Here is a 268,845-nt window from a genome sequence, read left to right on the forward strand (position 1 = left end):
GCCCCACCTTGAAGGTACAAACTGCTCTTCTTCCTTACCTGGAAGGCGCAGGCTGCTCCTCCTACCTCCAAGGTGCAGGCTCCTCCTCCTCCCTACCTCCAAGGTGCAGGCTCCTCCTCCTCCCTACCTCCAAGGAGCAGGCTCCTCCTCCTCCTCCCTACCTCCAAGGAGCAGGCTCCTCCTCCCTACCTCCAAGGAGCAGGCTCCTCCTCCTCCCTACCTCCAAGGAGCAGGCTCCTCCTCCTCCCTACCTCCAAGGAGCAGGCTCCTCCTCCTCCCTACCTCCAAGGAGCAGGCTGCTCCTCCTCCTCCTCCCTGCCTCCAAGGTGCAGGCTGCTCCTCCTCCCTGCCTCCAAGGTGCAGGCTGCTCCTCCTCCCTACCTCCAAGGTGCAGGCTGCTCCTCCTCCCTACCTCCAAGGTGCAGGCTGCTGCTCCTCCTCCCTACCTCCAAGGTGCAGGCTGCTCCTCCTCCCTACCTCCAAGGAGCAGGCTGCTCTTCCTCCCTACCTCCAAGGTGCAGGCTCCTCCTCCTCCCTACCTCCAAGGTGCAGGCTCCTCCTCCTCCCTACCTCCAAGGTGCAGGCTCCTCCTCCTCCCTACCTCCAAGGTGCAGGCTCCTCCTCCTCCCTACCTCCAAGGTGCAGGCTCCTCCTCCTCCCTACCTCCAAGGTGCAGGCTGCTGCTCCTCCTCCTCCCTACCTCCAAGGTGCAGGCTGCTGCTCCTCCTCCCTACCTCCAAGGTGCAGGCTGCTCCTCCTCCTCCCTACCTCCAAGGTGCAGGCTGCTCCTCCTCCTCCCTACCTCCAAGGTGCAGGCTGCTCCTCCTCCTCCCTACCTTCAAGGTGCAGGCTGCTCCTCCTCCTCCCTACCTCCAAGGTGCAGGCTGCTCCTCCTCCTCCCTACCTCCAAGGTGCAGGCTGCTCCTCCTCCTCCCTACCTCCAAGGTGCAGGCTGCTCCTCCTCCTCCCTACCTCCCAGGTACAGACTCCTCCTCCTCCCTACCGCCAAGGTGCAGGCTCCTCCTCCTCCCTACCGCCAAGGTGCAGGCTCCTCCTCCTCCCTACCGCCAAGGTGCAGGCTCCTCCTCCTCCCTACCGCCAAGGTGCAGGCTCCTCCTCCTCCCTACCGCCAAGGTGCAGGCTCCTCCTCCTCCCTACCGCCAAGGTGCAGGCTCCTCCTCCTCCTCCCTACCTTCCTGAGGAGCAGCCAATCAGTGCTCATCACACTGCAAGGTCTCTCCCCCTCCCTGCTAGTTCCTGGGTGCGGTGCTGGAGCCAGGCAGGGAGAGGAGGAGATAAACAGCTCATTGGTAAAAATATTAAACGTTTAAGTCGCCATAAAGCCCCTTTTGTGTTTAAAAGCCCCAGACATTACTTGAAGCAGATTTATATACGTTTTTTGTTAAAAAAAATGTTTTTATCAGGACAAGTAGATTGTCATGAGGGACAAGTAGATTGGAAAACCAATTCAGTCCCTGAACAAGTAGTTTTTCAAAAATGTCCACACCCCTGAAGTGCATGATTAGGAGTCCTGGTTGCAAGAACCAAACCCCCACAAACCCCCCCCCGGTGTTGCGCAGCGGTGCATGCTCTCGAGGCTTGAAGTGTGTATCCCAAGGCAACTGATGACGCATGGCGGTACATGCTCTGTAGAGTACCCCGAGGCCTCCTGGAATGCATGACATGGATATCCCAGGAGGCTGCTGGCAACAAGATGTGTGATTGTTGTCTAGGAAACAATGGTGTATCAAAATGGTGCTAAAAAAAGGAAAAAAGTTTGATTGCGAGAGACAAGAAGGGTAGGAGTGATGCAACAGAAAACAAGTTGGGATGATAACGGTTGGCCTGGATGACATACGACATACTGCAGCGCATGTCCATCATTAGGAGGCCTGGCTACCAGAACCAGGAACAAACATCCAACCCCTTGATGATGCACAGCAATGCATACTCTGTAGAGAACTGCAAGGCCTCCTGAGGGCCGTGATGTGCATATCCCAGGGCAATTGAGTACGTCATTGTCACCTACGAAACAACGTATCAAAAAGCTGTAAAAAAAAAAAAGGGATGATTTTGAGAGGAGGGTAGGTGTGAAATGATGGAAAATGGGTTGGAAGGGTGACTAGCCTTGATGACGTTCCGCGGCGCATGTGCATCATCAGGGAGCTTGGCTGCAAGAACCAGGATGCCGCGAAGTGTGCACACTGCAGAGAACCCTGAGACGTCCATGGAAGCATGACATGGGTATCCCTGGTCAACTGAGTACATCACTGCCACCTAGGCAACAATGATTTATCAAAAAGGAGTTGGGACAAATGGTCTGATTGTGAGAGAGGAGGAGGGTAGGCGTGAAGGGATTGGGAAGGTGAAGGTTAACCATGAGGACGTACCGCAGCTCGTGTGCATCATCAGTGGGGTTCCAACATATGTCATCAGGAGGGCCACCTGCATGAACCTAGATATCCTCCCCCTCAATGACGCATGGCTACGCATACTCTAAAGAGCAGCCTTTTTCAACCAGGGTGCCTTGAGATCTCTTCAGGGGTGCCTTGGTAAAATGTCTAAAAATTTACCAAAATTTTTATACAAGCCAGCGGGTGGAACAAGCCTGATTTTAGTTACACAAATCCACAGGTTTTCATTGTGCGCCATTACGACCTTCTAGCCGCCGGCGTCCTGACAACCAATGACATCAGTTGATAAGGAGGATGTCAGCTGCCTGCACAGCATTCGTGTTTGACCCTCCCCCACCCCTCTCCATCAGTGCTGGGGTCACATTAGCTGAGTGATGGAGAAAAACTAAGACAAGGCTCACACTGACGTGTTCTCACCCATGCGATGCGATTTCTGGAAATCGCATTTTGTGATCTGTTTCGTGGTGTCATTAATTTAACATTGACACCCGCACCAGATTGCATGAGCACTATGCAATTGCAATTTGGTGCAGGAAACGCACAGGATTCGCAGGGTTTCCCGCACCAAATTGCAATTCCATGGTGCTCATGCAATCTGGTGCGGGTGTCAATGTTAAATTAATGACACCATGAAACAGATCACAAAACGTAATGCGATTGCCTGAAATCGCATTGCATGGGTGAGAACACCAAGGCCACCTCGGCTGCATGAAGAGAGTATCCCAGGAGGCTGCGGGCAACAAGATATGTCATTGTTGCCTAGGAAACAATGATGCATCAAAAAAGGTGTTTTTTAAAAAAAAAAAGTAGTGAGTGAAGTGATGGAAAACAGGTATGGAGGGTGAAGGTTGGCCCTAATGACATACCACAGTACAACATCAGTGGGGCCACCTGCAGGAACCAAGAATAGATATCACCCCCCTGATGACGCATGACAGTGCATACTCTGTACCCAGAGGCCTCCTGGGACACATGACATGGCTATCCCACGAAGCTGCGGGTAGCAAGCTACACTGCTGTTGCCTAGGTAACAATGACATATATTAAAAAATAAAAAAAAAGTTTTCATTGTGAGAGAGGAGTGTAGGAGTGACTGGGTTGGGACGGTGAAGGTCAGCCATGATGACTTTCAGCGGCTCCAGGCGCGGCTGCAAGACGCTGGCATCCAAAGATGCAAAAGAAATGGCGATGCAGGGCCTGGCGTGCGGCACAAGGCGACAAATCCCTAAAAAAAAAAAACATGGAATCGGCTGGGCAGACACATACAATTGTTTTGCGGATGAAACTGCAATAAAGGTGGTGGAGGTGCATGGAGTTCCCCTTTAATTCCTCCCAGAACCCAGGATTGCACACAGCCCAATGTACACTGCAATGAAAACAGAGGTCAGGAAGGCAAGAAGATGTAACTTTGGGGCCCCTCCAGGAACAAACATTCCCAGGGGCCACACTTATTCCCTCATTCTACCCCCAACCCCCACAGAAGAGCAATGGCGTCCATACAGTACTAAAGGGGGGTGACTACACAGCCATTTGCACATCCCTGACCCCATTCCCATAACAGAACTCCATCCATAGGACTTCTTACCCGCCACGCTTCTAGCACACACCACGCCGCTGACGTCAATTCCGCCAACAAATCCGCCCTCCCTCGCGGGAATGACTACATTACATGCTTCATCTAATGTGTCCCCAGAGCAGGGGACATTTTGCCGGAGTCTACATCCTTAGAGCATAAGGGCGTGGTCTCCAAAAACATGGCCGCCCGGCCCGTCCCCTGCAGGACCCGGGATGAATAATGGAGCAGAAAATGCCTCGGGCTCTAGTGTCAGTGAACCGGTTAACGGGAGTATAAGGGTGTGACCGTGGGTTCCAAAATTAAAGGGCCAGTCATTGGAAATTGTTCACACTAATATAAAGTTTCCAAAGCAAAAGTTTGTTTTTTGGTTTGTTTTTTTTTGGTGGGGGGGTTCAAAATATACTTTTTCGGCTGCAGTGGGACGAAGTAATGCGCATTACCACAGCAACACGTTAGAATGTCATTTTATACGCACAAAGGCGGCACAGTGACACGTGTGAGTTGTGATACACTACAACACAGAATAATGGAATGATCAATTTCCCTGATGAAGCCAAGTGACCCGGAGGCGTAACGTGTAGGGGAGGGGCTCTTATGTCACAACGCTTAAAGGAAAACACACAGCAAGTATAAGGAGTGTGGAAAACACACAGAGGATTCTATAATATTGTACGAAAAAGCGTTTTTATCATTTATACCATGTGAGTGCACTATATTTTGTTTAATAAATACATTTTAAAGGAGAAAAGGCACTATATTATATTCTTTGATTACATGACATCTATGCTTATGGAGTAATACGTCAAAAAGGAGTGAAGAGACTCCCTAGAGGAGAGAGGGATAACTCCATTCATCCATCCGATTCCAGGAGAAAAGGTATCTAGAAAATGGCAAGACCCCCTGCTGGAAAAAGGGAAATACTCCATCCATCCATCCATCCATCCATCTGGGACAGGGATATAAAAATCCATTCATTTCCAAGTCTATTTAACCACTTGCCGTCCTTCCGGCTGGACGGTGGCAGTGCATGGTGGGTTGCCGTTCATAAATTTTGGATTGTGCACGCTCCCTGGGAGCGCGGCCCCGCAATCCGGTGCCTGCTGTGTCCTGTACACCGATCGCTGTACGGGACCTCTGTGTGAGGTCCCGATCATTTGATCACTGATTAGCCAATCAGTGATCACATGAATAGTAGTAAGCAAGATGTCACTTCCTGACATCATTGCTTACTACCTGTGAAATCTGTGATTGATCACAGAGATCACATGGTACAGGGCTATTCACAACAGCCTTGTACCATGTGACAAGCTATGACCAATCACAGCTCTCAGTATTTCTCAATGGCTGCAAGAATGCAGCCAGAAAGGAGAAATTATTGCTTTTACAGCCTTTATGGGTGTAAAAGCAATCAGTGTGAAAAAAAAAAAATATCACCCCCCATAAGTAGTATAGTGTCACTATGGTGACACTGTACTGCTAGGGTGACAGTATGTTAAAAAAAAAACAAAAATAATAATATAAAAAAAAAAATTAAAAAAAATATTTTTTTTTCAATTATAATTTTTTGTTCAGGGGCAGACTGACCATTTGGAAACTCGGGCACTGCCCGGGGGCCCAGGGTCAGTAGGGGGCCCCATGAGATGCCCCTGGTACCTTTTTCATAGGCTTTTTTGAGTTTGGGCAAGCACACAGGGACCCCATGATCCCCTATTGCCCGGGGTCCCATGAGTTGTCATTCCGCCCCTGTTTTGGTTATAAACTAATTTGGGTTATTTTTTTTTTTTTTTACTAAAAAGATAACTGAATACATTTTGGCCAAGATTTAAAAAGAAAGATTATTTATTTGCAAAATTTTATAAGAAAAACACTTTTTTTTTCAAACTTTTTGGACTTTTTCCTTTATATAGCCAAAAAAATAAAAATCCCAGTGATGAATAAATAACACCAAAATAAAGTTTTATCCGTCTCAAAAAAATGCAAAAAAATTCATATGGGTAGTGTTGCATGACCGCGCAATTGTCATTCAAAGTGCGACAGCGCTGAAAGCTGAAAATTGGCCTGGACAGGAAGGGGGTGAAAGTGTCCGGACTGGTAGTGGTTAAAGGGACACTAGCTGTTTATGACCTCACTTAACGGTTTGGTCATATAAGTCAGGTGAGCGCACACAGGTGAAGGAGCACACAAGTAAAAGTTTTTGTGGACTTTTTTTATATGTTTCACTAGAGGAAGACACCTTAATAATCACGGATTGTGTTTGAAATAAGCACGATGTTTCAGAAGAACTGCAAACCAAAGTTGGACTCACATATGTTATTTATAATTGATTGAAAATAATTTTGAATGATATATTGTTTATGTATATAGTCCGTAGAGTATATTTCACATTTATTAGTGGAGCACGACACGTTTGCATTTGTTTCTGATTATAGTGACACACATGTATGAGTAGGTGTATGATGTAGGCGACCCAATTAACTGTTTTTTATTTTATTTATTTGGCATGATAAAGTGAGCGCTCTTAATAAAGCAGTTGTAGCACTAAAGGTAACCAAAAAAACCTTAATAAAACTGTAAGCGTAAGAAGTGCAGCGCTAGTAATAAGATAAGAAAAAATGACCTAAAATTAAAAGTTTCATGAATGAAGTTCATAAAATGTGCATAGGATCCCTCCTTGTACCCATGCCTGGAAACAATGGTATAAATGCGCACTCACCAGAAGCGCATAGGAAATGCGCATGTAAATATATCCACCGTGGACCACTTAGGCAGGCGGGGTATGGCAGGTAACTGGTGAGCTTCCTTCTAGGGATAGGTCAGCGCAGCAGCAGGTCTTGGGTTTAAGGTAGAGATCTGCCAATCCAGAGGTCCCCTTTAGGTTGGATGGGTGCTCGGCTGGTTACAGGGCTCCCTTCCTCTGGATACTGGTAGGTGTGGGTCATCTGTAGGCTGAATAGCTCATAAAAAAAACATTTAAAGATGGCCACCGGACCTCCTCGTGGTTCCAGCGGCAATGACGTAACGGTATGTTGGTGTTCTTCTTAGGCCTTTCGTGCCACGCACATCAGAGGGGAGACCAACATTTTATTTATTAATTTAATTGAAAATTTTCTCTCATATTACACACACAAGTATATATATATAAAATGTTTGGTTTTTTTTTAGCACGTTATTCATAGTGGTGTTTTTATATATATATATATATATATATATATATATATATATATATATATATATATATGTTCATTTATTTATTTATTTTTGATTATATTCAATTTTTTTCACATTACAGATACACCATAGTAGCTCACAAGAATCAAGTTTTACATTTGCACAATAATGGACTGCCATGTGCAGTAGCACGCTGCGTTGGCAAACATGGTGCATGCCCGTTTTTTATTCGTTTTGCTGTGTTGTTGGCCCGTTCCTTGGAATGGACTACCTCAACACAACGGACATTTATATGTGAAATAAAAACGTATGGTAAAGTGATGCGAGGTCAGAATAGGGTGACTGCCATAGGCGGCACTCAGTTGGGGGTTGGCATTGACCGTAATAAAAGGTTGACAGAGAGTCCAACCCTTCTTTGCTCTATTGAAAATGTAGAAACAGGAGTGTGTCTGGGTTGTTGTTTACTGAGAAGGCCGTTTTTACCAACCATGGAAACAGTCAAAAGCTGGTATGATCTCCATGGCAACCTTATGCAGCCATTTTTGCGCCCCCTCTTTGGATGCCAAGATATTGGCTCGGCCTCCTCACTGTAGCTCAGTACCATTGCCCTGTATACGCAGGCCAGCATTACTGAGCTGGTTGCTAGGACGCTGGCCACCTGCACCATGACAACCAATGATGCTGAACGACCCGGATGCCTTCATCCTAGCACCCAATGTTGCACAGCTGCACAGTATCATTTGTTGCTAGGACAATGGCAACTAGCCGCACAGCGTCATTGGTTATTACAGTGCGGGCGGCCAGCATCCTAGCAACCAGCTTAGTAATGTTGGCCTGTGTATACAGGGCACAAGTATCTTCATTACCATTGCAATCCTACGCAGCCATTTTTGGTTGTTAGGACACTGGCAAAGCATTCTCATTGTAGCTCAGTAACATTGCCCTGTATACACAGGCCAGCATTACTGAGCTGGTTCCTAGGACGCTTGCTGCCGGCACCATGGCAACCAATGATGCTGTATAGCCCGGGTGCCTTCATACTAGCAACCACTGTTGCACAGCCACACAGTATTATTGGTTGCTAGGTTGATGGCAATTGGGCCATACGGTGTCATTGGTTGTTATGGTACAGGCAGCCAGCGTCCTAGCAACCAGCTCAATAATGCTGGCCTGTGTATACAGGTGCACAAGTATCTCCATTACCATGGCAACCCTATGCAGCCAATTTTGTGCCCCCCCCCCCATTCCTTTGGCTGTAAGGACACTGGCACAGCATCCTCACTGTAGCTCAGTAACATTGCCCTGTATACACAGGCCAGCATTACTGAGCTAGTTGCTAGAACACTGGCCACCCACACCATAACAACCAGTGATGATGTACGACCCAAATACTTTCATCCTAGCAATGTTGCACAATCATGAAGTACCATTGGTCACTAGGACAATTGCAACTGGGCCGTACAGCATCATTGGTTGTTATGGTGTAGGCAGCCAGCATCCTAGCAACCAGCTCAGTATTGCTGCCTTGTGTATAGAGGGCATAAGCATCACCATTACCATGGCAACCCTGTGCAGCCATTTTTGCACCACCCCCACTTCCCCCCTCCTTGGTTGCTAGGATATTGGCACAGCGACCTCACTGTAGCACAGTAACATTGCCCTGTATACACAGACCAGCAATACTGAGCCAGTTGCTAGGACTCTGGTCATCTGCAGCATAACAACCAATGATGCTGTACGGCCCAGATGCCTTCATCCTAGCAATCAATGTTGCATAGCTGCACAGTATTGCTAGGATGATGGCAACTGGATCATTCAATGTCATTGGATGTTATGGTGCAGACAGCCAGCGTTCTAGCAACCGGCTTAAGCCAGCATTACTGAGCCAGTTGCTAGGACACTGGTCACCGGCACCATAACAACCAATGATGCTGTACAGCCCATATGCTTTGTCAAAGTAGCCAATGTATCATTGGTTGTTATGATGATGACAACAGGGTTGTACAGCATCATTTGTTGTTATGGTGCAGACGGGCAGCGTCCTAGTAACCAGTTTAGTAATGCTGCTATGTATATACAGGGCAACGTTACTGAGCTGCGATGAGGGTGAGGTGTGTGGTATGGACACTTTGCCTTCAGTGCTGTCTGAGGAATTATTTTGTCTCATTGGCGGTAACATGCTGATGTCATCGGAGCGCGGACGGCCCTTTTATTTGGAGCAAGTGGGGAGCGCTGACAAGCTCCATTCAGCCGCCACTTGTGCCCTGGGCAGATTGTGGGCTTGTGAGTGGTGGTTTCTTCTGGTGTCACTGTATATGTTCCTTGGTGTATCAGTTTAGATGGGGAGTCAGTTGGGGATGTCATACACCTGTGTGCAAGAGGCCTAGGTGTGTCTGGCACATATATCCTCCATTGACTCCCCATCAAAAATGGCACCTCGAAGAACATACGTATATAGTAACATGCAATAACCTACTGATGTTTATACGCAGGATCCGAAAAATCCTAAGTTAGCATCCATTCACACCAATGGAGGTGCAACAGTGCGCATTCTTTTTTGCGCAGCTTTGTGTGTTGCATTCAAAGTGTTACTAAACCCCCAAAAGTAAAATCAGTTTGTATATGCAGTAAAGCATGCTTGTTATACTCACTTTGGAACCTAAGGGGTTAATCCTCTGCATTGTGTAAAAACGCTGTTTGATCCTGTCTTCTCTTGCTATTGCTAAAGTGTTTTCTTTTTTTTCTTTGGGAAGGTGCATGTGATCGGCCAATCAGCGCTGTCCAGACAGAGGGTCAGGGGTTATACAGCCTCAAAGGACAATCAGAGGAGAATGAAAACTCCTCCTGCAAGCTTTAATCAGTACTCAGCTGGACACTGATAGAAGTCACAGGACTCCTATATACTGCTGATGAGAAAAGGTATTTAGCAGTTTATATTTACATAAATTAATCGCATTACTAAAATATATTCTTCAGATTTTTTAATTCTATAAAAAAGTAATTTTAACATATATTTCTACATATATGTGTAAATGCATTCCAAAAATGTAGATTTGTACTTTTAAAGCGGAGTTCCACCCAAAAGGGGAAGTTCCGCTTTAAAGATTGTTCCCTAACTCCCCATTAAGGATTGGCACCTTTGGGGAGTGGGGGGGGAGAACGGGTACCCGAATTTGACAGGTACCCACAAACCACTTCCGCTGCAATCGCCTACGCAATCTGAAACGGAAGGTGTCCTCCCTCCCCCTCTCCCCGAAGTCTTGTGGGACACGTGACAGGTCCCAGAAGACGACAGGACCATTCATGAAGCGCAGCGCTACTCGCAAATGCGCAGTGGGTACCCGGCTGTGAAACCGCAAGCTATCACAGCCGGGTGCCCACACTGAAGATGCCGGCCTCCTGGAATACAGGACGGCTGGTAAAATGGGCTGCGGTGGGGGCAATGCGGGATCGCGGGACAGGTGAGTGGCTGTTTTTTTAAAAGTCAGCAGCTATAGTTTGTGTAGCTGCTGACTTTTATTTTTTTAAAGACTGAGTGGAACTCCGCTTTAAAGACATACAAATTTATTTTTTAAAATTTTTTTCATATATATTGTAATAAAAACACGTCAGCATGCAGTATATATATATATATATATATATATTTATTGAAATATATTTTAAAATATATTGAATATGGCCAAAATTGTAGTATTTCAAATCTATGTCAATATATTTAGGAAGAATATTTTTAAAATATATTTCAAATATATTTTTCTTCCACATGGGAACCCACAGTGCCGTAACCATGCGCATTGCCAATTCACTTGAATAGGTCACATTTGGTGGCAGTGCCGCCCATCAAATGCAACATGCCATTTAATTTTTTGCCACAACATGTGTACAGCCTCGAATGTATGCATGCCCTATTTCAGGTGGGTGGTAAAACCGTAGCTCAGTTGCCCGTGTGAATGAGCCCTAATAGCACGCACAGATACTCACAAATCGTTCTCATCTGAGTGCACTATAGCATAGAAACCTTTTGCTGTACTGTATATGGGTGTTGGGGCACCATTTATTCTGAATAGAACAGCAGCACAACATTTATACCAAGACACCGCATTTTGCAGTAATTATTATTATTATTATACAGGATTTATATATTATTATTATACAGGATTTATATATTATTATAATACAGGATTTATATATTATTATTATTATTATACAGGATTTATATATTATTATTATTATATTATTATAATACAGGATTTATGGCGCCAACAGTTTGCTCAGCGCATTACAATATAATGGGAGACAATACAGTTCAATACAAGAGGGTTAGGAGGGCCCTGATCCTGGGAGCTTACAATCTAGGAGGGAGGGGCTAGTGGTACAAAAGGTAGTAACTGTGGGGGGGATGGACTGGTTGGAAGAGTAGAAGATACCATTATTAGCTGAGGGCAGGATAGGCTTCCCTGAAGAGACCGCCTAAAAGTAAGCAGAGTAGGCGATAGTCTGATAAATTGGGGTAGAGAGTTCCAGAGGATGGGAGAAGCTCTGGAGAAGTCCTGTGTAATGGGCAAAAACACACGTATAAGAATGAGCCTATATTGTCTTCAAACAATAATCATTATGTACTGCAGGAGGGATTCCCCCATCAACACAGAATCGAGCGCCCATGGTGGAAGAAAAAAAAAAGGTCATAACCTATGGCCTGCCTTAGACCTGGACATATTGTGCTCTACATCTTAGCCACAATGCCAACATAATGGCGGTCCCTAGGCCATGAACTACACATGGATTGCAATAATATCTACACCACACACATCCAGTCCATCCTGATTTATTAATAAAAATACAGATGGCATAAAACAGTCTATTTAAATTTTGCTCTTGGGTTCTGGATCACGACTGACATCTGTTAGAAGTGGATTGACATGTTTATATTTTGGTGGCAGATTTATAAAGAAGGTTGCAACGCCATCAATGTGTAATAATCGGTGAAGACGCCCCCCTTCCTGGACGAGGACCTTGATGGTTTTATTTGTGGAATACATTTTTTGTCCTGTGATGTCTGGATCCTCGGGGTAAAGTTCATCCCCTGCTCAGCAAAAAGAGATAAACAGGAACAATAAACACGCATTATTATTGAACTCCCGGCAGGTATAACAGACACAAATATATGTAGCTCTATATTAACCTCCCTAGCGGTCTGATTATGTCCATATTTCTGTGCTCAAAGAGGTACATTTTTTTGCATGGAAATATGTCGTTTTTTTATTGTAGGCCTGTAATTTTTAGGAATAACTCACTGAAATCTGTCCGAACAAGAGTCTAGTAAACATCCCGGGGATGATAAAACTTGAAACACGAAATCATAAATTATAATATAACAAATAATTATAAAAAATAATTATAAATGTAATTCAATAATGTAATCAAACCAAAAACACTGAAATTTGAAATATAGCGCCAAGTTCCCACATCAGTGAGGTTAGTCGCAAAATCGTTTTCAGTGTCTGATGAGGAATTTCCCCCACGAATCATTATCACTCAATTCTGCAAGTGGTTCTGATTTACTATCGCTGTTCTCTAGCCGGTCTAAAACCGCTTTTGACCTAAAGGGACGCTTTTTGGACGCCATGGACGTTTCTCAGTTTCCAGGCAGAAAGAACAGTAAAAATGCAGGCAGGGCGCCGGACAAAGCACTCGGGACAAAATGTATGTGAAATGGTTGGATACAGGAATGTTATACTATGTGATTTTAGTGTATTTGGTGAATGTCACTTTTTTTGAATTTTTGAATTTCCCACCGGTTACGTCCTCGTACGTCCCAACGCTTGCAGGGACCGGAACCCGGAAGATGGATGCCAGCATCGGCCGGAGGACATTGCCGGGAACACTGCAGGGGGGAAATTGCGGGAGCGCAGGACAAGGTAAGTGCAGAAGGGATCCCGGAGCAACGCTGCAGTGTATTCCCGAGTGTAGCTCGGGGTTACCGCTTTTGGTACTGAAACTTTACCCCGAGCTACACTCGGGAATACCACCAGGGGGGGTTAAGTAACTCAACAAAAACCCCTTAAGAACAAAGGATAAAACAAATCTTAATGCCTGAGCACAATTTTGCAACTTTGACATCTGTCAGTGAATCTGTACATTTCATCGCAGCTGCTTAATGTATCCGGTGAATTATAACTTGTTTTTTTTTCATGACAAATTGGGCCTTCATTTGTTAGTAAATGGTAATGGATATCTCCGTTTTCTTTGTTATCAAAGATGACTGGCACAAAATAGTAAAAAAAAGAATTTTTTAAAATTTAGCTGTACAGGCGCACCTCGGTTTACGAATTTAATTCATTCTGCGGGACTTTTCGTATTGTGAAAAATTTGTAAACCGAAACACTGTTTCAAATAGGAATGCATTGAAAACCAATTAATCCGTTCCGGAGGTCAGAAACTGACTGCTGGAAAATGTAGGTTAAAAAAACGTCAGTTTAAACACGTTTGCATACCGCATTTATGTGCGCTTGCATTTAGAAGCGTTTTTAAAAGATAACCTCAGGAGACCTTCCCAAATGCCCAGAATGTACTGAAATATAGTAAAAAATTAACTATTTCAGACATTTTGAGAGGAATAGAGAGAGCAGAAGCAGAGAGAGCAGTATGTGTTGAGATGAACTGTCTTTTCTGGTTGTAGTCACTATGGATCCCATCATGAGCATAATGCGGCGCGTTCTACCATTTTTTCCTTCACATGAAACCTGGAACTGACTGCGCTGGTGTACCGGGTCCATTTGAATACATAGAAAACGCTCTGATGATGAAAAAATGCTCTGGACAGCATTTGGACATTTAAAAAAGGCTTCTAAACGCAAACGCTTATAAGCACGGTTAACCGCATTTACAAGCATTTGAAACGCCGGTAAAATCTACTCCTGAACGCAAGTTTGGTGCGTTCAAAAAAACGACTGTAAACTCAACTGCCTGTAAATGAAGATGTGTACATGGACACATAGGAGAACATTGGGGAGAGTTCAGGGGCTGCTGAAAAAAATGCAGAACAGCTCCTGAATGTCAGTTTAGCAGCTGCAGTGTACATGAGCCCTAATTGGGGGTCCATGTATCAAACTTAACAAAGGACAAAAAAACTGTTCACAATTATTTATTTATTTTTTTTTTCCATAAAGAGTTTATTTTAACCTTTCCATTGCATGTGGTGTTATTATCTGACGGGAATATTTTAACCAAAAATGTCAATTGCAGGGGCGGACTGAACATTTGGAAACTTGGGCACTGCCTGAGGGCTCGGGGTCAGTAGGGGGCCCCATGAGATGCCCCTGGTACCTTTTTTATAGGCTTTTTTGAGTTTGGGCAAGGACACAGGGGCCCCATGATCCCCTATTGCCCGGGGGCCCCATGAGTTGTCAGTCCGCCCCTGGTCAATTGTATTATTATTATTATTGCATGAAGTGAATACTTTCTTGCACAAAGTAATTTGGGTTTTATATTGCTATATTCCATTTCTATATTACATATATTTTATCTATATGAATTGGTTTTAACAATGAAGACAAATTTGTATATATTGTGGATATTATGTTTTCAACATTATAAATAACCAGTTTGAGTCCATTATATTACAACGTCTGTATGCTACAGAAGATGTTAGATAATTATGAACTCTCAGTACAAATGACCTGAAAAGATGTATAAGTAGAATTATTTTTTCTTTCCCCAGAATCACTTAGGTGAAACATTATTTTAAGTGACATTGGTCCCAGCTTGTCTAACCAGTTCGGTCAAAAGAGCGATCTACTTCTAAAATGTATTGCATTTTAACAAGTTAAGAGCTCAGAGATCAACTCTTGACAAGACTCAGTTTTTAGGAAAAGTCCAAAATTATTCCTATTCCTATACTGCCCACTTCAGGTAATTAGGCTCATTGAGTGATGTCATAATTAGGCAAGATAAGGTTTGCCCGCTTAGGTTTTTCGGGGTGATAAAAGTTAGAGGACGGACACACAAGATAGGAGACAAGAAAACAACCGACGGACACACAGAAGTGAGGTTACTTAAGGCTGACATCAATGATACCATAGAATCTATATTGGTAACATATAACTCTCATTTTTCTGCAAGCAATTTTTACTCATCTTATATCTCCAGTTAAACCGTTTAGCCTGATATCGGTTAACACCGGAGTTGATGTGAAATAATTTTAACCACTTGCCCTCCTGAGGATTTACCCCCCCCCCCTCCAGACCAGGCCATTTTTTTGCGTTGCGACGCTGCGTTACTTTAACCAGTTCCCACCCGGCCAATAGCATAAAGGCAGCAGGCGAGCAACTCGTCCCTCCGGGTGGACATCATATGGCGTCCTTTCAGGCACGCGCAGGTTGCCTGCCTGCAGGGCCGCTCTCCGGCGTATACCTGGGACACGGCCGATGACAGATCTGTGTACCGCCCTTGTTCCCAGTACCATGTGACCTGCTGTGACCAATCACAGCAGGTCACATGACAGTTGTATACAATGGATGGCTTTCTTTCATGCCATCCATTGTATACTAGTGTGTCTAGCTGTGAATGGTCACAGCGATTACATGCACAAGCTGGGCTAATCACAGCCCAGCTGTGTCATGTGATTAGCCATGGCCAAATCACAGCTAAGCACAAAAAAAAACCCTGAATGAATCGATGTCATTCAGGTAAATGCTTGCTTATAGCAAAGTAATTCTTTGCTAGAAGCAAATTGTGTAAAAAAATAAATAAATACTGATCACTTCCCCAAAGTAGTACAATGTTACTATGGTAACATTATACTACTTTGGTCATAGTGAAATATGAAAAAAAAATCTTAAAAAAAGAGAAAAAAATTTAATAAAAAATTAAAACTAATAAAAAAATTAAAAAATTTTTTTTTAAATTATAATTTTTTTTTTGTACTGTCACCAGTCAGTGTCCCTGATCACTGCCATGCCAGTTATATGATGACACTGTACTGCACTGGTGACAGTATGTAAAAAAAAAAAATAGTGAAAATAATTTTTTTAATTTTTAAATTTTCCGAAAAATTATGACCAAAAAATTACAACTTCAAAAAACTCGCCATGCCTCTTATGAAGTACGTCGGACTGTCTACTTTGCAAAAAGGGGTCATTTGGAGGATATCTGTACTGTCCTGACATTTGGGGGATATCTGTACTGTCCTGACATTTGGGGGATATCTGTACTGTTCTGACATTTGGGGGATATCTGTACTGTCCTGACATTTGGGGGATATCTGTACTGTTCTGACATTCTTGGACCTCAAGAAATTAGATTGGCCGTCAGTACTTCAGGATTGATCAATATTCAGATCTATACCATAGTTTGTGAACTCTATAACTTTCCTACACACTAAATAATACATCCTAATTTGGGTTATTTTCACCAAAGACAAGTAGCAGAACACATCTCGGCCTAAATTTATGAAGAACAATTATTTATTTGCAAACTTTTATAACAGAAACAAAGAAAAACGTGGGTTTTTTTTCAAAATTTTCAGTCATTGTTTGTTAATTTAGCAAAAAATAAAAACCCCAGTGTTGCTTAAATACCACCAAAAGAAAGCTCTAGTTGTGTGAAGAAAATTGCAAAATTTTAGTTTGGGTACAATGCTGTATGATCGCGCAATTGTCATTCAAGGTGTGAGAGCGCTGAAACCTGAAAAATGGCCTGGGCAGGAAGGGGGTAAAAGTGCCCGGTTTGGAAGCGGTTAAAGCAGTCATGCAACGCTGAACCCAAATTAAATGTATGTCCTTTTTTCCCACAAATAGAGCTTTCTTTCGGTGGTATTTGATTGCCTATGCATTTTTAATTTTTTGCGCTATTAAAAAAAACTATTTTGAGAATAAAACAATATTTTTGACTTTTTGCTATTAAACATGTCCAGTAAAAATTTAAAAAAATCAAAATTTTGTAATAAATTTAAGCCAAAATGCATTCTGCTCCGTGTCTTTGAAAAAAAAAATCCCAATATGTGTAAATTAATTGGTTTGCGTGAAAGTTTTGGTGTTTACAAATGGCTGTACAGATACTGGAATTTTTTTTTTCAATTCTGGCTAGTAATACTGGCGATCAGCGACTTATAGCGGGACTGCGGCGGACATTCTGATACTGGGGGAACGGACTTGGTGTCACTGACATCCCTAGTGACACCAATACAGTGATCAGTGCTAATCAAAAGCACAGACACATTGCGGAGTCGCACGCCTCTCCCCTGTCTTTTCCCCCCCACACATTCCCCGCCTAATATTGTTCACCAGTTCTTACCTGTTACCGTTCTGAGGTTTACTGATAATACTGTATTCCCAAGAAAATTCAGTGTATCAGTAATGTATACTGTATACTTTAATTGTTCTATCTATGTTACCCCCCCCGTGAACGAAATAAAAAATTTGAACAAGAAAAAGCACAGACACTGTACTAATGGCACAGAGCAGGAAGGGGTTAACATGAGGGGCGATCAAAGGGTTAACTGTGTGCTGGGAGTGTTTTACATAGGGGGTGGTGTCTGTGTGCTTCACTGTAAGCACATTGCTTTAGATGGCTGTGCTGTGCACAAACCATCTAAAGCAGTGTGCCCGAGCTGACAGGGAGGAGAACTGTTAGTAAACAAACAGTTCTCCTCCCCGTCGGAGATCGTCGGAAGTCACCGGGCGCCGGCGAATAATCGCCAGCTGGGACGTGGTGATTGACAGCCGTGGCCACGACTCGCACGCACCCCCTACCCGAAAATGCAAAATCATGTATATATACGTGATTTTGCGCACCCATGCCGCCCTGTAGCAGTATTTCTGCTATAGAGCGGCGCTGAAGCGGTTAACTGCATTATAATTATATTATATTATTATCATTTTAATTCTCTGGGGGGAGGATTCTGTTTGAAATATCCACAAAAATAATTTCAGGTTCTAGTCAATGGTTTAGCTGGGTATACAGTTGCAAGAAAAAGTATGTGAACCCCTTGGGATTACGTGGAGTTTTGCATGAATTGGGCATAAAATGTGCTCTGAACGTCATCTAAGTCACAACAATAGAAGAACACAGTCTGCTGAACATAATACTACACAAACATTAGATGCTGCCATGGTTTAATTGCACATAACATGTAAACATTCACAGTGCAGGGAGGAAAAAGTATGTGAGTCCCTAGCTTAATGACTTCTCCCAGAGCTAATTGGAGCCAGGAGTGAGCCAACCTTGACTCCAATCAGTGGGATGATATTGGATGTGTTGCTGACAGCTGTCCTGCCCTTAAAAAACACACACCTGTTTTGGGTTTACTGGTTTCAAGAAGCACTGTCTGATGTGAACCATGCCTCGCAGAAAAGAGCTCTCAGAAGACCTATGATCAAGAATTGTTGACTTGCATGAAGCTGGAAAGGGTTACAAAAGTATCCCCAAAAGCCTTGATGTTCCTGTGTCCACGGTAAGACAGACTGTCTACAAATGGAGAAAGTTTAGCACTGTTGCTACTCTCCCTAGGCGTGGTCGTCCTGTAAAAATGACTGCAAGAGCACAGCGCAGAATGCTGCATGAGGTAAAGAAGAATCCCAGAGTGTCAGCTAAAGACCTACAGAAATCTCTGGCACATGCTAACATTTTTGTTGACACATCTACAATAAGGAAAACATTAAACAAGAATGGAGTACATGGGAGGACACCACGAAGGAAGCCATTGCTGTCCAAAAAGAAGATTGCAGCACGTTTGAAGTTTGCAAAAGAGCACCTGGATGTTCCACAGCACTACTGGCAAAATATACTGTGGACAGATGAAACCAAGATTGAGTTGTTTGGGAAGAACACACAACACTATGTGTGGACAAAAAAGGCACAGCACACCAACATCAAAACCTCATCCCCACTGTGAAACATGGCGGAGGGAGCATCATGGTTTGGGGCTGCTTTGCTGCCTCAGGGCCTGGACAGATTGTTGTCATTGATGGGAAAATGAATTCCAGAGTTTATCAAGACATTTTGCAGGAAAACGTACGACCATCTGTCCGCCAACTGAAGCTCCGCAGAGGATGGGTGATGCAACAGGACAATGACCCAAAGCATACAAGTCATTCAACAAAACAATGGCTGCAACAGCACAGAATACGCCTTCTGGAGTGGCCCAGTCAGAGTCCTGACCTCAACCCAATTGAAATGCTGTGGCATGACCTTAAGAGAGCGATTCACACCAGACATCCCAAGAATATTGCTACACTAAAACAGTTTTGTGAAGAGGAATGGTCCAAAATGACTCCAGATCGTTGTGCAGGTCTGATCTGCAACTACAGGAAACGTTTGGTTGAGGGTATTGCTGCCAAAGGAGGGTCAACCAGTTATTAAGTCCAAAGGTTCACATACTTTTTCCTCCCTGCACTGTGAATGTTTACATGTTATGTGCAATTAAACCATGGCAACATCTAATGTTTGTGTAGTATTATGTTCAGCAGACTGTGTTCTTCTATTGTTGTGACTTAGATGACGTTCAGAGCACATTTTATGCCCAATTCATGAAAAACTCCACGGAATCCCAAGGGGTTCACATACTTTTTCTTGCAACTGTATATGACAAAGTAGACAACTTAGTGGAACATTTGTTGTTGACCTCAGATAGATTCTCAGCTTATTGGATTGTCCTGTGTACGGTATTCTAAATCAGTTCATGTTAATATGAACTTTGAGCTTTGAATATCTGTTTGCAGAGAGATAACATGGTCGATTTGCATAGTCGTTGTCATATGTTGCTGAGTTACTGATAGTTTCATACGCTGCATTGCTAGACAGTTGATTTTAATTCATTACTGTTTGAAAATAATTGCTGGTTTGAATTTCTAACCATCATTTTTGATTAGCTCATTGTACTGCTATTTTGATTTGATTATTATTTATCATCACCTATTATATTTTATTACCTTTTGTGCACTGATATTTTATTATTAATAGTTATTTATTTTTGCACATTATTGCTTTTTATTTCCTCTTCAAATTAGCTCAAATAAAGACTCAGATTATCAGTTGATTTATGAAAATTAGTAGGGAATCTCCTTAACTCCACATCCCCGCCTGTTTTCATAAATTATTTACTGATTATTTTCTCAGAGCAAAAGTTCTAACAGGAGGGTTAGACAGAGGAAACATCAGAGTCCTCCAGCAGAGTATTTCCGGAGAGGAGAGTTAGGCCCCATGTACACAGGACACTTCTGAACGATGGAAACTGACTGCTGGAAAACATAGGTTAAAAAAGTCTGTTTAGCTGTGTTTGCATAATGCGTTTATGTGCGTTTGCGTTTAGAAGTGTTTTTAAAGATAAGCACAGGAGAACCTCCCAAATGCCCAGAATGCACTGAAAAGTGGTAAATTATTAACTATTTCAGACTGTTTCAGAGAAATACAGAGAGTAGAAGCAGAGACAGCAGTATGTGTTGAGATTAGCTAGGTGTGAGTTGCTCATTAACATTTCTTTTGTTTCCAAGGGTGGGAAAGATGTCTGGTGGAGGGAGTCATTAAGGCCACCTGGCAGGGGGTCTTCATGAGGGATTTGAGGTGTGAATGGTCATTAACATTTCTTTTGTTTCCAAGGGTGGGAGAGGTCTGAGGTGTAAATTGGTCATTACAATGTGTGACAAGCTTGGTAGGAACATCCTGTGTTCAGTGTTTTGTCCACCTGAGTACCTTGAAAATGGTTTGCATGCATTTTTCATGATTGTGGACAGCATGAGTCTTCTGGTAAAGTGCTAATGTGTTTCGGCAATCAAACTCCCTTCTTCAGAGCAAGGGAGTTCGACTCCTGAAACGCGTTAGCACTTTACCTGAGGACGCATGCTGTCCACAATTGGCACCTTTGACTTCTTATAAAAATGGGAATATCCTCCTGCGCTTAACTATAGAAACCTATTGTGTGAGCAAGCTGCTATCACCTATTCCATATACCCCAGGATGTCAATGATGATCAAAAAAATGGTGAAGCGCTAAACCAATAAATATACATAAACAAATGTTTAAATAACTGTGAAAAATAAATAAATAAATTATATTAATATGCAACCGTGACTCTCGAAATAAAAGTGACACCTGCTAAAATTACAAATCCACAATAATGTCTAATAACAGATACCTGATCTAATAAATTGAAGTGATGTTAATAAAAATCGTGAAAGGTGCTCAAAATATAAATATTGCAACTATATGGTCAGCAATCCTCTATAAATCATTCAGTGCAAGTGAACAGTGCAAATACACAACAGTGATCAGTCCAAAAAAACAGTGTTTCAATCTTCAGTGCACACTTGCTTTGTGCTCTCAGTGACACTCTTGTGTGACTTATCCCAATGTGGCTAAAGTGCCTCCTCACCTCACAACATCGACCCCTCAGGGCCACAATGCCTTAAGTTGTCCCACACAGGAAGATGTTCCACAATCAGGCTCCACCGACTCCACTGATTACAATAGGACTCCACTCCTAACTCAGCGTACCTCAAAAATGCCCTTTCACACAGTCCGACTCAAGCATGTATGAAAGGAGTAAACAAAGAAAGACCTCCATAGTGTATTACCACTTTAATCATTAAAAAAACGCCAAAAATTGAACATTCACATTAGCTTCCTTTACAGTACAGCAGTTCCCATGTGCTATGGGTGTACTAGAGGATTCAGGTGTACCAAGATGGTGTCAGGAACCGGAAGTGCGTCTCCACTTACCGGAAGTGCGTCACAGCGCATGCGCTCTACGCGTTACACCACGATCAAGATCCTGAAGAAGCCACGTGTCCATCATGGTGTAACGCGTAGAGCGCATGCGCGGTGACGCACTTCCGGTTCCTGACGCCATCTTAGTACACATGAATCCTCTAGTACACCCATAGCACATGGGAACTGCTGTACTGTAAAGAAAGCTAATGTGAGTGTTCAATTTTTGGCGTTTTGTTAATGATTAAAGTGGTAATACACTATGGAGGTCTTTCTTTGTTTACTCTTTTCATACATGCTTGAGTCGGACTGTATGAAAGGGCATTTTTGAGGTACGCTGAGTTAGGAGTGGAGTCCTATTGTAATCAGTGGAGTCGGTGGAGCCTGATTGTGGAACATCTTCCTGTGTGGGACAACTTAAGGCATTGTGGCCCTGAGGGGTCGATGTTGTGAGGTGAGGAGGCACTTTAGCCACATTGGGATAAGTCACACAAGAGTGTCACTGAGAGCACAAAGCAAGTGTGCACTGAAGATTGAAACACTGGTTTTTTGGACTGATCACTGTTGTGTATTTGCACTGTTCACTTGCACTGAATGATTTATACAGAGGATTGCTGACCATATAGTTGCAATATTTATATTTTGAGCACCTTTCACGATTTTTATTAACATCACTTCAATTTATTAGATCAGGTATCTGTTATTAGACATTATTGTAGATTTGTAATTTTAGCAGGTCACCTTTGACCTCTTGTCTCTGTTTTTATGACTTTTCATGGCTTGTGAGTATGTTTTTGCATCTTTTTAATACATTTTTGGTTATTGTGTTAATGCACTAGGAGAGTGCGCCCTGTTTTGCTCTTTTCAGATGTAGGAGCTACATTCACCTGTTCCAGAAAATAGCAAATGCAGCCAAGGGGCCCCAGTAGACAATAAAAATATGTGTATCTTGGTAAAATGATCATTCATTTGAACTGTTTTACCTGCAGGCCATTTGGGTCCCTGCAGAAGCCTGGCTAAAAAAGTCCCAGTTAGCATCTCCTACGTTCTTCTTTGCTGCTAGAAGGCGAAAACTATTGGTTTTCACTCCAGTAATGCTGGATTTGGACATCCAACGGTTTTTACATCCTATCAACAAGTCAGGATGTGGAGGTTACTAACTAGGAGTTTTTTTAGCCAGATTTCTAAGAGGACCCAAATGGTCTAGAACACGGATGTCAAACTGGTGGCCCTCCAGCTGTTGCCAAACTACAATCCCCATGAGATTTTTCAAGGCTGACAGTTACAAGCATGACTCCCAAAGGCAGAGGCACAATGGGACTTGTAGTTTCGCAACAGCTGGAGGGCCACCAGTTTGACACCCCTGGTCTAGAGGTAAAAAAATCAAATTAATGGTCGCTTTACAGAGCTGCACAAATTATTACTATCTTGGGTAAGACAAAGCGAGCGCTCTAAATGAAGCAGCTGTAGCACTAAAGGTAACCATATAAAAACCTCAATAAAACTGTATAAATGAATAAAGTGCAGCGCTAATAAAAATGACAATAAAAGTTCATAAATTATATGAAATGGTAAATGATCCCAACTGTAGCAGAATTCAAATGCTTGTGCTTGGAAGTAATGGTAAAATTGCGCACTCACCAGATGCGCATTGAATATATGCATATAAATATATCCACCACGGACCACTTAGGGAAGCGGGTATGTCAGGCGTCTGGTGAACTTCCTTCTAGGTATGGAACAGCACAGCAGTATATCCTGGGATTAAGTAAGATCTGCTCATCCAGAGGTCCCCTTTAGGATGGATGGGTCTGCAGCCTGTTTACAGGGATTCCCTCCTCTGGGTGCTGGATAGGTAAGGATCATCTGCAGGCTCTGTAATTTAATAGCTCCATAGAGGAGCCACAATAGAAGTGCCCATAGTGTAGTATTTCTAATGCTTTATTCCATGGAAATATTATTAAAAGGGATTAACAGTATTGCACTGACCAATAGTAAAGATGGTCACTGGACCTACACGTGGCTCCAGCGGCGTGACGTCACGGCGTGTTGGTTCACCCTTAAGATTTTCGTGCCACGCACGTCCTCAGAGGGGAGACCAACCATATACAAATTATTACTATCTACTGGGTCCCCTTGACTGCATAGGCTATTTTCTGGAACTTAGCCTTTAGGTCACTCATAGTTTTTCAGGAGAGGAGCATTAGATAAAAAAAGCCTCACTGGTAAGCCAAGCTTCTGAACGTTACCAAGTTCTTTTTATCATTTTAAATTACAGTTTGAATCCATGCAAGCTGATTCCATATTTTTGTAAGCCCTGATGAAGAAGGTGATGTGTAGTCCCTGAAACGTGTTGGAAGTTGTGGAATAAAACCAATATTTCAAAGTGACCCATCAATTTTAGAGTCAAATATCATTCCCATGATGTGAGGAAGAGGAAGGAAACAGGGAAATGTTACCTGGTAGTGCATGTACCATACCATCCTCAGCGTGCACCGTAACCGGCATCCACCTTTCACATCCTTCCAAGGCGCGATTGTAACTGAACCTGTGGAGCTCATGAAGGCTGGTGAAATGGCATAATCTGCTCAGATTGTAGAACTGCGGAGGAGGAATCCATGTTCCCTGACCCCTGTACTCATCAATGGCTTCCTGAGGAGTCCACCACTAAAACAGAAAGTTTTCAGTTCACAAAAATGCATTGAGATAGTCTATTGCCAAGGAAGGGGGGGGGGGACACAATCAAGTTGGCTATACACATTACAAAGATTTGTATAACTAACCCTTTCTTTCAATCAGGGAAGATCAGCATCACATGTAGGTGTTACCTAGGATGGGCTACATGCAAATACAGCCTGCCTAGAAACAGCCACTCCCCCAGACTGACATCCACCTATCAGAGCCATTGGCTTCTGCTGCTGTCAATCAAATCCTGTGGGGGAGGAAGGCAGGGGGCAGGGCCAAGCCATGCTGTGTGTGTTAATGGATGCACACAGCCAGGCTCGCAGATGTGCCACCACAGGAAGCGGCTTCCCACAGAGAAGAGAAGCCAAGAACACTGCCAGGAGACCCCAAAGGAGTAGGTTCTGGGCTGCTCTGTGCAATACCATTGCACAGAGCAAGTAAGTATGACATTTATTTTAATTAAAAAAAATACTCTCTACAACCACTTTAAAGGGACTCTGTCATAACCCCTCCCCAATGCCAAAACCTAAGCCGGCCATACATAAATCGACATTCGACCAGTCTTGGATACAACCAATCTGCCAGATTTTTCTGCATGCAATTATTGGCAGTGGGTATAGCCACTAACAGTAATCATTGTGTTCTGCTAGCTAGGAAGGCTCTTCACACCCCTTCCCCCACGCTGGTAGACTACAATAGCGCTGTGGAAGGGATCCCCTCATCAACACTGACTGTGTTGATGGGGGGAATCAAGTGATTTTCTTTCCTTCCAGAAAGAAAATCGATTAAGCTATGGCTTGCCTTATCTGCCCCTTTTTACCCCTTGTGCATCCCCATTGGCCAATGAGGCAATGGACTAATGACAAGCTCCATAATTACCAGGTAGCATTGGGGCTTTGAATGTCAGCATGGCACAACGTTCAGCCGTAATGGCAAGGAACTGAATGCTTCTTCAGATAGAGGTGCTTGCACTTTATATCTGCAGCAATTAGATCCTCACACCTGGAACTACCAGGATTTTTTTGGATCTCTGGCAAGAAAAAAATTAAAGCAGCAGAGGGGGTTTACTTTATAGACAACCAATTTCTTTGGCCTGCAAAATTCCAAGTTTGCTTTAACACCTGAATTGCAGCACTAGGGTCCTGGGTTTGAATCCCAACCAGGACACTATCTGCATGGAGTTTGCATGTTCTCCCTGTGCTTGTATGGGTACTCTGTTGTCCTTCCACACTCCAAAGACATGCAGGTAGGTCAACTTGCTTTTTTCTAAATTGGCCCTAGTATGTGTATGTATGAATGTGAGTTAGGAACCTTAGATTGTAAGCTCCTTGGGGGGGCAGGGACTGATGTGAATGTACAGTAAGTGCTGCTTAAAGTGTCAGCACTATGTAAATACCTGGAATAAATGAATAAACAATTCAGGACAGGTCTACTTAACCAATCATACTTTGGAACTCACGTTAAAGGTAGTCATTTCCTTTTGATCATCTACGGTGACCGGCTTCTTCTGCAGACAGGCAATGTAGAAGGCAGTGTCGAAGCGCCTGGCCCGAGAACTCTTAGAGAACGGGGGTGTCAGCCAGTTGCCCCACTCATGCAGGGCCCAGATGTTTGGAACACAATGCAGCTCCTTGCACATCTCAATAAACTGCAGCGGATTGTTCTGGACCTCCTCCCTCCACTTAGCCATTTCCTCTCCACCATAAGCGTCCATTAGGTCTTGGCTAGCATCAAATTCGGCACTTTCGGGAACCACCAGCAGTATTCCAGATTCCTCAAACGTCTCTCTGATGGCACAGATCCTGAAGGCGACCTCCCCGGGGATCAACGACCCAAATTTCTTCCTGTCTGTAACAAACATAGGAGACCTGGTGCTGGAGGATTGCCTGACCACACCAAGGCCAAAGTTTGGTTTGTTGACATGTCTCTGGAAGACGTGGATCCAGTCGTTGGAGAAGTCAGCGACATCGACCACCCCTCCAGGGAACACAAAAGCGTTGGGCATGAAGCCGCTCTTCTGGCTGCGCTTCAGTAATAACACCTCGTAATCGAATGTACTTTTTCTACGGTCGTTCCTAGACATCTGAGATGCCATTTTGGGAATGATGTTTCCATGTTGCAAACCAGCAGCTAAAATCAGGGTGGCAGCTTCCCTCCAGTGTTGCAGCGTATTGTTCATTTTCAAATCTTCAATGTTCTTTTCCTTTAAAAAAATTAAATATCAATGGAGATCCAATTGACAAATAATTTACAAATCCAAGTTACAATGTTGCAATCTCATCACCGGGAGAGAGGAGACTGGGGAAATGCTTCCTACTGCCTGCACCATACTGATGACATCATCTCAGCCTAGGCAAAGTCGCTAGGCTAGAGCTCAAAGATGGCTTTGTATTGATAAAAGGTGGAGCTTTTCTGGAAAACGTAGTCTGTTGTTTTATAGTGTTACATGTCAAGAATTTAGGCATGAAGACTTATAAAACTACTGACAGGTCCACTTTATTGGACTCACAAACAAGGATTAATATTTATGTTTTCTAATGATGCCTATTTATCAGATAGTTTGAATCAAGAGCTTAATTTTTTCCCTTAGTTCCCCAATGTCAATGCCCCCACTCACCATTTTAATTACTGTAAGAGCCCTTTGTCCACGAAACCCCAAATCCCGAGAATCTAGCTTAAGAGATACCATACCTGTATACGGTATACATTATATTGCCAAAAGTATTGGGCCAGCCTTCCATATCATGTGATTCAGGTGTTCCAATTACCTCCATGGCCACAGGTGTATAAAATCATCACCTAGGCATGCAGACTGCTTCTACAAACATTGGTGAAAGAATGGATCGCTCTCAGGAGCTCAGTGACTCCAAGCGTGGTCCCATGATAGGTGGCCACCTGTGCAATAAGTCCATCCGTGACATTTCCTGGTTACTAAATATTCCACGCTCAACTGTTAGTGGGATTATAACAAAGTGGAAGCAACTGGGAACAACAGCAACTCAGCCACCAAGTGGTAGGCCACGTCACATGACAGGGCGGGGTCAGCACATGCTGAAGCGCACAGTGTGCAGAAGTCACCAACTGTCTGCAGAGTCAGTAGCTAAAGACCTCCAAACTTGGTGTGGCCTTCAGATGGGCACAACAACAGTGTGTAGAGAGCTTCATGGAATGGGTTTCCATGGCCGAGCAGCTGAATCCAAGCCTTACATCACCAAGTGCAATGCAAAGCATTGGATGCCGTGGCGTAAAGCACACCGCCACTGGACTCTAGAGCAGTGGAGATGTGTTGTCTGGAGCGACCGGTTGCCAGAGAGAATGATACTTGCCTGACTGCATTGTGCCAAGTGTAAAGTTTGGTGGAGGGGGGATTATGATGTGGGGTTGATTTTCAGGGGTTGGGCTTGGCCCCCTAGTTCCAGTGAAGGGACCTCTTAAGGCCTCAGCATACCAAGACATTTTGGACAATTTCATGCTCCCAACTTTGTGAGAACAGTTTGGGGATGGCCATTTCCTTTTCCAACATGGCTGCGCACCAGTGCACAAAGCAAGGTCCATAAAGACATGGAGGAGCCAGTTTGGGGTGGAGGAACTTGACTGGCCTGCACAGAGTCCTGACCTCAACCCCATAGAACACCTTTGGGATGAATTAGAGCGGAGACTGCGAGCCAGGCCTCCTCCCCCGACATCAGTGCCTGACCTGACAAATGTTCTTCTGGAAGAATGGTCCAACCTTCCCATAGACACCCTCCTAAACCTTGTGGACGGCCTTCCCAGAAGAGTTGAAGCTGTTATAGCTGAAAAGGGCGGGGCCAACTCAATATTGAACCCTACAGACTAAGACTGGGGGCCATTAAATTCATGTGCGTGGAAAGGCAGGCGGCCCAATACTTTTGGCAATATATTGTGTGTGTCTATGAAGTCAGTGTACATGCAATGCTCCGGGTCCACAGTTCAAGGGTTAGCGGTGGAATATCTCTCTGATAATAGAGAACTGATAATATTCTCATGTTTCCAGGGACAGCCTCAGGTCTCTCCATTATTTTGTCCAAAGGTTTTACCCTCTTTATCACCAGGCCATTTTTTGTTATACCGCACTGCGCTACTTTAACTGGTAATTGTGTGGTCGTGCAATGCTGTAACCAAACGAAATGTATATCTTATTTCTTCACACAAATAAGAGCTTTCTTTTGGTGGTATTTGATCACCACTGGGGGCTTTTTATTTTTTGAGATATAAACGGAAAAAGACCGAACATTTTGTAAAAAATAAAACCACAATATTTTATACTTTTTGCTGTAGAACATTTCCAATAAAAAAAATTTTAAAAATCAAATTTTTTCATAAATTTTGGCCAAAATATATTCTGCTACATGTCTTTGATACAAACAAATCCCAATAAGTGTATACTGATTGGTCTGCATGAAGGTTATAGCGCCTACAAACTATGGTATATATACTGAATTGTTTTTTAAACTGACACTGACATCACCATTAATACAGTCATCAGTGATAGAACTAAATGCTGTCACTGTACTAATGACACTGGCTGGGAAGGGGTTAACATCTAGGGCTATCAAGGGGTTAAATGTGTGCCTAACTATGTGTAATGTGTGTAAAGTGTGCCGCTTTTATTAAACAATCTCTAAGTTTCTCGTCCCTGCTTTGCTAGATATATTCACTAGATATAGTGAATGCAGGGTCCAGGGAGAGCGGATATAGTGAATGCAGGGTCCAGGGAGAGCGGATATAGTGAATGCGGAGTCCGGGGAGAGCGGAAATAGTGAATGCAGAGTCCGGGGAGAGCGGATATAGTGAATGCGGAGTCCGGGGAGAGCGGATATAGTGAATGCGGGGTCCGGGGAGAGCGGATATGGTGAATGCAGAGTCCAGGGAGCCTGGATATAGTGAATGCGGGGTCTGGGGACAGCGGATATAGTGAATGCAGGGTCCAGGGAGAGCAGATATAGTGAATGCAGGGTCCGGGGAGAGCGGATATAGTGAATGCAGGGTCCAGGGAGAGTGAATATAGTGAATGCAGGGCCCGGGGAGAGCAGATATAGTGAATGCAGGGTCCGGGGAGACCGGATATAGTGAATGCAGGGTCCGGGGAGACCGGATATAGTGAATGCAGGGTCCAGGGAGACCAGATATAGTGAATGCAGGGTCCGGGGAGAGCAGATATAATGAATGCAGGGTCCGGGGAGAGCAGATAAAGTAAATGCTGGATTCGGGGAGACCGGATATAGTGAATGCAGGGTCCGGGGAGAGCAAATATAGTGAATGCAGGGTCCAGGGAGACCAGATATAGTGAATGCAGGGTCCGGGGAGAGCGGCTATACTGAATGCAGGGTCCAGGGAGAGCGGATTTAGTGAATGCAGGGTCCGGGGAGAGCGGATAAACTGAATGCCGGGTTTGGGGAGACCGGATATAGTGAATGCAGGGTTCGGGGAGAGCGGATATAGTGAATGCAGGGTCTGCGGAGAGCAGATATAGTGAATGCAGGGTCCGGGGAGACCAGGTATAGTGAATGCGGGGTCAGGGGAGAGCGGATATAGTGAATGCGGGGTCCGTGGAGAGCGGATATAGTGAATGCGGGGTCCGGGGAGCGCGGATATAGTGGATGCAGGGTCCGGGGAGAGCAGATATAGTGAATGCGGGGTCCGGAGAGAGCGGATATAGTGAATGCGGGGTCCGGGGACAGCGGATATAGTGAATGCGGGGTCGGGGAGAGCAGATATAGTGAATGCAGGGTCCGGAGAGAGCGGATATAGTGAATGCAGGGTCCGGAGAAAGCGGATATAGTGAATGCAGGGTCCGGGGAGACCTGATATAGTGAATGCAGGGTCCGGGGAGACCGGATATAGTGAATGCAGGGTTCGGGAAGACCGGATATAGTGAATGCAGGTTCCGGGGAGACCGGATATAGTGAATGCAGGGTCCGGGGAGACCGGATGTAGTGAATGCAGGGTCCGGGGAGAGCGGATATAGTGAATGCAGGGTCCGGGGAGAGCGGATATAGTGAATGCAGGGTCCGGGGAGAGCGGATATAGTGAATGCGGGGTCCGGGGAGAGCGGATATAGTGAATGCGGGGTCCGGAGAGAGCGGATATAGTGAATGCGGGGTCGGGGAGAGCGGATATAGTGAATGCGGGGTCCGGAGAGAGTGGATATAGTGAATGCGGGGTCCGGGGAGAGCGGATATAGTGAATGCAGGGTCCGGGGAGAGCGGATATAGTGAATGCGGGGTCCGGGGAGACCGGATATAGTGAATGCAGGGTCCGGGGAGACCGGATATAGTGAATGCAGGGTCCGGGGAGACCGGATATAGTGAATGCAGGGTCCGGGGAGAGCGGATATAGTGAATGCAGGGTCCGGGGAGAGCGGATATAGTGAATGCAGGGCCCGGGGTTTAGTAACACTTTAAATCTACCCAGGTTGATTTACTAAAGGCAAATAGATTGTGCACTTTGCAAATGCAGTTGCTCCAGAACTTAGCAGATGAGGGGAAGCGCTGCAGATTTCCATCATCCAATCATCGGCAAGCAAAAATGCTGTTTTTTTTAAATTTCCTTGATTGGGTATTGTTTGTAAAGTGAACCTTGATCTCATTTACTAAGTTCTGGAGCAGCTGCACTTGCAAAGTGTTCAGTCTGTTTGCCTTTAGAAAATCAGCCTCGCCGCTCAGCACAGACCCCTCGGCAGATCACACAGAACATGGACATGCATTCCTCCTACACCCCCTCCCCCACCCACCCCCCACAGTCACTGCTGTGACATTGGCAGTCTTACCCCAGCCTGTGTCCTTCCTACTTCAGAGGGAAGCCATTACTGTAGTCATCAGAATGACTGCAACTCCCAGAATGCCGTGCGAGAGTCCCTCCCAGCTACAGAGATCTCCAGTCTTCCATACTGGATACAGTAACACCTGTCTCCATAGCAACAGAAGAACACAACTGATACATTGTATCCGCTGGAGAAACAGAAAGTGGGCAACAGCGCCACCATGTTGCCGAGACAAGTGATGACATGTCATATTTATTCTATGTCATTATAATGTATTTTATTTTTTTTTTAAACTTATTTTATTATCACTTTTATTAACCCCTCGCCCTCCTGAGGATTCCCCCCCCCTCCCTTCCTGACCAGGCCATTTTTTGTGATACGACGCTGCATTACTTTAACTGAGAATTGCGCGGTCATGCCACTCTGCACCCAATTGAAATTTATGTCCTTTTTTCCCCACAATTGGAGCTTTCTTTCAGTGGTATTTGATCACCTCTGCAATTTGTTATTTTTGCGCTATAAACAAAAGAGACCGACAATTTTGAAAACAAAACAATAGTTTTGACTTTTTGCTATAAAACATATCCAGTAAAGAACATTAAAAAAATCTAATTTCGTCATAAGTTTAGGGCAAAATGTATTCTGCTCCGTGTCTATGCTAAAAAAAATCCTGATGCGTGTAAATTAATTGGTTCACGTGAAAGTTATAGTGTTTACAAATGGCGGTATATATACTAGGATTTATTTTTTTTAACTACTGGCGGCGATCAGCGACTTATAGTGGGACTGTGGTGGGCATTCTGACACTGGGAGGGGAACTGACTGCCACTGACATCCCCAGTGAAACCAATACAATGATCAGTGCTAATAAAAAGCACTGACTCTGTACTAATGACACTGGGCAGGAAGGGGTTAACATCTGGGGCGATCAAAGGGTTAATTGTGTGCTGTGTGCATGTTTTACTAGGGAGACATGCTGTGAAGAGCCATACAAAGCAATATGCTGGAGCTGACAGGAGAGAGATCTGTATTGTTTACTTACAGACCTCTCCCCTGTCAGTGTTCCTCAACGATCGCTGGATGCCAGCGGGGAATCACCGGACTGGACCCAGTGATCGACAGCTGTAGCCACCAATGGTGGCGCAGGTAGGGCGCACGCACAGCGAGCATGTGCCCTCTACCTGGAAATATAAAATCACGTATATATATGTGATTTTGCGCAGCCCTGCAGCAGTAGTTCTGCTATATTGTACGCCCCTTGAGGGTTAGGGACTGATGTGAATGTACAATATATATGTAAAGTGCTGCGTAAATTGACGGCGCTATATAAGTACCTGAAATAAATAAATATAGGGCAGTCGATAAGCAGATAATATTAATAATAATAATAATAATAATAATAATAATAATAAATATTATTTTTAACCTATTACAAGAAACTTTATAGCAGAACTTCAAGCGGTATTAAACCCAATGCAAAAATGGAATATGTTGCAGCTTACCAATCATTTAATGTGGTGGCTGCATTAGTTTTTTTTTTCACTCTGGTGATCTAGCCAGTAAGGCCCCATTCACACTGGCGTTTTGAATGGCTGCTGTCTGCTGTGCCTCCTGTGCTCGTTTTGTCTTACTAATACAAGAGGTGTGTGAGGCTCAGGGGCGGACTGACCATTTGGAAACTCGGGCACTGCCCGAGGGCCCGGGGTCAGTAGGGGGCCCCATGAGATGCCCCTGGTACCTTTTTCATAGGCTTTTTTGAGTTTGGGCAAGGACACAGAGGCCCCATGAACCCCTATTGCCCGGGGGCCACATGAGTTGTCAGTCCGCCCCTGGTGAGGCTCCATTCATACTACGGTGTTTGGAATTGCGATTCTGCCTGTGATTTTAAAACACTCTGCTAAAATGACAAATCGCGCAAACGCATGTTTGGGTGCCATTCATTTTTAATGGCATCCGAAAACACAGTGCGGTTCTGTGTAAATGGCGGAAGACCGCATCGCGCAACGTATCACCCTAAAGAAGTTGAGGGACTTCCTTTGGGGCAAGACCCATCACCCGATGCAGTTTGCCACCATTGTCACGTGATTTATCGCGCTACATTGCCGGCAACAACATAGGGTTGGATGATGCCATCTCTGGTAGCTGATCAGTCAGGCTTCAGGAGGAATGTATTTTTCATATATTTTGTAATAAAATTGCATTTCAACATGTAGTATGTATATATATTATACAGTTGCAAGAAAAAGTATGTGAACCCCTTGGGATTACGTGGAGTTTTGCATGAATTGGGCATAAAATGTGCTCTGAACGTCATCTAAGTCACAACAATAGAAGAACACAGTCTGCTGAACATAATACTACACAAACATTAGATGTTGCCATGGTTTAATTGCACATAACATGTAAACATTCACAGTACAGGGAGGAAAAAGTATGTGAACCTTTGGACTTAATAACTGGTTGACCCTCCTTTGGCAACAATAACCTCAACCAAACGTTTCCTGCAGTTGCAGATCAGACCTGCACAACGATCTGGAGTCATTTTGGACCACTCCTCTTCACAAAACTGTTTCAGTGTAGCAATATTCTTGGGATGTCTGGTGTGAATCGCTCTCTTAAGGTCATGCCACAGCATTTCAATCGGGTTGAGGTCAGGACTCTGACTGGGCCACTCCAGAAGACGTATTCTGTGCTGTTGCAGCCATTGTTTTGTTGAATTACTTGTATGCTTTGGGTCATTGTCCTGTTGCATCACCCATCCTCTGCGGAGCTTCAGTTGGCGGACAGATGGTTGTACGTTTTCCTGCAAAATGTCTTTATAAACTCTGGAATTCATTTTCCCATCAATGACAACAATCCGTCCAGGCCCTGAGGCAGCAAAGCAGCCCCAAACCATGATGCTCCCTCCGCCATGTTTCACAGTGGGGATGAGGTTTTGATGTTGGTGTGCTGTGCCTTTTTTTCTCCACACATAGTGTTGTGTGTTCTTTCCAAACAACTAAATCTTGGTTTCATCTGTCCACAGTATATTTTGCCAGTAGTGCTGTGGAACATCCAGGTGCTCTTTTGCAAACTTCAAACATGCTGCAATATTCTTTTTGGACAGCAATGGCTTCCTCCGTGGTGTCCTCCCATGTACTCCATTCTTGTTTAATGTTGTCCTTATTGTAGATGTGTCAGCAAAAATGTTAGCATGTGCCAGAGATTTCTGTAGGTCTTTAGCTGACACTCTGGGATTCTTCTTTACCTCATGCAGCATTCTGCGCTGTGCTCTTGCAGTCATTTTTACAGGACGACCACGCCTAGGGAGAGTAGCAACATTCCTAAACTTTCTCCATTTGTAGACAGTCTGTCTTACCGTGGACACATGAACATCAAGGCTTTTGGAGATACTTTTGTAACCCTTTCCAGCTTCATGCAAGTCAACAATTCTTGATCATAGGTCTTCTGAGAGCCCTTTTCTGCGAGGCATGGTTCACATCAGACAGTGCTTCTTGAAACCAGTAAACCCAAAACAGGTGTGTGTTTTTTAAGGGCAGGACAGCTGTCAGCAACACATCCAATATCATCACACTGATTGGAGTCAAGTTTGGCTCACTCCTGGCTCCAATTAGCTCTGGGAGAAGTCATTAAGCTAGGGCCTCACATACTTTTTCCTCCCTGCACTGTGAATGTTTACGTTTTATGTGCAATTAAACCATGGCAACATCTAATATTTGTGTAGTATTATGTTCAGCAGACTGTGTTCTTCTATTGTTGTGACTTAGATGACGTTCAGAGCACATTTTATGCCCAATTCATGCAAAACTCCACGTAATCCCAAGGGGTTCACATACTTTTTCTTGCAACTGTATATAAATTTATTGAAATATATTGAATATGACCAAAATTGTAGTATTTCAAATATATTTTTCTTTTATGGGGGTGGGTATCCGCTGTTTAAGTGGCAGCCGTCCCAGAGTAAGCCGGCTCTGTATGTATAACAAGGGAAAGAGAGGAGAGGGGCGCCTCCTAAGTGCAGCATAAAAATATTAGCAGCCATAGGCCTGTAGAAGGAGCAGTTAGCTCCCTACATGAACTAACCCTTTAAAGCCCAATTCTAGCCATGTTTTGTGAAAGTTAGACCAATCATTTCCTGTCCAGGTAATGGGTGCCATACAGAACAGGAAGCAGGGGCAGACTGACAACTCATGGGGCCCCTCGGGCAATAGGGGATCATGGGGCCCCTGTGTCCTTGCCCAAACTCAAAAAAGCCTATGAAAAAGGTACCAGGGGCATCTCATTGGGCTCCCTACTGACCCCGGGCCCTCGGGCAATGCCTGACTTTCCAAATGGTCAGTCCGCCCCTGAGAGAAAGTGAGGGGAAATTTCCTTAATGGACATTTTTTTTAAATTAGGGGTTCCCACTATCCCTGTGCTGAGTTACCGGGTCTGTACACCTGCTGTGCCCATTATGAGGAGTCCCACCATCCCTGTGCTGAGTTCCCAGGTCTGTACACCTGCTGTGCCCATTATAAGGGGTTCCAACAATATCTGTGTTGAGTTCCTGGGTCTGTACACCCACTGTGCCCATTATGATGGGTTCCCACCATCCCTGTGCTGAATTCCCGGGTCTGTACACCCGCTGTGCCCATTATGATGGGTTCCCACCATCCCTGTGCTGAGTTCCCGGATCTGTACACCCGCTGTGCCCATTATGAGGGGTTCCCACCATCCCTGTGTTGAGTTCCTAGGTCTGTACACCCGCTGTGCCCTTTATGAGGGGTCCCCACCATCCCTGTGCTGAGTTACCAGGTCTGTACACGCGCTCTGCCCATTTTGAGGGGTCCCCACCATCCCTGTGCTGAGTTACCAGGTCTGTGCACCTGCTGTGCCCATTATGAGGGGTTCCCACCATCCCTGTGCTGAGTTCCCGGGTCTGTACACCCACTGTGCCCATTATGGGGGGCTCCCTCTATCACTACTGGATTTGTATGTATTTTATATCACACAGAATGGATCTATGGCAGGGAGATCTCACTGTTGGACAATCCAGGACATAACAGAGATACAGAGATGCCATGTGCTGACAACCCCCAAGGCTCCACCTACCGCTAAAATATCAGGTTTGGGTGGAGTCACCCTTTAAGCTCCTGTCCTGCCATGAACAGCTGTACAGAGAGGCCTGTCCTCGGCTCGCAGTGTATGAATGATTGAACACATGCAGAGGTCTCCCTGTGGCCAGGCATTAAGAGACTAGTATAATCGCATCAGCAGAGAAAGCAGTTGGCGGCTGTAATCCGGACGACTCCCAGACCGACTTCTTATGTAATGAGAATCTGTGAAGGTTAAAGTGTTGGCCGGGGGACATAATTCCAGCGCTGGCAGGAAAACCTTCATTCCTAATGTTCTGATTTTATCACCCGTCACTGCGTTTAATAACCACAAAAAGCGGCTTTGAAATCACCAGCTCACGTGTTCTGCGAGGTGCCAGCACTAGTTAAAGGGAACCTCCGCTTCGGACATAGCAGGTTAGGCAACTATGAGGAGTTGAGGGGTTCCCACCATCCCTGTGCTGAATTCCTGGGTCTGTACAACTGCTGTGCCTATTATGAGGGGTTCCCACCATCCCTTTGCTGAGTTCCTGGGTCTATACACCTGCTGTGCTCACTATGAGGGGCTCCCACCATCCCTGTGCTGCGTTCCCGGGTCTGTACACCTGCTGTGCTCACTGTGAGGGGCTCCCACCATCCCTGTGCTGCGTCCCCGGGTCTGTACACCTGCTGTGCTCACTGTGAGGGGCTCCCACCATCCCTGTGCTGAGTTCCCGGGTCTGTACACCTGCTGTGCCCATTATGAGGGGTTCCCACCATCCCTGTGCTGCATTCCCAGGTCTGTACACCTGCTGTGCCCATTATGATGGGTTCCCACCATCCCTGTGCTTAGTTCCCAGGTCTGTACACCCGCTGTGGCCATTATGAGGGGTTCCCACCATCCCTGTGCTGCATTCCCGGGTCTGTACACCTGCTTTGCTCCTTATGAGGGGTTCCCACCATCCCTGTGCTGAGTTCCTGGGTCTGTACACCCGCTGTGCCCATTATGAGGGGTTCCCACCATCCCTGTGCTGCGTTCCCCGGTCTGTACACCCGCTGTGCCCATTATGAGGGGTCCCCACCATCCTTGTGCTGAGTTCCCGGGTCTGTACACCTGTTGTGCCCATTATGAGGGGTTCCCACCATCCCAAAGGGGAACAGGCAAAAATAAAATATTAAGCCCTGGTTCACACTGAATGCAACTTTGAAATCGCAGTATTCCCATGAAGTAGCGTGATTTGAAGCTGCAGATTAGTGCGTTCTGTACCTCTGATTTCACTGTGAATTGCAACTTCATTTAGTCACCGGTCACCCCACTGCGATGTAAAATTGTGCGATTTGTGTGTAATTTCAGGGGCGATTTTTGAAGACTTTATTGCGACTTGTGAAGATTTTCAACAATTTCTTGCAATTTGCAGTGAGATTTCCATTATATTCTATGTAAGTGAAATCGCAATGAAACTGCAGAAAAAGCAATGCAAGAACTACTTTACAAATCGAGCCGCAGCAAATCGCACGTGTTAGGACACCGACATTCACATTCATTAGATGCGATTTCAGCTGCGATTTATGCTTGCACTCCATGCGTTTCCTTGTGATTTTCTGCATCCAAAACTCCCAGAAAGTAGGTGATATGGTTGTCAATGTCATAGTTCACATCAGAGCTTGCAGTTTCAGTGAGTTCCAGTTGCAGAAAAAAAAATAGAACAGGCTGCATTTTTCCTGCACAGAACTGCACTGAAACGCAGTAACACGCATCAAAAACGCACCGGAACACACATGTCCCTATTTAAATTGAAGAAAAAGAGAAGGGAAAAAATGTTCTATAGTGCGAACCGGCCCCAAGACCATAGTGATCAGAGGCGGACTGACCATTTGGAAACTCGGTCAGTGCCCGAGGGCCCGGAGTCAGTAGGGGGCCCCATGAGATGCCCCTGGTACCTTTTCATAGGCTTTTTTGAGTTTGGGCAAGGACACAGGGGCCCCATGATCCCCTATTGCCCGGGGGCCCCATAAGTTGGGCGGGACTGTCTACCAATCATGTGACCACTATGACAGCCAATCACAGCGGTCACATGATTGGCCAGTTCTTGCCACCCCTGTTAAAGTGATGGCAGGGTTAAATGATTATTTATTTATTTCAGGTACTTATATAGTGCCGTCAATTTACACAGCACTTTACATATATATTGTACATTCACATCAGTCCCTAACCCTCAAGGGGTGTACAATCTAAGGGCCCTAACTCACATTCATACATACACATACTAGGGACAATTTAGACAGGAGCCAATTCACCTACCAGTATGTCTTTGGAGTGTGGGAGGAAACCGGAGTACCTGGAAGAAACCCACACAGTCACAGGGAGAACATGAAAACTCCAGGCAGGTGGTGCCGTGGTTGGGATTCATACCGACAACCCGAGTACTGCCAGGTGGAAGTGCTAACCACTTAGCCACTGTGCTGGTGCGATGCAGTTCCCTGGTACCCCAATGCATCTTGTGATGTACTGAATGGCATTGTGTTCAGAGGCGTCCCTAGGGTTGGTGTCACCCGGTGCAATAACACTTGGTGACTCCTCCTCCAACAATCCCTGAAGAATGGATGGGATCTGCAGATTGAGCATAATGGATCGGACTTCGATCCATTATGCTCAATCCTCAGATCCCATCCATCCTGCGGGGATCGTCAGCTTACTTTACAACTTACCTTTTCGTGGAGCGGGTCCGGTGTCACCCCGTATAGGTTGCATGCCGACGATCCTCGCAGGATGGATGGGATCTGCGGATTGAGCTTAATGGATCCCCAATCCGCAGATCCCATCCATCCTGCAGGGCATGCAACCTACACGGGGTGACACTGGACCCGTTCCATGAAAAGGTAAGTTGTAAAGCAAGCCGACGATCTCCGCAGGATGGATCGGATCTGCGGATTGGGGAGCATAATGGATCGGACTCTGATCCATTATGCTCAATCCAAGGGGCGGACTGACCATTCAGAAACTCGGGCACTGACCGAGGGCCCACGGTCAGTAAGGCCCCCTATGATATGCCCCTGGTACCTTTCATAGGCTTTTTTGGGTGTGGTTTGAGTGTGGGCGAGGACACAGGGGCCCCATGATCCCCTATTGCCTGGGGGCCCCATGAGTTTTCAGTCCACCCCTGCTCAATCTGCAGATGCGATCCAACCCTCCGGTGATCGTCGGCTTGCTTTACAACTTACCTTTTTGTGGCGTGGGTCCAGTGTCCCCCCGTGCGGTAGGTGTCCCCCGGTGCGGTGCGCACCCCCCCGCACCTGCCTAGGGACACCACTGATCGTGTTGCACTAATGCACGCAACGCACGCTGCTGTGAGTTGCAGTACGGCTCGCGGTACCATGCGCGTTTCCACAACAGCAAAGTCTGAAGCGGCCTATAGTTACAGTATAAATAGTTGCAGTGTCATTGATTGTCCATGACATGTAATATATTGTATCTTTTTATAGAATATTAGCATTAAAGAAAGCAAAGAGACACATGTTCAATAACTTTATTGTCACAGGCAGAGCGGTTTCATGAACAGAACTGACGTCAGATTTGTACAGTGTCCAAGTGTTAGGCACACAATCAGGATAAAGTATATGCATGAATTCATTACTGTAGAAGGAAGAACAGACACAGACATAGTCACACACTCTACATAAGGCAGTTCAAGTGACAAAAGAGAATATTATTACTTGTAACGTGATGACGTCCACAACAGTCTCTCATCAATATTGGACTCGCCGGCAGGTGAAGGAGCTTGTGAGGACGGAGACGTGGGAGCTGACATTACCGGCTTGATTTTGAAGGTGCACGCTGTGAGGTTGGGTGCAGGGCTGCTGTTAGAAACCATGGGGCTCCATACAGCCAACCTGACAGGCCCCCCCACCCCCAAAAAAAACACAGTTTACTATGCGGCAGTTATGAATGAACACAACGAGTGATCGGTACCGATTGTGTTCATTCAGGAAAGGAAGGGGCTGCTAAATGTGATATTTACCTCCCCCCCACTCTCCATCCTGAAGGATCCTATTGGAAAGAGAGGATGGGAGCTGGAAGCACTGCGGGGGTAGGGGCACACGGGGGGGCCTGGGCAGCAGGGGGAAATTTATGGTGCACAGGGTGGGGTGATGGGTGCGATGGGGGGCAATTACTGGAACAGATCCCCTGTTTGGCTCCCTCTGCAGCAGCTGAAAGTCAGCAGGAGGGAGAGGAGAAGAAGCCGGCTTTCAGCTGCTGCAGAGAGCCATACAGGAGATCGGTTCCATTAATTGCCCCCCCCCCCCTTCCCCAGTGCTGATCACCCTCCCTGCCCACATCCGATTGACCCAGCTGCTTGGGCCCCCCTGCTGGCCTGGGCCCCTTACAGAAGGACTGGTGGTACCCCCTTATCCACGGCCCTGGTTGGGTGTGTTGCTGACGTGGGACAAGTATGTCCTTGGACTTCATTGGCCGCATGCTTGATCCAAGTCATGACAACTACAAAGCCTATGCCTTCAAAATGAAGTCAGTAAGGACAGCTCCTATTTTGGTATATGGATCTTTTTAAAGCTGAACTCCAGGCCAATGTAATATGTCATATATTGTGTTTTTTTTTTCAAATACTAGCAGTGTAAGTAGTCAGTTCCCCCCCAGTGTCAGAATTCCCGTCGGAGTCCCGCTATAAGTCACAGTTCGCCGCCATTACTAGTTTAAAAAAAAGAATCCCAGTATCTATACCTCCATTTGTAAACGCTATAACGTTCACATAAACCAATTAATTTACACGTATTGGGATTTTCTTTTAGCAAAGGCATGGAGCAGAATACATTTTGGCGTAAATTTATGGAAAAATTAGATTTTTTTTTCTTTTTACTGGACATGTTTAATAGCAAAAAGCCAAAAATATTTTTTTTTTCTCAAAATTATCGGTCTTTTTTGTTTATAGTGCAAAAAATAAAAATAGCACAGGTGATCAAATTCCACTGAAAGAAAGTTCTATTTGTGGGGAAAAAAACTAAATTTTAATTTGGGTGCAGTGTTGCATGACGGCGCAATTGTCAGTTAAAGTAATGCAGCGCCATAACTCAAAAAATGGCCTGGTCAGGAAGGGGGGGGGGGGGTGTAATCCTCTGGAGGGCGAGGGGTTGAAAAGCTTCAGTTTTCAGAAGCAGGTCAGCAATGGCAACGTTTATGTTTCATGACAGGTACACTTTATCGGTCCTCTATATTTTGCTTGTGCCATTGGATTTTTTTCAGCAAGAACGTGTCGGATTGGCTGCTGTACGTCATACAAGTGAATAATGACAAACGCTGAGATACGTGGAGCCAGATGCAGAAACCTTACACGGCGCTCCCCGGTTCAGCATTACATTGTTTGCAGCTCAGAAAGAGGAACAGAAATGGGTGAAACAATGTAACAAAAAGTGGATGAACATATTCTTGTGCCACACCCTTCCCATCCTTTTTCTCCAGAAAACTGACAGTTGGTTTAGTCACATCCTTCCTATACACCTTCCGGGTGCTGCAAAAAAAAAAACAGTTGGAAATTGTTTAGGGATTGCCTGTGACCACCCACAGACATGGAACCGGCTCCTGGGGGTCTGTTTATAAGGCCTCGTACCAGGGGCGGACTGACAACTCATGGGGCCCCCGGGCAATAGGGGATCATGGGGCCCCTGTGTCCTTTCCCAAACTCAATAAAGCCTATGAAAAGGTACCAGGGGCATCTCATGGGGCCCCCTACTGACTCCAGCCCTCGGGTAGTTCCCGAGTTTCCAAATGGTCAGTCCGCCCCTGCCTCATACACATTGCTCATCTTCTCTGAACGCATTTTCTTCTGGCAGGAAAAAAAAGCTGCTTAGAAAAAGTTGGTATAAGACGCATATTAATTGCGCATTTACTGGCATTGACGCCTATGTGTGTTCATGCATTCTACTAGCCAGAATAGTCATTTATTCTGGTCATTAGAATACATTAATGCACATGCGTGCAAAAAATGCGCCTAGCCTTTGTCTTGGCTTGACTCCACCCCCTACCCTCCTCCCACTAGTATCCCTTTTTGTGAATACAGAACAAAGTATCATTTTGTGTTGCTAAATAATTTGTATGGAATTGGTTAATAATTTCAAGAAAAGCAGTCAAATAGATTCCCAGTTCACAACAATAGATCCCCCCGTAACAATATATCTACCCCAGCAATAAAAGACCCTTGCCAGCAGCAATAAATTTCCCAGCAACCAGTATCAATAGGTACCTCCCTCAACAGTAGATCCCTTAAATCAACAATTGACCCCCCCATCAACAATAACCCCCGCTCCCTCCCGTAACAATAGATCTACCCAGCAACAAAAGACCCCTGCCAGCAACAATAGATTTCCCAGCAGCCAGTATCAATCGGCACCTCCCTCAACAGTAGATCCGTTGGGGCAACAATTGACCCCCTCATCAACAATAAACCCCCCAGTAACAATAGATCTACCCCAGAAATAAAAGACCCTTGCCAGCAACAACATATTTCCTAGCAGCCATCATTAACAGACCCTCCAGCAGCCAACAACAATAGATGCCTACATCAACAGTAGTTTCCTTAGATCAACAATTGACCCCCCATAAACAAAAGCCCCCCCCCCCCCAGTAACAATAGATCTAACCCAGCAACAAAAGACCCCTGTCTGCAACAATAGATTTCCCAGCAGCCAGCATCAATAGATGCCTCACTCAACAGTAAATCTCTTAGATCAACAGTTGACCCCCCATCAATAAGAGACCCCCCAGCAACAATAGATCTAACCCAGCAACAATAGATTTCCCAGCAGCCAGTATCAATTGGCGCCTCCCTCAACAGTAGATCCCTTAGATCAACAATTGACCCCCCTTCAACAATGGACCCCCAGTAACAATAGATCTAACCCAGCAACAAAAGACCCCTGCCAGCAACAACAGATTTCCCAGCAGACAGCATCAAAAGGCACCTCCCTCAACAGTAGATCTTTTAGATCAGCAATTGACCATCCCATCAACAATAGGCCCCACAGTAACAATAGATCTACCTCATCAACAATAGACACCCCCTTCCACCAGTAACAATAGATTCACGCGTATGTGTGTTCATGCATTCTACTGGCCAGAATAATCATTTATTCTGGCCATTAGAATACATTAACGCACATGCGTGCAAAAAAACACACCTAGCTGTTGACTTTTGGCTTGGCTCCACCCCCTACCCACCTCCCAGTAGTATCTCTTTTAGAGAATACAGAACAAAGTATCATTTTGTGTTGCTAGGTAAATAAATAAATCTCCTGTGTAGCTGAGTTGTCTGCCAGCAAGTGCCTAAATCTCTCAGTAGCAGAAGAATCAAATCGCCTTGGCCTAAAAGTAGACAAATATTATTTTTTAAAGCGCAAGCATTGCAGAAATGATTGCAGGGTGTAGTACCCCATTCTAGATTACAGGAGGCGCTGTTGCTCAGCAGAGTTCCCGAACTTGCACTTTAGACGCTCCCAGCACTAAGTAGGTCGATTCCAAGACAGGAAGCCGGTGCACTATACATAAGAACTGCAGGGAGTGCACTTTGCTAGATTACGACTTATAGGAGATGCTGTCAGGAGAAGAATATGTGTTTTAATAATTAAGCAACACCATCTGCATTATTCATGGCAATTTTTTTTCCCCCCGCTAAACACGAAAGAAAAAAAAAATTTGGCGTAGGGAGTGGGTGGTGACGCTTGTTTCCGTGCGTTCAGGAGAGATCGGCAGAATAGAGAAAAAGATAATCAGAGATTTTCCGATTGGAAGTTTTCCGCTGCATTCAGGGACAGTTCACACTACATGCATTTCAGTTGCTTTTTATTCTGCATCCAAAACGCACAGAAAGTAGGTGATATAGTTGTCAGTGTCATAGTTCACATCAGTGCTTGCAGTTCCAGTGCGTTCCGGTTGCAGAAAAAATTGTAGAACAGGCTGCATTTATTGTGCACAGAATTGTACTGGAATGCGGTAAAACACATCAAAAATGCACCAATAATGCACATTTAAATTGAAAAAAAGAGAGCAGGGGAAAAATAAACTGAAATGCATAAAAAAAAGCATTGGAATGTGTCCAAGACGCAGCATATACACACCAGAATGTGTCAAAAATGCGCATGCAGAAACGCATCTGGAACACATCTGCACTGCGATTCTATAGTGTGAACTGACCCTTAGACATTCATACTAAGTGCTAAAAATGTGCACGATAGTTTGCGTTGCCGCCATGTATGATCATATACCTGCTGTGTGTGAAAAGTGTTGAGGTGCCATTATATGAATCACACCCCCATGCATTGTACAGTGGAGCCCTATGCACAGCAGCGCACCAGAACGCATATACATTGTGGTAAGTTGGCAGCCCATTAATAATTATCGGGCTGACTTCATCCAATGCATGTTAATGCAGGCCATAAAATGCATTAAAGTGACATTAAACCCCACACCCTGCATTCACTATACCTGGTCTCCCTGGACCCTGCATTCACTATATTCAGTCTCCCAGGACCCTGCATTCACTATACCTGCTCTCCCCGGACCCTGCATTCACTATACCTGGTCTCCCCGGACCCTGCATTCACTATATCCGCTCTCCCCGGACCCTGCATTCACTATATCTGTCTCCCCGGACCCTGCATTCACTATACCTGGTCTCCCCGGACCCTGCATTCACTATACCTGGTCTCCCAGGACCCTGCATTCACTATATCTGGTCTCCCCGGACCCTGCATTCACTATACCTGGTCTCCCCGGACCCTGCATTCACTATATCCACTCTCCCCAGAACCTGCATTCACCATATCCGCTCTCCCCTGACCCTGCATTCACTATATCTGGTCTCCCTGGACCCTGCATTCACTATATCCACTCTCCCCGGACCCTGCATTCACTATATCCGCTCTCCCCGGACCCTGCATTCACTATATCCGCTCTCCCCGGACCCTGCATTCACTATATTAGCTCTCCCCGGACCCTGCATTCACTATATCCGCTCTGCCCGGACCCTGCATTCACTATATCCAGTCTCCCCGGACCCTGCATTCACTATATCCGCTCTCCCCGGACCCCGCATTCACTATACCTGGTCCCCCCGGACCCTGCATTCACTATATCAGCTCTCCCCGGACCCTGCATTCACTATATCTGCTCTCCCCGGACACTGCAGTCTCTATATCTGGTCTCCCCGGACCCTGCATTCACTATATCTGGTCTCCCCGAACCCTGCATTCACTATATCCGCTCTCCCCGGACCCTGCATTCACTATATCCGCTCTCCCCGGACCCTGCATTCACTATATTAGCTCTCCCCGGACCCTGCATTCACTATATCCGCTCTGCCCGGACCCTGCATTCACTATATCCAGTCTCCCCGGACCCTGCATTCACTATATCCGCTCTCCCCGGACCCCGCATTCACTATACCTGGTCCCCCCGGACCCTGCATTCACTATATCAGCTCTCCCCGGACCCTGCATTCACTATATCTGCTCTCCCCGGACACTGCAGTCTCTATATCTGGTCACCCCGGACCCTGCATTCACTATATCTGGTCTCCCCGGACCCTGCATTCACTATATCTGGTCTCCCCGGATCCTGTATTCACTATATCTGGTCTTCTCGGACCCTGTATTCACTATATCTGGTCTTCCTGGACCCTGCATTCACTATATCCGCTCTCCCCAGACCCCACATTCATTATATCTACTCTCCCCAGACCCTGCATTCACTATATCCGGTCTCCCCGGACCCTGCATTCACTATATCCGCTCTCCCCAGACCCCACATTCATTATATCCACTCTCCCCAGACCCTGCATTCACTATATCCGGTCTCCCCGGACCCTGCATTCACTATATCCGGTCTCCCCGGACCCTGCATTCACTATATCCGGTCTCCCCGGACCCTGCATTCACCATATCCAGTCTCCCCGCACCCTGCATTCACTATATCTGGTCTTCCAGGGAAGAATGCTCCTTATGTTGGTGGTCAGTGGAAAGGATGTCCGTTACATTGGTGGTCCGACAGAAAAATGGCCTCTACAGTCAACAAAGGTTGCGGGATGTTGGAGTGCTTTCTTCTATATACTTGCTAATGCAGAGATCTCTGTTTTTAACGCTTTATCAGTGGCAGGTTTGGGTTTCACTAGAGGGTTGATAGTAGTTGAAGCAGCAAGTACAAAAGACAGCTTTACCCTGGAACTGATCCCGGCTTCTATAGAGCTTACTTAAAGAGGCAACGTAAAGAGCAATGATAATCTGTATAGGGCAGTAATCTCTCACAGACAATCAGATTTACCCTCCCTGAAAGATCATTCCAATTGGTTACTGTTAGTTTTTGCGTTGCAACAGGGTAAGGGTCCGTTCACATTATCGAGTTAAATGCGCTACAATGCAGGATCACAGCATGCTGAGAGCACATGAAAACTAATTACCAATAAAATCCATGAAGCTCGACACATCATTGTGCTGAGTTGGAGGGCAGGGGGTTGTGCTCTTGAAACATCTTGCTCGCTGCATCTTTTGTGCACTTTGGTAAATACTCACGTTACAATATAGTCAATGGCAACACATGGGAAGTGCACTAAAAACGTAATATGTGTGCGTTTTTCAAGTCACATGTCCATATTTCCAACAAACACAACCAACAAATGGTGTCAGAAAATGACAAACAGTAAAAGAAGAAAAAAGTAATATGCACGCAAAATGCATCTTGCATCGTGTTACATTTCAGCGCAACAGATGAAAAATGCATTATGTGCTTTAAAGGTAAGTGCATGTTTTCTAACACAGCGGTCTGAACGAGCCCTATGGGTTGTGACTTATGGGGGCCATAGATGGGTCGAAAATCGGCCGATTTTTCGGCCGAAAATAAAATCGGACAATTTTCGGATCATTAGTGGGCTATTTGTTCGGCCGTTTTTCGGTATTTTGACAGATTTTTTTTATCGGTAAAGTTGGAAAAACATTTTTCACGGCAATGATGGGCAAATCGGCCGATTTTTTACCGATAAAAATATCTGCGCATGAGCAGTGACCTGCAAGAGGAAGACAAAAAGAAGAAGAGGATGAAGAAGAGGATGAAGAAGAGGAAGAAGAAGAAGAGGATGAAGAAGAAGAAGGGGATGATGAAGAGGATGAAGAAGAGGATGATGATGAAGAAGAGGATAAAGAAGAAGAGGAAGAAGAAGAGGATGATGATGAAGAAGAGGATGAAGAAGAAGAGGATGATGATGAAGAAGAAGAAGAGGATGAAGAAGAAGAAGAAGAGGAAGAAGAAGAGGATGAGTGTGAAGAAGAGGATGAAGAAGAGGATGAAGAAAGGGATGAAGAAGAAGAAGAGGATGAAGAAGAAGAGGATGAAGAAGAAGAAGAGGATGAAGAAAAAGAAGAGGAAGAAGAAGAGGAAGAAGAAGAAGAGGATGAAAAATAAGAGGAATTCCAGTCCGGCAAAAAGTGTCCCTGCAGAGAGCTCCGCTATTTCTTTGACAGTTCTTTGACATTTACAGCGGTTGCAACAATGTATCTATTTGTTTCCGAATAAAACCATCTGTATCCTAAATGGATACAAATAGATACATTGTTGCAACCGCTGTAAATGTCAAAGAACTGTCAAAGAAATAGCGGAGCTCTCTGCAGGGACACTTTTTGCCGGCTGTAGACGGGATGAAAATTGGCCGATTTTTTTTACCATTGCTGGTAACGTTGGCCGCTTGAACGACCGATTTTTCATTTTTTTAAAGAAAAATCGGCCATTTTTCTCCCCGTCTATGGCCTGCATTACTGGTAGCCAAAATTGGGAAGTAAAAATGTCTATATAGAAAACACTTAGGCCACCTCCCCCCCACTTAAGCCCTTGATCACACTAATGAGTCTTGTCATTCAATTTGATAGTTTGAAATCACATGACAAGCCCCAACTCAATTGTCCACAATGAAAGTGGTCATATTGGTGTGATTCCATCGGAGTCGCATTGATTTTGAAAGTACTTCATGCGCTACTTTTTGCAAGTTCAATTGCAACTTGCACAGACATCTGTGCATGAAGTCACACAAATGTCTTCCAAGTCGCACCTGAAGTTGGACTGACATACAATTTTGAAATTGTGGAAATTCAAGTGAAGTCACATGATTTCAAAGTCGGATTCCGTGTGACCGAAGGCTTAGAGCTGAAAAAGGCAAGGAGGCAAGGACAGGGGCGGACTGACAACTCATGGGGCCCTTGTATCCTCACCCACACTCAAACCACACCCAAAAAGCCTATGAAAAGGTACCAGGGGCATGTCATGGGGCCCCCTACTGACCCCGGGCCCTCGGGCAGTGCCCAAGTGCCTAAATGGTCAGTTCGCCCCTGGGCAAGGATGATTCAAATTGAGCTTATATCTGAAATGTGATTGGTTGCAGTGGGCCGTGACACTCTTTCCTGCTCATTGTGCTGTATTAAAGTGAACCTTTGACTTCCCTTTGCTCATCCATTTCTCCATTCAGCCCCTAGGAGCGAAAAGAAATACATGTCACTACCAGGTTTGGGGGGGCATATGACTTACTTCCACCTCCCAACTGATATGTTGGGTACTTGTCCATTGGCCATTCACTCACCCCGTGAGTCACATGTGAGGGGAGAGAATCCTCCTCCATGTACAAGATCCAAGTCACAATTTACAGCTCACAGACAACAAAGCCACCAAAGGGCCCCTGATTGAGATGCATTTTGGTACCCTTTTCACTGCATGCCAACTGACAACTAGATAGTAGGTGATGGTGAGAAAACCCAGCACCCATCTAGGATTAGTGGGTCCTTGTGCCACTGCAAAGTCTACACCAGCCTTTCCCAACCTTTTTAGCCCTGGAGAACCCTTGAAGTATTTTTTAAGTCTCTGGGGGCCCTGGCTTAATAATTAATTGTGATTAGTGGAAAGAATGCCAATTACATTGGTGGTCAGAATGTCATCAGCAAAGAACATCAATGGTGACATGCAGCTGGTGTCAACAGCATTGGCCTTAAAACTCTGTAGCCGCCATCAGATGGGAGTTGAATCAGCCACAGTTCAACGAAACTCCTAGCAACCTTTGGAGAAACTTTAGGGTTCTATGAAACCCTGGTTGGAAATGGTCTACACAAATGATATGTCCATCCTTGCAGAGGACCCTTGTACACAGTCTACAACATTTTTAACACAGAGGAACTCTTTAAATAACTTTCCAGCCTCGGGGAAACCCTGCTAAACATTACAGTATCTACAACTCATGATACATTAGTGTGATGGTCACTGGGAAGAGTTATCCTTACATTTGTGGTCATTGGGAAGAATTTCCCTCTTACAGATAGCTAAAGAGATGATTGGTGTCAGTGGGAACTTATCTGAAAGGCAGAAATTGCTCAATGCTCACAGAACCCCTGGGAACCTCTTGAGGAACACTAGGGTTCTGTGGAACCCTAGTTGAGAATGTCTGGTCTACACAAATGATATGTCTTCCCTTGCAGAGAGCCGTTGTGCCGATGCACAGTCTACACCAGCCTTTCTCAACCTTTTCAACACACAATAACCCTTGAAAAAACTTTCCAGGCTCAGGGAACACTTACTAAAATTGACTATATATTCAACTCATGATGCTTTAGTGTGATGGTCACAAGGAAGAGTTATCCTTACATTTGTGGTCATTGAGAAGAATTTCCCTCTTACAGATAGCTAAAGAGATGATTGGTGTCAGTGGGAACTTATCTAAAAGGCAGAATTTGCTCATTGCTTAAGGAACCCCTTGCAACGTCTGGAAGAACACTGGGGTTCTATGGAACCCTAGTTGAGAATGGTTGGTCTGCATAAATTATATGTCCTCCCTTGCAGAGAGCCCTTGTGCTGATGCACAGTCTACATCAGCCTTTCTCAACCTTTTCAACACAGAAAAACCATTGAAAAAACTTTCCAGGCTCAGGAAACCCTTACTAAAATGTACTATATATTCAACTCATGATGCTTTAGTGTGATGGTCACAAGGAAGAATTATCCTTACATTTGTGGCCATTGGGAAGAATCCCCCTTTACAGATAGATAAAGAAATGATTGGTGTCAGTGGGAACTTGGATGAAAGGCATAAATTCTTCATTGCTCATAGAACCCCTAGCAACCTCTGGAGGAACCCTGGATGAGAAACCCTGGTCTACACAAACTCTATGTCATAGAGCTTCTTATCCTTGCTTCAGTGGGTTTAGGGCACCAAAAGAATGACGGAATGGTGAGTATGCAATGTAGGTGAGGCCACCTAAAGTGCACCTGTTGTTTTTTTCTTGGTTCACTTAAAGGTAGATAAAAGCAAAAACATGTTACACTAAGAACAAAGAATAGAATCCTGAAACTAGCCTCATGTCTCCGGGACCCACAATTGTTATACAGATTTGTCCAACAGATGGATATCATGCAAAGGTAGCAAAAGCTATTTTTCTCTACAGGAATGGGAACACTGGGCTATTGATCACACTCGGAATAAAGGTGTCACTCTTTAAAGCTCTCTTTGTGGTTCTCAAATTGGTAATCTCATTTGCTTACTAAATAAGTCATAATTACTATTTGCTACAACTCCTCTTTGGGTGGTCAGCTCTAGCATTTAGAGCAGCAATTTATGGCCTGCAGAACATCTCCAGAGATGCACTACTGTGCATGCCTGGTGTTTATAATTAGGTTACGGCATTCCCAGCAGCCAATTTGATGTGTTGCTTGTGCATACATAACAAACGGTAACATTTGAATTACAAATACAACTGAATTTTTTTTTTTTTCGAACAAAGGGGAATAAAATGAACAGTAACAGAGAAAATGAATGCCCAGCCAGTATACACTCACCGGCCACTTTATTAGATACACCTTGCTAGTACCGGGTTGGAGCCCCTTTTGCCTTCAGAACTTCCTTCATTCTTCGTGGCAGAGATTCCACAAGGTGGCAGAGATTTTGGTCCATTTTGACATGAGTTACTGTTGTCTTTCTATCATCCCAAACCAGTCTGCCCATTCTCCTCTGACATCAACAAGGCATTTTCATCCACACAACTGACACTCACTGGATATTTTCTCTTTTTCGGACCATTCTCTGTAAACCCTAGAGATGGTTGTGCGTGAAAATCCCAGTAGATCAGTCGTTTGTGAAATACTCAGACCAGCCAGTCTGGCAACAACAACCATGCCATATTCAAAGTCACTTAAATCCCCTTTCTTCCCCATTTTGATGCTCGGTTTGAACTTCAGCAAGTCATCTTCACCACGTCTAGATACCTAAATGCATTGAGTTGCTGCCGTGTGATTGGCTAATTAGGAATTTGTGTTAGCAAGCAACTGAACAGGTGTACCTAATAAAGCGGCCGGTGAGTGTATATTATAGGTAGAAATGTGCATTTGTACTCAGACGTCCACCTACACTTTTTTCACAAATGCAATATAATAAAGCAGGGAAATGAGCAGCTGTGTACATAGCGTTAGGAGCAACGTTGCCCCCTCATGCTGGTCCAAGCTGTTAAAGTATCCAAAGGGAAAAGTTAAGACTTAGTCAATAATTCTGTAGCCGTGTCTGCGGAATGTGATTCTGTCTGTATAAAAGCATTCTATAGCCACAGCTTTAGGCTCCATGTACACGGGCCACTTCTGAACGATGGAAACTGACTGCTGGAAAACGTAGGTTAAAAAACGTCTGTTTAGCCGCGTTTGCATACCGCGTTTATGAGCATTTGCGTTTAGAAGAGTTTTTTTTGAGATAACCTCAGGAGACCTTCCCAAATGCCCAGAATGCACTGAAAAATAGTAAAAAATGAACTATTTCAGACATTTTGAGAGAAATAGAGAGAGCAGAAGCAGAGAGAGCCGTATGTGTGGAGATGACCTGTCTTTTCTGGTTGTATTCACTATGGATCCCATCATGAGCATAATGGGGCGCATTCTACCATTGTTTCCTTCGCGCAAAACCTGGAACTGACTGCGCTGGTGTACCGGGTCCCTTTGAATACATGGAAAAAACTTTGCATGCATTTCTGATGAGGAAAAAAGGCATCTGGATATGGAACAGTTAAAAATTGCTTCTAAACACAAACGCCTATAAACGCGGTTAGCTGCGTTTACAAGCATTTGAAACACTGATGAAATCTACTCTGAACGCAAGTTTGGTGCGTTAAAAAAACGACTGTAAACTCAACTGCCTGTAAACAACTGTAAATGACGATGTGTACATGGACTCATAGGAGAACATTAGGGAGAGTTCAGGGGCTGCTGAAAAAAAAGCAGAAAAGCTCCAGAACGTCAGTTGATCAGCTGCAGTGCACATGAACCCTTAGCCACTTATTCCTATGGAAAAAAACAAAACATTTAATACTTCCGATCAGATCCTATGGATACTATAGAAGCAATTATATAGACACAAAAATGTACTATTGGCTACCCTGTAATCCCGTAGCTGTGTCTATGAAATGCAGCACTCTATGGGTGCGCAAAAGAGAGCATTCCATAATCAAAGCTTTATCAATGCATTCCTATAGCAGCAAACAAAACTTGGAGGGCCCATTCACATTTGTGGGTTGTGGCAATGAACCTGCCCTTCGTGGGGCGTTGCATCTCTGTTCATTGCGAATGTCACCCCAGCGCACAATGCACCACGGCGCATATACTTTGGGGCAGGGGCGTCCCTAGGCAGGTGCGGTGGGGGGGGTTGTGCGCCGCACCGGGTGACACCTTTTGCACGGGGTGACACCGGACCCGCTCCACAGAAAGGTAAGTTTTAATGCAAGCCGACGATCCCCGCAGGAGTGTCCCTAGGGTTGGTGTCACCCGGGGCTGGAACACTTGGTGACACCCCCTCCGACGATCCCCGCAGGACGAATCGGATCTGCAGATTGAGCATAATGGATCGGAGTCCAATCCATTATCCTCCCCAATCCGCAAATCCGATCCATCCTGCGGGGATCATTGGCTTGCAACCTATACGGAGTTAACTGATCTCTGCAGGAGCTCCACGAAAAGGTAAGTTTTAAAGCAAGCCGATCAGTTAACCCTGTATAGGTTGCAAGCCGACGATCCCCGCAGGATGGATCGGATCTGCGGATTGGGGAAGATAATGGATCGGACTCCGATCCAGGGGCGGACTGACAATTCATGGGGCCCCCGGGCAATAGGCAATCATGGGGCCCCTGTGTCCTTGCCCAGACTCAAAAATGCCTATGAAAAAGGTACCAGGGGCATCTCATGGGGCCCCCTACTGATCCCGGGCCCTCGGGCAGTGCCCGAGTTTCCAAATGGTCAGTCCGCCCCTGCTCCGATCCATTATGCTCAATCTGCGGATCCGATCCATCCTGCGGGGATCGTCAGAGGAGATGTCACCAAATGTTTCGGCACCGGGTGACACCAACCCTAGGGACACCCCTGTTTAGGGAGTTATTTACAAAAACTGGAGGATGAAATATCTGGTGCAGCTCTGCATAGAAACCAATCAGCTTCCAGATTTTATTGTGAAAGCTTAACTGATCAAGCTGAAGTTAACAGCCGATTGGCCGCCATGCACAGCTGCACCTGAGTGCTCCGGTTTTAGTAAATCCCCCCATTAGGCTGGCTATACATTATACAATTTTCTTGAGAATTTTGCTTTAAATTTATCAAAAACCATATAATATGAGGTCAAACCTAAACAACATTTTCAATTGTGCACAATCAGGCAGGCCCTTGTACTACATAGTTGAAGGTAAATCTAAAGGAAACTGGGCAGAAATTGGACAGAAAATTGTATAGTGTATGGCCAGTCTTAGGTACTGTGCAATTTCCTCTCTTTTCCTGTTGCAACCATCAGAAGTGAAGGGAAATCTCACCATTTGTCACAGATGGCAAAAAGAGCAAAGGACCACTTTTACCATTTCCTTGTCCAAATTTTGCACGCAAATCTACAAACAACCATTCAGAACATGGATAAAAAGATCTTTTTTCGTTGCACTGCCTTGTTAAACATGGTTCACGTATGTTTTTTTTTTTATTCATTGTGGTGCGTTGGCAGCCCATTCATAATGAATGGGCTGTCCTGATGCATAGGAAGTCGGCATAACACGTGTTAGCACCTGTGCATGAATGCATCGTATCGAAATGCTGAAGTGTGAATGCGCCCTGATACTTCTGATCGGGTCTCACGGATTTGTCAAGGGCTCATATAGACACAAAGGGGCAAGAAAGAGCAATATATACTATTAGCCTCTCCTCCTGCAGCCATGTTTAACCCCTCGCCCTCCAGAGGATTTACCCCCTCCTCCTGACCAGGGCATTTTTGGCAATACAGCGCTGTGTTGCTCTAACTGACAATTGCGCGGTCATACAACTCTGCACCCAAATGAAATTTATGTCCTTTTTTTCCCACAAATGGAGCTTTCTTTCAGCGGTATTTGACTGACTCTACGGTTTTTATTTTTTTGCGCTATAAACAAAAAAAGACCAAGAATTTGGGAAAAAAACATCTTTTTGCTATTAAACATGTCCAGTAAAAAAATAAAAAAAAATCAAATTTCGCCATAAATTTAGACCAAAATGTATTCTGCTCCGTGTCTTTGCTAAAAAAAAAATCCCTATATGTGTATATTAATTGGTTTACACGATAGTTATAGCGTTTACAAATGGAGGTATATATACTGGAATTATTATTTTTTTAATACTAGTAATGGCGGCGAACAGCGACTTATAGCGGGATTGCAGCGGCCATTCTGACACTGGCAGGGAACTGACTAACTGCCACTGACATCCCCAGTGACACTAATACAGTGATCAGTGCTAATAAAAAGCACTGACACTGTACTAATGGCACTGGGGAGGAAGGGGTTAACGTGGGGCGATAAAAGGGTTAACTGTGTGCTGTTTTACTATGTAAGCACATTGCTTTGTATTGTTCTGCTATGTGTGCAGGAGCTGACAGGGGAGAGATCTGTGTTGTTTACATACAGAGCTCTCCCCTGTCAGTGATATACGGCGATCGGCAGGCGCCGGCGAGGAATCACTGGCTGGGACCCGGCGATCAACAGCTGAAGCCGCCAATGGCGGCGTGGGTAGAGCCCCCTACCCGGAAATGCAAAATCACACATATATATATATATATATATATATATATATATATATATCTCGGGCGGACTGACAACTCATGGGGCACCCGGGCAATAGGGGATCATGGGGCCCCTATGTCCTCACCCACACTCAAACCACACCCAAAAAAGCCTATGAAAGGTACCAGGGGCATCTCATAGGGCCCCCTACTGACCCTGGGCCCTCGGGCAGTGCCCGAGTGCTCGAACGGTCAGTCCGCCCCTGATATATATATATACAGTCATGGCCGAAATTGTTGGCACCCTTGATATTTCTCCAGGAAATCATGTATTTCTCACGAAACGTATTGCATTAACACATGTTTTGCTATACACATGTTTATTCCCTTTGTGTGTATTGGGACAAAACAAAAAAAGGGAGGAAAGAAAGCAAATTCGACATAATGTCACACAAACCTCCAAAAATGGGCTGGACAAAAGTATTGGCACCCTTTCACAACTGCGGATAAATAAGAATGTTACAAGCATGTGATGCTCCTGTAAACTCACCTGGGGCAAGTAACAGGTGTGGGCAATATAGAAATCACACCTGAAAGCAGATAAAAAGGAGAGACGTTCACTTAACCTTTGCATTGTGTGTCTGTCTGTGCCACACTAAGCATGGACAACAGAAAGAGGAGACGAGAACTGTCTGAGGACCTGAGAACCAAAATTGTGGCAAAATATCAACAATCTCAAGGTTACAAGTCCATCTCCAGAGAACTAGATTTGCCTTTGTCCACAGTGCGCAACATTATCAAGAAGTTTGCAACCCATGGCACTGTAGCTAATCTCCCTGGTCGTGGACGGATGAGGAAAATTGATGAAAGATTGCAACGCAGAATAGTCCGGATGGTGGATAAGCAGCCCCAAACATGTTCCAAAGACATTCAAGCTGTCCTGCAGGCTCAGGGAGCATCAGTGTCAGCGCGAACTATCCGTCGACATTTAAATGAAATGAAACGCTATGGCAGGAGACCCAGGAGGACCCCACTGCTGACACAGAGACATAAAAAAGCAAGACTACAGTTTGCCAAAATGTACTTGAGTAAGCCAAAAGCCTTCTGGGAAAACGTCTTGTGGACAGATGAGACCAAGATAGAGCTTTTCGGTAAAGCACATCATTCTACTGTTTACCGAAAACGGAATGAGGCCTACAAAGAACAAAACACAGTACCTACGGTAAAATATGGTGGAGGTTCAATGATGTTTTGGGGTTGTTTTGCTGCCTCTGGCACTGGGTGCCTTGACTGTGTGCAAGGCATCATGAAATCTGAGGATTACCAAAGGATTTTGGGTCGCACTGTAGGGCCCAGTGTCAGAAAGCTGGGTTTGCGTCCAAGATCCTGGGTCTTCCAGCAGGACAATGACCCCAAACATACGTCAAAAAGCACTCAGAAATGGATGGCAAAGAAGCGCTGGAGAGTTCTGAAGTGGCCAGCAATGAGCCCAGATCTAAATCCCATTGAACACCTGTGGAGAGATCTTAAAATTGCTGTTGGGAAAAGGTGTCCTTCCAATAAGAGAGACCTGGAGCTGTTTGCAAAGGAAGAGTGGTCCAAAATTCCGGGTGAGAGGTGTCAGAAGCTTATTGATGGTTATAGGAAGCGACTGATTTCAGTTATGTTTTCCAAAGGGTGTGCAACCAAATATTAAGTTAAGGGTGCCAATACTTTTGTCCAGCCCATTTTTGGGGTTTTGTGTGACATTATGTCATATTTGCTTTTCTGCCTCTGTTTTATATTTGTTCCAATACATACAAAGGGAATAAACATGTGTATAGCAAAACATGTGTTAATGCAATACCTTTTTTGTGTGAAATACTTGATTTTCAGGAAAAATATCAAGGGTGCCAACAATTTCGGCCATGACTGTATATATACACCTGATTTTGTGCAGCCCTGCCACCCTGTAGCAGTATTTCTGCTATAGGGCGGTGGGCAAGCAGTTAGAGTAGAGGTCTCACTTCAATTTTTTTTTGTCCAGGGGACAAAGTACACGCAGCCCTTTGTCCCACTTTCCTAGGTGCTGGCTACGGCCAGCTGTGAAGTCAGACAGGGCGCCCTTGCCGACAACGCAGCTAACAAGGAGAGGCTGCTTTGACAGATGGCACTTTTTTCTTCTCCAATCACTTGCCCAGGACAAGTGTCTCCCGTGGAATTCAGGGGCGGGGGGGGGCTTGTCAACTAATATGTTCCTGGGAAGCAGGAAAGTGCTTGGAGACAGAGAAAAGTGCTGTCTGTCAAAACAGCCATCTCCTTGCTAGCTGCGTTGTCGGACAGCCGTGGAAGGAGGAGGGGCGCCCTATCTGATCTCACAGCTAGTCAAAGCCTAGGAAAATGGGACAAAGTACATGTTGGGGGGAGCAAAACACATTAATAAAAATGAAGCGAGACTATAGCAGTATTAAACCCCACACAAAAAATTGAGTATTTTGCAGGCAGTTTACCATACAGTAAATGTGGTGTCTGCAATAATTTTCTTTTTGAGGTTTTTTTCCCCCCTCTGTTTTCGCCTGGTGATCTGGCCAGTAACACACCTCCTGTATTAGAGCACCCCCACTCTGGATGAAGGAGCATAGGAACCATCTTTAAACAGCAGCATTTTTAGTCTGGGGGAGGGGAGTTTTAGATCTACCAGCAGATTTAGATACACTAACAAATTAAAGCCAAACTCCAGATCACACTTTATAATCAGAGCAAACAGTTTTTTTTCTTTTCGGGATAAAGGTTTTACATAAATAAATAAAAGCTGATCCTTGTAAACACCCCTGCCAGAGTTAAATGGTTTATCTCATCCCTGTAAACTGATACATATGGAAAAAAGCATGCTCTTTTGAAAAACAACAGATTTACTGGCAGGGGCGGACTGACAACTCATGCGGCCCCCGGGCAATAGAGGATCATGGGGCCCCTGTGTCCTTGCCCAAACTCAAAAAAGCCTATGAAAAAGGTACTAGGGGCATTTCATGGGGCCCCCTACTGACCCCAGGCCCTCCGGCAGTGCCCGAGTTTCCAAATGGTCAGTCTGCCCCTGTTTACTGGCCAGATCACCAGCTCAATATAAAGGAAAAAAAGCCTATAAATGAAAACTAATGCAGACATCACATCTAAGAATTTGTAAACCGCAATATAATAAATGTTTGCTTTTCAGTTCAATACTGTATTGAGCATACTAAGGACAGCATTTCATAGCCACAGCTTTACTTGTGCATTCCTAAAACTTTTAACACTTCTAATGGGTCCTATGAATCCTTCAACATCCCGTTTAGGTACACAAGGGTAAGACAGGTAAATAGTAATGCAGGTCATACACGGGTCGAATTCCAAACAAATTTTCTTGAGAAAATCTGAATTTTCGTGTATTTCGTAATCCGACATTGCCACCATTGATTTGGAAATTCGACCAACCCAGCCTTCAATTTCACCTCGCGTTGCTACAGAAGTGAATTTCCATGACTAAGAATGTTCTTTTCTTCCCAGGTCACAGCTCACGGCTCATTTCTTTTTCATTTATATTTCCTGCACGATTCTCCCATCGTTGATTCAAAATTTAAAAAAAAATTCCAACATGCCCGATCACTCAAACTCGATGGTCACATGAAAATCGGCCGTTTCTGTGACCCACAAACAGTGCGAAATTCGATCAAAAATTATTAGAAAAGATTTTCTAAAGAAAATTCTTTTTGAATTCGTGTATGGCCAGCTTTACTATTGGCAATTTTGATTTTTATTATATTATTATACAGGATTTATATAGTGCCAACAGTTTGCTCAGTATATATATATATATATAATGATTATTTCCTCGTCCTTACTATATTAATTATATCTAGAAAGCGGAGATGTTCCGGGCAGCACAGTGGCTCAATGGTTAGCACTTCCGCCTGGCAGTATTAGGGTCGTTGGCAGGGGCGGACTGACCATTTGGAAACTCGGGCACTGCCCGAGGGCCCGGGGTCAGTAGGGGGCCCCATGAGATGCCCCTGGTACCTTTTTCAGAGGCTTTTTTGAGTTTGGGCAAGGACACAGGGGCCCCATGATCCCCTATTGCCCGGGGGCCCCATGAGTTGCCAGTCCGCCCCTGGTATAAGGCCTTATAAACAGACCCCCAGGAGCCGGTTCCATGTCTGTGGGTGGTCACAGGCAATCCCTGTCCAACAATTTTCAACTGTTTTTTTTCAACTGATCCCCTATTGCCCGGGGGCCCCATGAGTTATCAGTCCACCCCTGGTCGTTGGTTCGAATCCCAGCCACGGCACCTCCTGCCTGGAGTTTGCATGTTCTCCCTGTGTCTGTGTGGGTTTCCTCCGGATACTCCGGTTTCCTCCCACACTCCAAAGACATGCTGGTAAATTAATTGGCTCCTGTCTAAATTGTCCCTAGTATGTGTATGTATGAATGTGAGTTAGGGACCTTAGATTGTACGCCCCTTGAGGGTTAGGGACTGATGTGAATGTACAATTTATATGTAAAGCTCTGTGTAAATTGATGGCGCTATATAAGTACCTGTAATAAATAAATAATAAATAAATGTTCTGTAATAGAATCCTGTCAGGGCACAAATATAGGAGCTGTCTAGCTTTTTTTACCTGCTACTTGGTAGGGTCATTGACCTGGAACATATTAGGTCCCCATACTTTACTGGCTGCATGCTAGTCCCAGATCAATGGTTCACTAAGTAGCAAAGTAAGGATTAAGATGACAGCCGTAAAGCTTGAACCTTTACAACAAGTCATCAATGGTCGCCTCCATATTCCCCCACCCCGACAGACCCCTTTAAGCCAGCTGGAGGTAATGACTAAAATGCCGCTGCAATGGATAGGAGATTGACTTAAAGGATATCCAAAAAAGCCACCAATTTTGGGCCATTTTGAGGACATCACTCAAAACCCAACACCTTCCCATGTTCTGAAATTCAGCCATATCATGCTTATATAACCAGACCCACATAAGTCTGCTATTATTAAGTGTGCAGCAGTCGTGTCATCTGGAAGCCTCAAGGTTAAACCGTCAGCTAGACAAGACGATCAAAAAAGACTCAAAGAAAACATGCAACGCTCACAAGATACCGGTCACTACAAAACACCGTCTATAGAGATGCGTGTGTTCGAATATGTGTTACGCAGGTGCTTTCGTGGCTTCCTATGCAGAAAGAAAGGCAAAAAAAAAAAGCACAGATATAATTCTCATCTGCAAACGTTGACGTGCTTACTCGGTGGATTTGGGTTTCCCTCGAGCTGCCTGTGGGGGCAGTATCTGCCAAGGAAGGAAAGGGTTAATGCGGATGCTTTAAGGATTTAGTGGTGTTAGTGCATATGGAAAAATGGCATTTAATTTGATGCTGAATAAAAGCTCCCGCAGCTAAAGCCTTTTCACGCATGACAAGTTAAATCTGCAATTCTTTTTTTTTTTCCATTTCAGAGGTCTTGGTATAAAAGGAGACTGGCACAGAAAGGGAATAATGTGAATCATTAAAAAGAGAAAAAAGGAGGTTGGTTTTTTTTTTGGAAGGGGTTACGGATTGTAAGCATGTCCCAACGTACCTGGAGCAGATGGTAATAAATCAAGGTCTACAGAAAATGTTTAGGGGTAGTGTTTGAGCAGCAGTAGTTCTTGAGGGATCTATTAAAGATAGACATTAAAATGTTACCCCAAGGGATGGTTTGGCTGGTCCATCGTTTGCCAGTTTTGGTTGGGTGAGAGATCCATAAAAGAAGCAATGAAATGTTTGGCAGAACACAAAAAAAAATACTTTAGTGTCACGGAGAACCGTCCAAAACAAAGTTTTACGAAAGTTTGACGACGCAAATGGCCAGTATGACCGCAATTAAAAGAACGGAGCTGAAGACCACGATGGCTAGGATTTTGCTTAGGTCGCAGATGGTTTTGTGCTCTTCCGTCGAGATGGTGCCCGGTGAGGATGCCCCGGCACCGGCGGCCAGCTTGAGCTCGGCACCGGGGTCTTGCTTGGCTTCCACGGTCCACTGTGGCACACTGACTTTCATTTCCATTTCGTACATCATCTCACCTACTTGATTGATCTCGTTCTCCAGATCCTTGAGGTCCATGACATCAATGTTGTGCTCGGCGTCGTACTTCATGTTCTGGACGCTCATGGCCCTGGCGGCCACCCCGGACGTGCCACCGCTCATGCCACTCTGTATGAGGTGCTTTTTGGGGAGGTTTAATGGGAACTCATGGCCAAGCTCCAAAGCTCTTCTCATGTCAGTCTCTAGGATATCCATGCAGGTGGAGAAGATGACCCATAGCCTCTCAAATTCCGCTTTGTCCTCCTTGCTCAGGCTGGTGTCCTTGAGGGTACTGGTCAGTTTGTTCCTGTTGGCCACCGCCAACTCCTGGGCTTTCCGCCTGGTCTTCTTCAACTCCTCGCGTAGGTTCTGGGAGTCGGATGTCCCACCTATGGTGAGCACAAGATGCCTGTAGCATGCTGTCACCTTATTGAGAGCATCTAGTAATGCCTTGCACTCTTCCGCAAGCATCTCCCCTCCACCTTGCAATGAAGAACACAAGGAATCCAAAAAAGTGCTAAGGAGGCCTCTCAGATGAGGTGCAAGGGGATCATTTTCATACCATCCTCCAGGTCATGACACAAGCAGAAGATCTTTCCCGGAAAGCACTTTCCTTGTTGTGTCAAGCTGCAAGAGATCCTACAACAGTTTCCGAAAGGAGCCATAAAGTGCAAACAATAATCCATGCATACAGTAGAGCAGCAAAAAAAAACAAAACAGGTTAGTGGTCCAATGGAATTTGAAGATGCTCTTGGGATAATGCAAAAAAATTCTGCAAGAGGATTCCCATTGCCAAAACAGGCAAGTTTACCAACTGTCTGCCAGCGACCGTCGCAACAAATCCTTCTGCAGTGGCAATGCACAGAGCATCCTTTTTACAAGGACAAGGTCCTCTTGGTTGGCTTGCAGAATCCTCCGGCTCCCTGGCAGCAGGGAACTGTCCATACACATCCAGCTCTGAGCTCCGCACAGCCTCAAATAGCCAGCAGCACCTGCAGGAGTCACGTGAGGACAACACACACAAGAGGAGGGGTATGTCACTGCCTTCTAGATCCAAGGCAGCCATCTTTGTTTAGGGCAATGTGGGACTACGGTATTTCATGTATTAAATGCCTAATAAAATCAATTACTGACAAACAATTTTCTAGTCTTCAATACATGAAGGCTTTTAATTAAAAAAAATATATATATTTAAACGTGATGCTAATTGGGAGGAAATGCAATAGTTACTAACGGGCAGCACAGTGGCTAAATGTTTAGCACTTCCACCTGGTAGTACTAGGGTCGGTGGTTCGAATCCCAGCCACGGCACCACCTGCCTGGAGTTTGCATGTTCTGCCTTGTGGGTTTCCTCCGGGTACTCCGGTTTCCTCCCACACTCCAAAGACATGCTGGTAGGTGAATTGGCTCCTGTCTGAATTGTCCCTAGCATGTGTATGTATCAATGTGAGTTATGGACCTTAGATTGTACGCCCCTTGAGGGTTAGGGAGTGATGTGAATGTACAATATATATGTAAAGTGCTGCGTAAATTGACGGCGCTATATAAGTACCTGAAATAAAAAAATAAATGCTAATTGGGAGGAATTACATGGACAGTAGACCATTCCCATGCATGTGAGTTGGCACAGGCGCTTGTAATCATCACCAGGGATGAGTATGACAATGCAGGAGTGCATTTAGGAGATAGTTGTCACCCCATTACAGGAAATGCCTGAAAAAAGACTTCAGTGGCAGGATCACCAGAGATTATTTTAAATCTAAACTCCAGGATAAACTTATTTTTTTTTTAAATATAATGGGCATGGAATTTGAGTGTGCTTTGTATATTTCTTCCAGATCTATTCCATAATCCAGTGTGAATGTTTGCTTCTGCACAGGAGCTTCCTGGCTCAGTTCACACTGGCTTTGTCAGCAGGTGTCAGGCAGGCATTTGGGAAGCGTTTTTAACGCTCCTCAAACGCCCACGAAAATTCTGCACATGGCAGCACACAGTGCTGTTCACTCTGAAACGTTAGCGTCGTGTCACATTGCGTCCTGGCAAAACGGACGCCTCGTGTCGAGTCAGGAGGAGTTGAAGCCTCCCATTCAAGTCTATGGTGCCGCTCCCCAAACGTCTGGCAGGCACTTGCGGTGCGGTTACGAGGCGGTTGCGGAGCAATAAGACCATTTAACTTCATTATAGGCATTTGTGGTGCAGTTTTAACGCTTGGCAAACGCCTATCAAACACCTCAAAACCACGCATGGGGCATTTGGGAGCATTAAAAACGCTTCCCAAACGCCTGTCAAACGCTATAGGGGCGTTTGGCACAAGTTAGCAATAAAGTCAAGTGTGAACGAGCCCTAATACAGACAGGTTACTGCTGCTCTGTCTCCTTCTGCAGAGTGACTGGTCTTGTCTCTGCCCCCTTCTGTAGTTTTCTGTAGTGGGTGGAGCCTACTGTTCTGCTCTCTGAACAGGCTACGTACAGCACTGTGATGATGTCACTGTTACTTTTATAAGGTAATATCTGAGTTTGCAAAGACATTTTGTACACGTGGACAAGTGGATTTTTATCCATTAAGGAATATATTTAAATGGAAGTTTTTGTTCCTGAAGTTCAGCTTTAAAAATGAACTCTGGGGGTGGTAAAAAAATACCCTTGCAGTGGGTTCCCCCCCAACTCTATAACTTGCCATACTCCCCATTTCAACTGACTTCAGCACTGTCCTCCCCAGTGCTCCGGGCTGTGAGCCGTCCTGGGGTAACTTCAGGTACAATACAGAGCTACTAATCGCTTCTCGACCTTTTGGCTAAGATCAAGTGTAGTATCTGTTCTTATCAGTGTCCAGTGGGGGTGCTCCCGACCATTCTAGCTTTGCGGGGATGGTTGTTGTATAGTACCCTCACTGGTATGATGGGGGTCTGGATGGCTATTACGGGGGGAACAGAAACCGGGGAGCGCCATGATTCGTTCTGGGGCCTCGGGAGTAATTCTCCTTTGGAACGTCTGAAGGACCCAGTACCTCCTGATTTGGACGATCTACCTTGGTCTGGCCAGGGGCTGGGGACGCAAAAAGTCCGCAAACTCAGTGCCCCCTGGGGAAGACGCTCTCAGGGGTGTCACTAGTAACACTTGGGTGTGGGACCCCACGGTGTGAAGATGACACATGGCCACTGTTTTTCACCTCTTTTTGCACAGCGCCCTAAGGACCAGGTCTTTTGGCTAAGTCCAGGGCAATTTTTGCTACGGGCCTCAGGGCCTGGTCTGTGCACAATTCGGCACGGAACCACTTTTTTATTTTTTCTTTACTATTATTTATTATGCACTCCCACGTTTGTCACTTTTTTTGCTCTTATGTGTGTGTTTTTCACGGATGGAGGGTGTGGGTCCTCGGGCCTACCCTGAAGTCTAGGGGGAGGATGTGTGGCCTTTTGGTTCCTTCCTCCCCTGATCCCTAGGGGGCTTTTCTTCGGGAGAGCCCCCTTGCCTAGTACTGGATGTCCGGCTTCGGCTGGGCATAGGGAACGGTGGTCCACCAGGCCTTTTGGCCAGGAGGACCAATTGGGAACCTTGTCCCCGTCAGGAGCTTTGTGCCCCGGGGGATCAGGGTAAGCGGTCCAAGCCCCTTTAGGGGTAGGACACAGCACACCCCTAAGTGCACTTTTTCGTGTGGTGTTTTGCACTTGCACTTTTTTTGTGAACACTTACGGGTTTTATCGTTATAGTTGCACGTTTGCGGACTTAAAAAAAAAAAAACAGAGCTACTAACCCTGCATTGTACATGGAAGAGGAGAACATGTGACCACAGCCAGAAGCACCTTGGAGAGATGGGAGCGCTGGAAGGATTGCATGAATGGAGGAAGCCTGCATGAGTCAGGAATAAAGGGATAATCATTGGTTTTGTACCCCCTAGACCCTTGCAGTGTGGGGCCCCACTGCAAGTTTTTTTATTCCTAGCCAGGAGTTCAGCTTCAATTAAATGTGCCGATTTAAATATGTTGGACATGACTTTAACATTATATTAACATAAATTTATCATCTACTTTCATCATCAACCAGGGGCAGACTGACAACTCATGGGGCCCCCGGGCGGGGGATGATCTGGCGGAGGTGATTCAAGTACAGTTCTTAGGTGGAGGTGGGGTAGGCTTCCCTGAAGAAGTGAGTTTTCAAAGATTGCCTAAAGGCAGACAGAGTGGGGGCTGACCGGACATGCTGTGGTAGGGAGTTCCAGAGGATGGGAGAGGCTCTGGAGAAGTCCTGGAGGCATATAACATATTATATGTTATCTCTCACACACGTCCAATAACTCTAGGGTTGCCACTTGGCTGTTTATATACCATCCTGCCTAGTAAAAGGGCCATTTATGGCCAATATTATTTAAAAAAAAGTTAATTCAAATGTACAATGTATAAAGTGCTGTGCAAATTCCTGCTCTGAATAATAATCATATAAATAATAATAATTACAAATTGTTATTATTAATATTATGAATATTATTAATAAATTGCTGTTGCCACCCCCCTCTGCTAATCCCTCCACTGGCTTCTGATTGCGCAATGGATCAAATTCAAAATCCTAACACTGACGTACAAAGCTGTCCACCATACTGCCCCGAACTACATCACCGACCTAATATCCAAGTACCACCCAACATGCACACTGCGCTCCTCACAAGACCTCCTTCTCTCTAGTTCCCTGGTCTCCTCCTCCCATGCCCGCCTCCAGGACTTCTCCAGGGTGTCACCCATCCTCTGGAACTCCCTGCCCCAACCCATCAGATTATCACCTACTCTCCTCTCCTTTAGGCGCACCCTGAAAACCCACCTCTTCAGGGAAGCCTACCCCACCCCCTGCTAACTTGACCGACCTCCTCCACTCTTCCTACCACTCCATCCCCCACAGCTATCTCCTCCTGTGCCACCATCCCCTCCCTCCTAGATTGTAAGCTCGAAAGAGCAGGGCCCTCAATCCCCTCATGTTTTGCATTGTATTGGTATTGTTCTGTCACATGTTCTGTCCCCCTTTGTAATGTACAGCGCTGAGCGAACCATTGGCGCTTTATAAATACTGTATAATAATAATAATAATAAAAATTAGCAATAATTTGGTAACATTCCTGGTGTGGTATTAATGAATTAATAAATTCATTCATTAATTCATTAAATAAATAATTAAATCTTTACTAGGAATGTCATCACTTTTTTTTCTCTTTTTTCATTGTATACTACTGCTACTAATAATAATAATATTATGTTTATAAATCTAATTATAATATTTTTTTTTTTTATTTCAAGTACTTATATAGCGCTGTCAATTTACACAGCACTTTACATATATATTGTACATTCACATCAGTCCCTAACCCTCAAGGGGCGTACAATCTAAGGTCCCTAACTCACATTCATACATACACATACTAGGGACAATTTAGACAGGAGCCAGGTAACCTACCAGCATGTCTTTGGAGTGTGGGAGGAAATCAGAGTACCCGGAGGAAACCCACGCAGGCACAGGGAGAACATGCAAACTCCAGGCAGGAGGTGCAGTGGCTGGGATTTGAACCAATGACCTGCTAAGTGGAAGTGCTAACCATTTAGTCACCGTGCTGCCCATATATAGTAATATACTTATTGTTATAGTTATTATTATTATTTATGCTGGTATTTATATATTGTTGATAATAGTATTAGTAATAATACAAAATAAATAAAGAGAAAACATTTGGTGACATTTCTAGTGAGGTCTTAACTCTTAACAAATGATATGGTTGATTAAAACTTTGTTAGGAATGTCACCAATTTCTCTGTATTCATTATATAATAAAAATAATAAAATGTATTATTATTGTTATTGCTATTATTATGGTCTTTGAAAAGTTTCTGTACATTATATATATGGTCTTCAAAAAGGTTCTGCATATATATATATATATATATTTTTTTTTCCTTTATTATTTATATTTATTATTATTGTTTATATTTGCTTAATAATACAATTGTTTTATTATTATATTATATATAAAAAAGAGTGAAAGTGAATGTACAGTATGTAAAGTGTCACATAAAATCACGATATATATATATATATATATATCTCACTCGCGATTTTCTGTGACACTTTACATACTGTACATTTACTTTCACTCTTTTTATATATCTAATGAGAAAACAATTGTATTATTAAGCAAATATAAACAATAATAACAAGACCTGTTTTCTCAGAAAAAGTGGCAATGACATCTCTAAACAAAATTGATGGTTCATGGAACCTCCTAACTACACAATCTTTGCATGGAAAGATTCAAGACTGCTGACTGCAGTACAGACAGTCCCTGCTAATTAATTCCTTTCGGTTTCCAGCCTTTCACATGCACACTAATGAAATCTGTTATTTTGTAATGTTGGAAAATAATGTGTCAGCAGCCAGAATTTCCCTTTTAGCCACATAGTCCGGGATTCTTTTTTCCAGAATCAAAGATGGCAGCCGCTAGTCCGAGCGTCCATGACGTCTGCGCTGGATTAGCCCTTCCTGTGCTCCGTACAGGGAAAGCCCGCCCATGGCGGGCCTCTATTGGCTGACAGGTTTGCTAGTCTTTAGGAGAGCGGAACTGATTGGCTGCTGGCAGTGTTGTTGGTCCCGGGCTGAGCTGAGCATTGCAGAGAAGAAGCGGAGCGGCTGTGTGTGAGGGCAAGACGAGGAGGGAGCACGGGGGGTTCCATGTCCTGGGTGAGTGCTTATACTTTCACTGTCAGCCTGCTTTCTCTCTGTTGCACCGTTCCTCTAAATGCCTGTCAGTTTCTATATGAAGGTCACGTGACGGGCTATGGGGCCCCCATACTCAAATAGTGGTCAACTTTCTTAATATAGGGTGTCAAGTGTGGCCCCTGACACCACCAAATGACTGGGGCCTCAAGTCTGGCCCTTGATGTCACTGGGGTTTCCATTGTGGACCCAGAGGACACCAAAGGGTTGGGGCCCCAAGTGTGGTGTCACCAATGAGCTGGGGCCCCAAGTGTGGTGTCGCCAGAAGACTGTCGGCCCCTAGTGCGGTGTTGCCAAGGGGCTGGCGGCCTGTAGTGTGTCGTCAAAGGGCTGGCGGCCCCGCATGTGGTGTCGCCAGAGGGCATGGGGCCCCGCGTGTGGTGTCTCCAGAGGGCATGGGGCCCCGCATGTGGTGTCGCCAATGAGCTGGGGCCCCAAGTGTGGTGTCACCAGAGGACTGTCGGCCCCTAGTGCGGTGTCGCCAAGGGGCTGGCGGCCCCTAGTGTGTCGTCAGAGGGCATGGGGCCCCGCGTGTGGTGTCGCCAGAGGGCATGGGGCCCCGTGTGGTGGTGTCACCAATGAGCTGGGGCTCCAAGTGTGGTGTCACCAGAGGACTGTTGGTCCCTAGTGTGGTGTCGCCAAGGGGCTGGCGGCCCGTAGTGTGTCGTCAAAGGGCATGGGGCCCCGCGTGTGGTGTCGCCAGAGGGCATGGGGCCCCGTGTGGTGGTGTCACCAATGAGCTGGGGCTCCAAGTGTGGTGTCACCAGAGGACTGTCGGCCCCTAGTGTGGTGTCGCCAAGGGGCTGGCGGCCCGTAGTGTGTCGTCAAAGGGCTGACGGCCCCGCGTGTGGTGTCGCCAGAGGGCATGTGTCACCAAAGCTCCAAGGGACTCAAGTGTGGCCCCTGATGCCACCAAAGGGCCACACATAATACGTTTATGCTTCAGGATCAGGGCTGAGCATGGGGTTTGATCAAACATAAGCAAGCTGTCACTCCCAGTCAGCCATGGTCAGGGCATTCCCTGCCCCGCAACTGCTATAGGAAAGTGTCCATAGACAATCAGAAATGTTCAGAATTAATAGCCGGCTCCACCTGAATTGATGGAGTTTGTTTCCTGTAACCAGCAGCCTCGGTTCATTCTCCTCTTCTCCATAGAACAAATGTTAGAGGTGCGGTAATCTCATGGTGACCAGTGAGGGGCTTGTGCTGCCAAACGCAATGAGCACAGAATACACAGCGCCCCCGCCTGATCAACTGCCCACCTACAGGCAGGAAGAAGGTACATTTTGGGAGCTTTGGCTCAGTGACAGTGGGTGACAGCATGAAATGGAGAAAACCTACAAAGAACATGCAATAACCTACCCAAAGTAGCATCTGGCGGCAGTGGTGATGATCAATGCTAGAACAATGAGCCCAACTATCACAGCTATTGTCTTCATTTGATAGAGTGTATTGGAGATAAATTTCACATCAAGATCGATGACTAGGTTTCCGGAATCATGGTCACTGGTCTCAGTTGTTGGTGGAGACATGCCTGAGACTGCGGTGTCAGTGAATGAAGGGGTTGCTCTATCTGTATCTAGGCTTCCTGAATCATGGTCACTGGTCTGTCATTGGTGGTAACATCCTGGAGCCCTCAATGTCAATGAATGAAGGGGTTGCGCTATCTATATCTAGGCTGCCTGAATCATAGTCACTGGTCTTATTCCTTGTTGGTGGATACATCCCAGAGACACTGGTGTCAGTGACTGATGCAGGCATACTATCTATATCTAGGCTGCCTGAATCATGGCACTGGTCTCAGTCATTGGTGGCAACATCCTGGAGCTCTCGGTGTCAGTGACTGAAGGGGTTGCACTATCTATATCTAGGCTTCCTGAATCATAGTCACTTGTCTTAGTCATTGGTAACATCCTGGAGCCCTCGGTGTTGGTGAATGAAGGGGTTGCGCTATCTATATCTAGGCTTCCTGAATCACTGGTCTCAGTCATTGGTGATAACATCCTGGAGCCCTCAATGTCAATGAATGAAGGGGTTGCACTATCTATATCTAGGCTTCCTGAATCATAGTCACTTGTCTTAGTCATTGGTAACATCCTGGAGCCCTCGGTGTTGGTGAATGAAGGGGTTGCGCTATCTATATCTAGGCTTCCTGAATCACTGGTCTCAGTCATTGGTGATAACATCCTGGAGCCCTCAATGTCAATGAATGAAGGGGTTGCGCTATCTATATCTAGCCTGCCTGAATCATAGTCACTGGTCTCATTCCTTGTTGGTGGAGACATCCCAGAGACAGCGGTGTCAGTAAATGAAGGGGTTGCGCGATCTATATCTAGGCTTCCTGAATCATGGTCACTGGTGGTAACATCCTGGAGCCCTCAATGTCAATGAATGAAGGGGTTGCGCTATCTATATCTAGGCTTCCTAAATCGTGGTCACTGGTCTCAGTCATTGGTGGTAACATCCTGGAGCCCTCGGTGTCGGTGAATGAAGGGGTTGCGCTATCTATATCTAGGCTGCCTGAATCATAGTAACTGGTCTCATTCCTTGTTGGTGGATACATCCCAGAGACACTGGTGTCAGTGACTGATGCAGGCACACTATCTATATCTAGGCTGCCTGAATCATGGCACTGGTCTCAGTCATTGGTGGCAACATCTTGGAGCTCTCGGTGTCAGTGACTGAAGGGGTTGCACTATCTATATCTAGGCTTCCTGAATCATAGTCACTTGTCTTAGTCATTGGTAACATCCTGGAGCCCTCGGTGTCAGTGACTGAAGGGGTTGCACTATCTATATCTAGGCTTCCTGAATCATAGTCACTGGTCTCAGTTGTTGGTGGAGACATCCCAGAGACCTCGGTGTCGGTGACTGAAGGGGCTGCCCTATCTATATCTAGGCTTACTTAATCATGGTCACTGGTCTCATTCCTTGTTGGTGGAGACATCCTAGAGACACTGGTGTCAGTGACTGATGTGGGCACACTATATCTACCGGTATATCTAGGCTGCCTGAATCGTGGTCACTGGTTTCAGTCATTATAGGAGACATCTCAGGGCCCTCCTCAGTGTCAGTGACTGAAAGGGGCTTACTATCTGTATATATGTTTCCCAAATCATAGTCACTGGTCTCACCCACTTTTGGTGGGGACATCCTGGAGCCCTTGGTGTTAGTGACTGAAGGGAGCTCGCGATCTATATCCAGGCTTCCTGAACCATAGTCACTGGTCTCGCCCGTTGTTGGTGGAGACATCCCGGAGTCCTCGATGTCTGTGCCTGAAGGGGGTATGCTATCTACATCTTCCCTTCCCAAGCCATGGTTACTGGTCTCAGTCATTGATGGAGACATCCCGGAGCCTTTGGTGTCAGTGTCTGAAGGGAGCTCGCTATCTACAGGTGAAACTCAAAAAATTAGAATATCGTGCAAAAGTTCATTTATTTCAGTAATGCAATTTACGCAGCGCTTTACATATATATTGTACATTCATATCAGTCCCTAACCCTCAAGGGGCGTACAATCTAAGGTCCCTAACTCACATTCATACATACACATACTAGGGACAATTTAGACAGGAGCCAATTAACCTCCCAGCATGTCTTTGGAGTGTGGGAGGAAACCGGAGGACCCGGAGGAAACCCATGCAAGCACAGGGAGAACATGCAAACTCCAGGCAGTTGGTGCCATGGTTGGGATTCAAACCAGCGACCCGAGTACTGCCAGGCAGAAATGCTAACCATTTAGCCACTGTGCTGTCCACATCTAGCCATAAATGTGGAAATCTCTTGCTCAGAAAAAAGACTTTATATGTACCTCACAATGGGATAAATATACAACACAACTATAAAAAAAAGTAACATTTATGAATCCATCCAGTTAAAATAGACATTTTACATAAAAACAATGAATATCACAGTCTAGCGCCCTCATACAATCTTTTAGGTTTGTGATGAACATACAAGAAGCGTATAGAATCAACACGTTTCGCTGCATTTGCTTCCTCAGGATTCACGCTTGAGCTGCAAAACTAAGTCATAGATCACGTAGCACAGGGGTGTCAAACTGGTGGCCCTCCAGCTGTTGCAAAACTACAAATCCCATCGTGCCTCTGCCTTTGGGAGTCATGTTTGTAACTGTCAATCTTGCAATGCCTCATGGGACTTGTAGTTTGGCAACAGCTGGAGGGCCGCCATTTTGACACTTGTGACTTAGCATGAAAAAGATTGAAACCATATACATCCTTCCTTGTGGGGAAGAAGAGGATCACATTGCCCAAATGGGGGATATTAAGCTGGATCGAACTCTGATCTGGCTCTAAACGAGGGAGAGCAGGGATCGGCTTGTAATTGGGTACACTACACTCCAGGCTGTTCCTATACAAATCCGATCCTAGATCCAATTGCTCATATACCCATGGCCGTCCAGAATTCACTCCCATGATGTTATCCACAAGTATAAGATCAACCAAACCAATAGCTGGTAACCAAAACTGCATAGACCATCAACCAAAGATTGAGTTTGATCCTGCTCTTTGCTTAAGGACGACCCTATAGCAGATATACTGCTACAGAGCGGCACCTGTGTGCAGAATCACGTGTATATATGTGATCTTGCATTTCCGGGCAGGTGGAGCGCGGCCTACCCACGACGCCATTCGCAGCCACGGATATCAAGCGACTGGTCTCAGATGGTAATTACCCGCCGGCGCCCGGTGATTACCGAGCATCTCAGACAGAGCATTACATTACATTACCGAGCATTACAAACAATCTTCCTCTCTGTCAGCTCAGGCACACTGCTCGGGACGGCTGTGCACAGTACAGCCATCCCGATTAGTGTGCTTACAGTGAAACACCCCACCCCCTAGTAAAACACTCCCAGCACACACCTTTGGTCGCCCCTCACTTTAACCCCTTCCTGCCATTAGAACAGTGTCGGTGTTTTTTTTTTTTTTTTTTGTAGTACTGATCACTGTGTTGGTGTCAATGATACCAAGTTAGTCCCCCCCCCCCAGTCCCGCAAAAAGTCACTGATCGCCGCCATTACTAGTAGAAAAAAAAAATCCCATTCTCTATACCTCCATTTGTAAACGCTATAACTTTCACGTAAACCAATTTATTTACACGTATTGGGATTTTTTTTTTTAGCAAAGACACGAAGCAGAATACATTTTGGCCTAAATTTATGACAAAATTTGATTCTGTTAAATTTTTTACTGGACATGTTTAATAGCAAAAAGTCCAAAATATTGTATTCTGAAAGTTGTCGGACTTTTTTTTGCTTATAGTGCACAAAATAAAAACGTGCAGGTGATCAACTACCAGCGAAAGAAAGCTCCATTCGTGGGGAAAAAATGGACGTAAATTTCATGTGTTGCAGCTTTCCATGACTGCGCAATTGTCAAAGTAACGCAGGCGCCGTATCGCACAAAATGGCCTGGTCAGGAAGGGGGGGAAATCCTCAGGAGGGCAAGGGTCTAATATCCCCCATTTGGTTCCATCTGGGCAATGTGATCCTCTTCTTCCCCCACAAGGAAGGATGTACACTGTTTCAATCTTGTCATGCTAGGTGATCTGATACGGTTCAGTGTTGCATCTCAAGCGTGGATCCTGAGGAAGCAAATGCAGCGAAACTCATTGATCCTATACGATTATTGTTCATCACAAACTTAAAGCGGAGCTCTACCCAAAAGGGGAAGTTCCGCTTTAAGGACTGCTCCCCCGCTCCCCATTAAGGATTGGCACCTTTGTGGGGGGGGGGAGCGGGTACCTGATTTTGACAGGTACCCTCTCCCACTTCCGGTCCGATTGCCTAGGTGATTGGAAGCGGAAGGTGTCCTCCCTCCCTGTAGTCTTTTGGGACACGTGACAGGTCCCAGAAGACTACAGGACCATTCATGAAGCACAGCGCTACTCGCTCATGTGCAGTGGGTACCCGGCTGTGAAGCCGCAAGCTATCACAGCTGGGTGCCCACACTGAAGATGCCGGCCTCCTGGAATCCAGGACGGCCGGTGAAACGGGCTGCAGGGGACACACCACGGGACCGAGGGACAGGTAAGTGGCTGTTTTTTAAAAGTCAGCAGCTACAGTTTTTGTAGCTGCTGACTTTAATTTTTTGACAGGATGAGTGGAACTCTGCATTAAGACTGTATGCTGGTGCTAGACTGTGATCGTCCTTGTTTTTATGTAAAATGTCTATTTTAACTGGATGGATAATAAATATTATGTTTTGTGTTTTATATTTATCCCATTTTGAGGTACATATAAAGTCCCTTTTATCTGAGCAAGATGGTTCCACATTTCTGCCTAGGTGTGGTTACTGAGGCTCAGTCCACACTAGCTTTGCCAGCAGACATCAGACAGGCGTTTGGGAAGCGTTTTCTCAAATGCCTATGAAAATTCTGCACATGGCAGCACACACTGCTGTTCACACTGAAGCGTTGCATTGCGGCAAGTCTGACACCTCATGTCCAGTCTGGAGGAGTCGAAGCCTCCCATTCAAGTCTATGGTGTCGCTCCTCAAACGCCTGGCAGGCGTTAAGACCATTTAACTTCATTATAGTCGTTTGTGGTGCGGGTTTAACGGTTGGCAAACGCCTATCAACCACCTCAAAACCATGTTTGGTGAGCATTTGAGGATCGTTAAAAATGCTTCCCAAACACCTAACGCCTGTCAAATGCTATTATTATTATTATACAGTATTTATATAGCGCCAACGGTTTGCTCGCAGCTGTACATTATAATGGGAGACAATACATGAGACAGTACAGTAACAATACAATACACGAGGGGTTCAAGGGCCCTGCTCCTTGGAGCTTACAATCTAGGAGGGAGGGGATAGTGGTACAGGAGGAAATAGCTGTGGGGGATGGAGTGGTGGGGAGAGCGGAGGAGATCAGCAGTTAGGTGAGGGCGGGGTTGGCTTCCCTGAAGAGATGGGTTTTCAGGGTGCTCCTAAAGGTGAGAAGGGTAGGTGACAGTCTGATGGATTGGGGTAGTGAGTTCCAGAGGATGGGGCAAGCCCTGGAGAAGTCCTGGAGACGGGCATGGGAGGAGGAGACCAGGGAACTGGAGCTATAGGGGCGTTTGGGAGTTATAGGGGCGTTTGGCAAGAGTTAGAAATAAAGTCAAGTGTGAACGAGCCCTTATTCTTGCTCTTTTGTTGCGGCTTTGATGGAGATCAGGTATTGCTCTGCACAGCTGCATTGGTCACCTTGAGACACTCCGAGTGTGTGTGTGAAGTACACCAATCTCATCGTATCTGCCGGCTGCTGTGCCAGACAGGTGAGTGCTCCAGTCACCCTCCATAGTCGTTGATGGGCACACACGGTGCCAATGTAGCCTGCTGTCCATAGTGTGACTGGTACTGTGAAGCCGACGTCATTTCACCAGTCTGCCAATCAATGGAATCTCCTTGAGACTTGGTAACCATACTTAGCCAGAGTCTCTAGGATGCTTTCAGAGAGTCCCAGGCATGCGAATGACAAAAGACTGGCTGAACAGAATTATTGTAGCATGAAGATCTGTATCCCCTGCAGCAACTATGCATGCGGCGGAATCAGGGAAAACAAGCCGAGCGCCAAGTTACTTAACTCCGTACATGCTGGACTATAACACAGGCACTTCAATGGTTGGGATTCAGAAGCTCGGGCACCCTGAGTACCAAGCGAGGTACGGGTCATCATTATTAATAGTGCCAGTCCCCGGGGATACACGATGGGATACAGGGTTTTGCAGCGGCTGTAGCACCTCGGGCCTTTGTCTGGCATGTAAGGAGTTAAATGACTTCAGGTACCTCCTTCGGGTTTACCTTGGCGCTTGGTTTGTTTTCCCTGATACCGACGCATGCACAGTTGCCGCACGGGACACCGATCTTCACAGGACACACCTCGTCATGCTACAGTGGCACTGGACCTTGATTTGGTATATGCTTGTACTGACCTCCACCCAAGTGCTTCCATGTGTGAGGGCAACCTGAGGGATTAGTTTTGTTTTTGTTTTTCTTTATTTATTTTTTGGGTTTTTTTTTTATGTGGTTCGCTATATCGCATGTGATTCGCACCTGAACCGCACCGCATTCCTGTGCAGATCACATGCGATTTGTGTGCAGTGCGATCGGAGCCGTACATTTTGTATGGCTCTAATCACACCACACCTGCACCAAAAATGTGCAGGACCCTTTTTCGGGTCCGCACTAGAATCGGATCGCATGGGTATTTACACCTATGAGATCCGATTCTGCGCATCGCACTTTGTGGACCGCTTTCGGGGTGTTAACATACACACCCGCAGTGGTTCGCATGAACGGGGTGCTGTACTCAGTGCAAAAACATAACAAGGTCCAGTTATACAGTGAACAGTTCTTTTCCCTATGTCCCTAATCCGAACTCAAGCTGTGTGCTGCCCCAGCATACCTGCAGTCCATATAAATTGGGGTCCATTAGTAGCATTCTCCGTGGCTGGTGTCTTTGGGATGAACCCCAGGTTCCAGTAGCTTCCTACATCAGGACAGGCTTGTAGATGGTGGTAGAGTGTCACGCCACTCTTTCTCAGGCCAAGGATCAGCAGTCAGCCGCAAAAGCTAAGAGCACAGGCCTCATGCTCTGGACCACTGTCCCTTTTTATATGACCAGGATCAGTAGGTCGCATCCAAAAAGCCCGCCAAGAGCAAAACCCAATTACTAAGATTAACCCTAACCCTCCCGTCTGGGGCAGCACCTAACTAGCTTTTTTGCAACCTGAAACTATCTGAATCGTTTGGCGTTCCATACTTGGTGCAGATTCCATCCTGTAGCAAATCATGTGTTACTTTACAAATAAATGTATTGTGCATGTGTGAAACTACAAAACACGCTCCTCCTCTTACACATTCCCCAATACACTGTGGAGGTACCTACTATGAGGGGTGAAGAGTAAGAATTCTTGTCTCCAGTGGGCTTCCTCCATCCATATGACTGGTCCATCACTGCTGCCTAGGGTTGCCAACTCATCCCGTAAGAGCCCATTTACACTTGTGCGACTTGTCATGTGACTTTGGGGTCCACATATCGGTGCGACTTCAGAGTAGTTCCTGCACTACTTGGGTCCGACCTTCATGCAACTTGGGGGCCAAAGACTGAAATGTAAACCCTCCAAAGTCCCAGGAAAGTCGCACCTGAATGTTATACATGTGACTTGCGTGCGACTTTGTACAGCACTTACAATCATCCTTGGTCAAAGCCAAAGTCGCGTCAAGTTGCACTGTAAAGTCGCAATGAAAATCACATGATTTTGAAGTCACACGTGTGAATGGAGCCTAAAACTGAACACCGGACACAGTGAGAGGCACAGATGTTGTTCCTCCCGCTGTGGGTCTACATCACCAGGATTACATCACTTCCGGTTTCGGTCTCGCGTAAACAAGTAATTACCGGCTTGTGCAGGCATCTGATCAAAGTGATCTTGGGGTGATCTGATGCTTTGGAGGCCAGAGGAGAGATATGGGGTCTAACAGACCCCAGATCTTTCCAAAAAAGAGGACCTGTCATGGCCCAAGGGACATTGTTAATCCCTCATGATAACAATAAAAGTGATTTAGAAAAAAAATTAAAGGGACAGTGTGGGGGGAAAAGTGCTGCTCAAACTGTTTGTGCTATATAAATCCCCCCCTGTCCCACCATACTTGCATGCAAAGGTGAGCGCATGTGTTGGTCCCGCACTCATGTGTAAACGCTGTTACACCACACATATGCGGTATCGCCGCAAATGTTATAATGAGATCAATAATTCTAGCATCAGACCTCCTGTGTAACTCTAACCTGGTAACCTGTAAAGGCTTTTAAAGCGGTGGCTATGGAGATTTTTAGGTACCGCAGTTTGGCTCTCTCTGTTCCACAGGCATACGCAATTTTAAAGAGTGACATGTTCGGTATCTATTTACTCTGCATAACATCACCTTTTTATATTTTACCAAAAAATTGGGTATTACCGTATATTTGTGTTTTTTTTTTTTTTTTTGTGCATTAAACTTCATTAAAGTATATTTGTCTATCACTGTGCATATACTGTGTGACATTTAAAATATGCAACTCCCACCATTTTATTCTGTAGGGCCTCTGCTTAAAAAAAAAAAAAAAAAAAAATGTTTGGGGGTTCTAAGTAATTTTCGAGCAAAAAAAGTCAGAAAAAAAGAGTGTCAGAATAGGCCTGGGGCTGAAGAGGTTAATGTCTAAAATTGAAAAATGTTCTCAAACACAAAATAATAATAATAATCAGTTTGCATACCATTTCACCTTCTAATAAAGATTGATACCTCTGCATGCCGAACGTGTATTGCTGTAGGTGTGGCTAGAAGAGGGGTGACATGTACATGACATCACTGCAATCCCACGCTGGAATGTATTACGTACGTGAGAAGTTTTATTCAGTTGTATGAGAATTTTCATACCTATATTTACCCTCTCATTTTCGATACGAGACTAGCATGCAAAAAAACAAAAAACACTCCATGTGATATTATTTACTTTTATTTTTTTATTCCCCCCCCCCTCCCCCCTCCTTCAATCGTGTGTAATAGGCATTAGCAACCACTCCTCCCTACTTGTTAGTAGCCACTTTCTCCTCCTACTGGTTAGCAGCCACTCTCTCATACTACTGGTTAGCAGCCACTCTCTCATACTACTGGTTAGCAGCCACTCTCTCATACTACTGGTTAGCAGCCACTCTCTCATACTACTGGTTAGCTGCTATTCCCTCCTACTGGTTAGCAGCCACTCTCTCATACTACTGGTTAGCAGCCATTCCCTCCTACTGGTTAGCAGCCATTCCCTCCTACTGGTTAGCAGCCATTCCCTCCTACTGGTTAGCAGCCATTCCCTCCTACTGGTTAGCAGCCATTCCCTCCTACTGGTTAGCAGCCATTCCCTCCTACTGGTTAGCAGCCATTCCCTCCTACTGGTTAGCAGCCATTCCCTCCTACTGGTTAGCAGCCATTCCCTCCTACTGGTTAGCAGCCATTCCCTTCTACTGGTTCGCAGCCATTCCCTTCTACTGGTTCGCAGCCATTCCCTTCTACTGGTTAGCAGCCATTCCCTCCTACTGGTTAGCAGCCATTCCCTCCTACTGGTTAGCAGCCATTCCCTCCTACTGGTTAGCAGCCATTCCCTCCTACTGGTTAGCTGCCATTCCCTCCTACTGGTTAGCTGCCATTCCCTCCTACTGGTTAGCAGCCATTCCCTCCTACTGGTTAGCTGCCATTCCCTCCTACTGGTTAGCTGCCATTCCCTCCTACTGGTTAGCTGCCATTCCCTCCTACTGGTTAGCTGCCATTCCCTCCTACTGGTTAGCTGCCATTCCCTCCTACTGGTTAGCAACCACTCTCTCATACTACTGGTTAGCTGCCATTCCCTCCTACTGGTTAGCAGCCACTCTCTCATACTACTGGTTAGCAGCCACTATCTCATACTACTGGTTAGCGGCCATTCACTCCTACTACTGGTTGGCGGCCACTCTGTCCTACTACTGGTTGGCGGCCATTCCCTCCTACTGGTTATTATTGGTTAGCAGCAATTCCCTCCTACTGTTTTTGCATCCATTGTCTCCTACCAATTAGCAGGCACTCCCTCTCACAATTGTATTTGAGGGAACAGCAATCTTCCATTGTTGTGTGCTCCTAGGTTGGGATACCACATAACATCTGATGATGGTTTATTTGAACGAAACCCAGAGATCTGCCATTGCCCTTCTGATGATAGGAGCTTTGTCCATTGAAAAGAAAAACTTGAAGCGGTCTAAAACCCGGAGGATGCGGAGACAATACAGATTTCGTCATACTAGCCTCCTACGTGAACTACCGGAAAACAATCCTGATGACTTTCGCAGCTACTTAGGGATGTCTGATGAGAGTTTCCAGAAGCTGTTGAGTTATGTAGCGCCCAGGATACAGAGGAAAGATACCTGCATGAGGCCGTCTATATCTGCTGAGCAAAGGCTCACCGCAACCCTACTCTTTCTAGCAACTGGAAGAAGTTTGTGGGATTTGAAATTTATGACTGGAATATCGACACAAGCATTAGGACGGATAATACCGGAAACATGTGAAGCTATTGTAACCGTCCTGCAACAAGAATATATAAAGGTAACATTCTTATTCTCTTATTTAAAGTGATATTAATCCCAAAACAAAAAATGTATTCTATGCAGCTTTCCAATTAGAAGTGATGGCTGCATTAGTTTTCCTTTATTTCTACCTGATGATCTGGCCAGTAAGTCTATTTTTTTTTTTTTTTCCCCCAAACAGATCAAGCTGCCCAGGCAAAGTAGCAGTTAGAAGATTGAGACAAACCATTTAACGCTGGCAGGGGTGCTTACAATGATCAGCTTTTATTCTTTTTATGTATAACCTTTTTCCCAAAAGAAAGAAATCATTCTTATAAAATGTTAGCCGTCCAGACAAAGTAGCAGTTAGAAGATTGAGACAAACCATTTAACATTGACAGGGGTGCTTACAACGATCAGCTTTTATTCATCCATGTAAAACCTTTTTCCCAAAAAAGAAAAACTGCTTATAAAACGTTTGCGAAACGTTTTTTTTAGTGAAGTCCACCTAACTCTGCTGGTCCATGTAACACTACCTTCTCCCCAGCATGCTGTTGTCTAAAGGTGTCCCTGTTGCTCCTTTATCAGGAGTGGAGACACCCTAAGACAGGAAGTGTTACTGGCGAGATCACTATGTGCGAATAAAGGGGGGGAGGGCATAAACAATACTATTACAGCTTCAACATTTACTTCCGGTTCACATCTATGCGGCCATGCAGGCCACATTTTGCATGGGCACGAGAGCCCATTCATTTGAATTGACTGCCGTGCCCATGACACGCAGGGAAGAATTCCCTGCACTACTTTGGAAACCGCAGCCCACACGGGAACCTCGGTTCCCAGTACGGTTGTGTTTTCCAGTGCAGACGGCATGCCCTTAGAACTAATGGCACCCGCCCGCGGGTCCGCATTTGTCTGTGCGGGTGGCGCGGCTGCACGGATTCTTGTGCAGATCCGCAGCGGCACCACCCACACAGATGTGAACCGGGAGTGAAGAATTTGTAATCCGCAATGTATTGTATTTTTGTTTTTGGATTTTGATACACTTTACAAATGCAAATGTTTTTTTAAATAGACCCCTTAAAGTTTATGTATACCCATAACGGTTTTTTTTGGGGGGTAGAGTAAGGAAAGGTTAACCCCCCCCCCTGCCAAGTTATTTTTGCAGTCTATGTACCTATTGAAAAAATATAGCTTTGCTTCCTGTCCTAGGGAAGCAACAGGGAGTTGAAAGAAATCTCCCAAAGCAAGGGAGAACTTGGATCGCATAAGGCATTGCAAGACTTGGACAGTCACAGCATGATTCCCAGAGGCATGATGGAATTTGTAGTTTTGCCACAGCTGGGCTACCAAGATTGCCTACCCATGGAGTAATGGTTTCATGACCAGCCTTTGGTCCTCTGACCTTTTATTTTCTGCACCTAAACTAGATGGTAGTAGCGTACCACTGTGTCCCATTGGGCTTTATTTGTTTTTGCTTCTTGTATGGTGTTGGTATAATGTTAATCCGCTGGCTAATGATACACACAGGGTACATTATTGTTGTCCATTTCCTGTAAACCGAAAAGTATAAATGTCGAAACATTTTGTATGCTAATTGGTATATTGTTCCATTTACAGTTTCCCAGCAGTTCTGAAGAGTGGCAAGCCATTGGAAAACAATTCCTCGATGATTGGAATTTCCCAAACTGTGGGGGTGTCATGGATGCAAAACACATACGGATCTGTCCCCCACCAGACTCTGGTTTGTATTATTATAACCATAAAGGTTGTTTTAGCATAGTCCTTCAGGCAATTGTCAATGCCAAGTATGAGTTTATTTTTCTAGACATTGGCAAAAATGGTAGCAACTTCGATGGGAGTGTGGTCGAAAAAACTGAGTTCTATACACGTCTTCAGAATAATGCTCTAAACCTACCGACAGCCAAGGAGACACATGAAGGTCTGAACTTTGTCTTTGTGGCAGATGAGGCCTTTGCTCTTGGTGATTTTATTTTAACACCTTTTCCGAAAAAGAACCTAACGACCAAACAGAAGATCTTCAATTACAGGCTATCCAGAGCCAGACGTGTGGTGGAAAATGCCTTTGGCGTTATGGCCAATAGATTTAGAATCTTTCAAACTGCCATCAAGCTTAGCCCATCCAAAATAGATTTCATCGTGTGCTGCTGCTGTATCTTGCATAACTTCTTAGGACGCACAACAACCACATACATGCCGGTATCCATGGTGGACAGAGAGGAAACCCTTCACAGAACTGTCCTGCCTGGAGAATGGAGAAATGATGGTGAAGAACTTTTGAATATCGCCCCCACACATCTATGCTTGCCAAGGAATACTGCACTCCAAAACAGAGAGAACTATGTGGGGTACTTTAATGGTCGTGGTGCTGTAGACTGGCAGAATACTATGTAGTATGACTTTTATATATATTGTTACAAATATATAATGTAAAATTACAAATAATTGAATGTGCTTTTAAATAACTACTCGCCGTTTCTGATTTTTACAATAAATTTTATGTGTGTGTTAAAGTGGAACTACACTGTATCTGAGCGCCACAAACCAAAAGTGCTATTTAATACTTTTTAAATATTCAAAGCAAGCTCCCCCATCCATCCATGTCTCCATGCTTTATTTTGTTGAGAAATCACTTAGAAAAACACCTCCCTGGCATTTCTGGCTGTGGCCATCTTGAGTAAGAGTAGATGATTCATGTAGCATTCACTTCCTGGAATCCATCTGTCCTTAGCTCAGGCGTGCAAGCAAGAGGGTGTGCTTAGCTGTGAAAACCCCTCCTGAAACCAGGAAGTAACTAATGAAATGTAAAAAAAAAGTTTTAAAACAAGTAAATATGATATACCTTCCTATCTATTTACTAATGCTGGCAGCATAAGGATTCAAGATAGTGTTGGTTTGAGAGAGTGAAGTACCACTTTAACTGAGTGTCAGGCTTGTCGTTAAAGTCACCCTTCACCTAATAATACAACCATTTTTTTTCTCCTGGCCCCCTCCCTTTCTCACAATTTGATAAAAAATCCTTTTTTTTTTCTGTTTTTCTGACCTTTTAGTGCTGTAGCACAGCCATTCCGTCTTTCTCGCCAAGGTCAGAATGATATGGCACTCCCTTCTGCCTCATTGGATGTCCACATTGCACAGTCCTGGAGGCAGTTTTACTAATGGGCATGTGTGCAGAGGGCAACGTAGGTAATCGGGGCCCGGTGGAGACCTTTTGGTACGTCTCTGCACATGTGGAGGGTTTCCCACACGTGCACGCAGACTCCGCAAGTATCAGAGTATGACACCAGCATTGTGTCGCAGGTCTTTGGCGGAATTGTACATGCGCAAGATACTCAGAGATGGTGGTGTGGGAGAGAAGGGGCAGGTAAAAAAATATCAGGGCACTGATGTTCCTTTTTCAGTGACTCCTCTTCGTGTGTGGCAAGCGTTGAGAATTTTTCTGTTGATGCTTTTAACCACTTGCCTACAGGGCACTTATACCCCCTTCCTGCCCAGGCCAATTCCTGCCCAGGCCTTTCAGCGCTGTCGCACTTTGAGTGACAATTGCGCGGTCATGCAACACTGTACCCATATGAAATTTTTATCATTTTTTTGAGTCTGAGCTTCCTTTTTACATCCTAAATGGTATAACCTGAAACATGGTCAAGAAAGTTGGAGTGGTCTTCTAACCTTCCATGAGCAAGGCAATTAACAAAGGGTGACGGCTGGCGTTTTTTTTTTTTTTCTTGGCAGATGCTATGGGGTTGATTTACTAAAGGCAAGTCGACTGTGCATTTTGCAAGTGCAGCTGGACTGTGCAAGGGCATTTGCTCCAGAGCTTAGTAAATGAGGGAAAGCTCTGCTGATTTCCATCATCTGATCATGTGCAAGCAAAAATACGCTTTTTTTTTTCCATTTCATGTGATTGAGTATTCTTTATAAAGTGACGCTTCACCTCATTTACTAAGCTATGGAGCAACTGCACTTGCAAAGTGCACAGTCTGTTTGCCTTTTGTAAATCCACTCTTATGCAGGCCATAGACGGGTTGAAAATCAGCCGAAATAAAATCGGCAGATTTTCGCACCGTTAGTGAGTTAATTGGTCAGCCATTTTTCAGGGTTTAGGCACATGTTTTGTATCGGTCAAGTTGGAAAATTTGCGGCCGATTTTGACGGCAATGATGGGCAAATTGGCCGATCGTTTTACCGATTAAAAAATCTGCGCATGAGCCGTGACCTGCAAGAAGAAGAAAAAGAAGAATAAGAATTCCAGTCCGCTATATTTTATAGAAAAAGTCTTGCAGTTGCAACAATGTATCTATTTGTATCCGAATAAAAACATCTGTATCCGAAATGGATACATTGTTGCAACCGCAATACTTTTTTCCATGTCAAATATAATAGCGGAGCTCTCTGCAAGGGACAGAAGTAATTAAATGCCGGCCGTAGACGGGACGAAAATTGGCCGATTTATTTATTTTACTGTTGGTGATAACGCTGGCCGATCGAACGACCGATTTTTTTTTTTTTTTTATTTTTTTTTTTTTATTAAAAAAATGGCCAGTTTTTGACCCGTTTATGGTCTTCATTATGTCTCTTCTACAATTGAGGATTCTTACCTGCTTGTTGGTAGTCTTATGGGCAAGGTACACTGAGCTGTGCACATGTAACAATTTTGGCATGTGTCGGGATGAATGAAAATGAATGGGAGTGATGACATCCTGGCATGGCCAATCAAGATGGCTGAACGTTCCATACCCAGAAATCGCCTGGGCAAAGAAGGTACGGCCAAGGAAGCTGACGTGGGGTCGCAGCCCTGGAGGGGAGTGGAGTGTAGTCTCAGCTGATAGATGAGTTCTTCAGCACACAAGGATGTGCAACTCCAAACACTTGAGTGTATGCCAACGACGTGTGTGAGCAATGCAGCAATCTTTCTTTCTTTTTCTTTTTTTATTTATTTTATAAAAGCACAACAAACGGAAGGCAGCTCACTGGACAACATAACTGCACAAAAGTTGTCGCTGAATTGCTGCAGTCCAGTACTGACCTAGAAAAGCTGCATATGAGGCATGAAAAGAAGACTTCTGGGAGTTGCCGAAACTCATTCTTCGGTATATTATGGTTTATAAAACTTTGTGCCAAAAAATGTCAGTTTGTTGTTTCTGTTATTAAGCTGGTTCAGCTTATTAATAAAATCTTTTGTCAGCATTTTGAGATTTTCATTACATTTGTTTCTAATTTTTATCATTTAAATTGATCAAAAAAAGGTTGCGCTTGTTAGTGATTTTGATTAATTGACATGCACACCTTGTTGAGGGTTAGGTTAGCTGCTTTTTTATATATATGATTTTGAGATATATAATGTATTTTAATTATTTTATTTCAATAATTTTTTATTTTTATTTTTTCACATTGATTAGTTGAATATTTTTGGCGCTGCCCATATTCTGAACATTACATGATTTTTATCATTCTCTCAACTCAGAAAAAGTCTTTTCATTCAAATGAAAATGTACAGAGTCTGAAGTCTGTTGGGGTCTAATTAGGCAGAATACAAAAGAATGCAAAACAGACACACCTATTGTGTATTTCCAGGGGCAGAAGTCCTGATTTATGGAGCTTACCTAGACTTTACAGTATACAAGAGAATGCTACATAGACACACACATTGCATATTCCCTGAATGGGATGGCCAGACTCAGTAATGGAGACAGGTTATAGGAGGTGCGAAATCTACACAAGTGCTTTCAAACTGGTCATTTTAATTGGTAATTAAATTACCAATGAAGGAAATTACCAATGAAGAAAGAATGTAAGCAAAGGTTTGTTTTTAATTCATACATATATAAATGGATATAGAGGTATTTTCTAGTATATTGTAATAATATCCAGTATCCATGTATCCAGTATATTGCTATGTGGTAGAACAAGGGCAAAATATACAATGAAACTGGATGTATTGCAATATAGTTATACATTATTCAGACTCTAGAAGTTCAAAAAACACTAAGAAAAAAAAAGCTGGATGAAAAACGTTGATAATAGCATTTTTGTGCCAGCTTGCAGTAGCGTATAGGAGCATTTGAATTTTATTAGCATTTTTACAGTGCATGTAGAAAAAAACAAACCTTGAAAAAAAGCTGTTAAGAGCGCTTTTAGTAGCATTTAGGAGCATTCAGCATTTATACTGGCTAGTGTTCTGAAGAGCTTGTCCAGGTAATATAGCAATATACTAGATACATTGATACCGGATATATTACTTGGACAAGCTTTTCAGAACACTAGTGTGCATTCCTAAACAGTTCTTGGGAGTGGAGCTGGAGGATGCAGGGAAGAAACTTCGTGTTACTAAACCCCGGACCCTGCATTCACTAGATCTGCTTTTCCCGGACCCTGCATTCACTATATCTGGTCTCCCCGGACCCTGCATTCACTATATCTGCTTTTCCCGAACCCTGCACTCACTATATCCGGTCTCCCCAGAACCCGCATTCACTATATCCGCTCTTCCCGGACCCCGCATTCACTATATCCGCTCTTCCCGGACCCCGCATTCACTATATCCGCTTTCCCCGGACCCCGCATTCACTATATCTGCTCTCCCCGGACCCCGCATTCACTATATCTGCTCTCCCCGGACCCTGCATTCACTATATCCGCTCTCCCCAGACCCTGCATTCACTATATCTGGTCTCCCCAGACCCTGCATTCACTATATCTGGTCTCCCCAGACCCTGCATTCACTATATCTGCTCTCCCCGGTCTCTGCTTTCACTATATCCGGTCTCCTAGGACCCTGCATTTACTATATCCGGTTTCCTCGGAGCCTGCATTCACTTTATCCGGTCTCCCCGGACCCTGCATTCACTATATCCGGTCTCCCCGGACCCTGCATTCACTATATCCGGTCTCCCCGGACCCTGCATTCACTATATCCGGTCTCCCCGGACCCTGCATTCACTATATCCGGTCTCCCCGGACCCTGCATTCACTATATCCGGTCTCCCCGGACCCTGCATTCACTATATCCGGTCTCCCCGGACCCTGCATTCACTATATCTGGTCTCCCCGGACCCTGCATTCACTATATCCGGTCTCCCCGAACCCTGCATTCACTATACCCGGTCTCCCCGGACCCTGCATTCACTATACCCGGTCTCCCCATACTCTGCATTCACTATATCCGCTCTCCCACAATACACAGAACATGGAAATACAATTGTTGTAGTAAATATAAACTGCTAAATACCTTTTCACATCAGCAGTATATAGCAGTCTTGTGACTTCTATCAGTGTCCAGCAGATCACTGATTAAAGCTTGTAGGAGGAGTTTTCATTCTCCCTTGATTGTCCTATAAGTCTGCAGGACCCCTAACCTCTGTCTGGACAGCGCTGATTGGCCCTGTGCTGATCAGATGCACTCTTCCAAGGAAAAAACAAAACAAAAACTCTCTAGCCATACACACAAAACTGAGCATGTGCAGCTTGTCCCCCGAGGCTCTGTTTTCTTATGAGATGGCTTGGGGACAGTGGAAGAAGGGGAGGATCAAAAAAGACAGGATCAAACAGCCTTTTTACACAGTGCAGAGGATTAACTCTTCAGATTCCACAGTGAGTATAACAAGCAGGCTTTCCTGCATATACAGACTGATGTACTGTTGTGGGTTTAGTAACACTTTTTATAAAAAGAGTGCTAAGTCTACTAAGCTAATGAATAAGAATGTTTCCTTGTTAAAATGTAATGGGCTTTATTTTTATATTGCGTCTCTGCAGTCTCCAGATATGGTTCACCCCTCAGAAATGTTAGATTTTATGACTCCAGTGTGTGAAGAACAAGACTTGGGCGGGATGGCCTCATGCCGGGTGGTGTACAGAGATCTCTTCACTGGGAGGAAATTCTCCAGGTCGCAGCAGATTACCATGTGATAGGCTGAGATTGTTATCCTCAATTGCAAGGAAACTGAATCATAATTTTTTTTACAGTTGTTTACTCATGAGCTTCCGAGATGAAGATCAGTTGGCATTGCATTGGGATGTCTGTGAGTGACTGGTTGGCTGTCATTTATGGGGAATGGGGGGAGCACTGTGATCTGATTTCTGGGGGGTGATGGACTGTTTGTAGTATAGTCTCCTCTAAGGGTGGGCACCAGAAGATAACCTGCATGTCTTAAGCTGGCCATAGATGGATCGAAATTAAGCTGGTTCAGCAGGGACTGGACTAATTTCAATCCACGTATCGGCAAGGAGGTTGTACAGAAGTCGATCTATCGACTATTCTGTAAAGCTGCTCTATCGGCCTTTCCCCACTCGATCAGCGCCGCCTGCTATGGCCTGCAACACTGATCAGTGTTTTCTGACGGTTGTGAAGTCTCCCTGCTGTCAGAATACAGTCGCTCAGCAGGCAGGATTCCTCCATCCATATCATGTGTGCAGATGGGGAATCGAATCTGTTTTCTTTCGTTCAACCCACTGGTTGAGCTTAAAAAAAAAAAAAAACAATTATCTATGGGCTGCTTTAAAGTGGACTTAGCACGTGATATGAATTTTGCACGGATATTTAGTAATGTGTCAGTGTTAGACCCCATGTACACGGGACACTTCTGAACGATGGAAACTGACTGCTGGAAAACATAGGTTAAAAAACGTCTGTTTAGCCGCGTTTGCAGAACATGTTTATGTGTGTTTGCGTTTTGAAGCGTTTTTTAAAGATAAGCACAGGAGAACCTCCCAAATGCCCAGAATGCGCTGAAAAGTGGTAAATTATTAACTATTTCAGACTGTTTCAGAGAAATACAGAGAGTATAAGCAGAGACAGCAGTATGTGTTGAGATTCGCTTCGGTGTGAGTTGCTCATTAACATTTCTTTTGTTTCCAAGGGTGGGAAAGGTGTCTGGTGGAGGGAGTCATTAAGGTCACCTGGCAGGGGGTCTTCATGAGGAATTTGAGGTGTGAATGGTCATTAACATATCTTTTGTTTCCAAGGTTGGGAGAGATCTGAGGTGTGAATTGGTCATTACAATGTGTGACAAGCTTGGTAGGAACATCCTGTGTTTAGTGTTTTGTCCATTTGAGTACCTTGAAAACACTTTGCATGCATTTTTCATGATGAAAAAGGCTCTGGAACTGGAAGAGTAAAAAAAATTTTCAGACGCAAACGCTTATAAACAGGATTTACCGCATTTTGCGTTTGAAACGACTGAACACAAGTTTTCTGCGTTCAAAAAAACAACTGTAAACTCAACTGCCTGTAAACGACGATGTGTACATGGACACACAGGAAAACATTAGGGAGAGTTCAGGGGCTGCTGAAAAAAACGCAGAACAGCTCCTGAACGTGAGTTTATCAGCTGCAGTGTACATGAGCCCTTAAAGTGGATCTTGCAGTAAAATGCTGGGTTTGCTGAAATTGGTCACTGCTTCCTCCCCTTAAAGAAAAAAAAAGTTTGATCTATACTTACCTAACCTCTATCTTTTGCCGTTGCTGGAACCATCCATCCAGGAAGATTCCTAGGCAGGGGCAGACTGACCATTTGGAAACTCGAGCAGTGCTCGAGGGCCCTGGGTCAGTCGGGGGCCCCATGAGGTGCCCCTGATACCTTTTTTTTATAGGCTTTTTTGAGTTTGGGCAAGGACACAGGGGCCCCATGATCCCCTATTGTCCAGGGGCCACATGAGTTGTCAGTCTGCCCCTGTCCCTAGGGGAGTCTAGAACAGGTCAAATCATCACAAGAGCATCTTCTCATGAAATTGTGGCTGCTCTGTATTTCCCAGCATCTAGATGGAAGGAGTAGGACATCCTCCTTGCCTAGACTTCACAGGGAGAAGATGGTGGTGCGGTACGTATAAACCTTCACTTTTTTTTTTTTACAGGTACATTATATACTGACTAGTAATAGGCGATTCGTGAAGATGAGGGGCCCCCAGCAGTGTAAGCGGACCTTGCGTTGTACAAAAGGGTTTCCCTTTACGCTTTAATTTAACTCTACAAACTGAAGTGCAGCCGACCATTTCATACTGGCAATATTTGACAGCCCGAGCCCTCGTTGTTGACTCTGTATGGCTCTGTATGATAGCTGACATGCTGGCTTGAATAATTCACAGAAGAGAGATGAATGTGTTGCAGGCAAAACATTGACTCTAGCCTCGGGCAACAGCAAGAGGATTTTATATATTTCTCTATTTTTTTTAATGTCCTGTCGCTATCGGCTTGGTAAGTATGAAATATTAGGCTTCATGTACACTGCAGCTGATAAACTGACGTTCAGGAGCTTTTCTGCTTTTTTTTTTCAGCAGTCCCTGAACTCTCCCTAATGGTTTCCTATGTGTCCATGTACACATCTTTGTTTACAGTCGTTTACAGGCAGTAGAGTTTACAGTTGTTTACAGGCAGTAGAGTTTACAGTTGTTTACAGGCAGTAGAGTTTACAGTTGTTTACAGGCAGTAGAGTTTACAGTTGTTTACAGGCAGTAGAGTTTACAGTCGTTTACAGGCAGTAGAGTTTACAGTCGTTTACAGGCAGTAGAGTTTACAGTCGTTTACAGGCAGTAGAGTTTACAGTCGTTTACAGGCAGTAGAGTTTACAGTCGTTTACTGCCTGTAAACGACTGTAAACTCTACTGCCTGTAAACGACTGTAAACTCTACTGCCTGTAAACGACTGTAACCTCTACTGCCTGTAAACGACTGTAACCTCTACTGCCTGTAAACGACTGTAACCTCTACTGCCTGTAAACGACTGTAACCTCTACTGCCTGTAAACGACTGTAACCTCTACTGCCTGTAAACGACTGTAACCTCTACTGCCTGTAAACGACTGTAACCTCTACTGTCTGTAGAGTTTACAGGCAGTAGAGTTTACAGGCAGTAGAGTTTGCGGTCGTTTACAGGCAGTTGAGCTTAAAGTCATTTTTCTGAACGCATCAAACTTGTGGTTTCGGGATTAGATTTTATCTGTTTTAAACACTAAATGCGGCTAACCACGTTTATGTGTTTTGCATTTAGAAGCGTTTTTTAACTGTTCCATATCCAAATGCGTTCCAGAGCCTTTTTTCATCATCAGAAAATACTCCGGGTGCCTTTTTAGCAAGTTGGGTGCTAAGGAGTCCATCCATGCCTGCGCGCTCCCAAGCCAGGCTGTGTGCATCCATAGACGAGCACAACTCCAGTAAGCCACGCCCCAACTCCCTTTTCCCATGAGTTTGACCAACAGCAGCAGGAGCGTATGGTTACACTGACCTCAGTGTCTTTTGTGAAAGCAGGAAGGGGAGGGGTGTAATATTGGAGCCTTGACACGGAGCCAGGTAAGTGTTTGGGTGTGGAGGTAGGTAGGACAGGTATCGGGGAGAATTTTATGTTCACGCTGAGAATGTATTACAGTGACAAGCCTTTAGACTTTAGAACCCCTTTTAAGGTGTAGTTTTCCATTTTGACCAAAGTGTACCTTTAACTTCAGCGAATTTCCTTTTTTTTTTTCTGGGCAGAAGTTTTAAAATATTTAAACGCTTTGGAAAAAGTCAAGTCATTTTTATCATTAACAAGTGGGTCAGCTCAGTCTCTTGCTGCTGACTTGCTGGAGCTGCTGGGAGTTGCAGCGTCTTCAATAATTTACTTTTGTTTTATGCCGTGCCAGGGAAAGATCGGTTTTAAGAGTTCATGTTAAGCTGGTGCCAGTATGTCTTCGACCTGTGTATTGGGAGGGTCCAGATTCAAAAGATCTTCATCTGCTATCTCGCTTTAAAGTGAACCTGTCGTGGGACAAGCACATAGTTCAGGTCTTTTGGTGCATTATAGATGGGGGACAGAGATTTTATTACGCTGGTAGTTTGTTAGCTGCAAGCTTTGCTATAATACAGGGCTCTACAAACTCTTTAAACAAAGGGCCAGTTTACTGACCTTTAGACTTGGGGGGGGGGGGGGGGGCCGGACTGTGGCCATTGGAAGTATTAAAGGTCCCAACTTCAGTGGGAATAAACAACGTTTCATCATTCGTGTCAGTGGGAGGAATGGCTCTCTATCATTGGTGTCATTGGGCCCCATTGTTGGTGTCATTGAGATGAATTGTTTCCCATCCTTGGTGTCAGTGGGAGGAATAGTGCCCCATCATTGGTGTCATTGGACCCCGTTGGTGTCATTGGGATGAATTGTGTCCCATTGTTGGTGTCATTGGGATAAAAGTTGTTCCATTGTTGGTGTCCTTGGGATGAAATGTGTTCCATTGTTGGTGTCCTTGGGATGAAATGTGTCCCATTGTTGGTGTCCTTGGGATGAAATGTGTCCCATCATTGGTGTCATTGGGCCCCATTGTTTGGTGTCATTGGGAAGAATTGTGCCTCATCATTGGTGACATTGGGATGAATTGTGCCTCATCATTGGTGACATTGGGATGAATTGTGCCCCATCATTGGTGACATTGGGATGAATTGTGCCCCATCATTGGTGACATTGGGATGAATTGTGCCCCATCATTGGTGACATTGCACCCCGTTGTTGGTGTCATTGGGATGAATTGTGTCCCATTGTTGGTGTCATTGGGATGAAATGTGTCCCATTGTTGGTGTCATTGGGATGAAATGTGCCCCATCATTGGTGTCATTGGGCCCGTTGTTGGTGTCATTGCGAAGAATTGTGCCTCATCATTGGTGACATTGGGATGAATTGTGCCCCATCATTGGTGACATTGGGATGAATTGTGCCCCATCATTGGTGTTATTGGACCCCGTTGTTGGTGTCATTGGGATGAATTGTGTCCCATTGTTGTTGTCCTTGGGATGAAATGTGTCCCATTGTTGGTGTTATTGGGATGAAATGTGCCCCATCATTGGTGTCATTGGGCCCCATTGTTGGTGTTAGAATGAATTGTGCCCCATTGTTGGTGTCAGTGGGAGGAATAGTGCCCCATCATTGGTGTCATTGGGATGACTTGTGTCCCATTGTTTGTGTCATTGGGCCCCGTTGTTGGTGTCATTGGGATGAAATGTGTCCCGTTGTTGGTGTTATTGGGATGAAATGTGCCCCATCATTGGTGTCATTGGGCCCCATCATTGGTGTCATTAGCATGAATTGTGCCTCATTGTTGGTGTCAGTGGGAGGAATAGCACCCCATCATTAGTGTCACTGGGCCCCTTTCTTGGTGTCATTGGGATGTATAGTGCCCCATCATTGGTGTCATTAGAATGAACTGTGCCCCATCATTGGTGTCAGTGGGCCCCTTTGTTGGTGTCATTTGGAACGATTGTGCCCCTTCATTGGTGTTGGTGATGGGGGGATATTTTCCATTGTTTCTATCAGTGGAAGTAAAGTGTGCCCAAAGGGCCGGATAAAAGCATGCAAAGGGCCGCATCTGTCCCCTGGGCCGCAGTTTGGAGACCACTGCTATGATAGTAAAGTATTTGTAGTCATGATAGTATTCATTTCTCCTAAAGTTTAGGGGTGGAGGTTGAAGGTAAACTTGTGTTTTTCTCATACAAGGTCACTTTAATGCCGACCGTACCAGCAGCACTTTCCCTTTTGATCCCCCACCGCAAAGGCTGGAATTGTTGAGGGAAAAGCTTGGAAACTTCATGAGTCCCCCACCCTTCCTTAAATCATAGTGCATCCCCCTTACCTTGTGCTGCTGCCGGGAAGATGTTGGGGGTGGAGCTGTGAAGCAGAAAGTCCCTGGTCTGGAGGAGGACCAGAGGAGGGCTGGAGTCAGCAGCCAGAGTCTGCTGAATGCTGAGACCAGGGGAGGCAGAGACAAGGGAGAGGTGTCGGATCTGTAGGAGTAGTTTTTTGTCTCTCTCTCGGCGGCTGCTGCTGACTTCCAAGACAAGATGGGGCAGAGACAAGGGGGGGGGGGGGGGGTTCCTCAGCTGCAGGAGAGGTGTGAGGACCACGTGAAATGGTCTGGTGGGCTAGATTCGGCATGCAGGTCTTGTGTTTGACACGTGTATCTATGGAGTCAAAGATGCACGGCACAATTCCAAAGAGAACTTCTTTATGCTTGAAGTGACTGAGCATAGAGATATGAACAGCAACAATAGAAAAGAAGGGGGAGGCATTTCCCCCGAAACGCGTTGGTTTCCCGATACAATCTGTGCATAAACATTGGAAATGGACCCCTGAGTGTTTTGTACCGAGCACACTTCAGAACACATCCAATACAAAAGGATTCTTGATATTGAGCAGTACTAGGGTCGTTGGTTCGAATCCCAACCACGGCACCACCTGCCTGGAGTTTGCATGTTCTCCCTGTGCCTGCGTGGGTTTCCTCCGGGTACTCCGGTTTCCTCCCACACTCCAAAGACATGCTGGTAGCTTAATTGACTTCTGTCTAAATTGGCCCTAGTATGTGTATGTATGAATGTGAGTTAGGGACCTTAGATTGTACACCCCTTGAGGGTTAGGGACTGATGTGAATGTACAATATATATGTAAAGCGCTGTGTAAATTGATGGCGCTATATACAGTGGGGCAAAAAAGTATTTAGTCAGCCACCAATTGTGCAAGTTCTCCCACTTACAAAGATGAGAGAGGCCTGTAATTGGCATCATAGGGAGACCTCAACTATGAGAGACAAAATGAGAAAAAAAATCCAGACAATCACATTGGCTGATTTGGAAAGAATTTATTTGCAAATTATGGTGGAAAATAAGTATTTGGTCACCTACAAACAAGCAAGATTTCTGGCTCTCACAGACCTGTACCTTCATCTTAAAGAGGTTCCTCTGTCCTGCACTCATTACCTGTATCAATGGCACCGGTTTGAACTTGTTATCAGTATAAAAGACACCTGTCCACAACCTCAAACAGTCACACTCCAAACTCCACTATGGTGAAGACCAAAGAGCCATCGAAGGACACCAGAAACAAAATTGTAGACCTGCACCAGGCTGGGAAGACTGAATCTGCAATAGGTAAGCAGCTTGGTGTGAACAAATCAACTGTGGGAGCAATAATTAGAAAATGGAAGACATACAAGACCACTGATAATCTCCCTCGATCTGGGGCTCCACGCAAGATCTCACCCCGTGGGGTCAAAATGATCACAACGGTGAGCAAAAATCCCAGGACCACACGGGGGGACCTAGCGAATGACCTGCAGAGAGCTGGGACCAACGTAACAAAGGCTACCATCAGTAACACACTACGCTGCCAGGGACTCAGATCCTGCAGTGCCAGACGTGTCCCCCTGCTTAAGACAGTACATGTCCGGGCCCGTCTGAAGTTTGCTAGAGAGCATTTGGATGATCCAGAAGAGGACTGGGAGAATGTCATATGGTCAGATGAAACCAAAATAGACCTGTTTGGTAGAAACACAACTTGTCGTGTTTGGAGGAGAGAGAATGCTGAGTTGCATCCAAAGAACACCATACCTACTGTGAAGCATGGGGGTGGCAACATCATGCTTTGGGGCTGTTTCTCCGCAAAGGGACCAGGTAGACTGATCCATGTACAGGACAGAATGAATGGGGCCATGTATCGTGAGATTTTGAGTGCAAACCTCCTTCCAACAGCGAGGGCATTGAAGATGAAACGTGGCTGGGTCTTCCAACATGACAATGATCCCAAACATACCGCCCGGGCAACGAAGGAGTGGCTTCGTAAGAAGCATTTCAAGGTCCTGGAGTGGCCTAGCCAATCTCCAGATCTCAACCCCATAGAAAACCTTTGGAGGGAGTTGAAAGTCCGTGTTGCCCAGCGACAGCCCCAAAACATCACTGCTCTAGAGGTGATCTGCATGGAGGATGGGCCAACATACCAGCAACAGTGTGTGCCAACCTTGTGAAGACTTACAGGAAACGTCTGACCTCTGTCATTGCCAACAAAGGATATATAACAAAGTATTGAGATGAACTTTTCATATTGACCAAATACTTATTTTCCACCATAATTTGCAAATAAATTCTTTCCAAATCAGCCAATGTGATTGCTGGATTTATTTTCTCATTTTGTCTCTCATAGTTGAGGTCTACCTATGATGCCAATTACAGGCCTCTCTCATCTTTGTAAGTGGGAGAACTTGCACAATTGGTGGCTGACTAAATACTTTTTTGCCCCACTGTAAGTACCTGAAATAATAATAAATAAATAAAAACGCAGCAAAATGCTGAAGTATGAATGGGGTTCAAAACGACATCCTTGACCTTCCAAAAACGCCTGTTCTCAGAATGAACTGATTGGCTCCTGAACTCCTGTATAGATTTTTCGTCCCCCTTTTTTCTAACATTTCATCACGGCTGAGGGAAAAATTACAGTTCTTTAATTGTAAGAACGCGCTGATTGGTTTTATACCTGCAGGCCGCCTTCTGATTCTAATGGAACTATTAAATCGCGAGCTTAATTGCTGACCGCATAAATCTATTCACGTGGAAGGAAGCTCGTCTTCTGCCCATTTCTCTAAGTGAATTTGATTTTTTTTTTCCTCTCTCGGTACCATTAGGAGGATGTTTAAAATTACGCTCAAGTCAAAATTGAAAACGAAGTCTTGAAATGCATCCAAGCATTCTTGCAGGGGCCGTGGCTCTTGGATATCTGGGAACCCCGACTTGTGCTGATAGAGAGCAATTCCCAAACAAGCCCGCTTTTGGTTCCTTGTTATGAATCACTTGATGTAAATGGGGAAAAAAACTGCCTTTATTAGAAATTATTATTATTATTATTATTTCAGGTACTTATATAGCGCCATCAATGTACGCAGCACTTTACATATATATTGTACATTCCCATCAGTCCCTAACCCTCAAGGGGTGTACAATCTAAGGTCCCTAACTCACATTCATACATACACATACTAGGGACAATTTAGACAGGAGCCAATTCACCTACCAGCATGTCTTTGGCGTGTGGGAGGAAACCGGAGTACCCAGAGGAAACCTACGCTGGCACAGGGAGAACATGCAAACTCCAGGCAGGTGGTGCTGTGGTTGGGATTTTCTCAAACCACCAATTGTGGTGGTGTTTCCAAATGTGGATTAGAAGATTGTGGCTGGAGAGAGAGAGGAAGGGAGGGGCCCATTCACAGCAGCAGCTGTTGAAGGTGGCACCGGTGCGCTGTAAGCATTTTCATTTTTTCAACTTTTTTTTTTTTTTTATTTTGCAAACTTTATTGAACTGTCACAAGTGACATCTTATTAGGTCATAGCGAGGTGTGATGCCATGCAGAGCTGCCGTTGGAAATCACAGAGCCCTGTACAGCCTGACAGCCCCCCCCCCCCAAAAAAAAATTAAAATATTTTCATTAAGAATACACATCATTATTAGTGGGCAGCAGGGGGAATCTTGTCCTGGACAGGGAAGGTGATTGGTGAGGTCGGCAAGGTGATTGGTGTGAGGTCGGCAAGGTGATTGGTGTGAGGTCGGCAAGGTGATTGGTGTGAGGTCGGCAAGGTGATTGGTGTGAGGTCGGCAAGGTGATTGGTGTGAGGTCGGCAAGGTGATTGGTGTGAGGTCGGCAAGGTGATTGGTGTGAGGTCGGCAAGGTGATTGGTGTGAGGTCGGCAAGGTGATTGGTGTGAGGTCGGCAAGGTGATTGGTGTGAGGTCGGCAAGGTGATTGGTGTGAGGTTGGGAGGTGATTGGTGAGGTCGGGAAGGTGATTGGTGAGGTCGGGAAGGTGATTGGTGTGAGGTTGGGAGGTGATTGGTGAGGTTGGGAGGTGATTGGTGAGGTCGGGAAGGTGATTGGTGAGGTCGGGAAGGTGATTGGTGAGGTCAGGAAGGTGATTGGTGAGATCTGGAAGGTGATTGGTGTGAGGTTGGGAGGTGATTGGTGTGAGGTTGGGAGGTGATTGGTGAGGTCGGGAAGGTGATTGGTGAGGTCGGGAAGGTGATTGGTGTGAGGTCGGGAAGGTGATTGGTGTGAGGTCGGGAAGGTGATTGGTGTGAGGTCGGGAAGGTGATTGGTGTGAGGTCGGGAAGGTGATTGGTGTGAGGTTGGGAGGTGATTGGTGAGGTCGGGAAGGTGATTGGTGAGGTCAGGAAGGTGATTGGTGAGATCTGGAAGGTGATTGGTGTGAGGTTGGGAGGTGATTGGTGTGAGGTCGGGAAGGTGATTGGTGCTGTTGGGAAGGTGATTGGGGAGGTGATTGGCGAGGTCGGGGAGGTGATTGGCGAGGTCGGGAAGGTGATTGGTGATGTCGGGAGGTGGGGAAATTACAGAAACCGATCTCGTGTTTCTCTCCCTGCAGCAGCTGAAAGCCAATGAGAAGGAGAATTCAGCCTTTATGCAGGCCATACATGGTTCGAATCCTGAACGATTTTTCGTCCGAAAATCGAAACGTCGTTTGTTATGTAATCCGATGATGCCACCAATGATTTAGAAAATCTGCCATTTTTTTCACAAATTTTCCAGCATGCCCGATAAATGAAATGGGGAGGAACCACAAAAATCGGCCGATTCCATTGCCCCATTAACAGAGCGAAAATCGGCCAATTATTCTTCGGTCCGATTTTCGTATAAAAATCATTCGGAATTCGAACCATGTATGGCCTGCATTAGTTGCTGCAGGGAAAGACACTCAGAGGATCGTTTCCTCTAATTGCCCCCTCCCACTTCACCGATCACCCCCTCTCCGGTTCATATCTGATTCCCCTGTTGCCCGGGCCCCTCTACAAGAGGACTGGTGCTACCCCGTTATCGGTGGCCCTGAAGCCATGGACTGCGTTGGGTTGGGCGCTGTGCAGTCTTGCTGAATTCCGTACTTTTTTTTTTTTTTTTCAGCTGCAATGGTGTGGTAACAAACAAGGCTTTTTGCCTTGGCTCGCTTTGGGACTGCGCTGGGCGAAGATTGCCAGCACAATCCCAAAGTACGACTTAAAGTAGAATTTCAGCCTAACACTAACTAGTCTTAAAAATGTTCTCTTACCCTCTCCTGCTAACTGTGCTGCTTAACCTCTTGGCGCCTGTGCCTCCCGGCCCTTTAAAAGTCTCAGCAGCCGGGAGGCGGGGCGGGGTTTTAGGATCATGTGACCGCCGTGATTCGCGGTCACATGATCGGAAAAGATCCCAATCGAAAGAGGAGATCAGGATTTTTCCGGCAGTAGCGGACATATGTGCTGGGAACGCGCAAGGCGCACGCTCACAGCAAATATGCGGCTGCTTGGTATCAAGGGGTTAACCTGTGTTTTATTTTTAGTCCAGTCACGTGATACCCTGTGTTACCCCTGGTTCACATATATGCGGCCGTGCGAGCCGCGTTTTGCGTGGTCGTGAGAGCCCTTTTATTTGAATGGACTCCCGTTTCAAATGCCAAACACTTGTAAACGCGGTCAACCGCGTTTAGAAGAGTTTAACTGTTCCATGTCCAGATGCTGTCCGGAGCCTTTTTTCATCATTGGAAATGCATGCAAAGCTTTTTCCATGTATTCAAATGGACCCGGTACACCAGCGCCGTCAGTTCCAGGTTTCGCGTGAAGGAAACAATGGTAGAACGCACCGCATTATGCTCATGATGGGATCCATAGTGAATACAACCAGAAAAGACCGGTCATCTCAACACATACTGCTCTCTCTGCTTCTGCTCTCTCTATTTCTCTCAAAATGTCTGAAATAGTTAGTTTTTTACTGTTTTTCAGTGCATTCTGGGCATTTTGGAAGGTCTCCTGAGGTTATCTTTTTAAAAATGCTTCTAAATGCAAACGTGCGCATAAACGCAGATAAACTGCCGTTTTTTAACCTACATTTTCCAGCAGTCAGTATCCATCATTCAGAAGAGCTTTCCAAACGCCCCGTGTACATGAGCCGTTACACTTTCATTTTATTTGGGAGCCCCGGCGTCCCAGTTGCATCCGTGCGGGCACTAAGAGGCTTACAGCTAGTTATTTGTCATGTGTAATCTCCTGTTCAGAAACAAAGGCAGATGAACCAAATAACCTGCTTCCCCTGCAGCCATCTGGACGGTGATATGTGAGCAGCCATCACGCCAGCCTCAAATTTTCCAATTTTCCTTATTACAGTGGTAATGGCGGATTGTCCTACAAATGTCTTTTTGCTGATTGCAAAGAAAGATTGTTTTCCTCCTTCTCTGGCAAGAGATTCTCTAGAGTCAATAATAAGACGTCTTGGATCCAAGACCCCAAAATTTCACTTTGGAGTATGGTTCTGCTTGGGCGTGGACCGGTTAGTTGGCTGTTGTCGCAAAGACTGATTGCACTGACTGCTGAGAGCGGTGTTGCCTTGAGCAGTGATTATTCTATACATTTATTTTAACCCTTTGAGGATCATAAGGTTTTGGAACGCCAAAATAATTTGTTTTTTAAAGTTCGTATACTTCAGTTGCTGTAACTAAGCCATTTCATGAAATAATTGGCAAAAGGCTGTTGTTTGTTGATAAGAACTAATATTTTGACTCAAACCAAAAAAAAAAAGAAGAGTTTTAAGTTCTTAATCAGATGATACACGCAATTACAAACATGGGACAAATCCGTCCCTTGGTGCTCGGGTGTACTATAGCAGACGCCCATGTGAGGGCTGTGTTTGCACGCACAGGTACCATTTCTGTAAGAGTCCCATGGGAGGTGGAAAAGAAAGACTTAGGAAGAAAAAATAATCTTCTGAATTTTTTTGCAGTGTAAAAGTATTCTGAGTGTAACAATCATGTAGGGTCACCATCAGCTCTTTCATGCACTTCAAATAATGCATCTTATCCACCCGTTTGTGGTGGCTGTAGATCTGGATAGGATCAAAGAAGAGCAAATTGTGGCAAACATTGGATTGTAGCGGCTCTGAGGTGGGCATATATATACAACAGCCCATTCGGTTTGAACCTCAACATGACATTAACGCACATGTGTAATTGGGGGCTCCAGGTATTGTAAAACTGAGTGTGTTATTGCAAGGTCACCATCAGGTCTTCCATGTGCTCCAAATGTAGCATCTCATCCACCTATTTCCTCAGGGATGGGGGAGTGTTTGTTTTCCAGTCCCTGGGTATGACCATCCTAGTGGCTGTGACCATCCTAGTGGGCCCATTGAATGGACTGGCAGCACACCTCCAACATGGCAATAACACAAGCACAATTGTAACAAGATGCGTCATCTTTACGACTAAGCCCTATTGCAGTGGTTCTCAACCTTCCTAATGCCGTGACCCTTTAATACAGTTCCTCATGTTGTGATGACCCCCAACCATAAAATTATTTTCGTTGCTACTTCATAACTGTAATTTTGCAGTGGGAGGAGTAGTGCCACATCACCGATGTCAGTGGGAGGAATAGTGCCACATCACCGATGTCAGTGGGAGGAATTGTGCCCCATCATTGGTGTCAGTGGGAGGAATAGTGTCCCATCATTGGTATCAGTGTGGGAGGAATAGTGCCCCATCATTGGTGTCAGTGTGGGAGGAATAGTGCCCCATCATTGGTGTCAGTGGGGGGGGGGATAGGGCCCCATCATTGATACTAGTGTGGGGGGGAATTGTGCCCCATCATTGGTGTCAGTGGGGGGGGGGGGTAGTGCCCCATTGTTGGTGTCAGTGGGGGGAGGAATAGTGCCACATCGTTGGTGTCAGTGGGGGAAGGAATAGTTCCCCATCGTTGGTGTCAGTGGGGGGGGGGAGGAAATAGTGCCCCATCATTGGTGTCAGTGGGAGGAATAGTGCCCCATCATTGGTGTCAGTGGGAGGAATATTGTCAGAGGACAAGGGGGCACTCTTTTCGTCTGGAGGAAAAGAGATTTAATCTCCAAACACAGAAAGGTTTCTTCACAGTGAAAGCTGTGAAAATGTGGAATAGATTCCCTCAAGAGTTGGTTCTGGCCATCTCAGTGGATTGCTGTAGAAAAGTCCTGGATTCTTTCCTAGATGCACAGAATATAACGGGATACTAACATTTATAGGGAAAGTTGATCCAGGGAATATCCAATCGCCTCTCGGGGGATCAGGAAGGAATTTTTTCCCAGCAGGAGCAAATTGGATCGTGCTTTGCTGGGTTTTTTTTTGTTGCCTTCCTCTGGGCCAACTGTGGGTATAGGATTATAACTTTTTTTTTTTTTTTTTTTTCTTCTATGGTTGAACTGGATGGACTTTTATCTTTTTTCAGCCATACTTACTACGTAATTATTAAATAAATAACTCGGCAACTTATAACCTAAATATACCTCATATAGTCACTGACGTGTTTCGTCACTTCCGGACTTCTTCTGAAGGGATTTTTTATAATTTAAATATATTTATTTATTTTATTTAATTTTATTATTTTAATTTTTTTGTTTTTGAGTGTACACGATTTGTCAGTATATATTAGTTTATTTATAGTTTACACATTGATTTTGCATGATTCACGTGTTACAGTTGAATCTATTTTATGTAAATTCTTTTGCACAGATATAATATATACTTATTTGTTTGGAAGGTATATATACACATATTTGAAGGTAATAAACTATTTTTAGTTTTATTTTTTTTGAGGTAATCACTGGGTCCGGAATACTGGAAATATTGAAGTCGGACACACGGGACTGAGAGATTTTGGTGGACTTGAAAATTAAATTTTTGGGACTTTATTTAATTTTATGTTTTTTGATTTATTAATTGAGTTAAGGTGAAGAAAAAGGTTTTGAATATTAGACTATGTAACTATAAGCAAAGGGAGAGTCTCTCTTTGTGAACAGAAGAGAAATTGATGTTTAGTCGGATACATAAATCTGTAACTGCTGTCTTCTTCCTGCGTCTTTGATAAGTCTCAGTGGTGCATGCTGGGAGCTGACTGTGGCAAGCAGTGCGGAGTGGCCATGTGTGATAAGGTCCTTCTATGTGATTGCTGTTCACATCCAATTCTCCGTGCTCAGACAGCTTTGCATAGGACTCCTGATGGGAAAGGGAGATTGATAAGTGGTCAAAATCGATAAGGTCTGCCAATCAAGGTCAATGATATATATGTGTTTAATGTTTTTAAACCCGTTTTCTTTTCTGTGTCTCTCTATTGTAACTATAAGTGGGGGGCTCTGCTTCTTACTTAGCTGTGATGCACAGTGGCTGCACTTTACTGCTTCTTCCCACAGTGCAAGTCTTTAGGTCTTTGATGCATGTGCTACATAACATTTCTCAGGGTGGGTTTCACAGCAGAACAGCCAGGCCGCAAGCATTTTCAGAAGCGCTCAGCAACAGCCATTTTCATATTTTGCTTATGACAGGTGTCTTTTAAAGTGCAGGCTCTGGGACTGTCATCCTTGTCCCTGGTTTTTAAAACGCAGCTCATTCGGGGGCTGAAGACCCCTTGCTCCTACCAGTGTGGCCACGTGAGGAAGCTGGAGCTCAGTCACATGTTTGCGTGCACTCCAGATGCAGTTCTCGGGGTGGGTTTCCTGATGGTGACAATAGTGGACCATGCCTGTGTAATGGCTACTTGTAGACTCTATCACAAGCCTGTGTGACAAGATGACAACGCAGGTGCACAGTAGGGAGATGAGGGCAGAGCGTTGTCACCAGGGATGCACCGAAATTTCGGTGGCCGAAACGTTTCAGCTGAAAACACCCCTTTCGGATGAACTGAAAAAAAGCACCGATACAGGTGCCGAAAAAACCTCGCCGCCACCGGCCGCCGCTCAGTAATTCGCAGCCTTACCTGAGAAACCATTGACCGATTCCAGAAGAGAGATGTGGGGTCTTATTGATGTGGGGTTTTATTGACCCATATCTCTCCATAAAGAGGACCTGTCACTAATTATTTCTATCACAAGAAGTGATTGAAAAAAACAAAAAAAAATTAAATAATAGAAAAAAAGTTTAAAGTGCCCTGAAACCAACCCCCCCCCCCCCTCCCCGTGCTCGCACGTAGTGGTGAACACATACATAGGCCGTGCCCACATATGTAAATGGTGTTCAAACCACACACGTGAGGTATCGCCACAAAAGTCGGAGCAAGAGCAATCATTCTCGCACTAGAGCTCCTCTGTAACTTTTCACTGCTAACCTGTAGAAGTTTTTAAAGCATCACCCATGGAGACCGCAGTTTCACGCCATTCCACGAGCGTGTGCAATTTTAAAGCGGGACATGTTTGGTATCTATTTATTCGCCGTAACATCCTCTTTCATATTTTACCAAAAAATTGGGGTATATATTGTTTTGGTTATTTTTTTTTTAATCAAAGTGTATTTTTTTCCAAAAAATATGTTAATTTTAAAAAAACTGCGCATTCCGGTTTCGGTTTTTCGGCACCAGAATTTTCATTTCGGTGCACCACTAATTGTCACCGTATAACAGGAAATGACTGATCACCGGGCATTATTTTATTGAAATCTGTCGATTTTAGATAATTAAAAATTGATTTTGAAATGATATGACATGTTGGGGCTCCTTCCGACTGTAGATTGGTATGTTTTATGCGCAGATGCGTGTGCTTTCACTGTGGAGCTGCATGCAGACAGCCCATAGAATGGATGCACATGCAGTGCCGACACGGGTACAATTGCAGTTTGAAATGCAGGCAGGAGTGGGCGCATGGATCCCAATGCAGAGCCTCTACGTTTAGATCTCCTGCCCGGATGACAAACAATGACATGCTATTGTGTCTGTGCCAGCGCTGAGTGCGCATCCACTTCTGTGGGCTGCCTGAACACGAGCGGTTTTCAAAGTTTGACATGCGGACAGGAGCAGGTGCACAGATCCAAGCACAGAGACTTTGCATTCGGATCTGTGCATCGACTGGTCAAACTTTGACATGCACTTTTTTCCTTGCAGGTGCTGTGTGTGCATACACTTCTATGGCCTGTCTTCACGCAGCTATGAGGAGGATGCACACACATCTGCCAGCCGCATGGAGGATGGCATTAATTTACTGTCTGATTGCACCGTAATGCAGGCCATAGACGGGTCGAAAACCGGCCTTTTTTTATTTACAAAAAACACGAAAAATCAGTCGTTCGATCGGCTGACGTTACCACCAACGGTAAAAAATCGGACGATTTTCGTCCCGTCTACGGCCGGCATTTAATTACTTCTTTTCCTTGCAGAGAGCTCCACTATTATATTTGAAATGAAAAAGTATTGTGGTTGCACAACATATCCATTTGTATCCATTTCGGATACAAATGGATACATTGTTGCAACCGCAAGACTTTTCATATAAAATATAATAGCGGACTGGAATTCTTCTTTTTCGTCTTCTTCTTTTTCGTCTTCTTCTTTTTCGCCTTCTTCTTTTTCGCCTTCTTCTTTTTCGCCTTCTTCTTTTTCGCCTTCTTGCAGGTCACGGCTCATGTGCAGATTTTTTTTATCGGTAAAACGATCAGCCGATTTGCCCATCATTTGCTGGGAAAATCGTCCGATCATCAAAATCAACTGCGAATTTTCCAACTTGACTGATTTAAAAAAAAAAAAAAAAAAAAGTGTCAAAACCCAGAAAAATGGCCGACCAATTATAACCCACTAACGGTGCGAAAATCGGCCAAATTTTTTTTTCAGCCGAAAAATCAGCCGATTTTCGACCCGTCTACGGCCTGCAAAAAAGATTAGATGAAATCTCAGCGATTGGATTTATATTTCTATTCGTTTGTTTTCCAGGTGTCGCACAGTTTCAGCTGTCCAGGCAGTTTCCATTTTCTCCAGATTCACATACGTAGAAGTAATGGTGCCATCATGAGCACAGCGAGCACGTCGCTCCGATACTCCTTGCGGAACTGACATCCCTTATGGCTATGTATGATGAGGACATTCTGAACAACGCTTTCTACTTGGCAATCCACAAGCAGAGGCCTGACCTTATTGACAAGGTTGCTGAAGTTCACGGCATTGTAAGTTTGCGCCATTCTTCCCACAGCGGTGAGCATCGCTGTTGTTTCTGTTTAGCCTCCTAATTAAACCTGTCAGGTTTCTTAATTATACGTATTATGTGAAATGGTATTGTACCGTGATGATGAATGTCACAGTTGCCCTTTTTAAATCTGGAGTTAATTAAAATTCCCACCATGCATCATTACTCTGCACAGTGGGTGAGCATTGGTCAGACAGGAGTTACTTCCTGTTGCAATGGTGGGGGTATTTTTTTATTAGCTCCATTAAAAAAAAGAAACAGACATTGGTAAAGGTATAAATTGTGTTTACTTACATAGTTATATAGTTAGTCTGGCTGAAAAAAGACAAAAGTCCATCCAGTTCAAGCATAGAAAAAGTAAAAAGTTATAATCCTATACCCACAGTTGATCCAGATGAAGGCAAAAAAAAACTCAGCAAAGCATCCAATTTGCTCCTGCAGGGGAAAAAAATTCCTTCCTGATCCCCTGAGAGGCAATCGAATATTCCCTGGATCAACTTTACTTATAATTGTTAGTATCCAGTTATATTCTGTGTATCCAAGAAAGAATCCAGGACTTTTTTGAAGTAATCCACTGAGCTGGCCAGAACCAACTCTTGAGGGAGTCTATTCCACATTTTCACAGCTCTCACTGTGAAGAAACCTTTCCGTGTTTTGGAGATTAAATTTATTTTCCTCCAGACGTAAAGAGCGCCCCCTTGTCCTCTGTGATGACCTCAGGGTGAATAACTCTACACCGAGTTCAGTATATGAACCACTGATGTATTTATATATGGAGATCATATCCCCCTTATGTATTATACATGGAGATCATATCCCTCCTTATGTATTCTACATGGAGATCATATCCCCCCTTATGTATTATACATGGAGATCATATCCCCCCTTATGTATTATACATGGAGATCATATCCCCCCTTATGTATTATACATGGAGATCATATCCCCCCTTATGTATTATACATGGATATCATACCCCCCCTTATGTATTATACATGGAGATCATATCCCCCTTATGTATTATACATGGAGATCATATTCCCCCATTATGTATTATACATGGAGATCATATCCCCCCTTATGTATTATACATGGAGATCATATCCCCCCTTATGTATTATACATGGAGATCATATCCCCCTCTTATGTATTATACATGGTGATCATATCCCCCCTTATGTATTATACATGGAGATCATATCCCCCCTTGTGTATTATACATGGAGATCATATCCCCCCTTATGTATTATACATGGTGATCATATCCCCCCTTATGTATTATACATGGAGATCATCTCCCCCTTATGTATTATACATGGTGATCATATCCCCCCTTATGTATTATACATGGAGATCATCTCCCCCTTATGTATTATACATGGTGATCATATCCCCCCTTATGTATTATACATGGAGATCATATCCCCCTTATGTATTATACATGGAGATCATATTCCCCCCTTATGTATTATACATGGAGATCATATCCCCCCTTGTGTATTATACATGGAGATCATATCCCCCTTATGTATTATACATGGAGATCATATCCCCCTTATGTATTATACATGGAGATCATATCCCCCTTATGTATTATACATGGAGATCATATCCCCCCTTATGTATTATACATGGAGATCATATTCCCCCCTTAATCTCCTCTTCTCAAGAGAAAATAAATTCAGTTCCTCTAATCTTTCCTCATAGCTGATCTCCTCCATGCCTCTTATCAGTTTAGTTGCCCTTCTCTGTACTTTCTCCAGTTCCCCAATGTTCTTTCTGTGAATTGGTGCCCAAAACGTCTGGGTGTATATATTATATTGCCAAACGTATTGGGCTACCTGCCTTTACACACACATGAACTTTAATGGCATCCCAGTCTTAAGCCGGCCATACATGGATCGAATTTTGAAAGAATTTTCTTTCGAAAATCTTTTCTAAGAATTTTCGTTCAAATTTCGCACCATTAGTGGGTCACAGAAACGGCCGATTTTCGTGTGACCATCAAATTTGAGTGATTAGGCATGTTGGAAATTTTTTGAAAAACAAACAAATTTTGAATCAATGATGGGAGAATCGTACAAGAAATATGTGACCTCAAAAGAAAATTCTTGGCCATGAAAATTCTTTTCTGTAGCAACATGAGGAAAAATTGAAGGATTGGTTGGTGGAATTTCGAAATCAATGGTGGCACCATCGCATTACAAAATGCATAAAATTTCCTATTTTCTAAAGAAAATGCGTTCAAAATTTGACCCATGTATGGCCTGCATTAGTCCGTAGGGTTCAGTATTGAGTTGGCCCCACCCTTTGCAGCTATAACAGCTTCAACTCTTCTGGGAAGGCCGTCCACAAGGTTTAGGAGGGTGTCTATGGGAAGGTTGGACCATTCTTCCAGAAGCACATTTCTCAGGTCAGGCACTGATGTCGGGGGAGGAGGCCTGGATCACAGTCTCCGCTCTGATTCATCCCAAAGGTGTTCTATGGGGTTGAGGTCAGGACTCTGTGCAGGCCAGTCAAGATCCTCCACCCCAAACTGGCTCCTCCATGTCTTTATGGACCTTGCTTTGTGCACTGGTGTGCAGTCATGTTGGAACAGGAAGGGGCCATCCCCAAACTCTTCCCACAAAGTTGGGAGCATGAAATTGTCCAAAATGTCTTGGTATGCTGACGCCTTAAGGAGGATCCGGATTGCTCTGTGCAAACCGCTGCACAGAGCAGGTAAGTATAACATGTTTGTTTTTCAAATTGCCTTTAAGGCTTTGACCTTGGCAAGTCATCAGTGTCAGCCGCATTCCGTCTTGTGTTTAATCTTGTGACTCTTCAATAGACAGAAGACTGAGCATGTCCCTGTTCTACTTTAAGGAGAAAATGCGTCTTCACGCCTGTTCTCGAGAGTGTTTTTTTTTTTTTCTTTTAATGTGACACTGATGACAATAAATTATATCTATACTGAGAACTTAATTATTTGTATTGCCGGTTCAAATCCTTCTTGTGTCACTGGCCCAACCTCCCTGCCATTTATATCCAGCCTTTCTTGATCATTTATGTCAGTGCCGTGCCAAAATTCCGAACCTTTTGCAAGTCAGCTGACGGCAGAAATTGCTCCTAATTTGCAAAGCCTAATCTTCTATTTGCTTCTGTCAGTGCGACTGCGAGGCTAATGGGCATGAAATGATCTCATTTCTCGCTCTATTAGACTCAAAGGAGGACTTCAAACAGATTGAATAGAAAAGTTCTGGTGTTTTATATGATATTTAGAATTATGAGTTTGAAATGATCTGATATTGTTTCATAGAGGAAAGTGTACACTTTGTATTCGGAGGAAGCTTAAAACTAAAAAAAAATTTATTTTTTTTTAACATGGAATTCTGGAAAATATTTTTTGGGACGTGCCCAAGTTTATTGGTTTAAGATAGTGGAATATCTTGGATATGTTATAGTTGTGCCTGAAAGCTGAACCCTGTGCACAAATACTTTCAATAAAATATATTCTTCAGTAGTCACAAAGGATAATAAAGTACTTTGTGTGCACTGGATACTTTTACAAACCCAGATATGACCTTGTAAAAGTATCAGTGATGTCATCACTATGCTCTACATAGCCTGTGCAGAGAGCAGACCTGTGGAAGGGACCCAACAAGCTCCACCCAAAACAGGCTGCTTGTTGAAAACTACAGTAGTAGGTGGAGATGAGACCAGTCACCCTGCACAAGAAGAGGTAGCAACAGTGAGCGGTCTTTATTACAGGAAGTCTCTCAGTGGATTACTGCACAGATCTGGAAGAAATACACAAAGCTCACCGAGATTTAAGAAGAATACACATGGCTCTTGTGTCTAGACCAGGGGTAGGCAACCTGCGGCTCTCCAGCTGTTGCAGGACTACAAATTCCATCATGCCTCTGCATGTCATAGCTGTAACTGTCAGTTTTGTAATGTTGCAATGCCTCATGGGAAATGTAGTTCCACAACAGCTAGAGAGCCGCAGGTTGCCTACCCCTGGTCTAGACAATGGGGTTGATTAACTAAAACCGGAGCACTCGGAATCTGGTGCAGCTGTGCACGGCGGCCACTCAGCTTCTAACTTCAGCTTGTTCAGTTAAACTTTGGCTATAGAACCTGGAAGCTGCTTGGTTTCTATGCAGAGCTGCACCAGATTTGAACTCTTCAATTTAAGTGAATAACCCCCAAAGTATGATGATCCCAAAGTTAAAGCGGAGTTCCAGCTGAAAAAAAAAAGTCAGCCGCTACAAAAATTGTAGCTGCTGACTTTTAAAATACACTTACCTGTCCCCCGGTCCAGCGGTGTCCTCACCACCGCTGGTTTCACTGGCCATCTTCTCTCCCTGTCGCCGGCATCTTTAGTGTGGGCACCCAGATGTGACATCTTGCGGCTTCACAGCTGGGTGCCCACTGAGCATACGCAAGAAGCGCTTTTTTGTGAATGGCCCCGTAGTCTTTTGGGACCTGTCACGTGTAATTTTTGTTTCAATATAGATTCTCAGTTTAGTTTTCTTAGAGTCCCATTGGGACTTTTTTCTTTCTTCTTCCTATCACGAATTAATACATCACTAGTACTTCATAGTTATGTTCACCATGGATCCCTTGAGTGGATCATTTCACTGTAATTTTGTTGTGTGAGTGATTGTATACTGTATTTTGTTTCACTGTATGTTCACTGGTGGCGTACTTAAGTCACGTCTTTTTTTTGGTGGATGTGAGTCATTAGACCATGCTTGGATGATTTATATCAGTTTGTGTGCATTCTATTCTATTCACAGAGTTCTTTTATATTGGTTATGCTACAATATTTATTTGTATTCATCTGTATATCTGTAGACTATTGAGTTAAGCTAGTGTAGGAAGTAGTGTAGAACTGGGGTAGTACTTCACCAATTTACTTCTTAATTTATACATTTTCCATTTGGCATATGGATGGGTGTTAGCAGCCCCCCACCTGCTATTAGTTTATTGTGAGTAGTGCAGGAGACCCTTATTGATTAATAAGCCTATCGACATCTAATCTGAAATACATATGATGTAGTTGCACTTCAACTATAATTAAAGTGATTGTAAAGGTTCTTTTTTTCTAAATACCAAACATGTTATATTTACCTGTTCTGTGTAATGGTTTTGCACAGATCTGCCCCATTCCTCCTCTTCTGCAGTCCACTACAGGCACTTTGGGCTCCTCCTCTTCTCTGTGTGCCATCATAGAAATCCGCTTCCTAAGGTAGCACATGTGTGGGCTTGATCCCAAACTGCACTGTGTGCCTCTATTGACACACACAGTGCAGCTCAGCTCCACCGCCCTGCTCCCTCATCATCACATTTGACTGACAGCAGCATGAGCCAATGGTTTCACTGAGTTCCCACTGAGGAAAGAGAGAGTGAGCAGAGCCACTACTCTTGGGCACTGGGTTCCCACTAAGGAAAGCGAGCAGAGCCACTGCTCTTGGTCACTTAGTTCCCACTGAGGAAAGAGAGAGCAGAGCCACTACTCTTGGGCACTGAGTTCCCACTGAGGAAAGAGAGCAGAACCCCTACTCCTGGGCACTGAGTTCCCACTGAGGAAAGAGAGCAGATCCACTACTCTTGGGCACTGAGTTCCCACTGAGGAAAGAGAGCAGATCCACTACTCTTGGGCACTGAGTTCCCACTGAGGAAAGAGAGCAGAGCCACTACTCCTGGGCACTGAGTTCCCACTAAGTAAAGAGAGCAGAACCACTACTCTTGGGCACTGAGTTCCCACTGAGGAAAGAGAGCAGAACCACTACTCTTGGGCACTGAGTTCCCACTGAGGAAAGAGAGCAGAGCCACTACTCGTGGGCACTGAGTTCCCACTAAGTAAAGAGAGCAGAGCCACTACTCTTGGGCACTGAGTTCCCACTGAGGAAAGAGAGCAGAGCCACTACTCTTGGGCACTGAGTTCCCACTGAAGAAAGAGAGCAGAGCCACTACTCTTGGGCACTGAGTTCCCACTAAGTAAAGAGAGCAGATCCACTACTCTTGGGCACTGAGTTCCCACTGAGGAAAGAGAGCAGAGCCACTACTCTTGGGCACTGAGTTCCCACTGAGGAAAGAGAGAAAGCAGAGCCACTACTCTTGGGCACATCGCTGGATTGAGATCAGACTCAGGTAAGTATTTAGGGGGGGGGCTGCACATGAAAGGTGTTTTACCTCAATGCAGAGAATGCCTTTAAAACCATTTTTTTCCTCCTTTTGTAAGCAGAAGCGCTGCAACTTGAAAAATTAAAAATTGCTGCTTTTGCTGCAAAGCTCACCTTCTCAATGGTGCTGTCCCCCACAGCAATCCAGTGCCAGTCCTCTTCTAGATTGAAACACCCTAGTTCCTGTGAGCCCAGGGTGTCATGGACCTACCCCTCTGGGGGCTTGTCAGCACTGCTCTTTGGGCACGCAGTACAGTAATGCAGAGAACGGTACTGATGTCACCAGTCAGTGATAATCTGCATAACTGAGAACTGTTCAGCAGCAAAGAGGAGGTGGAGAGGCTGTTTTGTGTCACTCGACCAGCCAAAGAACTGAAAAAGAGAACTATAGGAAAAGTTATCAAAACATACAGCCAGTTGGCCTCCAGGTAGAAAAAGGGGAAGGACTTGGTGGCAATGGGTTGCGTTGGAGTTAGGCTTTTTCTTTAATTTGACTTTTATTTAGGTAACACAGATAAGTTGCTTCTAACAGTCAGAAACACCCATCAACATTGGCATGAAAATAACATTCTTAATGAGGGGTGGACATTTTATACAAAGGAAAGGCCATCACTAATGAATTGGAAGAAAAAAGATGTAGGGTAGGGGGTGTCAAACTGAATTTCATTGCAGGCCCCATCAGCATTATGGTTGTAAGACTAGATGTTCAGAGCACTCCACTCCTCCTTACATCAGAAGTCAAGAGTCCCAACCTTCCCTTATATCACAGTGTGCCCCCCTTACCTTGCGCTGCTCTCGGGAAAAAGCTGGGGCAGAGCTGGGAAGCAGAAAGTGCAGGGTCTGGAGGAGCACATGAGGAGGGCTGGAATCTGCTTAATGCTGGGGGAGGCGGAAATGGGGGGTGTAACGGAACCGGACTGAGATTGCACTAGGGTATTTCCATTAGCCTCCTGCTTCCCTGTCCGAACACAGATCCACGGACACCACCGCTGACCATACAAGACGAAACAGCACCAGACTTGTATTAAAACAGTAAATGGACTGCTTTATTTTAACACAGACACAAGATATATACATTCAAGGGAACAACCCCCCCCCTCCCTGCATAAGGACACAGGGTGGGGCAAACCAAATCTAGCAACAAGAGACATCAGCAGACACCCCCCCACCAAGCCAATACACAAAACACATACATCCCATAATAGTTTTCTCCCAAGCAAGACACAATAGAACAATGGGAGCACATGGCAGTAAACAATGAACAACCCCCACACCCCACCTATACATGTTTACACAATATTAGGACATTTCACCCTGTGCCCCTAACATGCACAGGGTGACTTACACATAATAGGGATATGGGGAGCTGAGACAGGGGTCTCCCCACCTCTCCAAAGGGGGCTGTGTTCCATGGGCCCTCCACCCAAAGTGACTCCCATCACAGGGGGTATAGCAGCTGCACAGAGAGGTGCAGTATCTGTAGGAGGAGGTCTGTCCTCCTCTCTGCTGCCTAAATGCTGAGATGGGGGAGGGCAGAGACAAGCCTCTCCATGGCTGCACAGACAAGCGCAGGATCTGGCGGAGGAGTTCTGTCATCCTATCTGCTACCGACTGCTCAGACAAGGTGGGGGTGGAGATGAGGGGGTGCCGCATCTGCAGGAGAGGTGTGCGGATCACTTGAAATGGCCTGGCAGGCTGGATTCGGCCTACGGGCCTTGTGTTTGACACGTGATGTGGAGGACTGTATGTTAAGACAAAGTTCTTCCCATTGCAATACCAACAAAGAGGAGATAAATCTAAAATAAGAGGAATGAGGAAGAAGGGAAACAAGTTGGGTGGTTTGAGTAGGATACTAACCTAGTAGAACATAATAGGGAGGGGGTCTCTGCAGCAGAGCAATGAATGCAATGTCTAGCATAGGCAGTTCAACTTGCAAAAGCCTATGTGCGGTCAAAAAAACTATTTGTTGGGAATGGTCTTTAATAGTCCTGTACTATTGGAATTTCCATGTGAAAATCCTATTGTCTTGTGTCTGTTCCACGGCTTGTCTCCTTTCTTGTTCCTGCAGGTTTTGGTGCCTTGTAAGGGGAGTATAACGAACAGTTCCTTCTCCAGCAGCTACTTTGAGTCCTTCATTCTTAAACCCAACGAAGGAGCCTTTCTGACTGAGGATGGAAAGGTGAGGACATCTTACAAATTTTGCTGGTAGTTGTTACAATGGTTTTCCAGATCTCTTCTCTGATTCTGGACCTTTACCTATGTTGTTAGTGATGCAGCACCTTCGGACAATGCGAATGATAAACAAGCGTTTTGACACTCCTTCAAGTTCTCAGGTTTTATTGCCTTTTTAGATGATTATCTGCTTGGGTTTTATACCACAATTCAGATGCATACTAGAGATTAATTGATCCCCTTGAAAATTGGGATGTTGGATTATGATCCTCTGTGTTGGGCAGGGACTGATGGGAATGGTTGAAGTTGAACCCGGGCACAAAAAGTTTTTTATTTAAATATATTCCTTGCTTACCAAAAAGGATATAAATCCACTTTGTGTTCACCAAATGCCTTTATATTATCCAGATATTCCATTGCAAAAGTAGCAGTTACATATTCAATGTGCTGTGTATAGCTTGTGCAGAAAGCAGAGATGTAGGCGGGGCCCAGCAGACTCCGCCCGCTACAGGCTGCCTGCGGAAAACCACAGGAGGAGGTGGAGACGAGACCAGTCATCCTGTACAAGGAGAGAGAGCAGCAGTGAGCGGTCTTTATTACAGGAAGGGGCGGAGACAAGACCAGTCACCCTGCACAAGGAGAGAGAGCAGCAGTGAGCGGTCTTTATTACAGGAAGGGGTGGAGACAAGCCCAGTCACCCCGCACAAAGAGAGAGCAGCAGTGAGTGGTCTTTATTACAGGAAGTCTCACACTGGATGACTGCACAGATCTGGAAGAAATACACAAAGCTCACCGAGATTCAAGGAAGAAGGCACATGACTCTGTACACATGACTCTTGTATTTAGACAATATCTGCTATTCCCGGAGTTCAGGTTTAAAGCTCCCCGTAAGCATATGACTGTGTACATGGTCTTTTGTTTTCCTTAGAACCGATCAAGTCAGTCAAAATGCTAAAGAAGCTTGAAGCAGCTTTGAGGGAGAACAAATGCACCCCTGAAGGAGTATAAATGGAACGCCAAACTGATCTGAAAAGCAAGGAAATACGAGGTGTGACCATTTTATTCCTGGAATGGACTCTAGAAGAATGCTTGTGCAGGAGCATTGTTGTGGAGAATCCACTTTTCAGGCCAGGGTTCCAGTCTTTTCTCCTGATCAGATTCAGATAACCTTTTCAGAATTTCCAAGTAACAATGCTGGTTGACCGTTGTACCATGTTCTGTGAACTCATAAAGAACTATTAAAAAAAAAAACACACCAGCATGAGTGTACGACGGTTTGCACTCTGTCCACATTTGAATCCATCCTTTGCATTTCTGGCTGCCCACTTCTTGCATCATCATGAACATCTTCCTTCTCCTCCTTAAACTGCTAATTCCATTCAAAAACACTTGATTTCTTCATAGAAAAACAGTAAGCACCTGCCTGGAGTTTTCATGTTTTCCCTGTGGCTGTGTGGGTTTCCTGCACACACTTCAAAGACATGCTGGTAGGTTAACTGGCTCCTAGATAAATTGTCCCTAGTATGTGTATGTATGAATGTGAGTTAGAGACCTTAGATTGTACGCCCCTTGAGGGTCAGGGACTGATGTGAATGTACAATATATATATAGGGCAGCACAGTGGCTAAATGGTTAGCACTTCCACCTGGCAGTACTAGGGTCGCTGGTTCAAATCCCGACGACTGCACCACCTGCCTGGAGTTTGCATGTTCTCCCTGTGCCTGCGTGGGTTTCCTCTGGGTACTCCGGTTTCCTCCCACTCTCCAAAGACATGGAGACAGACAATAAATAAGTCTATTGTAACAGCTAAAGTTTCATTCGAACTTTTGCCAATTTTCAAGCAAAATTTGATGTCAATTCACTGCTCCAGATTCCTGTCGCCAATTTTCCTTCAACAGCGTAACGCACACACGTTTTATTTCTTCTTCTATTCCGTAAAGACTGTGTCACCTGGTCAGCGACCCAGGCGAGGGCTCATTAGAACATGTCGGAACATGCTTGAGTGTGAATGGCTGTGGGACTCCCCACCATAGGGCTGCGCAGGAATTGTCACGCTTCGTACCTCTGAAATGCACCTCATCCACATATGATGGCTTGACGACTTACTGTTGTAATGTAGGCTTACTCTTGTGCAATTTTCACTTGCCAGAGGCACTTCCCGCCCTAGGGTGACAACACTCGTTAGCAGTGTTGTCACAGTAGACGTGTTCATGCACTGTGTGTCTGCATGTTTGGCAAAGCTGCCTCTTCTTCTTCCTCTTCCTCCTTCCTTCCTCCTCCCTCCTTCCTTCCTCTTCTTTCTTCCTTCCTCTTCTTTCTTCCTTCCTCTTCTTTCTTCCTTCCTCTTCTTTCTTCCTTCCTCTTCTTTCTTCCTTCCTCTTTTTCTTTCTTCCTTCCTCTTTTTCTTTCTTCCTTCCTCTTTTTCTTTCTTCCTTCCTCTTTTTCTTTCTTCCTTCCTCTTTTTCTTTCTTCCTTCCTCTTCTTTCTTCCTTCCTCTCCTTTCTTCCTTCCTCTCCTTTCTTCCTTCCTCTCCTTTCTTCCTTCCTCTCCTTTCTTCCTTCCTCTTCTTTCTTCCTTCCTCTTCTTTCTTCCTTCCTCTTCTTTCTTCCTTCCTCTTCTTTCTTCCTTCCTCTTCTTTCTTCCTTCCTCTCCTTTCTTCCTTCCTCTTCTTTCTTCCTTCCTCTTCTTTCTTCCTTCCTTCCTCTTCTTTCTTCCTTCCTCTCCTTTCTTCCTTCCTCTCCTTTCTTCCTTCCTCTCCTTTCTTCCTTCCTCTCCTTTCTTCCTTCCTCTCCTTTCTTCCTTCCTCTCCTTTCTTCCTTCCTCTTCTTTCATCCTTCCTCTCCTTTCTTCTCCTCCTTCCTTTTTTTTTTTTTTATTCTTTAGTGGAACTAAAGTCCACTTTGTAAGTTGTACCTGCTGCAGGCAAGCCTATAATAAGGCTTGCCTGTAGGTACTGTGAATATCTCCTAAACTTGCACTGTTTACATAGAAACATAGAAAAGTGACGGCAGAGTGTCTGCCCATTTTTTTTTTTCTTCTTCTTAAAGGAGATATTCACACAGCATGCAGCCGATGTTTCGCTCTGAAGGGATGGCACAGTGTCAGACCTTCAGAGCGCTGTATCACAGCCGAGGGTTCCCTTGCATGCGCGGGAGTGACATCATCATGGCTACGGCCATTCATACTGCCAGATCCCGTGAACCCAGAAGGAAGACTGGGTGAAGATTGCAGCTCTGGAGAGCCGTGACAGTGCGCCGCTGGGGTGCTCAGTGTACAGGTAAGTCTGTGATAATGTACTAGTGTGCTGTGCATACAGGTACATTATGACCTAAACCTGCAGGGGGCCCATTATTTTTTTTTTCTTTTTTCAGGCAGTTTAATACCACTTTAATTAACTATTACTATCTTCAAATAAAAGTCCCACTTACTATATCTCATATACAAATGCAGAATCCGTTCAGCAGCTGGGATTTTCGTGGCACTGAAATCCAGAAATAACTTTGAAGCCTTTCTTGTGTTTTGCAGGAGATTGTTATTCAGGGCACCCAGGTTAAGCTGGGCACCGGTTTTGCCTTCTCTCTCTCCATACCCATTCTGTTTGAGGAGACCTTCTACAATGATAAGGAGGAGAGCTTCAGCGTCCTGTGTATTGCCCGGTCACTAGAAAAAGAGGAGAATCCAGGTAATTATTTCTTCCACTTTCCCAATAAGATGTGTCTAGATTGTCTTCCTACAACTAATAAAGCACAACCTGATAATATGGCATTGCTAAACCTCTGTATTGCTGAGCTTTCTAATGCTGGGTACACACAGGTAGCTTTTTTGTTCAACCCACTGGGCTGAGCAAAAAACAAACAGGACAGATAGCTGTACCAACACAAGTGATGTTGGTGTGGCGATCTCTCCCCACCCCTGTGCATTTGTTATCTGACAGGGGAACTTAATAAATCAAGTGCAACCAGCCTGCCCATATGTTGATCAAAATTTGGCTGGTCCCTACTGAACCGGCCGAATTGTGATCCATGTATGGCTAGCTTAAAGGATAATTTCACATTTTGGACAAAAATAATAAATGCAAATTTTTTTGCAGGTAAAAAAATGCGCGTTTTATTATTTTTGTCTAGAGGAGCCTGGAAAGCATTGCACCAGTGATCAGTAGATCGCTGGTGCCATGCAAGTCTCCTGCAGACCTGTCAGAATATCGGCTTGCCGTACCGGATGTATGAGCAAGCAGATATTCTGACAGGAAGCTGTAATCAACCACAATGGCCCTCCACAGTGCCGTGGTAGTTCATTGCAAGCTACAAGCCGACAGGCGCTAAGGCTGTCGGGACTTGTAGTTCATTCACGGAAGTCCGTGAATGAATGATGCGGACGTGTGGGCGGAGCCCCACACGTCCGTGCTGTTTCCAAATTTGACAGATAGTACGGGGAGAAGTCTCCCCGTACTACCGTGTTTCCCCGAAAATAAGACCGTGTCTTATATTAATTGTAGGTGAAAAAAATGCACTAGGGCTTATTTTCAGGTAGGTCTTATTTTTATTGACGTCTCCACAAGCTCCACAAACAGGTAAGTTTTAAAGCCACCCCCTCTCTCTCTCTGCCTTCTCTCTCTTTACGCTCTTTCCCCCCCACCTCTCTCTCTCCCTCCTACCTACTACATGAAGCTGCAGTGCTGTCACCAGGGTTGGGGGATTACATACTTACCTGCTGCATACTCTGCCCACCCCTCCAGCACTCCGACTTCAGCCCCCGTGGCAGGGATGTGGACCCGCCCCTCTGCTGAAACTCCGAGGAGGAGAGGTGTCCGAAGTGCCTGCCTCACTGTCTGTCCCCTCAATGCCTGCTTATTTCAGAAGCGGCACATACTGGGACGGACTGAGCCTCTCATGGGGCCCTGCAGTGACCCCGGCTCCTCGGGCAGTGCCGGAATGGTCAGTCCGCCCCTGGTGGAGGTAGGTCATATTTTCGGGGGAGGGCTTATATTAGCAGTACATCAAAAAGTACCGCTAGGTCTTACTTTCGGGGAAACACGGGATCTGTCAGAGGAAGTGGGCGGCTGCAGCTATGGGAACATGTTCCATCCTAAAAATGTGTGGAACATGTAACATCTTTTTTTTGTGATGTGCCTTTGATTTTTTTCTTTTGTGAGCATACTACTTTTATTCAATAAATCTAATTTTTAGAAGGTAATGCACTAGGCCCATGTGCCCTCTGTTTCTCTGCACACTGGGGGCCAAATGTAGCTGCATGGGGAAAGGTGAGTACCTCCTAGATTGTAAGCTCCCAGGATCAGGGCCCTCCTATCGCTCTTGTATTGAACTGTATTGTTGCTGTAATTTCTCCCGTTATATTGTAAAGTGCTGAGCAAACTGTTGGCGCTATATAAATCCTGTATAATAATAATAATACATGCTGCTGGGGAGGGACAAGTTCAGCGACCCTTTAAGTTTTGCTCTGCATGGGCCATGCATCTTTGCCAGCAGCTTGCAGTCTTGAAGTTGTTTTTTGTACTGTATAGCACAGGAAGTAGAATGAGCAGACATGCCCAAATTCATAGCTCCTGATCAGGGTGGATAAAAATCAATGATTTAAAAAAAAAAAATCAAAAAAATCTGATTTTTTTTTTTTTATTTAAATCGGATTTTTTTTTAAATAAAATGCTTTTTGAGGAAAATATATTACCATCCAAAGGTTATTCCATCATGAAATAAAGATTAGTTTAATTATGTAGAATAAGGCTGTATATGTTTAATTGTTTTGGTAAATAAATTCCATGAATCCATTCACAATGTCATGCTCTTCCAGAGGTTTTTGTAAGATTATTGGGCAGTTTCTCTCCCTACAAGATATTATCACAGATGCTCGGTTTACTTTTGCAGTTCTCAAAACTGAATTTGACTCAGCGGAGATCACATGCCTCTTCTTCACAGCAAAAATGTTATAACATGAACAGAGTTAAGAAAAAGACCTTCATCCTAACTTCTACAAACCTATGAATACAGAATCAGCCCCTTCAGTGCTAAGTTTCAAGAAGTTCAGTGAATAGAATAGAAACAATATTTTTCTGATTGTTTGGAGTGGAATAGATCTGCACAAGAAGAAAGTGAAACTAAGTGTGAGGAGGAAGGGGCTGACAGTCTAAGTTTCTTAAAATATATATATTTTGTTTATCCAAATTAGTTAAACATGGATGTTTGTTTAAGCAAATCACATATGCTGGAATGTTATTGTTTCAGTTGAATAAATCTATTTAAATTGTTATTATTAAGGTAATGATTATTTTTCTCCTTCCTAAGTACAACAGAAAAGTTGTCCAAATATGAATGATTAAACTGGGGATAAAAAAAACTAATATGAAAAGTTGTTATTCTAAAAATCTTCATCTACTTTCATATTAAAGTTATACCAGCAAGAATTAGTCTTTATGTAGAAAACTAGGATTTAAATCAAGCCTTACTGACTAGTGATTTAAATCAGTTTGATTTAAATCAAATCCACCCTGCTCCTGATGAAGATAAATCCGGGCATTGAGTCTCTATCCTGGGACTAACTTGTCACACGAGGCAGGGAATTATAGCTTCTATCAGAGGTTAAGTACGTTAGTATTTTGTAATGGCTCATCTAGCGAAAATGTTATTCACTAGGTGTAGTTTGGCCTTAGGTTTATCATAGACACATGTAAGGAAGGAGAGGGGCAAGGATGGTTGTCTCATGGAGGAAATGGATATTTGTCATGTATTGTTAAAAGTATATCCATCCGAGTCTCGTATTGTTTGGAAACATAAAATACAAATATGTGCAGTATATGTGAGTATTGTAAAGATTGTTGCTGCCTCACTGCAACAGTATCCAGACTTACTAAGACTTTAATTGTACTTTTTAATTATTTCAGAACAACCTCCCACTGCACCGTCCAATACCTGCACTTTAAAAAACATTGAAGACGTGAAGGAGTTCCTGGGGAAACACGTAGAACGATTTGACAAAAATATCACCTCATTCCGCAGCGCATTTAAAGTCCATGAAAGGAAGAGCCTACGACATTATATTGTAAGTCCTCCTATGCAAAGTGTATGTAGCAGCGGTGTAGTGAGGGTTCTGCCTCCTCACACATGACCATAGTCTGTGCTATGGAAGTATCACCCACATTCTCCCCCAGTGCCTGAAACATTTGTAGGGTTTATTTACTAAAACTGGAGAGTGCAAAATCTGGTGCATCTGTGCATGGTAGCCAGTCAGCTTCTAATGTCAGCCTAGTAAATGAACCCCTTGACGCTGAGCGCACGCAAATATTATTATTATTATTTATTTCAGGTACTTATATAGCTCTGTCAATTTCCGCAGCGCTTTACATATATATTGTACATTCACATCAGTCCCTAACCCTCAAGAGGTGTACAATCTAAGGTCCCTAACTCACATTCATACATACACATACTAGGGGCCAATTTAGACAGGATCCAATTAACCTACCAGCATGTCTTTGGAATGTGGGAGGAAACCTGAGTACCTGGAGGAAACCCACGCAGGCACAGGGAGAACATGCAAACTTCAGGCAGGTGGTGCCGTGGTTGGGATTCGAACCAACGACCCTAGTACTGCCAAGTGGAAGTGCTAACCATTTAGCCACTGTGCTGCCCAAATATGCGGCCTCTTGGTGTCTGGACCTTGACGCTGAGCAGTTGCATATTTGCGTGCCATTAAAAAAATACATATGTGCTGAGAGCGCAAATTTTTTCTGCACAGAACTGTACTGGAATATAGCAAACTGTATCAAAATTGCACTGGAACAGAGTGTGTTGTGAACTGTTAGCAAAAACGTATCTGGAGTGCTTCCGGAGTGCGTTTTTGTAGTGTGCAATGTACTTCAGGAGTCTCCCCAGGACCTCTGATACCTCAAGGTGGGCTTTTACATGCATTTCAACTGTTTGCCAGCTCTAATAGCTTCTTGCCACCCACATAATGCATGTGTGCAATGGCAAAGAGGTTGGATTTGAATCCCACACACCGGACATATGCGCCCATTGGTAGTTAAGGTTTCTGTACTGACAGCACACTCACTCTGTGCTTCCAGCACAGTGACGAGCTATCATGGATAGCTCCTGGTCTCTAACAATATTCGAAAGCTGGTCCCACTATCCATGTGACGGTGATGATCGGGTAGTCCTTTGAGCCTCTCGGGCATAAAGACCATTTTTAAAGGGATGTCATGGTTGGGAAAGGAGGGGATAATTTGTTTGTGTGTGTATATGTATATGTGTATATATGTGTATATATATGTGTGTGTGTGTGTGTGTGTGTATATATATATATATATATATATATATATATATATATGTATATGTGTCATTGTATCACGACTTGGCTACTGTAACTCCCTCCTCGCCGGCCTACCTGAACACAGGCTATCCCCGCTTCAGTCTATCCTGAATTCTGGGGCCAGACTCATTGACCTTACTAACCGCTCCGTATCTGCCACCCCCCTCTGCCAATCCCTAAACTGGCTTCCGATTGCCCAACGCATAAAATTCAAATTATTAACATTGACGTACAAAGCTGTTCATAACACAGCCCCAAACTACATCACCGACCTGATATCCATCTACCACCCAAAACGCACTCTCCGCTCCTCACAAGACCTCCTACTCTCTAGTTCCCTGGTCTCCTCCTCCCATGCCCGTCTCCAGGACTTCTCCAGGGCTTCCCCCATCCTCTGGAACTCACTACCCCAATCCATCAGACTGTCACCTACCCTCCTCACCTTTAGGCGCACCCTGAAAACCAATCTCTTCAAAGAAGCCTACCCCGCCCTCACCTAATTGCCCATCTCCTCCGCTCTTCCCACCACTCCATCACCTACAGCTATTTCCTCCTGTACCACTATCCCCTCCCTCCTAGATTGTAAGCTCCAAGGAGCAGGGCCCTCGAACCCCTCGTGTATTGAATTGTATTGTTACTGTACGTTCTCGTGTACTGTCTCCCATTATAATGTACAGCGCTGAGCGAACTGTTGGCGCTATATAAATCCTGTATAATAATAATAGTAATAACTGTGTGTGTGTATGTATATATATTGATTGTATGTTTGTTTCCTTCAGGACTCAGTTAATGCTCTTTACACAAAATGCCTGCAGCATTTGCTCCGAGACTCGCACTTGGTAAGTAATCCTGCTTCCAGAGTATAGATTCTTATATTCCCCACATCCAGTCGGTGGACTTCAAGTGTGAAATTTGTTGTCAACAAAATCCTTTAGAAATCTGCTGGTGTTTTTTGACCTGGAAATGTTATGTTGTGGGAAATCTCTATTTTTCAGTTCATCCTCCTTGGCATCCTTAAGTGGGAGACTGTTTATCCCTATAAATTGACACAAAAGGGGAGATTTACTAAAACTGGATCCCTCGGAATCTGGTGCAGTTGTGCATGGTAGCCAATCAGCTTCTAACTTCAGCTTGTACAATGAAGCTTTGACGATCAAAGCTGAAAACTGATTGATTTCTATGCAGAGTCTGCACACTCCAGTTTTAGTAAATCCCCCCATTTTTTACTTTTTGCTATAAAATATATCCAGTAAAAGAAAATTTAAAAAAATCAAATGTCGTCATAAATTTAGGCCAAATGTATTCTGCTACATGTCTTTCCTCAGAAAAGTCCCAGTACATGTAAATTAATTGGCTTGCGTGAAAATTATAGTGTCTACAAATGGCAGTATATATACTGGAATTTTTTTTTCTTTTTAATGCTAGTAATAGCGGCGATCAACGACTTATAGCGAGACTGCGGCGTCCATTCTGAAACTGGGGGAAAACTGACTGTCGCTGACATCCCCAGTGACACTAATACAGTGATCGGTGCTAATAAAAAGCACTGACACTGTACTAATGGCACTGGGCAGAAAGGGGTTAACATCTGGGGCGATCAAAGGGTTAACTGTGTACTGTGTGTGTTTTAGTATGGAGGCATGCAGTTTTGTATTGCTCTGCTATGATCTTTTACCAATCAGCTTATGATCTTATTGTTATTTATTTCAGGTACTTATATAGCGCTGTCAATTTACACAGTGCTTTACATATATATTGTACATTCACATCAGTCCCTAACCCTCAAGGGGTGTACAATCTAAGGTCCCTAACTCACATTCATACATACACATACTAGGGCCAATTTGGACAGGATCCAATTAACCTACCAGCATGTCCTTGGAGTGTGGGAGGAAACCGGAGTACCCGGAGGAAACCCATGCAGGCACAGGGAGAGCATGCAAACTCCAGGCAGGTGGTGCTGTGGTTGGGATTCGAACCAAGGATCCTAGTACTGCCAGGCGGAAGTGCTAACCATTTAGCCACTGTGCTGCCCATAAGAACTGTCCACCACTGGTAGCTGGTATTGGGAATTTTTAGAGGTCTGGTCTGTCTTCTTTGGTTGCTGTGAGAGGAAATTGGGGTTCAAGAGAGAAAAATGTTTGATTCATCTTAGCAAGTCATAATTTGAACAAGTATAATATATGGAAGTATGATTCTCTTCTAATAACCATCACTGTGTTCTGCAGCGGTCTATTGCCAAGCAAGAGGGTCAGATGAATTTGATGAAGCAAGCAGTAGAGGTAAGGCGATTACCAGTGCACCTGCAATGACCATTTTTCTTTCCCTTGTTATGGTTGGTCACCTTAACCTTTTCAGATACCAATAGCAATGCAGTCAATCTAATGCAAGTTTGATTATGTGAAGTCTTTTTTGATAACTAGTGTGGGTGACTTCTCAATCTTTTTATCCCTGTAGATGTATGTACATCATGGAATTTATGATCTGATCTTCAAACAAGTGGGGACCATTGAGGCAAGTGAGGTACGGTTCTTGGAAAGGGAGTAGTCAAGTAAATCATTGATTTTATGTCAATATTATTTTAGCTTTTTTCTTTCTTTCTTTTTTTAACTCTTGTTTTATGTCTGCCTTCTCTTCTCTGCTCTGTTCCTTTTTCTTTTCTTATTTTCTTTTTTCTTTTTTTTTTCTTTTATTCTCTCCTCTTGTTTCCTTTCTTCTTTTGCCTCCTCTTTTCTCTTCTTGTTGTCTCTTTACTTTTCTTCTTCAGTTCTCTGCTGTCTTCTCTCCTCTCATCTCATCTCTCTCTATCTTTTTTTATTTCTGTAAGTGCTTTGAAGCAGTAGAAAAAAAGGAATAAATAAGTAATTACTGCCTAATTTCCAGAGTGGATTTCAGTCCTCATGCACACTGGACGTTTTTACAGGCTGTTTTTTGCTTTTGATATTTTTTTCTACAGCTAGTTATCCTGTGTGTCCATGCACACACAGACTGTAATCGTTTTTTGGCTGGAAAAAAAACGCAGGACTAGTGGGTTTGTAGAGGAGTTTTTTAGCTGTAAAAACACTAATGCTGAAAAACGCGGTAAAACACTACAAACCGGCGATTTTGGACTTTTTTTGACCAAAAAAAGATTTTTTTGGTAACAAAAATAAAACGCTCAAAAATGAAAATGCAGAAAAATGCTGGAAAACGCGGCTAAACACTATTGCAAAAACGCTTAAAGCTGAAAAATTTTACACAGCTGATGTTACCAGTGTTATCAAAATGTCCCGTGTACGTGAGGACTCATTGTTAGGATGCCAGGAGTTGAGCCACTGGAAATGATTTAGGTCAATATTATTATTTTAGCTTTTTTTTTTTTTACCATTTTAAAGCAGAGCTCCACCCAAAAGGAGAAGTTCCGCTTTAAGAACTGCTCCCCATTAAGGATTGGCACCTTTGGGGGGTGGGTACCCGAATTTGACAGTTACCAGCTCCCATTTCCGGTCGGATTGCCTAGGTGATTGGAAGCGGAAGGTGTCCTCCCTCCCTGTAGTCTTTTGGGACACGTGACAGGTCCCAGAAGACTACAGGACCATTCATGAAGCGCAGCGCTGCTCGTGCAGTGGGTACCCAGCTGTGAAGCCGCAAGCAGTCACAGCCGGATGCCCACACTGAAGATGCCGGCCTCCAGGAATCCAGGACAGCCGGTGAAATGGGCTGCGGGGGACACACCACGGGACCGAGGGACAGGTAAGTGGCTGTTTTTTAAAAGTCAGCAGCTACAGTTTTTGTAGATGTTGACTTTTATTTTTTGACAGGATGAGTGGAACTCTGCTTTAACTATTTGTTTTATGTCTGTGCTTGCATTCTCTCTTGATTCTTCTCTTCTTTCTCCTTTCTTCTCTTGTCTCATTTTTTCTTTTCTTTTTTTTTTCCTCCCCTCTTCTCCTGTCTTGTACCATGCCTTCTCTCTGTATGCTTTTCTTTGCCTCTCTTTTTCTTTATTCTCTTCTTTCGCCCTTTATTACTATAATCATGAACTCTTTCAAAGCCGTAGAAAAAAGGAATATATATGTGACTACTTCCTAATTTCCAGTGTGGATTTAATTGTTAGGATGCCGCCTTTAACAAGATCACAAGGAGTCTCCAAGATGTCCAACAGAGGGATATCGGGGTTAAGACTGAGTTTAGGTAAGCAAATTGCGATTAAGGTCAGTAGTGTTCCATGTCCTCATTTATTCAGTTATTGGATTCTTGATCATCTTAAAGCGGTAGTAAAGTCAGCCAGCCGAATCCTTAAAATGAATGTACACCAAAGCTTTTAAAATCATTCCTCCTTATTAATTCTCCCCCATCTGTTTTTCTTTTTAGCTGCATATTTTGTTTTACATGCTTCCTGTCCGAAGCTGGTGCCTTATTTTCTTTTGATTTCTGCATCTAAACCCTTTGTAACTTCTACCCTTTTTGTTGGTAATTGCAGAAATCTCACGCATGCGCATTATTATCCAAGCCGGCAAGTGCTGTACTTTCTTTCCTGTCTGCTTGTCCCTTGATCTGCCACTATGTTTACACCCCTGTTGCAGGTCACATGGGCTGTTTCAGGAAATTTTGAATGGAGCTGGACTCTCACGGGATTGCAGTGCAATGCAGCAGAGAGTGAATGATGTTGGGCACGGCATCTTCCGGATTGGACTGACGGCGCACATAGCATGCCGTGAATTGCGGCAATTTTGCGCATGCGCCAGTGACATCATCAAAGTGATTGCCACCGAATTTCGTGAGAGCAGCAAAGATTAGATAGAATATAAACACAGCACTATGTCAATTCTTTAGGAGTGAAGATTGGAAGATTTAGGAGTTAAATGGAGGAAACTTAGAATGGAGAGTTTACTACCACTTTAAAGTGGAACCAAAGTTGCAATTTCACAAACTGCAAGCAAGCAGACAGGCAGGCAGGCTGTGAAGAATGTTGAGTCACATTGAATAGGGCAGGGTGGTCTGAAAATGTCACATGTGTGCAGTCGAGTGGCCCAGAGTGTGTTACCTACAGCCAAGTGTAGTCAGTAAAATGGGCTGTGGTATGTCGTGTACAATAGTGTTTCTCAACCTTTTTTCAGTCAAGGCACCCTTTAAAATTATGGACAGTCTTGAGACACCCCATTCTAAAATGTGAAAAACTATTCTAACAGTTTTATATAGTGCAGCAACAGCCACACACGTAGGACACCCAACATTAGAGGTGATTTATTCTTCCAAAGCAAATCCACTTTTGCACACTGGTACTGACTAGTATTCCATTGTTTCTCTTCTCCCTCATTGAGCTAATGTGACCCCAGCACTGATGGAGAGGGGCAGGGGAGTGCAAGCAGCTGACATCCTTCTTATCAACTGATGATGTCATTGTTGTCAGGATGCTGGTGGCTAGAAGGCCATTAATGGTGCAGAATGAAAACCTGTGGCTTTGTGTAACTAAAAGGCAGGCTTCATCCACCCGCTGGCTTGTATACAAATTTTGGGCAATTTTTAGACATTTTGCCAAGGCACCCCTGGAGAAACCTCAAGGAATCCCCAGGATGCCTAGGCACCCTGGTTGAGAAAGGCTGGTGTACAGCACAACCAGAATTGACAAACTGTTGTTAGTATTAAAGCAAACATGGTGCTCTGTCTCCAGCACATATCACTGTGCAACTGAAAAGTGTTGATGCTTTCATTGTGAGCTTTGCAACAAAATCACACCACTGCCATTTTGTTCACTGCTGTGCGTATACATGTTTAATCTGACACAATGGGGGAAACTTGAGCAGACAGAATCTGGAGCAACTGTGTATGGCAACCAATCAGCTTCTGCCTTCAGCTTGATCAGTTAAGCTTTGAAAACAAAAGGTAAAAGCAGATTGGTCGCCATCCCCAGCTGTTCCATATTCTAGCTGCTTCAGTGTTGATGTAGGTTCCTTCTATTGGTACAACTTTTTATCTCATTGTTTCAGCCGGAACAGTGCCAACCTATGACTGTGTTTTATCTTGGACAACTTTCTTTCAGCATTAACATCCCCAGAGCAAAGCGAGTGCTGGGCCAGCTGAACCGGTGCACATCCCCACAGCAGAAACTTATTTGTCTCAAGAAGGTCGTTCACACCATAATGCAGTCACCAAGCCAGAGAGGTAACTGTTCTACAACTCTAAATTGTCTCCTGCCAGCAGCTGCAGTGCGAGACCCTTGCTTACTGTGTGTGGAAGCAGTGGTCTCTCTGCAGAGGGTCCAACACTCCCTCTGCTAAGATCTACTTAGGCTTTTAGCTCTCCAGTTAGCAAATCTAAAGGATACGTTCAACTTTGGAACAAGTTACATGTTCCCATAGCTGCAGCCACAAAAGGTGAACTTTATCCACCTCCCGTCCAGCCCATGTACGTAAAACGGCCGGACGGGAGCAGTGCAGGAACGGGTTGCCATTTATAAATAACGCCCGCTTTTACATCCTGTGCGCGCTCCCTGGGAGACCGCGGTCCGGTACCTGCTGTGTCTTCCAGACACAGTGGAACACCGATCGCTGTACGGGACCTCTGTTTGAGGTCCCGATTCATGTGATCACTGATTGGCCAATCAGTGTTCACATGAATAGTTGTAAAGCAAGATGTCACTTCCTGACATCATTGCTTACTACGTGTGAAGTCTGTGAATGATCACAGAGGTCACATGGCACAAGGCTATTCAGAACAGCCTTGTACCATGTTACAAGCTGTGACGAATCACAGCTCTCACAGTATTTTTCATTGGCTGCAAGAATGCAGCCAGAGAGAAGGAGAAATGATTGGTTTTACAGCCTTTATGGGTGTAAAAGCAATCAGTGTAAAAAAAATCTTCATCACCCCCCCACAAGTAGTACTCAATACTGCCTGGACCTTGAAGAAAGGGACATAACCTAAAAGCTCGTCCTTAAAATTGAATGTTAGTGCAAATAAAAAAAGTATCACGGACAGTACTCAATTGTTTCTACCTTGCAACCGGAAACTTTTTTTTTTTCTTTTAAACAAGTTTACTACCACTTTATCCATTTTTAGTGTGCAGTGATTTGATACACACAGATTACATGGTTTTGTAAGCTGTATTTTACATTTTGTCTTTTTGTATACATTTTCTCTTAGTGAACATGGAGACTATGTGTGCCGATGACCTCCTGTCTGTGTTGCTTTACTTGCTTGTGAAAACAGAGATTCCTAACTGGTAGGTCACCGCTGACGTATGACTGTACTCTGTAATCAGAGAAGTCTGTAATGTTTACCTTGTGCTTTAATTGTGTCGATCCAGAAAAAGACAAAGCAAAAACCCCAGTGAGGCTGGCATGTTTTTCTTGATATTTATGTCTTTATTTATTACAGGTTTGTATATAGTCCTGATAATTTACTTAGCACTTTACATACTGTACATTTACATCAGTCCCTACCCTCAAGGAGCTTACAGTCTAGAGCCCTAAACATTCTAGGGCCAGTTTGGATTGTAGCCAATTAACCCGCCTACATATATTTGGAGTATGGGAGGAAACTGGAGTACCCAGGGGATATCCATGAGATCGCAGGGAGAATGTGCAGACATGGAGATAGTGTCTTGGGGGCTGCATGACAGAAGTATGAGCACTAAGCTAGTAATCTGCGGGTTAAAAAAAAAACAAAAAAAACCCTCCTAGTCCCCTCATTGCCAATGAGCTTCATTCTCTGGATTAGTTATGCGGTTGCTTAATCTGATTTAAATTTTTTTTGGAAGGAAGCTACCAGTTAGTAGTTACACTAAACAATGGATAAGGCCTCATTCACAGGAGTACCAAGGCCCATATACCATAATGGAGCTGTGTGTTTATGCGGCTTGAGTTGCAAGGTGCTGTGTGTAGGCACCCTATGTAAATGTATAGGGGCGCGCAGACACGGTTGCTCATCCAAACTTGATAGGCATGTGGGTGCGGGTGAGTGACCTGTCTGCACACTTGTCAGGAGCCTGCATGCAGCACCTGGCAACCTAACCTGCTTTAACAATGGCCTGTTCATGGTCTACAGGCCTGGGCGCATGAGGCCTAGAAATTCACAGAATGCAGCCAAAAGTGATCTTTCAGTTGTAAATGGTATCTGGCAGAAAACAATTACTTTTTGGTCACTTATATCTCTTGACTACATCAGCGAGGATGCCATGTTATAGTTCCCATCTGCCTTTCCATCCACTTTGAAGTTTTCTCACACCGTTGTCATCATGTGTTCCGATCTGGGAAGGCATCCATGGATATTTAACCATCAGAGTGCTGGAGGGAACCCACTAGATTAGTTTAAATCTCCAGCATCAGCCAAAAAATAAAATGTCATTTTAGGTTGGACTGATCCCAAAATTAGAGCCTCTTTAAAGACTGTGCCTAGTTTTTGCAGTCGTTGTCACTTTTTTAAAATTTACACGATTGTGTGGGGCTCACACAGCCTGTGAATGAAGAAACTACAAATGCCGTCTGTCACCAATGCAGATGGCTTGTAGTTCTCAGTGCACTGTGAGGGTGCTGATGAGCGCCCTCGTAGTTCAATTATTCTTCCTCTGGCTTTCAAACAGCCTTATACAGACATATGGACAAGAAAGCTGGAGGATGTTTGCAGGAGCCTGACGTTGCACCCATAATCCAGTGATCATGAGTGTAATGCTCTGCAGGCTCCTGTTAAAAAAAAAAAAATGTAAATTTGCTTTTTTTTCCTGCAAAAATATGTGCATTTATTATTTTTTTAAAGAAGGTGAATTGGCCTTTAAATATTTATTCTTAGAGGTGAATTCCAGCCTTCCTTTTAGTCTCGCACCATTGTGCAGTCTCCTCTCCTGGACTGAAATGTCTGATTTCACTGCACACTGTGAGCATCTCACAACATGCATTAAAAGCTGTAGTAAGTCAGATAGAGCTTGTCTCATTTCCTGACTGGAGGATATCCAGCATGATCTGGCCCTTTGCACCCTGGCCTGCCCCTTTCGTTTTTTTGAATTTCAGTTGCAGTGCCATCTGCCTAGAAAAGCCCACTCTTCTAGTCAGACACCAGCTTGTCAAGGTATTTTGATAACTGCATATTCTGCAACAGGGCTGAGGGCTCTTGAGCGGGGTACTAAGGCAAGGTGCTGTGATGTTTTCAGGACGCTATATACAGCACCATGCTGGCCTTTCCCACCAGCTATGATCTGCCTGCATTGCATAGAGAAGCACAAAGTCCTAGCAATAACATCACAGGGTCTAAAAGAAAAAAAAGAAAGGTATGTAACAAAAATGGAAAGGTTCTATTTTAAAAGGTCCAATAGCATGTTGATGAGGGGAAATAAGGAACCAGGAAAGGCAAAAATAAAAACATATTAAACTTCAGCTTTAAATTATTGTGCAGACTTTTTAATAGAATGTAAATTTGCCCTTTTTCTGCTTTATTTACTATGAACCTGACTCTGCAGCTTGATAGAAGGTCAGAGGTCATTTGAAGTGCTTTGTGTTCATCAGTTTTCTTTTTACCATCCTGTTGTTTTTTTTTTCTTAATTCTCTAGGATTGCAAACTTGAGTTATATCAAGAATTTCAGATTCTGTAGTACAGCCAAGGATGAACTGGGGTATTGTTTGACCTCCTTTGAGGCAGCTATCGAATTCACCCGACAAGGAAATCTTTCTGCAACAGCAGCAGTGAGTACACAGCAGAGGCAGTAATATATGTGTGTGTATGTGTGTGTGTGTATATGTATGTGTGTGTATGTGTATATATATATATACACACACACACTTGACTATTTTCAGCCCGGTCCAGTCTGCTCACATGATCCAGCTCCCCTGTGTCAGCCAGCAGTGACTGCAGGGGAGAGGAGGGAGCACCGACAACTGGGAGAAAGCAGCCTATGGTTGACATTACCACTCCCAGGCATTCCAGCCATCGTCGCGCGCTCCCTCCTCTCCCCTGCAGCTGACACAGCGAATCACATGACTGGGCCAGAGCGGGCTGAGAATAGGTAGGTCTATAAATCTTTTTTACACGTTATTCAACATAGGTGTTAGGAGGAGAAATGCACAATTTTAAGACTAGTTAGGTTTAGTGCTGGAATTCTAAAGAATTGTTCAGGTTCTCCTGGTTTTTATGCAACCTTTACCTTTATCTGTAATAGAAAATCCAACCAATGCTCCTTAGTGATGGGCAACCTTTTTCAAAAATTAAATATTTCATCGCTCTTAACACTTCGTTGTAATATATGATTGCCTTGCTTTCCTGTGCGTGGGGTAATTGCTGCATTAGTGGAACAAGCTGTGTAAATGCACTAGTTTGTGGAGAGAGGTGTTCATTTATTGCTGTAGCACGGTTTATTTGAAAGTCCTGCTGGTGATTAAAGGATAAGTTCACCTTTGGGAACATGTTACATGTTTCACCCGTTTTTAGGGTGGAACGTGTAACATGTTCCAATAGCTGCAGCGCGGCCGTGCGGGGCTCCTCCCACACGGCCGCGGCACTCATTCATGGACTTCCGTGATCGAATGAACTGCAAGTCCCAACAGCCTTAGCGGCTGACAGCTTGTAGTTTTCAATGAACTACCACGGCGCTCTGGAGCTTTTCAATCATGTGACCACCCTGACTAATCACGGCGATCACATGATCGTTATACTCGCCCCCGCCTCCCAGCATTTAGGACCTTGTAAAGGGCTAGGAGGTGGCAGAGAGAAGGGGTTAAATAAAATAAATGCCACATCTTATTAGTGGCCGGATACATGACAAAATCCAAACCATCAGACACGTGTTTATAAGAAGAGATGCAGAGGGTCCAGGTCTGCCTAGGCAACTGTATCCTGAATTTCTTTATTTTTATTTTATTTGCTTATGGCTGTGATGCTTTTTCTCATTTACATGCCCCCATTATGTATTCCACTCATGACGGATTGTGTGTTGTAGGAATCCGACGGGAACGATAAATCATTCCTATGGCAAAGGTTGAACTTGATGTCCAGAGTCCCATCTGCGCCCATCGACTGCTTGTTCAAGGTGAATATCCACGTTTTTCAGCTTGAAATTTGGAACCTCGACCCATGTTCTAATTTGGGGTTTTTGCATCTGTTGAGGAATAAAAACCTGGAACATGTATAGTCTGCAAATCCTTAAGTTGCTCCAAGTCAGTGCTGAGGCAAGATCTAGATTCTAATAAAGCACTTACAAGCGAAAGAGAAGAGCGCACAGGCTGTGTTGCAGTACCCTTTATTTTATGATAAAAAATAGATAAAAATGCACTTGGAAGCAAAAATGAATCGGAGCTTCTCAGTCACATCTCCCCTCCATGGTATTGTGCGCCAAATTCCACTCACTGCCCTTAATAGAAGCTCCAGCTTATAGTGTGGATGCAGCAGCAGTCCTGAACCGAATGCAGCTGCTGCTGTGCCTAATCACATACACGGTGGCAGTTCACATGCATAGAAAGCCTCCCCAGGTCACATGATGCAAACAACTGGAGGGACTTAAATAAGGAGGCAAGGGAGAATATCACCAGCACACCGAGGATCACCAATATGGGTCCAAGAGTTTTAATGAACGATCGCATTGTTACAGCAAGGAAAGGTTTCAGAGTCTCGCAAGACACCTTCATCAGGCATGTGACCATAGGGGTCCTGCAAAATTCGAAAACGTTGCGTTGCTGTAACTGTGATCGTTCATTAAAACTTTTGGACCCATATTGGTGATCTTCGGTGTGATGGTGACATTCTCCCTAGCTGATTCTGTTCTGTTCCAGCCGACGGTCGCTGCAGCACCCACTTATACACACATCCATTTTTAACACAGGAACGTGTGCGTTTGGATTGTACACTTGATAAAGGAGGCTACGCCCTCCGAAACATGTAGCAACAGTTCACACACCCCATCAACAGCCATCTGCTTGCATCACGTGACCCAGGGGGAGGATTTATGTGTATGTGAACTGTCAGTGTGTATGTGATCAAGAACAGCAGCAGCTGCACAGCAGCCCACTTAATTTCCTGGCTGGAGAACATCCAGCAATATTTAGCACTTTCCTCCCCAGCCTGACTGTCCCTGACCTGCCCCTTTCATTCATTGGATTACAATGCTTTCAATCACATGTGGGTGTTACCCAGGGTAGGCTGCATCTAAATACAGGCTAAGAACTCCTATTCCTCCAAACAAACATCCACCCATCAATGCATTTTGATATTTGCATAACTACACCCCCCCCCCAACATCTTTTTGTCAAAAGAAAAAGAAAAAAAAAATTAAGTGTTCATTCATGGTGCTGTACAGTGACGGGCTTTTTAAAATAAAGTTTGTCCTAACAAAAAAAAAAAAGAGCTGTGTGATGCACTGAATTGCTCACCACACTACCCCCTAGCACAGTCAGGAGCGGCAGCTGCCAGACAGGTAAATCGCTCCTGACAGCTGTCAGCAGTAGTGTAAAAATTGCCCTTAAATGTTTAGTAATTAGTGCAGGTTCTCCTTAGGGCTCTGGAACCAAGGACAGTAAAAAAGTCACACCTTTAGAAAATGAAATCTCTGTATCCAGCTTGCTGAGCACAACACAGAGCTCGGTGTTCACGTCGTCTTCCTGTCGCTCACCGCACGTCTGTTCTCCGACAGCACATCGCCTCTGGGAATAGGGAAGAAGTGGAAAAGATGCTGAACCAAGGAGATGCTGATGAAGAGGCTGTACAAAAGATGTGTCACCCTCTCTGCTCCTGTGACAGCTGTGACAAGTTGGCTTCTGGGTAAAGAAAAGATATCTGTATAATAGGAATAAAAATGAATAAATAACGGTCTTCATATTTCATGCACAGTTAATTGCAATGTTATGCAAATCTGGGGGCATCCCAGGTCAAATGATGTGGTTTTTTTATTGTTATCGAAAAAAAAAAGTTAACGATGTGGAATACAAATGTAAATATGATGTGTTTCTGGCTTTTAACCCCTTGATTGCGATCGCACGCAAATATGCGGCCTCTCGGCATCTGGGCCTTGACGCCGAGCAACTGCATATTTGCGTTCAATTAAAAAATACATATGCACGGAGAACGCGCGCTCCTAGCACATACATCCGCAATTCCCGGAAAGGTCCCGATCTCCCCTTTCGATCGGGACCTTTTTCCGATCATGTGACAGCGAATCACAGCAGCAGCCTAAAACCCCGCCATGCCTCCCATCTTCTGAAACTCGTAAAGGGCCGGGAGGTGCCAGCGCCAAGAGGTTAAGTAAACTTGTTGAAAAAAATTGAAGCTTCTTGTGCCAGCATTTTTCCACCACTGAGATCCCAACATGCTGATATACGGTCGGACAGGAGCGCTGCTGATGCGGGGGGACATTTCTAAACAATCAGTGATCACATGAAGAGTAGTAAACAGGATCTCTTTTTTTTCCTGACATCATTGTTTACTACTTGTGAAATCTGAATGATCACAGAGGTCACATGGTACAAGGCTATTCACAACAGCCTTTTACCATGTGACAAGCTGTGACCAATCACAGCTCTCACAGTATTTCTCAATGGCTGCAAGAATGCACCCAGAGAAGGAGAAATGATTGCTGTTACAGCCTTTATGGGTGTAAAAGCAGTGTAAAAAAAAAAAAAAAAAAATTTCAGCACCCCCCCACAAGTACTGCTAGGGTGACAGTATGTAAAACAAAAAAAAAACAACAAAATATAAATAATATAAAAGAAATAAAATAAAAATGTTGTTTTTTTTTTTTAAATTATATATTTTTTTATAAACTGATTTGTTTTTTGTTTTTTTTACCAAATAGCTAAATACATTTTGGCCAAGATTTATGAAGAAAGATTGTTTATTTGCAAAATGTTATAAGAAAACAACTTTTTTTTTTCTTCAAAACTTTTGGTCTTTTCATTTATATAGCAAAAAAATAAAAATCCCAGTGGTGAATAAATACTACCAAAAGAAAGTTTTATCTGTCTGAAAAAAAATACTAAACATTTCATATGAGTACAGTGTTGCATGACCGCGCAATTGGCATTCAAAGTGTGATAGCGCTGAAAGCTGAAAATTGACCTGGAAGGGGGTGAAAGTGTCTGAACGTGAAGTAGTTAAAATGGTAGTTTATGAACTTTTTAAATACATTTTAAAAAGTCAATCGAAATTTGACCAAAAGCCATTTTAGTTTTCATATAAATACTTATATGGCATGTCTAGGTTTTTTGGCTCTAAAAAGACACATTACAGAACAATTAAAATCCTCTGTAATGTAGATGATATGGGTAATAGATTTCCACTTAAAGAAGGAGCCTTGTGTTTATATAGTTTTAAAACTCCTCAGCGCACGCTAATATATTTCTAATGTTCTGTGTACATTATCACTTACATAATGTACATCACATGAGTCAATTATTTATCGTCTCTAATGTACTCTCTGTAATCTGTGTGGGGGGGGGAGCCAGTTCATAACTAGCCATAAAGTGTCTTTTGTTTTATTTATTTGTGGTTCTCTGCTAAGCACTGTTCACATCTTTAATTGGACACAATAATACAATACCATTAAAATTTAAAAAAAAAATGGTATTTATTGTCCTCTTTGGGGCACTGGAAGACATTAATCTTCGGGTTATATTGTCACCCAGAACAGGATTGGTTCCTGGTAAACAAAACAAAGTGTACGCCAGTCCAGGATAAACCCTCCTACTGCCACCATGCCTCAGATTTTTGCTAATGTCCTAGAAAGATTATTTATTTATTACAGGTACTTATATATCGCCGTCAATTTACGCTTTACATATATATTGTACATTCACATCAGTCCCTAACCCTCAAGGGGCGTACAATCTAAGGTCCCTAACTCACATTCATACATACACATACTAGGGACAATGTAGACAGGAGCCAATTAACCTGCCAGCATGTCTTTGGAATGTGGGAGGAAACCGGAGTACCCGGAGGTACTGAAGCTGTGTAAATGAGTCTTGAATAAATAGGAATAAAAATGCTAGTAAAGATAGGTTTGTCTTTTACACAGCAGAGCTCCAAGAAAAGAGGTGGGCAGCACAGTGGCTAAATGGTTAGCACTCCCACCTGGCAGTACTAGGGTCATTGGTTCGAATCTCAGAAACTGCACCACCTGCCTGGAGTTTGCATGTTTTCCCTGTACCTGCGTGGGTTTCCTCTGGGTACTCCCGCTGTTCTGGGGCCCCTAGCTCACAATCTGTTGACACTTTGAGGCTTCTGGCAGTGCGTCCACCAATGTGGTGGATGTCTGTGGCCAGAAATCGAACCCTTCCTTGGACTCCCTTAGCTTCTTCAGGTAAGGCCGGCTCCTGTGCCCACTTGGCTGAGGTTTTTACCACAGTCATGAAAGACTTTATGGCCTATTTCTCCAGGTTATTTGCTGACTTTGACCTCACACCTTCCTTTGCACATTTTGTATCTAATCAACCCAGCCAAAGAGTGTTCTGATTCTGAGTCTCTCTGGTCCCTGACTGATCATCCTCATGTATTAGGCTTTTTAGTTGGTGCTCCAATTTAAATGCCAATAGTAATGCAAGTTGTTATTAATATGTTTTACTCATCTCTACTGTAAATACATATTTTTTTATATACTATTCTTTTTTCTATAGGAAGTTAAATGATACGTCAATTGTCACTCCATTATCTCGAGATGATCGAGGTTACACTCCTCTTCACATTGCAGCCATCTGCGGTAAGACCTGAGCTCCCATGTTGGGCGCTGCTTAAATGAAAAAACAAAGAGTCAGCGTCTGCCTGACATTTACTTTTATATACTTAGTGCCTTGTGTTGCGCTCTTTTTGTAGGGCAGTATCAGTTTATTGATCTATTGATCTCTAAAGGAGGAGTGGTTAATGCCACAGATTACCACGGGTCTACGCCACTACACCTGGCCTGCCAGAAGGGCCACCAGAAGATAGCGGTAAGTTTCACATTCACAGTACACTTCCTCCTGTCGTGTTTTTTTTTTTTTTTTTTTTTTTTTTTTAATCTTTTACTCCCTGTATGTGCTGAAATTTTATATCAGGCTCACAGTGTGATTGGTTCTTCTGCAGCCACAGTTAAAGGGCTGAACAAGAGTGAGTCACTCTGTGTTCTCATTTATTTTGCACAATCTAGCTCTGACACTTCAAGAACGGATAGAGGGCAGAAAAGTGCATGATCATAGAGTTCAGTCATGTGTCAGAAGGCAGGCCACACAGAGCAAATGGTATAACCCCAGAAAAGCAGCCATACATATTGGTGCTGAGTAACAGAACTAAAGACTGCAGAGCAAGATATGGAAAGTGAACAATTACCTTTGGAAGTGTCTTAAAGCTAAACTCTGGGCAGAAAATGTAACAGCTGGTAGTATTGGTGCTTTCATACCTTAGTGCAGTAGTCTGCAAACTGATGCCCAGGGTCCAGATGTGGCCCTTTGCTTGCCTCTGTCTGGGCTACTAACACCAAGGGGCCATAATTCATGCCACTGACATCAACGGGGCACTCTTTCAACAACTGACACCAATGATAGGGATGTATTCCGCCCACCGACACCAACAATGGGGTACTATTCCTTCCATTGATAACAATTATGGGACACGATTTCTCCTAGTGACACCAATGATGGGTTACTTTTCCTCCCATTGATACCAATAATGGGTCATTGTTCCTTTTGCTGATACCAATGATGGGACACTAGTTCTCCCACTGATACCAATGATGGGGAACTATTCCTCTCACTGACACCAGTGATGGGGCACAATTCCTCTCACTGACACCAACGATGAGGCACTATTCCTCAAACTAACATAATGATGGTAATCTATTCTGCCCACCAACATCAACGAAGGGGCACTATTTCTTTCACTAATACCAATGTTGTGGCTCTATTGCTCCCAGTGACACCAGTGATGGGTCATTATTCCTCCTACTGATACCAATGATGGGCCACTATTCCTCCCACTAATACCAATGATGGGGCACTATTCCTCCCACTGATGCCAATGATGGGACACTATTCCTCCCACTGATGCCAATGATGGGACACTATTCCTCCCACTGATACCAATGAAGGAACACTATTCCTCCCACTGATATGAATGATGGGGCACTATTTCTCCCACTGATACGAATGATGGGGCACTATTCCTCCCATTGATACCAATTATGAGACACTATTCCTCCAATTGATACCAATGATGGGACACTATTCCTCCCACTAACCCCAAAAACAGCAGCCCCTGAACTCTCCTTTATGTTTTCTTATGTGTCCACGTACACATCGTCGTTTACAGTAGTTTACAGGCAGTTGAGGTTACAGGCATTTTTTGAGAGCACAAAAATCACATTCAGGAGTAGAGTTTACCAGCATTTCAAACGCCAAATGCTTGTAACCGTGTCTAAATGCTTGTATGCGTATACTCCTGAACGCGATTTCTGTGCTTTCAAAAAAAATGCCTGTAAACTACTGTAAACAACGATGTGTACATGGACACCTAAGAAAGCATAAAGGAGAGTTCAGAGGCTGCTGAAAAAAAACGTACAATTGCGCCTAAACTTCAGTTTAGCAGCTGCAGTGTACATGAGCCCTTCACTGTTTTCTGCTCTACCCATGTGAACAACCTGCAGCAGTGTACATAGAGGGTGAGCACAAACCTGTGTGTTCCAGTGTACATTTTTCTGGACTGTTAACATTTTTTCTTTTTTTCTTTTTTTTGTAGCTGCTCTTGTTACATTATAAGGCAAGCCAGGATATTCAGGATAACAATGGGAATACGCCTCTGCATCTGGCCTGCACATACGGACATGAAGATGTAAGTTTCGCTTGGGAAATACACTCACCATCTTTATAAAACATTTTTTTTAAAGTGACCTGGTGTTTTGCAGGGCAAAGCAATAGATTTATTTTAAAGTGAGCTCCCGCAGCAAGTCATCTTTTCTTTGCTTCCCCTATTTGCCTTTGGGAAGGAGGGAAAGAAACACTGTGTAAAGGGATCCTAGCTGGAGCATACCTAGGAGAAGGTCTCCTGTTCAAATGACAACACTGTGGGCAATCACCAAACACCTTTGCTTTCACTTGGGAGGGAGTCCTATGCTCTCTCATTCCTGGGGTAGCAGGTATTTCTCTTGGCTTTCAGCAGTACAGTGAGTAAAGGGAATGTGAATATGTGGAGCTAAAGAGACCAATGTGTATTTTGAATATTTCTCTGAGACGTAACTCCCTGTGCTGTTGTTTCTTCCAGTGTGTGAAGGCTTTAGTCTATTGTGACGGGAACGTATGTAGAATGGACTGCGTTAATGAGAAGGGGGACACAGCACTGCACATCGCTGCCCGCTGGGGATATCAGGGAATTATCGAAGTCTTGCTACAGAATGGAGCCAGCACCATGATCCCAAACAGAAGGAAGGAAACTCCTCTGCAGTGTGCACTGAACTCAAAGGTAATAGATCACCCTGGACATTCATGTGTCTGCGGGATGTTTGACTGCTGCTGTTAAAGTGGCTGTGAAATTAACCCCCGACGGTATTCCCGAGTGTAGCTCGGGGTAAAGTTTCAGTACCAAAAGCGGTAACCCCGACCTACACTCGGGAATACACTGCGGCGCTGCTCCGGGATCCCTCGATCACTTACCTTGTCCTGCACTCCTGCGATGTCCCTCCTGCAGTGTCCCCTGCAATGTCCTCCGACGGATGCTGGCATCTGTCATCTGGGTTCCGTCCCCTGCGAGCGTCGGGACGTACGGGGGACGGAATGGCGGAAAATTTGAAAATGACAAAAAGTGACATTGACTAAATACACTAAAATCACATAGTATAACATTCCTGTATCAAACCATTTCACATACATTTTGTCCCGAGTGCTTTGTCCGGCACCCTGCCTGCATTTTTACTGTTCTTTCTGCCTGGAAACTGAGAAACGTCCATGGCGTCCAAAAAGCGTCCCTTTAGGTCAAAAGCGGTTTTAGACCGGCTAGAGAACAGCGATAGTAAATCAGAACCACTTGCAGAATTGAGTGATGATGAATTTCCCCCACAAATCATTATCAGACACTGAAAACGATTCTGCGACTTTGCTCAGTGATGTGCGAACTTGGCGCTATATTTCAAATTTCAGTGTTTTTGGTTTGATTACATTATTGAATTAAATTTATTATTATTATATTATTATTTTTTTATGATTATTAAATTATAATTTATGATTTCGTGTTTCAAATTTTAACATACCCGGGATGTTTACTAGACTCTTGTTCGGACAGATTTCAGTGAGTTATTCCTAAAAATTACAGGCCTACAATAAAAAAAATACATATTTCCATGCAAAAAAATATACCGCTTTGAGCACAGAAATATGGACATAATCGGACCGCTAGGGAGGTTAATAAACATTTTAAAGGCATTATACACTTTCCTACCTGCACCTTGTGTTTTTCATCTGCATAAGATATGCTTGATCATGTAGTTGGAAAGTAAACTGTACAGGGTACCAGCATCTAAGTGCAGATGGTTTATTAAAAATAAAGACACAAGACCTGGTTCAGAGGAGCAGCCACTGCCCCTAGTACCTTTTTTATTGACTCCAAGCTAAGCTTTTACATTTCCTACAACAATTGATAGGTTCAAAAATAAACCGAGTGTTCACTATTGTGCCGTAGCTTCATATCATTGTTATTACTCATGTAGTTTCACGGTGTCATTTGTAGGCCTGTATGCAGCCTAGAATAGAGTACATTTTCAAATTCCAGTCCAGCAGTTCCTGTTTGTCAAAAAATATTCGTATCGCCCCTAGTCCCGTGAAAACAGGCGGCGCATACATTTCATAATTCTGTCATTAAACATCAACTATTATTCATATATTGTGTCATTCTTTGTCTTCAACATTATAGCCGTAATAAAATATACATAATTGAATAAAATTATAATTATAAAACAACTTAGTGAATATGACACAAAATTGTGATAGTCCACAATTCCCGTGATTAAAAAAAAAAAAAATAAAAAAAAAAAAATATATATATATATATATATATAACTCCGGAAAAAAAAGTCCCGTGATAGAAAAAAAATTAAAGTCCAGTGTTGAAATGAATTCATAAAGAAGAAATGAAAGTCCAGTGTTGAAATTAATTCATGTGACGTAAAAAAAAACATAAAAATGTTGAAACTCTGTGCTGAGCCCACCGTGCACCCCCACTCAGGTGTGCACTCACCAGAAATTGCCTTTTTTAAAGCATAATCAAGAGGATGTCTATTAATTAGACCAGGAGGTTCCTCCAAGAATCACCCTTCTAAGATTGGTTGCCAGGATGATTGAAAAACTCCACCATATCATGAAAAGAGAAGAAAACTATCTGCTCCAATAGTATATTATCCAAGATAAATGACTTTATTGCTCCAAGTAATGCACTTACAACATTAAAAACTTCAACAAGCCCAAATAATCCTAGTGTCACGCAGATACCGCATGGTGCTCGCTCAAACCGTTCATGTTTGTGTTCAGTCGTGAGGGTTGCATCATGGCACTTCACTGGTTAATGCATGACCTCGGTCTGTAGTCTAGGAACCAACATTTCCTGTGAAGAAACTACATATCCCACCATCCCTGGGTCTCTCAGTCTAGTGCTGGTGCAGGTGAGCGCTAAATGGTAAATCTGACAGACACTAACAGGCAGAGCAATTAACAGAGCTTTCCATGCTGAAAGGGATGTGTGTTCATCACATTAGCACTCCCACCATTTGTGAGGCATTCCCTGGATGGTGTTAGACCCAAAATAAGAATTTGCCTGTGCCTATGGACAAGCTAGGTGGATTAATATGTAGGTATAGGGGAGTAAATCAGCTATGACACTACAAACTGTAGTGAGCTAATCGTTGCAAACTAACCACACAGGGAATAGAACTACTTGTTAAAAGAACAGCAGCATTTGAAAATGTTCAATGCCTTTCATACATGGTGACAAGAGATTCCCAGAGCACTATGGGTTAGCTGAAGAGACAGCACTGAAAAAGCTTATGAATGCACTCCTGTAAACGAACAATGATCTTTTGTTACTTGCTCCCTTTTTGTTTTGTTTATATCTGTTTGATAAGTGCACAATATATAGTCTTAATTTTTTGAATGAGATGCTTTTATTTAGTTTTCCTTTTTTTTTTTTTTTAACCTGACACTTCAGCTGGAGTGTCAGACGATAAAGGTCACTTGAAATCTGTCATTTGCTGCCTTGTGAATTGCTAGACTCAACACACATTCCTATTTTTTTTGTCACAGATTCTGTCCATCATGGAGACCGCTCACGCTGACAACGACAGAAGGCCGAGTAATTGCGAGGTAAGGACCACATCTATAGCTCTTCATTGAGATCTACCCTGGCTCTGTGTATTCACATCTCTACCACCCTTCTCTTTTATTGTGGGTCTTGGTTCAGTCCCCCATATGCTCACCACCACAGTCAGCCGACACGATCAGCAGAGACTCGTCAGAGTCCAGCCTCTCCTCGTTGTCCACCAGTGCCGGGCAGGAAGACACAAAAAGCAGATATAAAGAGGTACATTTGTATGAACTGCTGTCAGATCCCATCTCATTTCACAAGGCGACGTACTCCATGTGTGCCTAGAACTGTATGTATGGATGATTTGCAAAAGCTCTCTAGAAGGTGTTGTGTGTGCATAGGTGTACTTACATGTTCAATTCATGCTTTTCTTTTTGCACAATGACTAGTGGAAAGCAACAAAAAAGCAAAATTAAAGCTGAAATTAACTTTCAGTTTAAATAATCTAAATACAATCCAGGTGCATCAAAACAAAGATGTGCAAATTCCTAAAGTTCTCATTTTCAGAGCAGCTACAGCCAGAGTAGAAAAGCTCATTCCCTGCCAGCAGAGAAGGACCCTTGCCCCACTGTGTGGAATTAGTGGTTTCTCTGCAAAGTTCCTACACCCCCCCCCCCCCCCCTGCTGAATCAGACCTACAGCTCTGCAATCTGCTAAGCTCAGGTTCCCTGTTCCCTGTCAGTGTATATACAGTGGTGTATTTAGGATTCGTGCTGCCCTAGGCAACACAAAAATTGGCTCTTCCCATTGACCGATAACACCCCGGCACCCCCCACCCCTACCTGAGAGAGCCTTCCACTACCACCGTTTCCCATACACTGACAATCCCCACACCGGGAAGAGATAAGACACTCACTTTCACAGCTCCGGACATCCCTGGGAACAAGAGTCAGGCTCTGCATACACCATCAAGCAGCCTCTCTCAGATCATACACACCTGGTCCCTGTGCTGTGTGTGTCCCTTCTTCTTTCCTTCTTTCGGGGGACAGCACTGCCCCCTAAAAAATGCTGCTGCCCCACCTGAAAAATGCCGCCCTAGGCAAATGCCTTGTTTGTCTTGTGGTAAATACACCCCTGTTCCCTGCTGATTTCATAGTTCTGAAACTGGCTCAGCAACATGTCATATCTCTGCAGAGGGACCACTGCTTCCACACAGAGAGCAAGGATCTTTCCTTGCTGAATGATGACAGGGGACAGGGTTTTATTCTTGAGCTGTGGCTGCTTTCTAAAGAAAACAAACTGCAAGACTGACAGAGAAGTTAAAGCGGAGCTCCAGCTGAAAAAAAAGTAGCTACAAAAACTGTAGTTGCTGATTTTTAAAATACAGTCACTTACCTGTCCCTCAGTCCAGCGGTGTCCTCACCATGGCTGGTTTCACCGGCCGTCTTCTCTCCCTGGTGCCGCCATCTTCAGTGTGGGCACCCGGCTGGGACAGCCTGCGGCTTCACAGCCAGGTGCCCACTGCGCATGCGTGAGAAGTGCTGCGCTTTGTGAATGGCCCCCGTAGTCTTCTGGGACCTGTCACGTGTCCCAGAAGAATACGGGGAGGGAGGGGGGGAGGACAACATCTGCTTCCGATCGCCTTAGGCGATCACAGTGGACGTCGGAGCATTTAAACCAGACTTCTTTAATGCTAATGTACTGCAAACTGTAGGTGGAATTATTTTTGACAGGGATTCCCCAAGACCTAAAAATTATTTCTCTGGGATAAAAATGGTGAGAGAGGCTGACCTAAATTATGAAATTCCTATGTTTTGGTTTCAATATGAAAACACAAAAGTTACCTGCTTTTCTTTTTTTCTTTTTTTTTTTTCTTCTTTACAGGTTGAGAAACTTTTACGTGCGGTTTCTGATGGTGATTTGGAAATGGTTGGTCATTTTTTTTTTTTTTTTTTTTTTTTTAGCTTTGTTCAGACATCTTATTTGTAATTTGTACAGTCTTCATTTTTTTCCTTTTTTTTGCTTTTTCTGGTCTGTTCCCGTAGGTGCGGTACCTCTTGGAGTGGGTTGATGATGACTTTGAGGATGAGTTGGAAGATTCCTTGCTGGGGAAGAAAGAGTTCTGCCATCCACTATGTCAATGCCGGACCTGTGGTCCTGTTCAGAAGGTTAGCCTGGTTTTTTTTATTCATAAAAATTAACAGAAATCTTACTATATAGGCATTAGTTGTATGAAGCACTTTGTAATCCTGGGAGACCTTGCTTATATCTACTGAGTACTTCAGACTCTGTCCCTTCCTATGAAGTTATAATTGCGGCATAACCTTCATATTTCAAGGGCTCCGGTGAACATTCTCTAAGTCCATTGATCTTCCTGAACTTCATTAACTGCCTGCCCATATCGGAGGTATGGGCAGACCGCAATACTGACTGTCTGCAGGAGCCTGACATTGCAACGCTTTACAGGCTCCTAAGAAAATTAAAATTGCATTTTTTTTTTACCTGCAAAATTATTATTTTTTTAGAAGGTGAATTTAGCCATTAAAGCTGAATTCCAGGTATGACAATATTTTTACACAATTACATTGGTCCAGCTTGGTTCAATGTAAGTATGGATATACCATCCCTGCAGGTCCTTGTGGAAGCTGGAAATCACTGAAGTAGGCACCACAGCTACAGTGATTGCCGCTGGCTTTCGGATTCCGTGCTGAGCAGCTAAGTAAGACTGGCTCCTGATCAAATGATCACTGCAACAGCCAATCGGTGATCAGGAAACCCAAGAAATGCCTCCATTGTTAAATCTATGAATTGGGCTGGTGGGCATGGGTTATGACACACAGTGCACAGCGCAAACTAAAGGTAAACCAGGGTTTACATCTACTTTAAAAGTTTGTAGTTATTTTTGTATCTCTCTGCAGAAACTGAGCAAGATTCCTTCCAATGGCCTCAGTGTCAACGTGACCAGCCGAGATGGTTTCACTCCTGTCCATATAGCCTGTCTGCATGGTAACATCGTGCTTCTCTCTCTGCTGCTGAAACACGGGGCTCAGGTGGATGCTAAGAATGGGAACCGCGCAATACCTCTTCACCTCGCCTGCCACAAAGGACATGTGGAAGTGAGTCTGGCTGCATTTAGTAGACATCCCTTTATGCTGAAAAGTGTGCAAGCAACGCTTTTCAGGCTGGATGCCCAGGTGGCATTCCTTTTCTGTGGTGTTCTGAATCTGCCCAGTGAGAGAGCTACAGAGCTACTTTGCACTGCTGGGTGGCTTTCAAATCTCCCACTACTGCTGGTTTAACATGTAAAGGTGTAATGCTGAGGGACCTACTCCTCTGCAGTAGGAATTTTATTTTTGGTAAGATACTACCTAGGTTTGTCTGCTAAAGGGATGCAGACACTGCAGCTTTCCCTACTTAGCCACTTGCCAACCGCGCTATAGCCGAATGATGGCTGCAGCGCGGTTGTCCAGTTCTGGGAGGGCGTCATATGACATCCCCCCAGAACACGATCCCGGCGATCTCCGTGATTGCTGTGTCCTAAGGACACAGCTGATCACATGATGTGATAAAGGGCCAATCACAGTGGCCTTTTACCACGTGATCAGCTGTGTCTAATGACACAGCAGATAACCGGTAAATGCAGTTGCCAGTTATCGGCACTGAGCAGTGCCACCCACCTGTGCCCATCAGTGCTTAGTAGTGCCATTCACCAGTGCCCATCAGTGCTGCCCAGCAGTGTCACCAGTCAGTGCCCATCATTGTTGTATATCAGTGCAACATCATCATTGCCGCCTCTCCGTGCCCATCAGTGCTGCCTATTTGTGCTGCTTATCCGTTCAGTCTCATCAATGCACATCAGTGAAGGAGAAAAATGACCTTTTTGCAAAATTTTAGAATAGAAACAAAGAAAAAAAAACAACACATTTTTTGCTTTTTTTGTTTATAGCGCAAAAAATAAAACCCCCAGTGGCGATTAAATACCACCAAAGGGAAGCTTTATTTGTGTGAAAAAAATTATAAAAATTTCATATTGGTACAGTGCTGTATAACCACGCAATTGTCATTCAAAAGTGCAACAGCTCTGAAAGCTGAAAATTGGCCTGGACAGGAAGGGGGTATAAGTGCCCAGTAGCCTAGTGGTTAAACAGTGAGAAGAGTTCAGATGGTTATAATGGGCACTGAGAATAGTTCAGATGGTTGTAATGGGTACTGAGAATAGTTTGGATGGTTGTAATGGGCACTGAGAATAGTTCGGATGGTTGTAATGGGCACTGAGAATAGTTCGGATGGTTATAAAGGGCACTGAGAATAGTTCGGATGGTTATAATGGGCACTGAGAATAGTTCGGATGGTTATAATGGGCACTGAGAATAGTTTGGATGGTTGTAATAGACACAGGAATCCATCTTGAAAGGACATGGGGTAACTGCAACAAGGTTTATTAAAAATCCTTGCAATGTACATAGATAACCAATTCAAGTGATATTTTATTGGAAGGGATGATTTGGTGGGCTGAGTCACCTGGGGGTTCTTAAACTTCCTTGTAACCGCAGCACCAAGATCTTGAGTCTTACTTTTCCTGCTGCAGTAGGTGTGTTGCTGTGTGTTTCCACTCCCCCTGGGCTCTAGATTGCAAAAAATTTTAACTTGGAGAGAGGCACACTTCTGTAAAAACTTTGGCAGATGTCTTATTCCTCACTGATTACATTCTGTTTCAACAGGTGGTGAAGATCTTGATGGAGTACAGCACTGGGAAAAATAAGAAAGACATGCATGGCAATACGCCTCTTATCTATGCTTGTATGGGAGACCATCTGGAAATTGCATCGATGTTACTGGAGGTAGGGAGACTCCGAGCTGCAGTGCTCCAGACGTGTCCTGACATTTGATGAGACTGATCTAACCATCCTTTGCTGCAGTTGCACATTATAAGGAATAAAGGGCCACTCTATGCTCATAAGATATTTGTGCCTTAAAGTAGTTTTCCAGCTATTATTTGATTTCAACTAGTATAATCAAGCCAAGCTGGCCCAAACATACCACTTCCATTACACTATTATGCGGCCACTGTGTGTGCTGTATCATACTGTTGTGGCATCCAGCGCCATGTTGCACAGCTGTGTGAGCGACTTACCATCTGCTGCCATAGCAAAACCTGGTTGACCAGAATACGCCTTCGCCATTCACGAGAAGCCTTGTACTTTTGTCGGTAAATACTAGGCTTCTTCTGACTGGCTGAGGCAGGCAGGCAGATGACATCACAATTTTTACCTTGGCCAATAGGAGGAATGATGTAAACACATTCATTTAGTTCCAGCAGCAGACAGGGTGTCACTTGTACAGCTGCCGGTACACAGGGCTGCTTTACTGTATGTAACTAATGCTACTACAGTATAATTCAGCGCCTACAGCGGCTGCAAAGTCTTGCAATAGAAGCTTGGCCCAAACAAACTATTTAAAATCAAATTATTTATTTATTTATTGGATCTCCAGTGATTAGAGCTTACTGCCTTAACAAATGACAATTTTACATGGTGGGCCTGCAAATTAATCACCTATTATGTTGGTATGTCTCTGGTCACTGTTCACTTTTTTTCTCAAGAAGGATTATTTTCCTGCACGCATGGTTTTACCTGCCTGTCACTCTGGTGGCTTTTGTATTGTTGCATTGGCTACTTTCACCCTGTTCCTTTATAAAGACTATCATTTTTTTTTTCCGTTTATTTTTGGATTTGGGTGTAATTTTACTACTGGTAACTGTACAAATGGTCCGCTTTCTCATTTGTGCTAGTCCTCCCACCTCTCCCAGGCAACCATTTTATTTTTTTTTTAATTCACTGTATACATATTTAAATCCTGATGCCTTCTGGCTGGTCAAGTGACATCCTCTCCTGCTCCAACATCCACTGTGGGTTGTCCTGAATGATGCAAGGAACCCAGCTATCGCAGTGATGTCAGTGCCATTCTCTGCAGCATCTTGCTGTGAGTCCAGGCCCACGTGGTGATGCTCCCTCAGGGGTGAAGCCTTGACTTTCTGGGCTCACAAGAAGTAAATGACACCAGGCAGGAGAGGATGACTGGTGAAGTGGGACATCACGAGAGATAAGTATTGCAGCGTGTAATGGAACCGATCCCAGACTGCACTTGGGTACTTCCGTTAGACTACCGCTTCCCCGTCCGAACACCGACAACAGACACCACAGCTGACCATGCAAGACTAGACAACACCAGTCTTGAAGTAGTCCAGAAAGTAGACTAGTTTATTTGAACACAGATACAAGTTATATACACTCAAGGGAACGATCCCCCCTCCCTGCATAATGACACAGGGCGGGGCAATCTGCATTTAGTAACAAGAGACACACAACAGACAGTCTCATCAGAAGGGAGGGCTGCTGGAGACCCCCCCCCCCACCAAGCCAATACACATAAACACATACATCCCATAATAGTTTGCTCCCAAGCAAGACACAGAATAGAACAATGGGATGCAACTACATGACATTGAACAATCTACAACCCCCACCCCACCTAGACATGTCTACACAATATTAGGATAGATCCCCCTGTACCCCTAACAGGCACAGGGTGACTTACACATAAGAGGGATATGGGGAGCTGAGACAGGGGTCTCCCCACCTCTCCACAGTGAGCTGTGTTCCATGGGTCCCCCACCCAAAGTGACTCCCGTCACATAGCGAAAGCTACATTTGTTATTTTTACAAACTGCAGGCCTGCAGTTTTACTTTATATTTCATTTTCCATTGTTTTTACATTTAAAACCATTTTTTTATCTGATGTATACTGAACAGTGGGGTTTTGAGTCCCTTTTAAATGCCACAAACCGCAGGACAGGTGAAGAATAATATTGCTTTTCTTTTACAGGTTGGCCTCGTTTGTAGTTTTTTTTTTTTTTCAAATCCCTTCAAAAGAATCCTAAATTCTCCTCTTTGCTCTCTCTCCAGCATGGAGCATCTGTCGATCTCTGCAATGTGAAAGGGAACACAGCACTACATGAGTCCGTCCGCAGGAATCACGAGGGGTTGGTGAAGCTGCTGCTGTTATATGGGGCGGCGGTGGACACCAGGAATAAACGGCAGTACTCCTCTTTGGACTATGCAAAAGAGGTACACCATCTCATTCATGATGTAAATAATTTAAGAGTACCTGTCCAGTATGAAAAAAAACATGGTCATCTTAACCTCTTGGCGCCGGCTGAACGCAAATGTGTGGCCTCCCGGCGTATGGGCCTAGACGCCCAGCAGCCGCACATTTGCGTTCTGTTAAGAAAAGACACATGTGCTGAGAGCGTGTCCTGCTCACTCCCAGCACACATGTCCGGTACTCACGGAAAGGTCCCGATCTCCTCTTTCGATCGGGACCTTTCCCGATCATGTGACCGCTGTGACGTTGTGTCACGGCGGTCACATGACTCTAAACCCCGCCCTGCCTCCCGGCTTCTGAAACCCTTAAAGGACCGGGAGGCGCCGGCGCTAAGGAGTTAATTCTTCTACTGACAGCAGTCTTATGCTGGGTGCACATCATCAGTTTTCTTTTTTTTTTTTTTGTTTTGTTTTGTTCAACCCAGCGGCTGAACGAAAAAAACTGAAGAGCTCGAGAGGAGCTTGCTGTACTAACTATCCGATGTCAGTACAACGATCTCCCCACTGAGTTATGTACTGACAGGGGGACTGCCCCCTCCATAACACACCAGTCAGCTCTGACATCCATTGGGCTGTCCGCAGTGATCGAATGCTGGTTTTCCAGCATGCCCATGCTACAGAAGCAGGCCGGACAGGCAGGTGTACACATGGGCCGAATGTTGGCCGGTTTCTATTGATCTGGCCGATAGTCGACCCATGAGTACGGGGCTTAATTGTGTATAAAGAGGCAATACCCTGCCTCTTAATTTCTCTGTCCGAGACCTGGTTTTAACCTCTATGTAAGCTGTGACCGTATTTGGGTCCAGAAATTGGCCTCTCAGACCAGAGCACTCTATCCTGGCTAGTAACAGGAGGAGGTCACATGCTCCTCCATACCCAGAAGTACTGTATGTTTCCAAGGACACTGACAGACAGATAAACCATCAGAGGAGCATAGGGAATGTGCATATCAGCACGTGGGGGGTGGCCTGATTGGACAAAGTGACGGATTATCTTTAACAGCTTCCCGTCCGCCCTATAGCAGAAATGCTACAGGGTGGAAGGGGGGTGCAAAATCACGTGTATATATACGTGATTATGCAGTTCCGAGGAAGGGAAAGCGCGCGCACCCTACCCGCGCCGCAATTCGCGGCCTCGGCTGTCAATCATCGGGTCCCGGCTGGTGATTACTCGCCAGCACCCGGTGATCGCCGAGTATTTCCGACGGGGGAGAGAACTGTATGTAAACAATACAGTTCTCTCCCCTGTCAGCTCCTGCCCACTGCTTTGTATGGCTCTGCATAGCAGTGTGCTTACAGTTGAAAGCACACACAGCACATAGTGTGAAACAGCACACAGTTAACCCTTTGATCGCCCCAGATGTTAACTCCTTCCTGCCCAGTGCCATTAATACAGTGTCAGTGCTTTTTATTAGCACTGATCAATGTATTGTGTCACTGGGGATGTCGGTGACACCAAGTCCATTTCCCCCCCAGTGTCAGAATTCCCAACGCAGTCCCACAGTTGCTGATTGCTGCCATTACTAGTGAAGAAACAAACATATTAATTTACACGTATTGGGATTTTCTTTAGCAAAGACATGTCGCCGAATACATTTTGGCCTAAATTTACGACGAAATTTGATTTTTTAAGTTTTTTTATTGGACATGTTTAATAGCAAAAAGTCAAAAATATTGTTTTTCTCAAAAGTGTCAGTCTTTTTTTGGTTATAGCACAAAAAATAAAAACCACAGAGGCGATCAAATACCACCGAAAGAAAGCTCTTTTTGTGGGGGAAAAAAAGGATTATTTCATTTGGGTGCAGTGTCGCATGACTGCGCAATTGTCAGTCAAAGTAACGCAGCGCTGTAATGCTAAAAAATGGCCTGGTCAGGAAGGGGGGGGGGGGGTAAATCCTCTAGAGGGAAAAAGATTAAAGCCTGTTGTATTCTCCATGTGTTTGGCGCACACTGCTGTTGTTAAATTTCAGAGAGAAAGCGATGAGATACATCGTTTTAGCCACAGTCTCATGCTGTGGCTTTCTGGGTCATTATTCCCTCACCTTCAACTTATTAGAAAACTACTTTAACCTCCTTAGCGGTATTCCCGAGTGTAGCTCGGGGTAAAATTTGAGTACCAAGAGCGGTAACCCCGAGCTACACTCGGGCTTACCATGCGGCGTTGCTCAGGGAGTCCCTGCAGCACTTACCTTGTCCTTCGCTCCCGCGATGTGTCCCCTGCAGCGTCCCTGGCCATCTCATCCGGCCGATGCCGGCATCCGGCTTCCGTGTTCCGGTCCCTGTGACGTCGGGACGGCGGCAAATTTTAAATTTTTAAAAAATTTCATTTTTTTAAAAAATGATTATTACATAGTAAAACATTGCTGTTTCAATGCATTTCACATATAGTTTGTCCCTACTGCTTTGTCCTGTCCCCTGCCTGCATTTTGACTGTTCTTTCTGCCTGGAAACTTAGAAAAGTCCATGACGTCCAAAAAGCGTCCCTTTACGTCAAAAGCGGTTTTAGACCGGCTAGAGAACAGCGATAGTAAATCAGAACCACTTGCAGAATTGAGTGATAATGATTCGTGGGGGAAATTCCTCATCAGACACTGAAAACGATTTTGCGACTTTGCTCAGCGATGTGCGAATTTGCCTCTGTATTTCAAATTTCAGTGTTTTTGGTTTGATTATATTATTGAATTAAATTTATTATTATTATATTATTATTTTTTATGATTTTTTATTAAATTATAATTTATGATTTCGTGTTTCAAATTTTATCCTATCCGGGATGTTTACTAGACTCTTGTTCGGACAGATTTCAGTGAGTTATTCCTGAAAATTACAGGCCTACAATAAAAAACTACATATTTCCATGCAAAAAAAATGGTACCGCTTTCAGCACAAAAAATCGGAAATAATCAGACTGCCGAGGAGGTTAAGGTGCATTGGTCTCTCCTAAAATGAAAACGTAACTTTCCTACACGACAAGCCACTGTCAAGTGGCATGATAAATCACACTGGTGTGAACCAGGGCTTTATGTACATGTTTGTGTGTGTTAAATATACTGTACTTTTTTTTTTTTTTTTTTTTTTCTTTGTTTATTTAAAATGACTATTTCCACTGATGGACATGCTTTATTGTTTGAATTTTTTTCCTTTTTAGAACACCAAAATCAAACAGCTTCTTCTCTCTGCACTCCACAGTGCAGTAGCTAATATCGGGTCAGTGGCATCACTGGAGCAATCGCAGCATATTAGAAAGAAATGTAAGTTTGCTGTTTAAGAAGGGGAACTCGTGCACAGAGGCGGACTGACAACTCATGGGGCCCCTGGGCAATAAGGAATCATGGGGCCCTGTGTCCTTGTTCAAACTCAAAAAAGCCTATGAAAAGGGTACCAGGGGCATCTCATGGGGCCCCCTACTGATCCCGGGCAGTGCCCGAGTTTCCAAATGGTCAGTCCGCCCCTGCCCGTGTATGGATCATCTAGAACTATTTTTATATCGTGGGTGTGTGGTGGGCTGCAGCACATTATATGTAATACAACCTCTGTCCCCAGCAGTTCAGAGTACTTCAGGAGAGGAAGGGTAGATAGAAGATAAAAGAAGTGCTACAGCATCGCAGAATATTTTGACAGAGAACAGGTAGACAAAGGAGTCCTCCAGCAGTACAGAGTAGAATCAAGCATTCCTTGAGCGAATATTCTCTGGTTCAAAATTTGATCAGTGAGGGGCCCTGATGGCACCCTCTCACTCGACATCCTTCAGTTGAAAAGTAGAGTTAGATGGAGGAAGCAGCAGAGCCTTCCAGCAGCACAGAGTATTTCAGGAGAGCAGAGGTAGATATTTAACCGCTTCCTGTCCACCCTATAGCAGAAGTACTGCTACAGGGCGGCACGGGTGCGCAAAATCACATATACACACACACACATATAGATATATATATATATCTATATGTGTGTGTGTGATTTTGCATTTCTGGGTAGGGGGCGTGTTCCCTACCCACGCCGCCATTTGCGGCTACGACTGTCAATCACCAGGTCCAGTTCGGTGATTAGTCGCTGGCACCCGGTGATTGCTGTGCATCTCTGACGGGGGGGGGGGGGGAGAACTGTTTGTAAACAAAATAGTTCTCTCCCCTGTCAACTCCTGCACACTGCTTTGCATGCAATTTTCTCTGCTCCCAGTACTGAAGGGGGGAATAAAAAAAAAAAAGTCTAAGCAGGTGCGGAGGGATGCAGTTAATGGAGCATCTAAAGCTAAAACTTTTTTTTTTTTCCCCCCCCTATTTTAGGTAGGGGGTTACCCCTTCCCATCTCTATCAGTTGTTTTTGCAAAGATATATACGTGATTTTGCATTTGTCACCATTCGCAGCTGTCAAGCACCGGGTCCTGGCCGGTGATTACTCGCCGGCTCCCAGTGATTACCGAGTATCTCTGATGGGGAGGAGAACTGTTTTGTTTACTAACCGTTCTCCTCCCTGTCAGCTCGAGCACACTGCTTTGCATGGCTCTGCATAGCACAGCTAGTAGAGTCCTCCAGCAGTGCAAAGTATTTCAGAAGAGTAGGATACACTCAGCAGTGCAGAGCTTTTCAGGAGAGGAGAGATAGAGGAAAGAGCAGAGTCCTTCAGCAGTGGAGAGTATTTCAGGAGAGGAGAGTTATAGAGGAAGGAGGAGAGTCCTCCAGCAGTGCAGAGTATTTCAGGAGAGGAGAGTTAAATGGAGGAAGGTGCAGAGTCCTCCAGCAGTGCAGAGTATTTCAGGAGAGGAGAGTTAGATGGAGGAAGGAGCAGAGTCCTCCAGCAGTGCAGAGTATTTCAGGAGAGGAGAGTTAAATGGAGGATGGTGCAGAGTCCTCCAGCAGTGCAGAGTATTTCAGGAGAGGAGAGTTAGATGGAGGAAGGTGCGGAGTCCTCCAGCAGTGCAGAGTATTTCAGGAGAGGAGAGTTAGAGAGGAAGGAGCAGAGTCCTCCAGCAGTGCAGAGTATTTCAGGAGAGGAGAGTTAGATGGAGGAAGGTGCAGAGTCTTCCAGCAGTGCAGAGTATTTCAGGAGAGGAGAGTTAGATGGAGGAAGGTGCAGAGTCTTCCAGCAGTGCAGAGTATTTCAGGAGAGGAAAGTTAGAGGAAGGAGCAGAGTCTTCAAGGATCGCAGAGATTGTGACCAGTTTGTAAATACGCAATTAATTTAATCCGAAATGTATCTTCTTTTCAAGCCGCAAATTCCAGCTTGAGTTGCTCAGAATCGCCTTCTTCACCTGGACGGAGTGATGTTACGCAACCCAAGTAAGTTCTGCTACCCCAACCACCAACCCACTTTCTTCCTTCACAGAACTGTGTTAGTTTTTCAGTAAAGTTGCTCTTAGAGACTGCTTAGCATGCTTTTGTAATGTTCTTTTGTTAAATGGAGGTTAAAGGGCTATTTGCCCTTGCCTTGTAATCCATTGCCTTCCACTCTCCCATTACACGTGCTTTACAGAGAAGATTTGGGGATTGCCTTTGTGGAGGATTTGTCCATTAAGCATAATGGGAAACGATAAAAGTGGCTTATTTTTCATGCAAACAGATGGTCTTCTCACATATATGAGCAGCACGAGGCAGACTTAGTGTGAGAGGTGAAAGGCTCTGCCAGTCATGTAGGAGGATGGTGCAGCTATAATTTGAAGGAAATAAGTATTTTTCCCCTGCTGATTTTTGAATGTTTGCCCACTCACAAAGAAGTGATCGGTCTAAAAATCGAATGTTCGGTGTATTGTAACCCTGAGAGACAGAATAGCAACAAAAAATTCAGCAGAAATGCATGTCTAACAAATGATGACTGATCTGCATGTTCATGAGGGAAATAAGTATTTGATCCCCTTCACAAAATATGACTTAGTACTTGGTGGCAAATCCCTTGTTGGCAATCACAGAGGTCAGACGTTTCCTGGAGTTGGCCCCCAGGTTCGCACACATCTCAGGAGGCATTTTGGCTTACTCCTCTTGGCAGATCCTCTCCAAGTCATTAAGGTTTGGTGGCTGACGTTTGGCAACTCGAACTTTCAGCTCCCTCCACAGATTTTCAATCGGATGAAGGTCTGGAGACTGGCTAGGCCACTCCTGGACCTTAATGTGCTTCTTCTTGAGCCACTCCTTTGTTGCCTTGGCCGTGTGTTTTGGGTCATTGTCATTATGGAACACCCATCCGGGACCCATTTTCAATGCCCTGGCTGAGGGAAGAAGGTTCTCATCCAAGATTTGATGGTACATTACCCCGTCCATCGTCCCTTTTGATGCGGTGCAGTTGTCCTGTCCCCTTAGCAGAAAAACACCCCCAAAGCAGAATGTTTCCACCACCATGTTTCACAGTTGGGATGGTGTTCTTGGGGTCATAGGCAGCATTCCTCCTCCTCCAAACATGGCGAGTTGAGTTGATGCCAAAGAGCTCGATTTTGGTGTCATCTGACCTCAACACTTTCAACCAGTCCTCCTCTGCATCATTCAGATGTTCAGTGGCAAACTTCAGACGGGCCTGGACATGTGCTTTCTTGAGCAGAGGGACCTTGCGGGCACTGCAGGATTCCAGTCCTTGTTGGCGTAGTGTGTTTCCAATTGCTTTCTTGGTGACTGTGGTCCCAGCTGCCTGGAGATCATTGACAAGATCCTCACGTGTAGTTCTGGGATGATTCCTCACTTTTCTCATGATCATTGACACTCCGCGAGGTGAGATCTTGCATGGTGCACCAGACCTAGGGAGACTGACACTTGTTTTGTGTTTCTTCCATTTGTGAATGATTGCACCAACTGTTGTCACCTTCTCACCAAGCTGCTTGGCCATAGTTTGGTAGCCCAGTCCAGCCTTGTGTAGGTCTACAATCTTGTCCCTGACATCCTTGGACAGCTCTTTGGTCTTTGCCATGGTGGAGAGTTTGGAATCTGATTGTCTGATTGCTCCTGTGGACAGGTGTCTTTTATACAGGGAACACAATGAGATTAGCAGCACTCCTCAGCTAATCTCTAATCTCAGCTTGTTACACCTGGAAGCCAGAAATCCTGCTGAATGATAGGGGATCAAATACTTATTTCCCTCATGAACATGCAAATCAGTGCATCATTTGTTTGACATGTATTTCTTTTGAAATTTGTGTTTCTATTCTGTCTCTCAGTGTTACAATACACCGAACATTCGATTTTTAGACCGATCATTTCTTTGTGAGTGGGCAAACATTCAAAATCAGCAGGGGATCAAATACGCATTTCCTTCACTGTATACTGCAGTGTATTCAGCATGCCCATTCCAATGCAGTCAATGATATTCTAATGTCAGGCAAAACTGTTCTGCACACTTAAGCACACCATACACACTTAAAAATTTGTCTGGTTCAGCAGGGACTGGGCTAATCCGTGTGTGGTTATCCGTGTCGCTGGGACATTGTATTCTGACCGCAGGACCTGCTTGTTAGAATCTCGTTCAGATTTTTTTGCTGCCTGTATTCTAAAATGGGGTGCCTCTAGACTGTCCATAATGTTAACAGGGCACCCCATTCTAAAATGTGAAAAACTATTCTAAGTTCTATATAACACAGCAACATCCACACACATAGGACACCCAACACTAGAGATGATTTATTCTTCCAAAGTAAATACACTTTTGCATGCTGGTACTGACTAGTATTCCATTGTTTCTTTTCTCCCTTAGTTTTTCTCAATCACTGTGCTAATGTGACCCCAGCACTGATGGAGAGGGGCGGGGGAGGGTCAAACCTGGATTCTGTGCAGGCAGCTGACACCCTCCTTATCAACTGATGATGTCATTGGTTGTCAGGACGCCGGCGGCTGGAAGGTCGTAATGGTGCACAATGAAAACCTGTGGCTTTGTGTAACTAAAAGGCCGGCTTGTTCCACCCGCTGGCTTGTATACAAGTTGTGGGCAATTTTTAGACATTTTGCCAAAGCACCCCTGAAGAAACCTCAAGGCACCCCAGGGTGCCTGGGCACCCTGGTTCAGAAAGGCTGAGCTATAGTATGCCTGCGTGTGGATTTCCCTGTCTTTGAAGAGCTTTTCTCTCACTTCCGGCTTTAGCTTTAGGACAGGAAATGAAAGGAACTCTCCCCCAATGGGACTTACCAACAGAAGTTTTTCATATTCTGTCCAATCTAGAGGAAAAGTTTTGGCTATACATACACTTTAGAATAAAAATTGATAGGGATGCACCAAAATTTTGGCGGCCAAAACATTGGCCGAAAATAGCCGAGCCGATAGGAAAATTTTCGCCGATAGGGGGGTATGTGTACTGCATGAGGGTTGGCAGAGAATGGCAGGAGAGGAGCCGTGTACATAGTGAGATACTACTAAATGTCACTGTCGTGACCGGCTTTTTTTCCCCCCTTTCACTATAGCTCCAAGAATGAGCTGTCACCCTCTCCTCCGCTAAGAGAGGTGGGGGGGTCACTGGGTAATGTCACTGGGTGTCCCTGCCCCTTAAAGGAGGAGAGGATGACAGCACCGGCATTGTCTTGAAATGTAATTACCTGCTTTTTTCCTTGCTAAAGCTCCAAGAATGAGCTGTCACCCTCTACTCCACTAAAGGAAACTAAGGGGCGGGGTTAGTTTCCTTTATCAGAGCAGAGGATGACAGCTCATTCTTGGAGCTTTAGCAAGGAAAAAAAAAGCCGGTAATTACATTTAAAAACCGGCAGTGGCATAGGGGCAGCCAGCGAGGGAGCCTGAGTGTATACACTGCTCCCTCACTATATACACGGCTCCTCTCCTGCCCCCTCTTTGCACACATTGCTTTCTCCCCTACAAAGAGGACCTGTCACTCATATGCTATCACATAGTGGACTATCGGTCCCCTATGTGATAGCAATATCATAAGTTTAACCACTTCCAGTCTGGATACTTTCACCTCCTTCCAGTCCAGGCCAATTTTCAGCTTTCAGCGCTGTCACACTTTGAATGACAATTGCGCGGTCATGCAACACTGTACCCATATGAATTGAGACAGATAAAACTTTATTTTGTTGGTATTTATTCACCACTGGGATTTTTTTTTTTTTTGCAATATGAATGAAAAAGTACAAAAATTTTCAAAAAAAAGTTTGTTATAAAATTTTCGTAAATCTTGGCCAAAATGTATTCAGCTATCTTTTTAGTAAAAAAAAAAATAACCCAAATTAGTTTATAACCAAAAATTATAATTCTTCAAAAAACGTTTTACTTTTTCTTTATATTATTATTTGGGTTTTTTTGTTTTTATAAACATACTGTCACCCTAGCAGTACAGTGTCATGGTGACACTGTACTACTTGTGGGGGGTGATGAAGATTTTTTTTTTTTTTACACCGATTGCTTTTACACCCATGAAGGCTGTAAAAGCAATCATTTCTCCTCTCTGGCTGCATTCTTAGAGCCATAGAGAAATACTTTGTGAGCTGTGATTGGTCACAACTTCTCACATGGTAGAAGACTGTTGTGAATAGCCCTGTACCATGTGACCTCTGTGATGATTCACAGATTTCACACGTAGTAAGCAATGTCCTCAGGAGTGACATCTTGCTTATTACTATTCATGTAATCACTGATTGGCCAATCAGTGATCACATGATCGGGACCTCACACAGAGGTCCCATACGAAGATCGGTGTTCCACTGTGTCCGGAGGACACAGCGGGCACTGGATTGCGGTGCTACACAAGCAGGGGGCGGGGAGGCCGTTTATAAACGGCCACCCGACCCTGCACTGCCATCGTCTGGCCGTTTATATACAACAGCCGAATGGGAGGTGGTTAAACATACTGTTACCCTAGCAGTACAGTGTCATCATGGTGACACTGTACTACTTGTGAGGGGTGAGGAAGATTTTTTTTTTTTTTTTTTTTTTGTTACACTGATTGCTTTTACACCCATAAAGGCTGTAAAAGCAATCATTTCTCCTTCTCTCTGGCTGCATTCTTGCAGCCATTGAGAAATACTGTGAGAGCTGTGGTTGGTCACAGCTTGTCACATGGTACAAGACTGTTGTGAATAGCCTTGTATCATGTGATCTTGGTGATCATTCACAGATTTCACACGTAGTAAGCAATGTCGTCAGGAGTGACATCTTGCTTATAACTATTCATGTGATCACTGATTGGCCAATCAGTAATCACATGATCGGGACTTTACACAGAAGTACAGCGATCAGTGGACCCAGCAGACCCTGGATCGTGGTGTCGCGCGCCCCCAGGGAGTGCGCACAGGCTAAAATGGCGGGCACCGTTTATGAACGGCAACCTGCCCCTGCACTGCTTCCGTCCGGCTGTTTATTTATATATATATATATATATATATATATATATATATATATATATGGACCAGACAGGAAGTGGTTAAAAAAAAAATATACAGTAAAGTTTTTTTTTTTAAAAATGCAAAAAGTACATTTGAGCCTCCCCACCCCCACATATGCAGACATTTCGGTTTCGGCCACATGCATTCTGAATTTTCGGTATCAGTTTCGGCACCAGATTTTTCATTTCGGCGCACCACTGAAAATTGATATAAGGAATCCTGATCATTACAGCTTAGTAATTTCTATTAGGTTAAAGCAATGTTAATCGTGTTTCTTCTGCTGTCCTAAACTACATGGGGGATTCGTAGGTAATATTTTTACTAATAAGTTCGCCTTGGATTTACCCCTGAAGAGTCGCAGTCACATGAAGAATGTCTGCTTTATGGGTTACCTCTTTATATACATAGGGCTGCACAGACTTCCATTTCTCTCTGTTTTTGAATTGCAGATGCACAAGCACAAAAAAGCCAATCCGCAGGGATAAAAGTATGCCAAACTTTGATGAAGATTTATTAAATCAGGTATGGACACTCATTAATATGTGTTTGTAAATCTTAAAGCTGAACCCTGGGCACAAAAATTAATTCAATAGCCAGAAAGGATATAAATGTATGTTGTGTGCAACAAATACTTTTTGCAACCTAAGATATTACCTTGTAAATGTGGCAGTGACATCATCACATAGCCTTGGGCAATAGTGGGAGGAGCCTGGTAGGCCCCACCTACCTGCCTGCAGAACACTACAGGAGGGGGCGGAGACCAGACCAGTCACTTTGCATAAGGAGAGAGCAGTAGTAAGCGGTTTTTATTCCAGGAAGTCTCACTCTGGATTATTGCACAGATGTGAAAGAAATACACAAAGCACACCGAGATTTAAAGAAGAATACACGACGAATGTATTTAGATGATTATCCCGGAGTTCAGCGTTTGTTGTGTTTGTCCTGTGGTGAATTTAATAAGCTATTAGGACTTTATAGACGAGCCATCATTAAATGGCCGACCACGGTCCAAACACAGACTGAGCGCGCTCCTGCTTGGGCTGTCAGCCTGCCAGTCTACACTGGCCAACTTCGCCACTGAGCAGTCATTGGTTCCTGGAACCGCAGGCATCCCAGCAACCAATGATGTCATGTGTGCTCCCCACCCTCTGCAGCTCGCCCTGCTGGCCTGACAGCAGGGTATAGCGTGATGTCATGGTTGTTCCCCGCCCCCTTAACAAGGTTTTTGGCACAGGTCCCGCCCCTGCAGCTCGCTACCTCTGCCAGCTCCCACTTGCCCTCAAGGTATGTATATGTGCACTTCAAAGAAATTTACAGGGAGCATAATGATGTTCAGGGGGAACTCTGATGGGCACGTTATGTTGTGCCTATCTCTCCTTGGTGCTGCCATCTTCACTGTGGGCACCCGGCTGTGACAGCTTGCAGCTTCACAGACAGGTGCCCACTGCGCAAGCGTGAGAAGCTCTGCTCTTTTTGAATGGCCCTGTAGTCTTCTGAGACCTGTCACGTTTCCCAGAAGACTATGGGAAGGGAGGGCAACTTCCGCTTCCGATCGCCTAGGCCAGTGGTCGGCAAGCCGCGGGTCGCGAGCCACACGCGGCTCTTTACACATTTTAATGCGGCTTTTCTGTGTGCCGGGCGCCCGCTCCCCTCCCTCCTCTCGGGCGGCCGAGGACTCTGCAGCTAGCCCAGCAATGATTGGCCAGTCTCGCTGCCACTCACATCCTGATAGCTAGTGATTGGCTGTCAGGATGTGTGTAGGCGGGGCAGCGTGACGAACGTGAGGGGAGCTAGGCTCCTCTCACAGTCCGCCCTGAAGACCGGAACGGCGTGGGGAACACGGCGAGAGGAACGCGCGGAGCAAAGGTAAGTGAATTGACACAGGGGGGACTTGGCTTACTACTTGCTACTTACTTACTACTACTATATGAGGGATGAATTAATATGGGGGATGAATTACTATATGGGGGATGAATTACTATGGGGGATGAATTACTATATGGGGGATGAATTACTATATGGGGGATGAATTACTATATGGGGGATGAATTACTATGGGGGATGAATTACTATGGGGGATGAATTACTATAAAAACTTATTGAAACTAAAAACAGTGTACCATCCTATGTATTTTCAGTTTAATGTGGCTCTCAAAATAAATTTCAATCGTGGTTTTGGCGAGATTTGGCTCAGTTGAAAAAAAAGGTTGCCCACCACTGGCCTAGGCGATCGCAGAGGAAGTGGGAGCGGGTACCTGTCAAATTTGGGTACCTGCTCCACCCCCAGGTGGCAATGCTTAATGGGGAGCCGGGTACAAAGGCTTAAAGCGGAACTTCCCCTTTCGGGTGGAGCTCCGCTGTAAGTCACGTCCGTTGGCTTCCCTCTCTCCACAGGCTTGCACTGAGATAGGAGTGTCATTGCAGTGGTGTCATTTAGCTGCTGTACAAAAACACAGCGCATGTGTATTGGGTAAAAATGACTGCCGCCATGTGCAAAGTGGATCAATTGAAAGGGTATGGTGGACAATTAACCAAACAAATGGGGGGGAGCTGGTGTTAGGGAGTTGACAGTGGACTTGGGGAAGTGCCTGAGTTGGTTTTAAGGCTGCATTCACACTTCAGTGTTTTGAAGCTCCAAAAACGCTCAAACTTAAAAAAAATCAGTTGTTCTCCATGGTGCCTGTTCGTGTATCAGATGTGAACAGGCACCATACAGAACAGTCGATTTTTTAAATTTGAGCTTTTTTTTGGAGCTTCAAAACGCTCAAGTGTGAATGCAGCCTCAGACTGTAGCAGTTGGGCATGCAGTATTTTTGGAAGGGGGCCAGTAGCATCCACTCACAAGGTTCACTTTAACCGCTCTAAGTTTTTCCCTTTTTTCTTTTCCAGCTCTCCATCAGCAGACTGGAAGACAGTCAGGGGACATCCGACATCAGAGGTTGCATCGAATTCACAGAAAGCTGTAAAGCAGACGAGCTGGACTTGGCGGTAAAGGCCATCAAGTTCATAGCTAGAAGGCACAGCCTAAACGTAGCTTGCGCACTAGACAGCGAGGAGACCACCAGCGACCTCAGCGACACGGTGACTGATATCAGCTCTCCTCTATCCGAAACGTTCAGGCAGGACTCCGACGACGAGGTGCGCAACCAAGAACTGTCTGACATGAAATCGCTTACGGGCTCAGAAGCTGCGGGCGACGCCCCGAAAGTCGATGACCTCGAGTGCTCCGGGGGGCCTGAATGCTGCTGCGTAGCTTGTACCTTAGCTCTAGAATCTTCCTGGTCTGTTGTGGATTCTAGTAGCCCCTGCGATGGTCCCGACCAAGAAGACTGCAGCGGGCTCAATACCTAGCACTGTGGCGGTATGACACTTCAATGCCAAGTGTATTGACGGACAACTTGCGCTTCTCCGGTGTCTGAGGAACTGCTAGCTAAAGCATTATCAGGCCATGCTGGGGCCTGTAGTTCCTCAACAGCTGAAGGACTAAGCTGTAGGGCTCACTTATCTGCTGCTGAGGTTCACCCAGGGAATGTGGTGGTTTTGTTATATGATTTTGCAAGATGGGGATTTCACAGAACAAAGTATTATGTAGATGATTGTGCAAAGATAATTAAAATCTGAGAAAGAGAGGTTACCTGCAAATGTTTATAGAGATCGAGTTTTCATCAAACAGAATGAACACACACTCCCTATTCTACATAAACCATTCTTGCTGCAGCAAGGGAGATGGTTCTACAAACAACAAGACCAGGGGCGAACTGACAACTCATGGGGCCCCCGGGCAATAGGGGATCATGGGGCCCCTGTGTCCTTGCCCAAACTCTAAAAAGCCTATGAAAAAGGTACCAGAGGCATCTCATGGGGCCCCCTACTGACCCCGGGCCCTTGGGCAGTGCCCGAGTTTCCAAATGGTCAGTCCGCCCCTGAACAAGACACTGCAGATCGGGAATCTTGCCCGGTCCCGACATGCACAGTGACAATCCAAACCGATCGGTCCACATAGTTCTCTTCTCAGCCACGGCTTTTATGTTGTTATTATTATACAGGATTTATATATTATTATTATTTTACAGGATTTATGGCGCCAACAGTTTGCTCAGCACTTTACAATATAACGGGAGACAATACAGTTCAATACAAGAGGGATAGGAGGGCTCTGATCCTGGGAGCTTACAATCTAAGAGTAAATCGTATGTACAGGCAAACATACATCAACAGAAAAGGAACCTTGACATGTTATGCACAAAGTGTTTAACCCCTTGCCCTCCTGAAGGTAAAAAAACACCCTTCTACCCATCCTACCCACCCCAATCCCTAAACACTTCCCTGATTCCTATCACCACTCCGCCATTGTCTCAGCTGTAGCACCACTCCCCTCACATTTTTTCACAGGAGACACAGACTCTTACTGCTGTCAATCTCCTGTGAGTAGGGAGCAGGGGCGTGGCTTACTAATGCTATGTGTGTCTATGGACGCGCAAAGCTCGGCTTGGGACTCTACGAGCATGGGTTACTCCTTTGTACCCGGCTTGCTAAAGGGGCACTCAGAAGAGGGAGACACATACAGCGCTAGAAGAGGACTGCCTAAAGAGGAGGTAAAGGACCTTGCACAGAGAAGGTAAGTTATCTTAACAGAAAAAAACCTTTTAGTATCACTTTAATTGTAAAGATGACAAAAAAGCAAAACATATCGAGGGTCCCCTTCTATTGGTGCCTCAAAGTGTGGGTTAGATGTTGTGGAACTTTGGTTGAATGATGTAATCCAATGGTATGATATAGGTCAGGGGTCTCCAAACGTTCTACACAAAGGGCCAGTTTACTATTTACTAACTTTAAGACCGCCAGACTATGCCCAGTGGGAGTAAACATCTTTGGTAATAGGGGGAGAAATAGTGCCCCTTTGTTGGTGTCATTGGGAGGAATGGGGCCCTATCACTGGTGTCAGTCAGAGGAATAGTATCCCATCACTGGTGTCAGTGGGAGGAATAGGACCCCATCACTGGTGTCAGTGGGAGGAATAGGACCCCATCACTGGTGTCAGTGGGAGGAATAGTGTCCCATCACTGGTGTCAGTGGGAGGAATAGGGCTCCATCGTTGTTGTCAGTCGGAGGAATAGTGTCCCATCACTGGTGTCAGTCGGAGGAATAGTGTCCCATCACTGGTGTCAGTCGGAGGAATAGTGTCCCATCACTGGTGTCAGTCGGAGGAATAATGCCTCAAGGGCTGGACAAAGTCAAGTAAATGGCTGCATTTGGCCCCCATGCCACAGTTTGGAGACTACTGATATAGAGAATGTAACCATATCAGGCTTTCAACTTTTGCACATCTGAGGATTATCTCCGGCCATGACTGAGATGGGTAAATGGAGAACTGGAGGGCCACACCCTAATACTGGATTCCAAAGGATATGTTTATTCCAGACTTAATTTCTATCTTAAAGCTAGTGCATTTGGAGGGCTCTACCCCACCCCCTCCTTGATCACAGCTCAAAAACTACATAAAAAGTACATTCGGTCCTTTTTTAATTTTGTTTCAACCCTGATGAAGGGGGGTACAGCCCCCGAAACGCGTTGGAAACAATATATGCATGCAGTAAACCTAAATTTCGGACTTTCAAATTATGGTGTGGTGCTTCCATTCTAAATTCAATCATATCTCTTGTGGATATCCGTTTTCCTGTGCATACACCTTACACTAACCTACAGCTGAGCAGAGAACTATGACGACGTCTCGTTTTGGATTATGTACAGCAGGGGTGTCAAACTGGCGGCCCTCCAGCTGTTGCGAAACTACAAGTCCCATCATGCATTTGCCTTTGGGAGTCATGCTTGTAACTGTCGATCTTGCAATGCCTCATGGGACTTGTAGTTTGGCAACAGCTGGAGGGCCGCCGGTTTGACTCCCGTGGTGTACACTATTATAATGAAACTGCAGTCCTGACTATCAGCTACTGACCTGCAGCAGGGATGCTGGGAGTAGAATGGGTATTTTGTGGTAACAATGGTTGGAGCTGAGCCCTGATTGGGCTCCTTCTTCCAGATAGCAGCAAGCCAGAGCCTGGTCTGTCCCGTATTTGTACCATGTGCTTCCCCAATGCCTAAAGGGGGGGGGGGGCACGGAGCTAAATGGCTCACCGCAAAAGCCTGCTCAGGAATGCTTTTCTTTGCAGCACAATGAGGGGTTGAGGTCACTCTTCGGGACTGGACTGGTTTAGGGGCCGTAGTGTCTAAAAATGTATCTGTACCCGAGACATTTTTGGGTTTTGGATAGAATGGGGAATGGACTAGAACCCCTGTAAGGTTTTACTGCTATCCAGGACCCTCTTGGAGAGATTTCTACCCCCCCTTTTTGTTCTGGGGATAAATTTACCAGACAGGAAGTGAGCGAAAACCTGCACCAGGGTAATGGATGACAATCAGAAGCCGAGAGGGGTTCTAGTCTTCCCTTACTTAACCACTTGGCGCCGGCCACACGCAAATGTGCGACCTCCCGGCGTCTGGGCCTCGACACCGAGCAGCCGCACATTTGCATGCAATTAAAAAAAAACGTGCTGAGAGCGCGTCCGGTACTCAGAAAGGTCCCAATCTTCTCTTTCGATTGGGATCTTTCCCGATCATGTGACGGTGAATCGTGGCGGTCACATGACCCTAAAACCCTTTTCCTGGCTTCTGAAACCCTTAAAGGGCTGGGAGGCACCGGCGCCAAGGGGTTAAAGTGCACCTGCAATGCATCTGAACACCACAAAGGAAAAGATGCTTTACAATCCATGTTTATTATTCAAAACAAACCTCTCCACCCGTCCTTGTCTCCATGCTTTATTTTGCTGAGAAATCCTTTTGAAAAAAAAAACACCACCTGGCATTTCTGGCAGTGGCCATCTTGAATAAGGGCAGATGATTCATGTCGCAGTTACTTCCTGGAATCCATCTGTCCTTGGCTCGGGCATTGGCTGAGCTGAGAACCCTCCCTCCCCTCTTGAAGGACTCCTGGATGTATGACATTGTTTGCCTAGGCCTGGAAAACGGGAAGTAAATGAACGAAAAAAAAAAAATAGTTAAAAGAAGTAAATTTGATAGACTTTTCTATCCATTTACAAATGCTAGCAGTATAAGGATTAGAAATAGTCCATGTTGATTGAGAGAGTGAAGTTCCACTTTAAAGAGCATTTATGGTTCCATCGAATCCGGCGTGGTCCTCTTCTCCCCCGCTGCTCTCCAGGCGCAGAGACATGGAGCTAAGACCAGGAGGCTTCATAGGATTACATAGGATAACTGGCAGCAGAGGGCAGCCCAACCCTCCAGTCATCTAAAATCCCTGGATAGTCTGGCAATGGAAAGTGATGATAATCTCCAGATACAGAGAGTGGTGTCCACGGTGTGCAATCTTTGCTGGTAAGTATTGAAAAACGATTGATCAGTAGGACTGGAACTGACCTCTAATGCTGACCAGTAGGACTGGAACTGACCTCTAATGCTGACCACTAGGACTGGAACTGACCTCTAATGTTGACCAGTAGAACTGGAACTGACCTCTAATGCTGACCAGTAGAACTGGAACTGACCTCTAATGCTGACCAGTAGGACTGGAACTGACCTCTAATGCCGACCAGTAGGACTGGAACTGACCTCTAATGCCGACCAGTAGGACTGGAACTGACCTCTAATGCTGACCAGTAGGACTGGAACTGACCTCTAATGCTGACCAGCAGGTCTGGAACTGACGTGTAATGCTGACCAGTAGGTCTGGAACTGACCTCTAATGCTGACCAGCAGGTCTGGAACTGACCTGTAATGCTGACCTCTAATGCTGACCAGCAGGACTTGAACTGACCTCTAACGCTGACCAGTAGGTCTAGAACTGACCACTAATGCTGACCAGTAGGTCTGGAACTGACCTCTAACGCTGACCAGTAGAACTGGAACTGACCTCGAACGCTGACCAGTAGAACTGGAACTGACCTCGAACGCTGACCAGTAGACCTGGAACTGACCTCGAAAGCTGACCAGTAGACCTGGAACTGACCTCGAAAGCTGACCAGTAGACCTGGAACTGACCTCGAAAGCTGACCAGTAGAACTGGAACTGACCTCGAAAGCTGACCAGTAGAACTGGAACTGACCTCGAAAGCTGACCAGTAGAACTGGAACTGACCTCGAACGCTGACCAGTAGAACTGGAACTGACCTCTAATGCTGTCTGCATCGTTTTGGCACACTTGTAATGAGATAGTTACATGATATGGGACCCCAGAAGAGCACAGAGATGGACGCACACAGGAGCAGTTGTTGCTTTTTCTGGACGCGAGGTTGCAGCTGATCTTTGTGAAAATAACCGCTAGAGATGGGAAGAAGCAACCCCCTACCTAAAATTATTTTTTGCTATTAAACATGTCCAGTAAAAAAAATCAAATTTCATCATAAATTTAGGGCAAAATGTATCCTGCTCCATGTCTTTGCTAAAAATCCCAATACGTGCAAATTAATTGGTTTACGTGAAAGTTCTAGCGTTTACAAATGGCGGTACATATACTGGGATTGTTTTGGGGTTTTTTTACTAGTAATGGCGGCGATCAGTGACTTATAGTGGGACTGTGGCGGACATTCTGACACTGGGGGGGGGGGACTGACTTGGTGTCACTGACATTCCCAGTGACACCAATACAGTGATCAGTGCTAAAAAAAAAAAAAAAAAAGCACTGTACTAATGGCACTGGGCAGGAAGGGGTTAACATGAGAGTGATCAAAGGGTTAACTGTGTACTGGGTGTGTTTTAATATAGGGCGGTGTCTGTGTGCTTCACTATAAGCACACTGCTCTGGATGGCTGTGCTGTGCACAGTCACCCAAAGCAGTGTGCCCGAGCTTACAGGGAGGAGAACTGTTAGTAAACAAAACAGTTCTCCCCGTCAGAGATCCTCGGCAATCAGCGGCCAGGACCTGGTGATTGACAGCTGCAAATGGTGGCGCGGGTAGTGGCGCACGCGCGCCCCCTACCTGGAAATGCAAAATCACGTATATATCTTTGCAAAGATAATCGATCGAGATGGAAAGGGGTAACCCCCTATCTAAAATGGGGGAAAAAAGGAAAGTTTTGGCTTTAGATGCTCCATTAACTGCATCCCTCCGCACCTGCTTAGACTCCTAGACTGTTTTTGTTTTTATTCCCCCATTCAGTACTGGGAGCAGAGAGAATTGCCCAGTACTGGTATAGAGCAGCATGTAACTTGTCACATTAGGGCAGAAGGGGAATTCTAGGCCTTATGTGGGCTCTAAGCCCCAACTCCGAGTTCTGTCTGCTGTGGTTTGGCAATAAAGGTTAGTCAGCAGGCAGCCTCAGCCTTCCGATATGGGCAGCACACAATGATGTCTGCTCTCCACTGAAGATGGACCACCAGCATCGTGCAAAACGAAAAAAAAAAAAAGTCCTGATTGGCAAAGAGTGCTTTTCCTCTGTCCCATGACTGCCCCTCAGCAGGGAAATGCAGGAGGTTGATACCATGACAGACTGAAGTATTCATATTAGCTTTTTTTTTTTTTTTTTATGTCCATTGAGGGTCACAGTCGTATACTGGTGGGTTTTATTGCTGCCCGCCGAAGGATTCAACACTGACAAACGAAAAAAAACGAAAAAATCTGTATGCCAGGATTACCCCCTCCCCCTTCCAGCATGCCTCCATTTTTTTTTTTTTTTTCGTGTACTCGGTGGATGGACTTCATTTCCTTCAGTTCTGCTGGGAAGTCTATTATTTTTTGCTAGTCTTTTTTTTTTTTTCTCAAAACATTCCATTTATTATATCAAGATTTCCTCCTAGATCATTGCTTTAGCTTGTTTCTACATTCAAGCTCCGATTTGGTCTTTTCTCAGCTTAGTTTTGGATCGTTGTTATCCAGACCCCCCCAAAATCGATGCATAGGGCTAGCCTGGAAGTGACCTTTGGCCACTGGGTTCCATGGTACACACTGTACAGACCACATTTGGATAACAAGTTAGCCACAGATCGCTTTCCAAGTCCAGCGATACTGGCTTTGGCTCTGTGCTAGTCTCCGAAGGCTTTCTCTGTGTATAGGCCAGTCAAGGCTGAGTACTGGGAGCTACCTCTCTGCTTGCACTATTGGGTGCCTTTTGAATTTCCTGCTTTCCACTGTGAAAGGGGTTAACATCTGCAATCTTTATTGCCAGTCAGCCTCAGGGGAAGCATCAATTTTCTGCTGCTCCTGCTTTGCCAAGAGCCCCTTGGAACTGTGATCCCTGGTTTGTTCCTACTGCCTGCCTACCTTAGTCATCTCCAGCCTTCAGACCCTCATCAGCTTCCTAGGTTTGTGAATACCTGTGGCATGGCCTCGTACCCTGCGCTAGCGCCATCACTTTCATACAGTTGCAACATGTCTATACCTAGATACAGAGGATGCTGCAACCGATGACCCCAGCTCTTATTCTCCTATAGATCCCAGGGCTGCTTCCTCTGTGCACTTGAGGGCACTACTGAGCTCAGGAACAAAACAAAGGGGTTATTGGTGAAAAAAAAGGGGAAAGAAAGATATAAGCCGTCTACTATGATGCCAAATTATTAGTCCAGTTCAAGTACCTTCTTTGGCAACTTGGTCAGAAAAGCAAGAAACAACTCTAAAGCGGAGACAAAGGAGGGGAAAGAGACCAGAGCAAAGTGTAGCAGTAGAATTAACTTGTAATATGTTTAAAAGAAATACGCTCATAAAGGCCTGAAGAAGGGGTGCGTGCCACGTTTCTCCATCAGGTCTGATTGTGATGTCACTTCCACCTGAGATATCGTTCCGCAGGAATCCCTGGGAGCCTCCAGCACTGTAGATCAGCTGGACTGCAGAATTCCACCACCAGGCAGACCAGGACCTTTGATGGCCGGGATTCACAGTAGTGCTACATACATTTTATCTTTACTTCCTTTGTGAGTGTATTTATTTAAACATTCAAAGTTAATTCTACTGCTACACTGAGCTGGCGCTGGTCTCTTCCCCCTACTGCCTTCAGATATCCTGCTAACCTATGTTTGTAGGGTCTACCTCATTAGCGCTTCCCTTTGATCCATCAGGTGAAGCTGAATCCCCGCCTTGTCTTCAGAGGCTTCTAGTCCAGTCACACATGACTGTGGCCAAATTTACCCAATTCCTCACTGGTGTCTGGATAAGGTAAGATTGGGCATCAGTAGAATCCCTCTTAGGGTTCATCACAGAGGTGCATACTGGTGAACGTGAGCCTAGCACAAAGCCTCAGGGTGGTTTCCATCTCACTAATCCTTGGTTAGGTTAGGCTACCTTCCATCTCCTGCCTACTCTTGTTGGAGTGCTTCCATGCATCTTAACCTTTTAAGTCATGCTGACTTCATGGGATTGAACTATGGATTCTCTAGGTTGACTAGAGCCCCCCACCCCCCCCACACACATCTTATTTGTTTCTAGCCCATCTCAAAGTTCTTCCCTGGTTAAACCCACTGTGGTAAGTTGGCTGTCTCTAGGCTTGGAATTGCTCATTTTTTGACCTGTATTGGGTTGGGCCAGTAGAAGTTCTAGGCCTCTCCATTTGGGCTGGTAGGTGCTCTTTGTTCAAGGTACTTTTTCCTAAGAGACTTGATCCTTTTTATTGTTGGTTGTCTTAGCTTGTGTTTTTTTTTCTTCCCCTTAAAAGATAGTTTTTACTGCCTCGTTTGAGTGGTGCTGATACTCACTTGGTCCATAGTTTTCTGCTCCCTTCCATTGTCATTCCTCTCTGGTTGATGAACATTTTTTTCATGGTCTTGAGCATCAGGTTGATCTGTGTTCCCCCCCTCTGGTCCTGTTGCCAGGTCCTCATATCTGGCAGGGGGCTCAGCTTCATGTATCAGATTTGGGTGGCGGGTGCTTTTGGTGGCTCTTGGGTTGTAGTCCATTGTCTTTTGTTCAATGTGTTATTGGTTGCTGTTGCCCACTCCACACCTCAGCTGGACTGCTTTTGGACTATATATGACATCCTGTGTTCCTTGAGGGAGAAGGAAAAAAAATAGAGGATCTTTATGCTCATCATAAAATCCTAGTCTTGAAGTTCTTTGAGGGACACAGGTCCCACCATTCTGTGTTCATGAGCAGTCTCTTAATATGACTTGTTGCAAGCCAAGGCATGCTGAAAAGGCGGATTCTCCTGGGCTAGTATGAAGGGCATTTTTGTTTGTCAGCGTCCAAAACCCACTGTAAATAAAAGTCTAAGATTTCCCATGCAATATCAATCTTTAATCTGAGATTTCCTCCACAGCACTTTATCACTAGATGTCCTTGAACTTCCAGCATCATTAAACCCACTTCTTCTGAACATTTGCAGTCATGGTCCCACCCCCCCCACCTGTGAAAAGAGAATCCGCACAGGGTTGAGCTCACCTTTATCACTCTGCTCTCTCCTCCTACTAGCATGCTCTTTATCAACACATGCACTGATTGGCTTGGTACCTCCCCCAGTCTAAGCCCTCCAAGATGCTCATACCAGTATTTACACTGCTTGCAGTTAAGACAAATTGTAGTCCTTAGTGCATATGAGAATGATAAGGCTGGTCCATTCTGTGCCACAAGCCCCAGGACTTTAAAAGCACTTTTTATTTCTACTAATGTTACACCCAAACACAAGACACGGGCAAATGTCATTTCCACATGCCATCTCTATTACTAAACTGTATGTAAAACTTCATGGCCTTCTCTGTGAACTGTATTTGTAATGAATGTAGTCCAGGTTCAGTTTGCACCAAGTAAAGTTCTCTTCACATAGCATGAGCAAGTTATAAATGTGTATTTTTCTAAATAATGTATTTTTTTTTTCTTTCTAATGTGCCTTCACCTGTGCCAAGTTCTAAAGGGTTCAACATAATAAATGATTCTGCAACACATTCCTGGCTCTGCTTGACTTTGTTGTGATAGGCAAGAATATACCGTATTGTTCGCTCCATAAGACACACCTAGATTGTAGAAGAGAAAAACAAGAAAAAAAATTCTGAACCAATGGACTGCAGACAGCGCCCAGGAGATGACCAGAGACTGCGGACACGGCCCAGGAGAAGACCAGAGACTGCAGACATACAATAGATGACCACAGACACGGTACAGGAGATGACCGGAGTCTGCGGACACGGTACAGATGACCGGAGACTGCGGAACAGGGGTTTGACAGTAATCCACTCCCACAAAGTTGTCCTCCCCATAGTCTTCTGGGATACATGACAGGTCCCAGAAGACTATGGGGCCATTCAGGAAGCACAGCGTTACTTGCGCATACGCAGTGGGCACCCAGCTATGAAGCCGCAAGCTGTCACAGCCGGGTGCCCACACTGAAGATGCCGGCACCTGGAACACCAGACGGCTGGTGAAACGGGCTGCAGGGAAGACACCACAGGATCGTGAGACAGGTAAGTGGCTGTTTTTTTCAGTTACAGTTTTTGTAGCTGCTTATTTCCAGTGTGAGTGAAACTCCGCTTTAATGTAAAGTAATAATTACTTTGAGTCAGTTTTTTCTTTAGTAAACAATTTCAAGATCAAATCAATATTTTGATCTCTTGCCTCTAAATGGTGTGGGGCCCCTAGGCTGCTGTCTACTCTATTTGGTAATCTGGCCCTGCCATTAATAGGCAGTTGCTCCCCTTTGTGGTTATAACATTCTTCCAGGAAAGCTTTCCACAAGATTTTGTAGGGTGCTTTAGGAATTTGTACCCGTTTGCAGAATAGAGTAGGACTGGCCAAAAGGGATTACTTTGATGTATTGTGTGAACTAAAAATCTCTTTTTTCTGCAAAATTTGCTGGAAAGGGTACATAGAAGTGTGCAGGGGGTTCCTTCAGAATTTTTAGTGGCAATGGTAACCTTCAGCACTGCATAGCCTTGCCAAATACATAGAAGTCTGCTAGACAGATTTATTTAAAGCAGAACTAAAAACTATATCTCATCACCACAAACTGAACATTTTTAACCTCTTCACGCCGACCGCACACAAATGTGCAGCCTCCTGGCGTCTGGGCCTAGACACCGAGCGGCCGCACATTTGTGTTCTATTAAAAAAAAAAAAAGACATATGTGCCGAGAGCGCACGCCCTGTGCACTCCCAACACACGTCTGGTACGGAAAGGTCCCAATCTCTTTCGATCAGGACCTTTCCCGATTATGTGACTGCCGTGACGGTGCATCACATGACCCTAAACCCCGCCTCCCGACTTCTGGAACACTTAAAGGGCAGGAAGGTGCCAGTATGAAGGGGTTAATTCATGTCTAATATTCAAAAGCAAGCTCACCAATCTCCATACCTTATTTTAAGAAATCACTTTAAAGCCAGCTGCTGGTCATACTTCTGGGTGGATCCTGACCTAAAGTTGGGATCGCTCCAAAGCCTGGACAGACTAAGTGACGTCAAGCAACAGAGGACTTTAGCCTGCTGTCAGCTAAAAACAGGTCAAAGGAGTTCAGAACAAAGTGCACTCCTGTGATCTAAAGAAGGCCAAGAGTTTTGGCCCTACCTCTCCTTTAACCACTTCAAGTCAGGACACTTTCACCCCCTTCCAGTCCAGGCCAATATTCAGTGCTATCACACTTTGAATGACAATTGTGCGGTCATGCAACACTGTACCTAATGATTTTTTTGAGACAGATGAAACTTTATTTATTTTGGTGGTATTTACCACTGGGATTTTTAGCTATATAAATGAAAGTCAAAAAAACTTTGAAGTGTCTTATTTCATAAATCTTGGCCAAAATGTATTCATCCATCTCTAGTAAAAAACAAAAAAATTAGTTTACAACCAAAAATTCTCATTTTTACTTTTATTTGTTTTTAAGTCACCCTAGCAGTACAGTGTCACCATGACATGACACTGTAGACTTGTTTGGTTTTTTTTTTACACTGATTGCATTTTCAGCCTTTATGGGTGTAAAATCAATCATTTCCCCTTCTCTCTGGCTGCATTCCTGCAACCATTGAGAAATACTGTGTGAGCTGTGATTGGTCACAGCTTGTCACATGGTACAAGACTGTTGTGAATAGCCCTGTATCATGTGACCTCTGATCATTCACATATTTCACAAGTAGTAAGCAATGTCAGGAAGTGGCCCAATCGGTGATCACATGAGTCGGGACCTCACACAGAGGTCCTGTACAGCGATCTATGTCCGGACGCAGCAAACACTGATCGGGGTGCAGTACGCTCCCAGGCAATTTATGCAGGGGGGTCATTTAGAAACGTCCACCCACATCAGCAGTGCTCCCGTCTGGCTGTTTATTGGCAAGGGCCGGATGGGAAGAGGTTGAGCTGTGCAAAGACAGTATCCTATGTAAGCAATGTGATTTGACAACAGGTAGACAAACCAACCTCTTAGAATTTACCCGTTTACTATAAAGCACAATATCATTGCTACAATTTAAGAATTTCATAGTTACAACACAAGAAATTTTATTTTCATTTTTCTCTTTCAGAAAGCAATGGCACAATTCTCCACTGAAACAGTCACATTCAGAGGTCTCATTTAAAAAAAATCACTTTCATGGTGTGAACAGGAATTGAGGAGTCAAATTCTTAGAAGACAGAGTTCAAATAATTTACTGATAAAAGGGGAAGGAGGGGCATTTTGCCAGAAAAACCTCATTCAATGTAACAGAATGTAAACGTTGCAGCACAGCCAATCCTTATTGCATCTCGCCAGATGCGATCATATACAGAAATTAGAGTGCCACTTTAAAGGGAGCTCTGTTTAAAAGAAAAAAAAAAAAAAAACCCAAATACACATGATAATGTCTTTTTTTTTGGGTAATTGTAGATTACTCAGTGCCTTTCGTGTTCAATGCATGCGTTGTAAAAACAAGTGCTTGCAGCCAATCCCTTTGCAGCGCCTCAGTAGTCATCCTCTTCGTCAGAGTCCATCACTTTCCTTCTGTTAAACTGAAAGAAGAAAAAAAAAAAGGCAGTCTATAGATTACTCTGTGTTCACACTGTAAAACAGGCTGCTTACCACAACCCAACCCCCCCCCCCCCCAACAAACACTCACACCTAGTTGAAGCATCTGACAGACTATTCTACCAAAAGCATTCAATTGCTCACTAAGGGCCTCATTTATAAACTCAAGCACTGGCATTCAGCACCCAATCAGCTAGAAGGCTGGCCATAGATTATACAATTGAGATTTTTGGTTTAGATTTACCAAAAACCATATAATATGTGGTCAAACCTAGCAACGCTTTCAATTGTATCCAATTAGGCAGGCTCTTGCACTACATAGTTGAAGGTAAATCTAAAGGAAATTGGACAGAAAATTGTATAGTGTATGGCCAGCCTTAGGATGACCCGATTTAGGGCTTGGGAAGAGCAGACCCCATACTACTGCCAAGGCCCCATTTGTAAAACCTAAAAGGAAAACCACAACCTAAAAGGAAACTTCACTCTGTCAACATTGACCATTTAAAATCTTTATGCTGCTAGGATTAGTAAATAGATAGGAAAGTGTATTATAGTGACTTGAATTTTTTTTTTTTTTTACATTTCTTCAGTCACTTCCTGGTTTCCAAAGCCTAGTCAACTGATGTCATATCCCTGGAGTCTCGAGGGGGGTTCTCAGCTAAGCACACCCTCCTGCCTTCATGCCTCAACTAAGGGCAGATGAATTCCAGTAAGTAAATACGACATGAGTTGTCTGCCCTTATTCAAGATGGCCAGAAATGCTAGGGTTTTTCAAAGCAATTTGCCACCATAATAAAGCATGTAGACATGGATGGATAGAGAGGGAAGTTTACGGAGCCTGGATTCACATTATATGCGGTACATTGCATGTGATTCGCACAGGAACTGCACCGCATTCCTGTGCAAATTACATGCAGTTTGTGTGTGGTGCGATTGAAGCCATACATCTTATATGGCTCTATGTGCACGTGCACCAAAAACATGCAGGACCCTTTTTTTGGGTCCGCACTAGAATCGGATCGCATGGGTATTCACACCTACCTGATCCAATTCTGCACATCGCACCGCGTTTTGCGGACCGCTTTCGGGGTGTTAACATGCGCACCTGTAGCGGTTCGCATGAACGGGGTGCGATTCTGATACGTTGCAGAATTCGCACTGAAAATGCATCAGTGTGAACCAGGGCGGAATATCAAAAATGAATTTAAAAAACATTTTTGGTGCTCAGATGTAGTGTAGCTCCACTTTAAAAAAGAATGAGCTCTATCCTTCAAAGCAAGTGGAGAGCTATTCAATCCAGTGAAGGGGGGGGGGGGGCCCAGGAGAAGAGCACATGACCTGTCAGTCATGTGACAAAAGAAACCTCTCCTCCAATCATATACTTTCCTGCATTTTAGAACTGACAAATTGCAGAAGCGACATGTAAACACAGCAGGGCTGGCACCTCTACAAGACATCATGGCACTTCAATAGTACAGGGCTATGCAAGCTTTAAAGAGAAACTCCACCCTGGGGAAAGCACGAAACGTTTCACTTGCGATCCGTCTTTTGAAAATATTAGCCGCTTGTCCGTCAAGTTTATTATCTTGCTTCAGCACTTTGATATAGTGACCTAGAGCAAGTCTACAGCAAGTGACTGCCATCGGTGTTCCAGCTCAGGGACCCAGAGCTCAGAATGGCAGTCAGGCAGTTAGCAGGTTTAGAAGCAGCCATGGTAGCCTCTCATGATAAGTTTCCTTCAGTGTGAAATGAAGCACCGGCAACAGATGCATGGAGTCTGTGTGAGAAGTGTGTGGTCCCCCCCTCCTCCCCCCAGTGTTCATTCATCAAAACACCGCTAAATAGAGGTCAGGGGAAAGCAGAACCGGCCCTCCGCTACTCACCTTTACCGTTGTCTTCTTCTCAGTCTGTTTACTCACTTTTTCCAGAATCTCTATTAGACCCTCTTCAGATAACTGGAAGCAAAGACAAAATACATCCGAAAATTACATGATAATGGAGAGAAAAAATAAATAAATCAAAAGATTACAATGCATGAACAATGAGGAAACAGATCACACTAGACTTTTATTCTGTTTATTGAAAGTTATATAAAGAACAGTACAACTTCCCGAGGATGCAGGGAATCCATCGTAGGTTGCCTCCACCCAGGGAGGATCAGGGGAGGGCTGCCCCTAGAACAGTGAACACCAAACTGCAGCCCTTTGCTTGCCTTAACCAGCTCCCAACCGCGCTATAGCCAAAGGACGGTTACAGCACGGTTGTATGGTTCTGGGACGAAGTCCATGGACGAAATGTCAGAACACGCCCCCAGCAGGCGCCGCCGGTGATCGCTGTGTCCTACGGACACAGCTGATCACGTCATGGTAAACAGCCAATCACGGCGGCCTTTTACCATGTGATCAGCTGTGTAAACACAGTTGCCGGTTATCGGCTGCACTTTCCTCACACTGTTATAGCGTGAAGAACCGACAATTGTCAGCAAAGGGATCGACGCTGATCATCAGGGCCCTAATGATCAGTGCCCATCAGTGCCGCCTCAACAACGCACATCAGTGAAGGAGAAAAATTACCTGTTGTCAAAATTTTAGAATAGACACAAAGAAAAATTTTCTAATTTTTTGCTTGTTTTTTTGTTTATAGCGCAAAAAATAAACACCCAGCGGCGAGTAAATACCACCAAAAGAAAGCTCTATTTGTGTGAAAAAAAAAATAAAAATTTCATATGGGTAGTGTTGCATGACCGTGCAATTGTCAAAGTGCGAGAGCGCTGAAAGCTGAGAATTGGCCTGGGCATAAAGGGGTAGAAGTGACTGGCAGGCAAGTGGTTAATCCAGCCCTTGGGACACTATTCATTCCACTGATCTGAAGCAATAGTCGTCGTCCCCCCCCCCACCCAACCAACCGGAAGGGGTGCTATTCCTCCCACCGACACCAACACGGAAGGGGCGCTATTCCTCCCACTGACACCAACGGAAGGGGCGCTATTCCTCCCACCGACACCAAAACGGAAGGGGCGCTATTCCTCCCACCGACACCAAAATGGAAGGGGCGCTATTCTACCAGCTAACACCAGTGATGGGGCACTAATCCTCCTCTTACTGACCACAGGGGTGCTATATATATTTATTTTTTTCTCCCACTAACCACCAAGCCTGAGGCTTTATCTACTCCCATGGCCACAGTCCGGCCCCCCAAGACTATGAATTGTACACTGGCCCTTTGTTTAGAAAGTTTTGAGACGCCAACCAACCACTGGAAGGGGTAAGGGGAACACAAGAAATATCAAACTGCTTCTATAATATACTTTGCAGCAGCATTGATTTGATGACACACTTGATGTTTAATATGGAAACAATGTTGAATATTTGTGAAGATATTCACAATAACTTGGAGGGGGGGGGCGCTGGGGGTCTAAATAAACTAGACTTCTATTGGTACCCTTAGAATAATTACACCACACTTATAAATTTGGGGTTAGGTGGAATGCAAATAAATCCAACATATTCCGCACAGCAGGCTCAGTGGGTTTCTATTGAATACTTGCAGCCAGGATTTTACCCCCCCACTCACTTTTCCTCTTTGCAATAGTTTTTATTGGGTTTTTCATACAAAGAAAAAACAAACGTACAAGGAGCAAACAAAGGATGTGTACAATGTCCTCCTGACTGCACAGCATGAGCTGCATACAGAATATTCAATAAAAACATGAGAACAAAGCATGACAGGAAGCATTCTGACTGCTCAAGTGTCCCCACTCTCTTCCCCCTCCTCCATCCAAGTAGTGGGGTATACAAAGACAAATGTGAGCTTTGCCAAAGTACACAGTGCAATAGGTGAACACAGCATGTCCCCTGCCAGGCCAGGTCAATGCGGTGGCAGATGATAGAAAAAAGGTTTGGTATGCAGTATGGTTTTCAGTGCAAGGCAATGCAATGTACTGCAACCAATAGAATGACAGATCACCTTCATTAACCACTTAAGGTCTGCCCTATAGCAGTTTAACTGCTACAGTGCTGCCCTCCTGTGTATATATACACACACGTGATTTTGCGTGCACAGGCAGCGGAGCGCTTCTGCTGTGAACAAACACGGCAGAAGCCAATCAGCGAGTACCAATGATCCGCCAGCACCTGCCAATAGTCAGGCAAAGCTGGGAACGCGATCCTTCACTTCCCCTAGTAAAAGCACCACCTAGTGTACACCAAGCACATAGCTAGGTGCACAGTTAACCCTTTGATCACCCTAAAAAGTTTAATTCCTTCCCAGCCAGTGTCATTAGTACAGTGTCAGTGCATATTTTTAGCACTGATCACTGTATTAGTGTCACTGGTTCCCACAAAGTCAATTAGAGTAGAAATGTCCACCACAACATCATAGTCCTGCTATAAGTCGCTGATCACCAACATTACTAGTATTAAATAATAATAAAGCACAGTGGCTAAATGGTTAGCACTTCCGCCTGGCAGTACTAGGGTCGTTGGTTCGAATCCCAGCCACGGCACCACCTGCCTGGAGTTTGCATGTTCTCCTTGTGCCTGCATGGGTTTCCTCCTGGTATTCCGGTTTCCTCCCACACTCAAAAGACATGCTGGGAGGTTAATTGTCTCCTGTCTAAATTGTCCCTAGTATGTGTATGTATGAATGTAAGTTAGAGACTTTAGATTGTATGCCCCTTGAGGGTTAGGGACTGATGTGAATGTAAAATATATATATGTAAAGCGCTGCGTAAATTGACGGCGCTATATAAGTACCTATAATAAATTTAAAAAAAAAAGTCCCATAGTTTGTAGACGCTAGAACTTTTGTGCAAACCAATGTAGCAGAATACATTTTGGCCTAAATTTATGAAGAAATGTGATTAAAAAAAAATGTCATTGGATATGTTTTATAGCAGAAAATAAAAGGTTGGTTTTTTTTTTTTTAAATTGTGCAAAAAAGTATAAAAACGCAGGAGTTGATCAAATACCAGCAAAAGAAAGCTCTATTTGTGGGGAAAAAGAAATTTTACAGTGTCGCATGACCGCACAAAAAACAACAGCGCCGTATTGCAAAAAAAAAAAAAAAACCTGGTCAGGAAGGGGGGGGGGGGGAGGGGGGTAAATCTTCCAGAGGTAAATTGGTTAGGAAAGGTTTCAATAAAGTTCACAAAATGGGGGCAGAAAAACAAAAACAAAAGAAAAAAAAAAAAAAAAAACACCCACACACCACAGTGAGCAGTGTAATGCACTGTGATTGGCAGTGCAGTCATCCTACTGCACACCAGTAGCTACGTTCCAGCACAGCCTCTGGTGTGCACAGGCCCATAGTGTAGATGGCTGTATTAGCAGCAGGTATCTCTAGTTGGGACCCCGGGTGATTTCTGTGATATAATCTCACTTCCTAGTCTGCATAAAATTTTGCCAATCAATGGCTAGAAAACGGGAACTTGAGTTGCCAGCAGATTTTCTCTCAACTTTTGTGATCAGGTAACAGCAAAAGCAATGAAAGTCTACATTTACTAACTTGCTTCATTTAACTGATCTGTTATGTGTCAGGTGTGAAACTTTTACTTGTTTACAAAAATGGAAAATAATGGACACCAACCTTCCCACCAAGCTGGCCAAATCTTGCCATCTGTATTAGGTAATTTTCTACAGCTTTGGCTTTCTCAGGCTTCACCAAGGCAAGATTGTTCACTGAAACAGAAGAAAACTTGAAAGTGTACAAAAACACAATGGGGCTTATTTACTAAACCCGGAGAGTGCAAAATCTGGTGCAGCTCTGCATAGAAACCAATCAGCTTCCAGGATTTATTGCCAAAGCTAAACTGAAAAAGCTGAAGTTAGAAGCTGATTGGCCGCCATGCACAGCTGCACCAGATTTAGTAAATCTACCCAAAATGTATACTTCCCCCTTCCCACACATTTGGAGGGAAATCACTAGGATGACCCCAGCCCTGGTTATTGTAGGTCACATGGTGACGATACTTACACCGTGCCCGGGCAGCCTGGCTGAGGACCTGGGATAAAATGCTATTCCGCATGTCATCATCTCTGAAAAGAAAAAAGCAAAAGATGAGAAAACAAAAAAAACAAAACAAAAACAAAAAAAAAAACAAAAAACACAAATTATGTGAAGGATTCCCCCTTCCAAATCTGCAGCTTTCATAAGCCTCGTAGGCGTGTCGTATACCCGTGTCCCCGCAGCACACTGCTTCGTTCCTCCAACCCCCACCTTACTACACTAGTGCGTCTCACCCACCAGATCCCCTAACCTCCCACAGTGCCCCCCAGCTCCCCCCCCCCCCCTTTCATAATGGGTAACAGTGCCCCCCTCCCCCCCAACCTTGCACAGTGCCACCTAACCCCCTGCAATGCCCCTCAGCCCACCAATGAGCCTCCAGTCCCTCGTAGTTACCCCCAACCTCCAACACTCCCTCTCGCCGCGCCCCCTCACCCAACCAACCCCAGTGCCCATGGTTCCACCTCCAGTGCCCCCCCCCCAACCTTGCACAGTACCACCTAACCCCCTGCAATGCCCCTCAGCCCACCAAAGAGCCTCCAGTCCCTCACAGTTCCCCCAACTTCAAACACTCCCTCTCGCCACCACCCCCACCTAATCAACCCCAGTACCCATGGTTCCCCCTCCAGTGCCCTCCCCCCCATCCTTCCACAGTGCCACTTAACCCCCTACAAAGCCCCTCAGCCCACCAAAGAGCTTCCAGCCGCTACCCTCAGTTGCCCCTCCAGTGCCCTCCCCAGCACCCTGTCAAAGCCCCCAGCCCCCTCCAAAGACACTATCCCCAAAGTTTCCCTAAGCCCCCCACATATGCTTCACAGCTCCCTGACCCCATACCACCACAGTGGCACCCAGCACCCTCCTCCTGAGCCTTGCAGAATTTCAGGAATGAGCACATTCTGCATTTCCATACTTTTGTAAGAGTAAATAAAAAAAAAAGTTAACTGTTTGGACATGGGAGCTGATTGTATATTCAGAGGCCTGATAGAGTCTGTATGACCCCTCCCCCTGTGCACACCCTACGGAGAACAGTTTTTACATTTCTGCTATGGACCCATTTATGTAACAAAGTAACACAGATGTCTTTTTAGGGACAAACAAGGCTTTCCTTTTTTGGTATCATCTTCCAATCCTAAAATAAAAATGTAACAAAACAAAAACTTTATATCTCTTCTACTTTCTTTGACTAGTGTTTGCTTAACCCCTTCATGCCTAAGGGTACAACAAATCTTCACGCCTAAGGGTATAACAAATCTTCACGCCTAAGGGTATAACAAATCTTCACGCCTAAGGGTACAACAAATCTTCACGCCTAAGGGTATAACAAATCTTCACGCCTAAGGGTACAACAAATCTTCACGCCTAAGGGTACAACAAATCTTCACGCCTAAGGGTACAACAAATCTTCACGCCTAAGGGTACAACAAATCTTCACGCCTAAGGGTACAACAAATCTTCACGCCTAAGGGTACAACAAATCTTCACGCCTAAGGGTACAACAAATCTTCACGCCTAAGGGTACAACAAATCTTCACGCCTAAGGGTACAACAAATCTTCACGCCTAAGGGTACAACAAATCTTCACGCCTAAGGGTACAACAAATCTTCACGCCTAAGGGTACAACAAATCTTCACGCCTAAGGGTACAACAAATCTTCACGCCTAAGGGTACAACAAATCTTCACGCCTAAGGGTACAACAAATCTTCACGCCTAAGGGTACAACAAATCTTCACGCCTAAGGGTATAACAAATCTTCACGCCTAAGGGTATAACAAATCTTCACGCCTAAGGGTACAACAAATCTTCACGCCTAAGGGTATAACAAATCTTCATGCCTAAGGGTATAACAAATCTTCATGCCTAAGGGTATAACAAATCTTCACGCCTAAGCACAATTTTGCAGCGTTGACATGTGTTAGTAAACCCGTCCATATCATCACAACTACTTTGTACATCCAGGTGGATTATACCTTGTTTTTTTCAGGACAAATTGGACTTTCATTTGGTGGTGAACGGTAATGGATATCTCCTGATTTTTTTTTTTTTATTATCAAAGGAAAAGTGGCCCAAAATAGTGAAAAAATAAATTTTTTTTTTTATTTAGCTGTGTGTTTCTTGTTACGACCATAACCTACCACCAAAGAACAACCCAAAATAAATTCTCCAGCTCTTGAGGATCGCAGCGACACCATCAATGTGTATGTTATCTCTTGTCTGTACCCGTAGTACGGCCCAGAAACAATAGTGCGCATTTTGTTTGTCTTTTTTTTACCTAAAACATACTGACACCAATTTTTTTTTTTTAAATCCTGACCTTGACCCAAACACTAACCCTGGCACTGAACGAGATCAAACCTTGATCTAGGTATTTTTCTTTATTTGTTCTATTACTTAACCTTTTTGGTTTTTTTTTGTTTTTTTACAAATTGTTTTTCTCTCTCTATGACAGGAGTTAGAGAGATACAATGTATTTCTCTTCTCCATTCATAGAGAAAAAAAAAGCAAGGGGGCCGGGCTGTACAGTGATCACTCTGATGGCCAATCAGAGGCTATCGCAGCGATCATGTGACCCGGAATCAGGAGTCCCGGGTCCTGATTGTAAGAATGGGACCCGGGCTCTCAGTGACACCGCGGTCTCTGTGCTGGGAGTGCGCCGAGCAGCGCGCGCCCAGCACAAAGACAGGTACGCAAATATGCAGCCCCACAGGAAAAAAGCCCAGTTCTGTGAGGCCACATATTTGTGTGAGGTCGGCGTCAAGGGGTTAATAAATGACACTACTGTAGATGAAATACATTATATTTATAATTCCCCCTCCCCCGGCTGAGGATGACACGTGCAGATAAGAACACCTCACCTTTGCTTAGCTTCTTGCTGAGCCTGCTCACCTCCAGCTTCCTGCAAAGAGAACAGACAAGGTAAGAACGCGGAATGCCGCATTTCATTGGCACAAAACTCCTTTTCCCCTCCCCCGAGGTCACTAAGTGTCAGACAGGTGACAGGACAAGCCCCTCAGTCTGCCATGGACAGTCCTCTGAAGCTGGTTTATCCAGAAGACAATTATTCTGCCAGCATGATCCGAGGAGAGCGGACACAGAGGGAGCACAGACAGGCTGCATGCAGGCAATGACCTGGCTGGAGGGGAGCCCAGGACCCAAACTCTGCAATGGAAACAAAATCCAACTTCATTTCCATGAATTCATCTCCATCTGTAACTGCCTGTAGTAACCCACTAATTGTATCATCTTCCCTGTACGCCCAGAGTACCACCCCAATACCCACCCACATACCCCACCCAGTGTACCACCCCTCCCCACACCATATGCCCACCCAGTGTACCACCCCTCCCCACACCATATGCCCACCCAGAGTACCACCCCAATACCAACCCACATACCCCACCCAGTGTACCACCCCAATACCCACCCACATACCCCACCCAGTGTACCACCCCTCCCCACACCATATGCCCACCCAGAGTACCACCCCAATACCTACCCACCCAGAGTACCACCCCTTCCCATATACCCCCAATACCACACCCAGTGTACCAACCCTCCCCACATACCCCACCAAGTGTACCACCACACCCCATATACTCACCCAGTGTACCACCCCTCCCCACATACCCCACCCCACCCAGTGTACCACCCCACATACCCCACCCAGAGTACCACCCCTCCCCATATACCCCACCCAGAGTACCACCCCTCCCCATATACCCCCACATACCCTACCCAGTGTACCACCCCATATACCCACCCAGAGTACCACCCCAATACCACCCCTCCCCATATACCCCAGTAATACAACCCCCAAGACATATACACTAGCACTCTGCCCCTCCACCCCCATCAGACCCTGTGCTCCCCCAAATTAATACATATACTCCATTGTTACACCCAATATTACACCCCCTGCCTTACACACAGCAGTATTACCCTCTGCCCCCACACCAGTGTTACTACATTCCCCACACACACCCCAGTGTTCCTACACCCCCCCCACACACACCCCAGTGTTCCTACACCCCCCACACATACCCCAGTGTTACTACACCCCCTGCCCTCCATATACCCCATTACAACCCATGTGCCCCCATATCTAAGTGCTGTCCATCCCATAGTCCTCCCCTCCCCCGTGTCTCCTCCTCTCACCCCATGCCTCCCCTGTAGCTCCGCCAGCCGCTGCTGTCTTATCGCTTCCAGCTCCGGGTCCGCCATCCCCGCCCAGACCTCGCTACACGTTCCGCCCCACCGTCCGTCCGGGCTACGTCACCACGCACGCCGACTCCCGCTAGACATTACTAATAGAGCAGCCAGGCTGACGATTAGAGCGCCGCCCTAGTTACCGTGGCAACGAGTGTTGACTTTAGAGCTATGGAGAATCTGTGTGTTCTCATTCTGTGCCGGTGATTGGATGAGGTGGTGCTGTGTTCTCTGCAGTCATCCAATCAGGTGCAAGGAAGAACTTTATAAAATCCCCTCATATTCCCTGTACATGATTGGACAACTAGAGCAAACTGGCGTTCACTTTATTCACTGAGCAAAGTAACCATTAGCCCCTTTACCTGGTACTTGGTGGCTGGCTTAGGCTAGCCACAAGGAAAGGGGACCACCAGTCCTTTTGGCTAGGAGGACCACATAGAAATCTTAGTCCCTGTCAGGAGCTTCGTGCCCCAGGGGATCAGGGTAGAGATCCTACCCCTTCAGGGGGTGGAAAAAGCACACCTCTAAGTGCACTTTTTTGTGTTAATTCTGCACTGGCACGTTTTTTGTTCACTTACGGGTTTTCGTTTTTAGCACTTCCACGGACTTAAAAAAAAAAAAAACTGAGTGACGTAACCATTATCTCATGCTAGGTTCACATCGACCCTGACTGGTGCGACCGAGGGCGTGTGCAATGCCCTCCATCTCCTCATTCCCACAAGCTGCGTGTGGGGCAGACCTTTCATTTCAATGGGTTCCCTGAGCAACGCAGAAATACAGTCCCTGACCCTTTACCAAAAACATGGCACGCTGACCCCCATGATGTTGCGGCACCATGTGGTTAGACATGCGTAAAAAATGGGGGGTGTCATTAATAATGGCCTTGCCGCACCTCTGCTAAAGGGCAGCGCATATCTGGGATTGTCAGCAAAGGTGCGTCCCGTAGTGTGGCCCTTATGGAGGGTCCTTTCAAGGTTGAGCCTCACTTACTGGTTGGTATCAGAGATCCTGCCTCCTGATTGGCCACAGTCACCTAAAACGGTGTTAGTCGCTGAAAGGTAAGGCATGGGTAGGCTGGAGGTGCCGCCACATTACCCGCCACATTGGTCCAAGGCCTGGATAAGAGATCCCTACCACCAGACTGGTCTTCATTTCTGTCCCCGACCACTAGAACTTGCTTCACTTATTTGTTTACACTTCAGTCACTCCGCCCTCCTTAACCCCTCGACCTCCAGAGGATTTACCCCCCTACCTGACCAGGCCATTTTTTGTGATACGGTGCTGCGTCACTTTAACTGACAATTGCGCGGTCATGCGACGCTGCACCCAAATTAAATTTATGTCCTTTTATGCAGAGCCATGCAAAGCAGTTTGCAGGAGCTGACAGGGGAGAGAACTATATTGTTTACATACTAGTCTCTCCCCCGTTGGTAATACTCGGGCGATCACCAGGTGCTGGCAAGTAATCACCGGCTGGGACCCGGTGATTGACAGCCGAGGCTGAGAATGCAGTTTAAAAAGGTCCGGTCCGAGCATGTAGGCCCTTTACAGAATCATCTAGAGGGGGTGACTGGGGACAAAGAGAAGGCAAATGTATGAAATCCCTTCTTCAGCTCTGTGTATGGGGGGGCTCTTGTTTATAATGGGCGTGGTACTGACACAGCTCCAGATGATCCACATTGGCTCACAATTGATATGATCCAAAAATAGTTAGACAGAATAAAGGTGAATAAAGCACCTGGACCAGATGGCATACACCCACGGCTCCATAAAGAATTGAGCTCTGTCATTTCATAGCCATTGTTTCTCATTTTTAGGGACTCTTTAATGACTGGCAGAGTACCACTGGATTGGCGTAAGGCCAACGTGGGGCCAATATTTTAAAAGGGGTCAAAATCTTTACCAAGTAATTATAGACTTGTTAGTGTAACTTCTATAGTTGGGAAGATACTGGAGAGATTAATAAAACAGATGAGTTCTTGGTGGAAGAAAATATTTTAGGCAACAGACAGCATGGATTCATGAAAGACAGAAGTTGTAAAACAAATCTGATTTATTTATATGAGGAGGTGAGCAAAACCTTGGACAGAGGGGTGGCAGTGGATGTGGTATACTTGGACAGAGGGGTGGCGGTGGATGTGGTATACTTGGACAGAGGGGTGGCTGTGGATGTGGTATACTAGGAGAGGGTGGGGGGGCTGTGGATGTGGTATACTTGGACAGAGGAGTGGCTGTGAACGTGGTATACTGGGACAGAGGGGTGGCTGTGGACGTGGTATACTTGGACAGAGGGGTGGCTATGAACATGGTATATTTGGACAGAGGGGTGGCTGTGTACATGCTATACTTGGACAGAGGGGTGGACGTGGTATACTTGGACAGAGGGGTGGCGGTGGATGTGGTATACTTGGACAGAGGGGTGGCTGTGGATGTGGTATACTAGGAGAGGGTGGGGGGGCTGTGGATGTGGTATACTTGGACAGAGGAGTGGCTGTGAACGTGGTATACTGGGACAGAGGGGTGGCTGTGGACGTGGTATACTTGGACAGAGGGGTGGCTATGAACATGGTATATTTGGACAGAGGGGTGGCTGTGTACATGCTATACTTGGACAGAGGGGTGGACGTGGTATACTTGGACAGAGGGGTGGCTGTGAACGTGGTATACTTGGACAGATGGGTGGCTGTGGACGTGGTATACTTGGACAGAGGGGTGGCTGTGAGCATGGTATACTTGGAAAGAGGGGTGGCTGTGAACGTGGTAGAGTTGGACAGAGGGGTGGATGTGGTAGACTTGGATTTTGCAAAAGCGTTTGACACAGTTCCCCACACACGGCTAATGTGTAAGGTAAAGTCTACAGGCTGGAAAAATCCGTATTTAAATGGATAGAAAACTGGCTAAAAGATGGTATTCAGAGAGTAGTGGTTAATGATTCATACTCTGAATGGTCTCGGGTGTCAGTGGTGTACCCCCAAGTTACGTGTTATTAGTGGGGGACCCCAAGGTTCAGTGTTATTAGCGGGGGACCCCAAGGTTCAGTGTTATTAGTGGTGTACCCCAAGGTTCAGTGTTATTAGAGGGGGACCCCAAGGTTCAGTGTTATTAGAGGGGGACCCCAAGGTTCAGTGTTATTAGTGGGGTACCCCAAGGTTCAGTGTTGGGACCCCTACTTTGTAATATATTTATGAAAGATATAGGGTCTGGGGTTATAAATCCCATTTCAGTTTTTGCAGATGACACCAAGTTGTGTCAGATGTTTTGCAAATCGCACCTAAAATCGGCATCTCACCCGACTTTGAAATCGTGTAACTTCACTGTAAGTTGCACGATTTTAAAGTTGGGTTTGGTGCAATAAATAAAGATGGCGTCCGGCAGGCGTATATCTGGGGTCCTGTAGACAAGGTCATGTACCCTGTATATACACAGGAAGCTAGCTGCTGTACACAGATCACATCACTTAGATACCATGCAGGGGCAGACTGACCATTTGGAAACTTGGGCACTGCCCGAGGGCCCGGGGTCATTAGGGGGCCCCATGAGATGCCCCTGGTACCTTTTTCATAGGCTTTTTTGGGTGTGCTTTGAGTTTGGGCAAGGACACAGGGGCCCCATGATCCCCTATTGCCCGGGGGCCCCATGAGTTGTCAGTCCGCCCCTGATACCATGTGTGAGTTTAGGAGTCGATATAACGATGGTTGGAGAGGAAATCACGCTTCTGTTGCTGGTGATGAATTGTTGCCATGGTGACACCGGCTGTGTCGTATCATGCCATTTCTCTACAGTGTGCTACAAACTGCGACACCATATAAATATATCGTACTACGAAAATCAAATCACCAAAACCAGAAATACGGGGGCAACGAAATTCTCTCCTGTTTTTGGTGTCCTCTGTCCTGAGACAATACTGGCCTGGCAAGGCTGGCCTTCTTTATCTCTCTCCTTCCGGTACACGCGCTACATGTTTTTTTTTTTGTCGTTCAACAGCAGGCCGAATGGAAAAAAACTGAGGAACTCGCCGGGAGGACGCTATACTATTTATGTGGCCAAAGTTAAAAAAAAGCTATAAAAAATAAGAAAAGAGCTTTTATTACATATAAAAATGAAGGAACGTGATCATCTTTTAAACATTACAAACAGGGCTTTTTTTCTCAGAGGAAAGGTGGTGGAACTCCCCCACCCAAACCTGGCCACGCCCCCATCAAACCCTAGGACCACCCCTTTAGAGAACAGGAATGCAAGTAAAATTTGGGAGGGGCTATAAAAGTAAATGTATGGAATTAACACCGCCCCCCCCCCCACATTAGTAAGAATAGCGAGTAACACTGCCCCCCCCCCACATTAGCAAGAAAAGCGAGAAAAATTGTATCGCCGCTCCTTACCTGATGCTGACGATCCGCGCTATGGTAGGATCGACGAGCAGAGGGCGTGATGACGTCAGCGCGCACCGCCGGGTGTACTAAGATACACCTTTCCTATGGGGGTGGCCGCGCGCCCCCGATGTTTACACGCTGGCGGTAGAGGGGGGGGGGTGAAGCGTGCATGTCCCCGCTCACCGGCTGTGAGCAGCGGCAGTGACAGGTGCCGGGCACGCGCAAGCATGACATAAACAAGCCGCGTCCGGCACCTGTCACTTTCGCTGCTCTGCATAGCTTGTCAGCTCTGCAGAGGCAGTCGGTGAGCGGGGACAAGAAGAAAAAGGTGGCGGAACGCAGTACCGCCGCGTTCCGGCAGAAAGAAAGCCCTGATTACAAATAATATAACAGAATATGTAAAAAGGAAATCAAGGCCGAAAATTTTAAATCAAAGGACAGATTGCAAAAGGTAGCAGGACCAACCTCCCAAATTCTTCCAATATATTCATAGTAAAAAGGTCCGGTCCGAGCATGTAGACCCTTTACAGAATCATCTAGAGGGGGTGACTGGGGACAAAGAGAAGGCAAATGTATGAAATCCCTTCTTCAGCTCTGTGTATACAAAGGAGCATGGGGGGGCTCTTGTCCATGATGGGCGTGGTACTGACACAGCTCCAGATGATCCACATTGGCTCACAATTGATATGATCCAAAAATATTTAGACAGAATAAAGGTGAATAAAGCACCTGGACCGGATGGCATACACCTACGGGGCCTTAAAGAATTGAGCTCTGTCATTTCAAAGCCATTGTTTCTCATTTTTAGGGACTCTTTAATGACTGGCATAGTACCACTGGATTGGCGTAAGGACAATGTGGGGCCAATATTAAAAAAGGGTAAATCTTTACCAAGTAATTATAGACCTGTTAGTGTAACTTCTATAGTTGGGAAGATACTGGAGAGTTTAATAAAAGACCACATAGATGAGTTCTTGCTGGAAAAAAAAAATTTTAAACAACAGACAGCATGGATTCATGAAAGACAGAAGATGTCAAACAAATCTTTTTTTAAATATATTCTTCAGTTTTTTATTCATATATAAAAAGTCATTTTAACATATATTTTTACATATATTTGTAAATGTATTCCAGAAATGTAGATTTGTATTTTTAAAGACGTACAGTATATTTGAAATGTATTTTTAAAAATATGTTTCATATATTTTGTAACAAAGAAGAATATTTTTAAAATATATTTCAAATAGATTATTCTTTTATGTGGGGTACTTTAGAAATCGGTGTGGCTCCGACCAAGTCGGAACCGCACCGATATGACCGCTCTAATTGAGCACAATAGGCTGCGATTTGCAAGTCGCATGGCATGCAAATCGCATGCCAATTTGCATCCAGTGTGACCGGGGTGTTAGCCTCTGCAACTGCCAAGGTTCTGCACATGCGATCAGTCATGACACCAGTCATTTGATGGCTTGACAGTTTGGTTGAAACCAAATGCAAATGTGACAGCATTCCTGTCATACCAAGAATGGAACTGTTTGTTTTTTTTAAATTGATGATTTTAGTTTCACTGTAAAATATCTCCATACCGAACCACATGGTGCTGTGACATCTTTCTGTTTGGTGTGTACAAAGACATGCCACAGATACTAATGCATGAGGGGGCGCTATTAGAAATAAATGACCACCCCCATGCGTCTGCTAATGTGCAAGGCATTTCTCTGCAGGTCAGTAACCGTAACCGTTTTCGGAGTGGTTGTCCAAAAATCTATTCCTTAGTAGTCAGCTTTCGAGAGCCAATCACAACATGATCATGCAAAATTATCTGAAGGGGCAATCATGCGATTTTTTTTTTCATATGATAACAGAATGATTTACGGAAGCTGCTGTGCATCCTAGCAACGAACGGACCTGGATGGGTTTCATGAGCCGGCTGCATCTTAGCAACAGGATCGTTTATGCTGCATATTAATGTCAGTGTTTCCTTAAGGCTATGTGCCCTTACAGGAAGAGACAGCCAGGAAGTTGGCATTTTTTGGAGGTAAAAATGGCGACACCCATTTTGCACTCAGTACATTTTTATTTTGAAGGGAAATCAGATTTTTATATTTTTTTAATGCAAGGCTCAGATGTAAAGGCGATCAGCTTGATGGAAATGATCTTATCAAAGTGTGTTTTTAACTACTTGCCCTCCGGTTCTACCCCCTTCATGACCAGGAAATATTTTGCTTTATGTCACTGTGCTACTTTAACTGGTAATTACACGGTCATGCAACACTGTACACACCATACATCCTCATACATCCCATACACCCCATACAACCTCATACATCCCTGTACACCCCATACATCCCCGTACACCCCATACATCCCGTACACCCTCATACATCCCCATACACCCCATTCATCCTCATATATCCCGTACACCCAATAGATCCTCATACATCCCCGTACACCCCATACATCCCATACATCCTCATACATCCCCGTACACCCCATACATCCTCATACATCCCCATACATCCTCATACATCCCCATACATCCTCATAAATACCCATACATCCTTGTACATCCTCATACATCCCATACACCCAATACATCCCTGTACACCCTCATACATCCCCATACATCCTCATAAATCCCCATACATCCTCATACATCCCCATACATCCTCATACATCCCTGTACATCCTCATACATCCCGTACACCCAATACATCCTCATACATCCCCGTACACCCTCATACATCCCATAAATCCCCATACATCCTCATAAATCCCCGTACATCTTCATACATCCCTGTACATCCTCATACATCCCGTACACCCAATATATCCTCATACATCCCCATACATCCTCATAAATCCCCATACATCCTCATACATCCCCGTACATCCTCATACATCCCATACACCCAATACATCCTCATACATCCCGTACACCAAATACATCCTCATACATCCTTGTACACCCTCATACATCCCCATACACCCTCATAAATCCCCATACATCCCTGTACATCCTCATACATCCCGTACACCCAATACATCTCCGTACACCCTCATACATCCCCATATATCCTCATACATCCTCATAAATCCCCACACCCTCATACATCCCCATATATCCTCATACATCCTCATAAATCCCCGTACATCTTCATACATCCCTGTACATCCTCATACATCCCGTACACCCAATATATCCTCATACATCCCCATACATCCTCATAAATCCCCATACATCCTCATACATCCCCGTACATCCTCATACATCCCTGTACATCCTCATACATCCCATACACCCAATACATCCTCATACATCCCGTACACCAAATACATCCTCATACATCCCTGTACACCCTCATACATCCCCATACACCCTCATAAATCCCCATACATCCCTGTACATCCTCATACATCCCGTACACCCAATACATCTCCGTACACCCTCATACGTACATCCCCATATATCCTCATACATCCTCATAAATCCCCATACATCCCCGCACATCCTCATACATCCCCGTACATCCTCATACATCCCGTACACCCAATACATCCTCATACATCCCCATAAATCCCCATACATCCTCATAAATCCCCGTACATCCTCATACATCCCGTACACCCGATATATCCTCATACATCCCCATACATCCTCATAAATCCCCAAACATCCTCATACATCCCCGTACATCCTCATACATCCCATACACCCAATACATCCTCATACATCCCGTACACCCAATACATCCTCATACATCCCTGTACACCCTCATACATCCCCATACACCCTCATACATCCCCATAAATCCCCATACATCCTCATAAATCCCCGTACATCTTCATACATCCTCATACATCCCATACACCCGATATATCCTCATACATCCCCATACATCCCATACACCCAATACATCCTCATACATCCCTGTATACCCTCATACATCCCCATAGACCCTCATACATCCCCATACATCCTCATAAATCCCCATACATCCTCATACATCCCGTACATCCTCATAAATCCCCATACATCCTGTACACCCAATACATCCTTGTACATCCCCATAAACCCCTGTACACCCCCGTACATCCCCATACGTCCCCTACATCCCCATAAATCCTGTACATCTCCGTACATCCCTTACACCCTGTACATCCCATACATTCTGTACATCCCCATACATCCTCATAGATCCCCATACATCCCCGTACACCCCATACTTCCTTATACATCCCCATACATCCTCATAGATCCCCATACACCCTCATACATCCCCATACATCCCCGTATACCCCATACATCCTCATACAATCTGTACATCCCTGTACACCCCATACATCCCTGTACACCCCATACATCCTCATACATCCCCGTACACCCCATACATCCCTGTACATCCTCATACATTTCCGTACATCCTCATACATTTCCGTACACCCCATCCATCCCTGTACACCCCGTACACCCAATACATCCCCATACATCCCGTACACCCAATACATCCTCATTTATCCCCGTACACACCATACATCCTCATACATCCCATACACATCGTACATCCTTATACATCCCATACATCCCCGTACACCCCATACATCCTCATACATCCCTGTACACCCCATACATCCCGTACACCCTCATACATCCCCATACACCCCATTCATCCTCATATATCCCGTACACCCAATAGATCCTCATACATCCCCGTACACCCCATACATCCCCGTACACCCCATACATCCTCATACATCCCCATACATCCTCATACATCCCCGTACACCCTCATACATCCTCATAAATCCCCATACATCCCTGTACATCCTCATACATCCCATACACCCAATACATCCCCGTACACCCTCATACATCCCCATAAATCCCCATACATCCTCATACATCCCCGTACACCAAATACATCCCATAAATCCCCATACATCCTCATAAATCCCCGTATATCTTCATACATCCCTGTACATCCTCATACATCCCGTACACCCAATATATCCTCATACATCCCCATACATCCTCATAAATCCCCATACATGCCCGTACATCCTCATACATCCCTGTACATCCTCATACATCCCATACACCCAATACATCCTCATACATCCCGTACACCAAATACATCCTCATACATCCCTGTACACCCTCATAAATCCCCATACATCCCTGTACATCCTCATACATCCCGTACACCCAATACATCTCCGTACACCCTCATACATCCCCATATATCCTCATACATCCCCGTACATCCTCATACATCCCGTACACCCAATACATCTTCATACATCCCCGTACACCCTCATACATCCCCATAAATCCCCATACATCCTCATAAATCCCTGTACATCTTTTTACATCCTCATACATCCCGTACACCCAATATATCCTCATACATCCCCATACATCCCCGTACATCCTCATACATCCCCGTACATCCTCATACATCCCCGTACACCCTCATACATTCCATACACTCAATACATCCTCATACATCCCATACACCCTCATACATCCCTGTACACCCTCATACATCCCCATACATCCTCATAAATCCCTGTACATCCTCATAAATCCCCATACATCCTGTACACCCAATACATCCTTGTACATCCCCATAAACCCCTGTACATCCCGTACATCACCATAAATCCTGTACATCTCCGTACATCCCATGCATTCTGTACATCCCCTACATCCTGCAGATATACTGACAGGTGTGCAGGAGACCTGCATGGCACCAACGATCTGCGTTACAGACTCCTGCAACAAAAAAATAATAAATGCGCATTTTTTTACCTGCAAAAAATGTGCATTTGTTATTTTTTTGGAAAGAAAGAGAACTTATCCTTTAATGTGCAAGGATTTTATTATTTGTTTTTTTTTAAATTACAGGTACTTATATAGCACCATCAATTTACACAGCGCTTTACATATATATTGTACATTCACATCAGTCCCTAACCCTCAAGGGGCGTACAATCTAAGGTCCCTAACTCACATTCAAACACATACTAGGTCCAATTTAGACAACCTTCAAGCATGTTTTTGGGGTGTGGGAGGAAACCGGAATACCCGGAGGAAACCCACGCAGGCACAGGGAGAACATGCAAACTCCAGGCAGGTGGTGCCGTGGGTGGGATTGGAACCAACGACCCTAGTACTGCCAGGCGGAAGTGCTAACCCTTTAGGCTACTTTTTCCACCTAGCCACTGTAATTTCCTCTCACTTCCTGCTGTGTCTCTGGGACAGGAAGTGAGGGAAAATCTCTCCAATGGGGACACAGACGGCAAACAGGAAGTGCTAACCACTCAGGCTGCTTTTTCCACCTAGCCGCTGTAATTTCCTCTCACTTCCTGCTGTGTCTCTGGGACAGGAAGTGGAGGAAAATCTCCCCAATGGGGACACAGACGGCAAACAGGAAGTGCTAACCACTCAGGCTGCTTTTTCCATCTAGCCGCTGTGATTTCCTCTCCCTTCCTGCTGTGTCCCTGGGACAGGAAGTGAAGGAAAATCTCCCCAATGGGGACACAGACGGCAAATTCAAACTCATGACGCGGGTTATACCCCTCCATTACTATATCCAAAAATTGTCCACTAATTGTTCTCTATAAAAGGTTCTATTGTTTGTTATAAACACATATCATACTGGCAGGGTCAGTGATAAGGATTTGCTGCCATTTTGTATACAGACATTTCCTGTAGGGTAACTACAAGTCCCAGCCTTCCCATAGGTTGCCATGACTCCCCCCCTTGAGGCCTACAGCGCCCCCCCAGCCCTCCTCCTGTAGCAGTAAACATGGAGGAGGAGGAATGTTGCCAGCGGCGGGGCGGGGCCGTGTGACGTCTGACGGTCACATGGGTTACGTGACGTCGCCGTCCTGGTTTCCGGCCTCTTTCTGTCCTCGTTCCCCCGGGTTTCTTTCCTTCTTCCCGTCCCCCCCGCCATAACCTCGCCACACACCGCTCACCCCCCTCCCCGGACATGGCCAACGTCGTCGACACCAAGCTGTACGACCTGCTCGGGGTGCAGCCCGGCGCCACCGAGAACGAGCTGAAGAAGGTGAGTCAGGGGGCGCCCGGCCTGAGGAGGAGGGGGGGAAGGGAGATTGGCCTGAGGGGAATGGGGGGGGCCTGGGGACCGACGTTATCAGGAGGGGGGCCTATACACCGGCCTTATCTATGTTGGGGGGGCTGGGAAATAGATTTTTCCAAAGGGGGGGGCTGGATCCCCCCTGGCCTGGAGAAAGGCCAGCCCCCCCTCCCCCCCATCTATAGGCGGCCACCGATAGATACAAATGTGGTGGTTCAGCGGGGATCCGGCAATATTCGATCCATCCCGATTTGATCCGACGATCAGCGCCTCTCCAGTGCAACCACTGATATGGTTTCAGCCAATCAGCCGCAGCGCTGATCTGTGTATTCAGACAGCTGAGGAGTTCCCGCACAGCGGGGGAATCCAGCTGATTGGGAAAAAAAAAAATGGAGTCATCGCAGGCTTGAAGATGGATACTGGCCTCATCTAAGCCGAGGGTCACACCTAAGTGTTTTGCGGAAACGCACAGCAGTTCATTGAACACGATTTCCTACGGGACACGTTCACATCTCTGCATTTTCACCCCGGTGCGTTTTTTTGAAAAGGGTCAGGGACATTTTTTTTTTAAATGCAAAAAAGTTGTGTTTTTGGTTCTGTAGCCTTCAATGGAAACGTGGCAGAAAAGCATGCAGTGCGTTTTGCGTTTTAAATCTGCCTAGCAACAAGAATTAAAAAAAAGTAAAGGAAAGTTGCGCTTTTGGTTTTGTAGACTTCAATGGAAACGCAGCAGAAAGCATGTAGTGCAGTTTTTGATGCGTTTTGCATTTTAAATCAGCCTAGCAACAAAAAAAAAGAAAAGTTGCGGTTTTTGGTTCTATAGACTTCAGTGGAAACGCGGCAGAAGCATGTAGTGCATTTTTGATGTGTTTTAAATCTGCCTAGGAACAAGAATAACAAAATGTAAAGGAAAGTTGCGTTTTTGGTTCTATAGACTTCAATGGAAGCACGGCAGAAAAGCATGTTGTGCGGTTTTTGATGCGTTTTTAAATCTGCCTAGCAACAAAAAAAAAAAGAAAGTCAAGAAAAGTTGCGGTTTTTGGTTCTATAGACTTCAGTGGAAACGCGGCAGAAACATGTAGTACTTTTTTGATGCATTTTAAATCTGCCTAGCAACAAGAATAAAAAAAATGTAAAGAAAAGTTGTGGTTTTTTTTGGTTCTATAGACTTCAATGGAAGCAAGGCAGAAAAGCATGCAGTGCGATTTTTGATGCGTTTTGCGTTTTTAAATCTGCCTAGCAACAAGAATAAGAAAAAAAATTAAAAACACAAAAGCAAAACGCGTCAACGCACTACATGCTTTTCTGCTGCGCTTCCATTGAAGTCTTTAGCACCAAAAACGCAACTTTTCTTTACATTTTTTTTATTCTTGTTGCTGGGCAGATTTAAAACGCATCAAAAACGCACTGCAGAAACTGATCAAATGCAAACTGCATAGGTGTGAACCTAGCCTTAGGGGGAGTGGCTTAGACTCCAGCCTTGGGGTAACCAGGCTCCTCCCCCCCCCCCACTACCTGGATTGTTGTTTCTGCTGGTTTGAGGCCTCCTGGTATACAGAGGAGGCTTGGGTGCTTTACACCACGGGGGAATCGTCCTTCTCAATGACGGGGATCGAGATTCCACCAGAGAATGTTGTGGGTTTTTTTGTAATTACAGGTACTTCTCTAGCGCCGTCAATTTATGCAGCGCTTTACATATATATTGTCCAATCACATCAGTCCCTGGCCTTAAGGAGCGTATGATCTAAAGTCGGCCGTAGATGGAACAATTTTCGTTAGTCGCAGGAAAGAAAATAACTCGCTCGATAACCCCATGAACCCGGTCCCCCCTCGGTGTGGGCGAACTTGGTCCCCCGGTGTGGCCGTAGATGGAACGATTTTCTTTAGTCGCAGGAAAGAAAATAACTTGCTTGATAACCCCATGAACCCGGTCCCCCTTTGGTGTGTGGGCGAACCCGGTCCCCCTTTGGTGTGTGGGCGAACCCGGTCCCCCTTTGGTGTGTGGGCGAACCCGGTCCCCCTTTGGTGTGTGGGCGAACCCGGTCCCCCTTTGGTGTGTGGGCGAACCCGGTCCCCCTTTGGTGTGTGGGCGAACCCGGTCCCCCTTTGGTGTGTGGGCGAACCCGGTCCCCCTTTGGTGTGTGGGCGAACCCGGTCCCCCTTTGGTGTGTGGGCGAACCCGGTCCCCCTTTGGTGTGTGGGCGAACCCGGTCCCCCTTTGGTGTGTGGGCGAACCCGGTCCCCCTTTGGTGTGTGGGCGAACCCGGTCCCCCTTTGGTGTGTGGGCGAACCCGGTCCCCCTTTGGTGTGTGGGCGAACCCGGTCCCCTTTGGTGTGTGGGCGAACCCGGTCCCCCTTTGGTGTGTGGGCGAACCCGGTCCCCCTTTGGTGTGTGGGCGAACCCGGTCCCCCTTTGGTGTGTGGGCGAACCCGGTCCCCCTTTGGTGTGTGGGCGAACCCGGTCCCCCTTTGGTGTGTGGGCGAACCCGGTCCCCCTTTGGTGTGTGGGCGAACCCGGTCCCCCCTCGGTGTGTGGGCGAACCCGGTCCCCCCTCGGTGTGTGGGCGAACCCGGTCCCCCCTCGGTGTGTGGGCGAACCCGGTCCCCCCTCGGTGTGTGGGCGAACCCGGTCCCCCCTCGGTGTGTGGGCGAACCCGGTCCCCCCTCGGTGTGTGGGCGAACCCGGTCCCCCCTCGGTGTGTGGGCGAACCCGGTCCCCCCTCGGTGTGTGGGCGAACCCGGTCCAGGTGTGGCCGTAGATGGAACGATTTTCTTTAGCTGCAGGAAAGAAAATAACTTGCTTGATAACCCCATGAACCCGGTCCCCCTTTGGTGTGTGGGCGAACCCTGTCCCCCCTTGGTGTGTGAGCGAACCCTGTCCCCCCTCGGTGTGTGGGGGCGAACCCGGTCCCCCCTCGGTGTGTGGGGGCGAACCCGGTCCCCCCTCGGTGTGTGGGGGCGAACCCTGTCCCCCCTCGGTGTGTGGGGGCGAACCCTGTCCCCCCTCGGTGTGTGGGGGCGAACCCTGTCCCCCCTCGGTGTGTGGGCGAACCCGGTCCAGGTGTGGCCGTAGATGGAACGATTTTCTTTAGCTGCAGGAAAGAAAATAACTTGCTTGATAACCCCATGAACCCGGTCCCCCTCGGTGTGGGCGAACACGGTGATTACTGCTGGTGGCTGGAATATAATAGGCGCTAGCAGTAATCGCACGTAAAACCCGACACGTGAGTGCCATCGACCTGCCCCGTAAATGCTTTGAATCTCAGCCAGTTCCTGCTGCACTGGCCAGGATTCGATCCGTCTATGGCCGGCTTAAAGCAGAACTTCACTCTCTGTCAGCATGGACTATTTTTAATACATCTGCTGCTAACATTAGTAAATAGGAAGTTATGTTCCATTTACCTGTTTATTACAGGTACTTGTATAGTAACGTCAATTTACTCAGCACTATATATATATATGTTTAAACATGTTATTATTATACAGGATCTATTAAGCGCCAACAGTGTGCGCAACGCTTTACAAAATGAAGGCAGACATTACAGTCGTAATACAAGCTGGTACAAGAGGAAACCGAGGGCCGGCACGTTAATAAATTTATTTATTATTTATTTCAGGTACTTATATAGCGCCATCAATTTATGCAGCACTTTACATATATATTGTACATTCACATCAGTCCCTAACCCTCAAGGGGTGTACAATCTAAGGTCCCTAACTCACATTCATACATACACATACTAGGGACAATTAACCTAGAAGCACGTCTTTGGAGTGTGGGAGGAAACCGGAGTACCCGGAGGAAACTCACGCAGCCACAGGGAGAACGTGCAAACTCCAAGCAGGCAGTGTTGTGGTTGGGATTCAAACCAAATGCCAGGTGGAAGTGCTAACCACTTAGGCTGCTTTTTAACTGCTCTGTTGGAAAAACACAGTAAGGCCTCATGCACACAGGATATTTTGCAGTCGCTTTTAGGGGTGTCATCATGCCTCCTTCTTCCTTTTTTTTTTTTTTTTTTATGGCTTCCAATAGGCCCTCCATGTTATCCTATGTGTCCATGCACACTGACGTTCAGTAGCTTTTAGTAGCAGTAACGTTTTCCAGCAGGAACAAAAACCCCCAGGGTCAGTGCATCCAGGTACAGCAGTGTTTTGGAAGAAAAATCGCTTGCCACGTTTAGCGATTCAGCATTAATTAATTTCAACAGTCAGAATAAATTATTATTCTGGTCAATGAAATGCATTAACATCCAAGAGCTTGACATTTGTAAAATCATTAGACACTTTGACAACGTCAGACTTTAATTTTTTTTGGCCGAAACGCTGCTGCCAAGAGGAGGAGTATTATTTAAAACTTCCTGTGTGCATGAGGACTAAACACGAAAATGCATTTTTGATGCTCTTCCAATGCGTTTCCTGGGTACCCAGCATGTGCCTCTAAATCTTGGGCATGTGACTCAAAAAAAACACACTAAGCTCCGGTTCACAAATTGCATGTGATTCGCACAGGAATGCGGTGCGGTTCCTGTGCGAATCACATGCGACATACCGCACCGCATTCCTGTGCAAATCACATGCAATTTGTGTGCGGTGCGATTGGAGCCGTACATTTGCACCGCACCAAAAACACACAGGACCCTTTTTTAGGTGCGCACTAGAATCGGATCGCATGGGTATTCACACCTATGTGATCCGATTCTGCGCATCACAACGTGTTTTGGGGTGTTGTTAACTTAACATACACCCCCGCAGCGGTTCACATGAACGGGGAGCGATTCTGATGCGGTGCGGAATTCAAACAGAAAATGCTGCGAATTCCGCACCGCATCAGTGTGAACCAGGGCTAAGAATGCAATGCATGTGTGTGTTTGCCGTGTTGTTGATGCATTTTCTATTCATTTCAGTAGGGAACTGTGTTTTTTTGTTTTTTTTTTGTTTGGTTTTTGTTTTTTATTTTGTTTTGTATTTGTTTTTTGTTTGTTTGGTTTTTTTTTGGTTTGTTTTGTTTTTTAGCCGCACCAAAGATTCAGCATGCAAGACTTTTTTTTAAAACGCACCACAGCGCAGTGGTAGGGTTTAAAAGGATTGCTTTTTTCTTTGTTGAATCTTAAGTACAGTAAAAAACGCATCTAGAATATAGTAAGAATGCATACGTGAACGCAGCTTACGCCACTGTGTGGGGTGGAAGTCACTTTCACCATCCTCTAAATATTCTCGCTAGGTGTTGTCCCATACCGGGGGCTTCCCTCTTTTCATTCCAGAAGCAGATCATGTGGAAGTAAAAGCGAAACTTGTATTCTGTCTGCAGACTCCTCCCCTGTGTACAGTTCAAGGATATGAGGACCTTTATCATAGATCTGAATTTCTCTTCCTTGAGCTCGGCCGGGTCGGCGCTCTTGCTGAAATCCTTCAAAATGAGTGTTTTGGGGGATCCTCTTCTTCAAGCACTCATTGTGTCTGTTTAGTGGTGCAATGGGTTTCGTGGAAGAGGAGATGAAGACGCTGCTTTTGGGTGAAGAGGCGGCCATGCGTGCCGTACTGCTTCAATCGGCGGTGTGACATTCGTCAGTCCAGGGTGTGACCACAGAAATCAGTCTGTGTTGTGTTCTAACCCTCGGTTCACATTTGTGCGGGTGGTGCCGCTGCAAATCCGCACGGAAATCCGTGCACCCGCACAGAGAAATGCGGACCCGCGGGCGGGTGCCATTACTTCTAATGGCACGCCGCCCTTACTGGAAAACGCAACCGCACTGGGCACAGAGGTTCCCTTGCAGGCTGCGGTTTCCAAAAAAGGGCAGGGACTTCTTCCCTGTGTGTCACGGGCACAGGAGTCCATTCAAATGAATGGGCTCTCGTGCCCATGCAAAACGTGGCCCGCACGGCCGCAGAGATGTGAACCGGGGGTTAGGGTGGCCATACATATAACAATTTGTAATCCATTCGGTACAGGTGATTGATCACTGATTAATATTGATCGATGCAGCACACACAGTATTGTTCTGAATGTTTTTGATCGAGAGAGTCTTGAATATTATTTGATCCCCATGATTGTGATTGAGCTGACTCTCGGTTCTGGAATGCAGCGAGCTAGAAGGCGCATTTAGGCAGGCCATACATTAATCCTTTTTTTTTTCTTTTTTGATAAACCAGCGGGTTGAACAAAAAAAAAGAAAAGACCCTCGACCCATCCATGAATTTGATGAGGATGGGGTTATCTTTCCCGCCCCACCATCAGAATACATTGCTCACTGCTGCTAACTATAGCTGGCAGTACTGGTCATTCAGGAATAACCGGACAGGGTGGTTGTACAGAAGTCGATCAATAGATTGACTTTGACTTTTGTATAACACAGCCTGCCCATACACCGCTCGAAATTAAGCCCATCTCTGCAGATCCAGCCAAATTTTGATCCACGTGTGATTGCCTTTAGTTTAGGAAAGCAATCAACCGGAAATCGATCTATCAGGCATAAATGTAAACAATCTTTCAAAAATGATCATTTAAAGTGGTTGTAAATCTTAGACTTGAAATATGAACAAAGCATATCACTCTATAGTGTGTACTTGTCTCAGTCCAGAGCACTAAGTGTGATTTCTGTGTGCTGCTTCCTACCTCTATCAGCATGAGTCATTTCTGAGAAGTTTTCTTGACACCAAGAGAAAAATGGGGACGGGAGGGTGCTCCAGTCTCGTGTGTGTGTGTGTGTGTGTCTGCCCTCCAGTCGGCTCTCAGAGCTCTCCTCATTGAGTTCTGCAGAGTGCAACTCTCCACCCCCTTTTTTCAGAACTCTCAGACACGCTTTATAAATTCTGGGCTTTGAACGGATATAGAGAAAAGAAGCCAGCAGATAAGCAGGTTCAACTTATGTAGGAGGATTTGTTTCTTCCCTGTGTATCTCCTGAGGCCAGTCACTGCACTGGGTATATGGAAGGGTTTACAACCGCTTAATCAGTTTTCTGACACACAAGCGCTCAACTTGGCAAGAATTGTGCTCTATAGTTGACATTGGGAGGAATTGTGCCCCATTGTCGGTGTCATTGGGAGGAATTGTGCCCCATTGTTGGTGTCATTGGGAGGAATTGTGCCCCGTTGTCGGTGTCATTGGGAGGAATTGTGCCCCGTTGTCGGTGTCGTTGGGAGGAATTGTGCCCCATTGTCGGTGTCATTGGGAGGAATTGTGCCCCGTTGTCGGTGTCATTGGGAGGAATTGTGCCCCGTTGTCGGTGTCATTGGGAGGAATTGTGCCCCGTTGTCGGTGTCATTGGGAGGAATTGTGCCCCGTTGTCGGTGTCATTGGGAGGAATTGTGCCCCGTTGTCGGTGTCATTGGGAGGAATTGTGCCCCATTGTCGGTGTCATTGGGAGGAATTGTGCCCCGTTGTCGGTGTCATTGGGAGGAATTGTGCCCCGTTGTCGGTGTCATTGGGAGGAATTGTGCCCCGTTGTCGGTGTCATTGGGAGGAATTGTGCCCCGTTGTCGGTGTCATTGGGAGGAATTGTGCCCCGTTGTCGGTGTCATTGGGAGGAATTGTGCCCCGTTGTCGGTGTCATTGGGAGGAATTGTGCCCCGTTGTCGGTGTCATTGGGAGGAATTGTGCCCCGTTGTCGGTGTCATTGGGAGGAATTGTGCCCCGTTGTCGGTGTCATTGGGAGGAATTGTGCCCCGTTGTCGGTGTCATTGGGAGGAATTGTGCCCCGTTGTCGGTGTCATTGGGAGGAATTGTGCCCCGTTGTCGGTGTCATTGGGAGGAATTGTGCCCCGTTGTCGGTGTCATTGGGAGGAATTGTGCCCCGTTGTCGGTGTCATTGGGAGGAATTGTGCCCCGTTGTCGGTGTCATTGGGAGGAATTGTGCCCCGTTGTCGGTGTCATTGGGAGGAATTGTGCCCCGTTGTCGGTGTCATTGGGAGGAATTGTGCCCCATTGTCGGTGTCGTTGGGAGGAATTGTGCCCATTGTCGGTGTCGTTGGCGGGAGTTGTGCCCCGGTGTCGTTGGCGGGAGTTGTGCCCCGTTGTCGTTGGCGGGAGTTGTGCCCCGTTGGCGGGAGTTGTGCCCCGTTGGCGGTGTTGATGGGGGGGGGGGGGGCGCGTGCCCCAAAGGCTGGATATAGACAAGCAAGGGGCCACATTTTTTAGACCACAAATGTAGAGCATAGGGACCATTAGAATGGGGTTCAGCAGTCGGGCATAGAGAAATAAGCAGAAAAACCCTCAAGTGTGGATGGGGGCTAAGGGCTCATTTACATTTGCATCAGGGGGAGGGGGGTTGCTGTAAGATTGCCTACCTACAATATCAAGTCTAAACACCAATGATGTCTACATACCACTTTTCTTTATGTCCTTTCCATATATTTTATTTAAAGCCATAATAAACCTAAACGAAAACCTTTATTATAATGCAGCTTAAAAATTCTAGATGTGACGGCTGCCTTAGTTTTCTTTTTTAGCCTCTTTCTTCAATTTTCACCTGGCGATCTGGCCAATACGTCTATTGTTCACCAGAACAAGCTCTCCTGCAGATGTAGCAGTTAATGTTAATACAAACTATTTGCCACTGACAGGGGTACTTGCAGTGATCAGTTTTTACTTATGTAAAACAAAAAGGGGGGAAAAATCCTGCTGTACCTGATTATAAAGTGTGAGCTGAAGCTTGGCTCCAGTTTGTTAGTGTATTTAAATCTGCTGGTACATCTAACACTCCCCTTCCTCCAGGCTGACAATGTTGCAGTCTGCTGTGCTCCTTCATCCAGAGTGGGGGCGCTCTAATACAGAGGGGTGTTACTGGCCAGATCACCAGGTGAATACAGAGCCTAAAAAAAGAGAACTAATGCAGCCACCACATCTGATTGGTAATCTGCAATATATGACTTTTCTGTTTTGGGTTTAATACTGCTTTCTTTACTGTTTTCTTTACTCTTCCCCCAAACAAAGAACTTGTGATCTCGATGTTGTCATTAAACATTGAAGACAAATATTATTCCAGCTATCTTTACCCCTTAATCCAGCTCACTTGAAGTGAACCTTCACCCCCTTCACACGCTGGATTCACAACCCAGCAGACAAGGTATGAGGCAACCGGGAAAAAAAAAAAAATTACAAAATCGGTTCCTGTTTAAAGTGTTTGTATAGCTAAAACGTTTTTGTTTAGTTTTTGATAGTATGGCGAGGAATTAGATCCCCTGTCAGCTTTAAATTGCTGTCTGTGCTCCCAAAAGTAGACTGAAATCTCAAATTTTGGGCTATTTCTGGTGACAACCAGGGACTTCCTCAAGCTGGAGGAATTTCCTCTCACTTCCTGTTTCGGCTATGGGTCAAGAAGTGAAGGGAAAGCTCTCCAATGGGACACAGATGGCAAAAAGAAACAGATATAACCCTCCCTTACTCCAGGGCTCGACAAATCCCAGGTCATCATGGCAGCTAGAAATTGCATCCTGGGTTCACACATGTGTACTGAAGTCACAATGTCATTCCGGTTTCTGTGCAATTTTTGTTGGCTCTCTCTCCACAAATGCCTCCCCGTTGGCTGCGGGGCGAGATTGCCTCCCCGTTGGCTGCGGGGCGAGATTGCCTCCCCGTTGGCTGCGGGGCGAGATTGCCTCCCCGTTGGCTGCGGGGCGAGATTGCCTCCCCGTTGGCTGCGGGGCGAGATTGCCTCCCCGTTGGCTGCGGGGCGAGATTGCCTCCCCATCAGGGGTGGACTGACAACTCATGGGACCCCTGCGTCCTTGCCCAAACTCAAAAAAGCCTATGAAAAAGGTACCAGGGGCATCTCATGGGGCCTCCTACTGACCCCGGGCCCTCGGGCATTGCCCGAGTTTCCAAATGGTCAGTCCACCCCTGCTCCCCGTTGACTTCGGGGCAAGATTGCGATTTGTAAGACATCTGACACAGAAGTCGATGCAAATCGCAACAACAGTAGTCCATGCACTACTTTAGAAATTGATGTGGCTCCGTCCAAGCCAGAACCGCACTGATATGACCGCTCTAATGGCGGACAGTAGGGTGGGACTTGGCATACGATTCGCAAGTCGCATGCCAAGTCGCACCCAATGTGACCGGGGGGCTAAGGCTCATTTTGCAGCATTTAGTCAACATCTCTCCTTTGCTGTTACCAATATGAACTTGTATTGGCTACTCTTCAGTTGCTGTGTGGGGATTCCTATTAGGCCTCTTTCACTCTGGGTGGACTGCTCCAGCTTAGCGGGGGAATCTGTCTGCTAATTCCCCATTGAGCAGGTGGATAACAGACACCGCACGCTCTCTATGGGTAGTCTGATGTAAACAGACTACCTGTTCGTTTATACTCGATTGTTATCTAATCCAGTACGCTCAGGTGGAGATGATCGAATCCCCATCCATCTGTTTTTATCAGATTGGATGTAGTTGGGTGTAAATGGACACATGTCTGTTCACACGTGCTGCTCCATTGAGGGTCCACCTGAAAAACAGACCGGTGGACCCGGCCAGAACGTTCGTGTGAAAGGGCAATGTTTAGGGCCCGTTTTGCAGCATTTATTCAACATCTGTATTTTGCTTTTACTAATATGAACTTGCTTCAGTAGCTGTGTGAGCTTCATAGGAATGTTTTTGTGCACTCGGGCCAGAACCAAACCCTTCCCAGGATCCAGGACACCTAGACACAGCTGATTCCTGGTTCCCCCCGGTTCACACCTATGTGGCCGTGTGGGCCGCGGTTTGTACGGGCACAGTAGCCCATTCATTTGAATGGACTCCCGTGCCCATGACACGCAGGGAAAGAAGTCCCTGCACTTCTTTGGAAAGCGCAGCCCACACGGGACCTCAATTCCGATTACGGTTGCATCTCCTAGTGCGGGCGGGATGCCATTAGAACTAATGGCACCCGCCCACGGGTCCGCATTTCTCTGTGCGGGTGGTACGGCTGCACGGATTTTCATGCGGATCCGCAGTGGCACCACCCGCACAGATGTAAACCTAGGGTTAAGGTCTCATGCACATGAGTGTTGAGAGGTTCCCTGAACCGTGGGGGGTGGGGGTTGGCAGTTACAGCTGCAGTTGGCAGTTACAGCCGACCATACAAGTGAATGGCTGTATGCAGAAGCACATGTGTAAAGGTAAGGTCTCCTGGGCATGGGAGTTTACCTGCGTTTGGTGTATTCCCACCAAATGCAGGCTGTATGTGCCACCTGGGCTCCGCCGGCTACCAATCTTTTAGTCCAGATTAAAAGGGCTGCACTTGACAGCTCGATCTTTGCGCAGTGAGCGTGCTCTTTGCACATAAACGGCAGCCGCCCAGCGACACGCGTGTGGAATGTGGGGGATAAAGCCCACCTTTTGGCCAACACACGTTAGGTGGTCTTAAAGGGGTTAAACGTTTATTTATTTCAGGTACTTACATTCACATCAGTCCCTAACCCTCAAGGGGCGCACAATCTAAGGTCCCTAACTCCCATTCATACATACACATATTAGGGTCTTCATGGCTGTCTATTGAATCGCCTGATCCTGGGATTCTTGAGAATGCTTACTGCTGCCATTGATGTAATGGTTCATTACTCTGTTCCTGGTTTCTTACCTGAAAATTCCCCGTATTAATCTGCTCTCCCAGGAATAAAACAGATGATGTCACAGTCAGGCCGGCCGGGAAAATCCATGACGTCACAGTTGGCTGAGCGTTTCATAGGGGATTTAGCTGAGTCTCTCATATCCTAATTATATACTTGTGTGCTAGGTGACAGCGGTGTCATGCAGGGACACACAAGGCGGCTCACAATTCGTCATTCTGTTTTGTTGAAGATGTTGTTTTTGTAACAACGCGGACTTACTGTGCTGTGAGTTAATTGCCAAGCGCCATGTGACAATATATGACGGCCGTAATTATTCGGGAGAGATTATAATGAGCTATATATATATATATATATATATATATATATATATATATATATATATAATGCGCTTAGTCATGCAGAGTTCCTGGATGAAGAATCAGATTAGGAAATTACATCACAATGTCATTTAAATAAAGTTTGATATCACCTAACACTGCCTGACAGATTGTGTATTCAAGATGCTGACTTTGTTCTGAGCAAATGGAATTCATTCGGTGCCTTAGTAAATTCACACCTTATGCCGAATATGATGCCCTGATACTTCGCGGCTTTCATACCCAAGACACGTGCTGACGCTTGGGGGTCCAAAAACAATGGCTCTCGACATATTAGAGGGGATGCCAAAACAATGGCTTTACTGGCACATTAAAGCAGAACTCCACCTAAAGGGGGAAGTTCCTCTTTTTGGCACTCCCACTGCCACATTTAGTTTTTGGGAGGGAAGAGCGGGTAACTGTTTTTGACAGGTACCTTGTGATGGGAGTGACTTTGGGTGGGGGGCCCATGGAACAAAGCGCCCTTTGGAGGGGAGGGGAGACCCCTGTATCAGCTCCCCATATTCCTCCTATGTGTAAGTCACCCTGTGCCTGTTAGCGGTACAGGGCAGAATGTCCTGATATTGTGTAGACATGTATAGGTGGTGTGGGGGGTTGTTCATTGTTTACTACCATGTGGTGCATCCCATTGTTCTATTGTGTGTCTTGCTTGGGGGCAAACTATTATGGGATGTATGTGTTTGTGTATTGGCTTAGTGGGGGGTGTCTGCTGATGTCTCTGGTTGCTAGATGTGGTTTGCCCCGCCCTGTGTCCATATGCAGGGAGGGGGGTTGTTCCTTTGAATGTTTATATCTCGTGCCTGTGTTAAAATAAAGCAGTCTATTTCCTGGTTTTGTTTAAGAGTGGTGTCCGTGGATCTGTGTTTGGTCAGGGAAACGGGAGTCTAACGGGAATACCCTAGTGCAGTCGGGGTCCAGTTCCGTTACATACCTGTTCCCACTTTTTTTTTTTTTTTTTTTTCTTTTTTTAAATCTTTATTTTTTTTTTTTTTTACAAAAGTCAATACAGAAATGAAACAATATATACATTCCCAAGGAGAAGACCAAAACGGTCACCGAAGAAATATCACAACAATGTTACATGTTGCAGAAGCCAAATATAGCGCCCAGCTAGTAACAAACATTGTCGGATGATCCACTTGAAATCTTACAAAATCCAAACAAGAGAAAAAAAAGGGGGAGGGGGAAAAAGTGCCCACTCCCACTTCTGGCTAAGTTTGCCGTGGCGATCTCCAGCCACTCCTCCTTCCCTCCACAGCCTTCTGGGATCAATCTCAGGTGCGGGACCAAATACAAAGTGCAGCACCACTCGCATATGTGCAGTAGGAAGCCAACTGAAGGCCTCTCTGCCGGTTTCCCTTAAGATGCCGGCGTCCAAAGCCGATTAAGGAAATCTGCTTTTTTCGAGACTGGAACTCCGCTGGAACGTCTTGCCGCCCCACCACTGTACATTTTATTGTGGCATGGACAGTACAGGCAGGCTTGTGTATGTGTGTGTGTGTATATATATGTATATGTGTATGTGTGTATATATATATATGATATAGATGCATGTGAGTGTCCTCTCCCGGGTCTGTGGGCACGTGCATGTATGCCCCCTGCCGACCCTCATTGTCATTGGATACAGCACTGTTTTATCAACAGGTTTTAGCCAAATATTCTGGCTGTTTCCAATCACAGCCCAGAGTCCTGTGTTGGCAAACACTCAGGACTCGTTTGTTAACAGAAGAGCGATCTTACTGTTTCTTCTCCCTGAAAAGATCTGCAAGTAAAAGCAGCACTTATTACATTTGTTAGTCGCACAACTCCTTGATCACCCCTAGATGTTAACATCTTTCCAGCCATTGTCATTCATATAGTGACTGATCTTTCTAGCCATTGTCATTCATATAGTGACTGATCTTTCCAGCCATTGTCATTCGTATAGTGACCGATCTTTCCAGCCAGTGTCATCGGTATAGTGACTGATCTTTCCAGCCAGTGTCATTGGTATAATGACCGATCTTTCCAGCCAGTGTCATTGGTATAATGACCGATCTTTCCAGCCAGTGTGATCGGTATATTGACCAACCTTTCCAGCCAGTGTCATCGGTATATTGACCGATCTTTCCAGCCAGTGTCATCAGTATAGTGACCGATCTTTCCAGCCAGTGTCATCAGTATAGTGACCGATCTTTCCAGCCAGTGTCATTAGTATAGTGACCGATCTTTCCAGCCAGTGTCATTAGTATAGTGACCGATCTTTCCAGCCAGTGTCATTAGTATAGTGACCGATCTTTCCAGCCAGTGTCATTAGTATAGTGACCGATCTTTCCAGCCAGTGTCATCAGTATAGTGACCGATCTTTCCAGCCAGTGTCATTAGTATAGTGACCGATCTTTCCAGCCAGTGTCATCAGTATAGTGACCGATCTTTCCAGCCAGTGTCATCAGTATAGTGACCGATCTTTCCAGCCAGTGTCATCAGTATAGTGACCGATCTTTCCAGCCAGTGTCATCAGTATAGTGACCGATCTTTCCAGCCAGTGTCATCAGTATAGTGACCATGTACAGTATTGACACTGATCACTGTATTCGTGTCACTATTGGAGTCGGTTTGTCCTGAATAGTTTGTAAGCGTGCAACTATGGCCGGGGATGTCTTGAAGTGGGGGGGGGAATTTGCGCAAATGTAGGATCGAATGCTGGAGTGAGGTATAAGGTAAGTACTGTGACGATTGCGGCGTCAGACCCCAGCCTTTCTCACCAAACTCATGACCGAAGGACTAGCCAATCTAAAAGGCTAATTGGGGTTTATAGCCATGAGCTCTCCCACTGGGCATTGATGCCTTTTGAACTCAGCATCCAGGGACCACGTGTCACTCTACAGAGAGGGAGGGGGGATTTGGAGGAGAGAGAGATACAAGATGGAGGATCCTTAGCAAGATGGGTGACTGCGTCCATCTCTGTATGCACAATTGATACAAGTACTACACCTTGTTGCTGAACCCCTAGAAATAAAAGCGTTTAACCTTTGCGGGGGGGGGCGTCCTCTCTGCGAGGGTTTTTTGTTTTTTTTTTTTGTGCCCAGCTCTGGGCTGTAAAATGGAATTCCAACTTATACCTGAGTAGTTTTAAAATGGTCCCCTCCCTCCTAATGACACTTTTGATAACCAACCTGTGTAAGAAGGACATATATAGGTACCTAGTTTCAGTCTGGTCACATGATCTCCCCTGCGTCAGCCAGTGGCGGCTGCAGGGGAGAGGTGAGGGTTCAATGGCCCATCTGTCGTCTGTGTACTCTTGTCTCCCCTGATGCTGCTGGCTGACAAACACACAGGACTCTTGTGTAAACAGAAGAGCAATCTTGCAGTTTCTTCTCCCTGGAAAGCAGGGAGAAAAAAAAAACACCCTGCAAGATCTGCAAGTAAAGGAAGCATTTATTATACTTGTTAGGCACACAACTCCTTAATCACCTCTAGATGTTAACATCACAGATGTAGGATCGCATGCTGCAGTGAGGTATAAGGTAAGTATTACACCTTGTTGCTGAACCCCTAGAAATAAAAACGTTCAACCTTTGCAGTGGGAGGAGGGAGCGGCACGCATGCCCGCGTGCCCACCCTCTGCAATGGCTGACACAGGAAAGCCAGATCACGTAACCAGACTGGAGCCTCCTGAAAGTAGGTAAATATAGGTATTTGAAGGGGGAAGGGGACAGTTTCAGGGCTAGTTTGGTGTAAGCGGGAATTCCACCTTAAAGCGGAGTTTCAGCTATAAAAAAAAGAAATACAAAAATAAGTCAGCAGCTACAAAAACTGGAGCTGCTGACTTTTAAAATACAGCCACTTACCTGTCACTCGGTCCAGCAGTGGTGAAGACCATCCATCTTCTCTCCCTGGCACCGGCATCTTCAGAGTGGGCACCCGGCTGTGAAGCTGCAAGCCCACTGCGCATGCGTGAGAAGCGCTACGATTCCTGAATGGGCCCCGTCGTCTTCTGGGACCTGTCACGTGTCCCAGTAGACTACAGGGAGGGGTGAGGATAACTATCGCTTCCGATCCCCTAGGTGATCACAGTGGAAGCGGGAGTGGGTACCTGTCAAAGTTGGGTACCCGCTCCCCCACCCCGCTCCCCACAGGTGCCAATCCTTAATGGGGAGCGGGGTACAAAGGATTAAAGTAGAACTTCCCCTTTTAGGTGGAGCTCTGCTTTAAGCCAGAGTCACACTGCCCACCATTTTATGTACAGTTTCATTGTTTTCATTTTGCTGTTTATCTGTGTTGTTATGCTGTGCTTGTCGAACAAAATCCAGTATTCGGTACACAGGTTTATTTTGCACGGCCTGGTGGAATGCAGTTCCCAAGGCAACCAGCCCCAAATTTATTAGCAGCATAAGCCGGGTTTACTAAAATGTCTGATCACACAACACAGATGACACATTGTCCTACCACAGTTTGACAGTTTAGGAATACAATGCCCATTGATGCAGCAGTTCTTTTTTTGGGAGTCACTGTTTCTTATGCTGAGTTCGTGAAGGAAAAATGCTTTAAAGGAGAATTCTACCTTTTCAATTAAGTAATAAATATACCTATTTTGCTAAAAGCAAAAATGTGTGTTTATTTTTGCATTGTACCTACGGTCGGTGGATTGTGGGTGCGATGCTTTGGCTCCTGAAGACTTTTCCTCCAGCTCTTGGGACTGGAGTACTTAAACTTTTTATTTTAATTTTTTTGTGCCCTTTTTTTATTTATATCAACGTTTTTGCTATCACAAGATGAGCAACATCCCTAGGTCCTCTTCTAACCCTAGGTTCACAACTAAGAGTTTTCTGCAGCGTTTTCAGAAATGCAGTACAGTCCATTTTACATGATTTCCTATGGTGCGCACAGGTGAAAAGGCAATGTTTGTCATTGGTCGCAAACGTTTCCTCATTACATCTCTTGAATGCAGTGAACAATGCCAACTTCTTCATTGATAATGAACCTCCGGTACTCAGTGTTGGTTGTAGACTGTGGACCTGTTATTTCCATTTGCAAATGTTGTATTTTTGGGTAGTTGGGTGGATTGGAAGCTTGTTCCTATGTCAACGTCCTCTCCGCTCCTCGCACAACCTTCTGCTCTCTAGCTCCCTTGTCTCCTCCCATGCTTGTCTCCAGTGCTTCCCCCATCCTCTGGAACTCTCTACCCCAATTTATCAGACTATCGCCTACTCTGCTCACTTTTAGGCGATCTCTGAAAACCTATCTCTTCAGGGAAGCCTATCCTGCCCTCAGCTAATAATGGAATCTTCTACTGCTCCTACCAGTCCATCCCCCACAGTTACGACCTTTGTACCACTAGTCCCTCCCTCCTAGATTGTAATCTCCAAGGATCAGGCTCTCCTATCCCTCTTGTATTGAACTGTATTGTCTCCCTTTATATTAAAGCGCTGAGCAAACTGTTGGTGCGATATAAATCCTGTATTATTATAATAATAATAACACAGAACTGAGCAGTGACGTAAGGGTCAGAGGTTGGAAATTTGGCACGTGGTGGGTGGCATGGGACATCCAAGAGTTTGAGAAGTATCATACTGAAGATGGGGCAGCACAGTGGCTAAATGGTTAGCACTTCCGCCTGGCAGTACTAGGGTCGTTGGTTTGAATCCCAGCCACGGCACCTCCTGCCTGGAATTTGCATGTTCTCCCTGTGCCTGCTTGGGTTTCCTCCGGGTACTCTGGTTTCCTTCTACACTCCAAAGACATGCTGTTAGGTTAATTGGATCCTACCAAAATTGGCCCTTGCATATGAATGTGAGTTGGGGACCTTAGATTGTACACCCCTTGAGGGTTAGGGACTGATGTGAATGTACAATATATATGTAATGTGCTGCGTAAATTGATGGCGCTATATAAGTACCTGAAATAAATAATGAGAGAGGCGGGAATGGAGGAGAGGTAAGAAACACGAACCATCGGAGAGGTGCGTATAAACACTTTTTTCCAGGGAAATGTAACCAGGATTTATCGTAAACCTAACTTTAAGGGCTTTTATAAAGAATAAAATCTCACTGTCATTCATTTATTACCATCTAAAATTTGATACCCAGGCTAGTGTTTGATACAAGCTAATGCTCTGACTTTTCTCCTCCACCCCAGGCTTACCGCAAGCTGGCCAAGGAATATCATCCAGATAAGAACCCAAATGCAGGGGATAAGGTAAGCAATGACCCCTCAGCTTACACCATAACTGTTCGTGGAAAGGGAGAAAGCTGGTAATGTGTCAGTGAATCCGATGGAGAGAAGTGGACTGGTGGCTGACAAGCTCATGAATAATGGAACACATAATTGGCAGCTTCGGCCTAAGAAATCCCATTGTGTGCTTTGGTATCAAATATACCGGCTAATTGGAGGGCGACAGTGGCTGAGGAAAATTACCTAACCTTGCTAGAAAGATTTAAAGCTGAAGTTTGTCTTAATTTAACCTCTTCACGCCGGCCGAACGCAAATGTGCGGCCTCCCGGTGTCTACGCCTAGACGGCGAGCGGCCGCACATTTGCGTTCTACTAAAAAGGGACATGTGCTGAGAGCGCGCGCTCCTAGCACACATGTTCAGTACTCACGGAAAGGTCCCGATCTCTTTCGATCGGGACCTTTCCTGATCATGTGACCCTAAACCCCACCCCGCCCGTCCCGTCTTCAGAAACTCTTAAAGGCCCGGGAGGTGCCGGCGTGTAGGGGTTAAAAAAAAATGTATAGCTTTCATGAAACATTAGCTGTAATGAAGGATTTCCCATGTTGTGCAGGGATGCCCCATCTTTTTCGGTCTTTGAACCTCTGGCACTGTGGGGGTGATGGTGGGCCTTCTGTGAAGCCTCTGTGAAATAGTTCTGGATGAGGACCCGCCCCCTTCTCCTACATTAAAAAATGTTTTTTTCTCTGCCTATAACACAATCTGTGGATGGGGAAGAGTCTGATAAGTTGCCGAGTTCTTTTCTCCAATCACAGATTGTGTTACAGGCAGTGAAAGGCGATTGTGAAAAAAAACAATTCTGATTGGAGCACAGGAGCTACACAGATGCTGGTAACCTTCACAGCGCCAGGAGTTCAGCAGCAGGAAGAGGACGGGGCATTCCTTCCATCATTTCTCTGGGGTCCAGTTGCTACCTTCTTTTTCATAAAGGTGACTCACTGGATTTACCAGTTGCTACATTTTTGTTATTGTTTTTTTATTATATTATTTTTATTTTTTTTTAATCCCTGTGATTCTAAAAGGTACTGCCCTGCTAATCTGTTTCCTTGAACCCTTCCGACAATGATGTTGCTGTGTACATAGGTGTTGCTTTGGTGCTAAGCATAGGTTGGTGCAAAGGGGACTAGGCGGTGTTCAAATCTTAAAATACCTTAATGGGAAGGTGTAGGTAATGCCTACATTTGATCCTGAGGCTCTATGATTGATAGAACAGAAATCCCCCAGCAACATCACTTCTGGCTTTGGCAGATGTAAACATTGACGCTTTTTTTTTTGTTTGTTTTTTTTTAAACCCTTATGCTTTCCAGCATAGATGAGAGACCCCAGATCTCTCTATAAAGAGGACCTGTCATGCCTTATTCCTATTACAAGGGATGTTTACATTTCTTGTAATAGGCATGAAAGTGATAAAAACAATGTGAAAAAATAAAATAAAAAAATTTTTGTTTCCTTAAAGCGCCCTGTCCCCTTCTGCTTGCACGCAGAAGTGAACACACGTAGGTTGCGCCTGCATATGTAAATGATGTTCAAACCACACAGGTGGTGTTACCACAAACGTTCTGGTGAGAACAATAATTCTAGCACTAGACCTCCTGTAACTCTAAACTGATGACCTATAAAAAATTTTAAAGTGTTGCCTATGGAAATTTTTTAAGTACGCAGTTTGGCGCCATTCCATGAGTGTGCACTTTTTTTTTTTTTTTAATCAAAAAGATCCGGATTTATTGACATGTACAAAAGTAATACAAACAGTAATGAGAAAAAGGCTTGCCCTGCTCATCTTTCCTTGAACCCTTCCGACAATGATGTTGCTGTGTACATAGGTGTTGCTTTAGTGCTAAGCCTAGGTTGGTGCCTAGGTAGGGGGACTAGGCGGTGTTCAAATATTAAAATACCTTAATGGGAGGGTATTTATACATGTAGGAGAGAAATGGCAGAATTGGCCCGCTAGGGAAGTGGTTATTATGTTTCTTGGCCATTCTCTTCACAGTGGATCTGCCCCTTCTGTTCAAACCACAAATGTCTCCCAATGTACAGAAAGCATACAATTTGCCCTTTCTCCCCCTCCCCCCTCTTTATATCATATGAATTGTTACTGTGCAACCTACATGTGATTTGGCATACTTATTGCTCTCTGTTTTTAAGCATTTTTATTGTCTCTAATGACTTATGGAGATACTCTGGAAATTTCCATGCTGGTTAATTTTTATATACCTAAATAATAAAACTTATTGAAAGTGAGAGAAGGGAAATCCAGTGAATGAAAGGGGCAGGCCATTGACAGGCTGGGGAGGAAAGGGCCAACAATGCTGAACATCCTCCTCTCAGAATATGAGGAGGCCTTTATCTGACTTTCCATACACATTGGGGAAAGTCATTGTGTGCAATAAAATCTCGATAAGTGATTGAAGTTCAGGAAAGGAGCCTATACAACTGTGTGATGCTGAATGGAAGGCCGGAGGTCAGATTGAACCATTCCCCATTTTCTCCAAAACTCCCAAGTTTTGAAAGAGTTCTTTGAATAAATGTTGGTTTTTGTAAGGCTTTTTAATAAAATTTTTTATTTTTCTCTAGTATCTCACTCAAAAGCAACATTCAGGCTTTCATGTGGTTTCTGTGGACAGTACAGTGTAAAGAAGATTGCATCTTTTTTTTTTTTTTTTGTTTTGGCTGCATTTGCTTTATGTAAAACTATTCCATGATTCTTTCCTCTTGGAATTTCAGTTTAAAGAGATAAGCTTTGCCTATGAAGTGCTGTCCAACCCAGAGAAGCGAGAACTGTACGACCGGTATGGAGAGCAGGGCCTGCGGGAAGGGAGCGGAGGTGGCGGCATGGATGACATATTCTCACATATCTTTGGCGGGGGCCTCTTTGGGTTTATGGGCGGACAGAGCCGAAGTCGTAATGGTAGAAGGAGAGGAGAGGACATGATGCATCCACTCAAGTAAGCAAACCTTGATGTTTATATGACGTCTTTGTGCTTTCCAACTGCCTTGTCTTTTCAGTATTGATTTTACTTCTAACAGGAAATCCAAACACATCATCAATGTTGACAAGGGTTGAGATGAGTTAAACTGTGGCCATTTTGGTTCCAAGCCAAGGATAACTCTTGAATGGGCACCACAAGAAAGCCCATACCGCTTTGGCTTGAATACTGTAATTATTTAACCACTTCCTGTCCGAACACTTTCACCCCCTTCCTGTCCAGGCCAATTTTCAGCTTTCAGCGCTATGACACCTTTGACAATTGCGCAGTCATGCAACACTGTACCCATATGTATTTTTTAGCATTTTCTTGAGACTGATAAAACTTTATTTTGGTGGTATTTATTCACCGCTGGGATTTTTTTATGTTTTTGCTATATAAATGAAAAAGTCCAAACATTTTGAAAGTGTTTTTCTTATAAAATTTTGCAAATAAATAATCTTTCTTCATAAACCTTGGCCAAAATGTATTCAGTTCTCTTTTTAGTAAAAAAAATAAATAACCCAAATTAGTTTATAACCAAAAATTATCATTTAAAAAAAAATTTTTACATTTTTATTTTTTATATATATTTTCTTTTTAACATACTGTCACCATAGTGACGCTGTACTACTTGTGGGGGGTGCTGATTTTTTTTTCTTTTTTTTACACTGATTGCTTTTACACCCATAAAGTCTGTAAAAGCAATCATTTCTCCTCTCTGGCTGCATTCTTACAGCCATTGGGAAATACTGTGGGAGCTGTGATTGGTCACAGCTTGTCACATGGTACACGGCTGTTGTGAATAGCCCTGTACCATGTGACCTCTGTGATCATTCACAGATTTCACACGTAGTAAGCAATGATGTCAGAAGTGACATCTTGCTTACACCTATTCATGTGATCACTGATTGGCCAATCAGTGATCACATGATCGGGACCTCACACAGAGGTCCCGTACAGCGATCGGTGTTCCGCTGCGTCCTCCGGACACAGCAGGCACCGGATCGCGGAGCTGCGCGCTCCTAGTCCAAAATAGCGGGTGCCGTTTATGAACGGCAACCCGCCCCTGCACTGCCACCGTCCGGCCGTTTATATACAACGGCCGGACGGGCATTGGTTAAAGGCCAAGTTCACCTTTTGAGCTGATTCACACGTTGACACAGTAGTTGTTCAGCGGGTCAGGTTTACATCAGGTTCAGGTCAGGACTATCTTTCAGTCCGCACCAAATATATGTGAACAAGCACCATAGGAAGCAATGTTATTTCACATGTCATGCGGATTGGATGCGGTTCAAACCGTCCAATCCACATATATGTGAAACGGCACTTAAAACTTTTACTGCCATGTTAATTTGTAATACGTCAGGGGAGTTTGTACGCTCCACAAGCCAACAGTCTGCTTTCTGCTGAAAGCAATCAGGCTGCCATGCTTACTGGGCTCTGCTGTCCCTCCTGCAGGCCTGGGACCCACGTCCATTCCGTGATCTCCCCTAGCTGCAAACAACCTGGAAGCAACATGTGTAACATCACTTCTGGTTTCTGATGTCACCTTTTCTGCCTGCAGCGGCCGCAGTGACCACAGAAACCGGAAGTGATGTTATACAAGTCACTTCTAAACCTTCAATACAAGGCAGGTGAGACATCAGGGGACTAAAACACCCCTTTTGCCTCAATAAAGGGAACCTGTCACAAACAGTTTATCACATGGGGGCTTTTTGTCTTTCATTGCAGGTGCAGTGCTAGCTTCCATGCATTGGTAATTAAGTGCCGCGTTGCTAAGGCTGGCCATACACTATACACGTTTCTGTCCAATTTCTGCCCAATTTTCTTTAGATTTACCTTCAACTATGTAGCACAAGGGCCTGCTTAATTGGATACAATTGAAAGTGTTGTTTAGGTTTGACCTCCTATTATATGGTTTTTGGTAAATCTAAAGCAATTTTTTAAAGAAAATTGTATAATGTATGGCTAGCCTAATATCCACAAAATTACTAATGTTGCTAGTGCTGACATAGATATGTGATATCATACATGGTGCAAATACTGTATCAAAACTTAATGACTCCACATGTGTAACAGTATGAAGATATACACACTTAAAAAAAAAATGAAATGCAAATAGCATATTTTCAAATATTATTATTTTTTTTTTCTTCTTAAAACACAACAACGTGCTCTAACTATATGATCTTCACCAAATCTACTGGTACAAAGTGAATTGGCATGCTACTGATGGCACTATTAAAGGCCACGCTACTACTCCCTATTGTTTATTTAAACCATTTTGTAAGTGCTATAATAATCACATACACAGTGCAAATAAATAACTAATCTAACCGATTGACTACACCTGTGTACGCGTGGGAGTATAGTCAGTGACAGGTTCCTCCTGTCTCTTCTTCCAGCTCCCTGCCTGTATTGAGGTAAGAGCTTCCATCTTGGGAAGATGGAAGTGTCAATGGACTTGAGCTGGTCATAGATGTTGCTTTTTTTTTTTTCCCTTTTTATTTTATTAAACAAACAAAAACATTTGTCTCACTTTAACCCCTTCATGCCTAAGGGTAAAACAAATCTTCATGCCTAAGCACAATTTTGCAACGTTGTATTAGTAAAACGGTAAATATCATCACAACTACTTTGTACACTCAGATGGACTATACTTTGTTTGGTAATGGGTATGTCCTGATCCTTCCTTTTTTTTTTTTTTTTTTTTTTTTTTTTATTAAAGGAAAACTGTCCCAGAATCATAAAATAAAAATATTTTTTTTTAATTTAGCTGTGTGTTTCTTGTTACTACTATAACCTACTACCAAAGAACAACCCAACATACATTTTCCAGCTCTTGACAATCGCAGTGATACCATATATGCGTATGTTATTTGTTGTATGTACCCGGAGTATAGCCCAGAAACAATAGTGCGCATTTTTGTTTTTTGTTTTTTTTTACCTAAAACACACTGATACCAATTTAAAAAAAACACCATCCTGACTTTTGACCCTGACCTTGACCCTGGCACTGAACTAGATCAAATTCGAAAGTACCTCTCTGAGACCCAACAGGGGTGGATTGAGGAAGCCAGAACTTGAAAAATTCAACCTCCAGTGCATATTATTATTATTATTATACAGGATTTATATTGCGCCAACAGTTTGCTCAGCGCTTCACATCATGGTGGGAGACAGTACAGTAACAATACAATTCAATACAAGAGGGATTTGAGGGCCCTGCTCCTTGGAGCTTACAGTCTAGGAGGGGGGGATGGAGTGGTTGGAAGAGTAGAAGATTCCAGTATTAGCTGAGGGTGGGGTAGGCTTCCCTGAAGACAGAGGTTTTCAGAGTGCGCCTAAAAGTGAGCAGAGTAGGCGATAGTCTGATGGATTGGGGTAGGGAGTTCCATAGGATGGGGGAGGCCCTGGAGACGAGCATGGGAGGAGGAGACAAGGGAGCGAGAGAGTAGGAGGTCTTGTGAGGAGCGGAGAGTACGGTTTGGGTGATATTTGGAGACAAGATTGGTGATGTAGTTTGGGGCAGTGTTATGAACGGCTTTATACGTCAGTGTAAGCGTTTTCAATTTTATCCGTTGGGCAATGGGAAGCCAGTGGAGGGATTAGCAGAGAGGGGTGGAGGACACTGGAGGCCAGTGGAGGGATTGGCAGTGAGGGGTGGCAGATACAGAACGGTTAGTAAGGTGGATGAGTCTGGCAGCAGCATTCATGATAGATTGAAGTGGGGGTAGCCTGCGGTGAGGTAGACCAGTGAGGAGGGTTGTGCAGCTCCAAACAAGGCTGGGGAAGCCCGACCAGTATTGTGAAGCGAAAACAAACAAGAAGCGCACCAACCTTGCGCATTACATCAGTAAACCAAAATTTTATTGAATACAGAATGATACTCTCAAACAATGAAGTATTTCAAGCATGTAAGACCTTGCAAGCTCTGATGAAGAAGGGACGTCCTTCGAAACGCGTCAGCTGTACCCTGAGTGTCCACACCTATGATGGGACTTGCACAGGCTTTACTATTCCATAGTTCCCTTGAGGACTTACATGCTTGAAATATTTCGTTGTTTGTGAGTATCATTCTGTATTCAATAAAATTTTGTTCTACTGAGGTAATGCGCAAGATTGGTGCGCTTCTTGTTTGTTTTCGCTTCACTGAACTAGATCAAACCTTGATCTAGGTATTTTTTCTTTATTTTTAAAAAATTTTTTCCAAACTTTTTTTTTTTCACTATGCCAGGAGTTAGAGAGATACAATATATCTCTCTCTTCCATTCATAGAGAGAAAAAAAGTGTGTGTGGGGGGCTGTATAGTGACTGATCACTATGATAGCCAATCAGAGGCTGTCATGGTGAACATGTGACCCGGAATCGGGAGTCCCAGGTCCTGATCGTTAGAATGGGACCCGGGCTCTGTGACACCCCGGTCTTTGTGCTGGGAGCGCGCTGTGCGGTGTGCTCCCAGCACAAAGACAGGTACGCAAATATGCGGCCCACGGAAAAAAGCCCAGTTTTGTGAGGCTGCGTATTTGTGTGACGTCGGCGTCAAAGGGTTAAACTACACGTGAGGTTCTTTATTGGTTGTTTTCTGCTGTACTAATATTTCTCCAGGTGTAGTTTTTAATTACATATGAACAAGGGAGTGGCCATGTGCAGTTCCAGCTCTGCTTCCTGTAAAGTGGTGAACGGCTATGAACCACGGCCTCTAATCAGCAGCTTGATGAAATGGGTCATGGGAATCAGTGCAGTGTTTCTTCATTTGACCTTTTGAAGTAAAGACCATTTGTGGTGATTAGCTACTAACATGTTTTGTGTTTTTCTAGAGTATCTTTAGAAGACTTGTACAACGGAAAGACAACTAAACTTCAGCTAAGCAAGAATGTGTTGTGTAGTTCCTGTAATGGGTAAGTGCGTACATTTCTCTTTCTCGCTTTAGTTTGTTCTAAAGAATCCACATCTGCAGGGGGTTTTTTTTTTAACCCCTTGGCACCTGCGCCTCCCGGCCCTTTAAGGGTTCCAGAAGCCAGGAGGTGGGGCAGGGTTTTAGTTTCATGTGACCGCTGTGATTCGCTGTCACGGCAATCACATGATCGGGAAAGGTCCCGATCGAAAGAGGAGATCGGGAACTTTCTGTGAGTACCGAACGTGTGTGCTGGGAGTGCTCTCGCCCCATATGTGTCTTTTTATTAGAATGCAAATGTGCGGCCGCTCAGCGTCCAGGCTCAGACGCCATGAGGCCGCACATTTGCGTTCGGCTGGCGCCAAGAGATTAACAATCTCATATTAAATTGACTATCAGATGGCAACAGACCGAGCCCACCTGATATGCAAATGTGCGGCATATATCTGCTGCAGGTTGTCAATGCTCTGAGCAGATATTGGCTGAAGCCGTCTGTTCTGATTACAGGATTTCCCAGAGGAAAAATAAAAACCATATTGTCCATTTGAATCTGCCTCCTTTTTTTTTTTTTTTTAAATCCTATATAATATGATACTTGATTGTTGGGCAGTAGACTGAATTGAATGAACTTCATTTAGGACATCTGCTCTTCACGTTAAATTAATTCCATAAATTTAAAGTGACACTTCAGTTTTGTTAAAGCGGTAGTAGAGGTGAAACAACAAAACAAACCAAAAAAACAAACCCTGCAAGCTAAAGGCATAATGTGCTAGTATGCATTGCATTGCATACTAGCACATTATGAAAGATGTGCCTTGAAACGACACCTTCCAGCTCCCCAGAGCTTCCATCTTCACCCGGTCTTCCTTCCAGGTTCGTGGGCTGCGGCCGCTTGAGTGGCCGTGCTGCAATTACGTCACTCCTGTGCATGCGTGTGGGAGTCATGGCCGCAGCATGGAGCTCTGAAGGAACAGCACGTGTATGCACCGGTGACGTCACCAGCTGCTGCCCCATAGAATATCTCCTAAGCGGTGCATGTTTAGTAGGTATTCATTTAACCTACAGGCTACCTGTAGGTTAAAATAGATATAAAGAGTTTAATACCACCTTTAAAAAAAAAAAAAAGTTTGCCTTAAGTAGAGTAAGGGAGGGTTATAACTCAGGTTTTCAGGTTTTTTTTTTTTCCATCTGTGAGTGAGATTTCCCTTCAATTCCTGTCCCATAGACAAAACAGGAAGGGAGATGAAATTCCTCCAAAGTGAGGGAATCCTGAGGTGTCACAAGGGTCAGCAAAACTAGTGCCCCCATTGGAAGATGTCGCCTCCTATTACTATTCTGACTGCATTCCAAAATTTGTCTTTTTTTTTTTTTTCTTATGGTCCTATTTACCATTGTCAACAAATGTGAGTGGGGGAATTTCCCTAATGGGGGCATTTCCCTAATGGGGGCACAGGCAGCAATGAAAACTCGACAGGTGTTCTAATCCCTCTCCACTCTATCCAAAACGAACAACAAAAAGGTTTTGCCTTTTCGTTACACTTTAAAGCTGTAGTAAACTCCGGAGCCACAAATGCCTCAGGAGCCACAAATGCACAGCAATCCAGGCCACAATGCTAAACATTTTCGAGCACACCACAGTAGTAATTGTCCTCATAGCATGTGTCTTGCAGCTTGGTTTCTTCTGTATCTCCTCCAGCTTCCGATTCTTCCTAATCTTTACTTCCGCCCTATCTCCTTTCTCATAACCATAATCCCATGCATGTGTAATAATAACTATTAATCACTTAAGGACCGCCCTATAGCAGATATACTGCTACAGGGCGACACCTGTGCACAGAATCACATATATATACATCATTTTGCATTTCCGGGTAGGGGGCACGCGCTGCGGATGTCAATCACCGGGTCCCGGACGATAATTACCCACCAGCGCCCAGTGATTACCGAGCATCTCCGACAGGGAGAAAGATTGTTTTGTTTACAATCTTCCTCCCTGTCAGCTCGAGCACACTGCTCTGGATGGCTGTGCACAGCACAGCTATCCCGATCAATGTGCTTACAGGGAAGAACACACCCCTTCCCCCCTAGTAAAACACTCCCAGAACACAGTTAACCCTTTGATCTCCCCTCACATTAACCCTTTCCTGGCCAGTGCCTTTTTTTTTTCTCGTTAGCACTGATCACTGTGTTGGTGTCTCCTAAACTGTGCAGGTTGTAATACTTTAAAAGACGCTTTGTTCTAGAAAATTTTAGAATGCTTTACATGGTGAAAAGTAGGGCAGGAGCGTTTACTACCACTTGAAGCTGTATACATCAACGTTTTTGACCATTCGATTGCAGATCCTTCTATTCTCTGTATATTGATATTACATCTCTCTGAGTTGGCAGACATATCTATCTTGTATCCACAGGTTTCTTACTCGGTGATTGACACAGGTGTCCTAGGCATTCCTTAAGGGTCGGTTAGCACTGATGCGGTGCTGGGTTTGCATCAAATTCTGTGTTTCCCGCACCGCATCAGAATCGCACTCCTTCATGCGCACCGCTGCAGGTGTCTGTTAAGGACACCAAAAAAAAGTTTGCAGAACGCAGTGCAATTGGGTGAATCTGATCGCATTGGGTGTGAACACCTATTCGATTTGATTCCAGTACAAAAACAAAAGTGCATGCACCTTTCTTGCGGGTGCAGTGCGATTTGAGCCATACAAAATGAATTGCTCAAATCGCACTGCAAAGAATCGCGTGTGATTTGAACAGGAACATGCGGTGCAATTCCTGTTGAAATTACAAGTGGTTTCCGCACTACAGTACTACTGCACGTCCCGCACTACAGTGGTGTGAACCAGCACTGAGATATGTACATAACTCATCCAGGGTGCAATGACCAGAGCAAAAAATCGAAGGGAATGTTGTATCCTATGTAGCAGGCTGCCTATAAGTGTACATGTGTCCTATGTAGCAGGCTGCCTATAAGTGTACATGTGTCCTATGTAGCAGGCTGCCTATAAGTGTACATGTATCCTATGTAGCAGGCTGCCTATAAGTGTACATGTATCCTATGTAGCAGGCTGCCTATAAGTGTACATGTATCCTATGTAGCAGGCTGCCTAAGTGTACATGTATCCTATGTAGCAGGCTGCCTAAGTGTACATGTATCCTATGTAGCAGGCTGCCTATAAGTGTACATGTATCCTATGTAGCAGGCTGCCTATAAGTGTACATGTATCCTATGTAGCAGGCTGCCTATAAGTGTACATGTATCCTATGTAGCAGGCTGCCTATAAGTGTACATGTATCCTATGTAGCTGGCTGCCTATAAGTGTACATGTATCCTATGTAGCAGGCTGCCTATAAGTGTACATGTATCCTATGTAGCAGGCTGCCTATAAGTGTACGTGTCCTATGTAGCAGGCTGCCTATAAGTGTACATGTATCCTATGTAGCAGGCTGCCTATGAGTGTACATGTATCCTATGTAGCAGGCTGCCTATGAGTGTACAGGTATCCTATGTAGCAGGCTGCCTATGAGTGTACAGGTATCCTATGTAGCAGGCTGCCTATGAGTGTACATGTATCCTATGTAGCAGGCTGCCTATGAGTGTACATGTATCCTATGTAGCAGGCTGCCTATGAGTGTACATGTATCCTATGTAGCAGGCTGCCTATGAGTGTACATGTATCCTATGTAGCAGGCTGCCTATGAGTGTACATGTATCCTATGTAGCAGGCTGCCTATGAGTGTACATGTGTCCTATGTAGCAGGCTGCCTATGAGTGTACATGTGTCCTATGTAGCAGGCTGCCTATAAGTGTACATGTATCCTATGTAGCTGGCTGCCTATAAGTGTACATGTATCCTATGTAGCAAGCTGCCTATAAGTGTACATGTATCCTATGTAGCAGGCTGCCTATGAGTGTACATGTATCCTATGTAGCAGGCTGCCTATGAGTGTACATGTATCCTATGTAGCAGGCTGCCTATGAGTGTACATGTATCCTATGTAGCAGGCTGCCTATGAGTGTACATGTATCCTATGTAGCAGGCTGCCTATGAGTGTACATGTGTCCTATGTAGCAGGCTGCCTATGAGTGTACATGTGTCCTATGTAGCAGGCTGCCTATAAGTGTACATGTATCCTATGTAGCTGGCTGCCTATAAGTGTACATGTATCCTATGTAGCAGGCTGCCTATAAGTGTACATGTATCCTATGTAGCAGGCTGCCTATGAGTGTACATGTATCCTATGTAGCAGGCTGCCTATAAGTGTACAGGTATCCTATGTAGCAGGCTGCCTATGAGTGTACATGTATCCTATGTAGCAGGCTGCCTATGAGTGTACATGTATCCTATGTAGCAGGCTGCCTATGAGTGTACATGTATCCTATGTAGCAGGCTGCCTATAAGTGTACATGTATCCTATGTAGCAGGCTGCCTATAAGTGTACATGTATCCTATGTAGCAGGCTGCCTATGAGTGTACATGTATCCTATGTAGCAGGCTGCCTATAAGTGTACATGTATCCTATGTAGCAGGCTGCCTATAAGTGTACATGTATCCTATGTAGCAGGCTGCCTATGAGTGTATCTCGGGCCCTGTGCAGAATTCTATGACAAGCTGGTTTCCGTTGCTTTTTCTTCCGTTTTTAGTTGTGACAGGTAGCTTTTTAAACTTTTACTTTCTTAAATGGTTTGCTTGTATCTGTGTCGTGTAGCTCTTTCTCTGCTCCTCTAATGCGTTGTATTTCTGTTCCTTTTAGACAAGGCGGTAAGAGTGGAGCCGTTCAGAAATGTACAGCCTGCAGAGGCCGAGGTGTGCGTATAATGATCAGACAGCTGGCTCCGGGGATGGTGCAGCAGATGCAGTCTGTCTGCTCTGACTGCAATGGGGAAGGTAAAACTCTTTGTGTAATTTGAACCTGTATTATCTGTGGGTTAAAGAACACCGTGCCTGTTTGTGACAGCTGCTGCCATATCTTAAAACTCTTTAGAGTTGGTACAGCTGATTCCTGTAAAAGTTGTACACCTCCTGATCCCAAGTCCTGATTTTCAAAGGTTTGTAAGACAAAGTACTTTGTTACATTCACTTTTTTTTTCTTAGTTTTTGTGATTACCCTTCTAATGCCCTTGTAGCCCAATGGCCATATGCAGCTCCTGGATACATGTTTTTCAGTCCTCAGGCCCCTTTTGCCAGTAATGGGAGCATTTGATTGTAAAGCCACTGTAAGCCCTGGTTCGCATATATGCTGCCGGGCGGGCCGCGTGACACGCAGGGAAGAAGTCCTTGCACTTCATCTGAAAACGCAGCATGCACGGGAATCTTGGTTCCCAGTACGGTTGCATTTTCCAGTGCAGGTGGCATGACATTAGAAGTAATGGCACCCGCCTGCGGGCCTGCATTTCCCTGTGCGGGTGGTGCAGCCAGATTTTCGTGCGGATCCGCAGCTGCACCTCCCGCACAGATGTGAACCTAGCCTAAGCGCAATGGTCTCTAGCAGTTTTATGTAACTGGTCCCCAGCAGCATATCTACGGTCTCTAACCACACCTGTAGCAGTTTTTACAAAGGGTCAGCAGTCTCTCCATGTACTGATGTCCTGTATGATTTTTTTTTTTTTTTTTTCAGGGGAAGTAATTAATGAAAAAGATCGCTGTAAAAAATGTGAGGGCAAAAAAGTCATCAAAGAAGTGAAAATCCTAGAGGTTCACGTGGACAAAGGCATGAAACACGGACAGAGAATCACATTCACTGGAGAGGCAGACCAGGCCCCAGGAGTGGAACCCGGAGACATTGTGCTTGTGCTTCAAGAGAAAGAACACGAGGTGTGTGAGTGGGCCAGCTAACGTGGGGCACACTTTATATATAGCAGCTTACTGACTGCTTCCCATAGGTGTGCATCAGCAAAATGTCCTCTCTGTGAGGCACACAGTTAACCACTTGAGGTTAACCCCTTTCTAGCCAGTGTCATTAGTACAGTGTATAGTATTAGCACTGATCACTGTATTAGTGTTACTATTGATGTCAGTTAGTGTACCCCCACAGCCAGTGTCAACTAGTGTCAGATTGCCCTCTATAAGTTGCTGATTGCTGGCTTTACAACTATAAAAACAAATAAAAAATAAAAAAAATTCCAGTATATATCCCCTGGTTTGTAGATGATATAACTTTCACACAAACCAAATAACATACACTTATTGGGATTTTTTTTTTTACAAAAGACATGTAGCAGAATACATTTTGGTTTCAATTTTTTGAAGTAATGAGATTTAAAAAAAAAAAAAACATTTTATTGGATATATTTTGTAGCAGAAAGTCAAAATTTTCAGTTTTATTTAATAAAATATAAAAAATAAAAACCCCAATGGTTGTCAAATACCACCAAAAGAAAGCTCTATTGGTGTGAAAACAATGACATAAATTTCATTTGGGTACAGTGTTGCATGACCATGCAATTGCCAGTTAAAGTAGCACAGCGCTGAATAGCAACAAATGTCCTGGTCATGACAGGAGTAAAACCTTCTGGTGAGCAGGAAGCAGTTTTGCTTTGTGAAGTATAAAGACTTCCATCCTATAATTTCTTTTTTATGATATGACGACTGTGGGGTAAGGCATGCAGTGCTGAGTAGCGGTTTGGAGATAAATTGGGGATACTTCTGCTTTGTGTAAAGAACAGCTACATTTCATTGCATGGCTCTCATGTTGATCCTCTGACTTTGGTATGTTCTCAGCCGCTAACCTGAACTGTCTGAACGTCTTACTTGTTCCAGGCCAATGATTTACAAAAAAGTGCAGATATTGGGTCAGCTTGACAGCTAGGGAACCAGCGTTTTTAGAAGTTGCCAATTGCAGCTTTCAGGTTTCATTTAAGGTCCACTAAATTAGATCTGCATTCTTTTTAGGCAGGCATTGAAATTTTAGGATAGCGGGTAGATAAACCTACAGACAGGTATCATAAAATGCCCTTGGTCATGTAGAATTTAAAGGGCAAGTTGGTCTATACCCTGACTACACAGTTGAAACTCGTATATAGTTTTACAAATTCTCTGTCATAGCCCCTCCTCCTTCTCTTTGGTTCACTAGAGAAAATCACGTGCTTGGACATCCCCAAATAGAGCACTCTATCACATGAGCCGCCCTACATGCCTTTCCCTTCCAGCTGAGCCGCCCTACATGCCTTTCCCTTCCAGCTGAGCCACCCTACATGCCTTTCCCTTCCAGCTGAGCCGCCCTACATGCCTTCCCCTTTCCAACTGAGCCGCCCTACATGCCTTCCCCTTTCCAACTGAGCCGCCCTACATGCCTTCCCCTTTCCAACTGAGCCGCCCTACATGCCTTCCCCTTTCCAACTGAGCCGCCCTACATGCCTTCCCCTTTCCAACTGAGCCGCCCTACATGCCTTCCCCTTTCCAACTGAGCCGCCCTACATGCCTTCCCCTTTCCAACTGAGCCGCCCTACATGCCTTCCCCTTTCCAACTGAGCCGCCCTACATGCCTTCCCCTTTCCAACTGAGCCGCCCTACATGCCTTCCCCTGTGTAACTGAGCCGCCCTACATGCCTTCCCCTTTCCAACTGAGCCGCCCTACATGCCTTCCCCTGTGCAACTGAGCCGCCCTACATGCCTTCCCCTTTCCAACTGAGCCGCCCTACATGCCTTCCCCTTTCCAACTGAGCCGCCCTACATGCCTTCCCCTTTCCAACTGAGCCGCCCTACATGCCTTCCCCTTTCCAACTGAGCCGCCCTACATGCCTTCCCCTTTCCAGCTGAGCCACCCTGCGTGCCTTCCCCTTTCCAGCTGAGCCACCCTGCATGCCTTCCCCTTTCCAGCTGAGCCACCCTACATGCCTTCCCCTTCCAGCTATGACTTTACAGATCAGGCACTTCCATTCTTACATTCTTATCCTAAATTTCAGTAGACATGGCCCCATCAGTGATGATTTTCAGCAAGGAAAGGGAGATACCATTGCTTAGCTTTGGGGTTTTATAGCTGGAAACATTAGCAGGTGGTCTTGATGTGAAAAAGTCAACAGATACTTCATTGTGACGATATATCCACCCATAGAAGGAATATCTGTAGGTCTGCTCCTGAAAGGGACAAAAAGCACAATGCCTGCCTTCTATGTCTGCTATGGAAGCTGGAACTCAGGGCAGCAAACTATTTTGCAACATAGCCATGCAGCTGCAAGCGTGTTAAAGGAAAAATGGCTGCTTCTTTCAGGCTCCTCAGTTACTCCTTTTAATGTAAAAGCATTTTTGTTTTACAGAGCTTTCAGCGAGATGGAAACGACCTGCATATGACACACAAGATCGGCCTGGTTGAAGCATTGTGCGGATTCCAGTTCGCTTTCAAGCACCTTGATGCCCGTCAGATTGTTGTCAAATATCCTCCTGGAAAAGTGATCGAGCCTGGTAAAGTATAGGGCACCTCTGATCAGTCTGACCTCTTATATGTCCAGCTGTGTAGCTGAGCTGTGTTATGTGTTTCTCCATGTAACTTTACACTGTTCTCCGGCCAGGCTCTGTACGCGTTGTCAGAGGCGAAGGAATGCCACAGTATCGTAATCCCTTTGAAAAAGGAGACCTGTATATTAAGTTTGATGTCCAGTTCCCAGAAAACAACTGGATCAACCCAGAGAAACTATCTGTGAGTTCATTGTACTTGTCTGATACCTAGGGGGTGGGTTGGGGATGTTTGTGTTTTCTCTTTGTAAGCACAAGAGAGGAGAATGAAGATAGTCTGGTTGCAGTAGTTTCTCCCCCCCCCCCCTCCTTCCTTCTTCTGTCACGCAGAGGTTGATTTAAAAAAACTGGAGAGTGTGAAATCTGGTGCAGCTGTGTCAGGTAGCCAATCGAGCTTCTATGTTCAGCTTGTGCAATAAAGCTTTTAAAAAAAAACAAAACATGGAAGCTGCTTCCTGCTCCTTCCTACATTGCTGAGCTGCACCAGATTTTGCACACTCCAATTTTATTAACCACTTCCCATCCGGCCGATGTACATAAACGGCCGTACGGGAGCAGTGCATGGGCGAGTGGCCGTTTATAAACGTCCTCCCGCTTCCCTGGCTGTGTGCACTCCCTGGGAGCGCGCAGCACCACGATCGGTGCACACCGATCGCTGTACAGGACCTCTGTGTGAGGTCCTGAACATGTGATCACTGATTGGCCAATCAGTGATCACATGAATAGTAGTAAGCAAGATGACACTTCTGACATCATTGCTTACTACGTGTGAAATCTGTGAATGATCACTGAGCTCACATGGTACAGGGCTAGTCACAACAGCCTTGTACCATGTGACAAGCTGTGACCAATCACAGCTCACAGTATTTCTCAATGGCTGCAAGAATGCAGCAAGAGAGGAGGAGAAATTATTGCTTTTACAGCCTTTATGGGTGTAAAAGCAAACAGTGTAAAAAAAGAAAAAAAGGAAAAAAAAAATCTTCATCACCCCCCAAAAGTAGTACAGCGTCACTATGGTAACAGTATGTTAAAAAAACATAAATAATATAAAAGTTAAAAATGTAAAAAGTTGAAAAATTAGTTTTTGGTTATAAACTAATTTGGGTTATTACTTACTTTTTTTTTTTTTTACTAAAGAGATAGCTGAATACATTTTGGCCAAGATTTATGAAGAAAGATTATTTGCAAAATTTTATAAGAAAAACGCTTTTTTTTTTTTCCAAAATGTTTGGACTTTCATTTATATAGCAAAAAAATAAAAATCCCAGTGGTGAATAAATACCACCAAAATAAAGTTTTATCTGTCTCAAAAAAAGCTAAAAAAATTCATATGGGTACAGTGTTGCATGACCGCGCAATTGTCATTCAGTGTGATAGCGCTGAAAGGTGAAAATTGGCCTGGACAGGCAGGGGGTGAAAGTGTCCGGACATGAAGTGATTAAAGCACCCCCACAGTTTTCGTCTTGAGGCTCTTTTGCCGTTTTTGCAGCAGCCCTGTTCCATGGACATTGAGCTCTGTTGTTCAGAAAGTAACCTGAGGTTTAGTGGAGATGCCACGTATGCTGGACTGTTGGGAGAAACATACCAGCAGCATACATACAGAGCTGGGGGAACACATTGATAGAGCATATACATTGTATTTACGACCCACATTTTTTCCATTTATTTATTTTTCAAAAGGTTGGCCACACCTTTACCTTCCACTCCTCAACCCCCTGTTTAACAAGAATAATTTCCAATGAATAGGAGCTAACAGGGCTTGACACATTTACTTTGAATCTAGGAGCCAGCTAAACTTAGGAGCCAATATTTTTTTTTTTTTTTTAAAGCTTTTTTTGCTATACGTCCCTGAGCTACTTTATCTGACAATGGCTCGGTCATGCAGCACTGTACGCAAATTAAATTTTTATATAATTTTTTTCACATAGATCTTTCTTTTGGCGGTACTTGATCACCACTGGGTTTGTTTTTTTTGTTTTTAATTTTTTGTGCTTTAAAGGAAAAGTCTGAAATTTTTGAAAAAAATATATATTTTATTTTTTGCTGTAAAACATATCCAATAAAAAAAGTCTTCATAAATTTAGGCCAAAATTTATTCTGCTACATTTTTTGGTTAAAAAAAATCCCTTTTTAACTATATTAGCTTGTGTGAAAATTATTGGTTCTACAAATGATGTCTAGTCTGGAATTATTTATTTTTTTATTTTTTTTAAATACTAGTAACGGCGGCGATCAACGACTTATAGCAGGACTGTGATAGTATGGTGGCCATTCTGACATCACAAGTGACACTAATACAGTGATCAGTACTAATGACACTGGGCAGGAAGGTGATAACATCTGGGGCAATCAAAGGGTTAACTTGTGCCTAGGGAGTATAGTGGAACTGTCAGGGCCGTTGTTAGAATTCATGGGGTTCCTGAGCCCACAAACTTGCGTAGAAAAATGCAGCTGTGTCTTCAAGGGGGGACAAACGGGGAGGCTTTGGTGCTTAGTGGAGGGGAGATGGGGGATCCTGGTGCTTAGCAAGAAAATATGGGGGGTCCTGGTGCTTGGTAGGAAGAGGTGGGGGGGGGGGTCTTGGTCCTTAGTGGGGATAAATAGGGTGGTATTGGTGCTTAGTGGGGATAAATAGGGGGGTATTGGTGCTTAGTGGGGATAAATAGGGGGGTATTGGTGCTTAGTGGGGATAAATAGGGGGGTATTGGTGCTTAGTGGGGATAAATAGGGGGGTATTGGTGCTTAGTGGGGATAAATAGGGGGGTATTGGTGCTTAGTGGGGATAAATAGGGGGGTATTGGTGCTCAGTGGGGATAAATAGGGGCGGTATGGTGCTCAGTGGGGATAAATAGGGGGGTATTGGTGCTCAGTGGGGATAAATAGGGGCGGTATGGTGCTCAGTGGGGATAAATAGGGGCGGTATGGTGCTTAGTAGAGATAAATGGGGGGGGGGGGGTATGGTGCTTAGTGGGGATAAATAGGGGGGTCATGGTGCTTAGTGGGGATAAATAGGGGGGTCATGGTGCTTAGTGTGGATAAATAGGGGGGTCTTGGTGCTTAGTGGGGATAAATAGGGGGGTTATTGGTGCTCAGTGGGGATAAATAGGGGGGTTATTGGTGCTCAGTGGGGATAAATAGGGGGGTCTTGGTGCTTAGTGGGGATAAATAGGGGGGTTATTGGTGCTTAGTGGGGATAAATAGGGGGGTTATTGGTGTTTAGTGGGGATAAATGGGTGGGTCTTGGTGTTTAGTGGGGGGGGGGTGGGGAGTCTTGGTGCTATACCAACACAGATCTCTCTCCTGTCACTCACTTTTGACCATCATGTAAGGGAGCCAGTGAGACTGCAGCTGGGTGGGCGCACGCTCGCTCCCTACCTGGAAATGCGCATGGTGCCAACAGTGAATGGGCTGACAAAAGCGCCAAAGTGAGGGATTGCTTAAATCCCATCTCCTGGGGAAAGGAAAAATCTGTCCTTGCAGTGAGGCTGCCCCTGCACAGCAGGGATTAAATGCTTATATAGATCCTGGGTGACACTTACTTACCCAGTCTTCTAGCTGGCACCTTTCTTTTGTCCCTTACGCCCCAGTTTGTGGACTGTCCCTCGCTGTCCTCATGTCCAGTGCAAGGCATGGGCTCTGCATTTCTCTTTGTCAGAGGACCTGCATTGACTTGAAGCATAGGGGAGAAGAGGCCATGGGTGCTGCTCTGTCAGGCCTAATGGGAGCCTGCGCCAGTGGAGGATGGGGCAAATCAAACTGCTTTTTGTGGCCACCTAGACCTAAAGAAGCATTTAACACTCGCAGTGTGGTGGCAACTCCACTAAAAGGGAAGATTTTTCCTTTCCTGGAGTTCAGCTTTAAGGCTTGGTTCAAACTAGTGCGACTTAAGATGTATAAAGTCGCATTACAGGTCGAAACCCATTTATTTCAATGGCACCCGTTCCAATCTGTGACTGAAGTTGCGGCATCTTTAAAAAAAAAAAAAATGCTTTCTACACTACTTTGGTGCGACTTTCTTGCAACTTGAGTGCCATAGAGCGTAAAAGTCGCACTGGAAACCGCACAACTAATTTTGTGCCATCATTGTCTACAGGAACTTGAAGACCTCCTCCCTGCCAGACCTGAATCCTCCACAATCACCTCCGATGCAGAGGAAGTAGACCTTCAAGAATTTGACAGCACCCGTGGCTCCGGAGGTGGACAGAGACGCGAGGCCTACAATGATAGTTCAGATGAAGAAAGCAGCCACCATGGGCCAGGAGTACAGTGCGCGCACCAGTAAACCTTTCTCAACAAAGTTGCACAACAAAAAGGATTACCTTTTTGAATTTTTTTTTTTTTTTTTTCTCTTCTGCCTGTTTTTTTTTTTTTTTTGTTTTTTTTCTCTGCAACCCAGCTGAAAATTTTGCCCAATCAATCCTGATATAGGACATCTCTGTTGCTGTATGTGTAACTTAAACAAAAATGGTTCTATAGTATTTACAGAGTGTATAATTTAAACTAACCAGACACCTTACATGCAGTTTCAACCATTCTGTAACTAAAAAAAACAAAAACCAAATCCCTTTTAAAGAAAGAAGAGATATTACTGCTCTCCATACCAACTGCTTTTTTTTTCGTTTTTTTTTCTTTTTCTTTTCTTTTTTTTTTTTTTTACCAGTCTGTGTAGATTAGGGTCAGGCAACAGGTAATCCTTCTGACGTTGAATTCCGAATCTCGACGAGAGCTTGAGTTCTTCAGCAGCTGCTGGGCGCTGCAGGCTGCCTGCTCCTTGTGTAGATTTTATGTTTTCTGTATTAATTTCATACATGTAAAAAAAAAAGTGTGTTTTTTTGTTTTTTTTTTGTTTTGTTTTGTTTTTCTTTTTTGTTTGTTTTTTTTGTTTTGTTTGTTTTGTTTTGTTTTTTTTTTCTTCTGGAGCTGTGTATTTTTTGGCTGCACTTACATGAGCTGCTACATATAGAATAAAAAATTTCACGGCCTGTATTTCCAGTACCAATAACACGCTTGTTGATTTTTATTTTGTTCCAACTGGGGCGATCACAATGTTACCTGGACGTTTTCTGCCATTTTTCTCCTCCTTTGTTCAAGTGAATGGTTAATAAAACAGTATGTACGGTTGGTGTGGTACTAGTATGTTCATAACTGGGTAGGTGAACATGTGCCTGGGAGCTTTTTTTCTTTTTTTTTTTTTTTTAATATGGTTCCTAAGTTCTGCAGCAGGAGTTACAAGACCCTCTGAGAAAGCAGCAATCTGACTGTCCAAGCTACCAGCACAAACAAGTAACATCCTGGGTCTCCAGTGGTCTGCCATGACCCCTGCCCAAGCAGCACTGGCTATTGGAAAGGAATGCACAGATGGGGGTTGGTGTGGATTTGACCACTGCATATCAGGTGACTGATATGAAGATTAAGGTGGTTGTAAAGCCTGCAGGTTTTTTACCTTCATGCATTTTATGTGCAGCAACCCCCCCCCTTTCCTCATCCCCCCCCCTTTCCTCATCCCCCCCCCTTTCCTCATCCCCCCCCCTTTCCTCATTCCCCCCCCTTTCCTCATCCCCCCCCCCTTTCCTCATCCCCCCCCCCTTTCCTCATCCCCCCCCTTTTTTCCTGCTTACATGAGCCCGATCTATATCCAGTGGTGTGCACAAGAAGAGTGGCTCCATCCCTTTTCATTGGCTCAGACATAGCAGCAGGAGCCTTTAGCTCTCATGCTTCTGTCAATCACAGATAGTGAGAAGGGGGCGGGGCTGAGCCACACTCTCTTAGGGAGTGAGCACTCACGAGTGCCCCCATAGAAAACTGCTTTCTATGGGGGCACAGCCAGGAGTGCCAACGGGGGACCCCAGAACAGGAGCAAGGCGGCTCTGTTCAGAACCATCAGCCAGATTTGCCATTGTGCACATAAATTCTGTTCATCTTTCCAGCAATTCAATGCTCTGAGGGGAGTTTTGCAAAACTGCAACAGTACATGGCAACCAATTAGCGTCTATCTTTCATTTTGAAAATGTAACTGCAAATACAAGCTGATTAGTTACTATACACAGCTGCTACAGTTTGTCTGCACCAGTTTTGATAAATGTCCCTCTCTGTGTTTTTCTGTAGAGCAGGTCTCCAAAGGGCCAGTTTTCTGTCTTTCAGATTTCAGGTGGGGCTGGACTAGGACCAGTGTAAGTAGATAATTTCCAGACATCCAGTGGATGTAAACAATGCCTATCTTTGGTCTTAGGGGGATAAATGGTGTCAATAGGAGGCATAGTATTCTATCACTGGTGTCAGGGGAAGGAATTCTACCCCATTGTTGGTGTCATTGGATGGAATAGGGCCCCAAGGAGCAAATAGTCAAGCAAAGAGCCACATCAGGCTCTACAACAGAAAACCGCAGCCTAGGGCCACTGCAGTACGAGTTCATGGCCCTGGCAGCCTTTTTTTTTTTTTTTTTTTTGCATCTCGACTGTTCCCCACAATGCTGTCTTCAGTGCGTCGTCCCTGAGCTCCTGGAGTATTCCCAACATAGGGTATGTGGGTGACCTCTTGTTGGCAGCGCTCTGAAAGACATCTGACTTCTAGAAATTACACCAATTTGGGTGGATCCTGAACTGATCAGTCCGTTGGAGTATCTGGGTCTGGTTTTCCGGCAGACTGAACCATCAGAATTTCTGGTCATGGGTTTAAGGCTAGGTTCACATCTATGCAGATTGTGGTTTTTGACATCACTCATTGGTGTGACTTTAGCTGGTTGTCCATGAGTCCGGCATCCTTTATTACCAATAACCAACATGGTTAAGGAGTGGATAGCTGCCTGGTGTCCTTAACCGTTGAGCCATTAGCTGTGAGTGGGGTTCCCTACTGATTTACCCAGCATGCCCCTGTTAATGACATACTCATTCACATGGGGGGGCTTGTGTATATCTGGGGGCCCCTTCTGAGAAGTCACCCCCCCCACCTTAGGGTTGTGGGGAAGAGGCTCTTGTTCTCATCACCATACATTATCAGGATCTCTTCTGTCATAAGACGTCTGGCAGCAGTTTAGAAACTTGAATACCACCTTAAATCCAGAAAACTGACAGGTTTGGGGCTAATAGTAGCCTCCTTCAAGGCTGTTCTCTACCCAGGATCACTCCACAGACAGCTGCTGCACAATAGTCTGTTGTGAGACAAATCAGTCCTTCTAGATATGTCAGTTTAGTTGAAATGAAAAAGCAGGCTAGCGCCTGGGTCCATGAATCTGGCTCTAGAGTGATGGTCCTTTCTTCCCATTTTCTGGTGAAGTCCATGGCACCTTATTGGTACAGGGGACGCAGGTGAAGGAATGTCATCTAGCTTTAGTTGATCTAGCTGTCACATTAGCATTGGAGAGAAGCCAAACGTCAGGCCAGTGACATACCCCAACCATTAGTGAGGAACAAAGTCTCCCTGGCCAAGAGGTATAACAGATCATGTTCTAGCCTTGTATATTCTGGGCATAGACAATTGAAAGGCAGATTTCCTCAGCTGGCAGTGTTTGGTGGCAGGAAAATGGTCTCTCCACCCAGAGGTGTTCCAAGTCGGGGACTGTAGATAAGATCTCCTGGCTTCCAGGTTCAACAAACGGAATAAGTTGGTTAAGGTGCAGAGAGCCACTGGTAGAAGCAGTAGATGCTCTAGTACACAGGTGTCAAACTGGCAGCCCTCCAGCTGTTGCTAAACTACAAGTCCCATGAGGCATTGCAAGAATGACCGCTACAAGCATAACTGCCAAAGGCAGAGGCATGTTGGGACTTGTAGTTTTGCAACAGCTGGAGAGCCACCCATTTGACACCCCTGCTCTAGTATCAAAGTACACCCTCATCTATGTCTTTTGTACTCTGAATGTTTTTTCAAAAATCAAGCTGAATGGCAGTCCACAGCTGCTCGTCGCTCTGAATTGGTCCAGGTGGATTTGGTATACCAACCTATAACGACTTTAGCAGATGCACTTTGAGCCCTCCTGCATCTTCTGTCCCAAGGTCTGATTTGCCATCTTAGAACATTGGGTCCAAGAGCCATGCCAGAAACTAACAGACAGGCATCTGAGCCCAGTTCCTGCAATGCTTGGAATCCACATCCCACAAGGTCTGGTCTCTTTGTAACTGCTTAGAACACTCACCCCCTTCACTTTTGTTATGGTGCAGCCTGATACAATTTTGTCCTCAATCTACACCCAGCACCCCATAATGGCAAAACAAACAGAATTTTAGAAAAGTCGAGAGTTTATTAAACTGAAATATCAGATGGGCAGTCAGACCCTCTGCACTTGAAAGTTAGCTTGGGTGCCTCCTATTTCTCCTGATTGTTGCCAAGATGTTTCTGGACCTTGATTGGCATCCACTTGGGGTAAAAATCAAGTTACTTACAGTAACGTCTTTTCCGGGAGTCTTTCAGGCCAGCACTGCATATTGTATCAGAATACAGGTCTTGAGGTTAAATAAACTGCCTGCAGATCTCAGAAACTGGATTATTGCAAGGTACAGATCTGGGGAAGGCTACAAAAAAAAAAAATCTAAAGTTTCCCAAGATCACAGGGAGCTCCATAATTCTCAGACTTAATTTTGGCTCTGGCTGTACCAAACTTAAGTGTTATTGCAAAGGGTCTGAATACTTAAAAAACCTGATAGAATGTTAGAAATTATGTAAATTCTATCAATATATTTGTTCTCATTACTGGGTATGGAGTGTAGATTAAATGTACAAAAATATGAATTAAACTGTATCAGGCTTCAACATAAAACATTGAGGAAAAAAAAATTAAAGGGATATCAGAATATCACAATCTTGCCAAAAGGATTGGTACACCCCTACAAGTCATGTGATTCAGGTGTTCCAATCACCTCCATGGCTACAGGTGTATAAAATCAAGCCCCTAGGCATGCAGACTGCTTCTACAAACATTGGTAAAAGAATGGGTCGCTCTCAGGACCTCAGCGACTCCAAGAATGGTACATAGGCTCCTTTCACATGGGGCAGACCTGTCAGCAGATCTGCTTGCTCAGCAGGGGATCTTTCCACTGATCCCCCACTGAGCATGTGGATGACAGGTCTGTGTCTCCACCACTGCTGCAGAGCAGACAGCCTGCTGTTTTCTATGGGCAACCAGATGAAAACTCCTTTGTTTCCACCTGTCTTGCCTTCCCATCCAACAGATGAAAGGAGAATGGAGCCTCAGTCTTTGGCAGATTGGATGTTGGTGGGTGTAAACAGACACATGTCTGTTTACACCCGCTGGTCCACAGGAGGAAAATAGAGGTTCCAAATGGGTTTGCCTGAAAAACTGGCTAGCAGACCCAATCAAAATGTCTATGAAAAACCTATGGCCCATAGGTTGCTTCCTGTGCAATAAATCCATCTGAAATTTCCTGGCTACTAAATATTCCACGGTCAGCTGTTAGTGGGATTATAACAAAGTGGAGGCAACAGCAACTCAGCCACCAAATGGTAGACCACGTCACATGACAGCAGGGTCAGCACATGCTGAAGGGCACAGTGCACAGAAGTTGCCAACTGTCTGCAGAGTCAATAGCTAAAGACCTCCAAACTTGGTGTGGCCTTCACATGAGCCCAACAACAGTGTGTAGAGAGCTTCATGGAATGGGTTTGCATGGCCGAGCAGCTGCATCCAAGCCTTACATCACCAAGTGCAATGCAAAGCGTCGGATGCCGTGGTGTAAAGCACACCGCCACTGGACTATAGAGCAGTGGAGACGTGTTCTCTGGAGTGACCAATCACGCTTCTCTGGCAATCCGATGGACATGTTTGGATTTGGTGGTTGCCAGAACAGTACTCGTCTGAATACATTGTGCCAAGTTTGGTGGAGGGGATTATGGTGTGGAGTTTTCTACAGGTTGGGCTTGGCCCCCTAGTTCCAATGAAGGGAACTCTTAAGGCATCAGCATACCAAGACATTTTGGACAATTTCATGCTCCCAACTTTGTGGGAAGGGTTTGGAGATGGCTCCTTTCTGTTCCAACATGACTGCGCAATAGTGCACAAAGCAAGGTCCATAAAGACAGGAGGAGAGAGTTTGGGGTGGAGGAACTTGACTGGCCTGCACAGAGTCCTGATCTCAACCCCATAGAACACCTTTGGGATGAATTAGAGCGGAGACTGTGAGCCAGGCCTCCTCCCCCGACATCAGTGCCTGACCTCACAAATGTGCTTCTGGAAGAATGGTCCAACCTTCCCATAGACACCCTCCTAAACCTTGTGGACGGCCTTCCCAGAAGAGTTGAAGCTGTTATAGCTGCAAAGGGCGGGGCCAACTCAATATTGAACCCTACGGACGAGGGAGAGAGAGATGGCGGCCCAATACCTTGCAATATGGTGTACACATGCACCCCCCCCATCCCCAAACCCCACTTTAGGACAGTCATTTGACAGTTTTGTTGTGGGTCTTCGCTGAGCTGGGATGGCCTTCAGCTAATGCCGAGAATGGGGTGGATGTCACAAAGCCACCGCCACTCAGCGTTTCAATAGACTATTAAGAGCATTGTGGTGACACCCCCTTAGTAAGATTCAATGGGAATCATGGCCCTACCTCCTATGCTGTCAGTATACTAAAAAGGAACTGGGTACTGGGTGTCAATCAACCCAGAGGACTCAGCATCTGGAATGCAAGTACTGTGGGTAATAACTCCAGATTGAAAGTATTGAGGGTATTTATCCTATCCAAGTACACCTCTGGTATTGTCACAGGATGGCCAATGCCATGTTAATGTACACAGACAAGATTGTAGGTAAAACAGTAATTATTCATAATTTATTGGCATTTAATACACATATAAACCACTAAAGTATCAAATATAAAAAAAAACGACAATAAAAACTGGACAACTTTTTCATAGCAAGTAGATTCTTCATGTGGCCTCTGTTCACATTTAGTTGTGGCTCAGGTCATTGGCTGGTTCCCTGCTGCTGAGCTTTGGTACACAAATTGGTCAGCCGACCCTGGAGAAAGGAAAATGTTTTTTTTTTTTTAAATATAATAAAATATAAATTAAAAATAATAAAATTAATAAATAATAAATGTTTATTTTTCCCCATTCATTCTGTATAAAAGCATGCCCACACCATGCCCAGCTGCATTTCTTGCATACTAACTCACATGTATGAGCAGGGCACATAGAAAAAAACTTGTTAACCGTGTGCCCTGTTCACACCATACCTGTGTGATGTTATGCAAATGCAGCTCAGTGGCATGGTGTTAACAAGCCCTAACTGTTCAAACACATTGGCTTTTTTAGGAATTAAAGGCAAATCACACAACACTGCTGATGGTGTAAGTGGGTGATGGTTAGGCTTACTACAAGAGTGTGAATATGTTGCACGGTGTCCGGTCTCAGCAGCTCCACATCCACAGACTCCAGATCATCAACAGCTGAAGACAGAGTCTGGGGATAAAAAAATAAAAAAATAAAAAATAAAGTATTAAACAAAATACAGTCCCATCACCAGTCCCAGACCTATGGACCTTTAGGCAAAATTTAGGCCCAGAAAGTAATTTTCAGTGACAAACACTCAATTTTTAAACATTTCCAGCAGTTTATGTAACCACTGAGGATGCAACTTCTCTATTAGCCCGTGCCCATGTTCCAGCTGGTGCCATGACTGCTGAGCCAGGATTCCATTCCTGGGTGGCTCATTTCTCTTGCATGCAGGAGCTAGTTTTTTTCTCCATACAAATGTGTGCATCATAAGCTGGACACTATAGGTACGGTTTAAGATCGATGTACGGTTTAAGATCGATGTACGGTTTAAGATCGATGTACGGGTTCTCCACATCTATTATGCAAACCTGACTGTATAATTGTTTCTCAGATTTTTGTGTCATACAGAGTAATAGTAAGTCCTGATGTATCCAACTCCTACACATGGACTGGTTGAGATGGGTTAAATTGTGTTTTACCAACTGTGATGCCTTTGTAAACCTTTGCATTAATCAAACTTTTACCTGAAAAAAAAAAAATGCAGAGAACATCTGTAGTAGTTACCTGGCCATCCACCAGTGGTATATGAAGAAGTGGGACGCCGTCCATGAGCTGGTGGTCACCCAGTGAAGACATTGCTCGGTTCCGTGATGACCTGGTGTTTCTGATACAGACAAGGATGTTTAAGAGAAGTTTGCCTTCTGACACACTTTCATGATAAAATCATATTCAGGGTGTATTATGGTCGAAATGCACCCCCCCATTAAAAGAAATGGCAAGTTGTTCTACTCACCCGCTCCTCAATATCTGAGCTATGCCCATACAGCCATGTCACCCATTCACAGAACACTGAATGGAAGACATGTACCCTCTGACATCAAGACAGAGGAACTTGTGGGGCAGCACAGTGGCTAAATGGTTAGCACTTCCGCCTGGCAGTACTAGGGTTGTTGGTTTGAATCCCAACCACAGCACCACCTGCCTTGAGTTTGCATGTTCTCCCTGTGCCTGTGTGGGTTTCCTCTGGGTACTCAAGTTTCCTCCCACACTCCAAAGACATGCTGGTAGGTTAATTGGATCCTGTCTAAATTGGCCCTAGTATGTGTATGTATGACTGAGTTAGGGACCTTAGATTGTACACCCCTTGAGGGTTAGGGACTGATGTGAATGTACAATATATATGTAAAGTGCTGTGTAAATTGATGGCTCTATATAAGTACCTGTAATAAATTTGTAGATATCCATAGAGCACAAGTGTGACATCACTTAAATTGCAGTCCATTGATTGCCTACACCAGCCCTATAATTGAGTACTTGCAGGTGTAGTGTGAAGGAGCCCGAGCATTGCACCCATGATATACTTCAGGCATTGCAATCACAATCAGAAGAACTAAGGCAAAATCGGCTACCTGCGGGGCCCCACCCCCAAGCTGACATCACCTCTGCCCTATAACCTACAGGGGTCCCGGAACTTCCAACTCCTCCAGCCCTGTGAGCACCGGCTGGTTTTGGATTTGACATGCAAGATATTATGCATGCGAGTCGTGATAACATTTTAAACTGTTTGCCGAGTGCTGCACTTAGACGGCGCTTCCGTCTTTCTATCACAGGATCAGATAGCGGTGCGGCAAGTCGCATGCGATCTGGACAGGGTTCGCACTGCATTCTTGTTCAAACAGCATGTAACTTTTTGCTGTGCAATTTGATATAATTCATTTTGTATGGGCTTAGAACACAATGCAGAAAGGTATCGGCGAGTACTTGACTGAAAGTATCGGTACTTGCCAAAAAAAACTAAAAAACAAAATAAATGACTTTTTACCCCCCCCCCTCCCCAATCTACATTAGCCAAGCTTGGTACCTGAACAACTGCGATTCAGTTCGACAGGATGAAACTGATGACAAAACCTTCCTGGGCGCTTTAGTGAGAGGGGTGGCTGATATTGACCTGAAATGGAGCAAAAAAAAAAAAAAAAATGGTCATTTTGTCAAAACATCAAAAAAAAAAAAAATAATAATTGAAGGCACAAAAACACAAATAAAGCCAGAATTTTGCAGCCCCCACCCCAAAAATGCTAGTTTAACAAGTCCACGATCACCAGGAATAAATATGATACTACATACCCTGACAGAAGCTATGAAGGGGTGATATCGCTGGGCCTTCTGGTAATATTGTGATCTCAAATCTAGTGAGTATGATGCTGCACAGTACAGGAAATGCGGTCATTTAGGTACGTTGGATTCCAGTTCAAGAATTTTTTTATGGTATTTAAAATCAGAATTTTTAAATGCAGGGGCTGCAGAACAGCAGATCAGTAATTTCTGTTTTTTGAACCAAGGCCCACTTTGGAGAACTTAGTTTTTCAGCTCCCTGCCCCCTATTGCCCCCACCGCCCTCCAAAAACAGCGCTGACTACCACTTGCTCTGTAGACCCCACCCATCTCTGAAGGATCTGGTCCCCGTCCACCTTCTCCAGCAGGACAGAAGAGCACATGGTGGAGGTGCTGCAGTAAACGTGGTGGGCCTGGGTGCAGACCCCCTGCTCTTGCTAGCTGGAGTTTGGCTTTGTTAGATATCTAAATCTGCTAGTACATGCAACACTCCCCTCCCCCCAGACTGAATATCTAAAAGTGCCCCCTGTGCTCCATCTAGAGTGGGGGGGATACTCAAATACAGGAGTTATATTACTGGCCAGATCACCAGCTGAAAACAGAGGGAAAAACTAAAAGAAAAAAACCAATGCAGCCATTTGATTGGTAAGCTGTGATATTATATTTTTGGTTTTGGGTTCAATACCGCTTTCAGTCAATGGGCTACAAGTGCAGTGACCAAATGTGTGCTTCATTGAGAACTCATGGTGGCAGGAGGAACTTTATTGTACAGATTTTCCTGTGGGGGGAGAAAAAAATAAAATAAAAAAGGCAAAACAAAAAAAACCCCTTCCGTTCCACCCTCATCCCAGCTTCGCCCCTTCCACCCTCGTCCAAACCCAATTAGGGTTAGGCAAGGGCCCGTTCACCCTGGCCACACATTAAACCGAAAGTGGTTAAGTGGGCAGCTGTCATTTTTGGCTGCAGTGAATCACAGTGAGAAAGGGGAGGGGGGGGGGGGGTAGTCTGATGTCCATTTTCCTGTGCGTGGAACAGAAAAACGCCTTCTACAATATATTTAACAGACCAGAAAAGGAGCAGATAAGATCAATGATAGGGTTACATAGCTACCTTACTATGGTGGGCTTCTTGGCACTGTCACCAACAAAGGATTTACTTTTGGTGATCTGAAAAGGTAAAAAAAGAAAAAAAAAAGTTAATGATTTTAAAACAGGAATCAGCCCATTTGACAGACTCACCTTCTGGACAGTCCTGCTCTTCTGGGTGGTGGACATCACTTTGGAGCCGACAGGATCATGGTATTCTGTAGTGGTCGTCACCTTAACTACAAAAAGCAGAGTCAAATCCCAAATATAGCTTTTCTTCAATGCAAAGTGCTTTTGATAGCTTAACCAACTTCTACCTGTGGGTTAGAACCTAAAATTTTCTTTTATTGGTGGCTACCAATTACTCAACTTATAAAGAGTGAATGGTTAAAATCTTCCAAGGTTTTGATTGCTTCTAATTTCCAAAGTCATGGTCCAGTAGCCTCAATTTTTTCAGCATTGTTGGGATAGTGACTCCAGGAAGTGATTTGTGTCACCAGCCAGAAAACAATTTGTTGTACAGAATATAATTTAAAGTGGTTCTAAAAGGTCTGAAGGTTTCTATGCATGAAGGTGAAAAACCTGTGTGCAGCGCATCCCCTCCACCAATCCATCAAAGTTAGACAGGCTCTGCTGTATGGGGACTCTTCCTTCTCATTGGCGGAGACAGCAATGGGAGCCCCATCAATCGCAGCCAGTGAGCCAATGAGGAGAGTGCGGAGGGCAGGGCTACGCCACAGCTCTGTGCGTCTTTTGGATACAGAGCAACAGCTCGGGGATGAGCATGCAGTGGTTCCCCCAGAGTGAGTGGCTTTACCTGGGGGCACTGCTCAAGGAGGAGGAGCCAGGAGCAGACCCAAAATGAAGAAGATCGGGGCTGCTCTGCAAAATCACTGCACAGAGCAGTAAAGTATAGACAAGGTTGTTATTTTAGAAACAAACTTTAGTGTCACAAGTTGAAGAAATGGAGTTTCAAGAGGGAGAAAGGCGCCTATGACTGTTAATAAACACACGTATATATTGTAGGTTATGAAATTTAAAAGTTTAATTAATATGAACTATGTATATGTTTTGTGAAAATAAAAAAAAAAAAAAATGTTACTGTGGAGGAGCCAAGGGCTAATAGTCCTGTTGGAAAGAAAGACACATCCGTCTAGTTCAACCATTAAAAAAGGGGAGAAAAAAAAAAAAAAATCAAATTTTATACCCACAGTTGATCCAGAGGAAGACAAAAAAAACCCAGCAAAGCACGATCCAATTTGCTCCTGCAGGGGAACAAATTCCTTCCTGATCCCCTGAGAGGCAATCGAATATTCCCTGGATCAACTTTACCTATAAAATGTTATATCCAGTTATATTCTGTGTATCCAAGAAAGAATCCAGGACTTTTATAAAACGATCCACTGAGCTGGCCAGAACCAACTCTTGGAGTCTATTCCACATTTTCTCTCTTTGGAGTCTATACCTCTCGTAAGAGGATTTTGCTCGCTTCAGAAACTGCAGCTTGGAATTGTATGCCATTATTAGGCTTGTGATCTACCAGAACCCCCCAGATCCTTCACCATTGATCCCCCCCGATCCCTCTCCACCATTGATCCCCCCAGGTGTTCTACATTTATGTGCTGTGCATAAAGTGTTTTGGTGGAATCAGTGTCTCCCATTAAGTGTTCTTGGGAGGAACTAAAGCCTCCCATGTGTTGTGTGGTGCCCAATGTGTTCTTCTGGTGGAGTCAGGGTCAGACATGACCTTTCCGCATAAAATGATTTTGGTGGAGCCAAAAGCCAAGGTTTCCTATGTGCATTGTGAAGTGTATAAAGTGTTCTTCTGGAGGAGCCAAGGACTTGTGTGTTGTGCTGTACATGGAGTGCTTTACTGGTGGAGTCAAGGTCTCCCTTGTGTATTGTGTATATCTGACCATGTAGACTCAAAGCAGAGAAAAATATGCTCTTTTCATGCTTCTTCTAGATCGAGTGGCCAGCAATGTCACAAATAGTTTCTGAACCCTATAAACGTATGAGCTTTATCTGGATCAAAATACATACAACCTTGTCAGCACTACAGGCGAATGGGGTCCTCTATGTTAAGAGTCCCAAGTGTAGGCCCAGAGCAGACTCCTCTTCAGTCTTGTTGCACAGAGAAGTAGACCACCTTCACAACGGCCTTGCTGCCCACTTCAGATCGGGGTAAACTAAACTGAAATGTAAACAGAAGGCGGTGCACCAACCTAGTGCATTATGGTAAACCTGGGCTCTGAGGAAGAGGGCATTGCCCTTGAAACTCTCAAGCTGCACACCAGTGGATGGACGCATTTATGGGACTGGATCTTGTCACGTGTTTCTATGTACTCCTGTGAATACATTGGAACATTTTAGATTAATAAAAGGTTTTACGATGATGCACTAGGTTGGGGAGCCTTCTTCCATTCTCATTTGGCTAGAACAGGTACAAAGGGGTCCAGATAGATTGCCAAACCTTGTGCTACGTTAATTATTTGGATTTTAACCCCTTGATGCTGACCATATGCAAATATGCAGCCTCTTGGTGGCTGGGCCTTCAAATCAAGCGGCCGCATATTTGCATACCATTTGAAAACGTGCGGAGAGCGCTCCCAGCACATAAGTCTGTCTCATGGAAAGGTCCCGATCTCCCCTTGCGATCGAGACCTTTTCCGATCATGTGACCTCCATGACAGCGAATCACAGTGATCACATGACCCTAAAACCCTGCCCCGTCTCCTTGCACCTGAACCCCTTAAAGGGCTAGGAGGCACCGGCATGAAGAGGTTAACCAACAAAAGTTTGGAAAAAGAAAAAGTATGCCAAAGGGAACATAACCAACAATGCTATTCTGGTAAAGCCAAAAATGACCATAAGAGACGTAAAGCCGAGCTCTCTTTGCCCTTACCCCTTTTGCTGTTCTTTCTTACAAGTTTGGCTTCACGCAGCTCTTCGTCCAGACTGTCCATCTGCAATGAAGGCAGTAACAATTTTACAAAGAAAAAACCCCAAAGAGAAATCAAAACCCATGAATGTTAAAATGGCTTCCAGTACAGCCAGCAGGCCTCACCTTCGCCAACGCAGCATTCTCCACTTTGTTTGCTCCCATCAGCTCTGTAGGGAAGAATTCGTGACAACATCTGGCTTTCCAATTCAATAATGTCAAATGTTTGTCAATCTCCAAGCAGATCATAAAAAGAAAGTAATCTGTGTGCTTATATATTTGCAATTACAGGCGTACCTTGGTTCATGAATTTAAAGCAATCGGTTCTGGGCCAACCCCTGGACACCCTGCACCCAGCTACCGGGCACCCAGCTACCACCCCTGGACACCCAGCACCCAGCTACCGGGCACCCAGCTACCACCCCTGGACACCCAGCACCCAGCTACCGGGCACCCAGCTACCACCCCTGGACACCCAGCACCCAGCTACCGGACACCCAGCTACCGGACACCCAGCTACCGGACACCCAGCTACCACCCCTGGACACCCAGCTACCGGGCACCCAGCTACCACCCCTGGACACCCAGCTACCGGGCACCCAGCTACCACCTCTGGACACCCAACACCCGGACCACCCAGCGAATCAAGACGTCGCCCAGCGAATCTCCCGGACCACCCAGCGAATCTCCAGTCACCGAGCCGCCAGCATCACCAGACGCCGTGCCTACCAACACCCCCAGACATCACACCCTACGACCCCTCCACTCGCCAATCCACCGGACCCACTGATGACCCCTCGGACGCCAGCATACTGCACCCACAGATTGCAGCTACAGAAGGACTCTAGTGGACTCCTCCACAGTGATACAGACTCTCCACATCACCTCGCCCTGACCTGTATCCCTTCACCTCCCCTGACCCGAACAGCATTGCACTCACCCCAGCATGCCACCTGCACTTCTCCTCCTCGTTTTCCTCTCCTCCATCCCAAAAATCGCCTCCCTCTACCCGCCCACCCCCCCAAAACAGCTCTACATTGCCCCTTCACTTCTGCCCTCTCCCCACTACGGCACTCACCACCTCCTCCTGGTACTCCACTCCCCGGTCGACCCACGTGCCACCACTACCAGACCCACACGCTCCTGCACCTCCCATTCCCATGCCACCCTCCTCACCCTTCTCCTATCCGCTGGGGACATCTCCCCGAACCCTGGCCCCTCACCACCCCTCCCCCCCTCCAGGAACTCCCCCTCCAGGGACCCCCCTGCTCCCGCCAGCCGCCGCAACCCCCTCAACCTCATACCTGTGCACCTCCTCCCTGCATCCATCCCCCCTCTCTCGGTTGCACTTCTGAACGCCCGTTCGGTTTGCAACAAACTAACTGCCATCCATGACCTCTTCATCTCCCGCTCCCTCAACCTCCTAGCCATCACCGAAACCTGGGTACAGGCCACTGACACTACCTCCCCTGCGGCACTCTCCCATGGAGGTCTCGTCTGGTCCCATTCACCAAGACTGAGCGGTCACAAAGGTGGTGGTGTCGGCCTGCTCCTATCACCGCTGAGCACCTTCCAGGTCCTCCCTAACCCCCCCTCCCTAACCTTCTCCTCCTTCGAGGCTCACTGCATCCGGCTCTTCTCACCCACCCCCCTAAGGATCGCAGTGATCTACAGGCCCCCCGGATCCATAGCCCGCTTCCTGGATGACTTCGCCGCCTGGCTTCCCTTCTTCCTCTCCTCTGAGCTACCGACCATCATCCTCGGAGACTTCAACATCCCCATCAATGACAACACCCCAGCTACCTCCCAACTCCTCCACCTAACCTCCTCCTTCGCACTCACATAATACACTCAATCCTCCACCCACATCAATGGGAACACCCTGGACCTCGTCTTCTCCCACCTCTGTACCCTTAACCACTTCACTAACACCCCCTTCCCTCTCTCCGACCACCACCTCCTCATGTTCTCCATCTCCCCTTCCCCTAACTCCCCCCCCCCCCCAGTGCGCCAAACCATCACCAGCCGCAACCTGCACCCAGCCACCCTCCACTCGGCTGCCGACCGCTTACACAACAGCATCCTTCCACTGTCATGTCCTGACCTAGCCACCACCGCGTATAACGACTCACTATCAGCTACCCTAGACTCTCTGGCACCCCTAACCACACGCAACATCAAACCCAGACCGCTCCAACCATGGCAGAACGACCATACTAAATGCCTCAAACGTCGCAGTCGTGCGCTGGAGAGACTATGGCGCAAAACCAGGTCCCCTCATGCATTCTGCCTCTACAAATCTGCCTTCCTCACCTACACCTCCTCCCTCCACGCCGCCAAGCAGGCCTACTTCGTTAACCTGATTAACACCCTCTCCACCTGCCCTCGCCGACTTCTCCACCTTCAACTCCCTGCTCTCTCCCCCCCCTCCTCCACTCAGTACCTCACTTACCGCCCACGAGATTGCCACTCATCTCCACAACAAGATTGACGCAATCCGCAAGGACATAGTCAACTTGCAATCTACCTCCCCATCTAGCCTCCCCCCTTCCATCACCCCCTCATCTCTCCCCTCCTCTGACCTCGCAACGGCACTGCCCCCCACCACACCCAAGGCCCTGCCTACCGTAACCCCCCCATCACTGCACTCCTTCAGCCCTACTACCACTGAGGAAGTCACCAGAGTCTTCTCAGAAGCCCGCCTCACTACCTGCCCCCTGGACCCTATCCCCTCTCAACTCCTCCGGTCACCCCCCTCTTCCCTCATCCGCTCCCTTACCCACATCTTCAATCTCTCCCTCTCTACTGGCGTCTTCCCCTCCCCCCTAAAACATGCGCACATCACCCCCATACTCAAAAAGCCCTCCCTGGACCCCACTGACCTCAACAACCTCAGACCAATTTCCCTGCTGCCACTCACTTCCAAGCTCCTTGAGCGCTTGGTCTTCGATCGCCTAAGCGCCCACCTAACTGACAGCAACCTCCTTGACCCACTACAGTCCGGCTTCCGTCCCCTACACGCCACCGAAACTGCCCTCCTCAAAATCATTAACGATCTACTAACCGCCAAAGCCGACTACTCTGTCCTCCTCCTCCTAGACCTCTCCGCGGCCTTTGACACAGTCGACCACCCCCTCCTCCTTAATAAACTACTCTCCCTTGGCATCAGAGACAAAGCTCTCTCTTGGTTCTCGTCCTATCTATCCCAACGCTCCTTCAGCGTTTCCTACAACGATGCCACCTCCTCTTCCCTCCCCCTCTCTGTTGGGGTCCCCCAGGGCTCTGTCCTTGGACCCCTTCTCTTCTCCATCTACACCTCCTCCCTTGGCAAACTCACACTCCCACGGCTTCAATTACCACCTCTATGCTGATGATACTCAAATCTACCTATCCACCCCTCACCTCACCCCCACATTCTCCGCCCGCATCACTCACCTCCTAAACGACATCTCTGACTGGATGTCGCTCCATTTCCTCAAACTCAACCTCTCCAAAACCGAGCTTCTCGTCTTTCCCCCTTCCCGCGCCCCCCCCATCCTTTCCATCATCACCAACACCACCATCAATCCCGCCCAGCAAGCCAAGGTCCTTGGCGTCATTCTGGACTCAAACCTTTCCTTTCAACCTCATGTCAAATCACTCACAAATACATGCAGGCTCCACCTCCGGAACATCGCCAAAATACGCTCCTTCCTTACCCCAGACACCACTAAATTACTCGTACACTCCCCGATTATCTCACGCCTGGACTACTGCAACTCCCTCCTCACTGGCCTACCCCAGTGCAGGCTCTCCCCGCTTCAGACCATCCTGAACTCAGCAGCCAGACTCATCCACCTCACCAGCCGCTCCACCTCTGCCACCCCCCTCTGCCTCTCCCTCCACTGGCTCCCCATTGCCCAACGCATTAAATTCAAATTGCTCATCCTGACCTATAAGGCCATCCACAACACTGCCCCTAACTACCTCACCGACCTGATTCCCAGGTACCACCCTACCCGTACCCCTCGCTCTTCACAGGACCTCCTTCTATCTTGCTCCCTGGTCTCCTCCTCCCACGCACGACTGCAAGACTTCTCCAGGTCCTCCCCCATCCTCTGGAACTCACTACCCCAATCCATCAGACTGTCACCTTCCCTCCTCACCTTCAGGCGCTCCCTGAAAACCCACCTCTTCAGGGAAGCCTACCCCACCCTCACCTAACAGCCGCTGCCCTTCCCTCCTCCTACCACTCCATCCCCCACAGCCGTTTCCTCCTGTGCCTCTACCCCCTCCCTCCTAGATTGTAAGCTCGAAAGAGTAGGGCCCTCTTACCCTTGTGTACTGTTTGATGTTACTGTTCTGTTTCATGTATTGTCCCCCCCTCTATTGTACAGCGCTGAGCAAACCCTTTGGCGCTATATAAACTCAATAAATAAATAAATAAAGCGTTCTCCGGGACATTTCCTATTGTGAAAAATTCATAAACGCGGTTTCCCATAGGATTGCATTGAAAACCAATGAATCCGTTCTGGGAGGTCAGAAAAAAAAAAAAAAAGTCTTACCTATTCAAAACGTTTTATAAAGTGCACTTTAAAGGCACGGGGCCGGTGCTATAAACCTCCCAAGCACAATGCATCCTGGGGAAACTTGCTTCATATTGCGAAAAAAAAATCCATAAACCGAGGCATTATTTTTGAGGTATGCCTGTTTCTGAATGTGACCTGGTATTGTGCGGTCCCTGTGTAGCAGACCACAAGTCAGGGGATGGAGAAGCAGCATAAAGAACCAATCCACTTTCTCGCTTGAGTGCCACATGGGGCCTCTGCATCAAGGGCAGAATCGGGCCATACATGCCTATCCTAAGAGTGCTGATCCCATAAACATTTAAAATGTAGACGCTTTAAAATGTGTCAGGTTTTTGGGTGTCGATTTACTAAATTAAAAAAAAAAAGTTAGAAAGTTTCCCATCAATAGTCTTTGATTAAACTTGACTCACTGTAATAGTCTCCAACCTTCATCTGTCGGATGGATAGCGGCATCTTCAGGAGCTCCACCTCCAGGATCTGGTCTGGGAGAGCGTCGAGGACCTCCAGCTCCTTTTTCACCTCCTCAATGCGATCTTTTCCTAACAGGAAGATAACCAAACAGAAATCTACCTTAGAACCCCGGCCATAGTTTTCTGGTTTTCGACCAAGTGGTGAAAGGCTAGAACTCCAGCAGATCAACAGTTCAATTCACCTGTTGCAGACAAGCCCCCTACTCCCGGGGGAACCGGGCGGACAGAGGGCCCCCACCTACTCCCGGGGGAACCGGGCGGACAGAGGGCCCCCACCTACTCCCGGGGGAACCGGGCGGACAGAGGGCCCCCACCTACTCCCGGGGGAACCGGGCGGACAGAGGGCCCCCACCTACTCCCGGGGGAACCGGGCGGACAGAGGCCCCCCTACTCCCGAGGAACCGGGCGAACAAGCCCCCCTACTCCCGAGGAACCAGGTGGAAGTTTCAATACACCAGAACGTGGTCAAAACCCAACCCATTGACAACTGCGTTAGGAGGGAGGGAAGAGCATAAAAGCAGGTAGTTGAGCTGTATTTTTACCCTCCCCCTTAAGCTGCAAAGGAAGCTGGAGGCCCCATTCAGATCTGGCATTGGCAATTCTAAAAGCCAACTTACACGTGTGTCACACATAGGGCAGCCCATCCACTTCAATAGGCTGTCCTATGTGCATTTGTTCCCCAAAAGAAGCTCCTGCACTTTTTTTTTTTTTTTTAGGTGACAAGCTTAGCGCGATTTTTAAACTTATTTTGCTGCGATTGTCGCACAAGTCTGCTACGCAGAAAAATTGCACTGCGTTTGGGATGCCGTTATTCTTAATTATGTCTTTCTGCGATTCTGCCTGCAATTCAAAATTGCTTAATGTGAACCGGGCCGGAAAGGTATGTGAACATGTCAAAGCAAAAATTACCCCCCTCTTCCCCCCCATGTTTGACAGGTAGTACCACCGCTGAACGCCATCTGCTGGAGTCAATGTCCATGTATTGTGTGAGGCTCAGTTTTAACATTTACAGGGTTAAAATAAGCCTCACTTCCCTATCAAACTCCTTTGAAAAAACATCCATAGCAGGTTGCTTTTCAGAGGGACAGCAAGGTCAGCCTCATGTGCAAACCCTAGCCTAGCAGTTTAGGCTGGAGTTAACCTTTTCTGTGAATGCCAAGGGGCCCATTTATAAAATGTCTTCACACAGGAAAAAAAGCCAAATAAGGAAAATAAAAAATAAAAAACAAATTTTAAAAAATATGTTCGATCCAACCTATGAAAGGTAAATGCAAAATCCGATTTCATAAAGCAAATCCAACTACCACCAGTTATATGGAGGGGATGACTCTGCACATTTTTGCTGAGGATTGACATACTACAAAATTAGCCATAGTATCCATATCTCAAAAACAAGCCTAATGCTAACCATACACTAGCTGAAAAATCATTCAAACTCATCTTCCAATAACAAACACTCGGTCGTGGGAGCGACCGATATTGCCATCATGTAAGGACTGAATTTTCAATGATAAATCATTTTTTCTTCATTTGTTGTCACATATGCACAGTACAAAGTTCGATTTTTGATTGGCAACACACATTAACCTTTCAATTTATCATTCGGCTGAAGTTCTCCAACCTGTTCATGTTTTTTTTGGCTTTGAAAAGTCAAACTATTTTCCATTTGTGCAGAACTGGATGAAAAACAAACGAACAGCCCAAATGACAGATTTTCAAAAATTTTTTGTCTAGTATATGGGGCACCAGGGGCAGACTGACTATTTGGAAACTCGGGCACTGCCTGAGGGCCCGGAGTCAGTAGGGGGCCCCATGAGATGCCCCTGGTACCTTTTTAATAGGCTTTTTTGAGTTTGGGCAAGGACACAGGGGCCCCATGATCCCCTATTGCTTGGGGGCCCCATAAGTTGTCTGTCCACCCCTGTGGGACACATTAATGTGTATCTACAGATCGACCTCTCAGTTGTTGGATATAGTAGAGGAAAGTCAAGGAAAGGAAATCTTGCTCTTTGTTTGCCCTGGTGACATGGATAGGGCTTGAATTGTGAGAGAATTCACAATGCTGAGCTGTCCCCACAACAGAATAGAGGGAAATCTTCCAGTGGGGACACTTGGAGTTGATTGACTAAAATTGGAGTGCAAAATCTGGTGCAGCTCTGTATTGAAGCCAATCAGCTTCCAGATTTTATCAAAGCTTAATTGAACAAACTGATGTCAGAAGCTGATTGGCCGCCATGCGCAGTCTGGTGAGAGTCTGAGAGCTCCAAATAAAACTTAGATATATATGTTTTTGTACATGTTTACAAGAGCATAGAAACTTTTAGAAGAACCCTCAGATCTATATATTATAATTTGGGGAACTGCTATATAATTGCTACACAATTATGTCACACTGCCAAAGGAATGGTCTTTGAGAATAAAGGTGGTGGTGGTGGCGGGGGGGGGGGGGGGGGGTCTCTTTAGTTTTGTTATGGGGCATAAGTGCAACCCAGGCCACAACTAGTCATAGTAGACCACGCAGCCGCTATGGGGCCCCAGAAGCCACAAAGTGAATCATCCAGGTAATTTGGTTTTGGATCAGATCCATCGATCTGTGGTTGGGGAACCTCTATACAGTTCCTAGGAGAGCAGTTTACTATTTTGTACAACCAATTTGCCTACAAGAGGAAGATTAGGGAGATAGGTGGTGGTGGTGGGGTGGACTGATAACTCATGGGGCACCCAAGCAATAGGGGATCATGGGGCTCCTGTGTCCTTGCCTACACTCAAAGCACACCCAAAAAAAACAAAAACAAAACAAAAGGACCAGGGACATTTAATGGGGCCCCCTACTGACCCTGGGCAGTGCCCAAGTGCCTGAATGGACCATAACTAATGATGCAACCACTTTGGGGCCCCAAAGCTGTGAAGCCAATTACCATTGTGTACAACCAAAGGAACAGTGTTCAGGATGGAGATTAGGGAGATGTGGTAGGTGTGTGTGTGTGTGTGTGTGTGGGGTGTTAATGGTCTTGCTATGGGGCCCAATTGCCTGTAGTTCCAGCTCTAGATGCAACCAATGCATAGATGTGACCCAAGAACATAACTGATGAAGCAACCACTATGGGGCCCCAAAGCAATGAAGCCAATTACTATGGTGTACAACCAAAGGAACAGTGTTCATGATGGAGATTAGGGAGACGTGGTGGGGTTAATGGTCTTTCTATAGAGCCCAATTGCCTGTAGTTCCAGCTCTAGATGCAACCAATGCATAGATGTGACCAAAGTCATACCTAGAGCCCTTGCAGACCATGATGCTATGGGGTCCAAACAACCAGGATTGGGGGGGGGGGTACTTTAATGATTTGACTGTGGGGCTCCATCGCTCCTTGCATGGTTTGCAGAACATTACCACTTCACGTGTGGTTGGTTTGTGAGACTCACTTTGCTGAATAAAGTCCAACATGAAAAGGCGAATCTTCTCATTCTTCTGTTCCTGCAGGGGGTCCACCAGCCCCAATCCAGAATCTCCGCTGCCCTTCGCTCGGCCCGCTTGCTTCCTGGCCCTTTTCGGATGCATTGTCCTCAAACCGTCTCTTTGAAGACCACAAAGCCAAGCCTGATCACAGCTGCCGGAAGCACTCAGCTCTCCTTGTATGCAACCAAAAGGGTCCCATAGGTGTGGTCCAGAGAGTAGTCACCTGATTTATATCACAAGGGGGTGGGGCTATGCTTTTCAGGGAGGGATGGGCATATAGGGGTGTGTAATAGTGAAGAGAGGGGGTTGAGCTCATGTAGTCCTTTACCTGCACAGGGGCCTTTATTCAGCACCTGTAATGTGAACAATGGGGGTTGATTTATTAAAACCAGACTGTGCGAAATCTGGTGCAGTTCTGCGTAGGAACCAATCAGCTTCCAGGTTTTATTACCAACGTTTCATTGTGCATGCTGAAGCTGGATGCTGATTGGCCGCCATGTACACCAGATTCTGAGTGCTCCAGTTTTAGTAAATCCCCTCAGTGTGCCTAGCACAGCTTTGGTTAGGGGCTCATTCACACCCCAACGCACAGAAAATGCATGCACATCGACACACAGTTTTTTAGAGTTCATTCACTCTGTGCCGCATGCTACATGCTCGGTGTGCTGGCAGCTGGCAGTTTTTAGCTGTAGTATCATCTCATTTCACTGATTCATTTTTTTTAACTTTATTTAAAGTACCCAAAGTCACAATTCGTTTATGTCTCCGCACAAAAGCACGGCGCATTGCACACGTGGTGTCATGCAGCGCCATAAAACGTAGCACGTCTGTATTTTTCAGAACTGCACTGCCAGTGCTGTGGTGTGAAAAGAGCGGCATAGAAACCAGTTGCCCTTGCGGTGACTGCCGTTTAATCCAGTGCAGAAAAATGCCAGTCGCTGCACATAGTGTGAATGAGCCTTGAAGGCGCTGCAGTGCGTTGACGAATAATCCAGCTATTGCATACGAATGAATGGAATGTCACCTTGCCATTTTAAAAGAGAAAAAAAAAAAGGTAAACAAGGCACTGACCCCCATTTTTCCGGCACAGAATGGACAGATGAAAAACGGACATACGGAACGCCCGTGTGAAAGGGGCCTTTCAAGTAGAACTACAGGCAAATCTTTTTTTCCCATTTTGGATAGAGCAAGGAAGGATTATAACTCCACTAAATGGTTAGCACTTCCACCTGGCAGTACTAGGGTTATTGGTTCGAATCCCAACCACGGCACCACCTGCCTGGAGTTTGCATGTCCTCCCTGTGCCTGCATGGGTTTTCTCCGGGTACTCCGGTTTCCTCCCACACTCCAAAGACATGCTGGTAGGTGAATTGGCTCCTGTCTAAATTGTCCCTAGTATGTGTATGTATGAATGTGAGTTAGGGACCTTAGATTGTACACCCCTTGAGGGTTAGGGACTGATGTGAATGTACAATATATATGTAAAGCGCTGCGTACATTGATGGCGCTATATAAGTACCTGAAATAAATAAACCTCTGATCAAATTTTTTTTCTCACCATCTGTGGCCACATAAGGGAGATTTTCCTTCACTTCCTGTCCCATAGCCAAACAGGAAATGAGAGGAAATCCCTGCAAATTAGGGGAATTCCTTGGGGACCCTCAGGTCACCAGAATTAGTGTCCCCATTAGAGGTTTTCCCAACTGAGTTGCAGGTCGCAGATTGGGGGCATGGCAACCAGCAGGAGCGGCCCCTAGATTGAGTTCTTTTTTTGTTGTTCCGAGCATCCTACTCCTGCAGAGGGCAGAATAACAGCGTGGTCACAGTCTAAACATCCAGCTGTGCCCTTCAGTGAATAGAAGAGTTCCCAGATCCATGAGCCACAGAAAACATTGTACGAGTTTTTTTTCTCTTTCTAGAATGAGCATTTCAAAGCTGAAAGTCTATCTTTGGCATGAAAGTTAAAGTGGAACTGCACTGTACCTGAGCACCACAAACCAATTCATTGTTTAATATTCAATGCAATCTCCTCCATCCATCCATGTCTCCATGCTTTATTTTGCTAACAAAACACTTTGAAAAACTCGACCTAGCATTTCTGACAGTGGCCATCTTGAGAAAGGGCAGATGATTCATGTATCATTTACGTCCTAGAATCCATCTGACCTTAGCTCAGGCATAGGCTGAGCTGAGAACCCTCCTCTCCTGAAGACTGCTGGGATGTATGGCATCATTTGCCTAGACATAGAAACCAGGAAGTAACTGAAGAAATGAAAAAAAGAAATTGGGGCAGCACAGTGGCTAAGTAGTTAGCACTTCCGCCTGGCAGTACTAGTGTCATTGGTTTGAATCCCAACCATGGCGTCACCTGAATGGAGTTTGCATGTTCTCCCTGTGCCTGCGTGGATTTCCTCTGGGTACTCTGGTTTCCTCCCACACTCCAGAGACATGCTGGTAGGTGAATTGGATCCTGTCTAAATTGTCCCTAGTATGTGTATATATGAATGTGAGTTGGGGACCTTAGATTGTACGCCCCTTGAGGGTTAGGGACTGATGTGAATATACAATATATATGTAAAGTGCTGTGTAAATTGACAGCGCTATATAAGTACCTGAAATTAAAACAAGTAAATATGACTTTCCTATCCATTTACAGATGCTGTCAGCAGAAGGGTTAGAAATAGTCCATGTTGATTGAGAGTGAAGTTCCTCTTTAACCCCCTCACCTACCGGGCACTTTCACCCCCTTCCCGCCCAGGCCAATTTTCAGCGCCATCACACTTTGAATGACAAATGCGCGATCATGCAACACTGGACCCAAACCACATTTTTATCCTTTTTTTTCCACACAAATAGAGCTTTCTTTAGGTGGTATTTAATCACCACTGGGGTTTTTATTTTAGGTCTACTGTATAAACAAAAAAAGACCAAAAATTTAGAAAGAAAAAAAAAAAGTGTCTTTGTTTCGGTTATAAAACTTTGCAAATAGGTAATTCATTTTTCCCTTCACTGATGTGCATTGATGAGGCTGCACTGATAGGCATTGACAAGGAGGCATGGATGGGGCTGCACTGATATGCGGCACTAACAGATGGCAATAATGGGCACTAATTGCAGCACTGATGGGCATTGACAAGGAGGCATGGATGGGGCTGCATTGATATGCGGCACTAATAGGTGGCAATAATGGGCACTAATAGGCAGCACGGGTGGGCATTGATAAAGAGACATGGATGGGGCTGCACTGAGATGTGGCACTAATGGGCACTAATAGGCAGCACTGAAGGGCATTGATAAATAGGCATGGATGGTGCTACATTGATATGCGGCACTAACAGATGGCAATAATGGGCACTAATAGGCAGCACTGATGGGCATTGACAAGGAGGCATGGATGGGGCTGCACTGATAGGTGGCAATAATGGGCACTGATAAAGAGGCATGGATGGGGCTGCAGTGATATGCGGCACTCATAGGCAGCACTGATGGGCATTGATAAAGAGGCATGGATGGGGCTGCATTGATATGTGGCACTAATAGGTGGCAATAATGGGCACTAAAAAGCAGCACTGAAGGGCACTGACGGCAGATTTGCAGCACTGATGGGCACTTTTGTGGCTGCACTGATAATCAGTGTAGATGAATCCTTTCACAGTTGCCGATTAACAGCAGTACTTTCCTCGCGCTGTCACGGCATGAGGAAAGTTCTGCCAATAACCGGCAAGTGTATTTACATGGTGATCAGCTGTGATTGGACACAGCTGATCATGTGGTAAAAGGCCGCTGTGATTGGCTCTTTACAGTGTCATGTAATCAGCTATGTCCAAAGGACACAGTGATCACAGCCAACGCGGGGTGCAATCTGGGAGGACATTCTGAGGCCGTCATTCAGCTAAAGCGCAGTCAAGAAGTGGTAAAGGAAGACTCGTGGAATGGGCACCATCCTGATCCTATCACACGATCCTCATCTGACAAGCAGCTCTTGAGTGCCCCCCCGGTGAAAGAGAATCTCACAACCAAATCACTTTTTAAAAATTCACTTTTATTGATAGAGAAGTATAAAACTCCCCAAGATTACTGTAATGGAGTGGAAACATTATTTTCCTTACAGGATTAACCAGGTCAGAACAACAGCTTACAACTGCATCTACAACCAAGTGTAAACCGACTACAAAAAAAACAAAAATCCAGTTCTGTTAGAAAAATGGTTACAAAAATATGTAAGAATTCAGTTTTTTTCCCCATAAAGTTTTACTGAAAAAAAAAGAAAGTACAAAGAAAATTGTGTCAAGCAAAAAGAATTCAGTTTTACTTTCAAAAGACAATTCCCCAACACTCTTTAGGATAAAAAAAAAGTCAAATAATAAAATGTAAACAAAATCCGACACTTTTCCCGGCTGTTAAAAAATGAACATTATTATGGAAAGTAAACAAACTGACAGGAAATCCTGGATATTGTTATTTTCATGACGCCTGAGCAGCATGGTCTGCATCTGGGAGATAAAACAAGGTGGCAGCAGCAAGATATGGAGTGCATAACCAAAAAAGGTCGAGTATCTGGCTGCTCGTCCCATTCACCCAAAGAACCCCTCAGTGGGACGTTAATGCAGCAATAGGATCATACATGTATTGAAGGAGACAGGTTGTTAAAAAAATTTTTTGTCAGCTTTATTACACATTTCCATGATAGTATTAGATACATAGTTTCTAAAAAGAATATGCGTTTACATGAGAACTCTTCATACAAGAATATGAAATCACACAGAAAAGAGAGAAAATACACCGACGTGTTTCGCTCATTCCACGTTTTCAATCTTCCTCGGGGGGGGGGGGGGGTATGAGAGACGAAGGGCTTTCTAGTGAATATATTAGCAATCATAAAATGACAAATATAAAACTTATTGGTACTGCACAAATTCTAAGTGTGTGGTATATTCATTTAAATAAACAGGAGTTTATTTCTCAAAGTATTAATACTGAAAAGTGCTATGATAATATGCACAAAATCAGAAATAAAATATTGAATAGAATACACATGAAAACATCCAAATCTATGGATAACCCTGGACAAAAAAAACAAAAAAAAAAACAAAAAAGACACAAAACAGCGTAACCTAGGTAATCATAAATGAGTATACAAAAAAAAAAAAAAAAAAAAAAAAACCACAAAAAAACACAACCACTGAACAAGAAAAATTAAAAATAAAATTTTTTTTTAAATCACATAAACCAAAAATTTTTTTTTCTTACAAAAAAACATGTCACAGCAAAAAAAAAAAAAAAAAAAAAAAAAAAAAGGGATGACTTCCAAGATGGGAGGCCGAATACCGTGTTCCGGTGGGGTGCATCATCCAAGACTGGTCAGATGTAAGTCACCAGACAACAAGGACTAACAGAGGGGCACCAGAACATCCCCCCAATGCAATGGGACTAAAGATGGTATGAAAAACAGAATATATTAAATTCCACATCATCAGACTGAAAGGATATACAGTTGTGTTCAAAAAGTGAATAAAGCTCAAAATCCTTCTAATAGCTTTTATTTCCATCCACACAAATGCATTGGGAACACGACACATTCTATTCCAAATCAAAACATGAAGAAAAATATCAAATTTGTGTTGTTCCTCTAAAAAAAAACAAAAACACAAAAAAAAACAAAACAAAAAAAAAAAAAAAATGAAGAAAAGTGAATATTAGACTGTTCAAAAAAAGCGCAGTGTTTGTATTCTTCTTTACAAACTCAAACATTCACTATATAAACTGAGAAATGTTTGAAGATTTTGCTTTCCTTTGAATGACTTCATGAATATTTGGTTGTATTCGCACTGTTTCTGAGAACTGCTGTACATCTGTGTTGCATGGAGTCACCCAACTTCTGGCCCCTGTGATCAGGTATTCCAGCCCAGGATGATTGGACGACATCCCACAGTTCTTCTCTATTTCTTGGTTTTGCCTCAGAAACTGCATTTTTGATGTCACCCCACAAGTTTTCTATTGGATTAAGATCCGGGGATTGGGCTGGCCACTCCAGAACGTCAATCTTGTTGTTCTGGAACCAAGATGTTGCACGTTTACTGGTGTGTTTGGGGTGGTTGTCTTGTTGGAACACCCATTTCAAGGGCATTTCCTCTTCAGCATAAGGCAGCATGACCTCTTCAAGTATTCTGATGTATTCAAACTGATCCATGATCCCTGGTATGCGATAAATAGGTCCAACACCGTAGTATGAGAAACATTCCCATATCATGATGCTTGCACCACCATGCTTCACTGTCTTCACAGTGTACTGTGGCTTGAATTCAGTGTTTGGGGGTCGTCTGACAAACTGTCTCCGCCCACTAGACCCAAAAAGAACAATCTTACTTCCATCAGTCCACAAAATGTTGCACCATTTCTCTTTAGGCCAGTCAATATGCTCTTTGGCAAATTGTAACCTCTTCAGCACATGTCTTTTTTCCAACAGTGGGACTTTGCGGGGACTTCTTGCAGATAGCTTGGCTTCACATAGGCGTCTTCTAATTGTAACAGTCCTCACAGGGAACGTCACACCTTCTTTCATCTTCCTGGAGCTGATTGTTGGCTGAGTCCGCGCCATTTTGGATATTCTTCTATCCATTCCAATGGTAGTTTTTCGCTTTCTTCCACGTCTTTCAGGTTTTGGTTGCCATTTTAAAGCATTTGCAATCATTTTAGCTGAGCAGCCAATCATTTTCTGCACTTCTTTATAGGTTTTCCCCTCTCCAATCAACTTTTTAATCAAGATACGCTGTTCTTCTGAACAATGTCTGGAACGACCCATTTTCCTCAGAATTTCAGAGAGAAATGCACTGTAACCAGCATGTACAACATTTGCTGCCTTCCTTCCTTAAATAAGGGCAATAATTGCCACCTGTTTTTCAAAGAATGAATGACCTCACTAATAGAACTCCACACTGCTATTATTTTGAACATGCCCCTTTCAATGAGTGATTCAATGACACGGAATCAGCAGCATGCATGTCATGACTGTTGGGTCTGTTGGATTTCTATTACTCTACTACACCTGCTAGTAAATTATTTGCCATGTAGAAATATAATTTCTACCAAAAACAGTGATTGATCCGGTTAGTGATGTCTGACTGCTATTATTTTGAACACAACTGTACCTAATAAAAGGATATGCATTCAAGAATGGTCCGTAAAGGATATATCAAAATATGAGACTGACCGTATCTTGAGCAGGTTAATGTATGGAACAAATAGAAATTCACTCGGTAATAGATGTAACTATGTATCGAATACTATCATGGGAATGTGTATGTAATAAAGCTGACCAAAATCTCTGAACAAAATGTCTCCGTCAATATCTGTAAGATCCTATTGCCCACGTGGGGGGGGGGGGGGGGGGAATGGGGGGGGGGGGTCTTTGGGTATATAGACATTGAAACCATATAATATGAGGTCAAAACTAAACAACACATTCAGTTGTATCCAATTAGGCGGCCCTTGCACTACATAGTTGAAGGTAAATCTAAAGGAAATTGGGCAGAAAATTGTATAGTGTATGGCCAGCCTTCGGTCAGGTTCACACTATACTGGACAGCTGCTGGAGTGCAGTTCAACGCATCACATGGCTTTTTTTTTTGCCGTTTTGTATCAACTTTATTTGGAGTGTACAAATCATGCACTTCATTTCTGGCGCTGTACAGCAGCACGGTGCAATGCATTGCCATACAATTTTGTACAATAAGCTGCGGCAAAATGCAGCATGCCTCCATGTTACCGCAGCACTAGGCTGAGTTGCACTGTGAATGAGATCGATAAGAAACCCTTTTTTTCCGTTGTATCCTTGTGGTGACAGTCATACAATACAGCAAAATGTCCGTCACTACAAATTGTGTAAATTAGCCCTCATAGTCCAATGTGAGTGCAGACCGGTGGGAGGGGATGAGAGGGGAGGGGAGGGGATGAGAGGGGAGGGGAGGGGATGAGAGGGGAGGGGAGAGGAGAGAGGGGAGGGGAGAGGAGAGGAGAGAGGGGAGGGGAGAGGAGAGGAGAGAGGGGAGGGGGAGGGGAGAGTGGAGGAGTCAATTGAACTTGGGCACGGTTCAAAAACAGACCTAGTGTGAGTGTACCCTTAAAAAAAACCAAACAAACAAAAAAAAAAAACAAACAAAAAAACACCACTAGGACAATTAGACACTCTCCCAGTGACCTTTTAAAAAGTTACTGGGGACGCAAATGGTTAAAACAATGACTAAAATGGTACCCTTTAAAAGAAGGTTAAACAAACACATTACAATCTGATTGGCTGGTCTCTGACTCTCGCTTTAGGTCCACCGACAACTTTATAGAACAAGAGACTCTCACATTGCATTGGTAACGCTAAAGGAAGGTGTTGCGGCCAGATTCATGTCATGTGTATGGGTGGAGGGTTTATTTAAGGAGGTAAAAGGTGTGTTACTCTAAACCAAGGTCCTCAAGCTACGGCCCGCCAAAGGCATTAGTCCAGCCTGCCGAGCCAGCCATGGAGAGGGAGAGAGAGAGGGGGAGAGAGAGAGGGGGAGAGAGAGAGAGGGGGAGAGAGAGAGAGGGGGAGAGAGAGAGAGGGGGAGAGAGAGAGAGGGGGAGAGAGAGAGAGGGGGAGAGAGAGAGAGGGGGAGAGAGAGAGAGGGGGAGAGAGAGAGAGGGGGAGAGAGAGAGAGGGGGAGAGAGAGAGGGGGAGAGAGAGAGGGGGAGAGAGAGAGGGAGGGGGAGAGAGAGGGAGAGGGAGAGAGGGAGAGGGAGAGAGGGAGAGGGAGAGAGGGAGAGGGAGAGGGGGAGGGAGAGGGGGAGGGAGAGGGGGAGGGAGAGGGGGGAGAGAGGGAGAGCAAGAGAGAGGGGGGGCGCTGGCCTGCAAATAGCTAGGCCGCTCGCTGGGTCCTTGGTCACCCTTGGAAGCCCCGGATTTCACCTGCTGCAGCCAGAGGAGCAACAGGAGAGGAGAGTACGCCAGGCAACAGGTACAGTGCATTGCGGCATCCAGTGCGTCAGTGTACAGTGCATTGCGGCATCCAGTGCATTTTGAATATTGTATTATTTTTTCCTGTTTGTTTGCACTACAAATGATATGTGCGGTGTACAGAACAATTTGTTCATATTTTTTTTACAACCTTTAGTCCAGCCCCCCCAACAGTGTGAAGGTCCATGAACTGCCCCCCCGTTTAAAGAGTTTGAGGACCCCTGCTCTAAACCATGCAGTACTAAAAACACTCCCTCTTCCAGAACGGTTATTTTAGGACTTGCTTTACCCAGAGGTCATATGTACAGTGG

At 45.0% G+C, this 268,845-nt stretch overlaps 6 protein-coding genes and 2 pseudogenes across 8 annotated transcripts; 3 read left to right on the forward strand and 5 right to left on the reverse strand.

Annotated features, from left to right (window-relative positions):
- Nucleotides 1-11,967: 11,967 nt before the first annotated feature.
- NUDT19 (nudix hydrolase 19) lies at nucleotides 11,968-31,457 on the reverse strand. Its single transcript, XM_089667834.1, has 4 exons — nucleotides 31,337-31,457; nucleotides 26,006-26,749; nucleotides 24,321-24,528; nucleotides 11,968-12,241 (listed from the first exon to the last, which is right to left on the reverse strand). Exons 2-4 carry the CDS (start codon nucleotides 26,723-26,725, stop codon nucleotides 12,021-12,023), a joined length of 1,149 nt encoding a protein of 382 aa, XP_089523960.1. The 5' UTR covers nucleotides 26,726-26,749; nucleotides 31,337-31,457; the 3' UTR covers nucleotides 11,968-12,020.
- Nucleotides 31,458-60,794: 29,337 nt separating this feature from the next.
- On the reverse strand, nucleotides 60,795-62,508 carry RGS9BP (regulator of G protein signaling 9 binding protein). Its single transcript, XM_089667815.1, has one exon. The coding sequence runs from the start codon at nucleotides 62,009-62,011 to the stop codon at nucleotides 61,298-61,300; it is 714 nt and encodes a 237-aa protein (XP_089523941.1). The 5' UTR covers nucleotides 62,012-62,508; the 3' UTR covers nucleotides 60,795-61,297.
- A 1,805-nt stretch (nucleotides 62,509-64,313) lies between these two features.
- Nucleotides 64,314-64,473, forward strand: LOC149427648 (U2 spliceosomal RNA; annotated as a pseudogene).
- A 3,641-nt stretch (nucleotides 64,474-68,114) lies between these two features.
- Nucleotides 68,115-174,295, forward strand: ANKRD27 (ankyrin repeat domain 27). Of its 3 annotated transcripts, none has more exons than XM_089667831.1 (29): nucleotides 68,115-68,253; nucleotides 105,839-106,068; nucleotides 114,327-114,437; nucleotides 117,956-118,112; nucleotides 121,326-121,483; nucleotides 123,532-123,591; nucleotides 124,981-125,034; nucleotides 125,210-125,275; nucleotides 126,849-126,925; nucleotides 128,775-128,896; nucleotides 129,878-129,956; nucleotides 132,277-132,409; nucleotides 133,660-133,749; nucleotides 135,346-135,473; nucleotides 138,323-138,405; nucleotides 138,519-138,634; nucleotides 140,415-140,507; nucleotides 140,937-141,134; nucleotides 143,960-144,019; nucleotides 144,117-144,236; nucleotides 145,845-145,889; nucleotides 146,006-146,128; nucleotides 146,879-147,076; nucleotides 148,682-148,801; nucleotides 150,926-151,087; nucleotides 154,271-154,373; nucleotides 156,323-156,392; nucleotides 161,867-161,939; nucleotides 164,307-174,295. In XM_089667831.1, the coding sequence occupies exons 2-29, from the start codon at nucleotides 105,967-105,969 to the stop codon at nucleotides 164,766-164,768; spliced, it is 3,363 nt and encodes a 1,120-aa protein (XP_089523957.1). In that variant the 5' UTR covers nucleotides 68,115-68,253; nucleotides 105,839-105,966; the 3' UTR covers nucleotides 164,769-174,295. The 3 variants fall into 3 exon arrangements, with proteins under 3 accessions (XP_089523957.1, XP_089523954.1, XP_089523955.1); XM_089667828.1 differs by having other exon boundaries at nucleotides 143,960-144,018; nucleotides 144,101-144,236; XM_089667829.1 differs by having other exon boundaries at nucleotides 143,960-144,018; nucleotides 144,104-144,236.
- LOC149427650 (uncharacterized) lies at nucleotides 69,648-71,540 on the reverse strand (annotated as a pseudogene).
- Nucleotides 174,296-176,821: 2,526 nt separating the features above from the next.
- On the reverse strand, nucleotides 176,822-187,651 carry PDCD5 (programmed cell death 5). Its single transcript, XM_089667832.1, has 6 exons — nucleotides 187,498-187,651; nucleotides 186,198-186,238; nucleotides 183,314-183,375; nucleotides 182,927-183,018; nucleotides 179,224-179,295; nucleotides 176,822-177,324 (listed from the first exon to the last, which is right to left on the reverse strand). Exons 1-6 carry the CDS (start codon nucleotides 187,561-187,563, stop codon nucleotides 177,277-177,279), a joined length of 381 nt encoding a protein of 126 aa, XP_089523958.1. The 5' UTR covers nucleotides 187,564-187,651; the 3' UTR covers nucleotides 176,822-177,276.
- An 11,161-nt stretch (nucleotides 187,652-198,812) lies between these two features.
- DNAJA2 (DnaJ heat shock protein family (Hsp40) member A2) lies at nucleotides 198,813-238,597 on the forward strand. Its single transcript, XM_089667813.1, has 9 exons — nucleotides 198,813-198,994; nucleotides 217,064-217,123; nucleotides 219,882-220,102; nucleotides 224,947-225,027; nucleotides 229,779-229,912; nucleotides 230,643-230,839; nucleotides 233,281-233,425; nucleotides 233,533-233,660; nucleotides 237,570-238,597. Exons 1-9 carry the CDS (start codon nucleotides 198,917-198,919, stop codon nucleotides 237,756-237,758), a joined length of 1,233 nt encoding a protein of 410 aa, XP_089523939.1. The 5' UTR covers nucleotides 198,813-198,916; the 3' UTR covers nucleotides 237,759-238,597.
- Nucleotides 238,598-244,385: 5,788 nt separating this feature from the next.
- Nucleotides 244,386-259,653, reverse strand: LOC149427653 (borealin-2-like). The gene is made up of 10 exons (XM_089667819.1): nucleotides 259,518-259,653; nucleotides 256,035-256,163; nucleotides 251,183-251,226; nucleotides 251,021-251,081; nucleotides 248,269-248,354; nucleotides 248,141-248,196; nucleotides 246,780-246,866; nucleotides 245,483-245,582; nucleotides 244,796-244,882; nucleotides 244,386-244,439 (listed from the first exon to the last, which is right to left on the reverse strand). Exons 1-10 carry the CDS (start codon nucleotides 259,651-259,653, stop codon nucleotides 244,386-244,388), a joined length of 840 nt encoding a protein of 279 aa, XP_089523945.1.
- Between the last annotated feature and the right edge of the window lie 9,192 nt (nucleotides 259,654-268,845).

The sequence above is a fragment of the Staurois parvus genome, unplaced genomic scaffold (genome assembly GCF_062004578.1).
Source record: "Staurois parvus isolate SC_StPar_1 unplaced genomic scaffold, SC_StPar_1.0 ptg003601l, whole genome shotgun sequence".
Taxonomy (NCBI): Eukaryota; Metazoa; Chordata; class Amphibia; order Anura; family Ranidae; genus Staurois; species Staurois parvus.

Excerpts from the sequence above, each read along its gene's own strand:
- LOC149427653 (XM_089667819.1), bottom strand. The coding sequence starts at position 259,653 with ATGCATCCGAAAAGGGCCAGGAAGCAAGCGGGCCGAGCGAAGGGCAGC. Across the intron at positions 251,227-256,034 it reads GAAGGTTGGAGACTATTACA|AGCTGATGGGAGCAAACAAA; the intron begins GTGAGTCAAGTT and ends TCTTCCCTACAG. Across the intron at positions 248,355-251,020 it reads AAGAAAGAACAGCAAAAGGG|TTAAGGTGACGACCACTACA; the intron begins GTAAGGGCAAAG and ends TGCTTTTTGTAG.
- ANKRD27 (XM_089667828.1), top strand. The coding sequence starts at position 105,967 with ATGGCTATGTATGATGAGGACATTCTGAACAACGCTTTCTACTTGGCA. Across the intron at positions 118,113-121,325 it reads AGAAAAAGAGGAGAATCCAG|AACAACCTCCCACTGCACCG; the intron begins GTAATTATTTCT and ends TAATTATTTCAG. Across the intron at positions 121,484-123,531 it reads AGAGCCTACGACATTATATT|GACTCAGTTAATGCTCTTTA; the intron begins GTAAGTCCTCCT and ends TGTTTCCTTCAG.
- NUDT19 (XM_089667834.1), bottom strand. The coding sequence starts at position 26,725 with ATGAACAATACGCTGCAACACTGGAGGGAAGCTGCCACCCTGATTTTA. Across the intron at positions 24,529-26,005 it reads AGGAAATGACTACCTTTAAC|TGGTGGACTCCTCAGGAAGC; the intron begins GTGAGTTCCAAA and ends TTTCTGTTTTAG. Across the intron at positions 12,242-24,320 it reads TATGGTACATGCACTACCAG|GGGATGAACTTTACCCCGAG; the intron begins GTAACATTTCCC and ends TTTGCTGAGCAG.
- DNAJA2 (XM_089667813.1), top strand. The coding sequence starts at position 198,917 with ATGGCCAACGTCGTCGACACCAAGCTGTACGACCTGCTCGGGGTGCAG. Across the intron at positions 198,995-217,063 it reads CCGAGAACGAGCTGAAGAAG|GCTTACCGCAAGCTGGCCAA; the intron begins GTGAGTCAGGGG and ends CCTCCACCCCAG. Across the intron at positions 220,103-224,946 it reads GACATGATGCATCCACTCAA|AGTATCTTTAGAAGACTTGT; the intron begins GTAAGCAAACCT and ends GTGTTTTTCTAG.
- PDCD5 (XM_089667832.1), bottom strand. The coding sequence starts at position 187,563 with ATGGCGGACCCGGAGCTGGAAGCGATAAGACAGCAGCGGCTGGCGGAG. Across the intron at positions 186,239-187,497 it reads AGCTACAGGGGAGGCATGGG|GAAGCTGGAGGTGAGCAGGC; the intron begins GTGAGAGGAGGA and ends TTCTCTTTGCAG. Across the intron at positions 177,325-179,223 it reads AGAAGAAGACAACGGTAAAG|TTTAACAGAAGGAAAGTGAT; the intron begins GTGAGTAGCGGA and ends TTCTTCTTTCAG.
- RGS9BP (XM_089667815.1), bottom strand. The coding sequence starts at position 62,011 with ATGCTTGCGGAAGAGTGCAAGGCATTACTAGATGCTCTCAATAAGGTG.